The 288,358-nt window shown below is 37.7% G+C and overlaps 2 protein-coding genes, 2 non-coding genes and 1 pseudogene across 9 annotated transcripts; 1 reads left to right on the forward strand and 4 right to left on the reverse strand.

Annotated features, from left to right (window-relative positions):
- Window positions 1–13,962: 13,962 nt before the first annotated feature.
- Window positions 13,963–20,655, reverse strand: RPL21 (ribosomal protein L21). 2 transcript variants are annotated; one of them, XM_043990964.1, is made up of 6 exons: window positions 20,581–20,655; window positions 17,579–17,657; window positions 17,131–17,192; window positions 16,555–16,667; window positions 15,311–15,461; window positions 13,963–14,090 (listed from the first exon to the last, which is right to left on the reverse strand). In XM_043990964.1, the coding sequence occupies exons 2-6, from the start codon at window positions 17,643–17,645 to the stop codon at window positions 14,001–14,003; spliced, it is 483 nt and encodes a 160-aa protein (XP_043846899.1). In that variant the 5' UTR covers window positions 17,646–17,657; window positions 20,581–20,655; the 3' UTR covers window positions 13,963–14,000. The 2 variants fall into 2 exon arrangements, with proteins under 2 accessions (XP_043846899.1, XP_043846900.1); XM_043990965.1 differs by having other exon boundaries at window positions 20,484–20,601.
- LOC122752391 lies at window positions 16,372–16,503 on the reverse strand. Its single transcript, XR_006356138.1, has one exon. It is a non-coding gene; the product is annotated as a small nucleolar RNA SNORA27 (small nucleolar RNA).
- On the reverse strand, window positions 16,811–16,886 carry LOC122752355. Its single transcript, XR_006356109.1, has one exon. It is a non-coding gene; the product is annotated as a small nucleolar RNA SNORD102 (small nucleolar RNA).
- An 81,231-nt stretch (window positions 20,656–101,886) lies between the features above and the next one.
- On the forward strand, window positions 101,887–216,485 carry USP12 (ubiquitin specific peptidase 12). Of its 5 annotated transcripts, XM_043993240.1 has the most exons (11): window positions 101,891–102,422; window positions 106,122–106,299; window positions 157,012–157,092; window positions 184,789–184,815; window positions 185,182–185,395; window positions 190,850–191,079; window positions 196,250–196,326; window positions 197,138–197,221; window positions 207,033–207,230; window positions 212,764–212,842; window positions 213,210–216,485. In XM_043993240.1, the coding sequence occupies exons 6-11, from the start codon at window positions 190,867–190,869 to the stop codon at window positions 213,309–213,311; spliced, it is 753 nt and encodes a 250-aa protein (XP_043849175.1). In that variant the 5' UTR covers window positions 101,891–102,422; window positions 106,122–106,299; window positions 157,012–157,092; window positions 184,789–184,815; window positions 185,182–185,395; window positions 190,850–190,866; the 3' UTR covers window positions 213,312–216,485. The 5 variants fall into 5 exon arrangements, with proteins under 5 accessions (XP_043849174.1, XP_043849176.1, XP_043849173.1 ...); XM_043993241.1 differs by lacking the exons at window positions 184,789–184,815; window positions 185,182–185,395 and having other exon boundaries at window positions 101,889–102,422; XM_043993238.1 differs by lacking the exons at window positions 106,122–106,299; window positions 184,789–184,815 and having other exon boundaries at window positions 101,890–102,422.
- LOC122747030 lies at window positions 180,327–180,730 on the reverse strand (annotated as a pseudogene).
- Window positions 216,486–288,358: the final 71,873 nt, after the last annotated feature.

A 288,358-nucleotide genomic window follows, 5' to 3' on the forward strand; every position in this document is an offset into this window, starting at 1 on the left:
AAGTATCTTTTAAGAGTTTATTTTTTCCCATTATGGTCTAAGACTATGATATTTAAGATTTGTCTTTACATTTGCTAGATGGGCCTTCAGCACCCACTAAGTGTTCAATTTTTACAAATGATTTATGAAAGCAAATGTAACTCTTGCCAGAGATCTGGGTGGTAGACTACAAGTGAATTGTGCTGCATACACTGTCCAACTGGTTTTGCTTAACTATCTTTGTAATAAGGGAGAGTATGGGGGATAGAGGAAAATTTCCTCTTATATCCAATCTAAAGGTAAGACTAGTGATAGATAGATAGATAGATAGATAGATAGATAGATAGATAGATAGATAGATAGATAGATAGATAGATAGATATAGATGTAGAGATAGAGACATATACAGATACAAACACATACATATATGCATATGCAAATATATGCACATATGCATACATATGTATGCATACAAATATGTACATATGCATGTACATTTAGTGTCAAATTTAAGACAACTCTTAATTTATATTACTTAAAAATTTTTTAAACCATTATTTATATATGTTACCTTTTTTTTTTTTTTTTTGCGGGGCAATGGGGGTTAAGTGACTTGCCCAAGGTCACACAGCCAGTAAGTGTCAAGTGTCTGAGGCCGGATTTGAACTCAGGATCTCCTGAATCCCTGGCCGGTGCTTTATCCACTGCGCCACCTAGCTGCCCATATGTTACCTTTAATTCACCTTAATTTCCAAATAAATCCCTCATGAACTCACCTGATATTCCATTCTTTGTAACAAAATTTTTTAAAAAGAGATTTAAAAAAATTCAGCAAAATTAATCAACACACCAAACTAGTCTGACTGTATATGCAATGCTACAGATCCATAGTCTCCCCACTTCTGCAAAGGAGGGAGGAAGGTGCATTTCTTCATTCCTTTTTTAGAGACAAATTTGGTCTTTATGATTACATGGAGCTGTTGGGAGGGGTTTTTTGTTCTTTCCATTTCCATTGTTGGAGTGTTGTCTATTATTTCTCTGATTCTGCTTACTTCACTACTTGAATTCATGTCATCCCATTCTTCTCTGAATTTTTCATATTCACCATTTCTTATAATACAGAAATATTATGTGATATTCATGTATCACAATTCATTTAGCCATCCCCCAGTGGAAATGTTTTGTTTCTAGTTCTTTGCAACTACAAAGTACTACTATTTATAGTTCTAAATCTATGACTCTATGAATCTAATTAATCAATGATGGATTAAGCACCTACCATGTGCAGTTCATTGTGCTAGGTACACAAAAACAAAAAACTAAACAATTCATGTCCTTAAAAAGCTTTCATACTACTAAAGGATATAATATGGACACAGATAAGTAGGTAAAAGATATTTTGAGGAGGAAGACGGTATTAACTAGACTTCCTATAGGAGGTAGCACCTAAAGTAGGCCTTGAAGGAAGCTAAAGATTCTAAATGATGGAGGTAAGTGGGAAATGCATTCCAGAAAGAGGGATAACCTTTGCAAAGGCAAGTAGACTAGAGCTGGAATATCAAATTTGAAGAACAGTTAATCGATGTGACTATAATGATGGTGACCTCCTCCAGTAGATTTTGAGCCATTTGAGACCAAGGACTGGTTTTGCTTTTTTTTTTTTTTTTTACACCCCCAGTGGTTAGCATAGTGCCTGGCACATAGTAGGTGCTTAATAAATGCTCATTGACTTTGACCTGAAAAATTTGGGCAAATTATTTTTATATCTATTTGTTCTCACAATTTGACTTGTGTTATTAATCTTGCTCTTTCATAATATGTCTCTTTCTTTTTCCTCAGAACACCATTGTTTTACATCTATTGGACTTGTGTACATACTGTTTTAGGCTCTTCAAGTAATGAAACATTCCCTAGCATTCAAAGAGAAAAGTCAAAAAAGAAAAAAAGGCAGGGCATTTTGTCTGTGATAGCTAATCTAAATTTCTCCTAGCCCTTCTTTTCTTCAAACTGTGAGTAATAAAGTACAAAGACATTCTTATCCACTGTATCATTAAATGTTCTCTTTTCTTCTTGGCAGCTTGCAAAATCCCACCACTGGGATGCTACAGCTGATGAATGGCTACCAAAGGTTCTTTGAAAATTTCTCCAAAAATTCAACCATATCCTCTCAATATCTATGCTGAGATTATTTTCAAGTTCAGGAAAAATATTGTTTTTAACTATTTTTGAGTGTTGTATAGCTTCCAAATTGCACTCCATTCCTGTTTGCTGGCACCCTTATTTATTTGTAGATTGAATGTCATTGATCAGCATTTCAGATCTTGGATCATGATGGTGATCTCTTTGCGTATGTACTTGATTTGAGTTGGTGGGGGGGGGCTAGTATAGCTTCATCATAGCCTTTTTTATTCTTCTCATCAATTTTCCTTTTTCTTTTTTTCTTTTTTTTTGCAGGGCAATGAGGGTCAAGTGACTTGCCCAAGGTCACACAGCTAGTAAGTGTCAAGTGTCTGAGGCTGGATTTGAACTCAGGTCCTCCTGAATCCAGGACTAGTGCTTTATCTACTGCACCACCTAGCTGCCCCCTCAATTTTCCTTTTTGTAGTCATCAGTAGTGCCATCTTGACACACAATAGTTTTTTGAACTAAGCCAAATCTCTAGTGCAATAGCTCAGTCTGGAATGTTCAAGGGAGACTAGCACCTCTGGTGTGAGGGTTTGTCAAGTCCTTTTCAGGGCTGCTCATCCACCTTTGGTGTCCATCTAGCACTCCACTCTCTCCTGTGGCTCCAAGAAGCTGTAGCATGTACAGCAGCCAAACCCCAGTAAACCATCTTGGGAAATGGTTAAGGATAACTCAGTGGGTCCTCAAACCCATTAGTGAATTAAGGAAGTGTCTGCCTCAAGCATGGGAAGAATTCTCCTGGCAGAATAGGTGGATGAGAACAATTTGTGCCAATGGCTATGAAGGCCAGATGTTGTGAAACACTTAGAGTTTGATCAGACATCAAAGATGCCAACGTCATCCACTGCATTCCAAGCCACTGGCAGTCATCTTGACTGTTGTCTTGCTACTGGGCTCCAATGACTGGAAGAGTGAGTGAGGCTGATGCCTTTGTGGGACTCTGCATCACTTGAATCCAATTCACACACAAGTCAAGACATCACTCATGACGTCATTGGTCTTCTTCAAAAACAAAGGGCAAACAACAGTTATTAACATAGCATTTTCTTCTAGAAACATTATTTATCCTTTTGGGTTTTTTTTAAAGTTAATATGAGTTTATACTTATTTGAGAACCAGCATCAATGACCATGGTACATTCCTGCTCATTTGCTCTTTTGTTGTTGTTGTTTTGGGCGGGCAATGAGGATTAAGTGACTTGCCCAGGATCACACAGATTTTTTGTTTTTTTTTTGGCTTTGAATAGAATTTTATTTTCCAAAATATATGTAAAAACAAATTTTAACATCAATTTTTAAAAACTTTGTTCCATGGGGTGGCTAGGTGGTGCAGTGGATAGAGCACTGGCCCTGGAGTCAGGAGTACCTGAGTTCAAATCCAATCTCAGACACTTAACACTTACTAGCTGTGTGACCCTGGGCAAGTCACTTAACCCCAATTGCCTCACTAAAAAAAAAAACAAAACAAAAAAAACCCCCCAAAAAACTTTGTTCCAGCTTCTCTTCCCTCCATTCCCACCCCCTACTCACAAGAAATCAAGCAATTCAAAATAAGTTATAAATGAGTAGTCATGGAAAAATTCCCATATTAGCTAGTTGTGAGAGAAAATAGTAAAAAACAAAAACCCCAAAACTTCAGATTAAGGAATTGTCAAAGAGGAAAAGAAAAAAAAATTTTAATGTGTTTCCATCTGTTTTCAGATACTATCAGTTCTTTCTCTGCAGATAGGCTGCAATCTTCATAAGTCCTTCAGGATTTTATTGGATCATTGCCTTGCTGAAAATAACTATATGCTTCCCAGCAGATCATCCACCACTATTGCTGTTATTTTGTATACAGTACATTTCACTCTGCTTCAGTTCATGTAGGTCTTTCCAGGTTTTTCTGATAGTATCTTGTTCATCATAACCTGTATATAGTACCTTAAACTTGACAGAGAATTTTCTTCATAAAAGCCCAGCAAAGTAGGTACCATACATTTTTTCCCATTATAATCAATCATCATAACTATTTCCCTCCATTCTACTCCCTTCCCATGACATTTACTCTATCTTCTTTTTACCTATTCCTCCTCAAGTGTTTTACTTCTGACAATCCTCTCCCCCACTCTGCACTCCCTTTTTCCACCCTTCCTTCCTTATCCTCCCCTCCTCCTACTTTCATGCAAGGTTAAACAGATTATTCCTCCCAACTGGGTATGAATGCAATTCCCTCCATGAGCCCACCTCCATGAGATCGTAGTAATGGGAACTGAAGGTTTTGGTGTTTTTTTTGGGGGGGGGGTTGTTTTATTGTTTTTAAATATTTGTTCATTAGATCCAGAAATAATTCTGCTTGTTTCTTATTCAAATTTCTGGCTTTGGGACTTTTTTTTGGGGGGGGGGGCAATGTCTTCCCTACTCACATGCATTTCCCCTTCTGGTGAGGTAGTATAGAAAGAAGGAAGTTGGTGGATTCAGCTAGGAGGATGCCCTGTTTATCAAGCTCATCAGAAGTGGTGTATGTTTTCTAAATTGTAACTCATTTCATTTGTTAAATAGGGCTTTTCCAATAGTTTTTAAGTCTGCTTCTTGAGGGAAGTTCCAAAAGAATAGCTGAAAAAGGCCCATTCCATAAAGTGGAAGCTATTCAAGCTCCCAAAATGATGGCAGCAAAAGTTCTCTGTTTTGCCTAGATCTAATTGGAAGATATCTTTTAAAATGTTGTACTATGTTATGGTTTCAACTGTAGGCACCACTTTTAGTGATATTGGAAAAATTATTCTAGCTATTTGACAGTTACATAGTGAAGTTTCACTAACAAATAATCCAGTTTTGCCTAAGCTGTTTTTAGAATTCAGCTTTGAATGCAACATTAGCTATTTTCATTAGAAATTATGGGGCAGGGGCAGCTAGGTGGCACAGTGGATAGAGCACTGGCCCTGGAGTCAGGAGTACCTGAGTTCAGATCCAGCCTCAGACATTTAGCATTTACTAGCTGTGTGACCCTGGGCAAGTCACTTGGCCCCAATTGCCTCACTAAAAAAAAAAAAAAAGAAAAGAAATTATGATAGCCATGTCTACATTGGCTGTGCACCTAAAATTTACCTTGTTCCTGTGAACTTAGAACATTTCAATTTTAAAGATAATTTTTACTTCTATTCATCTACACAAATTACCTGATTTTAAATAGCAAAAAAAAAAAATCCAATATGCAGACATCACTTGAGCTATTTATTGGGAATCATGTTACAGTCTTGAAAAGAATGGTGAGGTTTTTTTTTTCAATTAGAATTGATTAAGCATGGATTCCTCTTATTGTGATTCATTTTTTACAACTAATTTCGGTCATCTCTCCCTATCTCATTTTCCATTTCTCATACTCTTCTAACATTCCTTTAAATAGTCAAATATCAAGTAACATTTTAATTAAATATATTTCAAACCAAGTTTTATTGTTGTTGTTGTTGTTGTTGTTCAGTCATGACTGAACTCTTTGTAACCCCTTCTGTGGTTTTCTCAACAAAGATACTGGAGTGATTTGCCATTTCCTTCTGCAGTCCATTTCACAGCTGAGGAAACTTGAGGCAAGAAGGTTTTAGTGAATTGCCCAAAGGTCACACAGTTAGTATGTATCTGAGGCCAGATTTGAACTCAGGAAGATCCTGGCTTTTGGCCTGGTGTTCTATCCACTGAGCCATTTAGCTACCACCAAGTTTTATTCTCAATAATTAATTTAATTAAATGTAATTTTTTGTGGGCAAGTCATTTATTTATTTGTTGTTTCTGGATATTTACATTTTAATTTATTTTTTACTACTAATAAAAATTTTTATTTAAAGTTTTGAGTTCTAAATTCTATCCCTCCTTTCCTCCTTTCCCTCCCCCCTTCCCAAGGTGGTGAGCAATCAAATATAGGCTATGTAAAACATTACCATATTAGTCTCAATTCTTAATTTTAGAAGTATATGAATCTTTCTATTAAAAACTAAAAATTATAGAGATAAATTGAGTGGGGGCAGCTAGGTAACGCAGTGAATAAAGCACCGGCCCTGGATTCAGGAGTACCTGAGTTCAAATCTGGCCTCAGACACTTAACACTTACTAGCTGTGTGAACCTGGGCAAGTCACTTAACCCCCATTGCCCTGCCCAAAAATAAATAAATAAATAAACTGACTGTTCCTTAATATAATAAATAGTATTTCTTTAAATCCAAAAGTAACCATTACATATAATGAAGAAAAGTTAGAGGCCATTCCAGTAAGATCAGCAGTAAAACAAGTATGTTCATTATCACCACCATTATTTAACATGGTGCTAGAAATGCTAGCTACAGCAATAAAACAAGAAAAAGAAATTAAGGAAATAAGCACAGGCAAAAAAGAAAGAAAATCATCATCTTTTGCAGATGATATGGGAGTGTATTTAGAGAATCCTCAGGAGTCAACACAAAAATTAACTGAAACAATAACTTCAGCAAAATTGCAAGATATAAAATGAATCCACATACATCATTAGAACTCCAACATATAATCAACCATACCCAGAAGGAAGAGATAAAAAGGGAAATTCCATTCAAAATAACTACAGAAGGGCAGCTAGGTGGTGAAGTGGATAAAGCACCTGCCCTGGATTCAGGAGGACCTGAGTTCAAATCCAGCCTCAGACACTTGACACTTATTAACTTTGTGACCCTGAGCAAGTCACTTAACTCTCATTGCCCCACAAAAATAAGCAGATAGATAGCTAAACAAATAAATAAATGAATGAATAAATAAATAAGTAAATGAATGAATGAATGAATGAATGAATGAATGAATGAATGAAAGAAAGAAAGAAAGAAAGAAAGAAAGAAAGAAAGAAAGAAAGAAAGAAAGAAAGAAAGATAACTACAGAAGGGCAGAGCCAAGGTGGTGGAAGAACAGAAAGAGGTACAGCAAGAACCTTGCAAAACTCCAAACAAATCTAGAAAAGGTATCAAATTGAAACCTCATTGAGAAATCAAAGGAAACAAAATCACAGTGAGTCATTTGTGTGATCTAGGTTGGCTTAGAGAGAGAGATCTATGGGTAGTTGGGGATGGTGTCTGAACAGGGGGAGCAAGGAGTGGATCACTATAGCAGAAAGGAGAGGCTATGCACCAGGGCAAGAGAAGGTCCCAGACCCTTCTTGTGGGCTGTGGAAATTTATTTCGATTTGGGGACCCTACCTTTAGGCTGAGATTAGAAAGCCTTAGGCCCTCAGGATCTCTTCTGTGTGGGAGGGCCCTCTACTTCAGCTGAGCGAAAAAGCCCCGTGGGCTGTAGAAGACACCAGGTCAGACAGCTGGGGGAGAAAAAAGCCCCCAGCTCCCTCCGCCATGAGCAGAGGTATCTGAGAGATGCTGGGTTCTGGCATAGCCTGGGCTGAGGGACGTGAGGCTCAAGCGCAACCCCCCCCCCAAGCCCCAGCCACAGCCCTGACTGGCAGATTAGCTTGGTGTGTGGGTGCAGGAAGCCCCCGAGAGTGAGAGTGGAGAGAAGAAAAGGTATATAGACCTGGGAGGTAGACAGCACGGGGTTCGGAGAGATGAGAGAGGCTGAGAAGAGGTTCAGACAAGGAGACAGGGGGCTGAGAAGATTACTGGGGGTGGGGAGGAGAAGAACAGCAACACAGGACTAGGAGCAAGGAGGAAAGGCAGGCGGACAAAGGCGGCAGAGGGCAGACTGACCAGGAGGCAGCAGAGAGCACAGAAGCGGTCAGCACAGGGTACAGGTTGGAGAAAGTGAAGATTAAGAGGAGTTAGAAGAAAGTAACCCACCACCACATGACTTGGAAAACCAATAAAGGAGAAAAAAATTAAGAATTACTGGACTACCTGAATGCCATGACCAAAAAGGAGCCTACACATTCTATTTCAAGAAATCTTAAAAGAAAACTACCAAGGGGTAGCTAGGTGGTGCAGTGGATAGAGCATTGGCCCTGGAGTCAGGAGGACCTGAGTTCATCCGGCCTCAGACACTTGACACTTACTAGCTGTGTGACCCTGGGCAAGTCACTTAACCCCAATTGCCTCACCAAAAAAAAAAACAAAAAAAACCTGCCGAGATTTCTTAAAACCAGAGGGCAGGTGGAAATGAAAGGAATCTACCAGTCACCTCCTGAAAATCCAAAATGAAAACTCCTAGGAATATTATAGCCAAAAGCCAGGGTGGCTTCAAGGTCAAAGAAAAAAAAATGCTGCAAGCAGCCAGAAAGAAAGATTTATGTACCAAGGAGCCATAATCAGGAGAACCCACAATTTAGCAACCACCACTTTAGAAGAGCAGAAAGCTTGGAAGACATATGCTAGAAGACAGGTTACAGGCTTATGTCTAAGAATTGCTTACCTAACGAAACTGAGTAATTGTATGGGGAGAAAATAGGCCTTTAATGAAACAGAGAACTCCCAAGCAATCTTAAAAAAGGACAACTGCTGATTCTAGAAAGCAATTTGGAACTATGCCCAAAGGGCTATAAAACTGTGCATACCCTTTGATCCAGCAATATCACTACTAGGTTTATATCGCAAAGACATCTGAAAAAAAGAGAAAAGACATATTAGTACAAAAATGTTAAAAGCGCCTCTTTTTGAAGTGGCTAAGAATTGAGAATCAAAGAATGCCCATCAATTGGGGAATGACTAAACAAGATGTGGTATATAATTGTAATGGAATATTATTGTGCTGTAAGAAATGACAAGCAGGCTGATTTCAGAAAGGCCTGGAAAGATTTGTATGAATTGATGTATAGTGAAGTGAGCAGAACCAAGAGAACACTGTGCACAGAGACAGCAATTTGACAAAGAATGACTTAACTATTCTCAACAATACAGTGATCTAAGACAATCCCAAAAGACTAATGATAAAGCATGCATGCTGTTCCCCTCCAAAGAAAGAACTGATATTGACTGAACACAGACTGAATCACGCTATTTTTCACTTTTTCTTCCATTTTTTCTTTTGAGTTTTCTTATTCAAAATGGTAATGTTTTACATAATTGCACATATATAACATATCTGATTGCTTAGCATCTTAGGGAGGGGAGAGGGGAAGGAGGGAGAGAGAATTTGGAACTCAAAACTTTAAATAAAAATGTTTATTAAAAGAAAAAAAAAAGACCACTGTGGTATAGAATCTTTGAATTTCAAACACAAAAATAAGTTAAACATGAACAAACAATGATAAAGGACTAAATAAGGATAAAATACTTACATTTTAATATGGAGAGATGATACATGTGTCCCATCTAAACCCTATCATCATCAGGGGTCAAAAAGGGAATCTAATTAGGCAAGGCCTGGGAGCAGTACTGTTATGTGTTGATGATCTTAAAAGAAGACTGGAAAGATTAGCAAGAGGAATACACAGGGGTGTGGGAAGGAAAGGAAGGTTAGGAAAAATTATCTCCCATATTTGTGGTATATAAGTAGAAGTCTATATGAACAAGGAGGAAGGGAGGAGTGGCTGAAATTTGAATCTCACTCTCATCTTAACACCCCTCAAAGGAGGGAAGAATACAAATACACAGAGTTAGATAGAGAAGTACACTTCACTCAAAAAGGAAATAAGAGGGAAAGGGAAGAAGAGAGAAAGAATTAGAGGGAAGGTAGATTAAGGGAGGAACTGTTATTCAGCTGTCCAATTCTTTGTAACCCCATGGACCATACCACACCAGTACTATCTGACTGTCTGTAGGGTTTTCTTAGCAAAGATACAGAAGTGGTTTGCTATTTCCTTCTCCAATAGTTGCCAAAAGGCAAACAGAGGTTAAGTGACTTGTCCAGGGTCACACAGCTACTAAGTGTCTGAGGTTGGATTTGAACTTAGGGATCAGTCCTGTGTAAAACAATCTAACAAAGAATGTTTCCAAAATACTTTAAAAACTAATTTTGAGGGGGGGCAGCTAGGTGGCACAGTGGATAAAATACCAGCCCTGGATTCAGAAGGACTTGAGTTCAAATCCAGCCTCAGACACTTGACACTTACTAGCTGTGTGACCCTGGGCAAGTCACTTAACCCTCATTGCCCTGCAAAAAACCAAAAACAAACAAAAAACTAATTCCAAGGCAGCCAAGAATGAGAACTGAGGGGGTGTCCATCAATTGGGGAATGGATAAACAATGTGATGGAATACTATTGTGCTTTAAGGATAGTTTTAAAGAAATCTGAGAAAACTTGTATGACCTGATACAGAGGGAAGTGAGCAGAACCAGAATAATTTATGTTGTAAATACAACTTTAAAAGACTCATGAACTCTAATCAGCAAAATAATCAACAATTCCAGAGATTCTTTTTCTTTGGGGGGAGGAGGGGCGAGGCAATGAGGGTTAAGTGACTTGCCCAGGGTCACACAGCTAATTAAGTGTCAAGTATCTGGGGCAGCTAGGTGGCGCAGTGGATAGAGCACCGGCCCTGGATTCAGGAGTACCTGAGTTCAAATCCGACCTCAGACACTTAACACTTACCAGCTGTGTGACCCTGGGCAAGTCACTTAACCCCAACTGCTTCACTAAAAAAAAAAAAAGTGTCAAGTGTCTGAGGCCAGATTTGAACTCAGGTACTCCTGAATCCAGGGCTAGTGCTTTATCCACTGTGCCACCCAGCTGCCCCAAAAGGTGAACTTTCAAAACCTATGGGGCATCTTTGTTTTTGAGAATCTATTTGTAAACAAACCGAAATTCAATTCAAACCAAATTCAATAATTTAGAATTGTCATTTCTTCTGCAAAGGAGCTTAGAAATTCTCCAGGTTGGCTATTAGGTTTGTTCATTCAAATTTAAAATTCCTATTTTAATTACTTCTAAACTTGTTGAAGGGGTGAAGAAAACAAAATGCTTTACCGAGCAAATAAGCCAACAGTCAACATACTGAAATTGCATTTTAAGATAGATCAGGGGGAAGCTAGGTGGCACAGTGGATAAAGCACGGGCCTTGGATTCAGGAAGACATGAGTTCAAATAGGCCCTCAGACACTTGACACTTACTACCTGTGTGACCCTGGGGAAGTCACTTAACCCTCATTGCCCAGCAAAAAACAAAACAAAATAAACTTCTTTCCATAAAAACAAACAAGCAAATAAAAGTATTTTATTAGGACTTTGTGTCAAATCAGTTATGATTAGGTATAAATTATCTCGTCATAATGAATTTTCCAAAGAATCCAGTCGACCTATTTTTTTTGGCAAACCAGATCTTGACAAGAATTGTCCTCTACAGTATTCCCAACAAATTGTCTATTTTCAGGGCTGGAGACATGGGGGTAGGGAGGACTTCTGAAGCACTGATTACGTTTCCCTTCTGCAGTATGCTTCAACGTTTTGTATTTAAGTATGTATGACATATACCTATTTGATTATAAGCTCTTTTAGGGCATGCACTATATTTAGTGTGTTCCCTCTTCCCTGACATAGCTTACATTATAATTGGAATAAAATTTTTTTGCATAAACAAAGATTATGAAAATACTTCTAGATTGATAGTTCAAAACATTTAGAAAGGGCAGAAATATAGCATATATTTATGTGTGAAAAACCATGAATCTAGGGTTGGGGAGGAGGAACATAGATATCAATAGAAGTAACAGATGCATATGTGTTTTAAGTGATGGATATATACTAAGACAGCCAGGCCATCTGGAGGGGGAAAAGTTCCTGTTATCAACAAAACTAGCACAAAGGAAGCATATCATTTTGATAGATACTTCAAATAAAGACATTTGCTTTAAAGTTTTAACAGAGAAGCTGGTGAATTCTGAATCTATTTTCCAGGTTTCACCTTTCAAAAGGTAGAAAAATTAACAATAGGTCTAGAGATGAAAAGCTTGTCGGATTTTCTAATTTAACTTCTCAAAAATCACAATTTTAAGAATTGGAAGGGTTCTTGGCAACTATCCATAAATGAAATCACCACTGCTGACATACCCAAGTGATTGTCCAGACTCTGCATGTCATTTTATAGATAAGGAACCCAAAGTCCAAGAGAATTATACAAGGTCACACAGGTACTGGCATGGCCAGGCTTAAAGCTCAGGTTGTACCTACAACTCCCAATTCAGCATTCTCTGCCTTCATACTTCCTTCCAACTAAACCACATTGCCTCTAAAACTTGCAGATAAATGTGACAAGAACCTAGGCATTATTACCTTGAGTTTATAATAGTTGAGGAAAACACTCCTTGACTTTATGTAAGCAGAGTTCAGAGTTTAAGAATCTAATGGCCTCAGCAACCTGATTGTCACCATGGTGAGAAGTCACTTGCCCTTCTAAAGCTATGAAACAGAAACGCTACCTCCCTTAAAAGTGTCTGTTGGAGAGATGCAGATTGCTGTGCTGAATATAAATCTTGCTCAAGATAAATAATAGGTTCAAATCCAAACAACTTAGTTATTTATAGCCCACCAAATAACTGCTGTCAGGATAGAAAACATAATTACAACCACACGCTGGGGGCAGATGTAAATAAAATACTACTTTATATTTCTGCATTAAAAAAAAAAAAAGAATCTAATGGCCTGAAATAGTACAAGTCAGCTACAGGGACCGAAAGTTCTCCAAAGAGAACTTTTTCTAAACAAACCTGTGAAGGGATGCACAGGGAAGTTGATGAATTAACCTTAAAAAGCTTTTAAATCTGTTACATTGATTGGCTGCATAATCTTATCCTCACAACCACCATGAAGTAGATGCTATTAGCCCCACTTTACATATAGGGAAACTGAAGCTGGGATCACACAGGTAGGGCCTGAGGCAGGATCTGGACTCAATGTAATTCCATATAGCCCTCTACTATGCCATCTCATTACATCTAGTCTTCAATGACTCCAGAAAAGCAAGCACTGAACTCGGCCCTTAAAGCCCTTTACAACATGGCTGCAGTCTACCTTTCCTAACTTCATGATACTCCTTTAAGGAAGTTTAACCTAACCCCCAGTTGTACTAACATACATAGCATGCTATCTCTGCCTCCTTATCCTTTGCTGTCCTGAACACATCTCATCTTTGCCTTAAAATCCTGTTTCCTTCCAGAGGATTTCAGGTACCAAGCTTTTTGTAAGCTTCCTAGTTAATAACAATTTAATTTGTGCCAGCAGAATGTAAACTCCACAAGGAAAAGAAGTTTTTCACACCTTTATATTCCCAGGCCCTAAATGCTGTATTCTGTAGAGACCTAGTTTTAAATTAAATACCACTTCAGGATTTTTTCCTCATCTACAACCAGAAAGGTAGTAAAACATTTACATTACCTACCATCCAAGGTGGGTATAAAGCATCAAGTCTAATATATGTATAAAAACTCTTAATGTTCTCAGATACTAAATGTATGCAATTGCCTAGAAAGGGTTTTTACAAGGCTTCCAAAGTAAAAAGTTTTTCTAGTTTCAAATTAACAAAATCACTAATAAGAAATGTATTATAAAAGGTTGTTGGTTGTTTTATTACCTTTTTCATGTGAGAATTTTAACTGAGTATAAAAATAGGATACGGAAAGGCTTCTATTTAAAAGAGTAAAGTTCCCCAAAAGGTTTTAGACAAATTAGTAAAAAACTAGTCTTCCTTATTCTACTTGCCTGAACACTGATAATAAAGGTATTTAAGGACCAACTGTTCATTAATGTAATTTTTATAGTACGTTTTGGTACAGTATTAGACTTAATTGAAAAAATATTTGCAACTTCTTTACCTGAGAAGAAAAAGCAGCCAGCAACTCTTTGCCAAATGAAGTAATTATCAACCACAGCCTAAAAAACTTACTAAAATACCACTTCTACCCAATGGCTACAAAAGAGGTCACACACTTCCATAATCCAAGAATCTTTTTATTATGTTTTTTAGTCATTTAAGCCATGAATTCGTAGGGGATTGGTTCCAACAGCTCGGGTTCCTTGCCATTGGTCCTCACAAAGTGTGCTTCTCTGGGTGGAGCAGGCTGAAAAAAGAGGGGTTAAAAAAAGAGAGCGGTCATAACACTGAAGCTAATTTAGCATCTTACAACAAAAAATACTTTAATGTGCTCTCAGAACCGGTGAAATGACATATTCATTTTCCTTCTTTAAAGGCAATCATTTGAGAGGATCATCACTGTGGCACATCAATTTTAATGTATTCTATAAGTTATTAAATTTAGGGGGAAGCCTGAACCAAACTTATGACATCTGTTTACCTGATAATGATGAGAAAATCCTGCCAAACTAAGTTAGATTCTACAGAAAGTTAAGGATGAATTTAAGGCATACACCAATTTGGAGGCACATTTAAAAATTCTTCACCTAATGAATCTGAATTGTTTTAAGACCTATGACATGTCCTTGAAGCAACTGGAGATATTTTGCGGTGTAGCTAAATTAAGGTTGAAAACCTTAGTTGAAGGCAAATGTGCTCCATTTTTTTTTGGTTTTGTTTTGGTGAGGCAATTGGGGTCAAGTGACTTGCTGAGGGTCACACAGCTAGTGTTAAGTATTTGAGGCCAAATTCAAACTCAGGTCCTCCTGACTCCAGGGCCTGTGCTCCATCCACTGCATCACCTAAAAAAACCAACTAACTTCTGCCCTTACTAAAGGAAAACTAGGCAAATCCCCTCCCCTAAGCCATAGTATTTACTATGTGCCTACTCAATAATTGTCACATGACTAGGCAAATCAGAAAGTCCTACTTTTCTAGCACAATTATATGCCTTGCAAAAAGCATTTAATTATCTATTAAATGGGAATGAACAAGGCAAAAAGTAAATAGCCTCCCTTCCTTCAAATGACAAACAAGTGATTTCTTGTGTCTGCTGTAGAGTGAGCAACTATTTAAGCACATACATTCACTAGTAAATATTTTAAAATTTGGAATACTTGGGACAACAGCAATAGGCCTTTGTTAAAGGGTAAAGGGTGCCATGAAAAAAATTAGCTAAGAGCAGGGAATAACTAGCAATGAGTACTCACGTTATTTATATGGAAAAGATCTATTCTGATTCAAATTTCCTCATGTTATAGAAAAACTGAGATTCGTTATGACTTGTGCATGGCTGCCTACTAGGATCTTCCAAATCAGATCATTGGCTTGCCTTCTAAAATTTCTGCCTTGGAAATAATGACAATTTCAGGGGTATTCTTACAATTTTCTCTCAACTTAAATCAGCATTTTAAATGAATCCATTACCTGACGTTTCAGTTGAACCCAGGTGCCTTTTTCTTTGGCTTCCTTCTTCTTCTGGTCATTTTCTTTTACCCTCTTCAGGAAGCTATCTCTGCTCTTAGAATGCTTAATATGCTCAATACGCACATTAATTCTCTTGGCTAGAATCTTGCCCCTGGAATAAAACGCTGCTTAGTCCTCTATTTAGTGTCAATATTTATTTGAACAGAAACAAGTTAAACATTGATATTTTTCTTTAACCCTAGTAACTCTCAAAAAGGGAAATGTAATAGAGCATAATTTATGCTCTTTCAGTCAACCAACTATAGTCAGCAGTCCAGGTAATCCTTAAAATATGTTCAGCTCAAGAGTACTGCAAATTCACCAACATGTGAAACATAATCTCTGTCCCTACCCCATCCCACTTTCTATTCCCACTACCATAGTTTAAGCTTCTGTACTTGCTTGAACTAATCTAATAACCATCTACTTGATCTGTCCCCACTCTTCCCTTGCTTCTCTAATCAGTCCTAAACATGGCTGTCATTTTTTTGGTGGGGCAGTGAGGGTTAAGTGACTTGCCCAAGGTCACACAGATACCGTCAAGTGTCTGAGGCTAGATTTGAACTCAGGCCCTCCTGAGTCCAGGGCTGGAGCTTTATCCACTGCTTCACCTAGCTGCCCCCAGATGATGTCATTCTTTAAGTCCAACTTTCTAAGCTTGGCTGGTCCTTCCTCCTCCATCGACTCTTTTCTTCTCAGGCTATTCAGTCACACCTGCTATTTCCTGAACATAACTATTCTTTTTGGCCTCCTCTCCCCTGTATTCACCCTAACTTTCCTCAACATCTGGAATACAATTCCTTGCTTTTCTTGCTACTTTAAAGAATCACAATTAGAAATTCTCTAATCTAGACCCTTGCCTTCAAGAAGACAAAATTATTAAGTCTGGAGCGATTAAGCACTTACACAACATCACACAACTATACTGTGGAATTCACATGCTGTTCATACCTCTAAAATGACCAATTTATAACTATACAATATTCAAAAATCACAACAAAATATGGCTTTAACCAACTTAAGACTGTTTCCTCTGACAGGATACAAGACAAACAATCAGTTTGCTTGAGTTTTAAAAGGATTTTTCTTCTGCCCCACTTGAATGACCAATAAAGACATGATGTGTGTCTAATTGGCAAAGTGAAAGATGGGGGATATGCAATAGCATTACCAATTTTTAAAGAGGATATTCTTAAGTTACTTACTTAACCTGTTTGTTTACAACAATGCCTACAGCATGTTGAGTAACATTATAGACCCGTCCGGTCTTGCCATGGTAACATTTGTGGGGCATTCCTTGCTGAACTGTGCCCATACCCTAAAAGGAAGGGGGGGAGAAAATAAATAACAAATATAAATTACTCCTTTCAATATAAATCACTCATCCCTATTCAAAATATAAAATTTTATTTAGAATGAGTAATGTTGAATAATTTTAAAAGATTCTATGGCAATTAGATGAGCTTTCAGAGCCGGTGAAGTTGTTTTCATTTTACTCATTATAAAAGCAATCATATAAGACAATCATCATCAAGCTCCAGTGTTAATATGTAAACCAAATAAAAGACAACTAAAATATTTCTCAATGGATTTTTATATTACTATCATATTTAAGGAAAAATAAGCACAGTAAATTGGAATCCCACCTCCAGGACTGAAATTGAACTCCTCAGTACAACAGCTTCCATATTGGAAGTAAACATCTTTATTCAACAAATAGGGTCAAATCAGACTTTACATTTTTGCAAGCTTAAGTCAATGTATCAAATTTCACAACATACCTTGATATCTACAATGTCACCTTTCTTGTATATCCGCATATACGTAGCCAAAGGGACAACACCTGTAAAAAAAAAATTTCCATAGTCTCAAGATAAAATATCTCAGAAGTATTTCAATTCTTACAACTAAACTTTCATAAACCAAGACATCAAGATACTAGTCTCATTCAAAAGGATAAACTCGAGGACCACTTTTTAAAAAGGGAGCTTCAGCCTTGCTAGTGGGCCAATGCATCTCTAAAATAAAACTAATGTTCAGTCTCCACTACCTTTCTTCCAATTAAAAATTAGCTATTTTGTTACTCAATTTTCAAAATAAAACACCGATCAATACAGAAACCTAAGTCCCAAGTTTTCCAGTTTTAATTATAAAACAGAACATCTATTTTATGCACTAAGTATATAAATTAATCTCTGCCCAACTTAAAATCTAGTATCATATACTTACCATGTTTTCTAAAGGGCCTAGAAAACATGTAACGTGTTCCTCTCCTTTTTCCTTTTGTGTTCGTCATTTTGGCAACTCACTGCAACAAGCACAAGAAAATGTTATTTCATAAACATTCAGTCACCAGATAGTATCAAACAACATATTAGCACTCTAGTAGCAATACAGAATAATAAATTTTTTCTACTAAATTAATCAGCCTAACTTTTGGAACAAAGACCAGAGTTAAGAGCAGGTATGTTACATGCCTGTGCCACTCATTTAACACCTTCAGCCATAGTTACATAAATCTGTAAAACAGAAGAATATTTGTAGTACCTAACCCATACACTATCTATATTGAGGCTCAGGGAAAACAAATGATTTGCCCAATGTCACACAGGCTAGTGCTCTTTCTAATAAAACTGAGTAAAGAGCTTCCTGTGTAAAGGTAAACTATAATCACCCACTAATTATTCTAACACTTTCTTCAATCTGAGATTTTCTGTGTAGGTGGTGTCTCTTTTGAGGGCATGGGACTTATATGGGATCTTGATTCCTAAGGATTACTGATATCCTATTAATTCTTCCAGGAATTTACATAATTCATAAGACTGAAGATTTACAAAGCACTTCTCCCCACTTTTACAATTGAGTAAAGAGGATCATAAAAATTAAATTACTTAATCAAATTCATAAAAAAAAAAAAGGAGTCAGGACCACTGAGTTTGAATTTTGCCTATACACTCGCTAGTTGTGAAACCAGTCAAGTTAACTAACCTGAACATCAGTTTTCTAATCTGTATAACAGGGATAGTACCCACTACAGTGAAGCTGATCTGTTAATCTATTGACATGACAATATAAAATACTTTGTAAACATTAAACATCCTGATCCTCAACTTTTGAAATCCCTAGCTTCCTTCATAGTTCAGTTACATTCTCATATCTGATTTTCCTTAATTATTACCATTCTTTCCCTCCTTAATTTACTAAATACCTGTCTGAAAATAAGCTACCAAGAAGGCTTTATAACTTATTCCATATAAATGGAATTTATTAAATATGATTAGCTAGACTCTCACTGGGTAATAAAACTTTGTCTTAAGCAAAGCTTCATCTGCCAAAACCCTTTTACTCAAAAATTTAACACATGACTACAAAAAGGTTGCTAAGAATAAGCATGTGCAATGGTGCTGATATAAATAAAAATTAGGATCGATTTTTGAAAAAAGCCTAATTTAGGTCCTGGCTAGTCACTGTATTGCCTTAGTTAACTTGGAATCAGACTTCACAGAACCCATTAAGTCCAACTTTATTTTACAGATGAGGAAACTTGAGGCCAAGGGAGGTTAAATGACATGGCCAAACTCACTCTAGATTTACTTTCCACACTGTACCAATGCTACCAATATCACCTCCTAAAAATGTTTTCAAAACAAACAAAAAGGCAAAATAAACGAAGCTTTTTCACTGGTCCTCTTCAGATCTAGGTCTGAATTACAATTGTTAAGTTAAGTGTTCATTTTTATTCTATTGTTTTAGTCATTTTCAGTTGTCCCACTCTTCACAATCCTATTTGGGGTTTTCTTGGCAAGTATACTTGAGGGGTTTGCCATTTCCTTCTCCAGCCCATGTTACAGATAAGGAAACTGAGGCAAACAGGAGTTATATGACTTACCCAAGGTTACATGGTAGTAACTGAGGTCTGGTTTGAACTCAGGAAAATGAGTGTTCCTGACTCCAGGCCCAGAACTCTAGCCACTGTACCACCTGGTTGACAACCCTAGAAAAAAGGTTTGCTCCCTAGAACCTCCACGGGTAGAACTAATACCATTTGTCAGTCAACATTTGTTTACTAAGTTCCAGGCATAGTGCTAAACGCTGGGATTACAAGAGGCAAAAGATAGACCCTGCCCTCAAGGAGCTCACAATCCAATAAGAGAAACACAAATATAAAAGAGAAGGAACTGGAATTAGAAGGGGTTGAAGTAGGTTTCCCTAGAAAAGTGGGGTTTTAGTTGGGGCTTAAAAAGAAGCCCAGGAAGTCAGTAGTTGAAGCAAAGGGAAGAGACAGCATGGGATGGGTGATAAGAGAAAATGATCGGGGCAGAGAGATGGGAGTACGTGTTTACGGAACAGAACAGTGTCACAGAATGAAAAACATGTGCCAGGGAGAGTTAAAAGGATAAAAAGAGGTTATGAAATTTTGAACTCCAAGAAAAAAGCCCTCACGAAAAGACCATCGATGATTCTTTCACACAAAAACTTTAGCTTTCCAAAGCACTTTAGCATGAGACCTAACTTAATCCTCACAGTACCACTACTAAAGCAGGATATTTCTCAGTATCAAGCTACAGAATGAGTAAACTGCGTCTGAGAGGAAAAATCCAAAACTCAGGCTAGAATTCAATTAGCACAGTTCCTGCATACAAGCGAAAAAGACGCTGGGCCAGAAACTGGTTTTACGAAGGCCAAAAACAAAGAACATTAACTCCTTGGGTCTCTATCAAATATGGATGCAAAAAGTACCGGAAACAAGGCAAATACGGGGTGTCCATTGCACCACGCTTCCCCCCCCAGTAACATCAGTATCTAACTTAAGATATGCTACTACCGCCCCTGGAGTACCTCCAGCAAGCACGATCCTCTTCCTTCAGAGCCCAATATCCCTTGTTCTGGGGGAGGTTCAGTTGAGAGGCCCCGCCAGGTAGTGGAGGCGAGGGAACGGCGGCTAAGGCCGCACGGGGCGGCCTCCGCAGTCGGTCCCCTCCTTGCCTCATGCTACGGCCCCCGGGAGTAACGCGGCCGCACCAGCCCACCCTGCAACGCTAGGCCCCGCAGTCCGGGGCTCTCCCCATGCTCTCACCCGGACACTCTAATTCTTCCCAACGGCCTTCTCCCGAGCCCACCCACCCCGACCTGCCTCAAACGCTCTTTCCCGAGCTTCCCTGGGAAGGAAATAACACGCCGCGAAGCTGAGGAGAAGGAGAAAAGCGCGGAGCCCCGAGAGCCCCGTGTACCTGGAATATGGCGGAGCCGGCGGAAAGGAAGAAGGCGTGCCTTAGCACGCTCCTTACAAGGGACGGAAAGGGCTGCCCACCAAAGTGCCTGATTACAACGCCAAGAAAAGGGCGAAAACGTAAACAAATGGCAAAAGCCTCGCTCCAAAAAAAACATAGAAGCTATGTAGAGATAATTACCCTTACCTGATACACAAAAGGCCGTGGGCGAATAAAAATTCGTGTTTGGATATTGACGAGACAGCCCGGGAGGGGGCCTTTCAGAGGGGCCTGAGAAGGCCTCCCCCTAAACCCGCCTTCTTGGGCCCACCTTCTTTTCCACCAAACCGGAAGCGGATCCTGGGCTTGGTTGTCACGTGGTAGGAATAACACGCTGTACGTCTTTCTTTGCGTCAGTTTCTGCGCCTGTGCAGCTGAAACTATTTTCATCATATTCCTGTTACGTATGTATTTTTGCAGTCGCTTTTCTTTTACCTGTAGGAGGCTGAAGTGTGTTCTTCGTGACCTCATTCCAAGGCTGGCGTTCTTTACTTTTCTTGCATCAGAGACTCTTTTGGCAGTTTGATGAAGCCTATAGATCCCTTTTCAGAATAATATGTTTAAATACATAAAGTACGTAGGATTATGAAAAAATACAATCATTGACTTTTTTTGAAGTTCACAGACCGTCACCCCCACCGCCCCCTTTCAGATTAAGAACCCTTGCTCTAAAGACATTAAGATTTTACAGCTGGAAAGAACCTTAGAACTAGTCCATTCCTCTCTTTTTATGAATGATGTAACTGACGCCAAGGCAGATGGAATGATCTGCCTGAGACCAGGCAGGTGATTGATAGCAAAGCCCGGAAGTCTCCCCCTGATGTTCAGTCCTGTTCTGTTCCAGCTGACTGTCAGATTAAGCAAGAATTATATCAAATAGATGGAATTTGTGGCCCTTGAAGTATGCAGGATAACATAAATGACCACAGAATTTTGAAATGGAAGGGATCTTTGCAATCTTTAACCCACTTGCTTTACAAATAAGGAAACAATAATAATGCTCAGATCAGTATATAATTATATGTATACAAATACTTTTATATTCTTCAACCTCCTCACTTTACAAATGAGGAAGCTAAGGCCCATAGTCTTTCCCTCCACCCCAAATTCTTATCTCTAGTCACAAGCTTTTCTTTTCATCTTTTTCTTTGCTTCTTTCAGTGTTCTTAAACCTATTCTTCCTCCTTACCAGGTCCTCCACCTCTCCCTGTTTCCTTGTCCATCAATCTTGCTGGAGGGAAGTAACCTTTCCTTTTAAATTCTTTATTTCATATATGACCAATTCAACTATACAATATCCTTTATCTTGGAATTCCTTTCCCCCTTGTCCTTCTGACATTGCTAAATGCCAGCTGTTATTTATACCTTCCAACCTCCTTTTTTCCTTCCTACTCACATGCTGCTGAACATTACTGGAGAAAAGTCACAGGGGCAGCTAGGTGGTGCAGTGGATAGAGCACTGGCCCTGAATTCAGGAGTACCTGAGTTCAAATCCAGCCTCAGACACTTAACACTTACTAGCTGTATGACCCTGGGCAAGTCACTTAACCCCAATTGCCTCACTTTAAAAAAAAGAAGAAAAGTCACAAAACCATGCCAACTGGTTTTACTGATAATTTACATGATCTACTCCCAGTTGGGCCATCATAGCAATCCTTTATTATTTCCTGATTGATTCTCTATCATACCACACAGTGGCTATTCCAAACCTTCTCCAGCATTTCTTTTCCTGTTCCCTCTTATCAAAAGATCTTGCCTCATAAGTCAGAAAATAAAGTCATCTGCAAAGCATTTACTTACCCTTCTTCCCTATTTCACAACTTAAAACCCCACTTCATAATTTCACATTTTCTTCTTTGCCTAATTCTCTCATGAAACAGTAGCCCTTCTTTACCATTTTTCAATCACCTGAAAGATGTAGACAATATTGTACTTATTTTTTGTTGATTATTTTAAAAAAACATACAACTTGGGAAAGCCAAATACCACCTTATGAGCTATTTTTCGAGAAGATATCTCCCATCTGTTCTATTTGCAGATGACATTGCGCTGATTGCATTAAGCCCTCAAACATTACAGAAAATTCCTGGAAAAAAATCTGTAATCATTCAAAAAAGTTTGGTTTGACTATTCACACAAGAAAGACTAAGCAGATGAAGAATGTCTATTGTCCTTTATTATAACATGCATTTAGATGGGCAGCCTATAGAGCTCATACATCAGTCTGTATATATGAGACAGACAATATAGATAGACAATGAATTGGACCCAGATTTGAACCAGAGGAAGAGAAAGGACTCCTTTGCTTTCAAGAAACAGCAAAGCTCCTTTAATGACCCCCAACCTTCCCAGGGAAACAAAGATCAATCTTTTTAACCTCAATATTCTACTACTGTTGCTCTATAGCAGGGAAACATGGAATAGAGTAGTCTCTGAAAAATTAAAAATGAGTGTCATACTTTCAAAATTGTATAATTAGGCAAGTTTAATATTGGAGGTTATGTGGAGAAACTTAGCTTCATCATCCCACTTTAAGTATTTAGGTAGGAAGAAATTAACGTTAGTAAGCACTTACTGTGTGCCACACACTGTGCTGAGTGCTTTGCAAGCACTGTCTCATTTAGTCCTCACAGCAGCCCTGAGGAGGTAGGTCGTGTTATTATCCCCTTTGACAGTTGAGGAAACTGAGGGAAAGGAAGGTTGGGTGACTTGCTCAGAATCATCCAAGCTTGTGACTGATGCCAGATTTTCCTCAGGTCTTCCTGACTCCCTGACTCTATACTTAGCTCTTTTGGACTACCAGACTTCCTCTTTGCTCAAATTCTTGAAAGGGGACAATGTCAGAGTGTTTCTGTGTATCAAAAGGAACTCTTCTTCCCCCCCACTCATTTTGTATACTGTCTCCTGATTGGTAAGTAAATCCCATGCCACCATAACTTCAGTATCCAGACTCATTTAATGTCCAGAAATAAGCTCTTTGGTGAAACTAAAGTTTACTCCTTTCTCCACCCCCCTCCCAAAGAAAAAGAGAATGTCCCAGAGAGCAGTGAGTGGAGAGCAATATGGTAGGTTGAGCAGGCTGCAATATATAACTGATATGGTTCCAATAAGATTAGGGGTGTAAAAAAAATGTCATCAAGAGAAGATGTGTTAGTCCTTTGGTGAGGGTGAAGGATGACGTATCCATCATGTGCCACTAGTACCTTCACCATGTCAAGGATGGGAAAGGGAATAAACATTTTTTAAGCACCTACTATGTACCAGGCACTGAACTAAACACTTGACAAGTATTATCTCATTTGATCCTTACAACAATCCTAGGAGGTAGGTGCTATTATTATCCCCATTTACACTTAAAGAAACTGAGGCAGGGCAGCTTGGTGGCACAGTGGATAAACCACTGGTCCTGGATTCGGGAGCACCTGAGTTCAAGTCCAGCCTCAGACACTAACTGTGTGACCCTGGGCAAATCACTTAACTCTAATTGCCCCACACAAAAAAAAGAAGAAGAAGAAGAAACTGAGGCAGACTGAACTTAAGTGACTTGCCAGGGTCACACAGTTAATAAGTGTCTATAGCTGGATTTGAGCTCAGGTCTTCCTGCTTCTAGGTCCAGTGGACCACCTAACTGCATCAGGAGAAAATGAAAAAGACCTCAGGGACTTAGGTGGACCCACTGTGGTGAAATTATGGGAGAACATGGACAAAGTTAGCATAGACTGGGCAGGTATGGATTGGTTGCAATTTGTATTGTTGGAGGGAACTCCCAAATCCATGCCCATAGAGATTTGAGTATCCCAGGTACCTAGAACAGTGCCTTGCACATAGTAAGAGCTTATTAAATGCTTGCTGAATTAAATTACCGGGTATGGTACATGGCTGCTTCATAGAAACAGATAGGATAAAAAGGTTGTGAGCAGAAAATAAGGACTTGAACTAATTTGTAAAATGGCAAATTGAACCTTTTTTCTTTAAAAAAATCTTTCATTTAGGGGCAGTTAGGTGGTGCAGTGGATAGAGCACCAGCCTTGGATTCAGGAGGACCTGAGTTCAAATCTGGCCTCAGACACTTGACACTTACTAGCTGTGTGACCCTGGGCAAGTCACTTAACCCCAATTGCCTCACCAAAAAAAAACCAAAAACCAAAAACCTTTCATGTAAACACATTGGAACTATGTGCTAGAGGCTATAGTTCCTGATATTGTTCTTATGTTTAAGGAGCTGGCCTCAAAATCAGAAAGATATGGGTTCAAGTGTAATACTTCTAGGGGGACCTTGTTACTTGTTACTAGAGAGTCTAGTTACTTGACCTCTCAGTGCCTTAGGAATCTCCCAAAGACTATAAGTTTCTGAGAAGGTACCAATTAATTGGGGCTCACTACTCCAATGAAATCACAAGCCCAGAAAAAAAAAGTGACCATTTCTAGGAAGCATCTTTTCAGTAAAAGAAAGCAAGTCCAGTGCCAAAGCATTACTTAATCTTATGAAATTTGGAAACTATATCCATTTCCCTGACATCATTTAATCAACAAGCATTTATTTAGTGTTCAATATGTGCCAGCTGTGTGCTGATTGTGAGGGTCACAGAAATAAAAGTCCCTTCCTCAAGAAACATACTCTAATGGGAGTGACAATGTGTACATATATATCTATACAAAGTAATACAAGATAATTTTGGGAGTGTCCATTAAGCAGCTGGAGAGGAAAAGGAAAGGAGAAAGTGATACTCCATTGGAGTCTTAAAGAAAACCAAGGTCTCCAAGAGGCAGAGGTGAGGATGAAATTCATTCTAGGATTAGGGGACAGGCAATGCATAGGCCCAGAGATGGCGCCTCAGTGTGGGGAGTAATGTATAAAAAGACTGGAAAGATAGGAAGGGACCAGATTGTGAAGAGGTTTAAATACCAGAGTTTATATGTGATCCTGGAGATAATAGGTAGTTTACTGAGTGAGGAAAGAGGGGGAATGAAATGATCAAACCTACCTTTTGAAAAAAACCCTTTTGGTGACTGTGTGTAATGAAAGTGTACAACAAAAATGTCAGAAAAAGACCTTTGATCTGAAGATCCAACCACCCTAATAGGATCATAGGATTTAGAACATGAAGAGATTATAGAAATCATCCATTCCAATCCCTTCATTTTGCACTTCCTATTAAACTCAAGGCCTCAGTCATCAAATCCAATCCCATAGAAGCCAATTTTCACACACAAAAAAGGTATTTACATAATTAGTTTTCTCCAGCCGTCATTATGTCAACCAGCATTTATTAGGTACCTACTATGTGCTAGTACCATGCTAAGGATATAAAGGCAAAAACATGATCTTGCCTTCAAGGAGCTGGGTGGCACAGAAGATCTGAGTTCAAATCCAGCCTCAGATTCTTACTAGCTATTCGATACTAGGCAAGTCTCTTAACCATTGCCTGTCTCAGTTTTCCCATCTATAAAGTAAAAATAATAATAGCACCTATCTCCCAGAGTTAAGAGAATCAAATGAGATAATGCTTAGCATAGTGCTTGACATGTAGGAAGTGCTATATAAATGTTAGCTATTATTGTGATTATTATTATCACCTGCATAAAGATGATAATGGAACCTATGGAAGTTGATGAGATATCAGGAAAAACAGTATAGAAGAAGAAAGGAGGACCCATCATAGAGTTTAATTGTAAGGGCCTTTAGAATTAATTTCTCCGACCATGTCATTTTATATATAAGGAACCTATAGCTTTGAGAGAAATGATGATTTCTCTCATATTAATAACTAATTATTGAATTAGGACTAAGGTTTTCCTTCTTTTCTATTTCCTCATTCAGAAATCAGTCCCTGTAGGTTACTCAGGCAGCCTTGGAAGCACAGGGCTCATAATAAGATGAAATCTTGGGCAAAACCAGAAAAACTTGGATCTGCTCAAAAGGTAAAGAAATTCTAGTCTAGGTGAATTAGTGAATTCCAATCCATTGTGTTTTAGTCAGACAAATCTGAGTAGAAGTGGATTCCCTCTTTTATCTAGATTACCCTAGATGGAGATGGTTTGGGTATAGATATCTCTTTGTCCAAGACTGAGTGATCAGACTCAAGTCCCCCAGACCCTCTTTATAATAAGCCCACCTCTCATTATAATATTCATTCTTTCATTACTTGTTAATCAATCAGAGTTGATTTCCACCCTCAGGAATACCCACTCTTCCCAGGGCAATTAACATTGAGTGGGTACTATAAGGGGTCTTTGGTTTAGGAGAGACAGCCATTCTTTTATTCATTATCTGAAATTAAGTGACTAGTTCAAAGTCCCATGATTGGTGATAGAGTCAGGGTTGGAATCCAGGTCTCTTCATTATTAGTTCAGTGGTCTTTCTACTAAATAACTCTTCTTTACATAAAATAAAAATAAAAATCTCTCAACTATTTCCCTTCCCCCCCACTTTTTTTTTTTTTAAATCTAACCCCTCTCTCATTTTCCTATTGTCCTCTTCCTCGCTATTCTGTGCAGCTGTCCTACAGAATTTTGGCCTGAAATTGAGGAGGCAGTATGGTAAAAGCTTCAAGGTGAATTAGAGAAAAGGGTTCAGCAGGTTTGAGGGGATAGGAAGGAGGGTGGCCCTTGAGTAAATGTGGAGAAGTAAGCCAGTTTTGGTCTTCTATACCCTCCAAACTGACCCATCTTGACTGCTACCCTAAACCACAGTGATCTTAAGCCTTATAGCACATGGTGCTATGCTCTCCTCAGGTTGCTTCTTGTGTATGGTCTTGACGTTATTGGCATTGGGACATAGGTTTGGTTAGGAAACATTTAACCTCTAAGAGACTCTAATGATGTAATTCAGATGTTTCTACATTGTGATTTTTTTAAAAAAATCTCAATGAGAAGGAATCATGAGCCTAGAAGTAAGAGATATTATTTAGTGTAGATGAGATCTATGTCTCTACGATCCTGATATTTACAAAGTTATTCAGAATAATTTCCAGTACAGCCAGCTTTTTCTTCTTTCCATGTATATTTGTCCTTAGCAAATTTTTAAATCCTTAAATCCAGAGCAGTTTTTTTTTTGGGGGGGGGGGAAGGGGTGTTGTATGTGATTTTCAGCATCCTCTGAGACGATTTCTGGTGCTGGCCATGACTCAGACCAGTCCCCTGGTAGTTTAGATTAAATATTGTAATGAAATTAAATACTTGTAGAAGATCTGACATTTAATAAAAGAAGATTTATTTAGCCATAGCAAAGGAAAGGCATTCAACAAGGATATTCAGTGAGGACACTGCATCGATGAATAAATAAATTAATTAAAAGACATTTGTTCAACATTTAATAGATGCAAAACACTGTGCTAAATTCTGCGAATACAGATACAAAAGCTTGACAGGCTCTGATCTCAAGGAGCTCACTTTCTAATGGGGGGAGACAACACCTAGAGAATGTTTCAACTTCAAGTCAGATTGGAAAGGTGCCATGGTGCTTAGGGCACGGCAGCAAACCATCTTCTTTAATAACATTTCTTCTGGGGCAGCTAGGTGGCGCAGTGGATAGAGCACTGGCCCTGGATTCAGAAGGACCTGAGTTCAAATCCAGCCTCAGACCCTTGAAACTTACTAGCTGTGTGACCCTGGGCAAGTCACTTAACCCCAATTGCCTCACCAAAAAAAAAAACCCAAACCAATAAACAAAAAACATTTCTGCTGAGATACTGTATCTGTTTCTGAGGTTGAACCACTTGATAGTGCCAAGGAGTTTCGTGGTAAGAACATTCTTTTCCATAACTTCAGGAGTTGTGGCTTCTGAGGAGGTAGGTTTACAGTACCTGCAGAAGCAATTACTAGGTCCGATCTCCAAAGGGGTTGCTTCCTAAAATGATGCCAGAAAATACCTGCGTTCAAAAACTACCATAGACACTTATAATTTGTGTGATAATGGGCAAGTCATTTAACCTCTCTGTATTTCAGTCTCTTATGTCTCTAAAATGAAGGGGCTGGAATTGATGGCCACTCATATCTCTTCCAGCTCTCTTTCCCTAACCCTCCTTCCAAATTGAAATGAACCATTAATGACTACTCCTTAAGCCTGGTCATTCAAACATTTCCAAATCCACCCAATAGCTACAACTGTTCATGTTTTCTACTAGAATAATATGAACAATTTTGTCAAGTTTCTTGCTAAAATCTAGGTAAATTCTGTCTACAGTATTGTGTTCTAATGGTCTAATGGTCCTGCCAAAAAAAAGAATTGAACTTAGGTTAGCAAGATCTATTTTTCAGGAAGCTTGCTGCCTCTTTGTGAGCATTATTTCCTTTTCTAAATGTTCACTAACCATCCCTTTAATAAAATACTCTGGGGTTTTTGCAGTAATCAAAGCCAAGCTACCAGCTTATGGTTTACAAATTCAATTTTCTTTTCTTTTAAGAGTTAGAAAAATATTTGCTGTTATGAGCCCAGAGCACCCCAGAAGTTCTCTGGGGGTATATCAAAGAACCTTCTCCTTGAGAAACTAAACCAAAGGACAGACACACCTAAAGAAATAAGTGGAACCTGATAAGCACTGAGCTAGCTCCGGGACCACCACCCTTCATTCCAGTCTCCCTCACCCCTGGGGAGATAAGATTAGATGTGGCTGCTGCCTTTGTGGCAGGAGGAGGAGAAAGAGATGTCTTGAGAGATCTACAGCCACCCCTCACCCAACTCCTCCAGCCACCACCAGTGGGGGATGGTTCTCCCTCAATAGGGGAACTTTCCACAGTCAGATGATCACCCCCATCAGTCCTCTATAAAAGTACCTGCCTGTCTCCTGCTCGAGGAGATTGGTATCTCAGAGCCATGTTCTGTGCCATGCCTTCTCCTACTCATGAGAAGTCCAAGGATTTCTCTCTTGGTTTCCCTTCCCCAGCCCCTAAATAAACTATTATCTTATTCTATTGGATTTGTGTGCAAGAGGGTGCAATTCTTTAAAGAGGAATTCCTAAGGACCCCAAACACCTATCCCTTTCCCAATCCCCTATCCCATAACCCCCTACCATATTTCCCCACAACATTTGCCCTTCTCTAATCCTTCTAAACTTCCATACATGATCTTTGCAGTATTACTGACAAAGGCTCAGTAATCCCATCTGGTAAATAATCTTTTTATACTTGAGGATGTTGTTCACCTGGGCCTAGTGAGTTGAACTCAATGTTGACAACTAAGTGTTCTTTTATTATCTTCCTACTTATCATGGGTGACCTTTTCCCACCCAAAGGTCATTCTACTTGGCAGAGAAAATAGAAGCAAAATAAGAATTGAGCCCCTCTGCACTTCTCTTAATGACTGGTTTTATGCCTTTGATCTGCTTTTCCCAAAAATAATAAAAAAAAAAACAAAACAAACCTTTTATTGTTGTTATCCTTAGTTTTCTTTACCAGCCTTACTTAGCTCATTATTTTTTTAACTTTTCTATATTTACTGCTGAACAAGCATCTCAAATACATATTTCTATATCAGGATGGCATTTTAAAACACTTTTAATATAGCAGCAGCAAAAATATAACTATAATCCACGCCATTTGTTATGCTATTCTCATGTTTTTCTAACTCTATAATAAATACTACTGTTAATTAGCCTGACTAACAACTTTTCAAGACTCACTTTAAATAAAAGCAAGTTGTCTGTGGGGGAGTGGAGAGGAAATATTTTTATAATGTTTTACTTCATGCTTTTCCAACAGATGTTCTTTGAGAATTTGACCTTGGTCAAAGCCAAGCAGGTCTTGAAAACTGAAGGCCTAGACCATTCTACAGTTCAAGAAGGAATTTCTTATTTATTTAGATGTTAAAATGAGAGCTAGTTCAGTCTTGGGCATTTAATTTTTGTCCTCTGATTTTTTTCAAGCAATTAGTAACTAGTTTTATAGTAAGATTTGTAGAACATTAATACAGTTTACCACCCAAGTAAACTTCAATGACCAGTTCATTTTGTATTAACCCAGCTCACTGAGGAACTTTTGGATCACTTCAGTCATTTTTCAGTTGTGTCTGACTCTTTGTGACCTTGATGTGGGCTGGAATTTGGGGTCAAATTGATTGTGAGTCATCCCAAAAGAATTATAAGACTCAGTGACTCAGTTTCCCAAGTTTTATTGCAATACTGTGAGTGACCACAGGGAGAGAACCAGAAAAGTGGAAAGGTATCTCTCAAATAAGGAAGGGAAAGACAGTTATATTTATAGTATGGGTAAATTGATTATCAGTCTCATTATAATAATCTCCACCTTGGGGAGGTATAAGGGAAGGCTTATCCTAATTTGGAGTTTCCTGGGGTCCTAAACCAACCCCTGAGGCAGGTACCTTTTTCAGTGGAGGTGTGTTTTGGGGTTTACATGTCATAAGGTGAATCTGGGGACAAATTTGGCCTTTTCTGCGCGTGTCTCTTTCTCATTCCCATACTTAGTTTCAAAACATCTATATTTTTCATTAGAATTTCTATACCCTGTCTTGTGTCTTATTGTTATATGACCTGACCCTTTATGGTCCCATTATGGGTACTGATCACTGTGGGTACAATTACCTAGCATCCTGACTTGTAAGTTATCCATTAACTGGGGTCTAACTCTGTTTTGGAGCTAATATCTGAATTAAAGCTTGGGTCTTAGGTTTTTCTGTTAATGCTTTTTTAACCTCCTATATCATTCCCCCCTTTTCATATACCTCAGGAAAAAGGATGACAATAAGCTCTTCTGTTACTGCTTCCTGCTGAGTTGGGGCGAGGTAGGGGCCCATGGGGGTTTTATGAATTAAGGGAGATCTAGGAACCATATTTACAAATGCAAGAACCACAACAAAAAACATAAATGATATACAAAAAGACCAAGGGGCAACAGGGATCCTAATACAAAATAAATCTAAGAGTTCCATGAAAAACTGGATGAAGCAAGCAGTTGTGAACAGTTTCAGTCATCCAGATAACCTCTGTAGGAGGAGCTCAACCTTCAGGAGGTGTTCTGAGCCATGTAGACTTCGTCTCAGTCCAGGACCACATTTGCCAGAAAGTTTGAGCACTCTTCCAATTCTTGTAACCCTAATGCAATAGAATCAGAAATTTATTCTATTACCAATATTAAATTTGTAAGCATAGCTTCATGTTCAAGTAACCCAACAAAAGGAATAGTGAGGGCAGCAGTTTTCCAGACCCACCAAAGAAAATTATCCCAAGTTCCTCTTTTAACTTTAATATGAGAAGAGGCAGTAGCATTCTTACTCTGGAATCCAAATAGCCCAATATGACATGAGTTTAAGCAAGTGGTAGTTAACACTAAAGATTTATAATCACCTCATTGATATAGGAAGGGGAAATGCCTTTGGGGCACAATAGAGTGCAAGGGGACCAGGGCTATGGTTGACTGGTGAATGGACCTGACAACTAATCTAGCAGCAAGGTCTGCTCTGTGATTCCCTCATACTATTGAGTTGGTAGCTTGGTGTCCTTGGCAGTACATAACAGAGATCTGACTGGGCAGATTTATGATAAAACCTAAAATGCATAACTATGTTTCCTAGTTACCATCTTCCCTCTCATCAGCAATGGGGAGGAATTTCACTTTCTTCTAAACCAAAAAAGATACCCAGTTAATTTAACCTTATTATAATACCATGGAAGCATTAGCAGGCAGATGACAAACCTGAATATTAATATACCTTGTTGTTTAGCATATCAAATAACCACACATTTAAACTGAAAACAGTAAGATCTTACATACTTGCACTGTGCTCATTTTTTATACTGACTGCTTGCTCTGATTATAGAAATCTGCTATAAAAGAAAAAGCAGGGACATGATTATAAGGCCAGGATAAAACATCCTTAGCTCTGTTTGATTTCAGGTAAAAACTACAAGTGACCACCAGTCATGCAGTACTAGCCAAATTCAGGGATAGCCAGGTGGGGAAACATTTCCTGTTCAGTAGGAACACAATGAGCCAGAAGGAGCCTACCTCGGATTGAGTCCGAAATTGTCCTCTCGGATTTTTCCCAGATACCTCCACCTGTAAACAGCACATTCCCTCTTGTAGGATTGATTTGTGGTGTTCTCTCCAGTACTTGGATTACTGGCTTAACCATCCAAACAATTATACCTGAATTCAAAACTCAAAACAATATTAATTATAGTCCCAAACTATTTTATCTTAAATAGCAAACCTCTACTCTCATGAAATTGCAATGAGCAAAAAAAAAAAAATTTTCCAGGACATACACACACACACACACACACACACACACACACACACACACACACACACACACACACACCCCACGTTGCTTGGTTTTTCTTTCCTTCTTCTCAGGTTTAAACTTTATCCTGGTGTAAAGATCAATCATTAGAAATTACTTCTATACAATAAGTGACCTTATAAATCCTCAGCAAAACCATTCCTTATAACAAGCTCTTTTCTGGCAAGTTTACAAATTTTTTTAAAAAATCTAGAAGGTCTTTTTCTGTGTAATGATTTACCAGCTTCCAGTGCTTTCCTCTGTCTTAGAGGAAACAACAACTATACCTGTTTTTGTTAAAACCATCAATTGCTTTGTTTCCAATAATTTTAACACACATACACCAATTTAAAAGTAACTTAAAAACTTAGCAGTATTCCAACAATATTTTACTTTTCCAATCAAACTCAATTACTCTGTTTTCTTCTAGAATTCACAAACCTTGAAATTGCAGGTGAGCACTTAAAGTGGCAGTGCACCTTAAATATACTCCCCCCCTTTTTTTTTCTCAAGATTCCAAATTCTTTGAACTGTCAGTATAAAGCAACACAGCTTTCTATTTGCTTTTACCAATAATTTAAAGTACTCTGGACAGTTTCTTAAGATTTTTTAAACATTCTCTCACTCACCACTCCCTTGCTGGGCAGCCAGCACCTGAGAGGGAGTAAGAGAAAGAGCAGTGGCATAGCAACAAGTCATGCTCATTGAGAGATAATTTTTCATTAAAACTTTTACACATTACAAATCATTACTGATTTTTAACCATTCCACTACAAAAGATTTCAAAGTAGCAGTATTTTCAAAACAGCTTTTACAATGTTCATCTAAGACTATGAATGCCTAGCAAAGAAGTTACATCCTAATTCCAAATTCAAACTCTTAAATAGACACACACCTGTACAGATATTCAGAAGTCAGAGACTTCCGTCCCCCTACTTTCAGAGCCTGGCCATCACTCTGAAAGGGTATGGGGGTGCAACCAAAAATTCCCCACAGATTATACAACACAATTACAACATTTGACAGACACAAATGCACAAGACAACAAGCAGACTAGCGGCCGCATACAGACAAGCAAACAGACATAAGATATTACTTCTTCCAGACCAGCCTACTCTGGTAGGGGTTAATCAGGAGGTCTGTTACCTTAAATCTTTCCCTTGCAAATAAGACATTTGTTTCTTTTTACCCATGTCCAATTTTTTTCTCCTTCCAAATTTGTAAGAATACACCCAAGGGGTCATGAAGAATGTTTTCTCTCCCTGTCCCTTTAAGGTGGGTTGGGCTAAGACCGAACTTGAGAAAAATCCTACCTCTGACTTTGGGGGCCCACCCAATGTAACTGAGGTTTCTGAGGCAACAGAGGAGAAAAACACAGTGCATACTCCATCCTGGGAAACCCAAAAGCCAAATGAGGGGGTTGCTGTGGCCAGACAGTATTGCAATAAAACACCACCCATTTTCTTTTTCAGATCAGTGCTATGGACTTGTCCCAATTTGTACCTTAATTCTCCTTTCCCAATTTGTCAGAATGCACTCTGAACTACCCTAACTTCCTGACCCATCCATAACCTCCTGGAGGTTACCAACACCACACCTGCATGCACATGGGTGTCCATTAATTAACCGCAAAGAACCCAATCCAATTCTCAGAAAAAAAGGCAACATCCTTCAGGATAAATCACTTGATCCCAGATCAATGAGAAATACCCCTGCTCCATTTGGTGAGCCAGCCTCCCAGATGAGCCAAAACCCCAGTGCAGGAGTTAAAGGCGGATCCCAAATTTACCTCAGCAAGGTCTCACCCCCACTGCTTTCAAAGAAAGGAAAAAGAATTTGAGTCTGGGACTTTAAGCCACACGGAGCACCAAATGATGTGGGCTGGAATTTAGGGTCAAATTAATGTAGGAGGTGGAAAAAGGGTTAACAGAAAAACCTAAGACCCAAGCTTTAATTCAGGTATTAGCTCCAAAAGGGAATTAGACCCCAGTTAATGGATCACTTACAAGTCAGGATGCTAGGTTATCTTACCCACAGTGATCAGTACCCATAATGGGACCATAAAGGGTCAGGTCATATAACAATAAGACACCAGACAGGGTATAGAAATTCTAATGAAAAATGAAGATGTTGATCAACTTCTGGGGTGGAGGCAAGATGTCAGAGGAAAGGCTGTGAGCTCTCTAATTCATGACATGATTTCTTCAAAAAACATCCAAATAATGCCATAGGACAATGCCTGGAGCAGCAAAACCCACAGAAGAATGTGCTGAAATCATCTTCTAACCAAGAACAGCTTGAAAGGTCAGAAGGAGGGAGCTGCTGTGCTGATACAGGAGTGGAGCCCAACCTCAATCACCCTGACACAGATCCAGTCCCAGGAAGGCCTCACCAGAGAAGGAGACCCCCAGAGCCTCTGAATCAGCTGAAGCACCAGTGTCATCTGGAACTAAGTTCACAGTCTGGTGAGAGGGCTGAGCCCTTGGCAGGGGGGAGATTACAGGGGTCTCTGTTGGCGCTGAGGCAGAACTTGGGTTTTTCACCCCTGCTGGGAACCAGGAGGTAGGCTTGAATAGCAGTGGCCCAGGTGGGGGAGGGGCACAGGCTTGTCAGAGCTGACAGTCACACCACACAAAGCCGGTTGATTGGCAAGTTGGCCTGGGGTCATCTATAGACCAGGGAACAGGCCAGGCAAGTGAAGAACCTGATCCTCCTTAAATCATACCACCTAGGACTTCTGAAGCTTGGGATAGTACAGCCTGGAAACAGTGCCCCACTTTAAGGAGCTAAAAGTCAAGTAAAAGAAAGGTAAGATGAGCAGACAGAGAAAAGTGAGGATCATAGAAAGTTTCTTCAGTGACAAAGAAGATTGAGATGCACCCTCAGAGGAAGATGTCAACATCAGGGCTCCTATATCTAAAGCTTCCAAGAAAAATATTAATTGGTCTCAGGCCATAGAGGCACTCAAAAAGGATTTTGAAGATAAAGTTGGAGAGGTGGAGGAAAAAATGGAAAGAGAAATGAGGGTGATGTAGGAAAGACATGAGAAAAAAATCAATAGCTTGAAAAGTCAAATTGGCCAAATGGAAAAGGAGGTACAAAAGCTCTCTGATGAAAATAATTGTCTAATAATTAGGATTGAACAAATGGAAGCTAGTGACTTTATGAGAAACCAAAACACAATAAAGCAAACGCAAATGAATTAAAAAAAAAAAAGAGGGCAATTTGAAATATTTTCTGGGAAAAACTACTGACCTGGAAAATAGGTCCAGGAGAGATAATTTGAAAATTATTGGTCTACCTGAAAACCATGATCAAGGAAAGAGCTTAGACATCATCTTCCAAGATATTCTCAGGGAAAATTGCCCTGAAATTTTAGAAATAGAAGCTAAAATAGAAATTGAAAGAATCCACCGATCATCTCCAGAAAGAGATCCCAAAAGGAAAACTCCTAGGAATATTATAGCCAAGTTCCAGAGCTCTCAGGTCAAAGAGAAAATATTGCAAGCTGAAAAAATGAAGATGTTTTGAACTAAGTATGGGAACCAGAAAGAGACATGCAGAAAAGGCCAAATTTGTCCCCAGATTCACCTTATGATGCGTAAACCCCCAAAACACACCTCCACTGAAAAAGATACCCACCTCAGGGGTTGGCTTAGGACCCCAGGAACTCCAATTTAGGATAAGCCCTCCCTTGTACCTCCCTAAGGTGGAGAATATTATAATGAGTAGGACAGGCCCTCCCTTTTACCTCCCCAGGGTGGAGATTATTATAATGAGACTGTTATCTATACTATAAATACTTTCTTTCACTATTCAAGAGATACCTTTCCACTTTTCTGGTTCTCTCCCTGTGATCACTCACAGCATGGCAATAAAACTTGGGAAACTGAGTCACTGAGTCTTGTAATTCTTTTGAGATGACTCATGATCAATTTGACCCCAAATTCCAGTCCACATCAACCTCATCTGGGGTTTTCCTAGCAAAAAATATGACTTGCCTGGGGTCACACAACTACAAAGTATCTGAGGCCAGATTTGAACTCAGGCCTGGAGAAAGGAAGACAAAAGAAAAAATATTGACCCAGATTATCAGTATTTCCTGTGATGTTTAGCTGTTATAAATCATTTACCACAATGATGTCAACAGAACCTAGAAATTCACTGCCTTATCCTGGAAAACCTTGATCTTTCCAAGAGGTAAGATATAGTAGCTTAAGGGCAACATTAGTTATATATGGATGTATTCATAAAACCTTACATAGGAAGATTGAGAAAGAATGTAGTCAATATTATTTTATAAAACTTTTTAGCTGCTCAACTATATACATTCATATTCAAATGACATAACTAAGTCTTTTGTCCATTCTGAATCCTTTCACCATATAGTCAGCATTCATTTAATAAATATTTGTTTGTTTCCTATCATATGCAAAACACTATGCAAGAAACTGATAAGAACCAAATAGGGAGTGTTAATAGGCTAGAGCACTTCTAGGGAAGGGTGCAAATGCACATTATGTCATATGAAGATAAGTTGAAGGAAATGGAGATGTTTGTTCAAAAGAGGAGGGCACTTACAAAAATGTCTTTTTTCAAATATTTGAAACACTGTCTTACAAAACTAAGGTTTGTTTTGTTTTGCCATGCCCCAGAAGGCAGAACTTGGAACCATGGGTAGGAGTGGCAGAAAGGCATATTTAAGATTTGCTATAAGAAAAAAAAAAACAATCCTACTAGCAATTATAACTGTTTAAAAATACAGTGTATTGTCTCAGGAGGTCTTGTGTTCCATGATATTGGAAATCTTCAGGTAGAAGGTTAATTATTGTTTCTTAGCAATGTGGTAGAAAGGATCCCTGTTCAGATAAGGGTTGAGTGAGCAAACCTATGAAGTGCCTCCTAATTTTGTGATTCTGTGAAGATGTTAGGGCTGATAATAAATTCAAAGAAATAAAGGCTAAACTTTGAGGGTTTTTTGTAACTCAACAGACCCTATCTGTGAAATGATGTTGGTTGCTTCTATCCCTTCAAAAGAATAAGCACATATCAAAAAAAAAAAAAGAATAAGCACATATCACTTCATTCATTGAAAGGTCAATATATTATTCTCTTGGTTTCATATCCCTCCTGATTTAGATTCTCCATTGGGGAAGAGGGTGATTCCATGTAGAAAAACAGAAGGGAGAAGGGAGAAGAAGACTCCCTCTAAAGTGCAAGGAGAATATGTAGAGGCAAATGGAAGTGTCCTACAACAAACTAGTAGGAAAGAAGCAACTGCTTCTACTTCTTAAAACCAAGACAAGATGAATGACTCATGATAAGCTTTGACTATCCCAGAGGAAATACAGGGATTTTCCTGGTAGTCTATAGGGAAATCCATATAATTAGGATTTCCCCAATGCTTTCAGGAGCAGCAATGTCTAACAACCCCTGGGAATGTTGTCTGGCATTCTTCATCTTCCTGCTAACCTTTTTGGTAGAGGTATAAGACAACTCAGAACTTCCCAAAAATGTGGGTCTGAAACTTTTGCTTTATAGAAAGACCAAGTTTGTTGGGCAGGTAGATGGCAGAATAGATAGAATACCAGGCCTGGAGTTAGGAAGACCTGTATTAAAATCTGGCCTCAGACACTTACTTGCTGTATGACCCTGAATAAGTAAGTCACTTAACACTATTTGCCTCAGTTTCCTCATCTAAAAAAAAAAAGCTGGAGAAGGAAATGGAAAACCACTCCCATATACTCACCAAGAAAACCCCAAATGGAATCACGAAGAGTCAAACACAACTGAACAACAGCAAAAGTTTGTTTTATTCTATCTTGTCAGAAGTTGATCATAAAAATCTCCCAGTCATCTTTTACTAGAAATTTTTCCCAGCTCTACTGTTTGGCTATAGTGGTTAAAATTACCTGGGAAATAGATAGGGAAAGGAGGCATGATAAGAAACCTCTTTCTTAAACAGTTGTCTAAAAGTAATCAAATGAAAAAGGAGAACAATTGGATCTCTGTCACATGAAAGAGTTTAAAACAATATGCTTTCACAACTATGGCTTAGGGGGAGAATTCTTAACCACACAAAGAATAGAAAAGACCATAAAAACAAAATAGATACTTTCAATTACATAAATATTGAAAGCTTTTGCATGAATAAAATCAATGAATATAGAATAAGAGGAGATTCTCTCAAGTGGGAAAATATCTATACAAAATGTAACTGATAAAAGTGTAATATCCACGATATATAAAGGATGATGCAAATATACACTAAAAGCCGGTTCCCAGCTAGTAACTGGTAAAAGGATACGAACAAAGAGTTTTCAGAAGAATTGCAGAGAGATGTTACAGTATAATTAATAGACAGAAAGATGACACTGGGCTCAGGTATCATCACCTCTGACATATATTGGCGGTATTATGACCCTGGGCTGGTCATTTAACCTCTTAGTGCCTGGTCAGCTAAGATTCTAAGTTGAAGAGCAATTGTTGATCTGCATTGGCAGAGTAAGAAAGAGGAGGAAGAAGAGGAAAAGGGGGAGAAAGAAAAGAAGACATCCAAATTCTTAAAAGTGAAAGAAATGCAAATTAAAATAATAGAATTGGCAACAAATCTTTTAAAATGAGAATAATCCATATTACAAGGGTTGTAGGAAGACAGGTACACTATTAGGGGAGCTGAGAAATAATTCAACTATTCAGAATATCATTTTAGAATTATACAATGAAAGTGACTTTACTTTTTGTATTCTTTGACCCAGTGATCCCCTACTCCACGCATACACCACAGAGGTCAAAGAAAGAAACAAAGGTCCAGTATATACTGAAATATTTACAGTGGTCAACTCATTGCAGTTGCAACAAACTTCATAATATGAAGTCTATTAATTTGAGAAACAGACAAAAAGCTGTGGTATATGATTGTAATGGAATATGATTTTTCAGGAGAAACAATGAATATTAGGAATTTAGAAAAAGATAGGAAGATTCATGTGGGCCAAGGCACAGTGAAATAAGCAGAACCAAAAGAATATATACCATTTAGTGCTGATGTAGCATTGAAAGATTCAGATGCTTTGGGATAATGAAGCATTCCCCTTATTGATCGCTGAGCCCCAGAATGATTTGAAGTATGTGAGGAAAGGGACTATATCAGTTTTTAAAAGGAGAGCAAAATTCTGGTTCACTCTTGATAATAAACAACTTTTACCTAAAGTTTTAAATTCCAAATTCTATCCCTCCTTCCTTCCCTTTCCTCTCCCCCCTTTTTTTGTGGGGCAATTGGGGTTAAGTGACTTGCCCAGGATCACACAGCTAGTAAATATCAAGTGTCTGAGGCTGAATTTGAACTCAGGACCTCCTGAATCCAGGGCCAGTGCTCTATCCACTGTGCCACCTAGTTGTCCCTCCTTTCCTCCCTAAGGCAGTAAGTAATTAGATATAGATTATACATGTTCAATTATGTAAAACATTACCATTATTAATAATTTTATATAAGAAAACTCGAATAAACGAAAAAATAAAGTGAAAATAGCATGCTTCAGTCTGTGTTCAATCAATTAGTTCTTTCTTTAGAGGTAGATCATTAGTCCTTTGGCATTGTCTTGGATCATTGCATTGCTGAGAATAGTTGTATTCAGCTTCATGGAACAATATTTCTATTACTGTGTACAACATTCTCCTGGTTCTGCTTACTTCACTATACATCAGTTCACGCAAGTCTTTCCAGGCCTTTCTGAAATCATCCTGATTGTCATTTCTTATAGCACAATAATATTCCATTACAATAATATACCAGTTTGTTTAGCCATTCCCTAATTTATGGGCATTCCTTTGATTTCCAATTCTTAGGCACCACAAAAAGAGCTGCTATAAATGTTTTTTGTTCAAATAGGCCCTTTTTCTCTTCTTTGGGGTGTCTTTGGGATATAAACCTAGTAGTGGTATTCCTGGGTATGCACAATTTTATAGCCCTTTGGATATAGTTCCAAATTGCTTTCCAGAATGGTTGGATCAGTTCACAATTCCACCAACAATGGATTACATCCCAATTTTCCCACATCCCCTCCAACATACAATGTTTTCATTTTTTGTTATATTTGCTACTCCAATTGGTGTGAAGTGGTACCTCAAAGTTGTTTTAATCAGCATTTCTCTGATCAATAGTGATTTAGATCATTTTTTAAAATGACTATAGATAATTTTGATTTCTTTGTCTGAAAACTGCCTGTTCTTATCCTTTGATTATTTATCAATTGGGGAATGACTTGTATTTTTATAAATTTGACTCAGTACTCTATATATTTGAGAAATTAAGCCTTTCTCAGAGATACTTGTTGCAAAAATTCTTTTCCAGTTTTCTGATTTCCTTATAATTTTGGTTTCATTGGTTTTGTTTGTGCAAAAGCTTTTTAATTTTATATAATCAAAAGTGCCTATTTTGCATTTTGTGATGCTCTCTGTACCTTCTTTGGTCCGAAAATCTTCCCATCCATAAATTTGATGGATAAACTATTCCATACTCTCTTAATTTACTTATGTTATCACCGTTTATGTGTAAATCATGCCCATTTTGACTTTATTTTACTATATGGTATGAGATGTTGGTCTATACCTAGTTTCTACCACACTGTTTTCCAGTTTTCCTAGCATTTTTTGTTAAATAATGAGTTTTTGTTCCAAAAACTTGGATCTTCCACATCCAGAAAAAAGAACTGTGGAATCTAGATGCAGATTGAACCATACTGTTTCTATTTTTTATGGTTTTGTTTTTTGTTTTTTGAGGTTTTTCCCTTTTGTTCTGATTCTTCTTTTACAACATGACTAATGCAGAAATATGTCTAATGTGATTGTACAAATATGACCTATATCAGATTGCTTGCTGTCTTGGGGAGGGGGGAGGGAAAGGAGGGAGGGAGAAAAATTTGGAACTAGAAATCTTATAAAAACAAATGTTGAAAACTACCTCTACATGTAACTAGAAAATAATAAAATATTTTTATGGTAAAAAACAAAAATTAAATAAAAAAAAACCCAAAAGCTTGGATCTTTGGGTTTATCATATAATAGATTACTATGGTTATTTACTATAGTAAATAGAGTAATCATATCTATTCTGTTCCACTGATCTACTACTCTATTTCTCTGCCAATACCAGCTTGTTTTGATAATTAACACTTTATAATATTTTTTCATTGATTCCTTTGATACCTTGAGCTTTTGTTCTTCCAGATGAATTTTGTTGTTATTTTTTCTAGCTCTATAAAATATTTTTGATAGTTTGATTGGTATGGCACCAAATAAATAAATTTAGGTAGGAGACCTTGAACCAAAGAGTCTTGCAAAAAGCAGTGCTTCTAGCCCAGTGCCTCCGACCATTATCCAAAGAAAAAACCCCTGTGAAGATGTAGCCTGGCACCTGCTCCTGCTGGTGCTACAGCCACAGCTTCTGAAGACCCTGAAATGAAAGTTCTTGCCACCAAAGTCCTTGGAACCATCAAATGGTTCAACATCAGAACTGATATGATTTTTTTTTGGGGGGGGGGGGAGAACTGATATGATTTTATCAGTAGAAATGACATTGAAGAGGAAGCTTTAACAATTTTCTTTGCCTCTGTGTCCTAAGGCCTGTGAGTCCTTTTTATCTGATTTGAAGCTGAAATCTTCCATATGTGTTGGCTCCCTCATTAGAATGTGGGCCACTTGGGGCAACTAGGTGGCGCAGTGGATAGAGCACCGGCCCTGGAGTCAGGAGTACCTGAGTTCAAATCTGGCCTCAGACACTAAACACTTACTAGCTGTTGTGACCCTGGGCAAGTCACTTAACCCCAACTGCCCCACTAAAAAAAAAAAAAAAGAATGTGGGCCATTTGAGAGGAGACTGGCATCTATCTGTAGCTCCAGGTCTTAGCATTGTGCTGTGCAAATAGCAAGCACTTAATAAATGTTTCATTCATTCATTCATTCAAAATGTACAATTAGCAGTCCCACAAATTGCATCATGTCTTATCTCCTAGGAAAGTATAACTGTGGTTAGTTATAGGTTACTGTATCTTGTTTTGTCTCTACTGATGTACATTGTGAGTTCATGGGTTTTGGCATTTCTTCTGGGCTTCTCCAGGGCCAAACCTAATTGCCACATCATGAGTCTAAAGAAGAGGATAGCTTTTAGTGGAAAGGAAGAACATACAATGTCCCAGACCCTTGGTCCCAGGAGCTGCTATTATGGTTAGACACCAATAAAATAAATATGTTTTTAAACTCATTATTCTGATTCAATTCAATTCTATAAGTATTTATTCAATGCAATGTCTTTTCTCCTACCTTCTGAACTGTATCTTTGAATTAATTGTACCTAACTCTATTCTGATGGAATAAATATGTTCACTGTGATGAATGTATAGTTGCAAACTTTTGTTAATCATTACTTGCTAATAAAGGGCTAAAATAATTTTATCCTTTAGAAAAAATCATTTTGGCTGAAGTTTTTAACAAACTATGTTGTAACAAACTATGAGGACACCCAAATGTTGCCTCTAAGCAATTGATTTAAAAAAATCCTTTAAGGAGCTTTAGCACTCAGATTTGTACCTAGAACATAAAGTTAAATGTAAAAAGCTTTTTGAAAGAGATTATTTTAATGCTTATGATTTACATTGTGCTTTCAAATTACACAAACGAAATTATATAAAACATTGCTTAAAGATAACGTCTGACTTACTGGAAAAAGAATATTGATGTTAAAATAATCTTTCATCATACTGTATGGCTACAAAGTGAAAAATACCACAGTCCTCTAAAGAATTAAAGTTGTTGATGTTGTTCAGTTGTTTCAGACTCTTCATGACCCCATTTGGGGTTTTCTTGGTAAAGATACCTGAGTGGTTTGCCATTTCTTTCTCCCACGCATTTTACAGATGAAGAAACTGAGGAAAACTAGTAAATGTCTAAGGTTGGATTTGAACTCAAGTCTTTCTGACTCCAGTACAGGCACTTGAGCTACTATGCCACTTAGCTACCCAATTAAAATTGTCTATCACCAAAATGGCAATGGTGACACAGATCAAGTATTGGACAGTTATTTTTTATCTCCACACAGAAGAAATGTTATATATTAGTAATACACACACACAAACTCACAATATATCTTGACAAAAACTCAAAACAGGAAACAGTAAAATAATTTACTACAGTTATACTCTCCTGGGAGGATGCAGTTTGTGGGACTGTTTACTATTAGACTATGAGCTTCTTGAGAGCTGGGACAATTTTTTGTTTTGTTTTGTTTTCTTTCTTTGCATCCTCAGTGCTTAGCACAGCGTCTGGCACATGGAAGATGCTTGATCAGTGCTTGCTGACTGACTCATTGTGAATTTTATATTTCACCATGCCTCTGCATCATCTAACAATTCTCTGACAAGTAGGCCAGGGGTTAAACTCCTCCCTCTGTCAGTCACATCCTGCCCCCAAAGGAGAGAGATAATAAATAGTAGCAATGAGTGAGTTAGTGAAAGTTTGAAATCAGGGACTGTGGGAAGCTGTATGAGTCATTTGTGAGTGAGTCCAGATGTGAAACTCTGAATGGGTAGTTTTTTCCCTAGGGTGAACCTTGTTTTATGGAGAGTGAGTGGCCCAAAACTACCCTGAGAGACTGAATGTCAGTACCATTGCCCTCCCCTCAGGGTAATTACAATTTTCTGGGCACATTTATGAGAGAACCTTCACAGATAATATATCTAAATGGCACAGTGCTGAGCCCCACAAATGGTATCAACATGAAAAAAGGGAACAGGAACACCCAGGAAGGCAGGTATCCTAAGTCAACCCAAAGCACAATGTGTATGAACATAATCAGGATATAAATGTGATTATATACATGACACAATCCATAAGAAAGTTTGCCTATATATATATACACATATGTACACATACATATTCTCAAGGGAAAAGGTTTAAGGATAGAGGAGGCTTTGACAAATAACTCATTCCTACCCACTTCCTTTTCTGACAGAGTTTAGCACAGTGTCTCAAACATCTCTAATAAAATCTCAATGGAAAACAGATCTCTTCTTCCTTGTCTAGACTATTTAATTTGTCCTCCCTTTAGCTATTGTCTTGTTCCAAAAGAAGCAACTCGGTGTGAAATTCATGGGAAAGATGCTATTCAAAGTTGAATTTCATTATACAGTAACATTCTGAAGACTCAATGAATATGTTTCTAAAACCTTGATAAAAGATACTGAAATTATAGAAAATGAAAAAAAAATAGAAAATGCTATTCTCTGAAAATAGAACACTGGAAAACTGGGGTTAGTGATTGAATGAATGAAGGGCATCAGTAATTAATTGGAAACACATTGCTAATATGTGACTTGTTCTTGAAAATGATTCTTGCTACAGTGAAGATACATTCAACTAGTCTTAAAATTATTTTCTTTCCTCCACAGCATTTTTACCATCTCTTAATCAAAAATAGGGAATAGTTGTTTTATTTCAAAATTTGTTCCCACCATGACCTGGAATTTTTTACTAGCTAATTTGATATAACCACCTCATTCCGAATGTGAAATTATCAAACTAGATGTCTACAGAACACCAAAGAAGACACAATTACCACTTTGATGATTCCCACAAAAAAGAAAGACTTGATGCTTTGCTTACCCGTGGATTGGAAGAATAGATATCTTGGCCTAGCTCTAATTTCAATAGAATTGAAAAGTACCCAAACGTTGTCTTTAGCACTCTCTTCTCCACTTACTCACTTTTTGAGAGTCTTCTTTCCTTTCAGATATGTCCACTCTTCCTCATTCTCTTTAATAAAACTTCTGATAGTTTTCCTTTTAAGCTACTTCCAGCACCAAATCTATTATGATATGATCCTAGCAACTAATAAATTAATTCACACTAAGGTTTGAATGTCACTATAATGTGCTGCCCTATCCCTAAGATATATATGCTTTTAAATAGGGAGCAATATTTTCACTGGGGAATGAATATTTAATAGTAAAATTATGGACATTATAATTAAAGGTATTATAATGGCAGGCCAGTGAAGGAAGAAATTTAGGGGAGTGGGATAAAGAGATCTTCTTAGTTCTCCCCAGATCTTAAAGCTATATAAATAGCTGATTACCTACTTCACCAACGCATGTCTAAATCCAGGAAGAATAGGCCTAAAGGCTAAGAGGGTAAAAGGATACAGTTTAAAATTTCTTGGGGTTCAACAGGGAAGAAGACAGAACATTTCTTTTTATCTCCAGAGCTTAGCATAGTGCCTGTCAAATGTCAATAGTAATCAATAAACAGTTAAGTGTCAGCTATGTGCTATGTACTGTGCTAAATGCTGGGGATACCAATATCAAAAAGAAAGATAGTACCTGCCCTCAGGGAGCTTAAAACCTAACAGGGCAAAACAATACACAAAAACCAATCAACCAAACAAAAAAACTGGATGTTCTTTTTGGGGTAGCAAAGAATTAGAAACTGAGGGGACGCCCACCAATTGGGGAATGGCTGAACAAGATGTGGTATATAAATGTAAGGGAATTCTATTGTGCTAAAAGAAATGATAAGCAGATGGATTTCAGAAAAACCTGGAAAGACTTACATGAATTGATGCTGAATAAAATGAGCAGAACCAAGAGAACATTGTACATGGTATCAACAACATTTTATGATGATCAACTGTGATAGGCTTAACTCTTCTCAGCAATACAATGATCCAAGACAATGCCAAAAGACTTATGGTGGAAAATGTTCTCCACATTCAGAAAAAGAACTCTGGAGTCTGAATGCAGACTGACATGTACTATTTTCACTTTTGTTGTTGCTTTTTTGTTATTGTTCTTGTTTATTCTTTCTTGTGTTTTTTTTCCTTTTGTTCTGATTAATGTGGAAATATGTTTAACATGTCAAATTGCTTACTGGCCTTGGGAGGGGGGAGCAGGAGGGTGGGAGAAACATTTGGAACTCAAAAAATATCTCTACATGTAATTGAGAAAAATATTTTTTAAATTAAAAAAAAAAGAAAGCTGGAAAGGGGAGAGGTACTGGATGAGGTGCATGGTGAAGTCAAAAAAATCCAAGATAAGTGCAGCGCCATAAGCACTTAAAAAATTTTTGCTGACTTGTTGACTTACACATTTTATAACCTGGTTGTGGCATTTTCCTTGTCTTCTCCACTCACAATGGTCTAGAATAGAGACATCATTTCTTTCAGGTGCATCTCTTTCACCTAATCTCTCCCTGAATATTCTGGATGTACATTTCTTTTTTTTTTCTTTCTTTTTTTTTTTTTGCGGGGCAATGAGGGTTAAGTGGCTTGCCCAGGGTCACACAGCTAGTAAGTGTCAAGTGTCTGAGGTCAGATTTGAACTCAGGTCCTCCTGAATTCAGGGCCAGTGTTTTATCCAATGTGCCACCTAGCTGCCCTAGATGTACATTTCTTAGATGTGTCTCCCCTTAGGATCAACACCTTGGGAATTTAGATACAGCACTGAATCCAGGACTCAGAAGAGATAGTTATGATCCTGTGAGGTGGACATAGCAAGCTGTCAGAATGTGGGTAGATGAAAATGCTAAAAGGTTCAGCAATCAGGGTTAGAAGTATGGGAAGGAATTGAAATCAGAGCAAAAATATTGGGTCTCTTGTCAATCTTTCTATAAAGTCATTTTACCCTTCATTGCTTCTATTTATGAGAGGATACTGGCTCAAAATCTCCTATCATCCTTCTTGGCAGAATAAAAGATAGAATTAAATAAAATGTATTTATTTTTAAACATTTTAATTAATTTTGAACTTCAATACAAAAAGACAAAAAAAGAACATTTTTATGTGCATAGCACAACATAAAAAGGATTCAATATAAAACCATGAGGTTCAATATAAAACCATAAGATTTGACCTTATTTACTTAAAGAAAAACTATATAATAAATATGATGCATTGTTTTCTAAATTACCCTGATTTTCTGTTCTTCTTGCTAAATTTTCTTTTGTTCTCTGCTGGGAACTTTTTGTTTCCTCCTTTCCTCCCCAACTTAACCTAGAGAAGCCTACCATTAAACACAAATATGTGTGTGTGTATATATATATATATATATATATATATATATATAAAACCATATCATACTTACTTTTGTTTATCAGTTCTTTCTCTGGATGTGAATAGCATCTTCCTTCATAGGTCCTTTGTAGTCGATTTGAGTATTTATAATACTCAAAATGACTTGGTTGTTCTAAGTTGTTCTTAGAACAATATTGCTGTTACTGTCTACAACATTCTCTTGGTTCTGTTAATTTCAATCTTCATTACTTCATTAATTTATTTATTTTATTAAATAAAAACCTTTATTTTAAATTCAAATTTCCCTTAAGGGACTGCCATGTTTTTCTACTTGTCAAGTAAGTCCTGTTAACTGAATAAGGTGTTTTTTGGCTCTTTTGGTTTCCTTTTTTAGCAATTGGTTTATAATCATTAAAATTATAACTGGTGGTATAAATTCTATTATTCATTTTTCATTATTTAAAACTTGTTTAGGGGCAGCTAGGTGGTGCAGTGGATAAAGCACTGGCCTTGGATTCAGAAGGACCTGAGTTCAAATTTGAGCTCAGACACTTGACACTAGCTATGTGACCCTGGGCAAGTCACTTAACCCTCATTGCCCTGCAAAAACAAAAACAAACAAACAAAAAACCTTGTTTAGACAGGTTAGGATTTGTTTGTTTCAATTGCATATATTTCTCTTTTCATATCTTTTAGTTTTATACTAATTCTTTTCTTTGCAGATCTTACTATACACAGATAAAGACCTCTTCATCCTGGAAGATCACTTCAGCCCAGGAACTCACACCTTGGAAATACTCTTAGGCCCTGAAGTTCCCCACTCTGATTGGAGGGTGGAAAGCTTCACCCAGAACTTCTATTTAAGGAAGGTGCCTAGGCCAACCATCTCTTCATTCACCACCAGGCTATAATTTTCTAAATTTTTATCTTCTCTTCCTCCCCTTTTAGCTTTCTTTTGTGTATTGTCTTCCCTATCAGAATGTAAACTCCTTGAGGTTTGTTGGGGTTTTTTTGTTTGTTTGCATATGTATCCTCAGTGCTTAGCACAGTGCCTGTCATGTAATAATCATTTAATAAATGCTTCTCAACTTGATTCAGGAATGACTCCAATATCAATAAAGAGTCTTTACTTTTCCATTAAAATATAATTCGTTTCTTTTTTTTGTGATATTGTCTGTCATTCTATATGTCTAACGACTTCAGAATTTTTACTTGAAGAGAAAATTCATGATGCAACTTCCACCCTGTTGTCTTGGTAGAAGCCACTCTCCTATGTGTGTTGTTTTCCCCTTTTAGATTGTAAGCTTCTGAAGGGTGAAGAATATATTTGCTTTTATATTTGTATCCCCAGGGCTTCGTACACAGCAAATGCTTAGTAAATGTTTTTTCATTTATTCATTTATCCATTTGTTCATGTAGAGACATGGAGTTTCTGTGCAATCTACAAGTCTTTGGCTCCTCCTATTCCTGATGCTTTACTCATGTTTCCAGTGTGGTTCTCAATATCTTCTCTATTCACACTTTTGCATTGAAGTGACTGAGATTCAACGCATGTCATTTAATTTGGAGGGTGTCTTACCAAATTCTTCATAAAATTCACCTAAGTCTCTAGCCTCTGCAGCAATACATATTGATGTATAAGCCATGGTTGTTTCCATGGTGACTTTTTTGCAAATACTTATCATGAACACCGATAACAAATGACCAATTGTCCAAGGAAATGCTATTTTTGATTGCCTTTGGGCAAATGAAAAAACCAACACGGCCAGTTCATTTCTTTGCTTCTCCAAGGAGTACTTGTAAGCCATCCTTTTATGTAGCTGCAACTTTATTTTTTAATAGCATGAATGTTTAGATTGATGCAACTCAGTTCCTCCAATAGAACGTCCACTCATTTGTTATTGGATAAATATCTCACATTTAAAGTACTAGCAGCTAAATTAATATTTGCGGTCTAAAAATGGTATAATCCTTAGCACCCTTTGCCTCCATTTCTACCACTTTTCCATCATCATCGCCAAGAGGTGCAGTGGATAGAGTTGTGTTTTTAAAAATTATTTGCTAATACTGTACTTTATAAATTAATTACTATTTATATGTTAATGGATATTACACCTGTATTGGCAGTAGTAGTAGTAGGCCTCCACCAGTCGCGGATGACCATGGATCAGCGCCTTGAAGAGCCACAGGCCACAGTGTGGCTGTGCAGTCCGATACGGGAGCCGTAGCTTCTGCTGAGTGACTTATAACTGGTAACTGCCACATCTCGTGTTGTATCTACTCAATGAAGAGTAGCTGGAGTTTCCTCTCCAGGGCGCTGGCTTGGCAGATCAATATGGAAAACAAGCTGTTGCCCATGCAGCAGGTTTTCCCTCTCCATGACACTGGTGGATCCAGAGGAGAGGCAGAGCCAATACAGTTTGGCACCAGTGCCACCGCAGGAGTTGCCAGAGGGATGTGATGTCCAACATCAACTGCCTAAGGGACTCCGACTCCTGATTTTTCCTCAGGGTTAATTCCCAAAGCCTTTCCCATATATGGGTATAGCCACAAGGCAGTAGAGGTTTAAAATCAGGATTTCCTTCCCCTAAGCGAGTTGCCTGCCAAGGCTGATGAGCCCCACCTGCCCGAAGCGACTGGTTTTAAGGCTCCAGTGACTCGCCTTTGCTCCTTCTCCTGTTAGCAGTAAGCATTTGTTATTAATTAATATTGTATATCAGTAAAGGATTTACCACTTGTCTCCCTATCTTCTCGTAATCTCGTAGTCTCAGGCCTTTATACCTACATAGTCCTCAGAGGAAGAGCATGCGCCAAGCAAGAGCAAGGCCAGAGAGGGGGAAGAGAGGGCAAAGAGACTGCCTTTGGTGTGGCCAGGGGTTTCATCTTCTTTAGATAGAGGGTCATTATACATTGATCTGAGGGAATTGGTTAGAATCATTCAGTTCCATTGATTGACATGACTTGAGGGTGGTCTAAATGAAAATAAACTCTACTGATGACATAAGGGAAGAGTATGCAAAAGACCCTCTGCCAAAAGCCAAGTTTAGTATCTAGTATCAAACTGATGGGTTTGATCCCATCAGTTCAATGAGCTACACAAAAGAATCAATCTCCATTTCTTTTTATTCTCTTGGGTTTGTCCCAGATAAGATTTGCTGAAGTTCATCAAGAACTGGACTTTGTCTGGGAGGGGAGGGAGAAAGGGCTAAAACTGATCTCTGGGTCCCCCCAAGAAATTCATTATTAATAATTATTTTCTGACAGAGTGCTGGGCCAGGAGTTAGAAAGACCTGAGTTCAAATCCAGCCTCAGACACATACTAGCCATGTGACCCTAGGCAAATCATTTAAACTCTTGTCTCCGTTTCCACATCTGTAAAATGGGAAATAATAATAATAATAATAATAGCACTTACCTCCCAGGTTTGTTGTGAGGATTAAATGAGGTAATATTTGTAAAGTGCTTAGCACAGTGCCCTGCACATAGTAAGTGCTATATGAATATTATCTATTAGTGATAGAGGAGGCCAGAAGGGTTAATAGAGAAACTAAGGTTTTAGTTCTTACAGACAGTACAAGTAACCAAGAAGGTTAGAGTTCCTATCAACAAACACTATCAACAGAAGCTTAAACAGTAACCAGGGATTAATAATCCTGGATGACAGGAAACAGAAACTGTACCTAGAAACCAGATCTTAAAGTAAAGAGATATCTGAAACAGAGAGACCCTTGGGGTCTGACAAGTTTAAACATGTTTTATGAATGTATGCAGAAAGATCAAGTGTGTTCTTAAATTCACCTTATGACATTTAAACCCCGCCAAAGACACCCCTAGTGAGAAAAGTACCTGTCTTGGAGGATGTCTTAGCACCCTGAGAATTCCAAAATAGCATATGAACCTCCCACAAGGAGGAGATTAGGATAATGAGGAAATAACCGACATTTTTCACTATAAATATAACCATTTTCATCTTCCCATTAGTTTTGTTTTGTTTTGTTTAGTGAGGCAATTGGGGTTAAGTTACTTGCCCAGGGTCACACAGCTGGTAAGTATCAAGTGTCTGAAGCCATACTTGAACTCAGGTCCTCCTGACTCCAGGGCTGGTGCTCTATCCACCGTGCCACCTAGCTGCTCCTCATCTCCCTATTAGTGACATCTTTCTCCTTCAGTGTTCTCCCTGTGGAAACTGAGTCACTGAGTCTTGTAATTCTGATGTAGGAGGCAAAAAAGGGTTAATAGAAAAACATAAGACCCCAGCTCTAATTCAGATAGGAGCTCTAAAAGGGATTCAGACCCCAGTTAATGGATAACTAACAAGTCTTGATGCTAAGTTCTCTTACCCTCATAAATCAGTAACCATAATAGGAACAGAGGGAGAAAGGCCCTGAAGACCTTAGACTAAATGACAGGCTATAGAAATTTAGACTAGGAATAAATGATAAATGAAGATGTTTTGAAACTAAGCATGGGAGGGGCAGCTATGTGGTGCAGTAGATAGATCACCAGCCCTGGAGTCAGGAGGACCTGAGTTCAAATATGACCTCAGACACTTAACACTTACTAGCTGTGTGACCCTGGGCAAGTCACTTAACCCCAATTGCCTCACTAAAAAAAAAAGAAAGAAAGAAAAAAAAGAAACTAAGCATGGGAACCAGAAAGAGACATGCGCAGAAAGGGCCAAATTTGTTCCCAGATTCACCTTATGACATGTAAACCCCAAAAACACACCTACACAGAAAAAGGTACCTGCCTAAGGGGTTGGCTTAGGACCCCAAAAACTCCAAATTAGGATAAGCCCTCCCCTGTACCTCCCAAAGGTGGAGAATATTATAATGAGTAGGATAAGCCCTCCCCTGTACCTCCCTAAGGTGGAGATTATTATAATCGACTGATAATTTATCCATACTATAAATATAACTGTCTTTTCTTGCCTAATTCGAGAGCTACCTTTCCACTATTCTGGTTTTCTCTCTATGGTCACCCACAGTATTGCAATAAAATTTGGGAAACTGAGTCACTGAGTCTTGTAATTTTTTTGAAATCATGATCAATTTGACCCCAAATTCCATCCCACACCAATTCTTTGGGATGCCTCATGATCAATTTGATCAATTAAATTCATCCCTACATCATTATCATTAAAAGTACGAAAGCAGGAACCTGAGGAACATTTTGTAGTTTTCCTTGTTTCATGTATTGCCATGGCCAAAGAATTCATCACCCATTGGCAAGTCTACTACTGATGAGCCTCTCACCAGCTGAACTAGTTCTCAGAAAGCAGACTGATTCCAATGATGAGGTGATGCTGGAAGCCTTTCCATTGAGGTAGAACTTGTCTGAGCTAATACTACAATGTCATAGTCTTTGAGAGATCAAAGTCACCTCCATGACACCATGAGGCATCAGAGTAGGACTCTGTAGGGAAATTACCAGATTTTGAAGAAAGAGGAGCTCTTAATAGAGGCACTATTCTCATATAATCTGGAGAAATGAAAGATCACTTAAAAAGGGAGATATCGGAAAAAGGAAAGATGGTTCACTATCAGAAGACTTTTGTGTTGGGAACAAATCCCCTGTTGTGCACGAGTCTTTATTCTGATACATTTTGAGGCTTTTTGTGTTCTTGGAGATTCATCCTCCTGTAATCAGGAGAATAGCTTGTCCTTTATTTATTTGTTTATATTTATGCAGTTTGATTCTCTGTATGTCTTTTTCACATCTCTCTTCAACAATGTTATCTGCTTTATACTGTGGCTATCTAAAGGGGTTGGCATCAATGTTGTTTTCACAAGGCTACGAAAAATGAAATGCCAAATAAAATGAATTTTTGTGACAATGTTTATGAGCTACAGCTGACAACAGCCTCAAGCAACAGTATTTCATTGTCTTCATTATCTTTAAAAAGTAGTACCTGATGATTTCTTTTCTGAGAAATATGGCATAGTTGTTTCTCATAATCATTCTTTTTTCATGTCTTCTGTATGAAGTCAGCATGATATACATACACACATAGGTGTATATATATATATAATATGGTGTGTATATATATATATATCATATGGTGTTTGTGTCTCAATTTTCTTATCTGTAAAATGGGGATAATCTTATTGTACTACTCATCTCATAGGATTGTTGTGATAAAAGAGTTCTGTAACTTGCAATGCTTGGAAGAATCTATGAGCTCTCATCTGTATGGGTTATTTCCTTCACCAGTCAACAAATTAACAAGCATTCATTAAACACTTACAGTGCTAGGCACTATGCTAACTGCTGGGAATACCAATAGAAGCAAATGAAAGTCAGTCGCTGCTCTTGAGGAGCTTACTTTTTTTTTTCTTTTTTCTTTTTTTTAGTGAGGCAATTGGGGGTTAAGTGACTTGCTCAGAGTCACACAGCTAGTAAGTGTTAAGTGTCTGAGGCCGGATTTGAACTCAGGTACTCCTGACTCCAGAGCCAGTGCTCTATCCACTGCGCCACCTAGCTGCCCCCGAGGAGCTTACATTCTAATGGAGGAAGAAACTGAAATGGGAAGACGGAGAAATGGAAGGGAGAAAGAGAAGGTAGAAAAAGGAATTGGGGGAGAAGGGCATGTTTAAAAAAACAATTTTTAGCATCAGGAGAGGAGCTAAGTGAGGATGGAAAGGAGTGAATATGGTTGGCATAGGCCTTTCCTTAAAATAGAGGGTCCTGGAACTGACCAATCAGAGGGAGGAGTCAGAGGGGTGGCAGGATTTTCCAGTGTGAGAAGACTTCATGGTAGATGATGAGAAAGCCACAGGGGCACTTACTGTGCACAGCCCATCCACATCTCTTCCTGTGTGATTCTTGTCCATATCTTCTCATAAATCCTCTATAAAGGATTTGCCTAATGAAGTGCAGGCCAGGGGCAGCTAGGTGGCACTTAACCCCAAATGCCTCACTAAAAAAAAAATTGAAGGGCAGGCCATCTTTGAGATCTTTTAATATTTTGTAGTTACCAGTTCCTTGGCTAGCTCTCACTACATGACTGGCCATCTCCCCTTGCTGTATGCATTTCTCTGATGATATTTGTTATGTCTCTGTTTGCATATCAGCTATTGTTGCTAATATGTTGCAGCCTTCTTATATATATGCCCACCATATATATGCCCACTGCTGAAATAAGTCAGCAGTGTGTTATAGTAGCCAAAAAAGCTCATGAGATTCGGGGCAGTTTTAAAGGGGGCAGAGCCCAGGATGTGCTGGAGCCAGCTGAAATCGGTTCACAGAGCTGGTTGTTAGGGGGCAGCTAGATGGCACAGTGGATAAAGCACTGGCCCTGGATTCAGGAGTACCTGAGTTCAAATCTGTCCTCAGACACTAGGCACTTACAAGCTGTGTGACCCTGGGCAAGTCACTTAACCCCCATTGCCCCCCCAAAATAAATAAATAAATAATTAGTGTGAGCATCTCAGAAATTTGCAGATGCCACAAATAGGGGCTTGATTTATTATTGAGTTAATAAAATAATGTAGGAAGTTTAATAATCAAGATTAACCTTGAGAGTGCATTGCATATACATTCCTATTCCCTCCCCCTCCCGCCCTCCCCCCCAAGCCATTTGTTAAACCTTTACCACCACAGTCCTGGACTGTGGAGGAAGGATTCCACCATTCTCTGCCCTGTCATATCATTTTAAATAGCATAGTTTTAAAAGAACATTGATAAACTGTGGAGCTTCCAGAGGAAGCCTTGAGTTCATATAATGATGTCATATAGGCATCTCTGGAAGGAAATGGGGATATTTCTCTTATAAAAGAGAAGACTCAGGGAGAAGGGATATAACAGCTGTCTTAAAGTATTTGAAAATCTATTATATGGAAGAAGTATTGGATTTATTCTGTTGGGTCCCAAAAGGCTGAGTCAAGAGAAGGGTTAAAAGTTGCATAAGCTAATTTAGGCTAGATATAAGAAAAAATTTGTCTAACAATTTTTTTTTATTGTTCAGTCATTTCAGTCATGTCCAACACTTCCTGACCCTATTTGGGGGTTTCTTGGCAAGGATGCTGGAGTGATTTGCTGTTTCCTTCTCCAACTCATTTTACAGATGAGGAAACTGAGGTGAAGTGAGTTAAGTGACTTGCCCAAGGTCACACAGCTAGTAAATGTCTAAGGCTAGATTTGAACTCATGAAAATGAGTCTTCCTGCTCCAAGGTTCATAATCATATATCATTATGAAGAGAATATGCTTTAAAAAACCTTTTTTTTTTCAGAGATTAGCTCAGTAGTATTGAAATATCTGCATAATTTCTCAAATCAAATTGAGCCTATTTTTCCACTATTAATTTTGGGTCCAACTCATTGCCTACCTGTAATGCCTATATAAAACTCAGTTATTAATGTTGTAGAAAAAACAAAATAAAATGTTATAAGTAATGTTAGTAATATTGTTGTTCAGTTGCTTCAGTTGTGTCCAATTCTTTATGATCCCATTTGGGGTTTTCTGACAAAGACATTAGAATGTTTTGCCATTTCCTTCTCCAGCTCATTTTTCTTTCTTTTTTTCCTTCTTTCTTTCTTTCTTTTTTTGTTTTATTTTTTTGGGGCAGGGCAATGAGGATTAAGTGACTTGCCCAGGGTCACACAGCTAGTGTCAAGTGTCTGATGCCGGATTTGAACTCAGGTCCTCCTGAATCCAAGGCCAGTGCTTTATCCACTGTGCCACCTAGCTGCCCCTCCAGCTCATTTCATAGATGAGGATCTGAGGCAAAAAGGGTTAAGTGACTTGCCCAGGGTCACACAACCAGTAAGTGTCTAAGACTGGATTTAAACCCAGGTCTTCCTGACTCCATCATCAAAAACAGGTTTCAAGTATGTATAACATTTATTCGTGTAAAGATGTAAAACTATAATTATTTCATACATTTTTATAAACCACCACTTCAGTCTTTCTTTATTGTATCATGATGGCACATGACTTGCTCTGGATTCCTGAAGGTAATAGAAACAGGGCATCTGAAGTATTGAGTCATCTTTACACTATCCCTAGGAAGTAGGCACAAATACAATGTAACATTTGTATTGTTTATTATTTTTATTACAATTATTAATTACCTATGACATATAGGACACTGAATTAGCAGCTGGTGGAAATAAAACAAGTTTAGATAAGAAACAGTCATTGGCATCATGGAACTTAATACTTTACAAAAAGGAAGACACAAACAGAATACCTGTGGCATTTAAAATTATATGTGGTCAAAAAAAATTATATGTGGTAGCCTTATTATTGTCCCAAGTTTTAGGGAAAGTTAGCGGGGGTTTCTGATATATTGCTACTTATAAATTAGAAGCTTTAGCACCAGTTTGAGAATTAAGCATTTATTAAAGAATACCAAGTATTAGTAAAAAGAGAACACGTGGCTCAGTAAGTTAAGAAGGCCTATCTAGCCTAGAGCTCAACCGGCTTCAGTCTTTCGCCAAGTCCCCCACCACAAGCAAGTTTGAGAGCATGCATGTCTGTGTGTGTGTGTGTGTGTGTGTGTGTAAGCTTCCTCCGGGTCCAGAGGAGAGGTGACCCTTCCATACTGCTTGGCTAGAATCATTCAAATCTATTGCTTCATTGGATTTGAGGATGGTCCAGAGTAGTACATGCTGAGGTCAGAGTTCAGAGAACACACCCTCTGAGGGCCAGGCTTTCAGGTAGGTGTGGTTTTAATTAAGTTAACTTTAAGTGAGTTAATCAGCAAAATCAATCCAATCAATCTTAATATAATCCCTTGGGGGGAGGTGCCCTCTGGGCATCCCAAAACCCATTATTTTCTCATACACCTCGTAGACTAATGTTACATATTAAATGCATTAGAATACTGGCCCCCTGCATTCCTTCAGCCCCCAGTGCTATGGAAATTATGAGGGAGAAGTTGTTATTGACCTAGAAGCATCAGAGAGGCTTCATAGAGGAAATGGAATTTGAATTTTTTTTTTTAAGATAAGCAAGAAATCAACACATGAAATGTCAGGAGGTGGGGAGGACATTCCAGAAGGGAACAGTGTGAATGAAAATACAAAGTCATGACAGGAAATATGTCAAGAAATCTGATAAAAGGCTAGAAAGATAGGGTGTCATCAAATGTGATGAATCTTGATTGTCATATAGGAAAGTTTGGATTTTAATCAGTATCAGTCAATCAGGAGGGAGCTATTGAAGATTTTTGAGCAGAGGAGTGACAGGATCTATGCAAAAGGAAGATTTTTCTGAAGCTATACAGGATGGATTGGAGAGATGGAAGAGCAGATACATGAAGACCTCTAAGGAGATAGGTCATTACACTACTCATGTGGATGGTAATGAGAACCTGAATTAGGGTAGTGGCAGTAGGAATGAATAAAGAAGAAAGAGCATATGTAAAAGATATTGTAAAGATAGACTTGACAAGTCTTGGTAAAAGCAAGTATTATTTCTATTTTATATGTGGAAAGACTGAAGCATATGCTAAAAACCAGATTGTAGAATGTGAAGACTGAAATGAATCATGAGAGATCAGCTAGTCAACCCCTATCCTCAGGCAGAACCATTTTAAAATATCCCTGGAGAATTAATTATATTCTGAAAGACCTCTAGAGGAAGATATAGTCTTCCCACGTTTTTCTGTTTCTAACATTCAATAATCATAATAGTATTTTTTTTCTTATATTCAACCTAAGTCACTGATTCCAATTTCAACTTAACCCCTTTTCCTTATTCCTGGTGCTCCATGGAAATGAAGAACAGCCTGCCTCCCTCCTCTGTGTCAGACTCCTTTCTGTAGTTGAAGGTCATCATTTAGTCATCCTCTAGCCTTGTCTTTCCCAAACTGAGTCATTTTAATTTCTCTACTCTTACCTCCTCAGTTTCATTTTCCAAACTTTTAAATGCTCTTTCAGATTCTTGAAACACTATTCAACACCATTCTAGTTATGTAACACAAATCTAGACCCAGCATCATGGTAATGATTCTAGTAGCACAATGGAAGGTTTACTTCTTCATCTATATTTCCTAAGGAAATGTGATGGATGGCGAGCATCCTGGGATTTGTAGTCCAGAAGGACAAGCATTTTCTCTCAGCCCTGAAAGTGATTTAAATCTAAATCTAAAGAGGCAGTTTAGGTAGCATAGTGGATTAAGTACTAAGCTTGGGATCAGGAAGATCTGAATTCATATTCCCCTCCCCGCCCTCCCCAGACTCTTATTCTGTGAGTTTGGGCAAGTCATTTTGTTTGCCTCAGTCTCCTCTGTTGAATGGGGATAGTAGTGGTACCTTCCTCCCAGGGTTATTGTGAGGATCAAATGAGATAATATTTGCAAGGGCTTATTTAGCACAATGGCTGGCACATAGTAGGTGCTATACAAATACTAGTTATTATTATTATTATTATTATTATCATCATTATTACAAAAGACAAACCATATCTAGGAGTTCTTAAAAGGATGAATGCAGTCTGTGATAGACAGAGACAGGGAGAAAGAAGCAGGACTTAACAATGGCAGCAGCAACAGTTGGGAGACGGCATCCCTGGCTCCACCCAAGACTTAGGAGACCAAGCTGGAAAGATGGCACAGGAGCAATGACCAAGAGGAGAAACTGAAAGCAGGACTGAGCTTGGCAGAGAAGGGAGACAATAATATGGATCATCAGGCACTGCAAGTATCTCAGAAGAAAATATTCAGAATTGGGCAGCTAGGTGGCGCAGTGGATAGAGCACTGGCCCTGGAGTCAGGAGTACCTGAGTTCAAATCCAGCCTCAGACACAACACTTACTAGCTGTGTGACCCTGGGCAAGTCACTTAACCCCAATTGCCTCACTAAAAAAAAAAAAGAAGAAAAGAAAATACTCAGAATAAAGTTATTTGTTGTACTCACCTCTTCATGGAATAAGGAATGTTCCCCCCAAAAGGTCTGCTCTTACCACCTCTCCTTCCTTGTACCCATCTAGTAATAGACACGGTACTAAATTCTGCTTGCTTCTTTTACCTAAATGTTTCTTGTATCCTGAATTTTGCCTCAAATATAAGGAGGCCAAGGGTTAGATTAAAGATACACAAAACTTTAAATTATGACACAGTGTTAGATCTCTGTCTCAAAATAAGGAATTTTCCTAACTGGGGACTCTGAGATACTGTGATCATAACAGTAACTCTTCATTATATATCAACTTCATAAAATAGAAGAGAAAGTATCCATAAGGACTTCAAGGCCACTATGTTGCCCCTAGGCTGAAAGTAGCTAGCTGTCATAACAGGATATAGCTAATTGGATCTATAGCCTTCCCATTCAAGAAAGGAAAAGGGAAAGAGCTAAAGCACAGGTGAAATAAGCAAAGCCTTCGTGAAATTCAGCTCCACCCCTTCCAGAAGGGGAGTAGGGTGGAGATGGAATTTTGTGTACAGGGAAAATAACAAGTTGGTTAGTTTAGCTAGAAAATAGAATCTATGAAGGCTAAGATAAGTTTGGAAAGATAGACTGGAGCCAAATTGTAAATTTTTATTTGTTTTTAGTATATTTTTATTTAGTTGAATATTTCCCAATTACATTGAAAAATTTTGAGTTCCAAATTTTCTCCTTGCCTCTTGACTCTCTCCTACCCCTTGAAAGCAATTATACACCAAGTCATGTGAAAAGTAGCCATGTTGCAAAACACACACACACATACAAACCCCAAAAAATTAAGAATTTTTTTTTTTGCAGGGCAATGGGGGTTAAGTGACTTGCCCAGGGTCACACAGCTAGTAAGTGTCAAGTGTCTGAGGCTAGATTTGAACTCAGGTCCTCCTGAATCCAGGGCCAGTGCTTTATCCACTGCACCACCTAGCTGCCCCAGAAAGTTTTTAAAAAGTATCTTTTAATCTGCACTTAAAGTTCATCAGTTCTCTCTCTGGAGGTGCATAGCATTTTCCATCATGAATACTTTGGAATTGTCTTGGACCATTGTCTTCATCAGAATAGCCAAGTCTTTAACAGTTAATGATCCTTATATGTATTTGGTTCTGTTCTCTGCTCATACACACACACATATATGTATTTGGTTCTTCTCACTTCACTTTGCATCAGTTCATTGAAGTCTTCTTAGGTTCTTCTGAAGCATTCTGCTCATCATTTCTTATAGCACAATAGTATTCTTTCACAATCATGTACCACAACTTGTTCAGCCATTCCCCATTTGATGGGCATCTCCTCAATTTCCAATTCTTTGCCACCACAAAAAAAGCTGCTATAAATATTTTTGGTCCTTTTCCTTTTTCTTTGATCTCTTTGAGATACAGATCTAGGAGTGGTATTGCTGAGTCAAAGGATATGCCCAGTTTTATAAAAGAGCTTTAAATGTTAAGCAAAGGTGTTTGTATTTTATATTAGGTGCACTAAGGAGCTACTGTTCTTTTTTGATCAAGAAAAGGACATGGTCACAATTTGGTAGCCATGGGCAGCTAGATGGCACAGTGGATAGAGCACCAGCCCTGGAGTCAGGAGTACCTGAGTTCAAATCCGGCCTCAGACACTTAACACTTACTAGCTGTGTGACCCTGGGCAAGTCACTTAACCCCAATTGCCTCACAAAAAAACTGAAACAAACAAACAATTTGGTAGCTATTTAGGGAACAGATTGGAGAGGGGAGATCAATGCATTAATTTTGCAGTCTTTTTCAGAAGAGAAGACTTAAATTCAAACACAATTTAATAAGAATAAGAATAGTTCACATTTATATAATATTTTAGGGTATGCACCACACTTTATATGCTTTGTCTTATTTGTTCTCACAACCATTCTGTGACATACATACTATTAAAGAGAGAATGCAATACAGGCTGATTCTTATTTGATCAAGGGCTCAGATATGTGGCATAAACAATAATTATTGTATGAGTTCAGTAAAAGGAAAAAGATATAGATATATATATAGATATATCTATCTATCTATCTATCTATCTATCTATATATATATATATATATATATATGTGAGAGAAGATCTTCATGGAATACATGGAAATTGAATGGAGTCTTAAAGAATAAGTAAGATTATGCCGGGTGAAAAGAAGTTAGGAAGTAGATTCTGGGCTGAGTAAATACCAAGAACAAAGAAAAAGAGGTGGTAATGAAAACTAGGAGAGTAAGGATTCCTTGTTTCTAGGGAAACAAGTTTGGCTAGAGCAGCATCTTATGTTGGGGGGAAGGGGTGTTATAACGAGCTTTCTTCATATTTCATCATTCAGAACATTGGTGAAAATGTTAATAAATTCCTATTTTTTTTTTACTCCTATCTTCAATAGCCTATTGTCACTAGAAGTCTAATGCTGTGTATCACCAGCTTCTGCTTCTCTTGGCTATTCCTTCTTGATCATTCTCCTTTATCATTTCAGGTGTGATTCTAATTACCTCTCCAATGTTACCTTTGCCTCTTTCTCTTCTTGTCTGTCATGGACTTGCTTCCCAATCATACCTGCAGATTATTCCTCCCCTGTCACTTCTACTTCAAGTACATCCTCTCAATAATCCCTCTAAGAACATCTACCCAGTAATTTATCTTTCTACTTTTCAACCCATTCTTTTTAAAATTTGCTGCCAATTGGCTATGAAGGTGATAGCTGTGGCTTAAAGATCCGAGGGGATTGTTCAAAGGGAAACCACAAACTCAATAAATGGAGATTTGAATTGTGGTGCAGTCCTACTCAGAACTCTGTTTAATGATGCACTTTAGGGCATCAATTTTCTTTTCTTTTCATTAGCATATTTGGTAATTGTTACTTTCAGATAAATTATATCTAAATTATCTCTGAAGTTCTGTAATTCAGAGCTTTTTTTTTTCTTTTTTGGTGCTGCTGTCTAAACAAGTCTTTTAAATTGCTCCACCTAGAGTTTTTGTTAAAGTTCTGAGACTCTCCCTTATAATTTAAGGGGGGGAAAGTCTATTCATCATGTAATTTTACTTATCATGGAAATTAGATAGCCCTGGGTACATTTTGTCCTGTTGACTCACATCCGACCTCATTATGATACAAAAGAATATGTATCATAATATGTATCATAATAAAAATGTAGTCATTATAAACCTAGTAAGACCTTGGACCAGTTGAATTGTGTGGTAATAAAACTATCAGATTATCCCTTAGCATCATCCTTATTACTGAGCCAAATGCTCCAATGTGAAGCTTAAATATAAAGTTATTGCAACAGCGACTCAATCTTTGGAAATTCAAATAAAGCTAGTACAGTGCTGGAAGCACAGTAGGGGCTCAATAAATAGCTGATGGGTTGGAATAATACGACTAGTATTGATGATCTTTTCTTTATCCCTGTAGCTACCTTTAGGCAGGAAAGAACAATTTGCTATTTGTATGTCAAGCCATTAGTCAAAATGTAGGTTCAACCTAAATTAGTCAGACTTTTCCTCTGAAATTCTGTGCAATTTCTGTGTATTCCTGTGGGCTAAAAAAAGACCCTACCTCATTATTCTTTTAATATAACTCTGTAGATGAAAAAATGATTCAGAACCATGTAGATTATAGATTAGATTATAGATTTTTACCAATACTGAAAATTAAATACTTAGAGACATCTCTTGTCTTTGTTGACTCACAACTTGTCGTTATAGATTTTTTACTGATACTGCAAATGAAATACTTCGAGATATTTCTTGTTCTTGTTGACTCACAACTTGCCATGACACAAACCACAGTAATTCTACAGTCTAAGAGCCTCTTTCCAGGAGAGGATTTGATAAACTGCTCTCAGAGCTCAGAACTGTTTAGCAAAGGCCTCTGTGCAAAGAAGTAAAACAATTTTGTTATTTTTAAAATTGTATTTCAAAACTTAACCACCAACAAACATTAATAATCAAATGAATGCATAATAAAAAGTAAGAGTAAGACCGTTTTAACAAATGAAGTGCTTAGCTGGTAGTCAGTTGACTTTGATTACAATCTCTGACACTTTCACACTTCATGACACTAGGTAAAGTTCCATACCTGGAAGTTTCCTATGATTAAATCACAGATCTTTCACATATTCAAGCAATAAGAAACATAATTTTACATAAAACTTTTGACATTGAACAAAGCACAAGTGACTAAATTAACAAACACCCTGCTCCCTACGAGATACAGTGTTTTTGTTTTATATTACTAAGTCAGTCAGATATTGTGATCTTTGTGACTTTGTTTTTGGTATCTATATATGGTTTAGATGACTCTTGGGGATTTATCTACTAATTTGTGATTTGTAATGATGACGACAGTTTCCACACCTGCAGTCCTCCATAGTGATTAAATCACAGATCCATCACATATTCAGGTATAAAAGAACATAATTTTATATAAAATCCTTAAAATTGAAAGAGAGAAATAATTACATTAAAAAAACCTCTCCTCCCAAAAGTTTTTGCTTTATATCAATTTCCAAGTTAGCCTGACATTTGGTTCTCTGTGACTTTGTTTACATACATGTATATGTATGTACTTGTGCATGCACGCATTTGAATATGTATATATGTAAACATGTGTATACACATACAGGGGTCTACTGGAGCCATCTTGACCCAGCTCATGTGAAGGCTGATTGTTAAATTTTCACTGTGATCATTTGTGTCTTGAAAAATGGCAAGCACCAGAAATCAAGACTCAATTTATTGTTGTGTTTGTTGTATGGACTTAAGAAAATTATGAAAAAATATTAATATCAATCAAATTATGAAATATGTCATTTTACATTTCCCCAAAATGCCACTCATTTAACATTTGCTAGCATGCCCCTGTATTTATATATGCATATATATATATTCATGTGTACATGTATGCATGTGTAGTGTTTATTTATTGTGTATTACACATGTGCATGTGCATGTATGTATGGCCATCCCTGCTTTCAAGACAACTCTACTACAAGTTGCAGAACAGTTATTAGTCTGCACTCTAAGATTTCCTCTTTGGGAGTTCCTTATGTCAATGAAATCATAGATCAAGTTCATATATAACTATATATCTCTATCTCTACCTAGTGATAGTACTGCTACATAGACATAGGATGTAGAATTGTACATAGGGCCACCCAAATGGTGATACAGACTAAAAAAAAAATCACCAAAAGGGAAAAATATGAAGATCCAAGTGACTAATCTGGAGTATAGTTCACAACCCTGCAATTTCAGGATGATTGCCATCCCAGGAAATTTAAGAAACTTAAGGAAATGATAAATATGAAGAAGGCAAGGACATGTGGAGAGATTATTATTAAATTATGCCAAACAGGATCAGCAGCAATATGTATTTTATCACTATTATCCTTATACCTACCCTTTTGGTTCTGCTGCTATTTTATTTTATTTTATTTTATTTATATTGTCAGATGTATACAGTTTTGGTTCTGATGACCTGACTTGGCCTCATTTGATAAGGATCTCTCCACATTTCTTGATTCTTCATATTTATCATTTATTTTGTTTTCCTATATTTTTGGATATGAATAATCCTGAAATTTCTGTGTTATGATTCCTTTTCCAGGTCTGTTACTTGAGTCTACCCGTTTTCCAATTCTTTGGCTTATTAGGTATTTTTTTTTTAAATAGGGATTTTGCCTATATCTTTCCTTGGACTGCACTCTGGACAATTCTTTTTTATACTGTGGTAGAAGTATAAGTGTGTATATATGCACATATACACCTATATATACACAAACACATATCTATACTTCTAATATGTATACAGGTGTGTATATTTATGTATTTGTGTATATATATACATATATGTATATGTGTGTATGCATGTATGGGCTGAACCTGTCTGTTGTTAGTTGCTCCTTTGGATTTTCTGAGTTTTTCTATTATATTCTCCAAATTGGTCATTTTCTTTATCATTTCTTTCCAAGGGCTTTTCATCATCTTTTAATTCTAACTACATTCGTTCATGTGTGTGTGTGTGTGTGTGTGTGTGTGTGTGTGTGTGCGTGCGCGCGTGTGTACACACACTTGCATTTTGGTTGATTTTTATTTTCTTATGTATATGTATGGAGTTGGGGGAAAGAAAAGTCATTTTTCTTTTTATTAGTGTTTCTCTTTCTTGTTTTTGAGTGGTATGCATGAACTCTGTCTCCTCTTGATTCTCATGCTCTGATCTCTTGACTGGAAAGTCTCAAATGTATAGTTTCTTTCATACTCGCTTAATATGGATGCTAAATTATCCCTTTTAGTATTCATCTAAAACAATAATATGATTGCTATTAACAATCATTCCAGTTATAATGATTTGTGCTTTAGTTCCCCTGGTTAGTCAGTCAACAAGCATTTTTTTTTTTTAGTGAGGCAATTGGGGTTAAGTGACTTGCCCATGGTCACACAGCTAAGTTAAGTGTTAAGTGTCTGAGGCTGGATTTGAACTCAGGTACTCCTGACTCCAGGGCCAGTGCTCTATCCACTACGCCATCTAGCTGCCCCAACAAGCATTTATTAAGCTCCTACTATGCACCAAGTCTTGTAAGTGGGCATACAAAGAAAGGTAAAAACAAAACCAAAACAAAATAAACTAAGGAGCTCCCAGTCTAATAGGGTATTGTTGTTATTCACTCATTTCTGTCAAGTCAGACTGTTTGTGTCCCCATTTGGGTTTTTCTTGGCAAGGAGTGGTTTGCTATTTCCTTCTGCAGCTCATTTTACAGATTAAGAACTGAAGCAAACAGGGTTAAGTGACTTGCCCAAGGTCACATAGCTGGTAAATGTCTGAGCCTGAATTTGAACTCAGGTCTTCTTTAGCTGAGACTTGAAAGAAGCCAAGGAAACCAGAAGGTGGAGATAAGGGAGAGAATTTCAGGTATGGGGGATAGCCAGTAAAAATGCTGGGAGTAGTGAGATGGATTGTCTTGTGTGAGGAACTTCAAGGAGGCCAGGGTCACTAGATCACAGAGCACACGGAAGAGAGCTAGAAAGGAGGCAGGTTATGAAGAAGTTTAAAGGCCAAATAATCTGTAATACTTTTTAAACTGACTTTATTCATGTTCATTTTTATTTCTTCTTTTTATTCTAGTGATTTTTTTTTTGCAGGACAATGAAGGTTAAGTGACTTGCCCAAGGTCACACAGCTAGTAAGTGTCAAGTGTTTGAGGCCAGATTGAGACTCAGGTCCTCCTGAATCCAGGGCCAGTGCTTTATCCACTGTGCTACCTAGCTGTCCCTCCCACCTAGCTGCCCCTCTATTCTTGTGAATTTTTAATTCATTAAACATCATCATCATCACCAGATATTTAATGAGCACATACTGTGTTCAAGGCACTGTGTGCACAGTACTGAGCATGCCCATGTATCCCAATCCACAATCAAACAGTGGAGTGACCAGACTCAGTGTAAGTGAACTTACAAAGTAAATTGAAATAATTGATCTGTTCCTTCAGGGTACGTGTGCCTACATTGGAAACATTTTCCTTCTCATTATTTAAAGTCTTGCCTTGATAAAACATTTGACATGAAATATTTAGTGGGAGTTTTCACTAGTTCTTCAGAATCCTAAGAGGTAGTTTAATTTAATTTTAATGCTACTGCATTAAAAAATCTTTTGGCAGAAGAAGTGAAAGAAGGAAAAGAAGCAGGAGAAGGGGGAATGGGGGAGAGGAGAATGAGGGAGACAACTTACTTATTTGGTCTGGCTGAGTTCAGACGCAGTGTATTTCCCCTTCTTAGAAACTGAAAATTACTTGCCTCCTTTTAATTATTGCCCCATAAATCCACAGAAACACTCACTTCTTTCTTTCCTTCCTTTTCTTCTATAAATGTTTGATGACTGCTTAATATGTGCAAGGCACTGTGTTAGGTGCTGTCAAGCAAAAAAGATGAATAAAACCCAGACCATGACCTCAAGGAATTTATAATCTAGTAGTGAAACTAAACTATACATGCAATTCAAATCCACAAAAGTTTATTAGGGACTTATTTATGTGCAGGGTGGTAGGGCCACCCTGCCCCAAAGCTTTCCAGTTTCCTTATGCCTCATTCACCAATACATACTCTTTATTTTTTTGGGGTAGGGGGCAATGAGGGTTAAGTGACTTGCTTAAGGTCACACAGCTAGTAAGTGTCAAGTGTCTCAGGTCACATTGGAACTCAGGTCCTCCTGAATCTAGGGCCAGTACTTTATCTACTGCGCCACTTAGCTGCCCCTCCCACCCACTGTCTTTTGCTTCTTTTTATATCCCTGACACTTATCACAGTGCCTGGCACACAGAAGATGTTTAATAAATAAATATTGACTAACTGACAAGTGATTTTTTTTTAAAAAAAGACTTTAGATTCTATTGGCATAGGGAGTTAACCAAGTGAGAAAATTCCCTCTAACACATAAATGCAGAAATTAACCTCCTACAGCACATGCTCTGCAATTTACCTTTAGGGCACTGAGATTAAATTATTTGGCTCTGGGTCACACTGTCAGTAAATGTCAGAGCCAAAATTTGAAGCATAATTTTCCCCACTCTAAGACCAACTCCACACTAGACAATATTGCCTTTCAAGTATCCAGAAATACAACCACCAAAAGTGACATGATTCTAGCTGTTAAAGCGCTTACATTAGATTAAGGGATGGGTCCCAATTAGTATAAATAATGAATCCCCTCTGAAGTAGATGCACACATTTGAATCCTCACTACTTGAAGTTATAATTATGTAAAATATGGTCATGTTGCATCCCAATGCAAATCACTACAAATTTGAATAATGCTTCCACTTTTAGGAGATTCACTCTGAAAGCTAAAGTGGGCAAGGGGGAAGTTCATCCTTTAGATATTGCCTCCAGAAATATTGGAAATGATCTAAAGGTTGGGCCCTCATTGACCACCTTCCCTGGGATTTTCCCCACCTTTTATAATGATGCAAGCATGCTCAAAATTCACCATTACAGAAGGAATGCTTCATCTTCCATGAAAATTCATATGATAGAGTCCTTTCTATCATTTCCATTTCCTCTCTAGTTTGGAAAACAACCTTTTTATTATTACAGGCATGTATAATAAAAATTGAAAAAACAAAAAACAAGAGCATTCTCTTCTAATCGTCTTTCCTTCCATGCTTACTGGAACATCTTCATTTCTCTGGCAATCTTGTTGGTAGCTCTTATATCTATTCCTTTTTTTTTTTTTGGTGAGGCAATTGGGGTTAAGTGACTTGCCCAGGGTCATACAGCTAGTAAGTGTTAAGTGTCTGAGGCCGGATTTGAACTCAGGTACTCCTGACTCCAGGGCCGGTGCTCTATTCACTGTGCCACCCAGCTGCCCCTCTTATATCTATTCCACATGGATACATTTATTTTTGAAGTTCACCCCATCAGAAGTTCAGTCACTGGGGACTTCTTAATGAGGATTCAAGTGTGGGGCTTCTCACCTATCCTTGGGACTTTCATCACCTTTTATGATGATGCAAGCATGCTCAAGTGCCTTTTACATACAACTTTAGCAATTTCCTGCTAGAATGTCTTAAGAGGTAATAATAGTATCTATAATATCATGCCACATTATATCATATAATATGTTATTGTTATTAGAGATAGTGTTAGAGTTTTCCAGGTGCTTCATATACATCATATCACATTTGATCTTTACTATATTCCCTATGAGGTAGGTGCTAATATTATTCCCATTTAAGATTTTGTTATATTGATAAAGATAACATATTAATAATTCTTTGAGCTAGGATTTTAACTCATCTTCTGAACTCTGTGTCTAAGGGTTCTATTCCTCGTACTATTGATGTGGGATGGGTTTAATTGATCAGATTGATCAGTGATCATGAGTTGTCCCAAAGAATTACAAGACTCAGTGACTCAGTTTCCCAAGTTTTATTGCAATACTGTGAGTGACCACAGGGAGAGCATCATGGAGGTGTCTCTCAAATAGGGAAAGGAAAGAGTTATATTTATAGTCTGGATAAATTCATTATCAGTCCCATTATAATAATCTCTACCTTAGGGAGGTACATGGGAGGGCATATCCTAATTTGGAGTTCTTGGGGTCTTAAGGCAACCCCTGGGGTGGGTACCTTTCTCCGTGGAGGTTTTTGGGGTTTATACATCATAAGATGAATCTGGGGACAAATTTGGCCTTTTCTGTGCATGTTACCTTTTCATTCCCATGCCTAGTTTCTGAATATTTTCATTTATCAATTAGAATTTCTATAGCCTGTCTCTATGTCTTTGTTATAGTTGAGGTCTCTATGACCTGCCTCTTTATGTTCTTGTTATGAGTGGTGATTAATGTGGGTAACAAGAGCCTAGGCCCTGACTTGTATTAATGAAGGCCCAAGTCTTATGTTAATCCCTTTCAGAGCTGGGGTCTGTAAGTTATAGCCCCTCTTTGAGCTCAGATCTAAATTAGAGCTCAGGTCTTAAGTTTGTCTGTTAACCCTTTCTTTGCCTCCTATATCACTATGGTACTGTCACAGGGGAAAAGGTGGTAGGGGTCAGGTATTCCTCTGTAAAGAATTACACTTTAGCACAAAGTCCAATTAGAATTAAAATGGTCTTTTATCAGGTGCTAGAGAAAGTGACTGAGAGGTAAGCCTTATGGGGAGGAAATGGCTTAGAAACATCTTTAGAAACATCTTCCCAGAACTGAAGAAAGGCCAAAGCTTTTATAGATAGATGAAGTGACCACCTGACAAAGGAAAGTTCCTTTTGGAGGTGGGTTGGGGAAAGATTCCGGAGACTCTAGGGGGATGATTGTTTAGAATTATTGTCCTGACTTCTGGAGTTATCTCTGTCCCCTGGCAGCATAGCCCCAGGTAGTAGCCACGCCTAATGGACTTTCCTGCTATTGAATTTTATCTCCCCTTAGCTCTTAGGTGTGTCAGTCCTGATATCTTGTAGGCCAAGCTAAACTTTAATAGTCTCTTAATTCCTTGATATGTCCTAAGCCCCATGTCAGTACCAGCTTCCATTCATTTCTCACCTTTCCCTTTTTCTTCTCTCTTTTAATTATTCTTACACTTCAGATACTTATTCCCCTCAGTGTTGTTTTTTTCCAGGAGAACTCAAGAACAGGTCATCAAAAACAAAATATGATATTTGTGAATATGATGTTTGAATTAGAGAATGAAACCAAGAAAACTTTCTTGAGATTTGAAGACAAAACATTGAGAATTTAAAAAAACTAACAATCAGGCAGCTAGGTGGCTCAGTGGAGTTCAAATCTAGCCTCAGACACTTGACACTTACTAGCTGTGTGATCCTGGGCAAGTCACTTAACCCTCATTGGCCTGCCAAAATAAATGAATAAATTAATAAAAATTTTAATTTATATTTGTCTATTATTTCAGTGATAAAGGAAAAGAATTTTTTTGAAAGTGAAAAAAGCATGTTTTATTCTATATTCAATCAATATCAGTTCTTTCTCTGGAGGTGGATAGGATAATTCATCATTAGTCCTTTAGGATTGTGGAAAAGAATTTTTTAAATTTAAATAAATAATAAATTTGGGTAGGTTTTGTAGGAATTATTTCACTTGATGCTCACAACAACCTCCTTTTGCAAAGATGAGGAAATTGAGGGGCAACAATGACTAAGTGGTTGGCCTTGAGTGTCACCTCTGGTAAACTTCTCAGTGGAATTTAAATACAGGTCTTCCTGATATTTAATTTAGGCTTTATCCCCTAAGCCAAGCCATTTATTATATTTTTCATAAACAATGTATTTGATTTTTTGAAGGGAAAAACCTCAAACTATATAAACTATATATTCATATACATGCATGCATGCATACATACATACACACATACACATACATACATACACATAGTGTTTGAGTGTATAAGTTTGTGTGGGTGTGTTGGGAGAGGAAGAGTATACTGGTGATGCTGTTTTTAACTAGAGTCCATGACAAAGGCAGAAATGTAGAAACAAAGGAACTGGGACAGAGGTCTCCAACTCCTCTGGCTCCTCCAAATCCTTTCCCCCAAGTTAATATGCATGGCAACTAGGACAGAAAATTGAGAAGATTGGGTAAGAATTATAAATGCAGTAATGCAGAAGTGGGATAGAGGAAACAGTTTGAATTTTGTTATTTTAGAAACTTTATTCTCCTTAAAGACACAGAGAGAATACAGAAGAAAAAACAGAGGAAAAATAATGGTATAACCAATGAATTAGAGAACAGAAATTATTTTTATTATAAACATTTTTATTTAAAGTTTTAAGTTCCAAATTCTATCCCTCCCTACCTCACTGCCTCCCTCCCTGAGACAGTGAGCAATCAGATATAGGTTATAGGTGTGCAATTATGTAAAACATTTCCATATTAATACTTTTCTAAAAGAAGATTCAAATAAAAGAAAAAAAATGAATGCATGAAAGTGAAAAAATAGCACACTTCAGTCTGTGTTCAATCAACATCAGTTCCTTCTTTGGAGGTGGATATCATGCTTCATCATTAGTCCTTCGGGATTTTCTTGAATCATTGTGTTGCTGAGAATAGTTGTCATTCATCTTCATCAAACAATATTTCTGTCACTGTGTACAACATTCTCCTGGTTCTTCTCACTTCACTATACATCGGTTCATATAAGTCTTTCCAGGCCTTTCTGAAATCATCCCGCTTGTCATTTCTTATAGCACAGTAATATTCCATCACTATCATGTACCACAACTTGTTTAGTCATTCCCCAGTTGATGGACATTCCTTTGATTTCCAATTCTTAGACGCCACAAAAAGAGCTGCTGTAAATATTTTTGTGCAAGTAAGTCCTTTCTTCTTCTTTTGGATGTTTTGGGGATATAAAGCTAGCAGTGGTATTACTGGATCAAAGGGTATGCACAGTTTTATAGCCCTTTGGGCATAGTTCCAAATTGTTCCCCAGAATGGTTGGATAAAAGGGAAGCTAGGTGGCACAGTAGATAAAGCACTGGCCCTGGATTCAGGAGAACCTGAGTTCAAATTCAGCCTCAGACACTTGACACTTACAAGCTGTGTGACCCTGGGCAAGTCACTTAACCCTCATCGCCCTGCAAAAAACCCCCCAAAAACCCCCCAAAACCAGAATGGTTGGATCAGTTCACAACTCCACAAACAGCAGATTAGCTTCCCAGTTTTCCCACATCCCCTCCAACAGGTAACATTTTCCTTTTTTGTCATATTAGCCACTCTAATAGGTGAAGTGGTACCTCAGAATTGTTTTAATTTGCATTTCTCTGGTCAATGGTGATTTAAAGCATTTTTTCATATGACTATAGATAACTTTGATTTCCTTGTCTAAAAACTGCCTGTTCATATCCTTTGACCATTTATCAATTGTGGAAAGACTTGTATTTTTATAAATTTGACTCAGTTCTCTGTAAATCTGAGAAATGAAGCCTTTATCAGAGATACTCATTGCAAAAATTCTTTCCTAGTTTTTGGTTTTCCTTATAATTTTGGTTGCATTGGTTTTGTTTGTGCAAAAGCTTTTTATTTATATAATCAAAATTATCTATTTTATATTTTATAATGCTCTCTATATCTTCTTTAGTCCCAAATTCTTCCCCTATCCATAAATCTAACAAATTATTCCATGCTCTCTTAATTTGCTTATGGTATCACTCTTTATGTATAAATCATATACCCATTTTCACTTATTTTGGTATATGGTGTGAGATGTTCTCCTATACCTAGTTTCTGCCATACTGTTTTCCCAGTTAAGAATAGAATTTTTAAAAGTTAGAGGGAAGAGAAATAATAAGAGGGACAAAGAACATAGTTTTCATTGAAAAACACTAGTCTAGAGTATATGTGAGCGATAAAGATATGTGGCCATCATATGTGGCCTTATCACTTAGGGCTTTGAATGCCACAGTAGGTAGTTTGGGTTTTATCTTATCAACATAACCATTAATAATATAGGCATTAAATTTAAAAAAAAACTAATTAGATGTTATTGTGCAAGATGAAATGGAGCAAGGAGAGACTGGAAGCCAGAAAACAGTTGCAAGACAATGGCAAAATTACAGACATGAAGTAATAAAAGCTTGAATTGGCATTAATGCATTGTAAATGGAAATGATGGGCTTAAAAAGTGCCTATTTAGAGATTTAAAAACACTCTGGGCTTAGGATCTCTAATGATTTGCCTCCATTCAAGCCCTGAGCCCTCTTTTAGAAAACAGAATGGGCTTCTTTGACCCAAGTAAAATGAGAAAGAACAAATGAAGTCAACATCCCCTGACATCATTGCAATTTCCTCCAACAAACTTCATTATCAACATCATCAGTGCTTTTTATTGTGTCCATTTGGTATTCCCATTCATAGACATGCTTCCATGTTGACTCTTAAAGGAAAACAAAGGTAAAAGGAAATTTTCTGTGAAAAACTTTTGTTTAATAAATGGAGGTAATGCTTAGACCATTTAACAGTATGCCTGGGACAAGAGGTACTTAGAACACTTAAAGCATAGCCATATTTTCAAGTGATGGGAATTGCTCCTAAGGAGATTTGACATAGAAATCGGTATTCCTGTGTTCTTTGTTTGGACCTGGAATATGTCCCTGAAAAAGATCATATTGACATCTTGATTCCATAGGGGTCAAGCTCTTGCTTATAAAGACAAGATTTAAGCTTAATACCTGAGCCTCTTTCATTAGTATAATTTCTACTTCCTCATGCAGCACTTCTGGAACTGTGAAGTAAGTCAATCAATACATATTTATTAAAAGTTATTAGAGGGGGCAGTTAGGTGCTGCAGTGGATAAAGCACTGGCCTTGGATTCAGGAGGACCTGAGTTCAAATCCGGCCTCAGACACTTGACACTTAACTAGCTGTGTGACCCTGGGCAAGTCACTTAACCCTCATTGCCCTGCAAAAAAAAAAAAAAGTTATTAGAGGCAGCTAAATAGTTGACACAGTGGATAGAGAGCTGGATCTGGAATTAGGAAAACCTGATATCAAATCCCACCTCAATGTGAGTAGCTCCGTGATCCTGGGCAAGTCATTTAACCTCTGCCTCAGTTTCCTCAACTATAAAAATGGGGATAATGATAGCACCTACTTCCCAGAGTTATTGTGAGGATCAAATGAGATAATATCAGTCAAGCACTTCAGAAAGTGCCTGGCACATAGTAGATGCTTAATAAATGGTTGTTTCTTTTGTTCCTTCCTGGCTCCTGAAACAAAAAAGTGCATGTTGCTTTACTGGACATTGGATAAAAGCTCACTCTACCCTTCCTTACTATCCGACCCCTTTAGGAAATTCAAATCTCAGAAAACCTTTCACTATGGACAGCTCTCACAAAGAAATCTGGCAAATTCCAAAAGACCCACAGTGAAGAACAGGGACCAATTAAAAAACAACAACCCATAAAACCCACCTGCAGGGGGGACAGGTAGGTGGCATAATGGATAAAGCACTGGCCCTGGATTCAGGAGGATCTGAGTTCAAATTCGACCTCAGACACTTGACACTCACTAGCTGTGTGACCCTGGGAAAGTCACTTAACCCCCATTCTCCCCCCTCAAAAAAAACCAAATCCAACCTGCAACAAGCCATTAGCCACTTCTTCGGGAGATAGCCTTGGTATAAGCATCAAACAGCCAAGGCATTGGGAAAGAAGGGTGATTGCAAAGTTCAAAGCTGAAGCACCTTGGGTTTCTAGGTCAGGCACTAGGATAAACATTAGATCTATAGACTCCAAGGCAAGGATGAAATTATTCAATTAAAAAGGTTGAAAAGGGAGCAGCTAGGTGGCGCAGTGGATAGAGCACGGCCCTGGAGTCAGGAGTACCTGAGTTCAAATCCGGCCTCAGACACTTAACACTTACTAGCTGTGTGACCCTGGGCAAGTCACTTAACCCCAATTGCCTCACTAAAAAAAAAAAAATAAAATAAAAAATAAAAAGGTTGAAAGGATGCAACTTAATAACCTGCTGTGTTGGATAAAGAAAATGTTTCTCTGAAGTTCTGTTCAGTTATGTCCCATACTTTGTGACTCCCATTTGGGGTTTTCTTGGCAAAGCTATTGGAATGATTTGCCATTTCCTTTTCCAGCTCATTTTACAGATGAGAAACTGAGGCAAACAGGGTTAAGTGACTTACCCAGGATCATACAGCTAGTAAATGTCCAAGGTCATTAACCTGAGTGGGAAAGGCATTAGCAGTGAGGACAGGAAAGGGCTCTTGCCAAAAGTGAGGTTTGAGATGAATCTTGAAGGAATCCAGGGAAACTAAGGGGCATGAGCGAGGAAGGGGAGAGTTCCAGGAAGGGGACAGTGGGGAAGGGGGGACATTTAGTGCAAAAACACAGATAAAGGAGACTGAGTAGTGTGTACAAATAATAGCAAGTACACCAATGTTGTTGGATCATAGAATACATAGAGATGGGGGGGGGCGGGTAATGTATAAGAAGACTGGAATGGTAGAAAGGGGACACTTCATGAAATGCTTTAAAATCCATACAGAGCAATTTGCATTTCATCCTGAAGGTTTGGAATGAGTCACTGGAGTTTATTGACTAAAAGTGGGTAGTGGTGGGGTGACATGGTCAGGACTATGCTTTAGGAAACTCTGGAAGCTGAGTAGAGTATGGATTGGAGTAGGGAAAGAGGAGGCAAGGAGACTGATCTGAAGGCTATTGTAATAGTCTAGGAGAGAGGCAGCTAGGTGGTGCAGTGGATAGAGCACCAGCCCTGGATTCAGGAGGACCTGAGTTCAAATCCAACCTCAGACACTTAACACTTACTAGTTGTGTGATCCTGGGCAAGTCACTTAACCCCAACTGCCTCACCAAAAAAAAAAAAAATAGTCTAGGAGAGAAATGATGAAGACCTGAAGTAAGGTAGTAGCTGTTTGAGTGCAGAGAAAGGGATATGTAAGAGAGATGTTATGAAGGTAAAAGTGAAAAAACCTAAAAGATAAATAATAATCAACAAAAGAGACTAACAATTTACTAATGATATATTTGAGGATATTTTTTTGGATGAGGCAATTGGGGTTAAGTGACTTGCCCAGGGTCACATAGCTAGTAATTGTTAAGTGTCTGAGGCCGGATTTGAACTCAGGCTCTCCTGAATCCAGGGCCAGTGCTCTATCTACTGTATTTGAGGATATTTTAAGTCATTTGGGCCATTTAGATAAAATAAAGTCAGATAGATATTCCTCAAATACATGAACTAATGTTACTATTTCTTAGGATAAAAATAAATATAAGTTCTTTAGAACTTAACTTTCTTTTTTTAAAAATTTTTTTTAAATGGGGCAATGAGGGTTAAGTGACTTGCCCAAGGTCACACGGCTAGTAAGTGTCAAGTGTCTGAGGCCAGATTTGAACTCAGGTCATCCTGAATCCAGGGCTGATGCTTTATCTACTGTGCCACCTAGCTGCCCCCAGAATTTAACTTTCTTAAGGGCAGGAACTACGTTTGCTCTTTTTTTTTTTTTTGTAACATTAGTCATAGCAAGCACATTCAGAAATGCCTGGGTACATAGTAAGTACTTAATAAATGCTTGTTGATGTCAGCTGATGTCTCTTTCACTGCCATGTTTACCCAATGATCTTCATTGCAATAGATAACTCTAAGTCCAAAAAATAATAATTGTTCCTGTCATTTATAGTTTAAAAAGCAACAAAAACAAACTTTTCAAATGTCACTTCCTAGTCAGTTTTGGAAAAGAATAGCAATGATAACATGTGTCTTATAAGACTGCATAGTGAGTAAATGGTAGAACAAAACTATAATCCAAATTCATAGACTTCAAGAATGACACTTTATGGGGGCAGCTAGGCGGCACAGTGGATAAAGCACCAGCTCTGGAATCAGGAGGACCCGAGTTCAAATTTGACCTCAGACACTTGACACTTACTAGCTGTGTGACCCTGGACAAGTCACTTAACCCTCATTGTCCCACCAAAAAAAAAAAGCTAATAAAAGTTATTTGGAAAATATTTAAAAAAAAAAAAGGAATGACACTTTATGGAAAGAGGACCGGCCCTGGATTCAGGAGGACCGGAGTTCAAATCCAGCCTCAGACACTTGACACTTATTAGTTGTGTGACTCTGGGCAAGTCACTTAACCCCAATTGTCTCACCAAAAAAAAACCCCCAAAACAAAACAAAAAAAGAATGACATTCTACCTGAGAAAAACATATTTCTTCTTCTAGGAATAACAGTAATGCTATGGCCCCGCTCTTGCAGAGCTGGTCTTGTTACTTATGCATCTCAGCATTCTAAGATATCCTAAGGGATTTGTGGGTGTTTCATCTCTATCATTATTAACTGGAGCCATCATTGGTTGAATTGTTTCCAAATTAGGAGGCCAAATATTACCACCCACAGTTGTACCTAATTACTTAACATGAGATTAGTTTTTACAAAGGGATATTTACTTCAGAGATATAACAAGAACAAATGTACAAACATTTCCTCCAATACATTTTAAAGATACTTTCCTTTATACCACCTTGATCACTGAGGGAATAGGCTCTAGACTTTGTTCAGTTCCTCTGTAACATTCATCCTATAAGTCCAAATCCAGATGTGGCACTACTGCCAGATGAATCCTTCCATTGTGTTAGGGTCTTGAAGATTGCTCCCAAAAGATTAATCATTGCTCCCCATGGTATCAGTGTTGCACTGGCTATAAAACCTGACCTGGATCCCAACTCCCAGATTTCTGCAGTTCACTCTCCCAAGGTGGAAAACATCACTCGCTTCACTCAATAACATGAGGCTAAGAGAACATAGTTAAAACTGATAAGACTTTCTGAATACCTCCACAATTAATCAAAGAATCTTACTTTCAACACAAAGTTAACAGACCAGAACCAGTTATTTTTTGTTTGTGGGTTTGTTTTTTTTTTTTTTGGTGAGGCAATTGGGGTTAAGTGACTTGCCCAGGGTCACACAGCTAGTAAGTGTTAAGAGTCTGAGGCTGAATTTGAACTCAAGTACTCCTGACTCCAGGGCCAGTGCTCTATCCACTGTGCCACCTAGCTGCCCTCTATCAAGCATGGGTTTTTTTTGTTTGTTTGTATTTTTTCCAGAAACAATTATGAACTGTCTAGGAATACTTCATAGTATGTATCTCCAAGGTACTTCCCTTAGACATGTGGGGGGCAAATTTAATAAGGGGAGAGTTAATTGGGTGGTTTGCCACAATATTGGGGTTCAGAAAATAATGAGGGACCTCTAGGTGCAAAGCTTCCTCCCCTCTGAACTGCCCTTTATAGTTACTTCTCCCAGGCCAATAAGAAAGGAGCTTAACAGCCTCTTTTCCACAAACAAATCAGATTTTATTAAAAGTCAAGGACAGGGGGCAGCTAGCTGGCACAGTGGATAGAGCACTGGCCCTGGAGTCAGGAGTACCTCAGTTCAAATCCGGCCTCAGACACTTAACACTTACTAGCTGTGTGACCCTGGGCAAGTCACTTAACCCCAATTGCCTCCGTAAAAAAAAAAAAAAGTCAAGGACAAGGTGCAGCTAGACAGTGACACAACCTATAATGATATTATATATATATATATATCTATGTATATGTGTATAAATATACATATATGTATATACATATAAACATATATTTATACACACATATATAACATTTTGCAAACCTTAAAGTGCTATAAAATGTCAGCTATTTTTATCACAATAAATTCATATAGAAGTTTAACTGATAAAAACCAACTGTCATAATGAAGAGACCAAAAACATCTAAAATTCCTTTTTTTTCTTTTAGGAAGGAAATGCTTGACTTACCTGGCAAGTATAAAAGATATGGCAGTTGAGGATAACACTAGATTATAACATAAACTTGTTAGTAAAATCTTATAGGGGATAATGGAAAATTATGAGCAGTATTGCCTCATAAAACAGGGAGAAACAGCTGAGGGTAAAAATCAGTTTAAAGAAAACTTGATAAGAAATCCAACTAAGCAAAGTCATCCCAAGGACATTTAAAGATAAAAATGGAAATTAGAAAACAAATAGAAGAATAAAAAAGGTCTGCAAAGATTTTTGCAATAAGCACTTTGACAATAATAATAATAATAAAATACAGCCACCATACTTGGATTCTAACATCACAGACCTGGATGTGCTTGTAGGGATGTTAGAAATGCCACTAAAAAAAGAGCAAGATGAGAAAAGCTTCTAGATTAGACCATGAATAAATGGAGTTGTGCTAGAAGTAAAAATTGTCAGGGTTTTGAGGGATAGAATCATGAGATAGCCAAAGAAAGGGAAGACACCAAAGATATGGAAGCCCAGAATTAAGCTAGAGGAGAGAGCAGAATGAGCTGCTCATGAGAAATTGCAGGCTCCTGCAAAACACCCAAACTTCTCCCTGAAATGAAGACCCATCTTTTTAATGCTAATATTCTACCAGTGTTAGTGTCAGACAATGAGTCATGGAACAATACAGTTTCTAAAGAATTAAAATTAAGTATTGCCCAGAGGATGATGGAAAGGTACATGGTGGGTGTTAGCAGGCAGCAACATATAATAAATAACAAATTATGAAGCACCATAATAAAGAATATGATCAAGGAAATGTATGATTAAAAAGGATAGACTTGTCAGGTGGTCTGATTTGAAGCTAGCCATTGGATAACCTGTATGAACAACAGATAATCCTCTGGTATCAAGGGAAAACAACGAAGGTTGCCAACATGTCGGGTGGATCCCCTGTGGTCAGTTTTTGAGAAGATTTTGCCAAGTTTCACAGTCACAAAAGTGATTGTCCCAAAACACGGGTCCAATAATGTCACCCCTCTACTCAATGAACTCCAGTGGCTTCCTGTTGCCTTCAGGAACAAATACAAAGGTTCTGTTTGGCATTCAAAGCCCTTCATAACTTAGCTAGTTCCTACCTTTCTAGTCTTCCTACACCTTACTTCCAAAAACATACTTTCCAATCCAGTGACATTGGCCTTCTAGCTCTTCCACAAACAAGACATTTGACTCCAGGCATTTTCTCTGGCTATCCCCCATGGGTGTAATACTCTCCCTCCTCTGTTCTGACTACTGACCTCCCTGGATTCCTTTAATGTATCAACTAAAACCCCACCTTCTACAGGAAGCTTTCCCTAACCTCTCTTAGTTCTAGTCTTTTACCTCCTTTAATTATTTCCTATTTATCCTGTGTATAGTTTGCTTTGTATATATTTATTTGCTTGTTTTCTTCTCCATTAGATTGTAAGGTCCTTGGGGGCAAGGACTGTTTTTTGCCTTTAAAAAAAAAACAACTTTAGCACTTAGCACAGTGCCTGGCACATAGTGGATGCTTAATAGATGTTTCTTGATTGATTGATTGAGATATGGATAGGTCCCAATCTTTATCATTGGAAGTAACATCAATATTGATGAGGTCACAGGTCCACCTGAGTATTTGAACAATGTAGAAGTGTTGTGAAAAGAACCTCAGTTAGTTGACAAGATAATAGCCACAGAATCTTCTCATTACGCTTGATCCCTATAGATTCCAAGTTCTTTCTACTGGGGCCAATTAACTACCATTTGTAGTTTAGCTCCACCCAGGCTCTAGAAGCCTGGTTCTAGGCAAGGGGAATTTAAGAACCAGTAGAACTGTAACTCAAGACAAATAACTGTGTGTGTGTCTTTCTGTTTCAAGTGTGTCTCTTAGAAACAATACATTGTTGCATTCTGGTTTCTAATCCATTTTGCTATCTGCTTCCATTTTATGGGTGAGCTCATCCCATTTACATTCACAGTTATGATTACTATGTATTTGCCTCCATCCTATTTTCTTCTGTTTACTCTTCTCTCTCTTTTTTTTATCCTGTCCCCCCTCAAAAGTATGTTTTGCTTCTTATCATTGCCTCTCATAATCTGTCCTCCCATTTATCATACCCTGCCTCCCCATATCTTTCAGATCCCTTCCCCTCCTATTTCCCTATTGGGTAAGATAGATTTCTATATCCATCTAAATATATATGTATATGTATACATATGCTTATGTATATATGTGTGTGTATTTATATGTGTATATATACATACATGCACATGTATACACACATATATATTCTTTCCACTTTGAACCATTTCCAATAACAGTGAAGTTTAAGTATTGCTGTCACCTCTCACCTTATTTCCCCCTCCACCATAAAAGCTCTTCCTTACAGCCCTCTTTTTTGTGAGGAAATTTTCCCTATCCTACTTCTCCTTTCTCCCTTCTCCCAGCACATTGCTATTTATTACTCCTTTATTTTTTTAGATCATCCCAATGTAATGAACTTACACTCATGCCCTCTATTTATTATAGATTCTGTTTAACTGTCCTAATATGAGTTACATGTATCATCTTCTCATATAGGAAAGTAAACAGTTTAATCTTATTGAGTCCTTTATGATTTATTTTTCATGTTTACCTTTTTGTTTTTCTTGAATCTTGTGTTTGAATGTCAAATTTTTCTATTCAGCTCTGATCTTTTCATTAGGAATGCATGAAAATCCTCTTTTATCAAATGTTCATATCCCGACCCCCCATTTCCCCAAGGATTATATTTAATTTTGCCAGGAGGATTATTCTTGGCTATAATTTTAGCTCCCTTGCTTTCTGGAATATCATATTCCAAGCCCTCTGCCCCTTTAACTTAGAGGTCACTAAATCTTGTGTGATCCTTACTATGGTTTCACAATATTTGAACAGTTTCTTTCTGGCTGCTTGCAATATTTTTTTCTTGACCTGGGACCTCTGGAATTTGGCTATAATATTCCTGGGAGTATTAATTTTGGGATCTCTTTCAGAATGTGATTTGTGGTTTCTTTCAACTTCTGTTTTACTCTCTAGATCTGAAATATTAAGGCAGTTTTTCTCGATAACTTCTTGAAATATGGTGTCTAGGCTCTTTTTCTGATCTTGGCTTTTAGGTAGTCCAATAATTCTGAAATTATCTTTCCTTTTTTTATTTTTGTGAGGCAATTGGGGTTAAGTGACTTGCCCAGGGTCACATAACTAGTAAGTGTTAAGTGTCTGAGGCTGGATTTGAACTCAGGTACTCCTAACTCCAGGGCTGGTACTCTATCCACTGCACCATCTAGCTGCCCCTATCTTTCCTTTTTGACCTGTTTTCCAGTTCATTTGTTTTTCCAATGAGATATTTTACATTTTCTTCTATTTTTTTCTTCTTTAACTTTATTTTATTGTTTCTTGATGTCTTATAGAATCATTAACTTCTGCTTGGCCAATTCTAATTCTTCTTCTTTTTTTTTTTTTTTAGTGAGGCAATTGGGGTTAAGTGACTTGCCCAGGGTCACACAGCTAGTAAGTGTTAAGTGTCTGAGGCTGGATTTGAACTCAGGTACACCTGACTCCAGGGCCGGTGCTCTATCCACTGTGCCACCTAGCTGCCCCGCCAATTCTAATTCTTAAGGAATTCTTTTTTTCAGTGAGCTTTTGTATACCACTTTTTCCATTTGGATATTTCTGCTTTATACGGAGATCTTTTCTTTAGTGAATTTTTGTGCCTCTTTTACCATTAGGCCAATTCTGATTTTTAAGGTGTAACATTTATTTTAGTACTTTGTTGTGCCTCTTTTACTGAACTGTTAATTCTATTTTCTTAATTTTCTTGCTTCACTCTCATTTCTTTTTTTTTCCTTTTTTTTTTGCAGGGCAATGGGGGTTAAGTGACTTGCCCAGGGTCACACAGCTAGTAAGTATCAAGTGTCTGAGGCCGGATTTGAACTCAGGTACTCCTGAATCCAGGGCCGGTGCTTTATCCACTGCGCCACCTAGCCGCCCCCTACTCTCATTTCTTTCCCCAATTTTTCCTCAACCACTCTTGCCTTTTTCTTTCTTCTTTTTTTTTTTTACAGGGCAATGAGGGTTAAGTGACTTGCCCAGGGTCACACAGGTAGTAAATGTCAAGTATCTGAGGCCACATTTGAACTCGGGTTCTCCTGAATCCAGGACTAGTGCTTTGCCCACTATGCTACCTAGATGCTCCCTCTTGCCTTTTTCTTTAATTCTTCCAGGAATTCTTGTTGGGTTTGGATCCAATTAGTATTTTTCTTTGAGGCTTTACTTGTAACTGGTTTCACATTTCTGTCATTTTCCACATTTATGTCTTGGTCTTCCCTGACTCCACAGTTGTATTTTTTATAATCAGTTTCTTTTGTTGTTGTTCACTTGTTTTTCCAGCCTATATCTTGACTTTGAATTTATTTTAAAGTTGGGCTCTATTCACCTTGGGATGGTGAAGCACTGTCCAAAGCTTCAGAATTTTTGTGCTGCTGTTTTCAACAGGGTCTACAAGTTTTTGGTGTTTCTAAGGTGGTGTGATCCAGGAAGAGGTGTGGTCACTGTTTCTCGGTCTGTACTCTGGTCCTTAGTTAACCATGCTCCCTTTCTTTATAAGTACTTGTGCTCCTCGCTACCTTGGAACCACGTGTTACCATGGCCCCTGCTCCCCTGTGACCGACCAACCAAAGTGTTCCTTTCTTTTTTTTTTTTTTTTCAGGGCAACTGATGTGTGGAAATTTATTTTGATTTGGGGACCCTACCTTTAGGCTGAGATTAGAAAGCCTTAGGTCCTCAGGGTCTCTCCCCCTCCTCCTCAGCTTCAGCTGAGCGAAAAAGCCCCGTGGGCTGTGCAAGACGCCAGGTCAGACAGCTAGGGGGGGGGGGAAGCCCCCAGCTCCCTCCGACCTGAGCGGAGCTATCTGAAAGATAGCCTGTGCTGAGGCACATGAAGTGGGAGTGCACCCCCCCCCCCCAAACCAGCCGCAGCCCTGGCTGGCAGATTAGCTTGGTCTGTGGGGGTGAAGGAAGCCCTGAGATTTGAGTGGAGAGAAGAAAAGGTATATATAGACCTGGGAGTTAGACAGCAAAAAAAAAAAAAAAAAAAGGAAAGAAGGAGCGAGGACGGACTAGATAGAGAGACAAAAGGACTGGAGGACAGACTAGATAGATAGACATGACTAGAGGGGAGTGCAGACAAGGACAGAGGAGAGTTCGGTTTGGAAAAGGAGAGATGGGGCTGACAAGGTTACAGGCCTTAATACAAATCAGGGAAAGTGTAAGATGCCCTGAGGCTGGAGGCAGCTAAGGCCCTTATTGTATTCAAGAAGTTTGAAGTGCAGCAGGTGGGAAAGAGATGCAGTGGAAAGAGACCACAGGAAAGCAGTCAGGTTGTGCATTTTATTTCCCTGTATTCTTAATTTTAAATAGTATCTCATAAATAAACTCTGCTTTGATTATTTAGTTAAGAGGCTTCTTAATCCTGTGCTTATCAATTTGGGAGTGGAGCAGTGTGGTGGAACTTTATAAACGGCCCACATTAAATTAACGAAGTCAGATAGCCAAATAGTCAACAGTCCCCAGTTTAGTCATCCATAGCATCAGTCCCCCCAAATTAGGCCCAGTCAAGTCAAAAATATTTTACAGAGGTTAAGTGACTTGCTCAGGGTCACACAGCTAGTAAGTGTTAAGTGTCTGAGGTCAGATTTGAATCCAGGGCCGGTGCTCTATCCATTGTGCCACCTAGCTGCCCCCAAAGTGTTCCTTTCTATCCTCAAACTGAGATCCAGAACTGAGTATAAGCAATAAAGTTGCTAATCATCAGCAGCTACACTCAGTGCCAGTAAAAATTTCCCTGCAAATCTCTTTCTGATTAATTGTCCAATTGTCCTACCCTCTCTGGGCTGAGAGCTCACAAAGCTATTACTGATGTTGTTGCAGATGCCTCCAAAGCCCATCACTGGTGGCAGTGCTGCTGCTGCCATGTTCTGGGATGACCCCCACACTGGTGTCACACACAGACCTCTCTTGCTGACCTCCTAAGTTGTCTTAGGTTGGAAAAAATGTCTTCTTCTGACCTCTTTTTTTTTTTTTTTTTGGTTCTGCCACTCCAAAATTTGATTTGAGGAATTATTTTAAAGTTGTTTGGTGGGTAGGGGGCAGCTAGGTGGCACAGTAGATAAAGCACTGGCCCTGGATTCAGGAGGACCTGAGTTCAAATCCAGCCTCAGACACTTGACACTTACTAGCTGTGTGACCCTGGGCAAGTCACTTAACCCCTGTTGCCCCGCAAAAAAAAAAAAAAGTCGTTTGGTGGGGAACATTGGGAGAATTTGGCTGGGTTGTTCCCTCTAACCATCTGGATAGGGGGCAGCTAGGTGGTACAGTGGATAGAGCACCAGCCCTGGATTCAGGAGGACCTGAGTTCAAATCCGGCCTCAGACACTTAACACTTACTAGCTGTGTGACCCTGGGCAAGTCACTTAACCCCAATTGCCCAGCAAAAAAAAAAAAAAGAATGTTAATCCATCTGGATAGCAACTCTTTAATAGCTTGATAAATTTCTCCTTTTGAGATTGGTCTAAAGTTTAAGTTATTTCTTGTTTTGTTAATTCTTCAAATTTTATACTTGTATAGTTAATTAGCACCATATTTTAGGTTTAATTTTTTAAAGCATAAAGCTGGGCAATCTTTAATAATTTGAGGGGGGGTTGCCTTCTCTTTTCTAAATTTCATGATTCAATTTTCCTCATATTTAAAAAATTTGTTGATGAAGGACAGTTCCCTAAACAACACCAAGATAGTGCAGGTCACAGGCAGAGGGCCAGCCCACAGTGGTTTTGCATATACCCGTGGTCCCCAAACTTTTTTGGACATGCACTCCATAAGTAAAAATGGGAGAGTTTGGCTAATTGTTGCCTCTAATTCACTATCTTGGCTCCACCCCAACCCCAAATAAATATTTGTTGTCATATTAATGAAGTGTGCTTCTAATTATATATTTAAAACATTTAAAAAGACAAATATATGTATATTTATTCTTCATAATGTATATTAAAAAGAATGTATATTCTTCAGATATTCTTTAGAATATGTAGTCTTATATATGGGAATACATATTCCCATATATTCATATTTATTTATAACCATACATGTTATTAATATTATGCATAATAAAAGCATACATAAAATAAAAATATATAAAGATGAAATAAACTATTTTAACTCATTTTATCTTATTAATGATATAAAAACCCCTTTTACTTAGGTTAGGGGACCTATGAGATCTAGCCAACTGTATATCATAGTCTGTAATGTTCTGGGTCTTGATTATGGAACAATGTCATCTACCAATAGGAACATCTGAAATTCCCATCTAAAGGGAATCCCTCTTTCGCTGATCAGTCTCTACAAGAGTAGCAAACACATTTGGCAAGCATATGTTGGTCTATTTTATGCCTCACTTGGTACTGACAATCATAGAATTGTTGGACAAAGTTATCTCTGCTGTTACATCTACCAAGGAATTGTATGTGATCTTAATGTACAGGGTGTGTTTCCCACAACATTAGTGCCCAATACCTCTCAGAATCTGTGGACACACTCTCTGGGTTGGCTTGCTTATTCCAACCTTCCCTCACACTAGGCAGATCTAAGTTTCCAGAGAAAGACCACCACTGCTAGGTCACACACAAATTATCTCATTGTCCTAGTGGGTAACATTATTGAGGAGAAATATACCTCCCCTACTGACCACTTCAATTCCAGAACTCTCTTCAGTGCTCTTCCTTTTATATAAATCCAGTCAATTACAATAATGATATGCCTCTGATACATAACCACTTACTCATCAATCAATCAGAATAAATAATAATGATACAATAGATACTTAGATATCAAAGAAAATGCAAGAATAATAAATCTACCATAATCCACATACAAACCTGAGTCACACAATCAATTGTGTGTGTGTGCACACAATTACAGAATCCTGCCAAAGCAATATATGAGTAAAGAAAATCCACGTGCCCAGGGCAATAATTTGAGTGTCCTTTTTCTATCTCAGGAAATAATAATTCTTTGATGAATGTAGCTTTTGTGGGGAATAGATTATTTTACTGCTAAAGTAAGTTGAGCCATGTAATGCTTGACTAACACCTCATCAAACATGACTTTCAGTGAAACTAGTGGATTCACTGAGTGACTTCTCTGCTTTTCTGTGTCTGTTCTGTTTCTCTGCTCAGATAGATTTACTCCCTGGGGGCAGTTAGGTGGTGCAGTAGATAAAGCACCGGTCCTAGATTCAGGAGGACCTGAGTTCAAATTCGGCCTCAGACACTTGACACTAGCTGTGTGACCCTGTGCAAGTCACTTAACCCTCACTGCCCTGAAAAAAAAAAAAAAGGTTTACTCCCTAATGGCCATTGGAGATTCTACCACTTCCAGTTTCAAACTTACTGATACAAGTCTTAAATCTGTACTTTCACCTCTTTCTTATCTTTCTGGGTTCAGATTCTTTGTCAATGACTTTACCCCAGCTTATGATTAGTAATCAAATTCTCATTTTTGTCTCTAAACCAATAAATTACATTTATCCGATAGTACAATTTCGGTGTCAATATGTCTTCAGTACACTATATAGCTTGACATGTTAAAAACTGAGCAACTGCATATCTCTAAGATCTTTGAGTCAGATTCAATCTTCTGCAACTGTTTCTCAGAGTTTCTCTTAGTACTCTAAGGGCGCAGATAGGTGGCAGTGGATAAAGGACCAGCCCTAGATTCAGGAGGACCTAAGTTCAAATCCGGCCTCAGACACTTGACATTTACCAGCTCTGTAACCCTGGGCAAGTCACTTAACCCTCATTGGCCCAGAAAAAAAAAAAAAAAGAACTCTGAGTAGATTTAACTCAGCAACAACAATAAAGGAACAGGACATGGCGTCAACAGGAATCAGGAATGAGTGAGAGACATTTTGTTAGTGGAGAGACTTTACAGTGGAATTTATTTCAGTGAGCATTTATTAAATGTTTACTGTGATTAGTATTATTTTGTGAAATGCTAGGGATACAGAGATAAAAAGCAAAACATTCCCTGCCCTTAAGGAACTTACTCAGAAGATAAAACTCATACCTAGGTAATTATAATATAAGAATATGTGGTAGTGAGTGAAAGTGGGGAATGGAGAGATCACACAAAGTAATCTAGGAAAATTTAAGGGGGAGCAAGAACATACCAAGTAGGGGAATTGGGGAAGATGCCACAGAGACTGAACCTTTGGTTGAGTGATAAGGAAGGAATTTAATTTAGGAATGGAAGATAGTTTGTGTGAATGCCCAGACAGGGAAGGAGGGCATATTTTATTTATTGAACAAATAGTAGTTTAGTTTGGCTGTAAGAAAGAGTCCTCTGACTCTTCTGTCTTCCTCACCCTTTCCAGCCAAGCAGTTGATAGGTCATATTGATTCTATCTACACATTAGCTTACATCTCTCCCCCTTTTTCTACTCTTATTGCTTTTCTTTTTTGGGGGGGAGGCAGGGCAATGAGGGTTAAGTGACTTGCCCAGGGTCACACAGTTAGTAAGTGTCAAGTGTCTGAGGCCAGATTTGAACTCAGGTCCTCCTAAATCCAGGGTTGGTGCTTTATCCACAGTGCCACCTAGCTGCTCCCTCTCATTGCTTTTCAATTAACATTAAATTTCCATTAACTTTCACCTGGGCCATTGGAATATCCTCATAATTGGTTTCCTTGACTCTAGTCTCTACCCTCTCCAATTAATTTATACTAAACATTGTGGGCAAAATAATATTCCTGGTGAACAAGTTTGATTATGTTACTTCCTTGTTACAAAGCCTTTAGTGAGTCCCTTTTTCCTACAGGATAAAATATGGCACTTAACGCTCTCCACAATCTGTCTTCAATCTATTTTTTCTTTTTCCTTAAAATTTTAGAAATTGATCTCTTTTCTTTTTCTGTCACCTGAATTCCCCCATATTCTTTTCTCCTCAGTCAATCGGTAAACATTTACTAAGTGCTCACTATGTCCCAGACCATGTGCTAAACAATGGGGTTACAAAGAAAGGTAAAAGATAGTCCCTGCTCTCAAGGAGCTCACAATCTAATGGTGGAGACATGTAAAGAGCTATGTATAAATAAGCTATATAAAATAAAATTAAAATAAAAATCAGGAAAAAAAAAAGGGGGACAGCTAGGTGGTGCAGTGGATAGAGCACCAGCCCTGGAGTCAGGAAGACCTGAGTTCAAATCCAGCCTCAGATACTTGACATGTACTAGCTGTGTGATCCTAGGCAAGTCACTCAACCCCAATTGCCTCAACAATAAATAAACAGATAGATAGATAGATAGATGAATAAGTAAATAAATAGGTAAACAAATAAACAAACAGGTAGGTAAACAAATGAACTAACCAAAGAAAGAAGGACCAATAAATAAACAAACAAACAAATAGATAGATAGATAGATAGATAGATAGATAGATAGATAGATAGATAGATAGATAGATAAATGCCAGAAAGAAGGTGCTAGCATTGAGAGGGCTTGAGAAAAGTTTCTGGTAGAAGGTGAGATTTTAGCTAGAACTCAAAGGAAGCCAGTCAAGCCAGGCAAGATGGAGATGAGGAGAGCATTCCAGGCATAGTGGCAGTGGGGCAAGGGTGGTGGAAAAGAGAATCTTCACTTATAATAAAGAATAAAAAAGGACTAAAAAAAAAACCAGTTTGTCAGAACCAAGAAACACATAATCCAAATTTGACACTATATTCAGTTATACTGTGTTCACATTCATTATTCTGATAAAAGTATTTTTTTTCCAGTTACATGTAAAGATAGTTCTCAACATTTGTTTATACAAGCTTTCCAATTTCAGATTTTTCTCCCTCCCTCCCCTCCCTCCCCCATCCCCTAGACAGCAGGTAATCTGATATAGGCTATATATATATATACACACACACATATATAATAACATTAAATATATTTCTGCATTAATCATGTTATAAGAGAAAAATCAGAGCAATGAGGAAAAACCTCAAAATAGAAAAACAACAACACCAAAAACAAAAGAAATAGTATGGTTCAATCAGCATCTGTACTCCACAGTTCTTTTTTTTCCCTGGATTTGGAGATCCCCTTCCATCATGGGTCCCCTGGAACTCTTCTGTACCATTGCATTGGTGAGAAGAATCTAGTCCATCACAGTAGATCAACATACAATGTTGATGATACTATGTACAATGTTCTTCTGGTTCTGCTTAACTCACTCATCATCAGTTCATGAAAGTCCTTCCAGGTTTCTCTGAACTCCTCCTGCTCATTGTTTCTTACAGTACAATAGAATTCCATTACATTCATATGCCACAACTTGTTCCAGCCATTCCCCCCTCAATTTTCAATTCCTTGCCACCACAAAAAGAGCAGCTATAAATATTTTTGTATATGTGGGTCCTTTTCCCTTTTTTATGATCTCTTTGCGAAAAAGACCCAAAAGTGGTATTGCTGGCTCAAAGGGTATGCATAGCTTTATAGCCCTTTGGGCATAATTCCAGATTGCTCTCCAGAATGGCTGCATCAGTTCACAGCTCCACCAACAATGCATTAGTGTTCCAATTTCCCCACAGCTTCCCCAACATTTATTATTTTCCTTTTTTGTCATATTAGCCAATCTGATAGGTGTCAGGTGGTACTTCAGAGTTGTTTTAATTTTCATCTCTCTAATCAATAGTGATTTAGAGCATTTTTTCATATGGGAATAGATAGCTTTGATTTCTTCATCAGAAAACTGCCTGTTCATATCCTTTGACCATTTCTCAATTGGGGAATGACTTGGATTCATATAAATTTGATTTAGTTCTCTCTCTGTATATATTAGAAATGAGACCTTTATCAGAAGTACTGGCCAAAAAAATTGTTTCCCAGCTTTCTGAATCCCTTCTAATTTTGGATGCATTGCTTTTGTTTGTACAAAACCTTTTTAATTTAATGTAATCAAAATCATCCATTTTGCATTTCATAATATTCTCTATCTCTTGTTTGGTCATAAACTGTTCGAGGAGGAGGTATTTCTCAAGCAATTTAAGGTTTACAAAGCACTTTACATTTGTTATTTCATTTGGTCCTTACAACAACCCTGTGAGGCAAGTGCTGTTATATTATCCCCATTTTATAGATGAGGAAACTAAAGCTTGAGAGAGGTTAAATGACTTATGTAGGGTACATAGCTAATTAAGCTTATGAAGCAGAACTTGAATCGTCTTACAAGACTCCAAATTCAGCATTCTACCCATAATGTGACTTAAGGACCTTTCCTGTCTGAATTAAAATTGGGATTCTACTTCCTATTGTCTTCAGCTTTGCATAAAAGTGACTTAGTCTCTCTGGCCTTTAGCCTCCAGTCTCTAAAATTACTTCTGACAACTATTTCAGCTCTAGGTCTATGTATGATTATTGTTCCTGTCCCTTCAGTCTCTGAGATCACCCTAACCTTCCTTGTATACTTTTCATACTTCTAAATTGCATTACCATTATATTTGTACATATTTTATCCCTCTAATGAATCACAAGTCTTTTGAGGGCATGGACCATACAAAGTTCCCATCTTCGTACTCTCAGTCAAGCCTTGCAACTTAATGATGCTGAATTGACCTAAGCCTGAAGCAGACTTCCAACAAAGTGAACAATTGGGACAAAGACCTCTGTTACTAAAGAGAAGGCTCTAGGACAGTAAGGATGGACCCAGGCAAAGAAGTCTACCTTAGGGTTGGGGGTTTAATGAGGATGGCTACTCCAAGAGCTTCCTGCTGTGAGATCAAGTAAAGAGGCAGCTGTGGTATCAGGTCACTGCAGACTAGGAAGCCAATTAAAAATGACCTTAATCTCATCAAATACTGACACTGGTAGATTAGAACTAAGTCAAACTTAACATGTAAAGTTAGGCCAGGTTATACTCTGTAGCTCCTATGTATAAAATACTTACCTGTTTTTAGTTTGCACATTGAATTACTCACACTGTAATAAAGAGAATTTTGCAGTCCAAGTGGCTAGACAGACATGTAATGTACCCATGATCTATATTGGACAGAAAATTTTAAAAAGTATAAAGGAACCAGGGGAAGGTCCTAAGGTTAAGTTCAACTGACCATTGATTACCCATGTAGTCATGGCAGAAATGACTAGCAATTCTGGGAGGATTCTTCAGAGGGCTTCCTTTCTAATTTTGTCATAGAATTAACATCAGTAAGCAGGGTTTGGGCATTTCAGAATTTATTTTTGGTTGCTGCTATCTCTTCTAGAGCAAGAAGACTTTGACAAGCTTCATAACTCTAAATCTTTTGATTTGGCCTTAAAAAGAGGTCAGTACATTTAAATATTGAGGAAACTTCAGGGAAAAAAAAGCTAAGGAATTAACTTGAATGTGGAGTTGAAAATATTAAGATAGTTTGGGACTGATGAAAACGTAGCTTCAGAGCTTAAGTTACTACCTTTGTATCAGAACTAATAGGTAAGTCAATGGATCATATTGCCAGAAGCCAAGGAATTATAGAATTTTGGATCTGGAAGGGACTTGAGACCAACTAATTCATTATAATTTAACACATGACAAAAGTGGAAACATAAAGAGAATAAGTGACTTGTTCAAGGACATGTATGCTAGCAGCCTAACTTGAACCTGAATCTATGTCATTTTACTCTCAGTTTGGCACTTTTCAGATACTACCACCATTTCCTTTTTAAATATTTTAAGCACATCACAACACACCTGTTAACATTTTGGGATTAGTCTGTGGCTGCTTAAAAAAGGAAAGGATGATCTCTACTAGATGCATGCCTGGTCCCATTTCTTCTTTCCCTTCCCTTCCCTTCCCTTCCCTTCCCTTCCCTTCCCTTCCCTTCCCTTCCCTTCCCTTCCCTTCCCTTCCCTTCCCTTCCCTTCCCTTCCCTTCCCTTCCCTTCCCTTCCTTCCCTTCCCTTCCCTTACCTTCCCTTCCCTTCCCTTCCCTTCCCTTCCCTTCCCTTCCCTTCCCTTCCCTTCCCTTCCCTTCCCTTCCCTTCCCTTCCCTTCCCTTCCCTTCCCTTCCCTTCCCTTCCCTTCCCTTCCCTTCCCTTCCCTTCCCTTCCCTTCCCTTCCCTTCCCTTCCCTTCCCTTCCCTTCCCTTCCCTTCCCTTCCCTTCCCTTCCCTTCCCTTCCCTTCCCTTCCCTTCCCTTCCCTTCCCTTCCCTTCCCTTCCCTTCCCTTCCCTTCCCTTCCCTTCCCTTCCCTTCCCTTCCCTTCCCTTCCCTTCCCTTCCCTTCCCTTCCCTTCCCTTCCCTTCCCTTCCCTTCCCTTCCCTTCCCTTCCCTTCCCTTCCCTTCCCTTCCCTTCCCTTCCCTTCCCTTCCCTTCCCTTCCCTTCCCTTCCCTTCCCTTCCCTTCCCTTCCCTTCCCTTCCCTTCCCTTCTTTTCTTTTCTTTCCTTTGGACAGGGTTTTGACTGGTAGATGGTGAATTTTTAATTTTCCTTTATTCAAGAATTTAAGATTTTTATTTACTTATTTATCCACCCATTTATTTATTCAGAACTGTTTGTTTGTTTGTTTATTCATTTATTTTTGGGCACAACACACTTGGATTTCTTTGCTTCATGTGTAACAATGGGAAGATGTAAGCTGAGTATAACTGTATCAAATAACCAACAAAGGACTAGTAGAGAAGAACAGAAGTAAAGGATGCCATCAAGGAATTGTAAGACAGGAGAAAGAGGGATGACAGGTAGAGAACTGGAGTGTTCCATTGGTATCCTAGTGACATTAGAAGGAAGCAAGGACCACCTATGGTGAACTTTCATGAGGCCATGAATAAGAATCACATAGAATGGGCAGGCAGGGATAAATTATGACATCCATCATTGGCGGAAGCATCCTCATTTATGAAGTCATGGATTCATTTGATTATTTTAGTCAGTCAACAAATTCAATATGGTTAAATGTAAAGTCTTATATTTGGGTCTAAAAAATAAGTTCCATAAAGTCAGGATAGGGGGAACATGGCTAAATAACAATTAATGTAAATAAGATCTAGTAATGTTAGTGAGCTTTAATTTTTGTGACATGATAGCCAAAATCCATATCTGTCCACCTTTTCCACAAAGTTACCAAGAAATAATGTTGGGGGCAGCTAGGTGGCACAGTGGATAAAGCACCAGCTCTGGATTCAGGAGTACCTGAGTTCAAATCCGACCTTAGACACTTGACACTTACTAGCTGTGTGGCCCTGGGCAAGTCATTTAACCCCCATTGCACCGCAAAAAAACCCCAAAACAAAACAAAAAAGAAATAATGTTAAATGGTTTATTAAAATCCAGGTAAAACATTTTCCTAATTTACTAATGTGGTAACCTTATACATATATATCTATCTTTCAATCAATCAATCAATCTATCTAGGTTACTTTAGAGATCAGAAGACATGATGGTGGTATGTATGAGTGTGTGAGGGTGGGGAGTCGATTGTGTACCACATGTATTTGAAAAGTAGTTCTATTGTAGAAGCTTTAGTCAGCTTGTCTGTCTACATTACCCAATCTATATCCTGGTTTAAGTCATCTATTGGCCACCAGGTTATCCCCCTCTTTTCTCAAGGAATTCAGTACTTAGCTCAAAGTCTCCCTCTCCTTATTACTACCATGACCTACCTCTTTATTCCTTCTAAGCCACAAGTAAGGATGGTCATACATTTGACCTCACCACCTTTGTAGGTAGCCTTTTTTAGCCATCTTACTCTTGTCTACTGATTCATTTCATAGATAAAAACCACCCTGACATGTGGAGCATGAAAATAATCCTTAATTAATTTGTTCTATATGGCTTAAAATATTTAACTTTAGGGAGAGGTTAAGGCTTGTCTTCAAGGTCACATAGCTAGACCTTGAAATAATAAAGAAATGGTTTCAGAGTTAAAGTTTTTCTTCTAGTTGTAGGTTATTAAACCCCTTCTCAAAATAACTTGTCTCCCATCCCCTTGCATTCCAGATCTATCTGGCCTTACCTGTCACAATCATCTTCTTTCTTAAAAACAGCAGTGAAAATCATGAAGGGGTTTTGTTTTTTTCTCTTTTATATTAAGTTTTTTGTGACTTAAGACAGTAATTAGAGGGAGTGGATGTCCACAGTTCTCCCCTCTATGATAATCATCTGAAAAGTGGTTATTATCTGTCCTTTTATCCTTCTAAAATAATTACTTGAGGGAGAGGTCATTTCTTTGAAAGTCTAAAGGTCACTTCTCAATAAAAACCAAGCAAAGATATTTGTTGAAACATCCTGCAATATCTCAACTTTTATGAATCACTACATTCCTCTATGGTTATATATAAATGTCTGTAAACACACGCACATACACACTTACATACAAACATATATACATATATTATATATGTAAAATCTTCTTTGATCCTCATAACAACCCTATGAAGTAGGTTTTAATATATATGTTTATAGAATGTATATAAATATATGTGTGTGCATGTTTGTATGTAAATATATATGTATATGTCTGTGTCTGCATGTGTGTGTGTGTGTGGAGAGAGAGAGAAAGAGAGAGGGAAAGGGGGAGGGAGAGAGGGAGGTGGGGAGAGAGAGAGAGGGAAAGGGAGAGGGAGAGAGGGAGAGGGGGAGAGAGAGAGAGAGAGAGAGAGAGAGAGAGAGAGAGAGAGAGAGAGAGAGAGAGAGAGAGAGAGAGAGAGAGAGAGCGCACTTTGAGGGAGCAGAACTTGGAGTTTATAGCTCACTCCACTTTCCATCTGCAGTTCTGTTTGGTTTCAACTCCATGGGACCTCCTGATATCCCCTTTCCCCCACTTCCTAGTTTTCGTTTGTGTGTTGTCTTTTCCCATTAGGTGGCAAGTTCCTTGAGGGCAGGAACAGTCACTTTTTTTCTTATTTGTATCCCTAGCACTTAACACATAAATGCTTAATAAATGTGTATTGAATTGAATTAAATATGTATGTATATATGTATGTATGTATGTCATACACAAAATTTACCTTACTGGGTTGACAGTTGTTGTGAGGATCAACTGAGATAATGTATCTAAAGTACTTTGCAAGCCTTAAAATGACAAATTTTAGCTATTATTATGTTAATTTTACTTTGGTTAAGAGTTATTTTCTTTCTTTTTTTTTTCAATCCTGCTGAGGATGCAAGAGCAATCCCATCCCTGGGAAGAAGCTTTAAATTCCAGTGTTTGCTCATTTTGTTTTTTGTTGTTAGCAATATTTCTTTGTTTTTATGTTAAAGCAGTCTAATCCAAAGCAGGAAGAAAGCATATATTTAAGAACCTTTTGCTTATAGATGTAATTATCACTTACCAAAAGTAGATAAAGATTCTCTGCTAAGTATTATATCAATTAATTTCTTATATGCCCCCTTATATACACATATACTTTTTTATTTGTATGATTTGATTTAGGAAAAATAATTGTACTAGAATAAGGGAACACAAATATACATCTATACATATATATTTCTTTGTACTCTTTTTTTTTTAACAACAGGCCAGTGATTTTTGTTCATCACTGATCTTGAATTAATATAGATGATCTAAGTTTTCTTTTTTTTTTCTTTTTTCTTTTTGGGTGAGGCATTTGGGGTTAAATGACTTGCCCAGGGTCACACAGCTAGTCTGAGGCTGGATTTGAACTCAGGTCCTCCTGAATCCAGGGCCAGTGCTCTATCCACTGTGCCATCCAGCTGCCCCTAGATGATCTAATTTTTATGGGCCTAGCACCCCAGAAGTTTTCTGGAGAACATCAAAGAACTTTCTCCTTGAGAAACTAAACCAAAGGACAGACACACCTAAAGAGATAAGTGGAACCAGATCAGGACTGAGCTAGCTCCAGGACCATCACCCTTCATTCCAGTCTCCCCCACCCCTGGGGAAATAAGATTAGGTGTGGCTGCAGGAGGAGGAGAGAGATGGCTTGAGAGATCCACAGCCACCCCTTACCCAACTCCCCCAGCCACCACCAGTGGGGGATGGTCCTCCCTCAATAAGGGAACTTTCCACAGTCAGATGATCACCTCCATCAGTCCTCTATAAAAGTACCTGCCTGTCTCCTGCTCGAGGAGATTGGTATCTCAGAGCCATGCTCTGTGCCATGCCTTCTCCCCATGAGAAGTCCAAGGATTTCTTTCTTGGTTTCCCTTCCCCGGCCCCTAAATAAACTATTATTTTATTCTATTGGATTTGTGTGCAAGAGGGTGTAATTCTTTAAAGAGGACCCCAAATCCCTAACCCTATCTCAAACTCCTCACCTATCTCCCCATAACATAACCTCCACTTGCTCCCCTTGTAGGCAAAAGTTAAGAGCTCATAGATAAAACAAACTCCTGAAAAATTTTCTTATTCTAACCTGGGTCTAAAGAAAGTTAAGAATATTTGTTCATAGAGCCAGGTTCTGGGACTGCTATAAAATTACATATTTAGTTTGGAACTCATAAATTTTGGAAACAGGTTAAGACAGTAACTTCATAGTGCCTCCCCTCCCCCCACCCCAGGTGAGGAAGTAAGCAGATAAGTCAGGACTAAAGTCCCACCTTAGGTCACTGTTGGGTTTTTGTATGTTTTGTTTTGTTTTGTTTTTAAGCTGCATGCCAACAGTTAGGTTCAGCCCTGGGTCAGAAACACTACCTGGCACATTCCAAGCCCAGCTTAGAAATACTTTTTCCTTGATTGATTTTGTGACATACCTATCCTGATTCTTTTACCTACCTGGCTGTTCTTTCTCAATCTCTCCAGATCATCATTTCATGTGCTATAACCTTATTGCAGTTGATTTGCAAGATTTTTTTCCTGGGCCTTCTTCTCTATCTACATTCCTTCTCTTTTTGACATTTTGGGTATGGTTCCAAATTGCTTGTGAATGGTTGGATCATTTCATAGCCCTACTGTGAGAAAATAATGGGATTTGGCAGATATTCAAAGGCTCACCTGGAGATTAATCTAAACTGATTGAATTAAGTGAGCGTGATTGACTTTGCTGATTAGCCTACTTCAAGTTAATTATATATATAAATATAAATGTAAATATATAAAAATATATAAATATATATAAAAAAATATATATATATACCTTAAAAAGGTATTGTTCTCGGAAGCTAAGGACTTTGAACTCAACTTGAGACCACCTTCAAGTGCAGTGAACCAATGGATTTGGATGACGCTAACCAATCAGCTTGAAGTAGTGTGTAAGGACTGCCTCTGCCCCAGACCTATAAAAAGTTTCTACACTTAGTTTGAAGGCAGTTCATGACTGAAGCAGGCTTGTGGCAGAGGACTTAAGGAAGAACCAGAACAGGCTGGAACTCTAGGCTAGATAGGCCTTTTCTTAACTCCATGTGTTTTTTATTTCTTTCCTAATACCTACTATGCTTTAATAAATGCTTAATGCCCAAAGACTGGCACTAAAGCTTCTAATTTAAGACAACCACACATTTAGATTTTAAACATCACACTACCAACAGTGTATTAGTCTATTTGTTTTCCCACATCTATAAAAATTTTCATTTTCCATTTTCACATCTTTGCTAATCTGATGGTAGAAGCTCAGAGTTGTTATAATGTGTATTTCTTCTTTTTGAAAACTGTCTATTCATAGCCTTTGATCATTTATCTATTGGGAAATGGTTCTTGTTCTTGTATGTATCAATTTCCTACCTATCTTGGATATCAGACCTTTAGCAGAGAAATTTGCTTCAAAGATTTTTTTTTGTCAGTTAGCGCTTTACCTTCTAATTTTACTTCCATTAATTTTGTTTGTGCAAAAACTTTTCAATTGGGGGCAACTAGGTGGTGCAGTGGATAAAGCATCAGCCCTGGATTCAGAAAGACCTGAGTTCAAATCCAGTTTCAGACACTTGACACTTACTAGCTGTGTGACCCTGGGCAAGTCACTTAACCCTCATTGCCTGCCCCCCCCAGGAAAAATAATAATTAAAACAAAAACAAAAACAAAAAACTTTTCAATTTTATAGCTTGCTTTTTCAGGTCTTTCCCCCATTAAAATGTTATTGATATCTTTTGATTTTATATTATCTTCATTTTCCAATATATCTTTCCACCTACCCTTTGCAGAGAATTAACCCTTATAACAAAGAATAAAAAAGAGAAAAAAAATAGTTCAAAAAAATATATCAGTATGTTAACCAAATCTGACATAATATATTCAGGGTTCCACACCCATAATTCCCTCTTTTGCAATGAGGGAAGGGAGGTCTAAAATTATTTCCTTATTCATTCACTCTATGTTCCATCAGCACTTGACATTCACTGCACTGGCATTTCATCTTCTGCCCTGCATCTGTATAATAAATTCCCTCACTTCTAGCTCTTAGATTTCTTAAGTATCTCCAGACTCAACTCATAAGCCACAATAGAAAGCCTTTCTTGTCTTGATTTTTCCTGATTTCTCCTTCCTCAAATGTTCTTGCAAATGTGTGGTGAGAGAAGGGAATATGAAGGGCAATTGTCTGAGTTAAAGTTGGAAAAGGGGGCTGGGGTTGGGGCAGCTAGGTGGATAAAGCAGTGGCCCTGGATTCAGGAGGACCTTAGTTCAAATCTGACCTTAAACACCTGACACTTACTAACTGTGTGACCCTGGGCAAGTCACTTAACCCTCATTGCCCAGAAAAAGAAAAGGGGGTTGGACCCAGATGGTAGAGGTCTTTGAAGGTTAAGGCTAAAGAGTTTTTATTTTATTCAACAGGCACTGAAAGAATCACTAATTTTTTTTTTAGTATGGAAATGATATGATCCAGGCTGTATATAAAAAAGACTAATATGGCAATGGTGTATGTATAGATGGTTTACCGGAAAGTACTAGAGAAAAGAAGATAGGTTAGGTTAAAAATCAAACCAACAAGTATTTATAGATTTCCTATTCTGTGCAGAGTATTTTGCAGATACTATTTGATTACAAGGGACAAGTGTTTTTCTAATTGAATTAATCTACTATGGTATAATAGAAGTCAATATGGAAATTAACTTCTTAGCAAACTTTGAGTATCTTTGGCCACTTAATTTAGGGATAGCTGTTCAGTTGAGTAGTCTCTATATATCAGACACAGAACCAGGCAGAACCTTGCTTGGCCCTCTATCCCCAATTATTTCTGTAAACTATTATTTTAAAATAAAGCAGATCTTTTCTTTTCCAAACAAGAGTTTATTGGATAATTTAAAGTAAACTAATTCTCTGGAACAAGAAAAATTAAAGCCAGGCTGCCTGAAATGAAGGATAGGTTTTCAAGTGTCACTTTAAAAATAGAAAGTAGGAAATGGTTCCACTGGTTTACACTTCAATGTACTTCTCACAGAACTTGTCTATTTTTTTCTCCCACTTCCCAGTCTTATCAACTTCCTTTTGTCTCTCTGGGTAATATACTTGTTGGGTCTTATCCCATTCTTCCCTTTGCAGTTTTTGCTGTCTGGAAAAATATATTTAGAGAGTATATTTATAAGCATCATCAAAATTCATACCCAACAGGCAGGCTGTCTTTTTGCAGATTACTTACCCTTCCTCTTACATCACCGAACTAAATATACACGTATATGTCGAGTCTTTTGGTAAGGTACTTTGGGAAAATCATTTGCTCTCTCCGAGCCTCAGTTTCTCCACCTGTAAAATAAGGAGACTGGACTTTGAGATCTTAGAAGATTCCTTCTAACTTTAATATTGTGTTCTCATGAAGCATTTGACACAAGTACGCCGTTTTGAAAGAAAGGTAACACTTTGCAGATGACTTGGGCTCCTTCGGGGGTCATTGCTGTGGAGGTGGGCTTTTTCCATTCCAACCCCAAGAAGGGAATGACATCTTTTTACTCCTTATGCCTTGGGGCAGAGGTGTGGTGGGAGCAAGTCGCATAATTCCACCCAGTGATATGAATCGCCTGAATAAATCAGGCAGACCCAACTTCCTAGCCCTCTCTTCCTTACGGTCTGGGCCACCTCTCGGGTTCTGAATTCCCGGCTCAGATCATCGATTCCCGGAGAAAAGGAAGGGAGCGAAGTAGTGTTGTGAAGGGCACTAGGACCCGGAGGGAAATGCTGGCAGTGGAAGCTTCGCTCCTCCCCGCCCCCTCAGGCCCTACCCCGCTACACGTTGGGGGCGGGGTTCTCACGGCCCCGGGGAAGGAGGAGCAGGAGAGGGCGGCGCCTCGTGCGCGTGCGGCCGCTCGGGCTCCGCGGGCTGGCGGCTAGAGGCGGAGCTTGCTGGCCTCTAGCTGCGGGGCGGAGGCAGAGGCGGAGGCGGAGGAGGAGGAGGAGGGGGTGTCGGCCGCTCGGGCTGTGGGTCCCCGGGGTGCGGCGAGTGGGTGGTGCCGGAGCTGCCTGGACAGGCCGGGCATTAGGGCCCCGGCGGAGCTCGCTCCCCAGGCCGCGCTGGGCGGGGTGCGAGGCGGGCTGGAGCGGGCCCCGGAGGCAGCGGCTGCGCCCTGAGCTGGGGAGGAGCCGGAGCCCGAGCCGGAGCTGGAGCTGGAGCCGGAGCCGGAGCCGGAGCCGGGGGCGGGGGCCTTGGCCAGGGTGCCGGAGCGCCGGGGTCAGACGGTTGGTGGACTCGGTCTGTGGATCGCTCTGCCAGTCCTTCAGCTAGGCAGCCGGGCTGGGGCTGTTGGGCAGCCGGCAGTGAGGGCGGCGGCCCCGCTGCCCCGCTCCTCCTCCCCCGCGCCCGGTGCTGGGAGCCCGGCGCCGCCGCCGCCGCTGCCGCTGTGATTGGGTGGAAGATGGCGCTGGGCGGATGGAAATCCTAATGACAGTCTCCAAATTTGCTTCCATCTGTACCATGGTAGGTGGGAGACGCGTCGGGAGCGGGCGTCCCGGGGGAGCCCCTGACCTTCCCCCGCCCGCGGCCGCCCGGGACACCGCGGGGCCTAGGGCGGCCCCGGGGCTGCAGGAGCCGGGCGGCCGGGGCCGGGCGGCGCGAGCGGGAGGAGGAGGAGGAGGGCGAGGGCGGGTTACGGGATCCCCAGGAAAGGAGACGAGAGCCGAGGCGCCGTTAGAGGAGGCTCCGGCGGGCATGGAGGTCTTGGACACTGGGGCGGCGGGAGCCATTAGAGGCCTCCCTGGACCGGCCGGTGTGTGCGTGTGCGTGTGTGTGTGTGCATGCGTGTGTGTGTAAGAGATAGTGGAGGATCCCCTCAGCCCATGTGTGTCTGTATGTGCGTGTAAATAAGGTATTGGAGGCTTTCCCCTTACCATGTGGGCGTGAGCATTGGAAGTTTTCTCCCCCTAGCCCCCAGTGTGTGTGTGTGTGTGTGTGTGTGTGTGTTTATTTACGTGTCTAAGTTATTGTATGTGACTTTGGAGACGTGTGTTTGTAAGCTATTGGAGGTTTTCCCTTTCGCGTGTGTGTGTGAGCGATTGTACTTTTATTCCCTCTGCTAGTGTGAATGAGCGATTGAGGAGGCTCCACTTATCAACGTGCGTGTGCGTGTGTAAGTTAATTGGAAGTCTTCCCTTCGTCAAGCTAGTGGGAGAGTTTGGAGGGGTGTGTGTAAGTTATAGGAGGTCTCAGCTTGCTTGTGTGAACGTGTGTAAGTTATTGGAGGTCTATTCAGCATGCGTATGTGAGAGTTTGGAGGCGTGTGTGTACGTGTGTAGGTTATTGGAGGTCTTCTTAGCATGCATGTGTGAGAGTTTGATGGCGTGTGTTTGTAGGCTATTCCCTTCAGCTTTCCCTTCAGCGTGTGTGAGAGAGATTGGACTCTTATTCCCTTGGCGAGTGTGTGAGAGCAATTAGGAGATCCCTCCATCAGAGTGTGTTCGTGTGTGTACTACACGCTTGTGCACACACAAGATATGGGAGGCAAGATATTGCAGGCTTTCTCCTCAGCCTATGTGTGCATAAGAGATTGGAGGTTCTCTTCCCAATGTGTGTTATTTAAGGCTTGTGCATATGAGGGTTGAGATAGTGGAAGCTTCCCTATTAGCATGTGTTACTGGAAGGTCTTCCCCCTATGTATGTAAGGGGAGACTGGAAATTTCCCCTCTGTGGTGTGTGTGTGTGTGTGTGTGGATATTAAAGGGTCTTCTTGAATTAAAAGGTCGTCTTGAATTGTGAGGGTGATTGGAAAATTGTGGATCATTTCTGGGGTGAAACTTCTATAATTCATTCCCTGGAGAAGTGAGTTTGATGGGATTAGGCCACTTTTGGAAGAAGATTTGTGAGGTTTGAGGGAAGAGGAGACTCAAGTAGGGGAAATGAATATGAATAGAGTTCAAGGGAAACAAATTAGAAATCTTCAGTTTTGCCTGATTGTGGAGGACTGTCTTCTTAGGCAGGGTCTAAATGTGTTGATAGGAAATTTATTGCTCCCTGTGGAGGAGATGGATGGGATTGGGTAGATATTTTTTTGCTTCATGCCTCTTGAAGGATCCTCCAACTTATTACTGTTGTGGGTTGAAAGGATGTGCTGGTTTGTTTAAATGTAAAAATTTGGAAATGAGTGTTAGTGAATAATTTTTCTTTATTTTATATTTTTAATTTGCTGGGGAGTTCTAATGAACTGCCTGCTCCCTTTTCCAAACAAAAGGAGACAATGTGTTCAGGTGGTGGCTTAGTCTTTTAAAATGCAAGTTACTTTTAAAAGCTTCATTGATACTTAAAACATATTTACTGGAATATAACCAATTCATCAGTATTTATTTAGTTCAAAGTATCTCTGTCCAGAGACTGATGGGAATGGGATATTTGTGTCTGTATATTCTGTGATAACCTTAAAAAAAAAACACCTTTTCTTTTCACAACAGAAATGTATCATCAGTGTCTCTGTTCAGAACCTGCTACTCTTAAGTCAACTTTTTTTTTCCCTTTAAGTCAACATTTATTAAGTACCTCCTGTGTGCCAGGACTGGGACTGGCTCTGGGGATACAAAGGCAAAACTAAACAAAACAACCTGTGTCCTCAGGGAGCTTACTACATTCTGTGGGGGAATTAATATCTTGACTTGTATGAGTAAATGGAGAATATTTACAGAATAATTTGGAGGTGGGGAATGGTGGGGGGAGGGAGGATAGATATGAAAGGCCTTACCTATGAAGGAAGCACTTAAGCTTGGGGTTCAATTTATGTCAAGGGACATGGAGACTGGAGATGGGATGTTCTTTATGGGAAACTACAAGTGGACCAATTTGGTGAGTACATAAAGGAAAATAATATAAAGTAAGCCTGGAAAGGTAGGTTGGAACTAGATTATGAAGAATTTTAAAAGCCTGAGGAATTCCTGTTTGTTCATAAATGCAACCACAACTTCTTAGGCAGGGGAATGATGGTCAGACCAATGTTTAAGTTTTTTATAGGATGGTTAAAAGAGGGGAGGGAATGAATGCAGGGAAACTAATTAAGAGGCTATTAGTCCTTCAGAAAGGTGATAAAAAGGTGATAAAGGCCTGAGACTGGTGGTGGCCATGTGAGTAAAGAGAAGGGAATGGCTCCTGGATCCCTTGTGCAGGTAGAAAAGATTTTTCAACTGATTGGACAGGAGAGGTACTGGAGAATTGTTTAGGGTGACACAGATTACAAAGCTGAGAGACTAGAACAGTCGTGTTTTTGACAGAATTTGGAAATAATGGATTTGTAGAGAAAAATGTGTTCTGTTTTGGATATGTTGATTTTGTGATACTTATGGAAATATACAGTAGGCAGCAATGAGAGCTGACATGCTAGGGTTGGATATATAGATCTCGAAATAATCTGCTTAAGCTTTAAAGACCTTGTTTGTTTTGTACATACTTTGAAGTACAACAGTGGGCAGCATCATAGGGGGCAACAGTTATGATTCTAGATCATGTGCATGGGAAAAAGTTGTCCTTTGAAAAATACATGAACCCAATTTAGTGTCATAGATTTTGAAATTTTTATTCCTTTCTTCTCATCAACCCCCTGAAAGATCACAAGTAAGATACTAAGGAAGGACTTCTAATTGTCAGAAGGGAGGTTGTGGTGGTCACTTTTCATTTGTATAGTATCTTCAAGGAATAAAAGATCAGAGCATGAAAAGCACTTAAATCAGATGGCACTCTAATAGTGTGCTAAGGAGTAACCCTTGAGGAAGAGAATGGGAAGAGCTAAAAGAGATCAGCAAATGGTTACGTGAAACAGTATATATGGGATTAAGGAAAATGTGTAACTCATCCAAATAGTGATTATTTTTCAAATGTTGCTGTTTTTAATGGGATTTAGGGAAGCCTATGGAGATGTCTTTCTTTATAAAGAGCTAAATGTGACTTGGACCTAGGTGGACATGGGTCTTAACCTACTTTTTGCACTTATTAGCTTTATGACTAAAAGTAAGTCACCTACCCGCTGAAACTCAGTTTCTTCATCTGTAAAATGGGGATGATATCTGTAGTAACTACCTCAGAGTTATTGTGCGGTTCAATTGTTATATAAAGCATCTTACAAATTTTAAACTGCTATGTTATTATTAATAATAATAATAATAAATGTAAGTTATTCACATTTACTTTCTATGTCTCCTTTAGGCTAATCATTTGGAGATATAGTAGTGTTTTTTAAAATCAGCTCCATTTCAGAATGAACACATAATTTATACATTTTTTTAAAAAGTAAGTACTTCATTAGATTTGCCAACAAGGCAGTTCAAATAGAAGATGATATTAGAGAGGCCGAGGCTGCAAGAAGCATCATGATATAATCCAGGTAACTTTCCAGGGCAAGGGGTGGGAATATGTAAACTATTTAATTTTGCCTTTTAGATAATAGACAACTTTTGAATGAATGAAAAATACACCTTGTTTGCTTTCTTGAAGTGTCTGCAAAACTATAGGCCAGTGAGCTTGACTTGATGTCTAAGAAAATTCTAGAACTTCTAGAAATATTATCAAACATCTAGAAAAGAAAGCCATGATTTTAGTGAGCTAGCATGTCTTCAAGAACAGGTCATGCCATACTAACTTCATTTCCTTTTCTAACATGGTTCCTAATTGATATATGAAAGGAATGCTGTATATATAATTTACTAATACTTTAGCAAATATTTTTATAATGTATCTCATGTAATTCTTGTGGAGATGATAGACTAGATAATAATACATTTAGATGGATTTAGAACTTTGTTCCTGGCCAAATTCATTGTCAGCTTGGTGGGAAGTTTCCCAGGGAGTGTCCCAAGGATCTGTGCTTGACCCTTTTTTTTTTTTTTTCTAAACATGAAGTTGGGTAAAGGTATAGATGATATGCCCATTATATCTGCAGGTGACACCAAACTGGGAAAGATGGCTACCACACTAGATGACAGAATGAAGATCAAAAATGGTCTTGACAGGTCTAGAATTTTGGGCTGAATTTAGTAAGATGAAATTCATTAGGGATAAATGTGAAGTCTTATATTAGGATTAAAAAAATAACTTGACAAGTATAGGGTGGGGGAAGCATGATGAGATTAGTTAATTTTAAATGGACAGGGGGCTGATATTAGTGGATTACATGTTTAATAAGAGGCAGCCAGTGTGATGTGGCAGTCAAAAATGTTAATATGCTCTTGGAATGTATTAAAAGAGGTAAAACTTAAAGGAATAAAGAGGTGATAGTCCCATCACACCCTGCTTTGGGCAGATCTTATTTAGACTATTGTGTTCAGTTCTGGGCACCACAATTTCAAAGGATATGGATAAGCTGGAGGGGGAAACCAAGATGCTTAAGGACCTTGAATCTATGTTACAGTGAGGATCACTTGAAACAACTTGGATATGTTTAGCTTGGGGAAAACAGAGAGGAAACAAGATAGCTGTTTTTAAGCTCTCATTTCAAAGAGGGCTTATACTTGTTTTGTTGGGTCCCAGAGGCTGTTGAACCAGTAACTATATATGGAAGTTGCAAAGAGGCAAATGTGATCTTAATATTAAGAAGAAACTGTTCATTAGTAGAATGGGAGGCTGTGTGTTGTTTTTCTTTTTTTGAGGAGAGGGTTGTGGGGTGTCTTCAAGCAGAAGTAGTGTGACTGCTTGACAGCTATCTTATCATGGAAATTTGTTTTGAGTAGTAGATTGGAATGGATGGCTGCAATGTGGCTGCAGAAGTCCCAACTCTCAGATTCTGTGATTTTCTGAATGACTGTCTAATTCTGGCCACACACTTTCAGATTTGTGTCCTTTGTTGCAAGGAGTGCTAGACAAGGATATGTGAATGACCTAGTGTATCATTACCATCAGGGGGAAAACAACACCACAATCCATGTCTTGCCAAGGGAGGAATAATATTTTCATTTGCATGTACAAGGCCATTATGTTAAATGAAAGTATTTAGCAAGATTTTTAGTTTTTTTCCACAGTATTGCTGATACCTACCTCTTCAACTTTATTTTATACTGTTTGCCTAAATGTTCCAAACTGGACTTCTCACTATTACTTAGACTTTTTTCTTACCATATGTTTGCTTGTACCTGGAATGCACACCCTTTAATTTCCCCAACTTTTCAACTACTGAAATTTTACCTATCTTTCAAGGTACATTTCAGGTGCCACAGTCTACATTGGGCCTTCTCTGAGATATAAGTAGAAAGAGAGGTGAACTAGAGTCCCAGAACCTGAATTAAAATCCCAGCTCTGCTTCTTACTACCATTGTCATTATGGGAAAGTTTCTTAACCCCTCCCCAAGTTTCTCATTCTCAGGTTTGCTCATTTCTAAAATGAGGGGGCTGAATTATAAGGTCCCTTTCATTTCTAGATCTATGATCACTTATCCCCATGGACTCTTAATAGAACACCGTGGTTATAGTTCTGCTAAATTTGTATAATAACTTTTTATATACATGTTCTGTGTTCTCTACTAGATTATACATTCTTTGTAGGGGTGTTTGTTGAATTGCAATAATCAATTAAGAATTTATTACATGTCTTCTATGTGTCAAGCACTGTTCTAGGCCTTACAAATACAAAAATGAGACCTTTGAATTGTAGCTCAAGAGCTTACGTTCTGTTAGGGGATGCAACATGTTCACACAGTAGTATTTACTGGAGGAGTTAGGCAGGAAAGACCTCTTAAAGGAGGTGGCACTTAGGTTTAGGGACTCAAAAGTCAGATAGGAGGGAGATCATTTCAAGTCTGGTGGACAACCTGTGTAAAATTCATGAAGGAATGCCATGTATTGTATTGCATCAACAAGAAATAGTCTGCAATGTGGAGTAAGTGATGGGGAATAATGTATAATCAACTTGGAAAGAGCGATTAGATCCAAATTCTGAAAGGCTTTAAATGCCAAATAGAATTTGTATTATAATTATTATTATTATTTTTTTTTGGTGAGGCAATTGGGGTTAAGTGACTTGCCCAGGGTCACACAGCTAGTAAGTGTTAAGTGTCTGAGACCGGATTTGAACTCAGGTACTCCTGACTCCAGGGCCGGTGCTCTATCCACTGCGCCACCTAGCTGCCCCGTATTATAACATTTTATCCCAATCACCATAAAGCTTTTAGTTATACTCCAGAAGAATCAGAATTATAGAGTTGGAAAAGATCTTAGGGGTCATTTAGTCTAATCACCAAAAGTATGAATTGTGTCAAGAATGTCCCTAACAGATGTTCATCAACCTCTCTCCTGGAAGACTCCCACTGACAGGGAACTTAACTGTTTACAGCAAGCCCATTTCATTGGGCAGCTTTAATTGTTAGGAAGTTTTGCCATGGTGTTGAGTTGGAATCTTCCACCCTATGGACTTTTCCCATTTTATTTCCCTTTAGGGTCAAGCAGAATGAGTTTACTGTGGTTCTCCCCCCCTTCCCCCCAACCTCTCCCCCTCCCCCCCAACCCCTTCAGATATGTGAACACCAGGCTAATCATCTTTGGTTCTTAAAATTTCAATTTGACATAGTTTGGGGTTTTCTCACTCTCCTTTTCAACTTGTTAATATGTGTCTAAAATGTGATACTCAGAATTGGACACAATAGTCCAGAGTGATTAAAGTAAAGGTCAGAGTACTGTGGGACTATCACTTCCTTTGTTTTGGATACTGTGCTTTCATTAATAGACTATTATAATAGCTTCCTAATTGCTCTCCCTTCCTGAAGTCTTTCCCTCTCCAGTGTGCCACATATATTCCATAGTGATTTTCCTAAAGTATATATGTCTTTCTTTTACTTGAACAACTCTAGTGGCTTCCTGTTGCTTTTAGTATCAAATAAATTCTTCTGTTTGACATTTAAAGTTCTTAACAACCTGGCCCCTATGTTTCCAGCCTCATCATACATTACTCTCCTCTCTTCATGTTTTTGTTCAGCTAAACTGACTGTTGCTTGCAACTGATTGTTCATTTTCCATTTGCATGCCTTTGTACTGGCTATCATCCATTCTTGTAATGTACTACTTTTTCACCTTTGCCTCTTAGAACCCCTTGTGTGTTTCAAAACAGCTCAAGTGCGCTACATACATGAAACCTTTCCTGATCTCCACTTGCATTTATTTTGTACATGCATGATATCTATGCAACACACACATACACATGTACATATATACACATGTGTGTATACACACATGTATATGTGTTGTTTTCCATAGTAAAATGTAAGCTACTCAAGGTCAAATCCAGTTTTACTTTTGTTTTTGTCAATCTTGGCTTCTAGCACAGTGCCTGGAAAGTATTAAGTAATTAATAATTGCTTGTTGATTTATGGCATCCTAAAATTATACTAGTTTTTTTGGCTTATGTTGTTAATGCACTTGTAGTCCACCAAAATCCCTAGGTTTTTTTGAACTGATTACTTTCTAATCATATTGTTTCTGTTACATACTTGAGTACTTAATCCTTAAATTTATCCTCTTTGATAGGTTCTGTATGCTCTTCTTTCCTGTTAAAAGAATTTTTTGGATCCTGATTTTGTTTTCTAATGTAATAGCTATTCCTTCTAATTCTTGTAATTTGTAAATGTGATAGGCATACAAAGTTATCTGTGTTTTCAGGCCATTGATCAAAATGTTCAACAGAATAGATAATGATGGTGTGCATGGCATAAAGATTTCCATCCATTCTGACTTTAAGTGATCATAGCTACTTACTGGGCTAGGTTGGTCAGTTCTGAACTCATTTGGTTTTCATCTTGTCCTAAGGTTGTCATTAGAAATCGTCAAATGCCTTGCAGAAATCCACATGTAATTATTTGTAGTATTATCCTGGTTTCCTAGTCTTAGTAATTTTGTAAAAAAGAAAATGATCTTTTTATGATGTTCCAGGCAGTGCTAGGCATTGGGAATAAAAAGATAAAAATGAAAAAGTCCCTATCTTTAAGAAGCTCATAATAGATTACCCTATCCTTAAAGTATGACCTTATTGACAGATATGTGCATTTTATTTATTTTTACCTTTTAGAAGTACAAAATGTAGATAAAATGCTGAACTTGAAGCCACCAAGACCTGGATTTGAGTAAGTCCTCAGAATAGCTATGTGACCCTGGGCAAGTCACTTACCCTATTTCCTCATTTGTAAAATGGGGATAATATAGCACCTACTGTATTGTATCAAATGAGATAACTACAAGATAAAGTGCTTTGCACAGGTTAAAGCACTACATAAATGTTATCTATTATTAACTGCAATTACTATTTTTGAGAATAGAACATTTCTGGACAAAAGGGAATTGCTACACAAAAGAAAACAATTCCAGCTCATATTCCCAGTGATTATAGTCACATTCTCCTTCTCCACAGAGTTGTAGAATTCTTAAAGGGAAGGCAATGGCAAAGTTTTTTCACTGCTGGAGTGAGGGGTGGAAATATTCACGAATGCAGTGCCTATATCTTTGCTGGGAAGTTAGCACAGTTCTGCAGTACTTCTATCTCTCTTTGCACTCTAGCTAGCAAGAAAGCCAAAGTATGTTACTAGAGCTATTTGCAGGCCAGATACAGTATTGCTGTCTCTAACCCTCCCTCCCCCACCCACCTCCTGTGCTTTTTACCGATTTCCAATCAGACACTACCCGTGGGCAGGATAACCCTACTGGAAAGGCAAGTATTTGTCTTGTCCTTTTCAAATGACAAGGCTGCCTTGGGGCAAATGTTGCTTTTTAAGATTTTAGAAATTTTTTAGTAATGCCTTTTGAACATAATAATCATTTGGATGTAACTTTTCCTTTCCCCCTCAAACCTTCTCTTGTAGACAAGGGAAGGGAACAAACATTTATTAAGCACCTTACTCCATGCTAGGCATTGTGCTTAAAGTATTTTACAAATATTATTTCATTTGATCCTAACAATTCTAGGAGGTAGGTGCTATCATTATTTCCATTTTACAGTTGAGGAAACTGAAGCAGACTGCCGTTAAGTGACTTGCCCCAGGGTCACAAAGCTAATAAGTGTCTGAGGCCAAATTTGAACTCGTATCTTCCTGACCCCAGGCCCAGGATTCTATCTACTGGACCACTTACCTGCCTTGTAACAAAAACAGTTAAGCAAAAACAGCTGACACATGGCATGCATCTTATAGTGCATGTAGCATTCCAAAGAAAGGAGAGGAGGCAAATTTTCTCTTCTCTGGGGTCAAGGTTTTTTTTCTTTCTTTTTTGTTCGTTTTGTATATTTTTCTTGTTACTGCTCAGTTCACTCTATACTAATTCATATAACCTTTACTATGTTTCTCTGAAATCTTTGTATATGTTGTTTCTTATAGTGCAGTAATGCTTCATTATATTTCTTCCTATACTGTACTCTGTTCAGATTTTGTCCAACTGATGGTCATCTACTTTCTTTCTTTTTTTTTTAAACTATCACAAAATGTATTGCTATGAATATTTTGGTGTAGATGGGACCTTTTTGTGTGTTTCTGACTTTGTTGGGTGTACTACATTTAGTACTGGCAACTCTTTGTCAAAGGGTATGAGCAGTTAAGGGACTTTTCTTTCATAGTTCTACATTGTTTTCTTAAATGTTTTGATTAATTTGCAGATATACTAAAATATTAGTGTACCTGACCTTTCATGTTTTCTCCAACATTATTTCCATATTTTTTCATTTATGCCAATTTGCTGGTTGTTCAGTTTAAAGTCGACCTTTAGGGTTGTTTTAATCTGGATTTCTCTTATTAATGATTTGGAGCAGTTTTTCATATGGTTGTTGACAGTTTGCAATTTTTCTTTGAAAACTGCCTTTCATGATGTACCTTAATGTCTGTGAGATTTAAAATTGGATATTAGATCATATTTTGATTAGAATGTAAGCATCTTGAGGGCAGAGACTATTTAGTTTTCATTTTATAATTCAGTGCCTAACATAGTGAATGAAATATAGTTGATGCTTAGCAAATAGTTATTGAGTTTAATTCATGTTCTTTGACTTTATTGGAGAATGGCTTTTGGTCTTTATTATTTGTTAGTTGCCTTTCTTGATCATCATATTCTTATCAGAAGGCTCTGTTTTTATGAATTCACTCTAGCTTGTAGTGGTCAACATTTTTCCTCTCTAATTATTCACAAGCTATTGCTTTAACCATTCTATAATTTTACCAGAAAATTTATGTCAGGCTTATTGGCTTACAGTTTAAATTATCTATTTCATTCTCCCCCTTTGAAATTCAGGTAATCTTTTGCCTTGCCTATTTACTACTGTTCCAATGAGATTATAGTAGTAGTGACCTTCATAAGTGTTTGAGTAAGTACTCTTTGTAGTTTACCACTTCTATGCTGATCATTTTTTGGGGGGTGGGGGAGTGGGGGGGGTGGGGCAATGAGGATTAAGTGATTTGCCCAGGGTCTCACAGCCAGTAAGTATCAAATGTCTGAGGTTGGATGTGAACTCAGGTCCTCCTCAATACAGGGTCGGTGCTTTAACCACTGCACCACCTAGCTGCCCCTATGCTGATCATTCTAACTTTATCTTTCCTGCCGGTTTCTTTGCTGACCTCCAACTTATCATCTCCTTTTACACATCTTGAGCTAGATGGCCAGTAAAGATCTTAAACTCAATATGGGCCAAAACAGAACTCATTATCTTTTTCCCTATTGTGGAAGGCAACACCATGCTCCTATTCTTCTGAGGCTTGAAACCTAGGAGTCATCCTGGACTTCTCGCTATCTCTCACATCCCCTCTCCCAATCTGTTCCCAGGGCAAGCTGATTTCACTTTTGCAACATCTCTTGAATATGATGCCCCCATCTTTCCTCTGACATCACCAGTACTCTAGTGCAGGCTTTTATCTCCTTATGTCTTGATTACTGCAATAGCCTACTGGTGGGTCTATCTGCCTCAAGTCTCATCCTATCATGTCACCACCCTCCCCAATTAACTCCAGTGTCTTCTTGCCTCCAGAAACAAATACAAAATGTTCTGTTAGGCATTCAAAGCTCTTAGTAACCTAGCCCCTTCCTATCTCTCTAATCTTCTTATACCTTACTCCTTACTTCTCAACATGTATATTCTTTGATCTAGTGACACTGACTTCCTGCCTGTTCCACAAACAAGATAACCCATCTCTTGGCTCCAAGCCTTTTCATTTTCTATAATTGTTTTTTACTTCATGCCTGGAATGTTCTCTCTCTTCATTTTCCACTGATCTTACTGGCTTCAAGTCTCAACTAAAATCCCACACTCTATAAGAAGCTTTCTCTAACTCCTCTTAATTCCAGTACTTTCCCTCTTTTAGTTATTTCCTATTTATCCTGTGTATATCTTGCTTTGTATATATTTGTTTGAATGTTGTCTCCCTCATTAGATTGTGAGTTCTTGGAGGGCAGGGATAGTCTTTTGTCACTTTTTGTATCCCCAGCATCTAGCACATTGTCTGGCATATAGTAGGAGCTTAATAAATGTTTATTGATTGATTGTATTAGAAAGCAAACACTTCTGATATATATGACAATTTAGCAAATTGTTATAGAAGCTATATCCTTTGGAATCACAGAATTTTAAGTTGAAAGAGGTCTTAGTGACCATGTAGCTCCTACCCCAAAAGAATGCCCACTACAGTACCCTTGACAAGTGGCCATCCATCCAGACTTTAGGAAGCTTTTCCTGACCTCAAGCTGAATTGGCATTTTTGCATCTTCCACTTATTGCTTCTGGTTCTGCCATCTAGGGTCCAGCAAAACAAGTTTAATCCCTTTTCCACAAAGACAGCCTGTTAGGTACTTGACAGCTATTGTGTCTCTTCTCCCTTTCTTCTCTCTTCCAACCACCTGCCCAGTCTTCTCTTTTATAGGCTAAATACCCCTACCTTCCTTCATCTGTTTTCTCATATTGACTAAAAATCCTTCATCTCCCTCCTTTCTTCCCTCTAACTTTTCAGTGTAATTTCTTTTTTTTTTTGATGAGGCAATTGGGGTTAAGTGACTTGCCCAGGGTCACATAGCTAGTAAGTGTTAAGTGTCTGAGGCTGGATTTGAATTCAGGTCCTCCTGAATCCAGGGCCAGTGCTCTATCCACTGCGCCACCTAGCTGCCCCTTCAGTGTAATTTCTAAAATATAATATCTATAGCTGAACATACTCCAATTTTAGTCTGACCAGAGCAATCTCTATCAAGACCATTGTCTTATTCTTGGAAGTGATACCTCTGTTTTAATGCACCCCAAGGTCATATGATATATTTTAACTGCCATATCATACTACTGACTCATATTGAGGTTGTAGTTCAGTAAAACTCCTATATCTTTCTTTAAAAAAAAATTTCTTCATTTCATTTCATTTCATTTTTTTATAAAAGTATTTTATTGTTTTCCAGTTACATGTAGAAATAGGTTTTTTTTAGTGAGGCAATTGGGGTTAAGTGAATTGCCCAGGGTCACACAGCTAGTAAGTGTTAAGTGTCTGAGGTCGGATTTGAACTCAGGTACTCCTGACTCCAGGGCTGGTGTTCTATCCACTGCGCCACCTAGCTGCCCCTAGAAATAGTTTTCAATATTTGTTTTTATAAGATTTCTAGTTTCAAATTTTTCTCCCTTCCCTGTCCCCAAGACAGCAAGCAATCTGATTCTTGTTTCTTTCTGAAGACTGATATCTAGCTATGTCTTCCCCATCTTATATTTGTGAATCATATAAATTTCTTGAGCTCAGTTGTAAAACTTTGCACTTACCCCTGCCGAATTTTGTTTTAGTGAGATTCTGTCCAGTGTTGTCTGTCTTTCAAAATCCATGTAGCCTATATTGGCCATCCTGTGCAGCTCTTGTCCATGTATCCTCATAAATTTGCCATTAGGAGTTCACCCAGATTGCTGGGGTTCTTCTTTTGAGTTTTCCTGACATTGAGACGATACCATTGCAATATTTGGCTTCTTCATTGGTGGAAACATTACTGGAAAAAGAATCTCAACTCAAATATTATTTTACAATCCATGCAAATTTTTTTTATTAATAAAAAACCAAATTATCCCTTTTTTTTCCCCAGTAATAGCCTGAGGGTTTACTCTATGGCATTTAGACTTTCCCAAGAATCCTTTGAGGGTAATATGTTAAATTTACATTGATTGTAAAACACTCAGATTCTTATTAAACTTATCCTATATCAATTGCTGTAATAAAATTTTTGTTGGCACATGATGCAGTTATATGGTCTGTCTTTAGATATCCCATATAAATTTTGCCGTCTTTCTATTGTACATATTGAGAGAAGATTAATTAGAGATCTATGTAGTAGTTTAAGCTTCTTGGAATGAAAATGTTATTTAAATGCTAAGTATTATTATGCCAGAAATATGTGTATTGAACACCTTATTAAAGCAACCCGTAATTGTTGGATGTAATTAAATATAAGAATTAGATATCTATGAAAAATATCTTAAGAAAGAGGACATATAGTCTGATTTTCTTTGGAAAGAAAATGATTGAATCTATGGGTTCTTTTACTAAAAACTGACTAAAGTGGGATTTAGTTTTGCATAATGTTAAATGCTGACAAATGTTTGTGTAAAGTGTAAGATGTGCAAAATAGACCATCTTTGTATGAATTGATATATCTGTGTTTCTCATTTGTATGATTTTTCTTTGTTTTTAATCTATGATGTCTGTTCTTTAATGTTGTGCTTAAAAATACTATATGTAGTATTCCACAAGTTTGAGGATAAACACTGTTAAGAATTTGTAATCCATCCTAGATATGAGAATCCTCCTGTGTTATATATAATCATTAACAAGTGTTTGGTATATAAAGGTTTAAGTTTTATATTTTAGTATATTAAGCTTTTTTTCTTTTTTTGAAAGTTGATGAATCTTGCTTTTTATTTTGGCATTTCATAGTGAGTTTATATGTGGGACTAATTGAGAGTGTTACAGTAAATTTTATTAGCAAAAGTTTTAGTTAACTGGAGAGAACCAAAGATTATTTTTACGTGGAATCCTTTGTCAACAATTTGACCTTAAAATTTTTTTCTTCCATGAAATAACCCTATGAGAAGGAAAATGTTAGTTTGAAACCTCTCAGACAAAATGTGATTGGAGTTGTACACTTTGTTGTCCATGAAATATACCTGTTTTGTTTTTGTTTTTGTTTTTTGTTTTTTGAGGGGCAATGGGGGTTAAGTGACTTGCCCAGTCACACAGCTAGTAAGTGTCAAGTGTCTGAGGTTGGAATTGAACTCAGGTCCTCCTGAATCCATGGCCAGTGCTTTATCCACTGCGCCACCTAGCTGCCCCCTAAATTCAATTTTATTAAAAAATGTGTGGCTAGTTCAACATTAGGAAAACAACTAACATAATTCTAATACTAAGCAAAAATGCCCAGAGCAAAATGATTATATAAATAGGGCAGAAAAAGCCTTCAATGATTCACTTATTCTAAAAGTTCTACGAAGTATAGGCATTTCAACATTACATTTTATCATGTTAGATAAAACATGTCTAATATCTCAAACCAAAAGTTAACTGTTTGCAATTTAAAAAAAAAAAGGAAGCTTTACCAATAAATACAGGAGGAGGAAAAAAGGATGCCTTCTTTCTCCACTGTTATTTGACAGTTTTAGAAATGGTAGAATTTCTAGACATTTCCATTTATAGAACTATGTGATAGCAGTAAGACAAAAAAACCGAAATTAAGGGCATAAACATAGGCCTTTTCAAATGCAAAGAGGAGTTGAATCTCTGTTTGGTAATGTTTCCTTATAAAACTCCAGAAAATCAAGTAAGACACCATTTGAGACAATAGTAAATTAGTAGGATACAAAATAAACTCACAAAAATCAGAACCATTTCCACACAGCAATAACAAAATCCAGAAGGAAATATAAAAAGAGTGGTCTCATTTAAAATTACAAAAATGAATAAAATATCTGAGAAGCAATCCAACAAGGGACACTAAAGGCATATAAATACAATTACAAAATACCCTAAAGGAATAATGAACACTTTAAACAACTGGAGTGATATTCATTGCTCATGATTGGGCCACTAAAATAAAATAAAGATGGTGATATCTATTTTAATTTACAGATGTAGTGCTATACTAAACTATCAAGGAGATTCTTGATAGAATTAGACAAAATAAGAACACAACTCCTTTGGAAAAACAAGTCTAGAAGCTCAAGGGAAATAACAAAACATATTGAAATGAAGAAAAAAATAGCACCTCCATACCCTAGATTATACTTTAAAGTAGTAATTGTCATAAGCATTTGATACTAGTTGAAAAAAACAGAAAAGCAAATCAGTGAACAACACTTGAAAAAGAAGAATCAGAACTTAACTCAAACCTGAATTTGCTAAACCTGAGAACATCAATTACTTGGGGGAGAATTCTCTGCTTAGTAAGAATTGTTGGTAAACTGCAAGTCTGTCAAAATAAGGCTTAAACCATATGCCACAATAAACTAAAAATAAATACTGTGACCTGACTAATAAAAGGAAGAATTAGACCAGGTATCTTTTGCAGGTATGGGTAGGGTGGAGAATCTCCCCCCCCCCCCCCCCCCCCCCCGCAAGGCAATGAGGGTTAAGTGACTTGCCCAGGGTCACACAGCTAGTAAGTATCAAGTGCCAGATTTGAACTCAGGTCCTCCTGAATCCAGGGCCAGGGCTCTATCCACTGTACCATCTAGCTGCCCCTCAAGGGTGGAGAATTCTTAACTAAATAAGGGCTAAGGGGTACCACAAAAAATTTTTTTTAAAATGATATTTTATTTTTTCCCAGTTACATATAAGAACAATTTTTAATAGTCATTAAAAAAAATTTTGAGTTCCAAATTTTCTCCTCGCCCTCCTCCCTCCTCCCCAGACAGTAAGCAATTTGATATAGGTTACACAAAACATTTCCATATTAGACATGTGAAAGAAAACAGACAAAAATAAAATTAAATAAAAACTACAAAAGAAACAAAGAATGTGAAAAATATTATACTTTGATCTACATTCAGACTCCAATTCTTTCTCTGGAGATGAATAACATTTTTCATCATGAGTCCTTTGGAATTGTCTTGGATAATGTAATGCTGATAATAGCTAAGTCATTCACAGTTGATCATCATGCAATATTGCTGTTACTATGTACAATGTTCTCTCGGTTCTGCTCACTTCACTTTGCTTCGGTTTGTGTTAAGTCCAGGTTTTTCTGAGATTATTCTGCTCATCATTTTTATGGCACAATAGTTTAGCCATTCCTCAATTGATTAAATCCCCTCAATTTCCAAATCTTTGCCACCACAAAAAGAGCTGCTATAAATATTTTTTTTTGTACAAATAGGTCCTCCCCCCCTTTAAAAAAATTTTTCTTTGGGATACAGACCTAGTCGTGACTGCTGGATCAAGGGTATGCACAGTTTGATAGCCCTTTGGGTATAGTTCCAAATTGCTCTTCAGAATGGTTCCATCAATTCATAGCTCCACTAACAGTTAACATTAGTGTCCTAATTTCCCGACATCCCCTCCAACATTTGTGATTTTTCTTTTCTGTCATATAAGCCAATCTGGTATATATCTGGTATAAGGTATATCTCAGAATTGTTTTAATTGGCATTTCTCTAATCAATATTTGTTTTAGGGCATTTTTTCATATGAGTAGATATATCTAAAAAAATTTAAACAATTTTGATTATGTGAAATTGAGACGCTTCTGCAGGAACAAAATTATTGTAGCTAGGATAAGAAGGGAGGTGGTTTATTGGGAGGAAATCATTGCATTAAATATTTATGTTAAGGGTCTGATATATAAATATATATACAGAACTAACATACAAATATGCATATATAGCTAACATGTAAGAATCATTCAATTGTTCAAGGGATTGGAACATAGAATTCTTAAAAAAAATACAAACTGTTAAACCATATTAAATACTGCTCTAACTCATTAATACTATGTTAAAATCAAATAAATTGGTCCAACCATTCTGGAATGCAACTTGGAATTCTTATAAGAAAGTGCCTAACATGTTCAAACCCTTTGACCTTGGGGCAGCTAGGTGGCGCAGTGGATAAAGCACCGGCCCTCGATTCAGGAGTACCTGAGTTCAAATTCGGCTTCAGACACTTGACACTAGCTGTATGACCCTGGGCAAGTCACTTAACCCCCATTGCCCGGAAAAAAACCCAAAACAAACAAACAAACCCTTTGACCCAGAGAAACCCACTGGTAAGCATCAATTATAGGGAAGTCAAAGATACAAGTATCTCATATAGATTGAAAAAGTCATAGGAGTACTTTTTATGGTAGTAAATAGAACGAAAAACAAAATAGTTGCCCAGTGACTGAGGGAAAGTCTCAACAAATTGTGGTGTGTGAATGTAACAATGTATCTTTGTTGTAAGAAATTATGAATAATTTAGAGAAACATGGGGAAACTTAATATGAATGAATGCAGAGTAAACAGAACTAGGTAAACAACATACACAGTGACTATAGCAGTTTAAATAGAACAACCACAAATGGAATGCTGTTTAAACATGATCAAATGGAGATGAAGAGGATATGAAAAATTGTTCCTTTCTCCCTTCTTTGCATATGTTGGAGTGGAACATTGCAAATATTATTCAAATTGGTTGATGTTTTGCTTTGTTGAACTGCTGTTTGAGGCAGCTAGGTGACACAGTGGATAGAGCACTGGGCTTGAAGTCAGAAAGGCCTGTGTTCAAATCCAATGCAGATACTTACTAGCTGTGTGATTCCAGTCAAGTCATTTAACTTTTGTCTACCTTAATTTCTTCTACTTTAAAATGGAGATAGTAAAAACATTTGTGAGGTTGAAATGAGATAATTGTAAAGTGCCACCTAGCTGGCACCTCCCCACCCCCCCATTTTATTTAATGAGTGATTTGCTGTTTAGAGGAGGGGTGAAGGTATGTATGTAAATGAAGCTAATATAAAAAACAAGAAGGGAAAAACAATCGAATGTTAAAATGCCAAAATGAAGTATGAGAACTAAGATTGTTATAGAATTTGAGTTAGAAGGGATCTCAGTGGCCATGTGGTACAACTGAAATGAAAGGAACCTTGCTATAGCATATTTGACAAATGTTCATCCTGCCTTTGATTAAAGAGTGAGGGAAATCCACTCTCTGTCTCTCAGAGCATTCTCTTTCTCTTTTGGATTGTTTTAATTATTAGACTGTTTTTCTTGATATCAAGCCTAAATTTGCCTTTTCCAAACTTCCACTTATTACTCTTAATTCTCTCCTCTTGGGCCTACATATGTCTCTATCCAGCCTCCCCACTTATCCCTTAAGTCTTTTAGGTTAAACATTTCCGGTTTTTTTAACCAAATTTCACATGACATAAACTCATGTTTTTTTGTCATCTAGCTTATCACTGTCTTTAACTGTAGTGCTCAGAACTTGCAGATGAAGTCTGACAAGGTCAGAGTACAGCAGGATGATTATTACCTCAATTTTCCTGAAGCTGTGTCTCTCAGAAGAGGCTCAAGAATCACTTTAGATTTTTTTGGCTGCTGCATCACAGTGACTCATTGAGTATTAACTCTACTAACAATCCCCTCCCCGATCCCACTCCCCTGAACTATTTCAGAATAACCGTTATCTCATTATGCCTACCTTGTCCTGTACTTCTTAAGTTGTTTTTGAACCCAAATATGGCTTCTTTTATCTCAAATGACTTTAATCTTACTGGATTTATCCCAAATAGTCTAGACTTGTCGAGGTCTTTTTTGGATGCTGATTCTAGCACCAGTGTGCTACCAATCCCTCCCAGATGTCATTGGCATATTTGATGAGCATGTAATCCATGCCCTTGTCCTAGTAACTGACAAAAATTTTGAGCAGTATAGGACCAAGTACAGATTTCTGAGGTATTCTACTGAAGAGTTCCTAACCAGAGTCCAGCCAACCAAAAATACTTCAGTGTATAATAGTCTAGACAACAGTTCTCTGTCTTCTTCACAAGTATTGTATAAGTACTTCATCAAAAGCTTTTCTAAAACTCTAAGTTACTGATAATTGTAACATTCTCATTATCTATTACTTTAGTAATCCTGCCCAAAAAGGAAATCAGGTTTGGTGAGAATGACTTGTTCTTAATGAAGCCATTCTGACTCTTGTAATATCTGCTACCCTTTCTCAATCATCACTAAACATTTCTTTAATGAGCCATTCCAGATTTTCTTCAGGAACTGCAGTGTAGGTCAGCAGATAGAGATTTAAGAGTAGAGAAGATGATTTTTGAAGTGATAGAAGAAAAGGAAAAAGAATGATGAGGGTAGAAAGGAAGGAGAACCAAAAAAAATAGGTCTCATGGTATACAAAATATTACAAAGTTTTGTGGAATAGGTAGGCTTTCCAGGACTAGGAGCAAACTAGGAGATTGTTAATATTATTGAAGAACAGTATACTGTTACTTATATATTGTCTTAGCCTTTACCGTTCTTAGTTTTCTTTTAGCAGGTTTTCTTGTTCAAAGAGCAGTATCTTTTTAAACTATCGGTCAGTCAAGTAAACTTATTAAGGGGTTATTATGTGCCAGGTACTGTAGTAAGCACTAAGGATGCAGATATGAAAAAAGGGTCCCTGCCCTCAAGGACCTTACAGTCTAATGGGGGAAGACACACAAGAAACCTGAAGGGGGAGAAGGAGAGAAAATACCCAGCAAGGAGGCATGGTAGAGAAGTCAAAGGAATATAGCCAGCTGGGAAGTTAAGAAATGACTGGCTTGGATCTTTCCTTAAAGTGAGGTTTGGTTGCTCATTGCTTTGCCATTCAATTAGAGGAACCGAGGGTACTGAGATGTGAGTACCAAGACTGAGTCAGTCTTGCAGAAGATGTTTCCCAATGATGAGGCTCTTTGGGGCATGCTGAACAAATCAAAGGAGGGAAGTTGGGTAGGAAATGACATATTTTTTCCTTCTTGGATTTAATGTTTTCTTTCCTTTACCTTTGTGGTAATGATTTTAGTATGTCTCAGTGGTATTTATCCCTCTCATCTGCTTTGTTGATCTCTCTTGTTTTTCTTCTCTGCTAATAGAACTGCTACTGCAAGTGTCCTGCCAAAGATTTTATTTTTGGAATTAGGTCACCACCTAAAAAAGTTGGTAGGGACACAGGACAATTTTTAAAACTTGAAAAGATACTTAATAAAGCAGTTTTTTCCTCTGGAGTCCCATATATTAATACAGTAAAATTGAGAAGTCTTTCCTTTGTTCTGTTGTACTTCCCCCATCTCCATGAGGCTTCGGGAGGTCTGGTATTGGGGAAAAAAAGATGGAAATGTGTGGGCATTAAGAACTCTCCAAAAGAGAGTAATTGAAAAGGAAAATTTATAAAACATGCTCATTGTGTTGGGAACTGTTATTTTTAAAAAGAAAGAAGAATTTTTAAAGAATTGATAAGAAAACTATTATAAAATTTACTAAAATGAAGTAGAAATATCTGTTAGGAGTTTGTTAAAGATATTTTTTTAAAAAAGCAATAATAGTTGAAGATCTGAAAGTACGGGTATGCAGTGGGTAATATAATTGAAAAAGATGTCTTCTGAATGCAGAAACATACCTTGAAGATTCTAAAGCTAAAATATTGATCAATCACTGTATCTGAAGCACATAATCATCCTTTGTCAAACTTGCCTCAAAAATGAGAAACTTGGGGCAGCTAGGTGGTACAGTGGATAGAGCACCGGCCCTGGATTCAGGAGGATCTGAGTTCAAATCCAGCCTCAGACACTTGATACTTACTAGCTGTGTGACCTTGGACAAGCCACTTAACCTTCATTACTCTGCAAAAAAAAAAAAAAAGAAGAAGAAAGAAAGAAAAAATGAGAAACTTAAGTGCATTTCTAGTTAGTACAGAAAATATAACATGGATGTTTTATTAAAAATGGAAAGAATTTTTTGGTCATCAGTCTTTTTTAAGACTCGACTTCAAAGGTAGAAATATGTAATATAGTATCACTGTGACTGCATACAAATTGCATAGTTAGTACTTGATATTTATAGCATCAAATTTGTGGAATATAGGACAAGATAGCAGAGTAAAGGCAGGTACTTGCTTAACTCTTCCAAATTCCCCTCTAAATAATGTTAATGCCTCAAAATGAATTCTGAAGTGGCAGAACCAACAAAAGGAGGGGGTGAAATAGTTTTCAAGTCCCAGACAACTTAGAAGGTTGGCAAGAAAGGTCTGTCTCACAAGGATCATAGTGGAGTGCAGTCCAGCACAGGTCATGCCAGCACAGGTGGGCCCTGGCAAGTCAGCAACAGGCCTTAGGGACAGTGGCAGCTTCAAGAGCTCTTAGCCCACCCACAGTAAGGAAGTCAGACAACTGGCTAGGAGATTAAAGGGGATCCTTTGTTGGCACTGGGAGTAGAACTCAGTTGCATTGTCTGTACATGGTTCTGGGTCAAGATTCCAGGGTGAGGAAAAGCAATAATAGAAGTTGGGGGGATTGAAGAAAGTTCCAGGTTGTTCACAGACCAGAGCACATGACAGGATGACAGTGATCATACCTCTCTTTAGATCATACCACCTTGGAAGAACTGAAAACAGAGACAACTTATCCCCCCGTTCCCCAACTCCTATCCCCCAACTAACTCTGAAAATAGTGTGAAATAACTGAAGCTTGGGACAATGCCCCTTTTGACCCTGGGAGCAGAATCCCACTTTAACATAAAGATAAAATTCAAGAAATAGGTTGGAAAAAAATGAGCAAATAATAAAAAAAAGAACCTGACTATAGAAAGTTACTATGGTAATGGGGAATAGCAAAATACAAACTCAGAAGAAAACTCAGTATCAAACTCAGTATCAAAATAACTACATGCCGAACCTTAAAGAAAAATGTGAATTGGGCTCAGTTGTTCTTCTCTCCCCCCCCCCCCAATGAATTCCTTGAAGAGTTCAATGAGGATTTTAAAAGTCAAATAAGAGAGGTAGAGGAAAAGATAAGAAAATGATACAAGAAAATCTTGGGTAGGGGGAAGTCAGCATTTTCCTCTGGTAAAGGAAAAAAAATGCAGACAAAAATAACACTTTAAGAATTGACCAAATGGCAAAAGAGGCACAAAAATTCACTGAAGAGAATAATTTCTTAAAAAGCAGAATTGGCTAAATGAAAAAAAGAGGTACATAAATTTGCTGAGGCAAAGAGCTCCTTAAAAAGTAGAATTGGCCAGATTGAAAAGGTGGTACAAAAGCTCACCAAAGAAGATTTCCTTAAAAATTGGAATTGGGCAAATAGAAGCTACTGTCTCCATGAGACATCAAGAAACAATAAAACAAAGTTAAAAGAATGAAAATGTAGAAGTGTGAGAATCAGAGCGCCACCCTGAGGAAAAAGCATGTGATTAGCATCTGAACAGTTATATCTCTTCATAGAAACACCCATAACTCATGTCAATCACTGCTACCAGCCAATTAGATTGGATCTGTGTGTGTAGGGATGGCGCCTGGGTGGGCCCACAGAGGGCTTCCACTCGAGAGAAGGGGGGGAGAAGGTTCATGTAGCTTTTGTCTTTTTTCAATGTAAGTTTCTCACTCTAATAAATGGAAAACAATATAGTTAGTATTGACTATGGTCCTTTGATAAACTATTCTATGGCAGTTATTTATTTACAATAACCCCTTTTTCTTAAAAATTTCTCATTTTAAGAGTGTTTCTGAACTAGAGGCAGCAATGACACTTAAGAACTGTAGAACCTAATTTTTAAAGAGATATGTGGCAATTAATTTATTTCTTAAGCAAACTGGTAAAAATAGCTTAAGCATCAACATGTCTCCTCAGAAAGATCAATAAAACAGATCCAGAGGTGGGAGGGAAGGTAAACAAGGGAAAGGCTGAGTTGAGAAGTAGCATGGGACTAATAAAAATGAAACAGAAGCATGATGTAGCATGTTCCTGAGAAATCAAATGATAGTCTGAAGCCCAAGATTTTTGTATTACAGTTATTGAAAAATCTTATGTGCTTATTATCATAAAAGGAGTCCTCAAAGTTTACAGCTATTTAAAGCTCTTATACCCCAAGTTTTGGCAGCCTTCTGCTCCATTATTGTATCACTTAAAGTTGCAATTTTGTGCAACCAGCTAACAATATTACTACCAAGTGTGCCCATAGAAAAATCTGAGTTTACAAATTTTATTTTTATTTTTGTTTTAAAAGGGAAGGAGGGGATCAGGAAAAAAAAGTGACATCTAAGAACATACAAAACAAATTTCATTCATTCTTCAACTTTCCTTAATACTGATCCTAGAGTGAATATGTATTAACAGTATTTCAGGATAAGAGGGAAAAAATGAACTTCTTAATTTAGTGTGAGCATATTTCAAATTGACCAATTTCTTGGAATGCTGCAGAATATAGAGGACTCTGAAATAAGCAGAAAACAAGAATAATGGCTGTCACACAAAGGACTTATCATTAAATAAAAGGAATACTAAGCTGGGAGTTGGGAAGTCTGGGACCTAAAGGTCCCATTTTACCTCTCTGTCTACTACCTATTAAGTGAAGAAGATAGACTAGATGAAGGAGGAAAGGTGAATACAATGAGGAAAAAAGCACTGGCTTTAGAGTAGGTTCAATGCTGCCTCGGTTTCTTCATTTGTAAAATATAGGGTTAAACTAGATGCCCCCTCCAACCTTGCCTCTGTGACTGAGATTTTCCCCATCCCTTAGTTATAAGAGATTTAAAGTGATTAATGATAATAATAACCAGCATATTAACTGAAAATTATGATTTATTATATTTAGATATTTTATTTTCAATGCATTAGTACATTGTCTCTCTTCTATTTAATAATGTCAGATGATACTTTCCAATGTTAAGCATTAAGTAATATCACAAGATACATTAGTCAGCAATACTATATTTTAGAAACCACAAGTGTTATTCTTGACTCAAGGGGGTCATGCAGCTCACTAGTGATATACTTGATTAGAAGGGATCATGCAGCGGAATTATAAACCTGTTGCCACAAGAAGGATGATATGAGTATTGGAAAATGCTGACATTTAGGCAGTTTCGATATTTCTTAAGATGCTTTAATTTTAGATACTTTTTAATTAGTGTTGTACAGAAGCATACAAGTTCTGGAGGGGTATAAAAACCCATTGATTTTGTAATTCAAGGTCTTTCAGGTTCAACCCCTGAGTGACCGGCTTTATTGTGACATAGGCCCTCTCTCAATAAACTTATTTTCTATGGATTGGAAACTTTGTTGTTTCTGTTCCTCCGTCAGACTTAGAAATTTTCCCGACACCACTCTGATGCCTCTGATCTCTAAAAGTCCCTTCCAGCTCTGACACTATATATAATTCATCCATAATTGTAGTAAGCAGGACAATTTGGCAGAATCTCAGAATGCATTCCTAAATTAAATACCTTTAGATTCCATTTTCCAAAATTTTTTCTAACTTGTAACATTCAATTGTTTTTTCTAATTACATGTAAAAACAATCTTTACATTCTTTTTTTAAATTTTGAATTCTAAATTCTCTCCATCAACCCTTACTGAAAAGGTAAACAATCTGATAAAGGTTATACATGTGCAGTCATACAAAGCATCCACATATTAGTCATGTTGTAAAAGAAAACACCGACCATTAAAAAAAGAAAGTTTTCCCAAAAAGTGTCAGTTCTTCTCTGGAGATGGATAGTATTTTTTATTTTAAGTCCTTCAGAATTGTCTTAGATCATTATATTGCTGAGAATAGCTATAGTTGATCATCGTACAATTTGCTGTTACTGTGTATAATGTAGTCCCAGTTCTGCTCATTTCACTTTACATCAGTTCATGTAAGTCTTTCCAGGTTTATCTTTTTTTTTTTTTTTTTTGGGCAGGGCAATGATGGTTAAGTGACTTGCCCAGGGTCACACAGCTAGTAAGCATCAAGTGTCTGAAGTCAGATTTGAACTCAGGTCCTCCTGAATCCAGGGCCAGTGCTCTATCCACTGAGCCACCTAGCTGCCCCTTTATAGCATAGTATTCCATCACAATTATATACCACAACTTCTTCCAACTATTATTATTCAGCTATTCCCCAATTGATGAAATAGCATCAATTTCCAATTCTTTGCCAACATAAAAAGAGCTGCTATAAATATTTTTGTACAAATAGATCCTTTTTCTTTTTTTTTTAAATCTCTCTTGGATAGACCTAGTAGTGGTTGCTAGGTCAAAGGATATATGCACAGTTTTATAATCCTTGGGTATAGTTCCAAATTGCTCTCCAGAATGATTAGATCAGTTTAGAATTCTTCCAACAGCCCATTAGTGTTCCAATTTTCCCACATTCCATCCAACATTTCTTTTTCTTTTTCTGTCATATTAGTGAATATGGTAAATATAAGTTAGTATCTCAGAATTGTTTTAATTTGCATTTCTCTGATCAGTAGTGATTTAGAGCATTTTTCATATGATTATAGCTTTGATTTCTTCATCTAAAAACTGCCTATTCATATCTGTTGACCAATTATCAATTGGAGAATGACTTATAGTCTTATAAATCTGACTTAGTTCTCTATATAGTTGAGAAATGAGGATTTACTGTAAAAAATCTTCCCAAGTTGTCTGTTTTCCTCCTAATCTTGGATGCATTGGTTTTTGTTTGAGCAAAAACTTTTTAATTTAATGTAATGAAAATTATCCACTTTATATCTTTTAATGCTCTCTATCTCTTATTTAATCATAAATTTTTCCCTTATCTATAAATCTGAAAGATAAACTATTTCATGCTCCCCCTAATTTGCTTATTATAGCATCACCTTTGATGTCTAAATCATGTATCCATTTCTGTTTCACATGGGGTGAGTTGATCCCATTCGCATTCTCGCTCTCTTTTTTTTTTTTTTGGTGAGGCAATTGGGGTTAAGTGACTTGCCCAGGGTCACACAGCTAGTAAGTGTCAAGTTTCTGAGGCCAGATTTGAACTCAGGTCCTCCTGACTCCAGGGCTAGTGATCTATCCACTGCGCCACCTAGCTGCCCCCATTTGCATTCTCAATGATTATGTATTTCCACCCATTCTACTTTTTCCTCCTATTCATCATTCTCTTTCCTTTTACCCTGTCCCTTCTCGTTGCTTCTCTCCCAATCTGCCCTCCCTTCTATCAGCACTCCCCCCATCTCCATCCCCTCCACTTCCTACAGAGTAAGATAGATTACTATTCCCGAATAAGTGTGTATGCTATTCCCTCTTTGAACCAATTCCAATGAGAGTAAGAGTCAAGTGTTTCCTACCCCCACCACCCTCCCACTTCTGCTCATTTTCCCTTCCATTATAGAAGCTCTTTCATACCTCTTTTATGAGATAATTTCCCCCATGCTACCTCCATTCCCCCTTCTCACAGTACATCCCTTTCTCACCCATCAATTTTATTCTGGAGGGAGGGATATCATCCCACTATAGTCAACTCACGCCAGTGCCCTCTTGTCTACATATACTCCTTATAACTGCCCTAATAATGAGAAAGTTCTTAGAAAGTTCTCACTGAATCCATTGTTTACCTTTTTATGTTTCTCTTAAGTCTTGTATGTGAAAGTCACATTTTTTATTCAGCTCTGGTCTTTTCTTCAGAAATGCTTTGAAAGTCCTCTATTTCATTTAATATCCATCTTTTCCCCTGAAGAATTATATTCAATTTTGCTGGGTAAATGATTCTTAGTTGTAACCCTTGCTCCCTTGCCCTTCAGAATATCATATTCCAAGCCTTCCAATCCTTTAATGTAGGAAGCTGCTAAATCTTCTGTTATCCTCACTGTAGCTCCACAATATTTGAATTATTTCTTTCTGGCTGCTTGCACTATGAGAGCTTTAGAATTTTTCTGTATTTTGGGGAGTTTTCATGTTTGGATTTTTCTGGAAGTAATCAGTGGATTCTCTCAACTTCTGGTTTTAAGATATCAGGGCATTTCTTCTTGATAATTTCTTGACATTTCTTGGCTCTTTTTTTTTTTTTTAATCATGGAACTTATCTCTCCTTGATCTATTTTCCAGGTCAGTTGTTTTTCCAGTAAGACATTTCACATTTTCTTCTGTGAGGCTTAAAATTCTGGCTGTGATGTCTAAAAATCTAATGAGTGATCGCCTTAAATTAGAAATGTATAGCACCAATCTTTGGGCATTAAGTATTTATTAATGGAGAAAGAAATGGAGAAAGAAAGAAAAAACCCTAGCTCCCTGCACCTGAAGCTGCTCCTCTCACCACCTCTTATTGAAGAGTAGTCAAAGTTTCAAGCTGCCTTCCTTTTTCACTTCATGAAGTGACTCCCTTGTATTTAAGTCAGAAATTGTACCTTTTTTTTTCATTGTCATGGAAGCCTGAATTTTTGTGTGTGTGTGTGTGTGTGGAACTGAGATATCTTGTTGGAAAAAAAGCATTTAGGGTAGCATTTTATTGGATTAAATCAAATGCTTTTTCATTATTACCAAACAACAGAGTGGTACCTTATATAACTGGCTGAAAGACATTTGGGAGATGATAAAAATATGGTCCATTGATGAATATTGCTTAAAAACCTACTTGTTTCCCACTAATAGCCTCAGTGAATATAGAATTGCTGCATTTTTAGATAACTTCAATAAAGTTTTGTATAAGTGGAAGAATAGGCAAATTGTTTTTTGAATTGCCTTTTTTGGCATTTAGGACTCTTTGGGTTATTTCATTTATTTTTTAAGGGGGGGTTGTTTTTCTATGTCTTTGATATCTTTAACTTCTTCAGAAACTGTGTCCCTCAGCTCTCTTACAAATGCCCCCTCCAGCATAGATCTCTGTTTATACTTGTTCCAGGCTGTTGGCTTTTTTGCCTTTGTTCTCTTTAGTGCCATTTCTACTTCTGTAAGTATATCTGGGGCTTTGACATTAAGGTCTGATTGTGGTGGTTTCACTATATTTGATGGTGAAAACAGTTTGTGTTATTAATCTCTGTATAGCTTAACCATTTTTCTTCTATTTGTTTTCTTCTTTCCATTTTCATTCTTAAATGCCTTGAGATGCTTGGTTGGATCTCTTACCAAGCTTTTTAAAAATTGCTTTTACCTTTACTTCTCTCTGCTTTATAAAATGACACTGCTCACAATCATCCATCATCCTTCTTTATTGTAATGATTGGAATGATGGCACCTGCTGGAGACTTACTATAGAAAAGCTCCGCTATGAGGTGAAGGTCTCTGAGGGCAAGACCATGAGTCTTTTCTTTGGCGTCAGGAAGTGACGCTTGTGGGAGGAAGAAGGGGGAGGCTGGCGCTCTGATTCACTCTCTTTCCTGTGGACTCTGATGGAGAGTGGAGCTAGGAATGCTCTCTCCCTTTAATAGATAGGAATCTAGGCCTTCTTTTTTTACCAAATTCGTATTCTCCTTAATAAATGCTTAAAAGTCTAACTTTTGCTAAAGCTTATAATTTATTGGCAACCACTTATTAGAGATTTTAGACAGACTAGCTAGAATTTTAGCTTTAACATTATAATATTTTACAAATGTGTTAATATTCTAAATCATTGTTCCTTTTGACTACTGTTTCTTTCCATTTAGCAAATAACTCAAATTTTGCTGAATTTAAGGTATTTTCTCTGCTCTTTTGGCCTACCTGTTGTGGCAGTATATTTGTAGTAACTAACCTTCTATATAAAGTGATTTTAACTGGTGTTGACATAATTTCTAGTGTCTTCCCCTTTTCTAAATGCTTATTATGTATTCAAATAGTTTAGGATTGAGTTTCAGTTATGTGCCATATCTTTTGCCTCATTTTTATCATTTTTTAATTCTCATCTTTGCTCTACTAAATTGATGTACCCACATCTGGTAAATCTATAATCTATTTTTTCCTTAAGCGATGTTTAAAATCTAATGTGTGTCCTTACCTGCCCCCCCAGTTTTGGAGGGGAGGGGACTAGTTAAGATTTACTGATAAGTTCAGCAACAGTTTAGGCTTTTTAAACATTTTTTAAAGTATATTAGGGGTTAGCAAAGAAAAAGAGGGGAAGCCACCTTCACCTAGTTATCCAAGAGAGAACACATGAAGTTCCGAAAGTTAGGAAACCTGTCTACCCTGCCCTGCTTCTTCTGCCATCACGAGGTTGTTCCTGAACCAAAAGAGACTGATCTTGAGTCTCTTCGAGCAGAAGTTCTCTGCTGGACTGGAAGAGGGGCGGTCCCCACACATAGCTCCAAGCTAATCGGCTGGTCACATTCAAGTCCATTGATTGACATGACCTAAAGGTGGTCTATGAATAGAGGTAACTTCCCGATGCCAATCTGACCTTTGAAATCTCAGAAAGGTCACCTCATGCATTCTTGGTTCTCACACTTATCTACATTCTTTCTCAAAGAAAGTCTTAGATATAAAAATGTAAGGCTTCTCTGTAGTTTCAGTCTTCAGTTTCTTGCATTTTTTTTGAGGCAACTATTATTTTATTATATGGGATATATACACATACATATATCTTGTAGACAGGACTCCTCAAAGGAAATTTTAATGTATTAATGAATGAAGGGAAATTTTTTAAAGCAATAAACATTTTTATTTATAGTTTTGGGTTCCAATTTTTTAATCGCGCCTTCCTTCCCTCCCCTCCCAACTCCCTGAGGCAGTAAGCAATCAGATATAGGTTATACATGTACAATTATATAAAACATTACCATATTAGTCATTTTAGTCATTTTATATATGAAAACTTAAATAAAAGAAAAAAGATGAAAGAAAGTGAAAAATAGCATACTTACGTCAGTGTTCCTTCAATATCAGTTCTTTCTTTGGAGGTGGATAGTATGTTTTATCAGTAGTCCTTTGGGATTGTCTTGGATCATTGCATTGTTGAGAATAGTTGTCTTTTTTATTTTTATTTTATTTTATTTTTTGTGGGGCAATGAGGATTAATTGATTTGCCCAGAGTCACACAGCTAGAAAGTGTCAAGTGTCTGAGCTCGGGTTTGAACTCAGGTCCTCCTGAATCCAGGGCCAGTGCTTTATCCACTGCACCACCTGCCCTCTTCATTTGGATTTAAAACCCCTTACAATCTGGCTTTAGCCTACATTTCCAGACTTATTAATTATGTTACTGAGCAAAGGATACAGCGTTGGACCTAGAGTCAAGAAGACTTGAATTCAAATGTAGTCTCAGACATTTAGTAGCTGTGTGATTTTAGGTAAGCCACTTCTGTTGGCCTGTTTTACTCATGTGTGGGCAGCTAAGTGGCTCAGTGGATACAACATCAGGCCTGGAGTCAGGAAGATTCATCTTCTCTAGTTCAAATCTACTTCAGACACTTACTACCTGGGTGACCCGGGGCAAATCACCTAACCCTCTTTGCCTCTTTTTCCTCATCTGTATAATGAGCTGGAGAAGGAAATGACAAACCCCTCTAGTATCTTTGCCAAGAAAACCACATATGGGGCCACTGAGAGTTGGGCATGTGAAATGACTTAACATTAGTCCTATGTAAAATAGGGTTAATAATAGTACCAATCTCATAGGTAGGATCAAATGAGTGTGTGTGTTTGTGTGTATGTATGTCAAGTGCTTTGCAAACCATAAAGCACTAATATTCTTTTTATTTCACACATCACAATCCTGCCAACCTAGTCTTTTAAAGTTCCCCACACATGATGCTTTACCAATAATCTCCATTTCTTTTCTGTCTATTGTGCCTGGAATGCCCTCTCTTCAAGTTTCAGCTAAAGCCCCATGTTCTATGTGAGTTTTCAGATTCTTCTTAACTACTAGTGCTTTTCCCCTAAAATCATGGTCTTTTTTTTTTTGTTTTGTTTTGGTTTTTTTTGTTTTCTACATACCTCTGTGGAAACAGGTATACTAGGTTGTAAACGTCTAATGATCAGGGACTGTTTCACTTTTGTCTTTGTATCACCAGTTTCTGGAATAGTACCTTGGATTACTTAGGGGATAGAATTTATTTTAACCAGATCTGCAAACACTGTTCCTATGGGCTATTAGCTGGAAAGGAGACTAACTTAGTTATACAACAAAACCCTTTTGACAGTGATATTTTGCATGGTATTTCGTTGAGATTTTCCCAACTTAGCACTTTTTTGCTTTTCAAAATATCTTCAAAACACATATACAAACAAATTGTTATATTTACACATGTGTATATATGTATGTATATGCCTATATATTTTAATAACCCCTTGAGATATTGGATTTTATCATGATAAATCATAGATTTAAAGATGTACTAGATGACCAATAAAGTCATTTATTCAGTTAAGAGAACTGAACCCCACAGAACTGAAGTGACTTGCCTAAGGTCATACAGGGGATTTGGAAGAACCAGGATTTATCATTCTTTCATGTTGTGGGTATTAGTATCTTCATTTCATAGATTACAGAAAAATCATGATTGCTTTAAAGTTTGAGTAGGTGGCAAACCTGGAGGACTGAGGTCTTTTGAAAGTAGGAAGGAAAGAAGGAAGAATTTCTTAAGCACCTTTTATATACCGGGTACTCTGCTAAATGCTTTACAGATATGTCACTTGATCCTTAAAAACAGTCCTGGGAGGTAGGTGGTGCTATTGTTATCCCCATTTTACAGTTGAGGAAACTGAGGAATCCAGGTTAAATGAGTTGTCAAAGAACTCAGAGGATTTGATCTCAGGTCTTCCAGACTCCAGGCCCAGCCTTAGCTAGTTTACTAGTTTAGTGCTTCTCTCACATTCTGGTCGTCCCCCCATCCCCTGTCCCCATCCCCCAAACTAGGCTGTTACCAATGTAAATGTCAGAATAAGACCATAGATTCTAAAGCAATATCAGATTTATTCATATAAATTTTTTTTGTGGGGCAATGAAGGTTAAGTGACTTGCCCAGGGTCACACAGCTATTAAGTGTCAAGTATCTGAGGCTAGATTTGAATTCAGATCCTCCTGAATCCAGGGCCAGTGCTTTATCTACTGCGCCACCTAGCTTCCCCTTATTCATATAAAAATTGGAAGAAAATATGCATACTTCAAATTTATTTTTAAAGTAGATTGTGTGTGTGTGTGTGTAGGAGATATATTTCATTTTAGTTATCCCAAAACAACTGAGTTATTCTAGGTCAAACATGGCAATGGGAAATCTGAACTTTTAAAAAAACCCCAAAACCAAAACACTAATTTGTCAAATTACAAGTTAATGAAAACTTGGGGGTAAGCTGTCTAATGAAGGTTCTTGCATCCAAACTATAATTATAAGACATTTAGTGACTACTGTACATGACACTCAATAACTTACAATTTCCCCTTAAGCTTTTGCTTCTAATATGTTATAATTCTAGGCAATTAACATGGGTTTATTTTCTCTTAATAAAGAAACATTCAATTCTTAAGCATTTCATTTTACTGGATAAATAAGCAAGATTCATTCATGTCAAACTTCATTTTCAAGGTTTAAATAGCATTTTGATAATTGTACTGAGTTGTGAAATTTTCTACTTGTGCTTTTAAATTGTATACATTTGTTATTATTTGTACTTAATGCCTGTTAAGCAAAAATAGCATATTATATGAGGGGAGGGCATTCTAGGCAAGAGGACAGATTGTACAAATTTGTACCCATAAGGACTGGTAAGATCACTAGTCAAAAAGCACTTATTAATTAAGTTCCTACTATATGTCAGGTAGTATGCTGTGTACTGAGGATACTCAGATTTATCTGTGATCTCATGGAAATAGATTGTAACCTATCCATGCCTGCCCACTCTGTGCAATTCTCATCCATGTTCTCCCAAAACTTCTCTGCAGGGGGTCAGGCCAGTGTGCTAAAGATCTTCTATTCTTCTAACGTTGTAAGGATACCTGTGGAGCAATTTGATTGTTCCCTCATTCTTCCTTCCTTTCTTCCTTTCTTCCTTTCTTCCTTTCTTCCTTTCTTCCTTTCTTCCTTTCTTTCTTCCTTCCTTCCTTCCTTCCTTCCTTCCTTCCTTCCTTCCTTCCTTCCTTCCTTCCTTCCTTCCTTCCTTCCTTCCTTCCTTCCTTCCTTCCTTCCTTCCTTTCTTTCTTTCTTTCTTTCTTTCTTTCCAGGGCAATGAGGATTAAGTGACTTGCCCAGGGTCACACAGCTAGTTAAATGTCAAGTGTCTGAGGCTGGATTTGAACTCAGGAAGTCCTGAATCTAGGGCCGGTGCTTTATGCACTTCGCCACCTAGCTGCCCCTCCCTCATTATTTCTTTTGCCAATTTACCATCCCATCTTCTCTTTTTGTTATACGATTCCTTGATATCCTTTACTCTTGTTCTTCAGAGTTGCTCTTTGGTGTTATGTTGTAGCCTGCTCACACTCACCATGTTCCTTACTGTTGTCTTCTCAGTGGTATTCATCTTTAGTTCTTTGGAGGTAGTGGTATTCTAAATCTCACTGTCATTCAGAAACACCAGTGGGGGCAGCTAGGTGGTGCAGTGGATAAAGCACCAGCCCTGGATTCAGGAGGACCTGAGTTCAGATCTGACCTTAGACACCTGACACTTACTTAGCTGTGTGACCCTGGGCAAGTCACTTAACCCTCATTGCCCTGCAAAAACCCCCCCCAAAACCTCCAAACAACAGAAACACCAGTAAAATATTTATGATAAAATTAAAAAGATAGGTCTTTGCTTTCATGGGGAAGCATGGGGTCAGCAGGAGTGCTTTGCAATTTCCCCAGAAGTGTTCCAGCCTGCTCTCCTCTTCTTTTTGACTCTGGGCCCAGCTCATTGCCTATTTCTGGTATCTGTATCAATATCAATATCGATATACATATTGATGGTCAAGCTCTCTAGAATGTGTTTCCAGATGTCCTTTAAAATCTGGGCAATAGACATTTCTCTATTTGGTCTTTCCCATATGAATGGACAGGCCAAAAACCTTTGAGTGATTACAGATCTTTTCTAGGAGTCTCTTCAATATTTGAAGCTTTATGCAACCAACACAATGTCATCTAAAAAAGGAGTTTCTGGAGGACCCCATCATCCACAGGGAAATCCCTCTTCTACCTGGATTCAGCATTAAATCTCTTTCATTACAATGATGAATACTTTTGGTGAGCAAACATCTCACTGTTTTATTCCTTACCTGATGTTTATTATCAGAGGGTCATTGAACAGGATTATTCTTTTGTCAGATCTTCCCAGGAACTTAGAATGATCTTGATAATATATATGGATAGGAGATACTTTCCTATTAAAGAGCCTGCAGGGTGGTGCTTTCTTCTTATATTCTCTGCATCTTTCAGTCACTTTTGAGATGGTAAAAAAATGTGGCTCATTGGTGAATATCATTTGTGAAAGTCTTGTTGTTCAGTTGTTTCGATTGTTGTTTGACTCTTTGTGACCTTATTTGGCTTTTTCTTGGCAATGTATGGAGCTAAAATTCTAGCTATACTATCTAAAATCTAATGAGTGGTTGCCAATAAATTATAAGCTTTAGCAAGAGTATTTAAGTGTTTAAGTATTTATTAAAGAGCATTAGGATAGGAGAGAAAGGTAAAAATCTAACTATTTCTAAGAGACCCCATCATCCCACCTGCTATGGCAAGGTCAGGAACCAAAAGGACCCAATGCCTCCTATGAAGCTGGGAACATTCCCTCCCCCCCCCCCCCCCAGCTCCAAGCTAATTGGCTGGCAGCTTTGATAGAGAGCACTCACAAGCAAATGTCACTTCCTGATGCCAAGGACCTGACTGCATGGCTTGCCCTCAGACGCCTTCTCCTCATGGAGGAGCTTTCCTACAGTCACTCTCCAACAGGTGGTGTCATTACAATCGTTACACAAAGATACTGGAGTGCTTTGCCATTTCCTTGACCCTGGGTCTTAACTCAGTTTATAGATGAGGAATCTGAGGCAAACAGGGTTAAGAGACTTGCTGAGAATCACATAGCTCATAAGTGTCATAAGGCCAGAATTGAACTTCCTAACTCCAGGTTTGAAACTCTATCCACTGGTCCACCAAGTCTGTTCTCTACTAATACCCTCATCAAGAATGATGTGTGTGTGTGTAAATAAAATGCGTATGTATATGTATGTGTGTGTGTGTGTATATATATATATATACACACACACACACACACACACACACACATACACTTGTGTGCATGCATATGTATGTATATATGTAGATATTCACAAACGGAAACTCATAAAGATGTTCTCACTTTTATTAAGAGGTCAGATTTTTCCCATGCTTTTGGTTTCTTCCCTCAGTGCCCTCACCATTTTATCTCCTAGATTATTGGTTTTCTCAATATATACTTGATTAACCTAGCTGCTTTTCCCTTTTTGTTCTCTTGTTTTGTGCCATTTGTACTTCTTTTCAAGTACCGGAAGTTTGTGTTTTAGGATCTGAATGTAGTAGTTCTGCTATCCTTGATGGAGGAAACTTTGTTACTACCATTTTTACACATATTTTCCATTTTCTTCTGTTTGTAGTCATGTTTTCATTTGTATCCTTGAATGCCCTTGGGGATGACTTTGCTTAGTTAGATATATATTGCCAAACTTTCTTTACTTTGGTTTTATTCTCTGCTGCTTCTTTCTGCTTTATGAAATATTATTGCTTATAATTTTTTATCTTCCTTCTTTGTAAGAATTTACAAATGAGTTTATATTTTCATTTGGTAATGCCTTTGCCAGCTGTTTTTCTCCTTTTGGCAAGTAAGTCAATTATTTGCTAACTGGTACTTTCTGGGTTCTTATGGTCTCATTGTTGTAGCCATTAACTTAATGGTTTAATTTTGAGGTGAAATTATTGTCAATATTGATGTGATTTCTGTTGTTCATTTCCCATTTTAAATTTTCAATAGCTTGTTTAAATAATTCAAGGTTAAATCTTAATTATAGGTCACATTTTTCTCCTTACTATTCATTTGTTATAAATTCTGATCTTACTTTTGAAAAATTGATTGATTTGGCATAGGAATTGACTCAGGGATAATTCTCATTCATAATAAATATTTTCCTCTCTGTTAAGATGTAGCATGTTTGATTCTTTTGTGACATTGTTCAGTGCTCACCATGTCTAGAGCCTACTTATTATTATTATTATTATTATTATTTTGTTTTTTGTTTTGGCAGGGCAATGAGGATTAAGTGACTTGCCCAGGCTCACACAGCTAGTAAGTGTCAAGTGTCTGAGGCTGGATTTGAACTCAGGTCCTCCAGAATCCAGGGCTAGTGCTTTATCCACTGGGCCACCTAGCTGCCCTATTATTATTATTTTTAACAAAAGTGTTCATGATGTAGACGCATAAGACATGGTAAGAGTCGCATCATCTTCATGTCTTTGGTCTCTCCATTTTCTTCTATTGAATCGTACTTTCCCTACCTCCTCACCTTTTCTCATCTTTGCATTGAGTCTCCAAATATCAATTACTGGACCTTACGTTGATTTGATCTCTTTTTTTCCCCCCATATATTATCAAGTTCTTAATAAACATTGCCCTACCATTTTATACTAAGCAATTTTGGCTTGTACATGTGCTTTGATTATTTTGAGTGTTAGTACAAGATTGTCAAAGTTAAAGGATACTTTTCTCCTTTCTGTTAACAATTGAAAAATTATTTTGAGCAATCTATTTTATAAGGGGGGTTGTTTGGGAGGGTATTGGGAAATACCTACTGTGTGAAAACAGCTTATCTTTTTTTTTTTTTTTTGGTGAAGCAATTGGGGTCAAGTGACTTGCCCAGGGTCACATAGCTAGTAAGTGTCAAGTGTCTAAGATCGGATTTGAACTCAGGTCCTCCTGACTCCAGGGCTGGTACTCTATCCACTGCACCACTTAGCTGCCCCCCAAACAGCTTATCTTTTAAAAATCATCAAATTAAGTGTTTTCAGTAGAGCAAGTAATGAAGGAACCTTTAATCCCAGGTCTTCTGAAAAAGCTAATGCACTGATGTTAATAGCTATATATACATTTTTCACTTATGAACTGGTTATATTCCAGAAATTCACTTTCAAGTTTACTGTTCAGAAAACATTTTCTTATAGCAACAATATTATGTTAAGATTCCTAGTCTTGAGTCACAAGGAACTATTCAACCCATAGTATAAAACATAGCTCTTATTTCTCATACTACTATTGTTGAGTTACATGTTAAGTTAAATATGGTTTCTATTAAAAGGGCCTTCTGAGAACATTTAATCTAACTCATAATTGACTGAGAATACTTGATAAAACATCTGCAAAAAATGATCACTTTCTGCTTTAAGACCTCTAATGAGGGGAAACCCATCTTATGAGGCAACCTGCTATACTTTTGGATAATTCTAATTGTTAGGATGTTTTTCTGTATATCAGGTTGAAATCTTCTTTTTTGCAGTTTCTCCAGTTATCCCCATTTCTTCCCTCATGAGCCCAAGCAGAATAAATCTTTTCCTTTTTCACATGACTACCCTTCAAATAAATAGTTGAACATAGTTCTTGCTCCTTTCCCCACTGTCCAAAGTCTTCTCTAGTCAAGGCTAAACATCTGTTTCCTTTGATTGGTTCTTATATGACATGATCTCTTGTCCTTTAAGCATCTTCATCTTGTTGCTCTGGGCATTCTCTAGTTTGGTATGTCCTAAAATGTCATGTCTGGTAATGAACAAAGTATTTTATGTGCGGATTGGCCAGAGTACAGCAGGACTACCACCTACTTTATGCTGAACACTGTGCTAACCTCCATGTAAGTTAAGATTGAATTAGCTTTTTTGGATACCATATTCAGTTTTTTATATTGCATTTGAATTTCACTTGTTGTGATTGAAATTAGGGTAAACTGAGGCAAAAGGTTCCAAGCATCTTCAGTTTATTGGTAAGGATAAGTTACCAATAAAAGGAGGTTTTAGCTCTTAAGCATGCCAGAAGACCCCAAATGAGGGCAGACAGATCGTTTTTTATAGACAAAAGGAGAATCCAAAACTAGAAGGCAGCGTCATAGATGGGGAAAACAATATGATTGATTACAAAGTCAGAAGCATCATAGATGTGGGGGAAAATATGATTGGCAGGACATTTGGAATACAGGGCTAGCAGCAAGTCTTTCTTCCATCTTGTCCCTATGGAAAACTCATTGGTGGCATCCACCTGCATGACTAGTTAGTGTCACAGTGATATTAGGCCAGACTTTCCTGAAGGACATCCAGTGTTGCAGAGATAACAGATCAGACTCCCTGGAATCTACTTGCAATCTTCAAGGATAACATTTCCTTGATACAGTGACTAGCAGGAAAACTAAACTTTTCTGAATTTCACTCAGCACAAAGAAGCATGACTCAGAAAAGAATATAAAATATCGACAGTGATAAATATTAGAATCAATTACAGAAATTGAGAATATCATTTTGGTTTTTCCTCACATTAAAACTTTTAGATACTCTCAGATAAACTGCTATATAGTTGGTCCCCCCCCTCCCCCCTCGCCATTTTATACTTATGAAATAGATTCTTTGTGGAGCTTTGCATTTATTCCTGTTAAATTTCAAAATTGAATTTAATTAGATTCGATACAGTCTTTATGGATCCTTTGTTGTCTTTTCTACTTGTGTCACTTGCAATTCTTTTATGTATGCTACTTATGCCTTTATTCAAGTCGTTGACAAAATAAACCACATAAGGACTGGGTTAACTCTCTGGGATACTCCAGTAGAGATCTCGCTTTAAGTTGGTGTTGACTTTGATGATTAAATTTTGGCTCTAGTGAGTAAACCAATTCTGAATCCACTAAACTATTCTTATATACCTCAAAACTATCTCTTGCCTACAAGGATTGGATGAAAGATTTTGTCAGATGTGGTACCAAGATAGAGGCTTTTATGGGCTAACCCCAAAACCTATTCTCACCTTCTTTTGACTTACCTAGACATTGTTATTATTACAAATGAGAATTGCCCATTAAAAAATGGCACTGTAAAGAGGCAGGTTGGAGAGGGGGAGAGGATGGGAAAGTAATAGGTGGTAGTCCATTATATCCCAAGAGAATGAATGGCTTTTTTAAACTATAACAACAGCCCATATTTTTTTATAGCATTGTAAGCTTTACAAAGTTTTCTATGCAGTGAACATGATATGGATAATATAAGTCATGTCTTCATTTTGGAGATCAGGAAACTGAAATTCTGAAAGTAAAAGGACTTGTATAATGACTCACCGATATATGAGGTGGAATTTGAACTCTGGTTTCCTGTCTCCAAGTTCACTGCAATTTCTATTATTCCTTACTGCATGCGCCATACCAGCATGCCTCAATTACATCATTAATTTAGTTTCTAATAAAAAAATGACAACTTTTAATTAAAAAGGTAACAAAGTATTTTATAAAACATATGAATTTCTTAGAACCAGTTGGTATTTAATCTTTGGGTTTAATAGATTACTGAATTACTTGCATAGCTATCTCAAAGTATAGCTCTATATTTGGCTAGATAATCATCATTAATTGAAATGGAAGTTTTGAAAAATGATTGATTTACTAAAATGTCCCTGTGAGAACAGTATTGATTTATATGTAAAGGAATGTTTCTTGACAGATGAAAATCCTCATGCATTCAATGAGCTTAGGTTTCTTGTCATTTTTAGATTTATGATAAAGTTACAGCTCTATTTTTATTCAGTTCTGTACTTTTATTCATTTATATAGTTTCTTTCATTTTGTTTTCCTCCGAGAGGCAATTGGGGTTAAGTGACTTGCCTTAGGGTCATATAGCTAGTAAGTGTTAAGTGTCAGAGGTGGGATTTGAACTCAGGTCCTCCTGACTCCAGGGCCTGTGAGAGCACTACTACTGCACCACCTAGCTGCCCCCATTTATATAGTTTCAATGAAAAAAATCTCTGCTTGTATCACATTTAATAAGTTCCTAGGTAAATTGATTTATAGTGAATTTTAAAAATTGCTATATTATAAAGTTAATTGCCATCAACAGAAACTCATACTGAAGCAAACAAAATAAAGTGTATGATCTTAATAAATCTGTAACATTTAATAAGATAGAAATAAATTAATTAATGAACAAAAACCAAGCAAAAATGTATTTTTGTCCTATGACCCGATCCAAAATTTTCTGGAGTTACAATATGTCTGAGTTTGTTTTTTCTTTCTCTGACTGGGGGGTTCTGCTCACCTTGCTTTGAATCATTTTGTCAACATCTTTCTATATTTCTTTTTTCTTTTTTCTTTGCAGGGCAATGAGGGCTAAGTGACTTGCCCAGGGTCACACAGCTAGTAAGTGTCAAGTATCTGAGGTCAGATTTGAACTCAGGTCCTCCTGAATTCAGGGCCAATGCTTTATCCACTGCACCACCTAGTTTGCCCCCTCTATATTTCTTTATATGAATGAATGAATTAGTAGGCATTTGTTAAATGCCTGTTGTGTGCCAGGTGCTGTGCTATGGTGGATGCTAGAGACACAGATTAATCCCTGCCTTTAAGGAGTTTATATTCTCATAAAGACGTACAGGGAAGACAGTGCCCAGGGAAGGGAGTTCTGGACTGATCAGTCACAGGGACTGTTGGTTGAGCCATAGGGCAATAGATTGTCATTCCCTTTTTGGTAGCAATAGTTCCATTCATATCTTGACTATATAGTTTTATAGCTCCATAACTGCCAACAACTTGCTCACCCACTTTAGCCAGACATTAGAATCTATACTTTAGATGTTACCATCTCTTGTAATTGTACTATTTTCAAGGTGCTAAACTTTGAAATTCTACTTTCTAATCATAACATCTAATCCTTCCACCTTCACACTAAACCAATTGTTTGCTCTCATCAGGACTTACAGTGTACTTCAATCCTTTTTTTTTCAATCCTTTTTTAATCTCTTAGTTCCTTCCCACTCTGGCTTCACAACTGTCTTCCCAAAACTCAGGCCTCTCTTGTCTTTATACCCAGTCTTCACTCCATTTTCTGTGATGTTCCAGAGTACATACACCACATTTTTATCATCATACAATTGACTGAAAGATAAAGAGTATACAATATTTATATTTATTATTTGTTGACTGGGTGTTGGAGGGGAAGCATGTATTTTGGTAGCTTAAGAACTGACCTCTAAAATCTCTCCCCTGTATATATCCAAATTACACAAGATTTCTTGAAAAGTATATAACTTTGTTTGATTATTCTTCTAATCATTAATATCAAGCAGTGCATAAACTAGGAAGATATGCTTGCTAGAAGTATTTGCAACTGTAATATCAGTGGTCTTCCATCAATCTGAGTGGAAGATAGTTTTTCCATGGATGGTGAGTTCCTATTTAAGGATCTTGTTCTGATTGCTCCAAGTTCCAGAACATTACAGAACCACCTGGATGACATCCATACTTAGTATTCAAATATACAAATCAATCTGTAATCTCAGCAATTTGGATGTACTCTCCAGTGATTTGGCTATCAACTCATCCATACCTACCCATCCTATGCAACTTTTGTCCATGTTTTGCCATATATTCATTGGAGTTCCACTCAATGTGTTGGGAGCCTTGCTCATTTTATTATTTTCTCCATACCAGTGGAGCACTTGAGTTATCTTCATGTCATTCTTATCCAGTAAATAGCCCAATTTATCTTCTTTTATCAAATGTTTCCTAGATTGTATCTTTTACTATTGTTCTTTGTAATTTCTCATTGGGTTATGTGTTTCAGCTTTCTCATCCTCGCTGAACCAATCTGTTTTCAAATCTTTTGACACTGAGTTCCATGTCTTATTGGCACAAAATAGAAATATATGATTGATATTTTAAAAAATGGTACTGGTTGTGTCAAGCCCTAAAACGTTGCAGAGACTTCTAGAAGAGATCTATAACCATTCAAAGAGTTTGGCCTGACCATCTGTTCAGGAGAGACCAAGTGGATAAAGTGGATATTGCCCAGATTATGACATGTAGTTGGATGGTTAGCCTAGAGAGCTTGACCATCCATCCATCTATGTATCTATGTATCTATCTGTGGTATAAGAAGGTACAAATGGATCATGATCTGGTTGTTCTATAAAGCAGTTTAGAACTATGTCCCCAAAGTTACTAAATAGTGTATACTCTTTGACCCATCAATACCATTACAAGCCATATACCTCAAAGAGGTAAAAGAAAGAGAAAAATGAACCTTAAGTATTCAAATATTTATAATAGTGGGAAAGATCTGTAAACCAGTGGGTGGTGGGGGCAGAAGGGAAGCTATTAATTAAGGAATAGCTAAATAGAGTGTAATATTAATGTAATGGGTTATAATTATATTATAGAATGGCTTTAGAGAAACTTGGGAAGACTTATGAACTGATGCAGAGTGAAGTGAGCAGAACCAGAAAGAATGATTTGTACAGTAAAATAATTTTGAAAGACTTGAACTTTAATCAGTGCAGCAACCAGCATTCTTCTAGAAAAGACTGATGAAGCATACTACTCATCTCTTGACAAATCAGTGATGGACTCAAGATGCAGAATAAGACATGTTTTGGTATATGATCAATGTGGTAATTTATTTTTCTTGACTGTGTATTTCTTACAAGGGTTTTGTTTTTGCTTTCTCAATGGAACGTGGAAGAGAGAGAGGAGAGCTAGGAATAGAGTAACTAAAAAACAAAGAAAGAACAACAAGAGGGTCATTGAAGTATCTTTTTAAAAATGCAGAGAAAAAGACCAGAATTCATTAAAGACAAATGGCACATTTGAAAGCTATATTTTGAATATATCATATGATTTAAAAGCAAGCTGTACATAAACAGAGGCTTACAATTTCATATAGTATATAATCTTATACTAATGTATATAGAAATGCCCACTTTATTTAGTGTTGTTTAAGCTCTGACTAAAAATAGCACTTTAAAAAAGAAAACCAAACAAAAAACAAATGGACCCAGAATGGAATAGGTGGAGGCCTAATTATCTTTCAAGAAATTGTAGAACTCCTTTAAAAATTGTAGGCATTTCACAGAAACATTGATTCATTCTTTTTATTCCACTATTGTTCCACATGAGATCTATAGTCAGTCACCTGGGGACAGAGCCAAGATGGCAGACAGAAGTCAGGAATGTGCTTGCGCTCTCCCCAGTTTCTCTCAGAAGCAACATTAAATCAGTCTTCGAAAAGAATTATTGAGTGACAGAATACACAAGAAGAATGAAACAATTTTCCAGCCCAAGATAACTTAGGAGGACTTCAGGAAAGGTCTCTCTCACTTGGGTAAAAGGGGAGCCCAAAGGTCAAGACAGGCCAGCAGGAGGTTCTTGGCCACAGCACACATCAGCAGCCAAAGCCTGGCATTTCTGGCTTATCAGGACAGTGGCATTGTGGGCCAGCTGTGAGGTCTCTAGCCCCAGTATAGCAGGCAAGCTGCCACCCCCAGAAATTAGGGTACATCAGGCTGAACAACACTAGTGTGGTGGGCAAGCCACCAGCCCCAGAGACCCCTGTGCAAAAAGCCAGTGATCATGCCCCTGGCCTCCAGTGGGCCTTGGGACAGTGCCTTCTGTACTCCGGGAGCAAAAACAAGCAAAAAATACAGTCACCTGGACTATTGGAAGAGTCTCATGATTGGTTTTCCTGCTTCAAGTCTGTCTCCTATCCCATCCTTTTACACAGCTACCAAAATCATTATCCTAGAGCACTGATATTGCCATGTCACTTCCTCACTATTCATTAAACTCCATTGGTTTCCTATTACCTCTAGGACCAAATACAGACTCTTTTGGCATTTAAAGTTTCTTCCAAGCATGGTATACAGTACTTCCTCACACAGAAGTCCAACCAACACACTAGCTTTCTTGCTACTTAAAATACTTTCTATGCTTCTCATCTCCATGCCTGCAGTATATTCATTCCTTTATTATCTCTATACTTCTATAAATACCTAATTTGCTTTTACTAATGTCCCTAAACTGCTACTGGCCCCACCTTCATTAAAAAAAATAAGCTTCGGGGCGGCTAGGTGGCGCAGTGGATAAAGCACCGGCCCTGGAGTCAGGAGTACCTGAGTTCAAATCCGGCCTCAGACACTTAACACTTACTAGGTGTGTGACCCTGGGCAAGTCACTTAACCCCAATTGCCTCACTAAAAAAAAAAAAAAAAAGAGAGAGAGGTGGTACATGTACACATCATTAAAAAAAAAATTAATTATAAAAAAAATAAGCTTCTTGAGAGCAGGGACTGTTTATGATTTTGCATTTTTAGTGCTTTGCATATGTAGGTGCTTAATAAATGTTTTTTCTTTCATTTTAAATGAGGAAGCTGAGGTCTATTTGGTTAACTTGCCCAAAGCCAGGCATTTAATTATGTGTTTATGGTGCATTGGAACATCTCTTTAACTTGCCTTGAACTTGCCCAAGGTCACACAGTCACACAGTTAAGTGTCAAGTGACTGAGGTCAGATTTGAACTCAGGTCTTCCTGAATCCAGGGCCTGTGCTTTATCTACTGTGCCACCTAGCTGCCCCTAGCCTTGAACTTTTATGTAAATATTCTGGTTACTTTTTGTAAAGATGAAGAATCTGAACCCAGAGAGGTTTAGTTAGCCAGTGTCATATAGGTGGTAAAAAGTAGAACCAGATTTAAATCCAAGTCTTTTGATTTCCAAATGTAATGAATGCTCAACCATGCTGTCTCTTATGTGTAGTATAAACCTGTCCCGTTTGATTGGTCTTATTAAGTCCCAGTACATGATTCATGCTTCATGCTTCACTTGCCACCCAGTAATCTATCATGAAAGCAAAGAATAGTGACATCTTAATACCGGCCCTGCTTATCCATTCTTCTTTCTACTTGGTACAGTGAACCTCTAGATCTGATCTGTAGAGACTATGTCATCCTCCTTCCTGGGAGAGTTAATACACCTAGCTTTGGAATTGAGCCCTGACGTTGAACTGTGATGATTGTTAGTGAGTGTAAACTTCTTCAGTCCTTCCTTTAGATAGCTGTTCCCAGAAAATGCTGCAAAGTAGGTACTAGTTTAGGTCTCCTTTGTCTCTTCTGGCTATCTTGTCAAATGCTTTGTCTCTGTGGCCCATTTCCCTTTCCCCTTTTTACCCATTGATCTCTGAGTAGTAATTAAATCAATACTACGATTACTGCTAGAAAGTTCATTTCCCTATGCCTCTACTCAATATCTGACTTTTCCAGGCCTCCACTCCACTATATGTATTGTATTTCCTAATAAGGAGATTATATTATATTATATTAGAATATAAGCTCCTGGAGGGTTGAAAACAATCTCACTTTTCTATATGAATTAGCAACATCTTGTACACTGCCTGACATCATAGATGTTTAGTACATTTTAAAAATTCACTTATTCATCCTGGCATTGCCTGAGTGCTTTCCAGTTTTCTCAGAAGTTCTTGTTGAATAGGAGAAATATTTCCCCAAGTACCTTATATTTTTGAGTTGATCACAAGCCAAGGTTATTGTGACTAGTTACTTATTATGATCAAGTCAGTTCAATTAATTTACTCTTTTTTCTTTTCTTTTTTAAAAACCCATGTCTTACTGACTTTACAGTCTAGTTTGATATAGGGAAGTGCTATTCCTCTTTTTTTCAAACTCCCTCCCCCCATTATTTTCTTTAAGATTCTAGACTATTTGTTCCTCCTCAGGAATCTTATTTTGTTTCTCTCTGGTTAGAGGTTACACTTGAATCAGTGATTTGACTCACATAGGGAGCTCCCAGGTAAGGAAACTGCTTCCATCAATACAGGTATCCACTTTCTCTACAATTTAGACTTAGTGTCTTTGAGCACTGAGAAATTAAGTGATTGGCTATTGTTATTTTGTTTATTGATTAGGTTCAACCATGAATAGCGGATATTCCTCTAATTGTCTGTATTTCAGTAGTGTTTTATAATTTTGTCTATATAAGTCAAGTGTCTTGGTAGATTGACTACCATACATTTCAAACATTTTTGTAGTTATTTTGAATAGGATTTCTATTATTTCCTTTTAGTTTTATTGCTGCTATGAGTAAAAGCTTACAACTTTTGCAAATTTATAATTTATCTGATATTTTACTGAATTTACATCAATTAGTTTCTTGTCTGATTATCTGGAGTTTTCAAAATAAGCCATCCCACCATCTTGAAGATAGAGAATCTGTGCCTTTTCTTTGCCAATTATGTCTTTGTTTCTCTTATTGCTGCCTTTGTTTCTTTCTATAATTGCTATTATTGACTTTCTAGAGTGATGCCAAATAATAGTGGGGAGAGGGGGCTATCCTTGCTTTACCTTTTTTTTTTCCCCCTGGGAAAGGTCTAGAGGTTCTCTTGCAAATAAAGCTACATTTTGGTTTTAGGTTTCCTGTTAACCATTTTTCTATATAGCTTCAACTTAGGTCATCAGTTTTCATTTATAATGAAAATGTAAATGCTGTTATGGTTCAGTTCCACCACTATGTTAAGCTTGTTGGTCATTGAACAAGGCCCAGTAGCTGAATTAATATTTATAGAGGGCTTAAAAACTATATGATTCTTAACAGTCTGGTCCCCTTTTCTGCCACAATGTTATAGTCACTGGAGAAGTATCAAGGGAGTTACACAGAACTGAGTATTTTTGTATTTTTCCTTGTGTCATAGTTTGACATGGTCAAAGAATTCATCACTTAGTGGCCAACCTAAAGAGAGATGAGCTTATGTATATTTGGACAGACTGCTTTTCTGACATCTGATCTGTCTTTTGTTAGGACCCTATTTTTAAAACCTAATGATGCTAATTGTTAGGGGGTGGGGTATGCTTAAGGAGGATATTTTTAGCACAATTATTTTTATTCAGTACTATTTTCAGTGTATTTCTCTCAGTTTTGGCACTCTTATGAATCTTACTTTTTTTCCCCTTAAAAACTTTTAATGGAAAATGCATAGTTTTCTATATAATTTGAAAGTGATCAGATCAGATGGTTCCTTAGGAATAGTTGTCATTTGTCAGTTTTTTCAAAAGAACAACAGAAACATTCAGATCAGAAAGGTGCCTCTGTGACAAGAAACATAATTTCTGGGTAATTTAATCATTTTTATTAATAGGCTGGCAGGTTATTAATAAAAGGATGGTCAGTGGTCATCTCTGAGACCAAAGACTCCTAGTGGTGGTTGGGTCACAGTTTATATGCTCTTCTAACTGTATGATGTCCATCACTTAGCAATCAAATTTAACTGGTTAACAGTAATCAGATCTAATTGGTTGACATGGTTGGAGGTGTGTTATAATAAAATGAAGTCTTGGGGTGACTTAGGTCACTCAAATCTTGGTCAAAAAGATATCAGAGAGAGGGGACAGCTAGGTGGCGCAGTGGATAAAGCACCAGCCCTAGATTCAGGAGGACTTGAGTTCGAATCCAGTCTCAGACACTTGACACTTACTAGCTGTGTGATCCTGGACAAGTCACTTAACCCTCATTGGCCCCCCCCCCCCCCCAACCAAAAAGATATCCTAGAAAGAATGTAGACCCCACCCAAGCTGATAAGGGCACAATGGTTTCCACCTAGGTGTGGTTTAGATAGGCTAAATATCTTCTGTAAAGTCCTTCAGTTATCTAGATCTGTCTCCACCCAAGATTCTTTGACCCTGATGAATCTTACTTGCTCTGAGAATTGGACTTTGGAGTTGGGGGCGGAGAAGGATTAAGAAAGAAGGGGAGAGGGAGCAGCTAGGTGGTGTAGTGGATAGAGCATTGGCCCTGGATTGACCTCAGACACTTGACACTAGCTGTGTGACCCTGGGCAAGTGACCCTCATTGCCCCGCAAAAAGAAAGAAAGAAGGGGAGAACATTGGTCTCCCCATATCGATTATAATTATTTCTCATACTGCTTTAGGAGGCAAAAAGGGGTTAATAGAAAAACCTAAGACCCAAGCTCTAATTCAGATATTAGCTCTAAAAGGGAGTGAGAGCCCAGTTAATGGATAACTTACAAGTCAAAATGCCAGGTTCTTGTACCCACAGAAATCAGTACCCATAATGGGAACAGAGGGAGCTAGGCCATGGAGACCTGACAAGACTATAGAAATTCTAAAGAAAAATGATTATATTTTGAAATTAGCCATGGTAATCAGAAAGAGACATGTGCAGAATAGGCCAAATTTGTTCCCAGATTTACCTTATGACGTGTAAACCCCCAAAACACACCTCCACTGAAAAAGATACCTGCCTTGGGGGTTGGCTTAGGACCCTAGGAACTCCAAATTAGGATAAGCCCTCCCCTGTAACACCCCCAGGTGGAGAATATTATAATGAGGACAGGCTCCCCTGTACCTCCCTAAGGTGGAAATTATTATAATGAGACTGATGATTAATTTATCCATACTATAAATATAACTGTCTTTTCTTTCCTTTTTCTAGAGATACCTTTCCACTATTCTGGTTCTCTCCCTGTGGTCACTCACAGAATTGCAATAAAACTTGGGAAACTGAGTCACTGAGTTGTAATTCTTTTGGGATGACTCATGATCAATTTGACCCCAAATTCCATCCCACATCAATACCTTCAGTGGCATATATATATATATGTGTGTAGGCTCACTTTATTCTAAAATTTTATATGATTACATCAATGTAAGTTTTCAAAGATCTTGATTTCTAGAGATGATTACATTATCTTGGTAACATAACTCATCATCTGAAGGTTTAAAATTTTTTTACCAAAACAATTTACTTCTGATAAATACCAAACTTAACTTTTTCTTTTTCACAAATCCATTTTCACCCTTATTTGATATAGGTATTACAGAGCTAGAGGATCTGTGCCCTTTTCCCCTTCTAAAACCTCCATGCTCCTGTGGTTCATTTTTATTTGGGAAATTTAAATGAGCCTACATTTTAAGTCTTAGGATTCTGCTTGGGACAGTTATGTGATCATTTATAAAACTAAACTCTGATTCACAAATCACAAAATTTGAGAGATATAATAGAATTTATGCCCCTCCTAATGCAGCCCAAAATTACATTAGTTTTTAAATTTTTTTTTTAAAGCAACCTCAACACACTGCTTACTACTCATTACAATTATAATTCACTAACAAGACCCAAATCCTTTTCAGAACAATTGTTGATTATGCTTCTCACATTTTTAATTTGTGAAGCTGATTTTTTTGTATCCACATGTAAGGCTTTACATTTATACTTATTGAATTCTTATTAGATTCAGCCCGTGTTCTATCCTGTCAAGATCTTTTGGAATCCTGACTTCGGTCATCTACTGTGTTAGCTATCGCACCTAGCTTTATGTCCTCTGCAGATTTGAGCATACCATCTATGCCTTTATCAAAGTCAATAATAAAAATGTTAAATAGCATAATGTTACCTGCAGATTTTTGAAGTTTATCCTGCTATAGTGACTCTGAACCATTAACACCTCTTCGAGTTTGGCTATTCAGTTTTGAATCCATATGTATTATTATAATATATATATATATATATATATCCATCTTTTCCATAAGAATAGCATGAGGGGGGCAGGTAGGTGGTGCAGTGGATAAAGCACTGGCCCTGGATTCAGGAGTACCTGAGTTCAAATTCAGTCTCAGACACTTGACACTTACTAGCTGTGTGACCCTGGGCAAGTCACTTAACCCTCATTGCCCAGCAAAAAAAAAAAAAAGAAAAAGAAAAAAAGAATAGCATGAGGAAGTTATCATAAACTTTGCTAAAAATCAAGGTAAATTATACCTTAGTTTAGTTATCCTTTACAAAAAAAAAAAACAAAAAAGAAATGAGGTTATTCCAATTTGTTCTTGATGAAACCATGCAGGCTTTTAAATCACTCCTTCCCTTTCAAGATATTTGCTAGCCTTCTCTTTCAAGATCCTTTCAAGAATTCTCACAGGAATAGAATTGGAGCCTATAGTTTGCAGATTCCATTTTGTTCCCTTGTTTGAAAATCAGGACAAAATTTGAGTGATAGCTTCCAGGGAGGTCTTAACCTCCCAGGCTAGAATTGTAGTTTGTGAAATAGAAAACTTTAGGTGTCCCTATCTACACACACTGATTTTCAAGTGCCCATAGATAATGGGAATGAGCTAATTTATAAAAGGAGACTCAAGCTTACAAAAAAACCATCAGCAAAGATGAGGCAAAGGTGTTTTTTTTTTTGTTTTTGTTTTTGTTTTTGTTTCTGTTTTTGCCTACTTCCTCTTAAACTAGGGGAGGGAGAGAAGAAGAAAGAAGTTGCTCTCCTTACCTCTAATCTTTGCAGCAGAGGGAGTCAGATCCTTACTCCTATTTGGCTGCTGCTCTACTTGTGGAAAATCTGATTGTTTTCCTTCCCTTCCATTAAATAGTTAAATAGTTTCTTTTCTGTTTTCTAGTTTCTGCTGCTGGCCCACCACACTGCCTCTTCTTGGTGCTCTTTTCTTCAAGTGCCCCAAACTTCTTGCTCCTGTTAAATCTCATTTCCCCTCCCGTGTCACCCCCAGGATTTCTGACTAAATGATCCCTTTCTAGAGAAAGCTATTAATTCCTTTCTGGAATATATAATGGCTATATTTAAATATAATAACCAGTTCTTTGTTATGTTGAACAAATTCAGATCCAAACATCTTTTCTAAACTTTTGGTGAGTTGTTTTGAGTTTGTGCAGATAATTCTTTACATTCATTTTCAGGTTCTTTGTATTTTTTTTTTAAAGGTAATTGGGGTTAAGTGACTTGCCTAGGGTCACACAGCCAGTAAGTGTCAAGTGTCTGAGGCTGGATTTGAACTCAGGTCCTCCTGAATCCAGGGCCGGTGCTCTATCCACTGCGCCACCTAGCTGCCCATTCTTTGTATTTTTAATCAAGATATTTGGGATTTATCTGCAAGGTATAGATAAAGACTAATTTAGCAGCATCAGAAATCAATCCTTTTAGGCAGTATTCTTGTTGGGGAGGCGACTTTTTATAGAAGATTGTAGCAGATGCAGGAGGTGGAAAGTTCTTTAAATCTAGCACTCCAATGAAATATAAAGCTGGTGTAGAAGAAGAGTGATTTCAATTCTAAATCTTTTTATTCTTCTTCAAATTTCCATGACTACTACTCTACCCCTTTCACCTGAAAACCTTGACTCATATTTTACTACAAAAATTGAGGTCCTTTGCCGAGAGCTGCCTTTTACCTTCTTCCTCAATTCATATTGCCCAGGTGTTTTCTGCCCCTGTCTCTTCCTTCACTCCATATAATGAGGTGGCCCTTCTCCTTGCCAGCTTAAACCCCTCTCCAGCAAATTCCCCCTTCTATCATATCCCCTCTCACTTATTTTAATCTATTTCTATCTACTGGATGTTGGCATAACATGAATACAGCATTACTTTTCTTTGCCTTTAGATTGTAGTCGTTGTGTATATTGTGTTCATGATTTGCTTAGTTCACTCTGAATTAAGTTCATGTAAATCTTGCTATTCTTACTGTATTAACATAATCAGTTTATAATTTCCTAATAATGGATTATTATTTTTATGTTTATTCAAGTATTCCCTAATTGATGGACATCTACTTTGTATCTGGCTGTGCTGTGAATAGCAAATGTGTGTGGGGTGAGAGAGAACCTTTATTTTTGTTTCAACTTCCTTAGGATAAATACCTAGCAGTGGTCTCAAAAAGTTATAAGCATTTTAGGGTTTTGTTTTGTTTGTTTTATTTTGTTTTTAGCAGAAAGCCAAATTGCTTTCCAGAATGTTGGGGCTATATATTTGAATGTCTGTCTTTGGGGGAGGGGGCAGGGCAATGAGGGTTAAGTGACTTATCCAGGGTCACACAGCTAGGAAGTGACAAGCGCCAGAGGCTGAATTTGAACTCAGTTCCTCCCAAATCCAAGGCCAGTGCTGTCCCTGTTATCTTTTTTTCCGAAACCTTCCCTTTGTTTTTATATCATTCATTTCTGAACATATCTATTAAAAAAAAGTTTAAGGAAAGAAGAAAAAAGTCGTTAAAGCAATTAACATGTGACAGTCTTTTGTAATATTTCACTTCCATAGTTCCCCACCTCTGTAATTTAAGGGAAAGAGATTAATATCAATATTAGTTCTTTCTTTGGAGGTGAACAACATGCATGCTTCATCTTTAGTCCTTTGGGATTATCTTGGAACATTGTATTGTTGTGAGTAGTTAAGTCATTCAGAGTTCTTTATCAAACAATATTGCTGTCTCTGTGCACAATGTTCTCTTCATTCTGCTCACTTCACTATGCATCAGTTCATACAAGTCTTTCCAGGCCTTTCTGACATCATCCCCTTCATCATTTCTTATAGCACGATAATATTCCATCACCATCATATACCACAGCTTGTTTAGCCATTCTCCAATTGATGGACATTCCTTTGATTTCCAATTCTTAGCCACCACAAAAAGAGCTGCTAGAAATATTTTTGTACAAATAGGTCTTTTTCTCTTTTTGGGGATGTCTTTGGGATATAAGCCAAGCACAGTGGTATTGCTGGATCAAAGGGTATGCACAGTTTGATAGCCCTTTGGGCATAGTTCCAAATTGCTCTCCAGAATGGTTGGATTACTTCACAACTCCACCAGCAATGGATTAGCGTCCCAGTTTTCCCACATCCCCTCCAACATCCAAATTTTCCTTTTTTGTTATATTTGCCATTCTATAGGTTCGAGGTGATACCTCAGAGTTGTTTTAGCTTGCATTTCTCTGATCGGTAGTGATCTAGAGCATTTTTTCATATGATTATAGATATCTTTGATTTGTCTGAAAAACAGCCTGTTCATATCCTTTGACCATTTATCAATTAGGGAATGACTTGTATTTTTATAAATTTGACTCAGTTCTCTGTATATTTGGGAAATGAGGCCTTTATCAGAAACATGTTTCAAAAATTCTCATTTTTCTGCTTCTCTTATAATCTTGGTTATATTAGTTTTGCTTGTACAAAAACTTTTTAATTTTATATAATCAAAATTATCTATTTTATATTTTGTTTTGCTCTCCATATCTTCTTTGGTCCTAAATTATTCTTCTATCCATAAATCTGACAGATAAATGACTCGATGCTCTCTTAATTTCTACATTAATTCTTTGGTGGGTTTTTTTGGGGGTGGGGGGCTGGGCAGTGAGGGTTAAGTGACTTGTCCAAGGTCACACAGCCAGTAAGTGTTAAGTGTCTGAGGCCGGATTTGAACTCAGGTACTCCTGACTCCAGGGCCGGTGCTCTATCCACTGCACCACCTAGCTTGCTTCCACATTAATTCTTAAACAAATCTCAGGTTTCCCTGAATCAGTCATATTCTTCATTTCTTATGGCATAATAATATTCCATTGCATTCATATGCCAAAATTTCTTCAGCCATTCCCTAACTAATAGGTACCTACTTTGTAGTACTTTACTAAAATAAAAATGTTGCTATAAATATTTTTGTACATAGGATGTTTTCCATCTGTCTCTAAACTCTTTGGAGGATATGTCTATTGGTATTGCTGAGTCAAAACCTGTGCGTATTTTAGTGACTTTTTTTTAGTATAATTCCAAATTGCTTTCTAGAATGATTGTTCCAATTTATGGCCTCAACAACAATTAATTAGTTAGTGTGCCTATCGTTCTATTGTCTTTCCAACAATTGACTGTATCCTATTTTGTTATTTTTTCCAATCTGGATGTGAGGAGGATTGCTTGCATGTTGCTGTAAGTTTCTAGGAATTGGCAGAGAAATTGAATGAAAGGGTGTCCTTTTATCAGAAATGAACTAAAGCAGTATGTTTATTATGCTTACTTATTCCATGTAGAATGAATCATTGTTGAATTAAATTGAGTATATTTAAAGTAAACATAAAGTTTGGAATATAACTATGGTTTGTTAGGAATTTTGAAAAATGGAGAAAAAGCCAAATTATTATAAATGTCTTTAGTTAAATATTTTATTAGTCCAAATGTAGCTTGTGCATTTTTTCTAATCTGACTAGTATACAATATAAATAATTAGTATTTTTATTCAGTACATGATTATATTTTTGTTATTTAAACATTTCATTGTGGGGGTGGACACAGCCTGTATTCATAAATAACTATTATTTAGAGTAGTGTGCCTTTTTAAAAGAACGTTTATTGTCTTGAAGTATATTATATTTTTTGTTTACCTGTAAGAGGTATAGTTGATTTACTTTGCTGGCATGTTACTGGCTAAAGATTTGTAACATTTGTAAATACTAAGATTTTTATTTTTCATTTTATAGGGCGCCAATGCCTCGGCTTTAGAGAAAGAGATTGGTCCAGAACAGTTTCCAGTCAATGAACACTATTTTGGATTAGTCAATGTAAGTTTCTTATGATAACTTTTATAAATACCCTGACTGCATATGTGGTTTGAAAATATGGTGAATAAATGGCAACATATAATTGAAACCAGTTGCTCATTTGCACTTTTTAGAATATAAACAGAAGAGATTTGATTTTGAATGATTTTTATTTAAAGAGGAAAATGAATCTGATAAGGGTAGACATTAAAAATTAGATTAATTTCAGATTTTTAGTGTTCTAAGTGTTGGAAATGCAAAGAAAGGAAAACTATCCTCTGCCCTTAGGGAGCTAATCTTTTTTCTTTTTACTTTTTTCTAAAATTCTTATTCATTTATTTAATTTTTAAGAGTTAATCAAATTGTATTTTCTTTTATTTTGTTTCTTTTTCAGTTCATGTAAAAACATTTTAACATTAGCTTTTTAAAAATTTCAGTTCTGGGGCAGCTAGATGGTGCAGTGGATAGAGCACCGGCCCTGGAGTCAGGAGTACCTGAGTTCAAATCCGGCCTCAGACACTTAACACTTACTAGCTGTGTGACCCTGGGCAAGTCACTTAACCCCAACTGCCCCGCCAAAAAGACAAACAAAACCAAAAAAATTTCAGTTCCAAATTCTCTTTCCTCTCCCCTTTCCTTAAGAAGGCAAACAATTTGATATTATACACGTGTAATAATGCAAAATATATCTCCATATTAGTCATGTTACAAAAAAAAACCCAAAAAACCCAAGCACAGACAAAAAAAACCCCAAGAAAAATAAAGTAAAAATATTTCTCAGTATTCATTTAGGCTCTATTAGAACTTTCTCTGGAGGTGGATAGCATTTTTCATCTTACGTTGTTCAGAATTGTCTTGGATCATTGTATTAACGAGGGTAGTCATACCATATTGCAGTTTTTGTGTACAGTGTTCTGATTCTGTTCACTCTGCATCAGTTCATGTAAATCTTTCCAGGTTCTTTTTGAAAGCATCCGATTCATCATTTCTTAAAGCACAGTCGTATTCCATAGTCATATACCACAACTTGTTTAGCCATTCCCCAGTTAATGGACATGCCTTCAACTTCTTATTCTTTGCCACCACAAAAAGAACTTTTATAAGTATTTTTGTACTTTAGATCCTTTTCCTTTTTCTTTGCCCTCTTTGGAATACAGACCTAGTACTTGGTTTGTTTTTTTTTTGTTTTTTTTTTTGGTGAGGCAATTGGGGTTAAATGACTTGCCCAGGGTCACACAGCTAGTTGTTAAGTGTCTGAGGCCAGATTTGAACTCAGGTCCTCCTGACTTCAGGGCGTGTGCTCTATCCACTGTGCCACCTAGCTGCCCCCTAGTACTTGTTTTTCTGGCTCAAAAGGGGATGTAGTTTTATAGCCCTTTGGCCATAGTTCCAAATTGCTCTCCATAACGGTTAGATCAGTTCACTACTCTACAACAGTGCATTAGTGTCCTAGGTTTTCCAGATCCCCTCCATCATTTGTAATTCCTTTTCTGTCATGCTAGCCAATTTGATGTGTGAGGTGGTATCTCAGAGTTGTTTTAATTTGCAATAATTTATGTAGTATTAGAATCGTTCTCTAAATGTTTGGTAGAATTCACTTGTAAATAGAACTGGTCTTAAGGATTTTTTTCTTAGGAAGCTTATTTGTGACCTGTTCAATTTCTTTTTCTGGGTTATTTAAGTTTCTCTTTCTTCTGTTAATCAGAGCACTTTGTCAGGTTTATTGGCATATAAGTGGGTAAAAAATCCTTCCTAATAATTGCTTTAATTGTACCTTAATTGGTGGTGAATTCAGTCTTTTCATTTTTGATACTGATAATTTGTTTTTTTTTAAAAATCAAATTAACCAGTGGTCTATTTAATTAAAAAAAAATAAAACCGGCTCTTAGTTTTATTTATCATTTCTGTAGTTTGTTCTTTTACTACTCATTCTTTAGGTTTAGTTTCCATTTTTGGGGGGTGTGGGGGGCAATGAGGGTTAAGTGACTTGCCCAGGATCACACAGCTAGTAAGTGTCAATTACCTGAGGTTAGATTTGAACTCAGGCCCTCCTGAATCCAGGGCTGGTGCTTTATCCATTGTGCCACCTAGCTGTCCCCTCCAATTATTTTTTAATATATGATTCAACAGCCCTTTGTTGAATCTAATTTTTATTGCATTATGATCTGAAAAGGGTACATTTAATATTTCTGCTTTTCTGCATTTGTGAGTTTTTTATGCTCTTATACATGGTCAGTTTTTGTGAAGGTTCCATGTACTGCTGTGAAAAAAAGTATACTCCTTTCTCTTCTCAGTCAATTCTCTTCAGAGGTCTAGCATATCTAATTTTTCTAAAATCTTTTCACTTCCATATCATCTTGTGGTTAGATTAATTTAGTTCTGAGAGGGGAAAGTTGAAGTACCCAAATAGTATAGTTTTACTGTCTTATTTCCTTCTCTAATTCATTTAACTCTTCCTTTAAGAATTTGGACGCTATACCATTTGGTGCATGTATATTTAGTATTGATATTACTTCATGGTACCTTTTAGCATAATGTAGTTTCCTTGCTTCTCTCTTTCAATTAGATCTACTTATTTTTTTTTTTCTTTTCCTAAATTATGATTTCTACCCCTTCAGCTGAAGCATAATAGATTGTTATAGACCTTTATGTTTACTCTGTGTGTGTTTCAAGTGGTATTTCTTGTAAACAACATATTGTTGAATTCTGTTGCCTATCTTCCCCTCTATTTTGGATATCATTCTTTTTTTTTTTTTTTTTTTGCGGGGCAATGGGGGCTAAGTGACTTGCCCAGGGTCACACAGCTAGTACGTGTCAAATGTCTGAGGCCGGATTTGAACTCAGGTCCTCCTGAATCCAGGGCTGGTGCTTTATCCATTGCGCCACCAAGCTGCCCCTGGATATCATTCTATCATGGTCAACTCATACTGGTGTCCTCTGTATTATCTTTCATTTTTTTTTTTTTTTTTATGTTTCTCATGAGTCTTGTATTTGACTATCATTTCTCTTTAACTTTTTTTTTTAAATCAGGAATGCTTGAAAGTCCTATTTAATTTAATTTCCATTTTTTTCCCCCTGAAGTTTTGATAAATTTTGCTGTGTAGGTAATTCTTGTTTGCACTCCTAGTCCTTTGCCCTCTGGAATATCATATTCCAAGCCCTTCAATCCTTTCATGTGAAAGCTGCTAAATCTCTTGTAATCCTGATTGTATCTTTACAATATTTGAATTCTTTCTTTCTGGCTACTTGATATTTTTCTCCTTTATCTGGGAACTCTGGAATTTGGCTCTAATGTTTTTGGGAATTTTCATTTTTGGAGCTCTTTCTGGAGGTGATTGATGGATTCTTTCAACTTTTATTTTACTCTGTAGTTCAGGATATCAGCTGTTTTCCTCAATTTCTTGAAATATGTCTAGGCTTTTTTTTGTTGTTGTTGACATAGTTTTCAGGTAGTCCAATAATTCTTAAATTATCACTCCACTATTTTCCATGTGAGTAGTTTTTCTGATGAGACATTTCCCATTTTCTTCTATTTTTCTCATTTAAAATTTTTTTTTTGTTTTATTGTTTCTTGATGTCTCATGGGGTCCCTAGCTTCCATTTGCCCAATTCTTATTTTTAAGATATTATTTTTTTCAGTGAGCTTTTGTACCTCTTTTTCCATTTGGCTACTTCTGGTTTTTTTTTCTTTTTTTCTTTTTTCCTTTTTTTCTTTTTTTTTTCTTTTTTGGCAAGGCAATGAGGGTTAAGTGACTTGCCCAGGGTCACACAGCTAGTAAGTGTCAAGTGTCTGAGGCCGGATTTGAACTCAGGTCCTCCTGAATCCAGGGCCAGTGCTTTATCCACTGTGCCACCTAGCTGCCCCTACTTCTATTTTCTTAAAGTGTTATTATCTTCAACATTTGTGCCTCTTTTTACCAAGCTACTTATTCTTTTCATAATTTTTTTGCATCAATCTTATTTCTTTTTCCAGTTTTTTCTCTATTTCTGTTATTTGATTTTTATAATCTTTTTGAACCCTTCTAGGAATTACTGTATTGGTGTTCAGTTCATAATTTTTTTTTTTTCTTTGAGGTTTTGCTTGTGGTTGTTTTGACATTGATGTCTCCTTCTGAGTTTTTGTCATGACATAACTTTTTTGTATTTCTCTTTTTCTCTTTTTTTCCCCTCATTTTCCTGGCCTACTTGTTGACTTTTAACTTTATGTTAAAGTTGAGTTCTGTTCCTAGGAGGAGGCATTGTCTCAAGCTACAGATTTTTGTGCTGCTATTTTCAGTTCTTGGTTTTTTGTTCTAGTTCTTGAAGTCTGAATGTTTTTGGTGCTTGCAGGGTGGTGTGCTTTATGGAGCAGTGTGGGCACTGCTCTCCTTCCTGTGCTCTGCTCTTTACTTGGAAAGGTTCCTTGTTCCTCTTTAGCTCTAGTGCTCCTCTTGGCCCTGGAACTACAACCAGGTTACCTTCTCCCTTGCAGCCTCAAGCATTGGAGCTGAGACCATCCCCCCCAATTCCTTGTGAGCAACCACATGCACTCTTCTTTGCCCTGGAACTGTGAGCCAGGTCCCTTCTCTACTTTGGCCAGAAGGGCCATTTCTGCTCTCTGCCTTGTTATAGAGACAGGCCCCCTGCTTCTGAGTGACCACAAGCACTCTTCTCTGCCCTGCAAGTGGGACCAGGGCCTCTGCTCTCTTGTGGTAGCAAGCACTAGTGCTTCTCTTCACCCTTGACCTGTGACCCAGACCTGCATATGGGAAATGCAGCAGGGTTCTGAAGCCATTGCTGGCAAAGCTTTCTGACCAGCTATCTGACCTCTTTACCATCTATGGGCTAAGAGCTCCTGAGACTGCTGCTGCACCTGCCTCCCCGGCTTGTTACTGGCATTGCTACCATCCCAATATGACAGTTCTTTCTTTCCAAACTCCAAGTTGTCTTTGGCTGTAAATTGTTTGACTCAAACCTTTTGTTGACTCTGATGCTCTTTTGATTTGTGATGTTTATTTTAAAGTTATTTGGAGGAGAATTTGGGAGAGTTCAGCTGAGTTCCTGCCACTGCTCTGCCATCTTGAGTCCCTATTTCTTTCTTTCTAACGTTGTTCTTTAAACATTTGGAGTTATGGGTTCTTTTCCTCCCTCCCATTGAGAAGGCAAGCAGTATGATATAATGAAGTCATGCAGAACTTTTCCATATTAGACACATTGGAAATACCCCTCCATCAATACTCACACAAAAAAGCAAAAAAAAAAAATGATGAAAGTCTGCTTCATTATATACTCAAGAGTACATAAATTCTGTCTCTTTAGGTGGATAATATTTTAGAGTAACTTAGTCTTTCACAGGTGATCAGCATTACAATATTTCTATTACTGTGTACAGTTTTCCCTTATATATAGTCATATGAAAAAGTCTTCCAAATCACTGCTAATTAAAGGAGTTCCAAGGTTCTCCCTCACACATCTTAGTTGGGCAAAGATAACAAAACAAAAAAAGAAAATGATAAATTTTATAAATGATAAAAAGGATAATTTTAAAAATAAATTTTAAAAATGATAAAAGGACTTGTGGGAAAACAGGTACATTCATGCTCTGTTGGTAGACTTGTGAATGAATGAGTACAACCATTCTGGAAAGCAATTTGGAATTTTATACAAAAAGTTACTAAACAGCCCATACTTTTTCATTCAGCTATCTTACTCTGAGACCTACTCCCATCAAAATCAGATATCCAAATGAGATCAAAGAAAGAAGAAAAGATCTCACTTGCACAAAAATATTTGTAGGAGCTCTGTCTGTGGTGACAAAAACTGGAAACTAAGGTGATACCCACAAATTGAGGATTGGCTGAATAAATTGTGGTATAGGAATTGTGATGAAAGTATTTTTATGCTGTAAGAAATGAAGAAAAAGATTTCAAAGACTTGGAACGATTTAAATGAACTGATGTAAACAGCACCAGGAGAATAATTTATACAGTAAAAACATAACTTTGAAAACTATAAGAACTATGATTAATTCTGTGACCATTTATGATTGCAGAGGATGTAGCACAATATCCATGACAGAGGTGATGGATTTAGGGTACAGGGTGATTTGTATACAGTCATTGAGGGAATTTGTTATGCTTGACTATACATATTTGTTACAAAGAATTTGTTTTTGTTTTCTTTTTTTCCAGTGGGGTAGGGAATGGGAGTGAGAAAAAATAGATTTGTTATTTTTTAATTTTAATTTTTTTTTAAAGAGGCAATGAGGGTTAAGTGACTTGCCCAGGGTCACACAGCTAGTAAGTGTCAGGTGTCTGAGGCTGGATTTGAACTCAGGTCCTCCTGAATCCAGGGCTGGTGCTTTATCTACTGCACCACTTGGCTGCCCCCAATTTCTGTTATTTTATTTATTTTTTTGGGGGGGGGTGAGGCAATTGGGGTTAAGTGACTTGCCTAGGGTCACACAGCTAGTAAGTGTTAAGTGTCTGAGGCCAGATTTGGACTCAGGACCTCCTGATTCTAGGGCTGGTGCTTTATCCACTCAGCCACCTAGCTGCCACTCTGTTAATTTTTTTTGGGGGGGGGCAGGGCAATGAGGGTTAAGTGACTTGCCTAGGGTCACACAGCTAGTAAGTGTCAAGTGTCTGAGGCCAGATTTCAACTCAGGTACTCCTGAATCCAGGGCCGGTGGGGAGAATTACAAATGTGGAATGTTAAATTTACTTTCAGATGAGATTGATGCATTACTAGTTTTACTTAGCAGTTTTAATTTGTTATAAGACACCTTACATGGAATGGGAATGTTCTGTAAATGTTTGTAATTTGAAAAAACCTACATTAATAAAACTTAGAAAGTAAGAGATGGCATCAAGGATTCACATAGAGGGATTGACCTTAGCAAGAAGATGGCCCACCTCTTCATCTGAGACTGGAATGAAGAAGGAGATACTTGGGGAAATGTTTTGAGTGCAGTGCAAGAGGATAGAAGAAGGATTGATATAATTTATTTTCTAGTAAGTTGTGAAGCGAGGTCTTTAACAGAGAAAGTAGGGGGATGGAGTCCCATGGGGGATTAAGGAAAGAGGAAAGGCTTGAAAGAGTCCCTTTGGCAAGTGCAATAGTGAATTGATTAAGAAGTAGTAGAATTATTACCTTGCAGAAGGGAAGGGACAATTTAAATTTCTTCCAAGCTCTGTTCAGCAACATGTGACTAGGAGTCCAGTGTTGGTTTTGGTAAAGTGTGATTGGCTGTGGGACAAGGGGACAAAGAATGTGATAGTAAATTATAATAGAGGTGTCAAACACTCCTAGAACTAGATTAAAGTATAATTGGGAAGTATTTAACAAAATAAAAAATAAATAAAAATAGATGATATTAATACGTAGGTTTCTAAGTCAATATGCAGCCCATAGGGATCCTTATGAATGGTTTAATGGCCCTCATTTCTGTTTGAATTTGACATTGGATTACATCATAGAATTGAATTGGTTCAGTAAAGGGATGGAGATGGGAAAGAGAGGAGATAGCTAGTGTAATAGTCATGATCTGAGAAAGAACTGAAATGTAGAAGTAATGGAGGGCATGCTAAGGGTAAAGAACAGAATTTGGGATTTTAAGGCTTAGGGAAAGCTGGAATGATATGAAGCAATTTCAGTTTGCGGATATGGAAATGGAATATATATGGGTAATGGCAAAATCAAAGGTGTGATATTACTCTATGTAGATAACTTCTGTTATCTTTTATTGAAAAGGACCATGACAGATGTCATGACTTGGAATGAATTGGATTTAAATAAGGAAGGGCTGTGCAAAGCCACCATCACTCTCTCCTCTAGAGCCATCTGGGCCAAGTGGTGAGAGAGATTATCAGGACAACTGGAGATGGCCCCAAATGTTTAAGGCATTTGGGGTTAAGTGACTTGCCCAGGGTCACACAGCTAGTAGGTGTCTGAGGTGAGGTTTGAACTCAAGTCCTCCCAACTTCAGGGCAGTGCCCCATCCATTGTGCCACCTAGCTGACCCAATGAAAATTGAGTAGATTGACTAATTGGGAAGTTAGGATATTTGAGGAACTATAAATATGTTTGTTGAAGCCCTTTAGCATGAGGGTAGGAGTTGAGGTGGAAAGTCTGGGAACTTGGCTAGACATTGAACTTACTGTGGAAAAAAGAATGTTCTGGCATTGGATAGATAAGAGCCACCAGAATCAGTATTGAGTAATAAAATTGGATAGTGGTAAACCTCAAAGGAAAAGAGGCTGCTGCATGATTGTCAGGTAATAAACATTTACTAAGTTCCTACTGTGTGTCAGGTACTGTGCTAAAATAGATTACAAATGAGAAAAAAAAAAAGACAGTCCCTGTACTCAAGGAACTTAAAATCTAATGGGGGAAGACAAAACATAAAAGGGTAGAGGTAAGATATGGTACTTGTTGGGGCCCTGTTGGAGAAGTCAGAGAAATCCCAAAGTGGTACAGCCAGGTGGGGAATGCCATGTCTGAAATGAACTGATCTTCTGTCTTAAATGGACTTCATGGCACCACCCTCTAATCAGAGAGGCAAAGGATAGTGAAGAAGTGATAGAAAGATGGTAGATGGGGGCAGCTAGGTGGCGCAGTGGATAAAGCATTGGCCCTGGATTCAGGAGGACCTGAGTTCAAATCCGGACTCAGACCCCTTGACACTTAGTAGCTGTGTGAGCCTAGGCAAGTCACTTAACCTTCATTGCCCCACAAAAAAAAAAAAAGAAAAAAAAGAAAAAAGATGGTAGATGCAGGGTCTGGAAATGGTCATAAAAAATAAGAATAAGAAACTTTGTGGCTCTTCTATCAAGGCACCCACCTGCTCTGCAACTTACAGTCTTGGAAGAATAGCCTGTGGTAGTGAAAGTCAAAATGACTTGCCTCAAAGTCACACAGCCACTGTTGTGTCAGACAATGAACCTTGAAGACAGGTCTTCCAGCTCTGTACATATTAAAGCCATGCTCCTTCTCATGCTTTCAGGATAAAAATTGCCTGACTTTTTACCTTGTATTTACAAATGTGAGAAGCTAGAGATCTTTATTGTTACTTGATTGACTACTGGGACCTTTGTAATTTTTTTTATTGATAGCTTTTGTTTTTATATTACCTTCCTTTTCCACTATATCCCTTCTTCTCTTCCAAAGAGTCATTCCTCATAACAAAGAAGAAAAAATGAAGGGAAAAAACCAGGTTAACCATGAAATAGGAAAAGTCTTATGGAGTATTCTCACTCACATTATCTCCCACTTCTGCAAAAAAGGGCTATATTTGAAAATGTATGTCTCATTTTGTAGCTTAAGTCTGTCATCTCTCTGCCAAGATATCAGCAGCATGCTTTATCTTGGTCTTTTGAAGGAATGGCTGTTCTTGATTAGAGCTCTTAAGTCTTTCAAAGTTGTTTTCCTTTAAGTTATTGTCATTATATCAATTGTTTGCCGGGATAGACTTAGCAGTAGTATTTAATTATATTCATGGAATACAATTTGTTTTGTTTCCCAGTTGCCCGGGTATCCACTTTACAAAAAAATGTAGTTTATAAATATTTTTGTAAATATGAGTCCTTCTCTGACTTTGACCTCTTTGGATTGGCCTAGTAGTGTTATCACTGGGTCAAAGGATTTGCACAATTTAGTAATTTGAGAAGCATAGTTTTAAATTGCTTTCTGGAACGGTCAGACCAATTCTTAGGTCTTTCAACTAGTAGAGTATTGGTGCCCCAAATCCCTCTAACAATTGTCATTTATTTTCCTCTTTGTCACTGTGATTGGTGTGAAGAAATTATGATTTGTTTTTCTCCTACTATTCATGATTTTGGTTATTCTTTCACATGGTGTTAACTTGCAGTTCTTTTTTTTTTTTTTTTTTAGTGAGGCAATTGGGGTTAAGTGACTTGCCCAGGGTCACACAGCTAGTAAGTGTTAAGTGTCTGAGGCCGGATTTGAACTCAGGTCCTCCTGACTCCAGGGCCGGTGCTCTATCTACTGCGCCACCTAGCTGCCCCCTTGCAGTTCTTTTTTAACTCTTTGTACATTAAGATCATTTATCTCTTGGGGAATGCTTTTGTTCCAGTATGTTTGTTGTTAGCCACTTGTATATCTTGGGTATCAGAGTATTGAACTAAATATGCAGTTAAAAAACTTAAAGCAAATAAGCTTAAAATAAGTACCAATGGAGGAAATGTTGAAATTGGTTTAGAGGAAAACAAACAACACAACTGATGAACTGATTTCTCAACAAATCCAACAAAATTGGGGGGCAGCTAAGTGGTGCAGTGGATAAAGCACCAGCCCTGGATTCAGGAATACCTGAGTTCAAAATCTGGCCTCAGACACTTGACACTAGCTGTGTGACCCTGGGCAAGTCACTTAACCCTCATTGCCCTGCAAAAACCAAAACCAAAACCAAAACCAAATCCAACAAAATTGATAAACTGTTAGCTGATCTCTTACAAAAGAGGAGAGACAAAGTAAAAAAATGAAGTCAAAGTCAAAGCATAGAAGAAATAAATTATCAGAATGTACCATATACAATTATATGCCAATAAAATTGAGAACCTAAAAGAAATGAAAGATTAGCTTCAAAAATATAAAATATCCAAACTGAAAGAACACTAAATACATATCTTAATCCAGTTTTAGAAAGGGAAATTGAAATAGCTATAAAAGAACAACCAAATTAAAAAAAAATGCCCTGGTCCAGGTGGGTTTATAGAAAAATTCTATCAAATTTAAAGAGAAAATTTTAGGAGAGCAATTTTGACTCCAAATTTGTGAAAGATAGTTTATTGAACTCCTTTTTAGGACACAAATATAGTTCTGATGCCTGTGTTAGTGAAAGATAAAGCAAAATTAGCAAACTCTAGACATCTCTCTGGCTCCCGGGAAACTCTTTAAGACTCTTAAATTGCAGAATAGGTGCTGAGTTGCACTACTGAAGAAGTTTCCTAGACAAATGAAAGCACAGTAACTGTCCAACAGCAACAACAAAAAAAGTTACTAACACCTTATAGGCGGCATTAAAAAGGTGGTATCGTATATTGTCATTTCAAGGTGATGTATAATCCAGTAACATTGATGTCCTCCAGAAGAGCTTTCCCCTTCATATGAATCCTTTCATGCTCCGAAAGGTCCTGATGTGAGCTAAAGAGCTGTTTAATATGCAGAATCTTAAGTGGAATTTCAATCCAGTCAGGCCAAAAGGTTCAGTAAGGTTCCGGCTCCAGTTTAAAAGATTTCTCATACTTAACACACTCAAAAGATGTTTCTCTGATAGGAATTTTCTTATGTTTGTTAAGGTCTTAATGTTAGCTAAAAACTTTATCACCTTTATTCCGTTCAGAGGTATTTCTCTCCAGTATTCAAAGTAACTATAAAAAATGTATCAAATATCTAGAAAACAATTTATGAAGGCACACTCAAAACATATGTAGATATACTTAGAAGGTGCTCTATAAAGAAATGAGTAAAATAACTGGATGAATACTTAGTGCTTATGGCTAGGCCATGCCAATATAACAAAACTGACAATGCTTCCTAAATTACTTTATAGATTTAGTATATACCACTCAAACTACTGAAGAGTTTACAGAGCTCAATAAAATATTAAAATTCCTTTGAAAGAGCAGTAGATAGAAAATTTTCAGAGAAACTTCGGGAAAGGTACTAGTAGCCTGTCACAAAGCAGTCATCATCACAGTATTTTTTTTTAATGGAAACATAAATGAATAGACAACCATGGAAGAATCAGAACCAATTAGATTCAATAACCCAGTGCTTAATAAAGATAAGAAAATAAACTACATGGGTAAAAATTCCATTTGAAAAAAATCATAAGGAAAAATGGAAAGCAGTCTTGGCATTTAATTTATACTGCTGTCTTATATATCCTGAACATTATATATGACCTGGACATTAAAGTTCATACTCCGACCAGTAATTATGAACTGTAGGATTCAATTGTTTCACCTTGGAATTTCCAAGGTCCCAGTTGTAGAGTGCTGCCTTGAGTGTGGCTCACTGCTGGTTGCTCCAGCAGTGTTACCCTTTACTCTCTGGCCATCTTCTCACCAACTGCTGTGCTGCCACCCTCTCATTCCAGTTCTAGAACCAGAATCAAATGAACAGTGTCACTGCTACTGGAAAGGGTGTGCTGTTCTTCTGTGGTTCCAGTCATCATCTCTGGCCTGATGAGTCTTCACTCTTCCTATTGTAATGTAAGTTCCCTGAGGGCAGAAATAGTGTTGGACAGGGAGTAAGTGTGCTTTTTTTATTCATTCATACCAAGAGACATTTAGAAAAAAGTCAGCTTTTCATAATTGTGACTATGGAGTGACTTCTTATCCAAACACAGGATAGATACAAAAGACAAAATAGATAAGTTACATGAAATTAAAAAGGTTTTGCAAAGCAAAAGCAGTCGTTGTTTGGGAAAAATTCTCTATCAAGAATCTTTAATGAGTATCTGATATTTAAGACATTCAGACACCTAATCACTCAACAAGCATTTATTAAGTGCTTATTGTTGTTTAATTGTATCAGACTCTTTGTGAATCCATTTTGGGTTTTCTTGGCAAAGATACCATAGTGGTTTGTTATTTGTATGAGAAATGATTATTTGTAACCAATGTCTTGGAGATTCAGTACTCCCCCATTCTTTCAAAGTCTTGACTTCCCCCCCATTCTGAAGTCATTCTTGATTATATTAAATTGACTTCTCCTCAATCTTGGTCAGGGCCTGGGGTAGAGAAGCTCATTGTGTTCTGCTCAGGCTTGGGTGGAGACAGATCTTTTTGTTTAGATAGGAAGGTCTCTCCTCCAGGGAGGGGTCACTCTGCCCACCCATTGAAAAGGGAATCATTCTTTGAATAGATAGCCCAAGGCTGGGAGTGGTCTGGTATATAGTCTACCTCCAAATTAAAGTGAACCAATCAGATTTGATTGCTGCAATGGACCACTTCTTGTCCAAAAGGCATAAAATCCTGAAGAAGGAGCCATGCAGCTTCTTTTTCTCCTTTTGGATGATGAGAGGTTAATGAGCCATTTTTGTCAATATCTGACTAGTTGTGATCGATACAATTGATTATAAGTTATCTAGAATTTTGTCTCTTGTAATTATTTTATTTATCACATTTCCTTCTCCAGTTCATTTTGCAGATGAGGAACTGAGGCAAACAGGGTTAAGTGACTGAGAGAATAAACACAAACAAATACAAGCACTTAATTGCAATTAAGTTTAGGAGGGAGGGTGCTAGCAGTTGGGGGAACCAAGTAAGGTTTCATGTAGGATGTGCTACTTCAGGGGTGTGTAAAAGGAAAAGCAGAGATTCTGTGAGGCTAGGCTATGTTCCACACATTGGGGAAAGATGGCTAGTGCAAAAGTAGAAGATGGAGTGTCATGTGTGAGGAACAGTAAAGTGTAAGGGGCTAAAATTCTAGCTAGAATGTCTAAAATCTAATGAGTAGTCCTTAAATTAGAAGCTTTAGCAAGAGTTTAGACTTTTAAGCATTTATTAAGGTGCAATCAGAAGTCGGTGAAGAGAGAAAGAGGTAAAAGGCAAACTTTGTCTAACTATCTAAATAGACCCTAGCATCTGACCCCTCCAAGCCAAGGTCAGGAACCCAAAAAAACCTCACTCTTCCTCCTCCCAGAAGCTTCCTGTCCAACAGGAAACAAGGCTGTCCACACACACAGCTCCAAGCCAATTGGCTGGCAACCCTGATTGACAAAACTCAAAGGTGGCTCCATAGATGCAAGTTCTGGACACTGGACTGACCTTCGAAACCCCAGAAAAGGTCACTTCTGGTCTCTAAAGTCACATGGCTTCTAAATCACATGCTCTCTCCTCATGGCGGAGCTTCCCTACAATATCTTTCCCAGCAGGGGGTGCCATTCCAATTCTAACAAAAGAAAGGCCAGTTTGGCTGGATCACAGAGTATGTGAGGGCAAGTAATGCCCATTGATTCTGGAAAGATTGGGATCAGGTTGGGTAGGGTTTTTATAGATAGAGAAGTGAATATTTGATCCTAGAGGCAATAAGGAGCCACTGATGTAGGAAAGTCACACAATCAGATCTAAACTTAAGGAAAATCACTTTGGCAGAAGCATGTAAACTGGACTGGAGTGGGGAGAAACCTGAGGCAGAGGGCCCAGTTAGGCTTTTGTAATAATCTTTGTCAGAGGTGATGAGGGCTTGTACTAAGGTAATACTTCTGTGAGTAGAGAGAAGTGGGCAGCAGCCAGAGATGTTGTGAAGATAAAATCGTCCCCATTTTCCCAGTCCCCTAAGCTTGCAAGCTAGATGTCATTCTTTATTCTTTTCATTCTTTCATCCCTCATATCCAGTCTATTGCCAAGGCCTGTTGATTATACCTGTGTCACATCTTTCACATTTACTCCATTCTTTCCTCTGATCCTGCCACCACTGAAGTGCAGGTACTATTACAATAGCTGCTGCTTCATCAACCTGCCAGTCTCTTCCCACTCCAGTCTATTCTCCAAAGAGCTGTCAGAGTGATCTTCCTAAAGCACAGATTTGAATGCATCTCTTCTGACATCCCGTCCTCGCCCAGTAGCTCCCCATCACCTCCAGTATCAAAAACAAAATCCTCCAATTGGCTTTAAAAGACCCTTGCCCTGTTTTCCCTTCCCTCAGCTCTCTAGTTTTCCTACACCTCACACCTAACCACAGACTCTGTAACAGTTTCTTTTCTGTTCTTCAACAAGACACTGAAGCTCTGGCTGTTCCCCATTCCTGGAATGTTCTCCCTCCTTATCCCAGACTCCTGGCTTCCTTAGCTTCCTTCAAGTCCCAGAAAAAACCCTACTTTGAGCAGGAAGCCTTTTCCAATTCTTCATTCTGGTTCCTTCCTTATTTATCATCTATCTATCTATCTATCATTCATTCATTCATTTATTTATTTTTAATGTGATGAATGAACATTTTTATTTATAGTTTTGGGTTCTGATTTTTATCCCTCCTCTCCCTCCCCTGTCCCCTCCCTGAGGCAGCAAGCAATCAGACATGGGTGATTATGTAAAACATTGCCATATTTGTCATTTTGTACAAGAAAACATGACTAAAAGAAGAAAATGAAAGAAAATGAAAAATAGCATGCTTCAGTCTGTTCCATCAAAATCAGTTCTTTCTTTGGAAGTGGATAGTATGTTTCATCAATAGTCTTTTGGGATTGTCTTAGATCATTATACTGCTGAGAATAGTCAAGTCATTCACAGTTCTTCATCAAACAATATTACTGTTGTAAAAATTATTTGTGGTAAAGATATATATCGGAAGTTTTAGCTGAATCATTTGAGAGATTGCACATGCTATTGAAGCAGGCTCCTGGCAGAGGACTTGAGGAAGAACACGACCAGGCTGGAACTCTAGGCTAGGTAGGCCTTTTCTTAACTTTCTGAACTCCATGTGAATACCTGTATGCTTTAATAAATGCTTACTGCCCAAAGACTGGTACTGAAGCTTTTTAATTTAAGGCATCACACAGTTTAGATTTTAAACATCACACTGTCTTCCTGCACAGTGTTCTTACTTCACTAAACATCAGTTCATACATGTCTTTCCAGGCCTTTCCGACATCATCCTCTTTGTCATTTCTTTTGTTTTGTTTTGTTTTGTTTTGCTTTCAGGGCAATGGGGGTTAAGTGACTTGTCCAGGGTCATACAGCTAGTAAGTGTCAAGTGTCTGAGGCCAGCTTTGAACTCAGGTCCTCCTGAATCCAGGGCTGGTGCTTTATCCACTGCACCACCTAGCTGCCCCCTCTTTGTCATTTCTTATAGCACAATAATATTCCATCACCATCATATACCATAGTTTGTTTAGCCACTCCCCAATTGATGGGCATTCCTTTAATTTCCAATTCTTAGCCACCACTAAAAGAGCTGCTAGAAATATTTTTGTACAAATAGGTCTTTTTCTCTTTTGGGGGATGTCTTTGGGATATAAACCAAGCAGTAGTACTGCTGGATCAAAGGGTATGCAGAGTTTGATAGCCCTTTGGGCATAGTTCCAAATTGTTCTCCAGAATGGTTGGATCTTTTCACAACTCCACCAACAGTGGGTTAGTGTACCAGCTTTCCTTTTGGTTAATTTAAATTAATCCAGTCTATAGCTTGTTTATACATAGCTATTTGCATGTTGTCTCCTCCATTAGATTTTGAGCTCCTTGAGGGCAAGGATTGTCTTTTATCTTTATATCTCCAGCACTTAGTGTGGTCCCTGACACATTGTAAGCATTTAATAAATGTTTAATGACTGATGATTTGGTGATTGGATATGTGAGGTAAGAGATAATGAGGCATCCACAGTAAGACAGGCGACATGCTTAGGAGACTGGAAAGATGGTGATTTTTTTTTTAGCAGAAATAGAGAAGTTGGAAGATAATATGAACAAAGAAATAGCAGGATTTGGTAACTTATTTAAACAATTAACAGAATATACAAAAAACAAGCCATTCCCAATAGTGTTGTGAAAAGATAGAAACAAATTTCTCAAAAGAACTAAGAACTATGAATAATTTCATGGAGGATAGCTCTAAGTCACTAATAATAAGAGAAATGAAAGTCAAAACAACTCTGAGGTTGCTTGTCACCCAGCAAATTGGCAAAGATGACAAGTTCCTTTTAGATTCCCATATTCTCACCTTTCTGGTCACCCCCAGTATGTGGAGACAATGTATGCATTAACTTTTCCTCCTTGTACTATTGGGTTTAAAACAATACTTTTCATTTAATTAATTCATTACTTTGAGAGAGGCTGGACTACAACTTTATTTGTTTATTCCATCAAGGTAGAATATGATTACTTGCAATATATAACTTTTACCAAGTTCACTATGACAACATTTTCTCCTGTAATAAGGAATATAGATGTCTTATGGTAACCATTTTAATTAGATTTTACTTCTAGCCCTTTTGCTTTAAGAACTCATTTAAATCCAAGATGACCTCTTTGATTTCACCTTTCTGAGGTGGCTGTACTCATTCTTTTTAGTCTTAAGGAAATTTATTCTCTGTGGTAGAATGTTTCTTTCCCTCCTGGACTACATTTCTGTCTACTTTTATCCTCTTATGTTTGACAGGTAGAACTAATAAAGCCTAATAATCAATTTTTACTTTGGCATAAGGCAGTATGAGAACTGTAGACTTTTAGAGGTAGAAGGAATTTTTAAATACCCATATTTTATATATCAGCAATTTGAAGTGTCATTCTCCTTCCCCATTTAAAATCACAAGATTTAGAGGAATTAGGAAATTTCTCTTTAGGAAGAAATGGGCATTCCCTGTTTTAGGGCTTATAAGTAACTAAGTCATATTAGTTTTAATATAGCCTTTAGGAGGGCAATAAGTACTGACAAACATTTTATAGGGTAGAAAATGATAATAGCTAAAGTTTAAAATGATTAGTCAATGAGTAATGGGTAAAATCTAGTTGAATGAGGTAAATTAAAATATTTTGCAAAAGAGAAAGTGATGAGAGTCTTGGGTAGGGTAGGGGGAGGAGGGGTAGAGAAAAACCTGTTTACATAGAGGAAAACCAGGATGTTATTAATATTGAGGCACAGGAAAGACTTTGGTTTCCCCTTAATGCTTACTTTAAAGTTTAAGAAATTAGTGTTATATTTCATGTCAATGAGAAAGTAACATTTATTCTTTAATCCTTTGGGAAGTTTTCTTTAGAGAAAGAAGTATAGCTAAACAGAAAAACATTTAAAGAAAGAAATATCACCTTGCCTTTTAAAAAAAGTTACCAAACTCTACTCATTTGTCTTCCAAATTCATACTCATTTTTCCATAGTTATATATTCACTAAATATTTAATACCTTTTGTCTAGACCTACATTTATCACTCATATCTAGTTTTTTACAGTACTCAATGATCTTTCTGCTAATTTCTTTCAGATCAATCTGGTATCATTGTCTTATTTCCCAGTGATCTTCTCACTACCTTCAAGGTTCACTCTAATTTGATTTCTCAGATTATTCCCTTAGCACTTACATACTATCTTTAATTATACAGTCATTTCTTTCTTTTTTTTTTTTTTTTGCAGGGCAATGGGGGTTAAGTGACTTGCCCAGGGTCACACAGCCAGTAAGTGTCAAGTGTCTGAGGCCGGATTTGAACTCAGATACTCCTGAATCCAGGGCCAGTGCTTTATCAACTGCACCACCTAGCCATCCCCAGTCATTTATTTCTTAAAGAGATAGCATGGTATGATTATTAGAGTATTAGATTTGGAGTCAGGAAAACCTAAGTTCAGATCACACTTCAGATACTTACTAGCTGCTTGACTCTAGGCAATCTTCATTTGTAAAATGGAGATAACAAAACTTACCTCTCAGAGTTTACTGTGAGGATACAATGGAACAAGCTTAGTAAAACTCCATGTAGAAATTAAAGAAATATGGGGATGTTGATAGTTATTACTTCTTAAATACTTTGTAGAAATATTTTGTTATACAGGTTTGTCTTTTGTTTGTTAGTATTTGTCATAATAACATTTCACCTCTAGCTACCTGGTTCGTTGTGGGTTTTGTTTGTCTTTTGTTTTGCATTCTCATTCACTAATGGATTTAAGAGAGTATGTGTGTTCTTATTAAGCTTTTTTTAAAAGTAAATTCTCCATTATTTCAAAGAGCATTAAAGTGAAGGTAACGAGAATGGAAAGAGATAGGAATAGGTGGTCTTTGAAACTACAATATTTTCTACTATTCTAGATCATTAAGGAAAAATATAATAGAAAAGAAAATTGGATTAAAAATATGGACTTTGGGGGGCGGCTAGGTGGCGCAGTGGATAAAGCACCGGCCCTGGATTCAGGAGTTCCTGAGTTCAAATCCGGCCTCAGACACTTGACACTTACTGGCTGTGTGACACTGGGCAAGTCACTTAACCCCCATTGCCCTGCAAAAAATAAATAAATAAACAAATAAATTAATTTAAAAAAATATGGAATTTGGCTATCCTTTCAACATTATCATTTCTCATTTTGATCTGAAGTATGTTACCTCATTTACCTTTCCATCTATCTAAAACAGGAAAAAGAATGTTTGAGTATCAGGTAATATCAGTTAGTCAACAAGCATTATTCATTAAATGCTTACTATATGTCAGTAACTGTGCCAACTGCTAGGGATTAAAAAAGAAAAAAAAATATGGTCCCTGCTGTCAGGGAACTCCCATTCTAATGAGGGAAACATTTAAACAACCTTTATAAATGTAAGGCTATCTCTATAATAGATGGAAGGTAATCTCCAAGTGATTAGGCACTAAAGAATGAGGTGTCTTCTAGAAGGTTGTTTGAGTCTTGATGAAAGCTTAGAGGTGTAGATGAAGAGGGAAAGAATTCCAAACATGAATGACAGTTAGTGAAAAGGCATGGAGATAAAATGTGCTAGGGCTAGCAATAGCAAGATGGTTGTTGTTATTAAATCTTAGAGTATTTTGTATTTGATTCAGTGTGTAATTGGAGCCAATGGAATTTATTGAGTAGGGGGAGTGACATGATCAGACTTGGACTTTAGGAAAATCACTTGGGTAGCTGAGGAGGATTGGTTATATTGGGGAGAGACTTGTGGCAGATGTGAGTTGATGAGAACTTTCACCAGATTGTTAGCTATGTAACTGGAGAGAAGGAGGTATATATGTGAGAAGGCTGTGAAGGTAGACAAAACTTGGAGGTAGATTGGATTTATGGAATGAGTATAAGAGAAGGTTGTAAGCCTAGGTTATTGTGGGAGGATGGTGTTGCCCTTGACAGTAATAGGGAAGTTGGGAAGAGGGGAGGATTTTGGGGGGGGAAAGATAATGAGTTCTATTTTGGACAAGTTGAGTTTGAGATGTTCAGAAGGTAGTTGGTGATATGGCACTAGAGTTTAGGAGAGAGCTTGGGTCTGAAAATATAGATCTGAGAATCATCTGCATAAAGTTGACAGTTGAACCTTTGGGAGCTCATGAGATAACTAGGTAAGAGAGTATTAGAGCAGAGTTCTTAACTTGGTATTTATGGACCCCTAAGAGGTCTTTGGATAAATTCAGGGAGTTTGTGAACTTGGATAAGAACATTTCTTCTACATTTCAATATAATTAATTTCTTTTGTAATGCTATATAATATATTTTTTAAAATTCAGAAAAGGGGTTCATTGACTTTACATCTTTTACAAAGGTGTCTATGACTCAAAAATATCCAAGAACCTGTGGTATAAAGAGAGTAAAAAGAGTACCCAGAACAGAATGTTGAGGGGGACACTCATGATTAGTGGGCATGATCTGGAGGAACATCCTACTAAGTTGGATAGATAGGTAAGAGGAGAACCACACAGAGAAAATTGTTTCAGAAACCTAGAGAGGAGAGAGTATCCCAGAAAAGAAAGTGATTGACACAGTCAAGGGCAACAGGTCAAGAAGGATGAGGATTGAGGAAAAGGCCATTCAATTTGGCAATTAAGAGATCATTGGTGATTTTGGAGAGAGCAGTTTCAATTGTATGATGAGATTGGGAATCAGTGCAGAGAGTTGCATGTGAAAGAAAGTAGAGACAAGTATGGATGGCTTTCTCAAGGAATTCAGCCTTAGGAAGAGTGCTTTCTATACTCTTTGCCTCTGTTTTCTCACTCTTCTCTCACTTTTCAATTTTTTTGTAATGTGGTTTTCAGCCTCATCACTTAACTGAAATTGCTCTCCCCGAGATTGTCACTGATCTATTAAATGACCTTTTGTTGGTTCTCTTTATTCTTGACCTTACTACATTAACACTGTTGATTACTCTCCCTCTTCCTAAATAGATATTTTATCCTCCTTATGTTTTTGTGCCAGTATTCCTCCTTTATCTCCTTTCTTTTTGGCCATTCCTTAGTCTCTTGTGCTAGATCATCACCCATATCCCATCTTGCATGTGTAGGTGTACTCAAAGGATTCTATCCTTGACCTTCTCTTTTCATTCTTTTCCTTTCCCTCTTCCTCAAGAGGCTTAAGGTACAGTCATTCTTCTCAACATGAAAGATCCCCAATTTTCCAGGTGAATTCATATTCCTAGTAGCTTAATATAAGAACAATTTTACCATCCCCACATTATTAGAAAGCAAAGCATATCAAGAATTCAACCTCTTGTTCTTTCAAGTTCTTTCTAGTAAGGGAAATGGTTGTCTAGACCATTTTGGGGGAAAGGAGACCTGCCAAATATGGGGCCACTGAAATTTTCCTTTGGATGTTTAGAACTTCCTCAGAAAGCAAAAACCTCAAAGCCATGTTGATTATGTACAGGAGATAGAATAAAGATGGATTTAACAAGGATTATTTAAAAATTGTCCTTCCCTACCAGATAAGTCTTTCTGGAAGTTGGATCAAGAAACCACTGGATTTTCCAGCGCCAAGATGGTGGAGTGAGGAACCCCCTGGAGCCTTCCCAAATTCCTCTCCCAAAAAACTTGAAAACTGCATCAGAACTGATCTAGGACGTGGGAAGGAGCTTAGCAGCACACAGGAAAGGTCTATCTCACTATGATGGGAAGAAAGTGAGGTCCAAGAGCTGGAGCAGTTGGCCTCACAGCTGGGAGCCTGCAGCAAGGTCCACTAGTAAGGTCTCACCCTCCTGCAAGCCACCAATCTGTGCAGCATAAGGGCCACCCCAATGTCCCCACCCCCAGCATGGGCAACCTGGTAGGCCTTGTCTCCTTTGCCGAGTAGTAGTGAGGCCCCCAAGCAAAGCTGGGGCCAGTCAACAAGAGACCCTGCCCCTGGGACCTGCCAAGAAAGAGGCCTTGTTTCCATAGCAACCCAGCAGTAAGGTCCCACCCCTGGGGCAGATCAGCAAGACCCTGCCCCTAGGACAAGCCAGCAGGGAAACATACCCAGAGAAGACCTATAGGGAGGCCCCAGCTCCCAGTATAAGCATGCTCCAGTGCAAGTGAGCAGCTAGGCCCTGAAGCCCAGTGAAAGCACTGAAGTCTCAGCATAAAAAACTTGGCATACTGCAGGACCACAGTCCAACTTTCACATAAAAACACCATGTCAAAATAGGCAGAAAAAATGAGAAAAAAAAATGTAAAAAGATCTTGATTATAGAAAGTTTCTATGTTGACAGAGGTGATCAAGGCACAAACTTAGAAGACAACAATGTCAAAATGGCTACATATGTGAAGCCTCAAAGAAAAATGTAATTTGGTCTCAGGGCCAAAAAGAACTTCTGGAAGAACTTAAAAAGGATTTAAAAAAGCAAATTAGAGGGGGGCAGCTAGGTGGTACAGTGTATAAAGCACTGGCCCAGGATTCAAGAAGAGTTCAAATTTGGCTTCAGACACTTGACACTTACTAGTTGTGTGACCCTGGGCAAGTCACTTAACCCTCATTGCCCAGGGGGGAAAAAAAAGCACATTAGAGGAGTGGAACAAAAATTGGGAAAAGAAATAAAGTAATGCGAGAGAATCATGAAAAAAGAGTTAAGAGCATAGAAAAAACATATATTACTGTTATTTATATTCTAAGACAGTGTTTCTCTTAGACATAATATTTTGCTGCTAGACAAGTCAGATGTTTGCTGGGATGGTTTCTAGGCTTTTTCAATCTCCTTGATTTACAATGGTTAGTTTTTTTGTATATCATTCTCATGTTAATATCCTTTTCTCCATCTGTTTCCCAGTTTGTGCTTAAATATCTTAGGTTAGAGGTGATTTAATTGCATGCCAGCTCTTAAAAAATCATTTTAGGGGCAGCTGGGTGGTGCAGTGGATAGAGCACCAGCCCTGGATTCAGGAGGACCTGAGTTCAAATCTGGCCTCAGACATTTAACACTTACTAGCTGTGTGACCCTGGGCAAGTCACTTAACCCCAATTGCCTCACCAAAAAAAAAAATCATTTTAATTCTACTTTTAATTTTTAACATTTTAAAAAATTCAATTTTACCTTTAACAGCATTGATCATCTGCATGTATAAAGATAACTTATTCTGGAATGATTCCTACATCAATTTGGAATTGTCATTTTCTGTCAAAATATGATTTAATTTTTTGTGTGTGGTGTTGTCTGATACTCACCATGTCCAGCACCTTGTTTCTTTTCTTGCAAAAAAATATTTATGATATATAAACATCAAGCTTTTTTACAATCTTTGTACAGTTTTTGTATAGTCTTTGGCCTCATTTTTTTATTTTGGAAGTCTATTTTATTTTATTTTATTTTTTTTTGGTTTAGGTTTTATTCGATATCATGTACAAAACATTTCCAGACCCAAGAGGGTTTAATCCTCCTCTTCTTCCTCCTCTTCATCCTGGTTGATCTGGAAGTACCGTAATTCATAACTCTTTTTGCTATTGGCCACCACTCAGAGCCAATCCCGAAGATTGTTCTTCTTTAAGTATTTCTTTGTCAGGTACTTCAAATACCTTTTAGAAAATGGCGCCTCTGAAGTCATGGTGATCTTACTCTTGCTTCTCTCAATGGTTATGACTCCACCACCAAGGTTGCCAGCCTTTCCATTCACTTTGATTCGTTCTTGTAAAAACTGCTCAAAATTAGCAGCATCCATAATCCCATCTTCCACAGGATGGGTACAATCCAGGGTAAATTTAAGGACTTGCTTCTTTTTTTTTTGCCGCCTTTCATCACAGATTTCTTCACAGGAGCCATAATGATCGAGGAGGAAGAAAGGGACCTCTGAGCAGCGCACAGGCGCAAAACCCTCTGAGAGCACGCCCGGCACACAGACTCCAGGCACTCTCGGAAGTCTATTTTAGAAGATTTTTTTCTGCATCTATGGGGTCTAGTGACTTGCCCAGGGTCACATAGCTAGTAAGTGTTAAGTGTCTGAGGCCAGATTTGAACTCAGGTACTCCTGACTCCAGGGCCAGTGCTCTATCCACTGCGCCACCTAGCTGCCCCTGCATCTACCTTTGAATTAAACCACTGAATATCAGACTATACATTGATTTAATTTGGAGGGTCTTATTGAGCTCCTATTTAGTAACTACTTATTTCATCTTCTGGTTTCGTTTATAGAATGAAGGTCAAGAATCATATGATTTAGTTCCTCTGTTATTATACCTACTTGGTTATCATTGGACAAAGACATTATCTCATTTTTAGCAACCTCCGCCCCACTTTTCACTATCCCAGCACCTTTACTGCAGAGATTGAAAGGGATCCCACAGAACCAAGGGTTGTTTTTCTTTGTTTTATATGTTGCCATGATCAAAGAATTCATCATCAAATGGCCTGTTTACTGGTGATGAGCCTCTCCATACCTAACTAGGCAGGTCTGAGTAAAGTTGTCATTATCTTATTTGTTGGAACAATACTCAAAAGTCTTTCCTCCATGGTAGATTTTTCCATAGCTGTCACTGTTGGTATAGCCTTCAGTGATCCAGAGTCACCTCCATACAAAATGAAACAATGTAGTAGGATTTTGTGAAGGAATTTCTTAAATTCTAGAACAATCAGCCTTTCAAAAAACATTTTTAAAAAATAATACATATAGGCTAGATCAATTATAAGGTGTATGATTGGAGTTAGTTAAGTGTTGCTATTGTAAGGGGCTAAAATTGTAGCTAGGCTAAAATATCTAATGAGTGGTCGCCAATAAATTATAAGCTTTAGCAAGAGTATTTAAGTGTTTAAGTATTTATTAAAGAGCATTAGGATCAGAGAGAAAGGTAAAAATCTAAGTGTTTCTAAGAGACCCCATCATCCCACCCACCATGGTGAGGTCAGGAACCAAAAAAAACCCAATGCCTCCTGTGAAACTGGGAACATCCCCCCACACGTGCACATACAGCTGCAAGCTAATTGGCTGGCAGCTTTGATAGACAGCACCCATGAGCAAACATCACTTCCTGACGCCAAGGACCTTGACCACATGGCTTGCCCTCAGACACCTTCTCCTCATGGCAGAGCTTTCCTACAGCAAGTGGCGTCATTCCAATCATTACACTATTTTAAACTTATTCCTTACAGCCTGTATTTCATGATATTCAGGAGGAGAACTTGGTTACTTCATATTCCCTTGTTGTCTTCCTCCCCTTATTCCCCTAGAAAAGAAGAGAGTTGTTTTATCTTTAAAACATGTAACTATTGAGGGATGTTTTTCACATTTTCTAGATCACTTATTGAGGGGTGTAGTTGAGAAAATTTTTGTTCAGGTAATAGGTTGGACTACAAGAATTCTGATCTCCCTTCCAACTCTGATTCTATAATTTTACAATTCTTCCACATAGCAACTTCATGGATATTTGAAGACAGTGCTCATTTTATCTGTTTTTCCTTCACTCTATTTTAGAGACTTCTTTTATTTAGGCTAAACATGCCCAGTTGTCTCAAATGATTTCCTATGGTATGGTTCCTGAAATTGCTCATTATTCTCTTCTTTTTGTTCTATGACATTAGATCTCCTAAAATATAGATTCTACAGCAGATGGATTAAAAAAAAAATAAAGTATTTTATTATTTCCCAGTTACATGTAGAGATAGTATTTCCAATTTCAAATTTTTCTCCTTCCCCTAGACAGCAGGTAATCTGATATAGGTTTTTATATATATATATATGTGTATATATATATATATATATATATATGTAAGTAATAACATTAGACATATTTCTGCATTAGTCATGTTATAAGAAAAGAATCAGAGCAAAAAGGAAAAACCTCAAAAAACAAAAAAAACCGAAAACCCAGCACCAAAACCAAAAGAAATAGTATGGTTCAGTCAGCATCCATATTCCACAGTTGTTGGGTTTTTTTTCTGAATTTGGAGAGCCTTTTCAATCATGAGTCCTTTGGAACTTTCTTGTACTATTATATTGGTGAGAAGATCAGATATATATTAACAAAATTTTGCTAACTTCTAATTTGCTGTGAAAGCGCTTTATTGTAGTATTATAGAAATTTATTAGATACCTAAGGTTAGCTGCTGCTTTGTTATAATCCAAAATTGTTCAAACTATGTACATATGTAAAATTTTTTTTTTTTTAGAAAAGTCAAAAGAAAATGAGGTAGAAATCTAGTTCTAGAAAAGAGAGATGGAGAAATCTTACTATATTTGCCTTTTGCAGTTTCACTTAATGAATTTTGGAAGGAATCATAATTAAAGGGCAGTGATATACAATAACATTTTCATTAAAAAATAACATAAATATGAATCTTTTTAGGTAGTGGATTTGGGTTACAAAAACAAGGAGAGGAGAAGAGAAAAAAGAAAGCAGTTGACAGTGTCAAGAGGATGAGAACTGAGAAAAGACCATAAATTAGATCTGGCAGTTCCATTTGGAAGAGAGAATTTTCAGTTAAATAATAATGTTGGAAATCATTAATTATGATTATTTAAACTTCTTGTTACTTTATGGGTTATTTAGTCTGCCTGGTTGGTGAAGCAGCAAGCACATATTAAGTACTTACTGTATGTCAAATACTAAAAGCTGGGGATAAAAAACAAGCAAAAACAAAAACAGTTGCTGCCCTCAAGGAACTCACATTCTATTGGGGGGTGGGGCTGGGAACAACACGTAATTATATAATGATAAGTTCATACATGTATGAACATGTATATATACATATATGTGTGTAGGTGTAGATGTATGTATGTATGTATGCATGTATGTATGTGGAAAGGGGAGATGTAAATGGACATTGGAACCATAAAGACCTCTTGCAGAAGGCAGTCTTTGAACTGAGTCTTAAAGGCAGCCAGGGAAACCAAGAAGTGGAATTCAGGGGCAGAGCATTCCTGGCATGAAAGGACAGCTAGTATAAAAGCATAGGAAATTGAAAATTGTGTTCTGTTTAAGGACCTTCAAATAGGCAAGTACATGAAGAGGAGTAAGTTGAGAAGATTACAAGGGTAGGAAGGGATCAGTTTGTGAATGACTTCAGATGCCAGAGAACTTTATGTTTGGTACTAGAAAAAACAAGAATCCCTAGAACTCATTGAGAAGAGGGTTATCTGGAGAGAACTATACTTCAGAAAATTAGTTAGCTTAATGCAAGATAATTGGAATAGTAGGTTTGAGTCAGGAACACCACTTGGCTATTTCATTTTGAATGAGAAGGGATGAAGACCTAGTTTGTGAACTAGTGTTAAGGCTGTAGGAATAGAAAGAAGGGAACAAATTCAAGGTGCATGAATGTCAAAAGGATGAGATTTGGCAGTAGATTGAATATGTGGGTAAAGCAAGAATGATGAGTCCAGGATGACACTGAGGTAGTGAGCCTGGGTTGTTGGGAGGGTGATAATACCTTGGGTGGTTATAGAAAAGTTCCAAAAGGGTTAAGATTTGGAGAGTGGCGAAGGGGGAGTGGGAGGAGAGGTAAAAAAGATAGGGGGAAATAAGTTCTATTTTGGACATTTTGGCCAATCTAAACATGTCAAACTTATAAGGGTAATGTTTTAAAAATCTATAGTTTATATAATAAAATGTTTTTATTATCACTACCTAGGTTCCTTTTAAAGTATTGATCCTAAAGCTTAATATTCTTTGCTTTCTTAATTCAACCCTTTTATTCACCTGTGATACTTCTCCTTTTCCTGAAATTAGTTGAATTTTCATGCCTTTCTGAATAAGTTCATATTTATTGTTATTTTTGAGGTAAAAGGTGATGTGGGTTATAGGAATAAGTAAATATAATAAATATTCATTGAATGGGATGTCACCTTTAAGATATACTTTAACACAACCCCTTTTTTACTTTATTATCATTTGCTGATCAAGGAGGTGAATGCAGTAAGATAAATAAAGGTGAGCAACTTGACTAGAGACAGAACATTAAAACAAATGGCTGAAAAGCCATTTGGAGAGTTTGCTAAAAGATTATAGGAAATCGTTCTGAGTCTTCTTGAAAATAACTTACTATAAAGTGTTTTTCAGTTTGGAGTGTGACTGTTTTTTTTTTCTTTGAATTTTCAAGTACTATGTTATGAACCTGAAATTAAGAAAAATAATCAAAACCAGTATGTCAAAGTAGACCAGATCCTTTAAGTGCAAAAACACACATTTTAGCAACTTCTCTGTTTTTCCCCCCTTCCACCCAGACCTAAGACACTATCTTTTGGAGAACTACTTTGATCAGTGAAGCTAACAGAGACTTTTTCCTTTATATTCTAGTTTGGAAACACCTGCTACTGCAATTCAGTTCTTCAAGCACTTTATTTTTGCCGTCCATTTCGGGAAAAAGTTCTAGCTTACAAGAGTCAACCTAGGAAGAAAGAGAATCTTCTTACGTGCTTAGCAGATCTCTTTCACAGTATAGCCACTCAGAAGAAAAAGGTTGGAGTAATACCTCCTAAGAAGTTCATAACAAGGTTACGAAAAGAAAATGGTAATTCTTTTACTTCCACTATGCTTATATCTATTATAAACTAGTCCTACAAGGTTTACATGCTTGAATAAGAATTGGTTTATGTTTTCAGGATATTCTCATTCAGATTTTATTTTGCATATCCTTTAGTGAGAATTTTGTGTATTCTTACAAGATCCATACTGACATGAGTTATGTGTAAATATTTCTATGATGATACACTGTTTTATTTTAATATTTTTGAGAAGTTAGGTGATGGTGTTTGCTGATAGGATCATAGGATTTAGAGATGAATTTAAAGATCAACTAGTCTGGGGCAACTAGGTGGCACAGTGGACAGAGCACTGGCCTTGGATTCAGTAGGACCTGAGTTCAAATGCGGCCTCAGACACTTGACATCTACTAGCTGTGTGACCCTGGGCAAGTCACTTAAACCCCTCATTGCCCCACCCAAAAAAAAAAAGATCAACTAGTCTAACTCCTCATTTTATAGATGATTAAACAGATCCCCATCAAATGAATTGATATTTCATGTTCATGCAGGTAGTAAATAGCAGACTCAGTATTTAAACCCAGTATTTAATGATTCCAGTGCACTTTCCACTACACTATGATACCTAATTCAGTTCTTTGCATTTAAACTCCAGAAACATTCAAGTTTGAATATTTTTAATTCTGGCAAAGTTCAGTATAAGGTCATAGGTTTCCACCTAGACAAGAACTATAAATAAATGCTACCCCCTTTTTCTCTTTTTTCTTCCTTTACTGCTTGAACTATGTACTATAATCAGAGTGTCTTGAAACTAAGTTAAGATCCTCTCATCCTTTAATGCATATCAGTTTTAATTCTCTTTGGTATTGGTAAAAAGCTTGCATTGAAAGAAAAAACTAGAGTTAGGGATAACTTGTTTTATTTTCATTTGATAAAAGTTCTACTTTAGCTACCTACACAACAGAATTAAACAAATGATACCTAGTTTCACAGTGAATTATAGGTTTAGAGGATACCTTGATTCCTTTTAATTCATTGAACAAATATTTGTCAAGTATCTACAGTGTGTGGAGATGTCACTTTGCTTCTTGGTACAGAATTGGTGTAAAATTCTGAAAGCAATGCTTTTGTTGTTGGTTTTTTTGTTTTTTGTTTTTTTTGTTTTTTTTGGCAGGACAGTGAGGGTTAAGTGACTTGCCCAGGGTCACACAGCTAGTAAGTGTCAAGTGTCTGAGGCCGAATTTGAACTCAGGTCCTCCTGAATCCAGGGATGGTGCTTTATCCACTGTGCCACCTAGCTGCCCCCAACCCATTGATTTTGTAACTCAAGATCTTTCAGGTCCAACCCCTGACTGACTAGCTTTATTGTGAGACTAGCCCTCTGTCAATAAACCTATTTGCCTCAGCCTGGAGACTTGGTTGTTTCTATTCCTTCGTTGGACTTAGAAATTTTCCCAACACCCTGTTGTTTTTTTGTTTTTGGTTTGTGTGGGGCAGTGGGGGTTAAGTGACTTGCCCAGGGTCACACAGCTAGTAAGTGTCAAGTGTCTGAGGTCGGATTTGAACTCAGGTCCTCCTGAATCCAGGGCAAGTGCTTTATCCACTGCGCCACCTAGCTGTGCGCCCTGTTGTTTTTAAAAGACAAGTTTCCTCACCATTCCATTATCTTACTTTTTAGATTGTTTTTTATTAGCACTCAGGAGATGTTATAGGTAACAATAATAGCCAACATTTATTTAGCATTTTAAGGTTTGCAAAGAGCTTCACAAGTGTCTCTCATTTTAACCATACAGCAATCTTGGAAAGTAGATGGTGTTATTATCTCCATTTCATAGATGAGGAGACCGAGTCAGAGACTAGAGTCCCTGACTAGAGTTTAAGAACAGCTGAGTTCGAATCCTTCCTCAGATTTGTACGAACTGTGTGATCCTAGGAAAGTCATTTCATCTCTCTGAAGCATAATTTCCTTGTCCTTAAAATGGGAATAACAACAACAACAATGATGATAGCATTCACCTTACAGGAATGTTTTGGGGATCAAGTGAGATTAATATATGAAAAGTACTTTTACAAATCTTAAAGTGTTATGTGAATGCTAGCTACCATCATAATTATTAGCTTTAATTTCAAAAGTTGTTTTTTTTAAAGCCCTCTAAGATAGCATAGTAATATTTGTAACCATTTTGTGATTATACATTTGTCATTCTGTTTTCAGTGCAGTACAGAAAAATTGTTTAGTTAGAATCTCAGAACCTTACACTTTCATCTAGTCCATCCCATTTCCTTTGTTAGAAAGAATTTTAAAAATTCTGGGGAGTTGTGTTTTGTGTATGTGAGAATCCCTTGTATGATGATTTTTGTATAATCAAGTTCAGTTCTTGTTAGATCATGTCATATATCCAATATTCTTTAGATTTTTTAATTAGTATGACCTCTTTTAGAATAGCTAATTGTAGTTAATGTCCAATGATGAATTTTGAGTTCTGAATTTTTAATTCATAACAAAGGAAGGACATTTTATTTTCATGCAATTATAGATAATGGTAGTCTAAAGCTTTGGCCTCTACATACACACACACACACACACACACACACACACACATACTGTATTTGAAGTAGATTCTGAAATATTATTAAGCATAGGAAATAGGTACTCTATGTTCAATTCTACAAGCATTTGTTAAATACCTATTGCGTAATAAGGCCCTCCGCCTCAGGGGTTGATTTTAAACATTTTCAAAAAAAATTTCTAGTCACACTTTTTTTTGTTTTTTTTTTTTGTTTCGCGCTGGGCAATGGGGGTTAAGTGACTTGCCCAGGGTCACACAGCTAGTAAGTGTCAAGTGTCTGAGGTCGGATTTGAACTCAGGTCCTCCTGAATCCAGGGCTGGTGCTTTATCCAACTGCACCACCTAGCTGCCCCTAGTCACACTTTTTATTTTTTATTTTTAGTGAGGCAACTGGGGTTAAGTGACTTGCCCAGGGTCACACAGCTAGTAAGTGTTAAGTGTCTGAGATGGGATTTGAACTCAAGTTCTCCTGACTCCAGGGCCGGTGCTCTATCCACTGCACCACCTAGCTGCCCCATCACACATTTTAAAAAATAAATTTTAATGGTTTTGGTTTGTTGATAAGTCTCACACAAGATACTTCATCTTCCAGCTGTTCGTTTTCTTTTCTTTCTTTTTTTTGCGAGGCAACGAGGGTTAAGTGACTTGCTCAGGGTCACACAGGTATTAAGTGTCAAGTGTCTGAAGCCGGATTTGAATTCAGATAGAGTCACAGATTTTTCTCCTCTTTCCCTTCCTTTATCCCTTCTTGAGAAGGCAAACAATTTGATATATATTATACATGTGCAGTCATGCAAAATATTTACATGTTAGCCATGTGTTACAAAACAAAATGTAGATCAGGTATTCATTTTTCTCAGTAATCCTTCTAAATAATAATAGTTGAAATAACACCAATTTGACCCAGGCCCTGGTGGTTACTAATAGAATGCTGTGATGGTTTTGATTTTTTTTTCTCTCTCCTATGTGGCTAAGCTCTGGTCCTGGGCTAGATCCAGTGCTAAATAAATGCTTATTCCCATCCCCACTTCCCTTTCTTCATTCTTACTATTTCTTGCAGAAGAAATCAGCATTTAGCACAGTACCTGACACATAGTATGCACTTAATGTTTATTGTTTGAAATCACGGATATAAAGATTCCAAATTGGCATTACGCTCAGAAAGTTCCCATATTTGACAATAGGTTTGTTTTTTTTTTTCAATTTTGAAACAAATGTTATAATGGAACTGCCTTTTGGAATCTAAAAAGAAGTATTAGTAATGCGTTCATGCCATCATTAACCCTTCTGTTGTCATAAACAAATCATTATAACTCAGTCATATGTTCAGCATTACTTTGTGGACACAAGTCCATGTGGATGTTGCCCATGGAATTGGGATTGCCTTTTGATTCTATTCTTGGAGTTTAGTTTCTTTATAGGCTCCATCTCAATATGATTTCAGTTAAAATTTTCAAATTCAATGGCTTGTATCTGTTGTCACTCTTTAATATTGTGTAGTGAAGTGATGTCTGCTTATTCCAAAAGTAATCCCATAGTTTTTCTTTTTTAACTCTTTGCCATGCGATATGTCAGTATACTGTTAAGTATTATATAGATATACTTTATTAGAACCCACATGTTTGTCATGTAACAGGCGAAACCCACGCATCGTGCCACACTCACCATATCTACCACTATCACAGAGGACTAAGGTGTCACATCAAACTACTTGAGAAATAGCAAGTCAAATCTAGCTTTGTGCACAAATATATTAATTTCAGAAGGTCACAGATGGCCTAATTTGTATGTAATTCTTGGAAAAACATAACAAGAATATGTATCACAAAATCTTCAAAACTCATGAACAAAAATCAGCAAATATTTGTGCTGTTACTATATTCATAGCACTGTTCTGGATACAAAGAAGTAAAAGAATTGTGACCTCAAGGAGCACTAAATACAATTTGGAGGGACAGGATATAATCATGTGAAAAATAGTTCTGAGAGGTTAGGATGGACTTTGTAGGGGATGATGAGTTTTAAAGAAAGGGTAGGATTTGAATAGGTGACATTCTAGTTGAGCAGTGATAAAATACAAATAGGAAAAGAAATAAAAGATGGGTTTTGGAGGTGTGGCAGGTTAAATGTTCCATAGGTTTCATTCACCAGATTGCCAAAGGGATCCATTGTACAGACAGGTTATGAATCCTTAATCTGGTTCAATGCCTTCTTTTTTATAGATGAGGGAAATATGACCCAAGGAGCTGAAGTGATTTGTCCCAAATCTCACAGCTAGTTAGTACCAGAGAGTCTAGTTTAGTCTAGTTCTAGGGACTGGAACCAAGTTTTCTGGCTCCTATTGCAGTGCTCCTTCTACATCAAGCTTGCTTTAATAATCAGAGCAGAGTTTGATTTTGTGACCTTTAATCAATTCATCTCTGAACCTGTTTCCTACCTAGAAGAATTTCCTAACAATTTATGTGATTCATTGTCTTTATGATAAAGTGATTGCATTATTTACTCATTTGTAAATAACCACAGGAGACAGCTGTGAATCATAAAGTGTATTGTCTGTATAACGGATTAATTTCCATTAACAAAGGGGTTTTTTTGGTGTGTGTATGTGGGGGGTGTGTGAAAATTTTTATCATAGCCAAAACAAGTTTAGGAAGAAAAATTTTTAGGCTTTTTTTTTTTTAATAGTCTCAAGCAGATATTCAATCTCACTTTATATTTTTGGATAGACATGCTTCCTTTCCCTAATTCAAGAATTATTTTAATATCAAAACAAATAGCTATCCTTGATGTGTTACTAGCTAAACTGTTGTTCTGATTAATTTTCTAGATTTTGTTTCATTTGATATTGCATATTTATATGAAGCTGTCATCCCTTTGCTAATAATTTAATATTAATTTGTCTTCATGTTGTAGAACTTTTTGACAACTACATGCAGCAAGATGCACATGAGTTTTTGAATTACCTACTAAACACAATTGCTGATATTTTACAAGAAGAGAGAAAACAGGAAAAGCAAAATGGCCGTCTACCTAATGGCAATATTGACAGTGAAAATAACAACAGCACACCAGACCCAACTTGGGTTCATGAGATCTTTCAGGGAACATTAACTAATGAAACCAGATGTCTTACTTGTGAAACTGTAAGTTTTATGTTAAACTTTTGCTTAGAAAATTATCATTTTTCATATTTTGTTGATAGGGAATATGAGAGGTGAACTTGAAAATTGTAACTTATCTTCTTGAAAGATAAATACTAGTATAAGATTACATATTTTATATTCTTTTTCTAATTGGAATATATTTTATATTTAAAATGCTATTGAACTCATTGTAATAGATCAGTTATTGATTTTAATAGCTTATGAGTTTTTGTATCGAACCATTGATAGGATGAAAGTACAGTTATCTGTTGTGACATATCAATTTTTTAAAAAAACCATCTGTACCTTTAAATGCATAAAACACTTTAATGGTTTCCAGGGTTTTATGTAGTAATATCTTCCCTTTATAAAAATTAGCACATCCCTACTTTTCATAAAAGTTAACAGTTTTTAGAGCATGTTAACACAAAATTAAGAAAATTACAATTTTATAAATACATAAATTATAAACATAGTAGAAATATCATTTTTTCATTAAATCCTTTAAAATTTTCATATTTGTAACTTATAAAGTAACTAATAACATTAAAAGTTCTGTGTGGGCTTGGTTTTCAGTACAGAGTTCTCAGTGTGTCATCTGATATTGCTACTTTTAATTCTTTTTCATCACTAATTGATTTGTATTTGATTTAAGCTAATTTGTATTTGTTTTTAAGCTTTTTATTTTGTTTTTGTATCTCTGGCACTTAAACTCTTCATCTTTGCTTAAACTAATTCTTTACCCCATTGGATTTTCTTTTCAAATCAGTTATTTATCCATCAGAAGTATAGTATTAACTTTTTAAATTGGATATACTTATATTTGTTGATAATTTTAAATTGTTTTGGGAGAAAGCAGCTTGCTATACTGTACTTGCCAAAGAGAATAAGGTAACTGATTTAGTGATACTTTGAGCTTCCACACAAATACTGTTTAATTTCACATGGACATACTTCTTGTTCAAGTGTGGCAAGCAATGTAATGACAGTTCATTTTTGCATTGAGATTATACTGATATTGACAGTGGCAGACCATGTTAATATTGAGATACTGTAAGTACTTCAGTTTGGCCTCATGCATATGCCATATTAACATAATCACTGGGCTTTACTTTCCGTTGTACTAAATGTGTTATGTTAACTTCACTTACGTTGTTGAATTTGATTTGAACTTTGTTTTCCTTGAAAAAAAATGGATGCATTTATATGGGAGTTTTAGTAGGGAAATGTCCAATAATTTTGACCATTTTTTTGGGTCCCTCTCAGAGGTTCTCAAGCTTGCCATGTGTCTTAACCCAGATATAAGGAGGTTTGGAGCTCACACAAGACAGTAGAACAAGCTAGTTTTTTTGAGGGGAGCTACTCAAAAAATGAAGAGCAGTCAGGGAGAATGATGGGATTGGAGCAGATCTGCTGTGCCCTCAGGTGGAATTGAGTTCCATGATGGGGTGCTGAAAAAATGGGACACTTTCCCCCAAATTAGTAAAGAAAGGTTTTTTGTTTTTTTAATATCATCGTCTAACACCCCAGCTTGGGAAAAGGGAGCAAAGGACCTGAAGACTGGTGCTGATTCATGCTACGAGGGGCTTGGGAAGACTCCTTGAGTTGATAGTCAAAATCCCTGCCTGCAGCAGAGGGGCTTCTGGCCTTTCCTGCTGATCTCACTCTGTTAGAGTGACTCAGATTTTTGAAGTTACCTGAGGCTTCTTCATTTAGCTGGGTTTTATATTCCTTACTCTGGAGATGTTAGACTCTGCCTGGAGTTGCATGGAACCAGCAAAACTCCCATATGAAAATGTATATGGAACATGTTTAACAAAATAAATAAAAATACAATACAACATAGATCATATTTATTTACAGTTTAAGGTGCTTCTTCTGAAGCAAAGTGTTTTTATTTATTTTTTAAATTTGTATTTATTGTTACTAAAAACCAAGACAATAACAATATGTATATGTGATATTTACTTATATAGACTATGCCTTTGATCTAGTAGGAAATAGGATCATAGATCTGATGCCAGATGGGTTATTAAAGGTCATCTGATACAAATGTCATAAAAGAGGGATTTGAACTCAGTCTTGAAGGATGGGTAAAATTGCAAGAAAGTAAAGATTTTCTTTTGGAAGAGGAGACCAAAGAATGGAAAAACATTTCAGGTACAGAAGATAGCATGAACATCTTTTTTTATAGGACATATTTTTTGAACAATGAATAGGATTGGATTTGAGAGTACAAAAGGGGAAAGAATGATCTGAGTATAGAAAGTTTGTCTGGAACCAGGTTGTGGAGGATTGTGAGAATCAGTCTAAGAAGTTATTATTTCAAAAGGCAACAGATTTATTGAAATTTTTTGAGCAGTTTTTCATTCACAATTTATTTTCACAGAGTAATTCTAATTCTAGGTGGCTAACCATCTTCTGTTTAAAAAAAAAAGTTTATGGTTTGCTCTTTTAGTTAAGAACAAACTCTTTATTAGGTGGACAGTTCACTTAGCAATCCCACCCCCACCCCCACAAAATTGAGAACCCAAGCCTCCAAATTTCAAGTCTAACACTCTATCCACTGTGCTGCAGAGATGAGAACCCTCAAGGTGAAGAACTTCAATTTTCTAAGTAAAGTCAGAAATGAGATGATCTTCTGGGAAGGAAAAGGAAGTAACAAAAAAAGAGATTTGTACAATGAGTGGGCGGATCGTGACAGAAAGACAATCATAAAAGACTATAAGCTCTGCTGTGCTTCAGTGAAGGCACTGAATAGTGTTTATTTCTTATTGTTTACTATAAATGTTTATTAATTGACATTAAGATCAAATATGTAATTGTTTGGAACTTAGAAATCTTTAATTATATTGAGATTTTTATTATAGTAAGAAGAGATAGGCATTGGGATAGGTCTGAATCAGTAATTTTATTACCATAGGGCATCTGCATATGAGGAAATGCCTTCTACCCATGCAGATTTGGCACTTTCTTTGCAACTCAAAGTGTTGCCTAGAGCACTAAGACTCTGTTTAAGTACCTTGCCTGGGGTCACACTGCTGCCCATGTTGAGCAAGAATCTGTCTTTCTGCCACTTTCACCCATGATTCCTTCTTCCATCTTCTGGAACAAAAATAATTCTGGAGTACAACAAATCTCATCCCTGTTACATATAATAGCTTTTCAAATACTTCAAAATAGCTATGATACTCCCCCCAATTCTTTTCTTCTCTAGGCTCATCATGCCTCGTTTCTTCATATGAGCCACTTTTAGCATTGTTTGTAGTCCCCACACCATCCTGGTCATTCTTCTGTGTGCATTCCAACTTGTCAGTGCCCTTCCTAAAATGTAGTACTGGAAATTCAAGGTCATTTACAGAATCTGAATGAGAAGGAATCTCAGATTTCAATCTAGTCTCTATCTGTATAAAAAACCTCTCAACATCAGTGATGAATAGTTATCCACGAATGAATGAAAATCTCAAGTGAGGAGGGACTTATTGCTTCTTTCTGATAATTATTAAAGTGGTTGTTTTTCAGTTCTGTCCAACTCTTCGTGACCCCAGTTAGAGTTTTCTTGGCAAAGATATTGGAGTAGTTTGCCATTTCCTTCTCCAGCTCATTTTACAGATGGTGTCAGGAAACCGAGGCAAACAGGGTGATGTGACTTGCCCAGGGTCACACAGCAAATAAATGTCTGCAGCTGGATTTGAACTCAGGAAGATGAGTCTTGCTGACACTGGGCCCAGCACTCTATTCACTGTGCCATCTAGCTGCCCTGAGAATTCTAGTACTTTGTACCATTTCTGTGTGGTTTAATTGAAAAAATGAGAGCATTTATTGTTTGATCTGTGTCTGGCCCTATACAAAGCACTGGGGATACCAATAAGAAACAAAAATAGTACCTTCCTGCAAAGAGCTTATATTCTAATAGGAAGAGAAGCCTGATATAGAAGTATGGTGTTCTTGTCCAGAAAGTTATAGAAATGTTGAGTAGAGAGATAGGTGAATAAAGTATGCACACATTCCAAGAGTCCTGGAAAAAATGATTTGATTATTTTTATGTACAAGGTTGTTTACATATCTTTCTCATTAGAATGCCTTGAGGGTAGGAACCATGGTTTTGCTTCTTTGTATCCCTTGCATTTAGCATCCCTAGTAAGCACTTATAAATGCCTGTGGACTGACTAGCTGAGATGAAAGGGTTAAAATCTCTAACACACTATCTTTGGTCTCAGTGGTAAGGTAGCTCATGCTGCCAGAGGAATAGAGAAGACACCAGATTTGGAATAGGGCCTGGTTTTGAATCCTTGCTCGGGTGCTGACTGTGACCAAGTCATATAACCTCTGCTTTATCATCTCAAAAGTATGAGAGGATTGGACTTAGATGCTTCCTACGGTAACTTGCAGCTCAAAATCCAGTGATGCTATTCCCTTTCGTGTTATAGTTGTCTAGGACATATCTTCTCTCCCTTATTAAACTATAAACTCTTCAAGAGGACAGTGTCTCTTATTTATTTTTGTAATTTCTTTTTCATCCAGTATAGGACTTTAATTGTATTTATACTGCATAAGCTAAATAAATGTTCATTGGTTCAATTGGAATTGGATTTCCCCTGTTATTTTCAGTGTAAAATTCTAAAAGTATATTGCTTTTATTACTTATTTTTTGTCAAAATTTACCTCACATGTTGCCTACAGATAAGAGTATGGGATGCAGTTTAGAATTGGTGCTGATTTTAAAATTATAGATTGAAGAAAATATACCATTTGGATTGCCAAAATTTCAAACGTTAATAATAAAAACCCACGTAGCTTTTCTTTTATTAAGAGTAACACTTAGAGGGGCAGCTAGGTGGCGCAGTGGATAGAGCATTGGCCGTGGAGTCAGGGGGAACCTGAGTTCAAATCCGGCCTCAGACACTTAACACTTACTAGCTGTGTGACCCTAGGCAAGCCCCTTAACTCCAATTGACACACACACACATACACACACAAAAGAGTAACACTTAGAGTTCTACAAATATACAGAATGGCAGGTGTTTTATATTTTTACTGAATAATCCAAATCTTAATAGTTTATTTATAAAAATCTTTTAATGTAATGTATTGGGCTTAATGGCATCATTTAGAGGCAGGGACATAGTAGTTACTTGAGAAAATTAATATTCATTTCTTGTTTCTACAGATAAGTAGCAAAGATGAAGATTTTTTAGACCTTTCTGTTGATGTGGAGCAAAACACATCAATTACTCACTGTTTAAGGTAGAGTTACATAACTTTTAATTGATTTTAAAAGTCAATGTAAACATTTTTGACTTGGGATATTTTAAAATATGTACATAATTTGCTTTTAAAATATTTTATTGCTCTTTGTTTTTATATCACATTCCTTTTCAAATATACCATTCCCTTCTCCCCTGCTTAGTGAACATGTTATCAAAAAACACCATCATTTTTGCTATTTTGTTCAGTGTAAACTTCAGAGCTGATTTACATTTCTCTTTATTAGTTATTCTAAACAGTCTTTCATATGTTTCAAAAATAATTTTCAGTTTATCTTTTGAGTACTTCCTATCTGTTGACCACTTGTCCATTGAGGAATAACTCTTGCGTGTGTGTGAGCATTTGCATATGTATTTGTGTTTCATTTCTCATTTATCTTAGATGTCAGACCCCTGATCAGAAATTTGTGCTGCAAAATTTTGAAATGATATGTGTTTATTTTTTGTATTTACCTCAGGCCATGTTTTCGATTAATTTACAGATTGGCTATGGATTAGATTTTATAGATTAGTTAAGATTGTTTCAGCTGTATCTCTGATAGGTACTTGATCCCATGTTTTGCTGTCCCCCCTCTTTTTTTTTTGGTGTTTACTTTTATATTCAGGTTGTATATTTACTTTTAATTTATTAGGGCATATAGTGTAAGATATTGGCCTAAAACTAATTTCTACCAAATTACTTTGCAGTTTTTCACACAGTTCTTAACAATTAGGAATTTATTCCTCAAGTAGTTTATTGTCATCATTTTCTAATATCCGTGATAAAATTTTTCATTTGAATTTTTACATAGGGGTTTTAGCAACACGGAAACTCTATGCAGTGAATATAAATATTACTGCGAAGAATGTCGCAGCAAACAGGAAGCACACAAAAGGTAAAATTAATATTTTCTGAATGTTGGTGATTATTAAATGTATACAAAGGATTTTGAGCTCTGATACTCTTATTAAAAAAAGGTACCTATATTGAGGCTTTGCAAAAGGAATGTTTTCAATTTTTGGTTCAGAAAATATAGTCCCTAAATGACACCTCATGGTCATGTAAAAAAAATTATACTTATCATCACCACTGGTTAAAACTCATTGATCAGTTTATTGGCTATACAATTAGTATACTGTCTATGAAAATTATTCACCTTTGGTGATTTTCTAAATTTAATAATAGTTTAACAATCTCAAAACCAGGACATGATGTTGAGCTTAGAAGCTATCCTATTTGAAATAGATGTTTTATGCTTTTTAGAAATAAAACATTGATTTTCTTTTTAAGATTTTATACCACCTTTAGAACATCATTGGTATGATTTTTAAAAATTTAAATGTTATCAAATACATTGGACTTCTTTTCTGCAGGTAAACATATACCTTGATTTTCAGAGACATTTCTCATTTCAAGAGAAGAAAATGCACTTTTATTGAGGCTTTGCAAAAATGAATAGTGTTAGGGGTAGCTAGCTAGGTGGCACAGTGGATAGAGCACTGGCCCTGGAGTGAGGAGTATCTGAGTTCAAATCCAGCCTCAGACACTTGACACTTACTAGCTGTGTGACTCTGGGCAAGTCACTTAACCCCAATTGCCTCACCAAAAAGAAAAAAGGAATAGTGTTAGGTCAGATAACATGTCACAATTTTTGTTCTAGTCCAATAAAGGTTTTAATTAACAAAGTTTTCTTTAAACGTTAATGTACTTGTTATTAAGAAGGGATTTTAATGGTTACTTATATTTTATCTTTTTTAATGAAGAAAAGCAGTAATGCAGTTGATTAAAATGATGTGTGTGGTTGAACTTTGCTACTATCTGTAAAGTTATTAGTGTATATTTGAAAATGGAAGGTCTTTGAGTTTAGTCTCAGCAACTGACTGCTTTGCTCTGTATGCAACATCAGTAGGCTGGCCACTTGCTGATAAATTTTTTGACTGTTGCAACCTATGAGACAAAACCTTACAAAATACCTTTCATTTATATGTGGCTCTTCTGCAGTGACAGTTACAGAAGAAAAAAGGTAGAGGGTGCTAAAAATTACATGGTTTTTAAAAAACCCTCTATAAATATTAACTTGATATCCTAAATATGAGATCCTTTTTTTTAGTGAGTGACAAAAGGACATACTACCTGAGAAAATGAATCATAGCAATCTTTGCATTCTCCTTCTAAATGATATCAGAAAAAAAGAAAGTTGTAGTTAAGCAAATGGATAGGGTTTAGTAGAAGTGTTTTTTTTAAAGGTGAAATTCTATTCAAGTATGAAATAGTTTGACTTGCCTGACTTTAAAGCCCAGTCTGACTAAATATTTGTTCAAATTGAATTATTTGTAAATTCAATAAAATTATGTATAGATCTAATGAACATACTTGGTGTTGTAGATGGGCATTAGATTGAAAGTCTGCCATACTTGGGTTCAAATTCTGCCTTTGACTTCAGCTTTGTGACCCTAGACAAGTCATTTAACCTCTTAGTACTTTAGGCAGTTCCCTGGATTTATCTGTCAGAGTGGTTTGCTTAGGGATCTTTACAACCAGCAAAAACTTTATGTAATTGATGGATTTCAATATTATAACTGAATAAAAATTGAGTTTACTATTACTTTAATTGGATTTATTCTGTCATTTCAGAATGAATCTAGTTGGCAATATTAACTGAGGATAAATATATATGATATTTTTGATTTTTGTTGTGAATAGTAATTGATAGATGCTGGTAATCTGTTTTTACAGTTGTGAAATTGATAATTATACTCTGGAGGTTTTTGAATACAGGTAATATGAAATGTCAAAATGGGGAGACATGTTCATGGAGCATTTTATCCATGTAGATACTTTGGGTTTACATTAAAATAAGCTAATATTATTGAGTAATAAGACATTTTAATTTTCTGTTTAATATACTTAAATCTAATCAGCTTCCATTGTTTTATCTTTTTTTTATCATTGTTTTATGCTCCAAAAATCTATATGCTTTCAACTGTCCCATTTATATAGAGACAATAGAGCCTCACAAAAAAGCCAGTAAGGATCTAGTACTGAGGGGTAAGGGATCATAAGTAGGAAGGAGGATGAATAGGAAGATCCTAACAGCTTGGGATAAGGAACTGACAAAATAGTAAGTATTTATTAAGTACTTATATGCTGGGCACTATACTAAGTGCTGGGGTTACAAAAAGGAAAAAAAAAATATAGTCCCTGCCTTAAAGGAACTTAAAATGTAATGAGGAAAGACAACACACAAAAGGAAACTAAAAGGCAAGGGGGGGGGTTAAGATATGTGATAATGGAAAAAATGGCAGGTATGGTGGAGAAACCAGAGATATCCCGGGGTAGTGCAGTCAGGTGAGAAATGAGATGTCTAAGCTGAGCTCCCTGCTTTTAAATGGAGGTTTTGCAGTTCATGGTGCCACCCTCCAAACAGAGGGGTAGAGGGTGGTGATGAGGCAGAGTACCAAGGTTGATAGAATCAATTGGGATAATGAAGTTTTTCCAATACTGAGCTTCCTGGGGCACAGAAATGAGAGATTTCTCAAAATATCACAGCCATGTGAGAAATGAGATGTTCAAAATGCCTTTTGCAAGAGGATAACCAGTTCTTATAATACCAAAAAAATCACACAAAGTCTACTCCAGAAAGTTATCTGTACCACAAAATGGTCTGCTGTGTCCTGTAGGTTTCTTGATTGTCTTTCTGGTATCTGGAGAAAATCTGGAAATGGGTATGGTTTGATGCTTACCCTATACCTTAAGTGGGTCCTGTGCTCTCCTGGATCCCTCAGGGGATTGCAACAGGAAAAAATTCTCCCTAGACTTGATGATCAGCAACTACACCTGTGCATTAATTATATGAAATAAAGCAGTGAGCATAGTAACATACTGGAAGTTGGGCCTCATTTGTTATTCCACTTCCCTGCCTGCAACCCCAAAAGGCATCACTTGACTATCTGATATTATAATGTTTATGATAAACATTACAAAAAGAGGTCCATGAAGGTAATTGTAGCCTATTTGCTAGCATCTATTTCAGAGGATGAGAGAGACATTTGACAAAGAACTTGATAAGACTCTTAAAGTTAAATCAACATGTACTTTACTATTTTAGTGACTTATGTGCAAAGGTAAGCATAGAGGATAAAATACTTACAGTGAACAGGAAATGACTGAATTATTTATGAATCAACTATCTCTACAAACAGACCATGTACTTGTTAAAAAGTAGAAACCATGTTCAATGTCAAATTCAAAGAAATTATAAAAATGAGAAATTATGGCGTGTATTAGAGGCAATTCCACTCTGAGTTAAACTGCTGACAGAAATATAAAAAAACAGATAAAACACCAATTGTCATAATTTCCTGAGGAACTTTAAACAATGTAAAGAAGTTACCACAAGGAGGGTTCCTGAAAAGCCCTGAAAATCCTTAGCAAGGAAACTTTTGAATTCCTTATTAAGGTAACTAGAAAGAGATGGCACTCTAGCTTAAAATAAACTTGTTAAATACTATATAAGAGCCATTCAGTTGATAAATTATCAGATGTGAATAGGAAGTTCTTAAAAGAAGAAATCCAAACCATCTATAGTCCTATGGAAAAAAAAGTGTTCTAAATGTCTATTAATTAGAGGAATAAAAATTAAAGCAACTTTGAAGTTCTACCTCATACCCATCACACTAATGGATTGTTGGATAACCTGTGTATTGGTCTAGTCATTCTAGAAAGCAATTTGAAAACCATGACACAAAGTCACTAAAACTCTTTGACCCACCAATGCTATTAGTCATATACCTGAAAAAGGCCAAAGAAAAAGCTAATGGTCATATCTATTTTTTAAAAAAAAAAGCACATATAACAGCTCTTTTTACAATGGCAAACAACTCATCTTAAGGAATGCTTATTAATTAGGGAATTAATATGGTTTATGCTATAATGGAATATTATTTGCTATATAAAATTATAAGAGATAATTTCAGAGAAACCTGTCAAAGATTATGAATTGATACAAAATGAAGTGAACAGAACCAGGAGAATAATCTTTACTATAAAAAAGAAAAACACTAAAAAATTAAGGTGTTAGAAGACTGGAAAAGTAGGGAGGATTAGGTTATGAAGCATGTTAAATGTCAAGCAGACTTTTGTATTTGATTCCAGAGGAGATTGAGAGCCACTGAAGTATATTGAGTAGGGGGAGGATGTAGTCAGATTTGTACTTCAGAAAAATCACTTTGGGAACTGAATGGAGGATGGACTGGGATGGTGAGAGATTTGTGGCTGGCTGATCAACCAGCAGGCTATTGTAATAGTCCAGGCATGAGGTGATAAAGGCCTGTAGTGGGGTAGTGGCAGTATTAGAGGAGAGGAGGCATATTTGAGAGATGTTGCAAAAGTGAAATCGACAGGCCATGGCATGAGATTGGATGAAGTGGATGAAGATGGTCCATTGCCCATGCTGAAATGCCATAGATATATTATTTGTCTATGTATCTTTTTGTTGTTCAGTATTTTATTATTTTCCAGTTATATATAAGGATAGTTTTCAACATTTGTTTTCACAGGATTTTTAGTTCCAAATTTTTCTCCCATCTTCCTCGCTCGCTTCCCTCCCTCCTCCCCAGGACAGAAAGCAATCCAATATAGGTTATATATGTGCAATCACATTAAACATATTTTTGCATTAGTCATATTGTGACAGAAGAGTCAGAGCACAAGGGAAATACCTCAAAAAAGAATAAAAAAAAAAACAGCCCAAAAGTAGAAACAGTATGGTTCAATCGGCATTCCTAAACCACAGTTCTTTTGTCTATGTATCTTAATTAGGTACTGTGTGTGTGAAATATCATCTCAAGAAGAAACAAATGTTTATCAGGAAGTAGGATGGTTTTGGAAAAACAGATAGCTTTTGTGGTCTTGGGTGATAAGGTTGTTGTGAACAAATGTGTAGTATTATTGTAAATCTGTTGGCCTTTTTTTGAAGCTATAGGCAGCACCATAGTGCACAGAGCACTAGGCCTGGAGTTGGGAAGACCAGAGCTCAAATATGGCCTCAGACATTTACTTAGCAGTGTAACTTTGGGCAAGTCACTTAATCTCTGTTTGCCTTGGTTTCCTCAACTCTAAAATGGGAATAGTAACAGCACCTACCTCTCAGGGTTGTTGTGAGGCTCAAATGAGATAATATTTGTAAAGTGCTTAACACGGTGCCTGGCACATAGGAGGTATATACTTATTCCCTCCTTCCTTTTCTCAGTTCTTGTTGATTTCTCTGTAGCATTTGACACTGTTGACCAATGTCTCCTGAATGCTTTTTGTTCTTTCTTGATTCTGCTACCCATTTGTCCATTCCTTTCTAGTCTTATTGTATTATCATCTATATTTTACCTCTTAACCATGGGTGTACTCCAAGGCTCTGTGCTGGACCCTCTCTTCTCTGCTTTCAGTTACCTATTGGCTTATATGAGTTCAATTATCTCTACACAGATAACTCTGGATCTATATATCTCGTCCTTTTCTGAGCTCTAATCCCACATCACCAAACTCCCTGCTGAACATTTCAAATTGATTTCCCATAGACAGCTCTAACTAACGTGCTCAAAGTAGAACTCACTTTCCCCTCAAACTCACTCCAAATTTATATATTTCTGTCCAAAGCACCACCATTCCTCCAACCATGTAGGTTTGTATCCTTAGCATTCTTCTCAATTCCTCATTCTCTCTCAACCTATGTAAGTAGTCAGTTTTTCTATCTCTCCAATAACTCTTTCATCTGCCCCCTTTTCTATACTCACATGGCTAATAACCTAATTCAAGCTTTCATTATTTCTCACCTGGATTATTGCAGTAGTCTCCTAATTGGATTCTTTGCATCAAATCTTTCACAAATATATCTACACAGCTGCTAAAGTGGATATTTCTAAAGCTCAAGTCTAACCAATTACTCTTTGCTCAACAAATTCTAGTAATTCCCTAATATCTGTGTGATAAAATCTGAAATTCTTTGTTTGGCATTTAAAGCTCTTCAAAACCTGGTTCCACCCTACCCTTTTGGGTTTTTTATACATTGCTCCCTTTTATTTCCAAACTTGCTTTCTTAATATTCTCACACATGACATTCTATCTCCTCTTAGAGTCCCTAGTTTCTTTCAATGCTTCAGTCATTTCTTTAATCCCCTCTACTACAAACCCCTCCCCTTGTAATTAGTAGTGCCTTTCCTTTAAAATGACCAGGAACTTTTTTTTGTATGTATGTATATATGTACAGGCTGTCTCATGCAATAGAACGTATATTTATTAAGGGAAAGTTAATTTCATTTTTGTCTTTCCATCCCCAGCTCCTAGCACAGTGCCTAACATATAAATGCCTATTGATTGATTACTGTTACCTCTGAATAGAAATTCTCTCCCACTTTTGATGATAATCTTATTGATTGGAATGCTTCATTTAAAAAAGTAATTGCTTGTTGTCACATTATAGGATTTAAAAATCTACCAAATAACGATAAAATAGACTTTCAATTTAGGAATTTAAAACAGACCCAGTGTAATTCTTAGCTGATTACCTTAGGTTTTCAAAGGCTCTGTAAAGAGAAAACTCTGGCAGGTCTTACCAAGCTAGAAGGGCTTTAAATATGAGGCTAGCAATCAACTCTTGCCTTCTGTCTAATGATTACCCTAGGTAATTTTGCAGATATTTTTCTGTAGAGGGTTTTCCACTGGGTGATGCTTTTCTTTAGTTGTAACAGCTCTAGGAATTAGATTTTTAATGACTGGAGTAATTTGTATTACATTACATTGCAGACACATTGACAGAATCACAGATCAGTAGACTTAGAAGGGACTGCTGAAGTAAGTTAATAACATCATTTCATTTTACTTTTGAAGAAGCTAAAGGCCAGAGAAACTAAATAACTTATCTAAGGTCATGCAGGAAGTAAGCCCCAGTGGCATTTTTTGAACCCAAGTCCTTCCTCTAACTCCAGAGACTCTTCACTATACTGTCCTGTTATTGTCAAATTGGAGAATGTATCAAATCAAATAATACAGTATTACCTAGTTTTGATAATTTTTTAATTTTAAAAAAGCCTTTAAAAAAGTATCCTTCAAAGTTGACAGTCTTGCTTTTATCCTTAGAGTACCTATATATTATTACACAAAGTTTCCTCTCCCTAACACCTCTCAGACATTTCTGTATTTCATCCATACCACTAAAATTTGTTATTTTTTCTGATTCATTTCAAAGTTGTGGCAATTATTCTTTTCTGAAAAAAATCGTTTTAGAGGCACTCAGTAGACACTATGGTGATTTTTGACAGTAAAAGAAACCAACTAAATGTGGAGAACAAGTATCAGTAAACATTATGTGATCTACAAGAAGAATATAGAAGCGTACCTACTAATAATTGTTTTGCCTCTGTTATATTCTCTCCTGGAATGTGAGCACCTTTGAGAAAGTAGTCTTTTTTTAAGGTCACTATTGCATGATCCTCCTACAATGCCTTACATAAAGTCTGAACTGAGTAAATGTTTTGGGATTGTCTGTTGAAGCTTTATGTTCATAAACCAATTACTTCTTGATTTTCGTTGAAAACTTATTCAAGCATGTTAAGTAATTAAAGTGGACCAACTATTTAGTCTCTCATTTTCCCTTTTTACCTAGTAACCCAATTGGTAGATTTGGTTTTAAAATATTAGTGAAAGCTATTACATTTTCATATAATTTTTGTCAAATTAGAATTAAGAATAATTGTAAAGCTTAGATATTCAAAAAAAAGTAATCATTTCTTAGTAAACGTTGAAAGAGTAAACATTCAAAAAATAATAAGCATTCGGCTCACTCTTCAGTAAACTAAATAGTAAGCTATAATCATATTTTGTTGTCTACAAATTTTTTTAACATTTTAGTCTGTTTATTTCTTAACTTCATGAGCCTGTATTTTAAAAGTTTTTCTTTTCTAGCAATGGGACCCTACTTTAAATTATGGAATATCATGGGTATCATCATTGAAAAATATTCTTTATGGATATGATGAAGATTGATTCCAAAATGTTGAACTGTCATATGCTTAATCATATGTAGCTTTAAAACATTGTTGGTTCATTTTATACACCTGTTCTTTGGATAGAGTCTCTTCTTTCCTCCATCCTACTTACCTCTCTAGTACAGAGATATCAAACTCTTTGGGTGGAGTGACTGGATCCAAACTAAAATGTAATTGTGAAATGTTTAACATAAGAATATAATACAACATACATAATGCTAATTTGTGTTTTTCTAAGTCAATATGTAGCCTTCTAGGATTCCTTTCCATTTCAGTTTGACACCACTACTCTAGTATTAATGCTTATATCTGATTATGTCTGCCATTCTGTTGTATTTAATATAACTAGGCAATCGTACTCTACTGCTATATTCTGTTCTTGTTGCTTAGTTGTGTCTGACTCATTGTGACCCCATTTGAGGTTTTCTTGACAAAGATACTGGAGTGCTTTTCCATTTCCTTCTCCAGCTTATTTTAGAGACGAAGAAACTGAGGCAAACAGGGTTAAGTGACTTGCCCAGGTCACACAGCTACTAAGTGTCTGAGGCCAGATTTGATTCAGGAAGATGTCTTCCTGACTTCAGGGCCAGCACTCTATCCACTGCACCATCTAGCTGCCCAAGCTGTATCCTATTCTATTGCAGACTGAAGTGATGATATTCTATAAAATATGAGGATTTCTAGGAGCCAGTGTAAAGAGGTTTTTCAAGGCATCATATAAATCTATCTTTGCCTATTAAAAGTAGAGAATAGGTGAAATGAGTATCAGAAATTCTCTTTCCCTATAATATTAGTTAGTGAACCATAACTACCAGTTCTTCCACTTTCTGCTATTGTGATATTGGGCAAGTCACTAAATTTCCCTGGTCCTTAATTTTCTCATCTGTAAAATGATAGGCTTGCATTATACAATTTGTAAGTTCTAGCTCCAAAACTATGATTTTGTGAATATTGAATTATAATATTACTATGTTAGTTTCAAACTGACAAACCAAAAGTAATATTAGAAAAAGATAACTAGATGTTGTTTGTAATATGTTTATTCTTCATAGTTATTGTATAGACAGAAAAAGACCTTTTAAAAATAATTTTTCTAACAATTGCTTTTTTTAATTGAATAGAATTTATTTTCTAAAATATATGTAAAAACCCCCAAATTTTGACATCAATTTTTTTAAAACTTTGTGTTCCAACTTCTCTTCCTCCCTCCCTTCCCACCCCCCACCCACAAGAACTCAAGCAATTCAAAATAAGTTATACATGAATAGTCATGGAAAACATTCCCACATTAGCTAGGTTGTGAGAGAAAAAAGTTAAAAAACAAAACTTCAGATTAAGGAATTGTTAAAGAAAAAATTTAAAAATATGTTTCCATCTGTATTCAGATACTATAAGTTCTTTCTCTGTAGATGGGTTGCAATTTTCATACGTCCTTCAAGGTTATATTGGATCATTGCCTTAACAGTTGCTTTTTTGTGCATATATTTTATCTCTTAAATTTTGGTCAACTGTGGTAGAAATGCAAAAAAAAAAAATATGTGATGTTGAATGACTTAAACACAAAGTTCATGTTGATTGAATTCTATTCCATAGAGACGACTTATGCTTTGTTTCTTTTAGTGCTACTTTGGACATATTTTTTGACTTTAAAAAAAAATTCCTTAACAGGATGAAAGTAAAAAAACTGCCCATGATTTTGGCGCTGCACTTGAAGAGATTTAAGTATATGGATCAGCTTCACCGATACACAAAACTTTCTTATCGGGTAGTTTTTCCTTTAGAACTTCGACTATTTAACACTTCAGGAGATGCCACCAATCCTGACAGAATGTATGACCTTGTTGCTGTTGTGGTTCACTGTGGAAGGTAACAGTAACTTATCTTTCATGTATATGTTTATCAGAGACATTGTAAACTGGTAGGGTAATCTACGTTAATACTAATTTTAAGATTTTTATCTTATAATTTTTTTTTTTAAATCTTTACCTTTCCAAATGATATATCCTCAAGGAGAGACAGTACAGAGAACAAGCTCTAGATGCAAAAAGGCCTGGATTCTAGTTTTCCTTTCACAGTTGCTGGCTCTGTTTACCTGGGCAGGTCACTAACTCTCAGCGTCCAGGCTACTCTCTAAGGCTAGTTTAAGTTGTACAACAGTTGCTGTTTTGCATTGGCAGAAGTGTCCTCACTAGGAGTTCCTTATACCAATGAAAACCCAAACTCTCCTCATCTCAATCTCTCCCAAAAACTCTTCCTGAGATTAAATTGTATTTTATGGCCTACTGTGTGCAAGGTATTATGTCTATACATATGATGTTTATTGCAAATTCTGGCCAAATAATTAGGAAAAGTATACTTGTGGTATAATTATAAAAGCCCAACAAATTCTTAAAATTCCAAACAGGACAATTTGTACTACCTGTTTAAAATTTTCTCTACAACTTTTATTCTAGATAGTCATCTTTCTTCCTTGCCCTTAAAAAATTTTCTAATAATATGTTCCATCAGATAAAAATTCCATACTTCCCCATCCCTTCATTCCTGTACCTTCTGTTTGGTCTAGAGTATGAAAACAGGAATGAATTAGGGAGCCAGAGTGAGAGGCACTGTTATTCTTGATGTCACCTGAATCTATGCCTGTTAGTGATCAAGTGACAGAATATAAAAAATTCTCTTTGCTACCAGTATTACTAATGACCTTTAAAAATTATTTTTGTTTTATGATAGATGCTATATGTACTACATATACACAGTGCATTGCACATAAGAGGTACCCAATAAATTATTGCTGAATTAACACAAAACACAAAATTATTCTATAATAACCTTTGAGAAGGAAAATAGTATCCCAAAATGCCTGATGAAAACTTTAGGTTGGTAAAATGTTTTATATGTTAACTACATTTAGAAACTATTTCTAAAGTTGCAACAAAATATATTTCATAACCATACACATGATAACCATAACTAGCCTGTACCAGTAAATGAAAAGGAGACAGAAAAAATCCCTATAAGCTCTTTTCTGAGCTTTATTGTCTTCACTACTTGTTTGGCTTCTTTCTATTGTGAAGAAAGAACTATTGCCTCTATTAAGCAAAAATATTTTCTTTACTGTTTTTACTCTTAGCAGTCACTCCTTTTTCCCTAGACTTAAAACACCTTGTTACTGAAGTCAGATTGGCAACAAGAGTAGATAGCAAAAAACAGAAGTGTATTAAGAATATTCATTTGCCTAAATTTACCAGGAGATGCTTGGTAGGAAGAACAGGACAGATCAAGTTAAAATCCTCTTTTTGAAAGAGAAGAAAATCACCTTGTTATCAAAGAATTGGGATTGATTCCTAAGCCTTCCCAGCAGTAGAATTAGCTGAGATGGGTGGGAATAACTTAACTTTCCTGGTTTCTCTGCAGTTCACTGGAATGGCCTTAGAGCAACAATGTTAATATTTCATGTTTGCTAATCTCACAGCAACCCTGTACGGTAGGAAATGCAGTTATCATTCCCCTTTTGCAGAATAGGAAACTTAGGTTTACTGTCACATAACTAGTAAATAACAGATCTAAGATTTTAACTTGGGTCTTTTGACTCCAAGGTTAATGCCATTTCCATTACTCCACACTTACTGATACAGTAGAAAAAAATTAGTCAGATGACCACCTACTGTTGACCTCTGTCAAGTCACTTAACCTCTCTGGGGCTTTATTTTCCTCATCTGTAAAACTGAAGAGTTTAATTAGAAAATCTGGTTCCATCCAGCTCTAAATCTATGATCATGTAGATGGGGTTATAAGCTATTATAGAGAAGTGAAGAATGGGAGGGAAGCACTAGCCCTTAGCATACCATTAATACACAGGCTAGGCCAAAAGTTACATTTTAATAACTCTTTGAAAATTATTTTTTATTTTTTGTCATTTATGAGATTTAATTTTTCACACATAATATAAATTCATTTCCTACATAGGATGCTATGGTATTATAAATTAAAGGCAAAAAAAGGCGTTATGAAATATTGAAGCCCCTTCATGACTTTTGGCACCCCCTGTACAAAACTGTGTGCTTCCAGTGTTTAAAAGGTGACCTGATATTCCTAAATGATATAAGGAATTTACTTTTTCACTATAAACTTAGCAAACATGAACATTTTAGTATGTAAAAAAAAACCAAACAACTGAAGAGGGATGATTATGTGAAAGTATGAGTCTCTATGGGTAGCTTCAAAAAAGTACATATTAATGTGATAGTACCATTGCTCACTTTTCTATGTTCCTTTCTGAACTTTCTTCTCTATTCTGTATATTTATTTAATGTTTAGTTGATGCTGGGTTTTTTGTATCACTGTCATAACTCCACTGTCCTTCAAAATAAAAGCCTTTCCTTTAAAAAAAAAAAGTATAGTCAAAGAAAACAAATTCACATGTTATCTGTGTCTGAAAATAAATGCCTCATTCTGTATCCCTAGTCCATCTATCTTCTGCTGAGAGATGAAAAGCATGTACTTCATCTTCAGTCTTCCACAGTTGTGATTAGTCATTTCATTAACCAGAAGTGTTAAATTTGTTTTCCTTTACATTATTGTAGTCATTGTATGACTTGTTCTGCTGGTTCTGCCCACTTTACTATGCATCAGTTCATAAAATCTTCCTAGATTGCTCAGAATCTTTCCCTTTCATCATTTCTTATAGTGTAATAGTATTATACTTATTTTCCACAATTTTTTTTAGCCATTTCCTAATTGGTAGATACTCATTTGTCTTCTGGTTCTTTGCCAAAATAAACTTAGCACCTATTAATATTTGTGGTACAATAAATCTATTCTCTTTCTTTGATCTCTTTGGGATATGTATCTAGTAGTAGAATCTCTGGGAAAAAAGGTATACACGGTTTAGTGACTTCGTGTTTCTGAGCGCTTTCTAGAATGGCTGGATCAATTCACAGCCCTACCAACTTTGGTCCTCAAATACTGCTTAACATTTATTTAAAACTTTTCAAAGTTTTTCCACATGTAATTTTTTGCTCATATATTGTCCATTCACATGGATACATAAATTAGTGCTTTATTGTAGGGTGTTATATAAGATAATGTATTGGATCCATTTTTCAGAAATTTGATACTTTGGTACTGAGTCAAAATTGCAAGGAATGAAATTTAATAAAAATATAAAAGGAATCTCTAAATGATGCCATAAGAGTCCAAAAAAAATCTGATCAATTTTTCTTTGTTATTTAATTAAAAGTTGAACAAAATGCATTGGAAATTGTATGGAATTATCTTAAAGTGGTTGTCCAGGGATTGATTTTATGATGTGGGTATTTAGGGCAGATTCATTCCATTTTTGGATGCAACTAAGCCAGGGAAATAGATGAGATACTGAATGCCCTCTCAAAGGTTTTTGATATTTGGTTTACATCATAATGTTGTGTATTCCACTAACCATTTTATAGTCACTCCACATACACCGACCCCCCCCCCCCCACAGTGTTACTTAAAAATCATAAATTTTTTTCCATGAATACTTTAAACATTGTTGAGCTTTTTCTTTTTAAGAAAACATAAACACGCTTGTGACATTTGAAATAGTTATGATGTCAGGAGGTTTATGTAAATTGACATAATACAATCAGAATTAATAAGAAGCAATTTATGAAATGTCACACTGCATTTAGACCTCAATATTATACTATAATGAAGCAGGGAAACATTTTTCTATGGTACAGTTTGATCTTTGGAAATTAACTTAAAATCAGTAAAAGCAGTCTCAGGAGCATCTGTTTAAATGAGTGTGATTCCCATATAAATAACTTCCTTTGATCATAGACTTAGGAGCCTCAGCCCTTCATTTCATTTCATTTAGTTTCTAAAACTAGCTTTTGGATAACATTCTTTAAATCAGATGTATTCCAATAAAAACCTGGGTAAATTGCTAACCATTTCTTTTTTGTGCCTTCCTAGCCTCTTCCCACACTGATTCCTTCTCAGCCTTCTGTTCCTTATCCTTTTGTTCCTTTTTTCCTTCCCCTCTTGTAGCTTTTACTTTTAATTCTTCTCTTTAAAATATTTTAAAGTTTTTTTTTTAACCTGTACCTGTACTATTAGAGAATTTAATAATCGAAACCACTAGTAATAGGGAAAATAGATCTATCAAAAACCTTATTTTTTTTCTTTTAAATACTTTGTGATGAAAATTAAACAGTAAGGTTCTGCTATAGGTCATTCTCTTACCTAAGATTATTCCCTCAACAAACAAGTCCACAGCTTCTAGTCACACAGGAGAAATAGTGAAACTTCATCATAGGTGTTGTTTTACATATATAGACACATAGTAATACTTTCAGCAAACTTGGAAAATTTGTAATTTGAAGGAATTCTATAGGCCCAATCTGCCAGTTTAGAATTTAGCTTAATACAGGCTTCCAAGATTGCTTAAAGAAATATACTTAGGTATTTTTTTTTTTTTAAAGAATGTATACTTGGGCAGCTAGGTGGTGCAGTGGATAGAGCACCAACCCTGGATTCAGGAGGACCTGAATTCAAATCCAGCCTCAGACACTTTATACTTACTAACTGTGTGACCCTAAGCAAGTCACTTACCCCAATTGCCTCACCCCCCCCCCCAAAAAAAAAAAGAATGTATACTTAAGTGATGCTAATAGTATATAGTATAGTTGGGTTTTTTTAGAGGTCCGATGATTTTTTAATTTAGATTCCAGTCCCTGGATGCAGCATCTTTTGTTTTCTTGTGTATCATACTTGATCTTTACCGATGTAAAAATCTGGTTCATTTTCCTTCAAATCCACAAAGTTCTTTGATATACTCCTTCTCTTTATTTTGGGTCTAGTGTAATTTTTCATTGATCTTTTAGTTAAGTGAAAACCAATGGACTGGTGATTTAACAGCATCATTTTCCTCTTTATATATGTTACCTGAAGGCAAAAGTAAAATATATGCATTTGAAATGTTTTCTAGAATTCTGTTCTAGCTCAAATAAACAAAATGCATTTCATCTTTCCCCAGATTTCAAGAAAATAGATTTTATATCTTCCATTTGCTTATTCCTTCCTGGAAGACTTCATCTTTAGTAAGAGATATAAGAGAATTTTGCTATTAACAGTCTTTTAAATTAGCCTATTAAAATAAAAAGCAAATAAACAATATTGTTATAACAGTACAATTATGTATAAAGTAACTATTCTATGAAATACTTCTTAAAGAAATAATTTTATTTTATAAATAGCCCAGAAGTTAAACCAACCCAAAATATGTTATCAGAAGAAATACGTAATGAATATGTGATCTGCTCTCATATCCCCCGTTCTATAGCCTCAAATTTAGAGACCAAAAGCCTGAAATTAAGTACTATTGCACAAAATAAATGCTTTCTATTTCTCTCTTTTATAGTGGTCCTAATCGAGGCCATTACATTGCAATAGTTAAGAGTCACGACTTTTGGTTATTGTTTGATGATGACATTGTAGAGGTAAGTAGTTTTTTCCTTTCATTTTTCTATTTTCTCTTAAATTCCATAATGTGTAGTCTTTCTTTTGTGAATGCTACACTTCTTTTCCCTTACTTAATATTCCCTAACCAACGTGTGACTTGTTAACCAGGTAAGTGCCCTATTTAATCTCAAAATTCTAACATTTTCATTTTTTCAATATTTTCTATTGAGTGGTTTCATTAGCTGTTTCTTTAACACTTTAAGTAGAATAATGGAGGATATAGGGTTTTATTTTAAAAGAGAGAAGTAAATTGTTCCATTTAAAGTTGAAGAATTTATGTTGTATTTGTGAAAAAGAAAAACATTACTTATATGTTCCTTTCCATTTTTGCATTATGTCATGCAGAAAATAGATGCACAAGCTATTGAAGAATTCTACGGGTTGACATCAGACATCTCAAAGAACTCTGAGTCTGGTTACATCCTCTTCTATCAGTCTCGGGACTGAATGGGAACTGTGGTGAAGAGATACTTTCTGCCTCATTTCTTTGGTTATTTTGGAAAGGATCAAGCACTGATTTTTCAAGAAAAGTGAAATGCAGGGAGCTCAGGGGGCAGTAGCGCACTTTGCACACAACACGCAAAGACTATGGATTAACAAGCCCTTCATATCATGGTAGTTGATTTATTTGCTCAGGTATCATGCTGTCTGTACAGTTCCGTGCAAGAATAATTTGAAATCAGAGATACCAGCTTCTCTTGTCAGAGTAGCCTTCCAGTAATTGACATGCATTTTTTTCTTTGTTATTTGCACCCATAGCTTTGAAAGCCTTTTGGGTGCAGTAGAAAGAATAGGAACCTGTGCTAGATTGTAATGATTATTTAAAAAGAAGACACTGAATACACTGCATAAATTAGCTTATGTTCAGTTTGGAGAGCATGTTCTGGTTTTTCATGAATAAATCTGAAATATTCTTGGGCCCAACACTTGTAGTTGCCTTCCTGACTTACTAGACTAACATGATGAACTCCAGTGTCAGGGAGGCAAGTATGTTTTGCTTCTCTGAAGAAGCTTCTAATAATATACAGTATGTGTATATGTAGGGAACAATTGGTCAAAGGTGGCTTTTTGCTTCCCCGAGGGGAAAGACTGGCTCTGTAATTATAGTTTATTCTTATTTATTTGACTTATTGTATCTGCTAGAGTCTAAGTATTGTATGAATTGTCAATGATTCTATCAACAAGTTTTAAGGATACTTCTGTTAGCTTTAGTCAGTTAAACCCTTTTAAGTGTTTAATTTTCTATTTTGAAGGATAAATTTGAAGTCTATTTAAAATCATTTAAGATATCTTACGAAAAATTCTATGAGAGGAGGTAAATTTTCTTTTCCAGGAGTAACTGGTATCTCTGTCTAAATAGTTTTTCCTTTGATTTTAATTTCGAAGTCATCGATTCTATTCAACTTGGATGAGATTAAGAAAGCTCTGAAATTTTTCTTAAAACTGTTGGAATGATAAAAAAAATGTGTACCTTAAAGAGATGCTGGTGCAGTGGTGATATATTATTCTTCATAGTCCTTAAATATACTAACTGTTCACATTGAGGATGTGCTTGGAAAACCTGACATTACATATGATAATTTCAGTATGTCATTTTTTTTCCTTGTGAAATGATCCACTACTCACTCTTTAGCGGCCTGGGTGATTAGCTGAGTGTATACCCTTTCAATATGAAATTGTCTTGAATAGTCTAGGAATCCAAAAAAGATAAAGCCAGCATTTTTGCAGTTTTGCAATAATACTGGAAAGAATTTTCAGAAATTAAATTTTTTGTTTGTATAATATTTTCTGTTTTGGGTTTAAAAAATAACTTTAGACACTATTTAAATCATGGCAGCACCAGGTAATATGTAGTGTAAAATATGTGTAAACTATTGCAATTGCCACTTTTCCATGCATCAGTATGTTGTCTGACAGTGGCTGAATGTAACTTATGGAAAATAATTGAATATATATTCCAAATAATAGCAATCAGGCTTTGAATGTTCTTTGTCACCCCTATTCAGAGAGTAATTTGTTTTTGCTTTACTGTAATTTTCTAAAGTTATTTTATTAATACTGTTAAAATATGAAAAAAAAAAGAATGTTTTCTTTGCTGCTATAATTAGCATTTACTTTTAGCTCAGGAAAAGACTTCACCTATTCGTTCAGCTGAACAGATCTTTAACAGGGTCACTTAACTAATTGGGCTGTTTAAGAAATGTGCAGGAAGAAAGTAGAGCTGTATTTTAACAAATTGCTTTTTAAGATGCAAAGTTTCTAAAGCCTTATCTTGGCTAGAATTTTTTGTACAAATTGTACATAGCCTGCCTAACCTACCAGCATTGCAGAGAGAATTTAAAAAAAAAAAAAGAAAAGAAAGAAAAACCAAGCATGTGAGAGAAAGTCATGAAAATGGAAGTAAATAAGATTTTTATTATAAGGGCTTATACCAAATTATCTTGGAATTTAGAGCTGTGTTTCTACAGCTCTCTCTGTACAGGGGAAAGGAAGAAAGTGAAGGCTGAATCATCTTATTTCATGGGTCAAGGCACAGTATGTGTCAGAAAGAAAGAAGTCCTTTGCATAATGTCATGTTAGTTGCTAACTAACAAATGTTTGTTTTTTTACATTTAAAATGTATTAAAAGCCAAGATTATATTTCATACTTTAGCAAGTTACAGCATTTTTATTGAGTTCAATGATAGTCATACATTTTTTCTCTGTTCACAACATCTACACTATATTTCATAAAATGATTTGTGGGGGTAGGGGTTGTGGGAGTGATAGTTCTAAATTTACTTTTTACTTCTAATGCAACTGAAGCGAAGTAAAAAGTCAAAGTTGATGTCAGAAACTATAGTTTATTTTTTAAACTATCGGGGTGGGGAAGGAAGGAATATAATATAGTAAGCAAGAAAAATGACCAATATAGAAAGCATTATAAAGTTGTCTGGTTGATTGTGATTAAGATAAGAATGGGAAAGATTGTCTTAAGTTGTAAATGGTGGCTGATTGCTGTGTAACTATGTAAATGTTCAGTGGGATAGCAGTCCCATATTTTGTATATTGGAGCAAAAATTTCTATGAAGTATCTTTAAAGGGTGAGTAACCTATAAAAAGTCCTACTCTTGAGTCACATGACCTCTGTCTTATAAATCTTGTGTTTAGAAGATGACTAGAGACAGTAGCTGTGAGCTTGGGAGAAAGGGATGTGGGAGCCGAGTGTGTATATGGACCTCATTGCCTCTCGCCATCAGTTTGTTTTTTATCTCCTTGATGGCTGCAGAACAAAGACCTCACTTTCATAATGTACTATTCTTGATACATTGTTTAATGACACTCTTTGTGAAAGACTTCATGAGGCAATTCGAACAGAATATTGAACTGGGAGCTGGGAAACAGATTCTGAATCATCCTGCTCTTCAGTGTATTAATTGTGTGACCTTGGGCAAGTCACTTAACCTTTCTGTGCTTCACTCTCCCTCTCTGTAAAATGGGAGCAATACCTACCCCTGTTTACCTACCTCACAGGGTTGTTGTGGGGATTAATTAGATATAATGTCTGTAAAACATTTGAGCTCCTTGGAGTACAGCTCACTATAAATACAAAATAATCTATTAAAGTTGGTTTATTTGTGCTGGGGGTTTTTTTTAGTGGTTTTTTTTTTTTTGTTGTTGTTGTTGCTGTTATTTTTGTTGTTTTTGTCTTTGACTTTAGTGATTTTATGAGAATTTGGAATAGAGCCCAAGGAGAATAAAATATTTTTTTTTCCTGTAAAGCCAAGTCAATGGAAAAGCAGTGGTATTCAACAAACATTTTTTATTTATCTTCTTGGCTTTCTAGGACAAATACAAGACTCTTTACCTCCATAAGACAATATAATGTCCAGTAGAATTTTTCCATGTGTAAAATAGTAAACATATGAATATATTCATGTGAGATATATTTATCTAAACAAGCCACGTGTTAGGGAAAACTAACCTCTCTGTCCCTTAGTGGACTCATCTGTCAGGAATGGATGATTATACTTGACCTGCCTATCTCTATAGTAGGGCTTCTTATTTTGGGATCCACATATATAGATGGACTTCTGGGGATCTGTGAACTTGGATAAGAAAAAAATTACATCTTTATTTGTACTTATCTCTAACAAAAGTTTAGGATTTCCTTCAATTATGAATGTAAGCACCAAACTGCCAAAGGGGGTCTGTGACCCAAAATAGATTAAAAACTTCTTTGCTCTATGCGATTATCTATTCATCCTGCTAGTTTAGCTTATTGTGACCACATTCAAATGAATGACAGTTGATCAGCATTTGTTCCCCTGTTGTCCCACTTTAAGGACCAGCAATTGTTCAGATTTTGTGTATATCTTATAAATAACACATTGTAATAATTTGGGAGGGTGATCAAAAATTTATTAAGGGAGAGAAAAAACTATTGTGTTTGATTTGTATAAATGTTTTAGTCACAGATAAACTGAAAAACACTGAAACTATCTTGAAAGCATAAATTCAGATTACACTGGTAAGATTTTTCTAGAGAAAATTAAAAGCTTTGAATAAGAAATAATAAGATTCCAAATTTCTGACCCCCAAATTATTGCTTACATCATATAAAGTTACATCATACAAATTACTAAGCCTCGTTTTAGTAAATATGTTGGTGCTATGTGTAGCTTCTTATATAGTAAAACAGTCCTTGGTAAATTTCAAAGTAGCTTTAAATGGTTCCATTTACTGATGGTAATATAGGAAGGAGAAATGTACATGTGTCTGAAGTCCTTTGTGATCAGTTAATTAAGAAACTGAAATCTATTCATTTCAATTTGATGAACAGATGCTCATAGGATTGCATATGAGATAATATGTAAAGTTGATGGTAGGAAAAAGTTGGTACTTTTTAAAGGACTTACATAATTTTCCTTTTAATTTTTATATTCTAAACTTAAGCCCTCAAAAAGAGCATTTCTATAACATAACAGAACACACAAAAATACATTTGTTATACAAGTGTATAATAAATTTTGTTACTTTGAAGACTCTACTGTATTTTTGTACTTTATGAATTTCTTTTTGTTCTGCATTTTGAGCAGAATTCTCACATTTTTGAAAGTTGTTTCTCTTTACATTGCTGCTATCATATAATTTTTTCTCATTTCTCCTCATTTTAATCTGCATTAATTCATACTACCCAGAATTCTCTGAAAGAATTCCTTTTGTCATTTCTTATGATGATAACATTCCATTACCTTTATATACCACAATTTGTTCAACTGTTCCTTGATTTTCTTAGAGGGATTCTAAAGCACTTCCTTAGAATCTAGTTCTTACGCCCTCATTCCCCCTTATTTACCCCTTCAATATCAGGAAGGTTCTTTTATTTGTAGCTATAACCTCTCAAATATTATCCTCCCTCTTTAATCCTTTCCTCTCCCTCACCTTACTTTTTTTTCCCCTGTTGAGTTTAATGTTTTTCTACACCAAACTCTGATTTGTATGTGTATTTGTTTAACCTTCTTTTGTCCATTTCAGATAAAATAAAGATTGACCTAATGTCCACACCTTCTTCCATATTTGTATATTCTCATGCATATCATGTGTGAGAAATAACTCTACTTCTTTCTTCCTTCTTTTTTCCTACTGTATTCTTCTTATCCTCCTTTCCCATTCTTCTCTTCAAACCATCATAACAGGTCCACCCCCTAGGACTTCTTTCTTATTTAATTTCTTAAATGCCTCTTGAAGATCTTAAATTTCTTCAAGGACACTTGTTTCTTCTCTCCCTATTAGAATCTTTTACATTGTATAGCTGCTCCTAATTGTTGAAATTAAATTTACTTCTCTAGATTTCTCTGAACTGTTGTACTTAAGAGTTCCAACTCAGTTCTAGTCTTTTCATCAGAAATTCTTAAAAGTTCTCTTCCATTAAATATCCATCTCCCACCCCAGTAGAAATATTCTCAACTTTGCGGGATAAGTTATTGGTTGTAAGCCTATGTATTTTTCCTTTTAGAATATTGTATCCCAAGATCTCGTTTCTAATAGAAACTTCCAGTTCTTGTGTGATTCTTTCTGATATCCCTTGGTATTTGCACTGCATCTTTGTGGATTATTACTGTATTCTTCTTTGACATAAAAGCTCTGGATTTTGGTTCTGACATTCCTGGAATTTTTCCTTTTGAGGATTCATTTTAAGTGATTTGTGGATTCTTTCTATCCTTATTTTGCCCTCTTCGAATAGATTTGGGCAGTTTTTATTTAGAATTTCTTGACTATATTGCCCAGACTTTTAAAAAAAATGGTTTTCATGGAGTTAAGTGATTTTTAAGTTATCTCTCCTTAATCTGTTTTTCAGATTATTTGTTTTTAATATATATTTTACACTTCTATTTTTCAGTCTTTTTTATTTCAAAAAATAATCTTGCTTGTTTTGAAGTCATGTATTTCTTTTTTAGCTATTCATTCTCTTCCCAATTCTTTTCTTTTCTTTTTTTTTTTTTTTTTTTTAGTGAGGCAATTGGGGTTAAGTGACTTGCCCACGGTCACACAGCTAGTAAGTGTCAAGTGTCTGAGGCCGGATTTGAACTCAGGTACTCCTGAATCCAGGGCCGGTGCTTTAACCACTGCGCCATCTAGCTGCCCCCCCCAATTCTTTTCTAAATTTTCATGTTGTCTTTAAAGAAAGCACTCTCACCTTTTTTTTTTTTTTTTAAGTTTTTGTTTGTTTTGGATAGAGTCATTCTCATTTTGGGGGAGAGTTTTAAATTTGCAACAACTTTTTATACTGGTTTTTAAAAAAAATCATCTCTTTAGTTTTAGTTCTTGAATTGGGGCTTCCTGCCAAGGCCAGGATCTATCCCCTGCTACATTTTTTGGGTAGTTAATTAAGAAACTAAAATCTATTCATTTCAAGTAGTTGAAGAGCAGATATAGGTAAGGATGCTCATAGGATTGCCTATAAGATAATATGTAAAGTTGATGGTAATTGGCTCTTCATGGTCTCAACTTGGGTCACTCCCCCAGAGTTAAGACTCCATGGATCTTTGAGATTCAGAACACTGGCTCTCCCTAGCATCTCAGTTTAGAGTGCTGGACCTGGGGCGTCCTAGTGTGACTTCTGTTGTTCCCCAGGGTTTTCAAGATCCCTGCCCTAGAGCTTTCTCAAAGGAGTTTTCTGCTTTTAATCCCTCAAAATCCAGAGATTTCCAAGCTATAAGTGTTCCTGGTTTTGCTGGAAGACTACCATGCTCTGGTACTCACCTTTTTGTTGCTTATGGTCATCTGGCTGACTTTTTGTAGAATCAAATGAAGTCACTATAGTTTGTCATTGGATTTCTTGATCATTATTCTGAGTATTAAGAATTTCTTAGCTGGAAGACTTTTTTTCCCCTTTTCTCTATTAGATAAAATGTTGACATTACATCATCTTAAGTATAGTATGTTACAAGTAATAATTTGTAAATAATGCTGCTGGGGTGCAGAGGCCATCATGACACAATTCAGCTAATATATATTTACCTTAGTGTATTAATTACCAGGTCTCTTAAATCACTTCTTTTAAGCACTTTCTCTTTCTTATTACATATTGCTCTTATGGCTGTCTTGACAGGTTTGCCTTCATGGCATAGCTTTATCAAGCCTACCTTGTAGATATAGTGCCTGTTGTATGATTCTGCACTATAGAGTCTAAAGATATTAAAGTTGGTTAATTTTTTTAAATGAAATTATTTGTTAGGAATGAAGTGGATCTTTAATTTAACTGGAAGCTAAGTATTTATTGTCACATATTTCTCATAGCCACCAACTTCCAAACCAAAATCTGAGTCTTCTTTCTTGGACTATTGATGCTTTTTTGGCTGATGAATGTGATAGTTGGTTTTTCATTTGTTAATCTCTGGTATGAGCTGCCTCAATTTAGAAAGCACTCCTTAACATCATATATCTTAACAGCTAAAAAATTTAATTATTTACTTGCAGAAGATTCTTACCCAGTGCTAATTCTGTATAACTTCCTGTTATCTTGCAGTAATTGTGTATATGTTTTGTGTAACATGTAACATGTCTTAGAGGGTAATGAAGAAGTATATGATAAGACATGAGTAACCTTCAGCACTTTACAAAAAGGAAATTACAAAGGAAAAGTAGTAGAAAGGCCATATTATAAAATAAATATACAATAGAAAATTATCTGGCCTTTTGAGAATGAAGGCTAACCAGTGGGTAGTCCATGTTCTTCATTGATATCCTTAGTATCTCAAAAATGCCAGAGGTGCCCAGAAAACTTATGAGCTTCCTGTTTCAGATTTAGGTATTGCACTGGATGGGCAGGAATAACCATCTGGTTGATAATTCCATTGTTGGAGGGAATACCCACATTGATGAGATGATAGATTTATTTGAAATTATATAGCTAGATGTGACCAACAAAATGGAGGACTAGGCATTTTCTTTGATCCTTATAACTTCTCAACCTACTTCCACCTCCCCTTGAAATTAAGCACAAAGATAGAGCAATTTTAGATGCTTCCACAGTCTGATACCAAGAACTTTAATTCACTGGACTAACAACAGAGAAAGCCAATCCCTAACTTCTAAGGGACTCAGCACCCCATTCCCCACAGCCCTCCATGCTCTTGCAGCAGAGCTGCACAAGTTGACTCACAGGTTTGTAAGAGAACTCAAGTCTACCAACACCTGTCTTCCCAATGGCTCAGAAAACCAAAAGACAGAAGGTTATCCTGTCTGGGACAGCATTGTGACAATATTCTGTGCTGCAGCAGTGCAGCCAGAGAATTGAGGAATAATGGGAACTGGGGCAGACTGTATGTGTAGGGTTGTGTGGCACTTCTTGTTTGACCTTCATTCTTGAAGAGGACCACGACATTTGCAAGTCACGTCATGACTTTCAGTGAATTGGATTTAAGTGAGGGAGGAACTGTGCAGAGTCACCAGCCTCACTCTCTTCTCCAGAGCCATCTGGGTCCAGTGGTGGAGATGGCCCCTGATGTTTGAGGCAGTTTGGGTTAAATGACTTGCCCAAGGTCATACAGCTAATAAGTGTCAAGTGTCTGAAGTGAGATTTGAACTCAGGTCCTCCTGACCTCAGGGCCATTGCTTTATCCATTTTACCACCTAGCTGTCCCACTAAGATTGAAAAAAAGAGTACAGCATCCATTAGAGTCTGAGGTTTTTGTAATGTTAATTGTCCAGCCTGGGCTGGAATTGCTTTGAGGTTCAGCATTTTAGGGAAACTGCCATCAAAAGGGAAGGAGTCAATAATAAGGGAATATATGGAAAAAACATTACCAAAGATCTCAGGAGGAAGTGAACTTGGCCAAAGACTGTATAAGCAGGCAAACAAATAGTGATTAAAAACCAAATTCAATATAGCCTCTAGATCAGCTGAGTCCCACAAACCCATTAATAAATGTTTCATGATAAAGGAAAATAACACCTGATAAGGTAAAGGACCCTGTGGATGTCCAATATAACAGAACCTCAACAGTATATTCCCGAATGGTTTAAAAGAGAAATAGGAATTGTAAAAGCAGAATTTATGGCCTGCAGAGCTAAAATGATTGGCATAATAGAAAAATGTGAATCCATCATGGCAAGTCTCACCAAATCTGGTCTCAGACATTTGACACATACCAGCTGTGTGGCCCTGGGCAAGTCACTTAACCCTCATTGCCCTGCCCCTCCCCACCCATGATAAAACTAAAAGCTGGATCTTTGGAAAGACGAATCAAATGAATAAACCATTAGCTATCAACAAAATAGCAAATGAACAAGGTGAAATCACACTATAACCACAAGAAATGAAAAGAATTATCAGAACACAATTATATGCTAACAAAACTAAGAACACAAAAGGAAAACGTTCAACTAAATAAGAGATCTTAATAACTGAATCAGAACAAGAAATAGAACTGTGGAAAGTAGCTACCAAAGGAAAGAATTGCTCCAGATGGATTTACAGAATTCTATAAAACTTTCAAAGAACAATTAATATAAATACTATACAAATTATTCTCAAAAATTAAGAAAGGAAATATCCTACCAAGTTCTTTTTTATGGGACAAGTATAATCCTAACACCTAATCCATTGAAGATAAAACACAGGACAACTATAGACTACTATGATTAATAATGAATATCAATTTCAAGTTTTTAAATAGAATCTGTTAGAGTCATTTAGCATGACAGGGAGATTTGTGCCAGAGTTGCAACAATGGTTCAACATTAGGAAAATAATCACATAATTATATTAAAAACAAGCTACATAGTTATCTCAATAGATGTAAAAAATGCTTTTAACAAAGAAAGTATAGCACTCATTTATGGTAAAACTACAAAATATAGGCATAGAGGTACCTTTTTAAAAATACAAGTATCTATTTTTTTATTTTATTTTATTTTTATTTTTTGCAGGGCAATGAGGATTAAGTGACTTGCCATGGGTCACACAGCTAGTAAGTGTTGTGTCTGATGCTGGATTTGAACTCAGGTCCTGAATCCAGGGCTGGTGCTCTATCCAAAACTACAAGTATCTAAAAGTAAGCATCCTGTGCAGTGAGGACACAATAGAAACTTGACCAATAAATATAAGAATAAAGTAAGGAAGCCCACTATCACTGTTTGATGTAGTCCTGGAAATGTTAGGAATAGTACTAGGAGAAGAGAAAGAAATGGTGTAAAGATAGGTAAAGTGAAGATAGGGGTACCTATTTGTTGGTATGATGGTTTACTTGGAGTACCTATTTGCTGGTATGATGGTTTACTTAGAAAATCAGCAAAGATACTAATTGAGACAATAGCTTCAGCTAACTTGCTGAATTTCCATAAATAATAACAATCCAAAAACAACAATAAAAAGGAAAATCCTATTCCAAATCACTACAAAATGTATCAAATATATGGGGAATCAACCAAAGCAGACAAAACACTTATTTAGATTCAATTTAAAATGCTCCTTAAAGTTATAAATAATAGCTTAAATAGAAGAATATTCAGTGCTTTTGGGTCATGTCAGTAATAAAAATGACAATACTACCAAAGTTAATTGACAGTTTTAGTTACTGTACCAATCATTTTTAAAAGGTACTCTACAGAATTCAGTAAAATAAAATTCTTTTAGAAAAATGAAATCTAGAATGTCAAGGAAATAATGAAAAGTGGTAGAGACAAAGGGGAATAGCACTTCCAGACCTCAAATGTTTTATAAAGCAGCAGTCATCAGAACCATTTGATACCAGTTTAAAAAGAGTACTGGTAAATACTCGATAAAGGATTGAGTCAGAAACAATGGAACTCCACCTAGTGTTCAATAAACTAGAAAACATACATTACTTAGCTTCCTATTTGATGAAAACTGGGAGAAATGGACAGCAATATGGCAGAAATTAGACCAGAACCTTACATCATATTCCATAATGCATTGGTAAATGGTCCTTAATATTAAAGAACATGCTATAAAAAAGAAGCAGGTCATGTGTCTCAGCTATGGGTAGAAGAGGTACTAATCAAACAAGGGATAGAGTCAATTCTAGAAGATCAAATAAATGATTGATGCAATAATCTGAAAAGCTGCACAAACAAAATTAATAAACTTAGGACAAGGGAAGCAGTTAATGGGGGGAAATGTATCAAATTTCTCTCGTAAGAGTTTATGTGAAGGGGCAGATGGGTGGCTCAGTGGATGGAGCACCGGCCCTGGAGTTGGGAGGCCCTGAGTTCAAGTCCAGCCTCAGACACTTGACACTTACTAGCTGTGTGACCTTGGGCAAGTCACTTAACCCCAATTGCCTCACTAAAACAAAACAAAAAAGAGTTTATGTGAGATGTAAACAACAGATAAAAGACCAAAAGCTATTCCACCAATAAATATATTGTCAAAAGATATAGACAGTTTTCAGAAGAGTTTCAAGCTCAGCTATATGAAAAAATGTTCTAAATTCCTAATAATAAAGAATGAAATTCAAAAGAACCCTGAGGTTTTAAATCACACCTTGCAAATTGACAAAAATGACAGAAGAGAAGTCATTGTTGGAGGGTTATAGGAAGTAAAGCACACTAATGCATTGTTGATGGAGCTATACATCTATGCAACTTTATAGAAAACAATTTAGAATTGTGCAAAGTGACTAAAATGTCTACACTTTTAGTTCCAGGGATTCCATTACTATACTTATACTCCAGAGACCCCATATACACCAAAATATTTATAGCAACATTTTTTTGTGATAGCAAAGAACTGGAAACAAAGTAGATGTCCACTGTTTGGGAAGTGGCCAAATTGTGCTTTATGAATATAATGGAATATTACTGTGCTTAAATAAATGACAAATGTGATACAATACAGACAATAATGGAAAAAATTGATGGAGAATGAGCTAAGACTCAAGAAAACAAATACAATGAGTGCAACAGTGGAAATGGAAAGAACAACCTCACAGAAAACCAAAAAGTGAATGTTAAATTACAAAAAACAAGTATGGCTAGAAAGAAGAACTATTAGAAGGCACCTCCATCACACCCCTTTGCAAAGGTGGGAAGTCGACAAGTATATATCGCACCTATCTTCAAACTTATTTGATCTATTGATCCATTATTCTGGGTTTTAAATTATTTTTCCATCTTTAAAAGATAGTTGGAATAAGTGGATAATCAAGCACTAGATGAAACATCAGTCAGGAAGATCTGAGTTCCAATGTGGCCTCAGACACTTAATAGTTGTGTGATCCTGGGCAAGTCACTTAATGTCTGTTGGCCTTAAGTTTCTTTTCTCTTTCTTTCTTTCTTTCTTTTTTTTTTTTTAAGTGAGGCAATTGGGGTTAAGTGACTTGCCCAGGGTTACACAGCTAGTAAGTGTTAAGTGCCTGAGGCTGGATTTGAACTCAGGTACTCCTGACTCCAGGGCCAGTGTTCTATCCACTGCACCTAGTTGCCAGGCCTTAAGTTTCTTAATCTGTAAAATGGGGATAAAAATAGCACATACCTAACAGAATTATCGTGAGGATCAAATGAGAATATGAAGTGCTTAGCACAGTGCCTGTCACATAGTAAGTACTGTATAAATGTTAGCTATGATATTTATAGGATAGTCTCTAGAAGGGAAAGGAGTGATACTGAGGGACATTATGGTGATATAAAAAGAAAACATCAAAAAAACCTTTAAAGTACAGATAATGGATAGTTGTTATCTATGGGTATTTTTACATGTATTTGAAGCTCTGAGGTGGAGATTTTAAAAACAAAAGCAGGGAGTTAGATCATTGGATGTATGGTAGAAGTAAGTAGTGAATGGGATCATTGTATACAAGAGTAGAAATAACTTCAGAAAACAGGCACAAGTAAACAACTTATCTGGTGTGTTAATGATACTTGAATATTATGACGTTTAAAATCTAATGTGTGGTTGCTTTATTCCTATCCCAAGTGTAGGAAAAACTAGCTAGGGTTTACTTATAAATTAGAAGCTTTAGCACCAAGTTTTGGGCATTAAGCATTTATTTGTAAAAGAGAACACCTGGATCAGAAAGTCAAGAAAAGGCCTATCTAACCTTGAGTTCTCAAGTTCTCCACCACCAGCCCATTCAAGCAACAAACTGACTCCTGATCCTTCTTCCGTGTCCTGAGGAGAGGCAGTCCTTCCACCCTGCTTCAAGCTAATTGGCTAGCATCACCCAAATCCATTGGTTCACTGGACTTGAGGGTGGTCACATGTTGAGGTCAGAGTCCACAGCTTCTGAGAACAATACCCTCTTGAGGGCCAGGCAGGTGCGCTTTCAATTGAGTTAACTTTAAGTACTTTAATCAGCAAAGTCAGTCAATACAATCAATCCAATCAACCTGGGGCCTTTGGGCATTGGCAAAGCCCATTATTTTCTTACAATATAGGATACTTTTCAAATGAAAAAATATTATACTTTTGTATTGATTTTCTTTTGTAAAAACTGAAGCATAGGCAATATATTTGGATTTTTTTTTAAATTATGTTTAACAAAAATCTGAGAATATAACTCCAGAGGTAAATAGCTTTAAAAAAATCAGAACACAGTTATAAATTTGGAAAACCTTGATCAATTAGAACCTCAAACCAGACCTCTATTAACTGGAAATTTTGCTGCAGTCATTTTTTATCAGAACCAAATGACAAAGTTAAGAAGCTTACTATCAGAGTATTGTTCAGGAAACTTAAAACCTATGTCCTGGCATTGATTCACTTAAACCAATCTCCTATGCCTTCTAAACTATTTTTTTTTTTTTAGTGAGGCAATTGGGGTTAAGTGACTTGCCCAGGGTCACACAGCTAGTAAGTGTGTTTTAAGTGTCTGAGGCCGGATTTGAACTCAGGTACTCCTGACTCCAGGGCCGGTGCTCTATCCACTGCGCCACCTAGCTGCCCTGATCCTATGCCTTCTAAATATACAAGAGTAATTCATGATGAGAACTGAATTACTGTATGTTGACTATAATGTCTTTTAAATGCCAGAAGAAGAGAAATATATTTTGGAAAGATATTTAATGATAAGAATTATAGTTTTTTTTTTTTTTTTTAATCTGCTTACTCCTGTGAAGAGGCATCCTGGTACAGAATAGAGAGCCTTGGATTGGAATACAGGCCTAAATTTGAATCACATCTCTACTACTTATTAACTATGAGGCTTGGCTAAATCTCTACCTTTCTCACAAGGGTTGTTTTCTTTGGTTTTTTTCTTTTTTTTGGTGAGGCAATTGGGGTTAAGTGACTTGCCCAGGGTCACACAGCTAGTAAGTGTCAAGGGTCTGAGGCCAGGTTTGAACTCAGGTCCTCCTGAATCCAGGGCTGGTGCTCTATCCACTGCACCACCTAGCTGCCCCTGGTTGTTTTCTAATATAGATCACTAAAAGGGAATGGGAAGGGAGTATTGGTCAGTGTGACTCCTCTTCCAACTCTAAAATCAATGATCCTAAGTATAAAGTTTAATACCCTTTGACACAGCTTTACCCACAGAGCTAAACCCACAAGAAGTCAGAGAAAGTACAAAAGGTCCTATATGTACAAAGATATTTATATCCTGTTCTTTTGTGTTGGCAGAAAACAGGAAACCAAGGGAATGCCCATCAGTTGGGGAATGACTGAATAACTTGAGGTATATGAATATGACAGAATAGTGTTATAAGAAATGAGGAAATAGATGATTTCAGAGAGAATAGAAAGACATGAACTTGTAGAGTGAAGTGAACAGAAACAGAACAATTTACTTACAACAGTAAGATTACTAAAATGAATAATTTTGAAAACTTTTATTAACTGATAAAGAAAAAAATCAGAGCCAACAGAACATACTAAAACACTGTAAAGACAAACAACTTTGAAAACTGTAAGAACTCTGGGCAACACAGTGAGTACCTGTGATTTCAGAGGACTGATGATGAAGCATATTGTTTACCTCCATGACAAGAGAAGTGATCCTTTTAGAGTACAACCTGAGACTTATTTTGAATCCCACCAGTGTAAAAATTTGTTTTGCCTAACTATGTTTATTTATTACATGGAATTACTTCCCCCCCCCCCCAGGTGGGGGTGTGGGAAGGGAGGGAAAGAAAATAGATTTCTGTCTATCAAAAAATAAAACTTTAATTATAAGAAGAGAAAAAAAATCACTCAAGTATCTTATTTTGATGGTATTACCAGAAAAGTGTGTTTAGTATAATTATTCTAAGTCTATCTTGAGTTTCAACCCAAGAGCCATAGTCAAACATGTAAATTTATTGGACCAAGCCTGGTATTCCTTTAATCAATCCCATTTCTTGTTCCTTCTTACCTGTTTTTTGTCTCATCATGACTTCTTTTCTTTTTTTTTTTTTTTTGTGGGGCAATTGGGGTTAAGTGACTTGCCCAGGGTCACACAGCTAGTGTTAAGTGTCTGAGGTCAGATTTGAACTCAAGTCCCTCCTGAATCCAGGGCTAGTGCTCTATCCACTGTGCCACCTAGCTGCTGCCCCGCTTCCTTCTTTTTGAACTGATTGCTACTTTGACCTATGATTCCTGCCATTTGCCCCAGGCACTTAATATGAAAGTATATATTCATGACACAATGAAGACAACGCTGGAATTACTAAGAAGACCTAGATTCACATCCTGCCTGTTTCTGCCTGTGTGACCTTAAAAAAGTCACTTAACCTCTTGGAACTTTTAAAATGAAGGGGTTGGACTAGATGTCTTTTAAGGGTGCTTTCCATCTTGAAGTCTGATTTTATGATATTCACTTCTGGTAAGTAACTTACATTAGTTTGCCAGGGCAACCAAGGCACTAAAATTTCTCTAGTTAGAGTTTGGAGGTGATTAGATAAAGGCCTAGGATTTCTGTCCTTATTGGATAGGTTGAATTCACTGTATTTCTCACTTAGAATCTGTTCATCCTATACAGACCAAAAATAACATGTTTCAATTCCTTACCAAAACAAAACAAAAAACAAACCCTAAATGTGAGGTTTAAGATACTTAACGCTTGTTAGTCACATAATTGACTGAATACAGGGTCACAGTTTATTATGAATCATTTGTTCCATTAAAGCAAAGGAGCCTTAAAAGTTTTCTATCAGCCAGTAAGTACTTATTAAGCACCTATCATGTGCCAGATGCTGTGCTAAGTACTAGGATGCAAAGAGGCAAAAAAATGAAACCAACAAAGAAACCATTCTCAAGAAACTTGTATGAAAATAAAACAAAACAAAACAAAACCAAAAAAACTGCAAATAAGATTCATACAGGATGAAATGAAAGGAAATCTCAGAGGGAAGGCCTAAAACTGAGTACTGAAAAGGGTTTCTTGCAGAAGGTGGGACTTTAAGCTGAAACTCAAAAAAAGCCAGGGAATCTAGGAGACATGAAGAGAGAGAATTCCAAGCATGGGTACAACAAGTAAAAATACTCAGAGCTGGGAGATGGGGAATCTTGTGCAAAGAACAGGAGGATGCCAGGGTCACTGCATTTTAGAAGGTAGTAAGCTGTAACAAGACTGGAAAGGTAGGAAGAGGCGAGAGTAAGGAGAGGTTTGAAAGCCAGGGAATTTTATACAGGATTCTTGAGGTAATAGAGAGCCATAGAAGTTGTTTGAATAGAGTGATAATATAGTCTGAACCGTGTTTGAGAAAGTTCAATTGGACAGCTAAATGGAGAATGAATTGCAGTGGGGAGAGACTTGAGGCACACAGCCCAATCAGCTGGTTATTGCAGCAGATGTGAGGTGATGAGGGCCTGCATCAGAGTGGTGGCAGTGTAAGAGAGGATAGAAGAGGATGTAATCTGGAGATATTACAAGGGTAGAAATGACAAGACTTGACTACTGATTAGATAAGATGCAGGGGGAGATGACACTTAGGTTGTGAAGTCCAGAATGTCACCTAGATTGTGAGTCTGGGTAACTGGGAAAATGATAGTACCTTTGACAGTAATAAGGAATTTTAGGAAGAAGATGGGGGTTGGGGGTAAAGACAGTGATTTGGGCATGTTGAGTTTCAGATGTTTGTAAGACATCTTGTATAGAGGCACCTATTGAAGATGTCTTTCTCAAGGAGTTTAGCTACAAAAGGCAGGACAGATATGATATGATAGTGGGGATGAGGAGATCAATTGTGTTTTTTTTTTTTAAACAGAGGAGACATGGGCATGTATGTAGGTGGTAGGGAGGCAGCTAGTAGATAGGAAAAATAAGTGAGAGGATACGGATGATGGGGCTACTGGAGAAGAAAGGAGATAGTCGGATCACTTGTTTAGGTAGAAAGGTTTGCCTTGATGAAAAGGGCCTTGTGTGAAGAAGGTTATAGTGGGTAAAGGCACCTGAATTATGTGACATGAAAGGGAAAGAGGAAATAAGGAAAAAGAAGAATCAAGTGCCTTCCATCATGCCCTATTTATCTCCTGCCTGACTTCAACCCTCCAATGGGAATGGTAAAAGGAAGTGAGCATCTTCCATTACACCCTATATGTCTCCTGCCTAATCTCCAGGTGTCTCTTGACTAGTCTCTAGGAATTTCTTTTTTGATCTCCAGCCTCCAGTGGGAAAAGAAGTACCATTTCATCATACCAATCTCTTACACCTAAGGTGAGAGTAGAGAGCACTATTCCATCAACTTTCCAGCCTGATCTGCCTTGAGGGAAAGAGAGTATTTACCACTTATGCTACATTTTCTCCCCTCATCTGAACTGCCCAAGCCTCTGAAAGGACTTGTAAGAAATTAATTGTGATTTGGGGTTTCTATGACCCCATCTTTGGCTAAAATTAGAAACCCCAGCATGTGCCCATGCATGCTGACCTCATGCCGAACACCCGCACACCTATAGCTGCCTGGCCAAATTACAGTGGAGACAGCCTAGGGGATATGTTGAACTAATTGGAGACTCAGCATACCTAAGGACCGCCTTCTGGTGCAGGAGGCAGGAAGGAAGCTGGCCAGCTTGCAGCTGTAGAGCCATCTGTTAGTTCTGTCAATCAAAGCTACCAGCCAATTAGCTTGGAGCTGTGTGTGTGTGGATGGCCCTGTTTTTTGGTTTTGCGGAGGTTTTCGGGATGAAGCCAGGAAAGAGAGAGCTCACTCTTGCATGCGCAAGAGAGACACTGCTGTGGCAAACCTTTGGACCAGGCCAGGGAACACTGCCCAGCTGGTTCTCCTTAGAACTGTAGATTCTGGGTGGTGGTGAGTTTGTGTTGTTGAGGCGAGGCTAGCTCTTTGGAGCTAGCTGGGCTGGAGGCAGGTTTGGGGTGCCTGGGGCTTTTTTTTAACCCAGAGATTTAGATTCTAATCATCTGGGAAGCGGTTGTATTTTTTTCTTTCCCCTATTCCCTTTCTCATTGTCCCTAGCTCTATTAACCTCACTTGTGTTTTAAATTTGCTCCCATTAATAAAACCTGTTTTGTTTTTTGAAAAGAGGCTGTTAATCTCCTTTCTTACCCCAATATTATGGCAAGCTGCCCAATTAACTCTCCCCATACGAAATTTGGCCCTTACAGACTCAATCCTCAGGTACGCTAGACTGAAAATTTCTCTAAATTTTTCATACAATAAGTAACTTCCACCTAGTCATAGCCTCCCCATTCCAGTGATTTTGAACCTCTTTAGGCCATCATTTAACCCCTCCCCCCCATTCCTTTTTCCCATTCCCCTTAACCCATCCCCTCCACTGCCAAAGTCCCAACCAAAAGCTACCCTCTCTTCCACTGTGCCCTCTGAAACATTTGCTCCATAGGCAACAAACCTACTTTCATCTTAAATATTTTTCTTTCCCACTCCTTCCACCTTCTGGCTGTCATAGACACCTTTTTCCTTCCTGATGATATAGCCTCCCTAGTCACCTTTTCTAGCACTGGCTGCACTTTTATTCCTCGCAACTCACTAGTAAAGATGAGGAAACTGGAATGCTTCTTGCTTCCCATTGCTGCTTCTCAGTTCTCTTTCTATTGCTTTTACTCAGTAACCTCTCCTTTGAGGTTCATCCAATCCATATGTACCATCTAATGAGAATCCTGGTAGTTTTAAAATTTATTTTAATAAATAAAAATATTTTATTATTTTATAGTTACATATAAGGATAGTTTTCAACATTTGTTTTCATAGGATTTTTATTTCCAAATTTTTCTCCAACCCTCCCTCTCCTCCTTTCCAAGACAGAAAGCAATCTAATATAGGTTATATATATGCAATTGCATTAAACATATTTCTGCATTAAGTCATCTTGTGAAAGAAGAATCAGAGCACAAGGGGAAAACTTCAAAAAGAAGGAAAAAAAAACAGCCCAAAAGTAGAAACAGTATGGTTCAATCTGCATTCATAATCCACAGTTCTTTTTTCTAGATGTTGAGAACATTTTCTATCATGAGTTTTTAAAATTCTTTTGGATCATTGCACTGCTGAGAAGAGCCAAGTCTATCACCATTGTTCATCACATAATGTTGCTGTTACTGTGTACAATGTTCTCCTGGTTCTGCTCCTCTAAGTCAGCATCAGTTCATATAAGTCCTTTCAGGTTTCTCTGAACTTCTGCTCATCATTTCTTACAGCACAATAGTATTCCATTACATTCATATACCACAACTTGTTTAGCCATTCCCCTATTGATGGGCATTCCCTCAATTTCCAATTCTTTGCTCTGGTAGTTATTTTCTACAGCTCTCTAGGACACTCACCTTCCTTCTTCAATGAGTTCAGTACCTGAATCACAGTCTTTCTGTCCTTCCCAATTCCTGCCTTCATGTTAGAGCAATTGAATATATATTGATATGTTCTAAAACACCCCAACCTCCCTGTTCCTCAACTTACTCATTTCCCATGACTTACTCTTCTACCATACTTCAGCCACACACAAAGAGTCATACCCTTGATCTTGTCAACACTCATAAATGTATCACCTCCATATTCATAAATTCTGAAATGCCCTTATCAAATCACATTCTGTTGAATTCTTACCTCTCCTTCTGTATTCCCTTACCAAACTCTATTCTTCATCTACACCATGACCTCCAATCCTTTGATCCCTCAGTTCTCTCTCAAGCCTTCATTCCTGCACTAACCACTCCCTTCCTTTCCCCATCTTGACCCTTTGGGGAACCAGTTCAATTCTACATTGTCCTCTTGAATCCCTTGCCTCCTTATATTGCCAATTGTACTTTGCCAACCCTCAGCTCTGTATTGTTCCCACCGTACGCTGCCTTCATTCCTGTACATGTGCTACTGAACAATGCTGGAATAAATCGTGCCACAAATCTGTTACATTACTTCAATTAGGATCCCATTTCTGCTGGGCAGTCCTTTTACACCTCTCTAATAAATTCTCTATCTCACTACAACAGCTCTTTCAAACTTTTTCGTCTCATCTCAAATATCCCATGGCTACCCCTCCCCAATCCTCTCAGCTGAAAACCCTGCTGGAAAATTTTACTGGAAAAAATTGAGACTATAACTGACAGTTCCCTCTTCTCAACTCTTGTCATTCTGATGCCCTCTGCCACAATCTCCTCCCAGCTAGATGGCTCAGTAGATAGAGCACTGGCTCTGAAGTTGGGAGGACATGAGTTAAAATCTCACCTCAGGCATTTACTAACTGTGTGACCCTGGGCACACACTTAACTCCACTTGCCTTAAAACATCTCGGGCCATCATCTCCAGTCATCCTGATATATATCTTGCCATTGGACTCAGATGGCTCTGGAGGAGAGAGTGAGGTTGGTAAACTTGCACAGCTCTCCCTCACTTAAGTCCAATTCAGTGCAAATTATGACATCACCCCAATGTCCTCTTCAAGAACAAAAAACAACTACATGAAAAGACAGCCCTTCTTGTCAAGGCAAACCCTTCTACCTACACAAATGATCCGATTCCATCCCATTTCCTTCAGTAGATTGCTGCCTCTATCATCCTTCCCCATTCTTACTTATATTCAATCTCCCCGTCTCCTGACTGTTTCCCTATTCCCTACAAACATACCTATTTCTCCTCTACCCTCAAAAAACCCTCATTAGATTCATCCCATATCTCTCCTGCCTTTTATGGCTAAACTCCTTGAGAAAGGCCATCTATGATAGATACCTCCACTTTCCTCTCTTTTCTCTCATCATTCAACCATGCTCTCTCCAATGTCACCAATGCCAAAATTAATTGCCAAATCTAATGGCCTTTTCTCAGTCTTCATCCTTATTTACCCATAGTCTTTGACACTGTTGATAACCCTCTTCTTTTTTCTCTCTTCTCTCTACATTTTTGTGACACTTTTCTCTCCTGATTCTCCTACCTACTGGAGTGTTCCTTCACATTCTCCTTTGCTGGATCTTCATCCAAGTCATACTTGTTAACTGAGTGTCCCATGGAGTTCTGTCCTGGGTCCTCTTCTCCTCTCCTCTTTACTAGTATACTTGATGATTTCATAAATTCTGATGGATTCAGTTATTATCTCTATATTGATGATTCTCAAATCTACTTACCCAGAACTAACCTGCTGACCTCCAATCTCACAACTGCTTTTCATAAAAGTCAAACCGGATGTCCTGAAGACATCTCAAACTCAGTATGTCCAAAATGAAACTCTTTGTCTTTCCCCTTAAATTCTCCCCCACTCCTGCTTTCCCTATTACTGTAGAGGGCAATACCCATCTTCCCATCCCTCAGGCTCAAAACCTAGGAGTCATCCTCAACTCCTCAATATCTCTCACCCCAAATATCCAGTCTGTTGCCAAGGCCTGTCCATTTTACCTTTGTAATATCTCTCAAATATATCCCTTTCTCTCCTCTGACACTACCACTGATGGAGGAGACTAAAAAGGGTTAACAGACAACCTAAGATCTGAGCTCTAAGACCTGAGCTCTAAAAGAGCCTAATAGATAACCTATCAATTGTAGCTAAAAGGAGTTAACAGAGAAACTAAGGTTTGTGTTCTTATCAACAGTACTGTAATTAAGAGGGTTCAAGTCTCTATCAACCAACACCATCAACAGAGACAGTAACTAGGGACCATTTACTAATTTTTTTTTTTTGCAGGGCAATGAGGGTTAAGTGACTTGCCCAGGGTCACACAGCTAGTACATGTCAAGTGTCTAAGGCCAGATTTGAATTCAGGTACTCCTGAATCCAGGGCTAGTACTTTATGCACTGCACCACCTAGCTGCCCCTGACCATTAACTATTAATAGTCATTAATATTCCTAGATGACAGGATACCTAGAAACCAAATCTTAAGAGATGCCATAAACACAGAGACCCTCTGGGTCTGACAAGTTTAATCATGTCTTTAGGAACATGCGCAGAGAAGGATAAATGTGTCTTTTGGTTCACTTTGTGATGTGTAGACCCCAAAAACACACCTCCAAGAAAAAAGATACCCACCTCAGAGGTTGTCTTAGGACTCCAGGAAGTCCAAATTAGGATAAGACCTCCCATGAACCTCCCACAAGGAGGAGATTAAGATGAGGAGATAACCCACTTTTTCTCACTATAAATATAACCATTTTCCTCTCCCTATTCGAGACACTTATCTCCTTCAAAAAATCTTGGGAAACTGAGTCACTGAGTTTTATAATTCTTTGGGATGCCTCATGATCAATTTGACTACATCACTCCCTCCCTTCCCTTTCATTCCCTACAGCTCCTTTCTTCCATTGGAAAGTTCTTCCCAGAACCTCCATTTTGGGGAAAGGTCCATATCAATTATCCTTCATTCTGACATGGGACTAAATTAGGATATTAGGATAAATTAGGACAATGGGATAACTCCGAAGTTTATCTTTTGAGAAGCAAAACCAAAGGAAACCAGATAACAAGACAGACATATTGAGGAACTAAGGGACTATTAAAGTTTAGCTTGGCCAACTAGATATCAGGAGGGACACAACTAAGAAATAAGGGGAAATAAAATTTTATAGCAGGAAAGTCAATTAGGCATGGCTACTACCTGAGCTAAGAGACAGAGATAACTTCAGAGGTCAGGACTGTCATTCCAAAAAAAGATAATCCCCCTAGACTCTCAGGAATGACAAGCATCCAAGCTTTCCCCACACCACCCCAAAAGGAACTTTCCATTTTCAGGTGGTCACTCCATCTAATCTCTATAAAAGCTTTTGCCTTCCTTCTGTTCTGGGAGGAAGATGTTATTAAGTCATCTCCTCCCCTTGAGGCTCTGGTCACTTTGTCTAGTGCCCAATAAAGGACCATTTTGATTCTAATTGGATTGTGTGTGAGAGTATAATTCTTTATAAAAGAATATCTAAGGACCCCCACCCCCTTTTTCCCTCATGACAATCCTCTAGATGTCATCACCAAAGGCAGCTTGAGGGCAGGTGGTGAGGATGGGGATGGAGAACCTCCTCCCCCATTTTCAGCTCCTCTTTTATGTGTTGTCTTCTCCCCATTAGAATGTAAGCTCCCTGTTAAAATAAATGTTCTGAATCAAGAATTTAAGCTACTTTAGCATAGAAACTGTTTTTTGTTTGTTTGTTTGTATCCCCAGAACTTAGCACAATAGTACACAGTAATTACTTAATAATGCTTGTTGACTTGCAGACTAGTGAGTGCCTGAACATTTTCCTCTTTCTCCTTCCTTTCTCTTTAGGAAATAAAGTGTATCTGTCCCAAGGTGATCCAAAGTGATGGGTAGAGATGATGTCATTGAGAGAGGTTGAAGAAGAGAAAAGAGGAGGAAAGACCTCCACAAAAGAGTATTGGGCACTTAGGGAGAAAAAAGGAATGTGAAGTTTTATATACATTAATTGGGCAATTAAGAGATTGTTAATAACTGGAGAAAGCAAAAATGATGAGATCTGAAGCCAGTGTGAGAACGTATTTTGTTTGTGTATACATTGGTTTTGTTTTTTTTAATGAGGAGATTGGAATGGAAGATAGAAAATAAATACTTTTTTTTTTTTTGGTGAGGCAGTTGGGATTAAATGACTTGCCCAGGGTCACACAGCTAGTAAGTATCAAGTGTCTGAGGCTGGATTTGAACTCAGGTCCTCCTGAATCCAGGGCTGGTGCTCTATCCACTGTGCCACCTAGCTGCCCCCAAGGAGATAACTTCTTTAAAAATTTTCAATGAAAAAGTATTTATGGGGCAGCTAGGTGGTACAGTGGATAGAGCACCAGCCCTGGATTCAGGAGGACCTGAGTTCAAATCCAGCCTCAGACACTTGATACTTACTAGCTGTGTGACCCTGGGCAAGTCACTTAACCCTCATTGCCCTGCAAAAAAAAAAAAAAGTTATCTCCTTTATACATGTTAATATCCTAGAAGATTACAACTCTAGAGATTTTTAAAAATAACCCTGTGGTGATTCATGTATCAGACAAGGTATAAAACAGGGAAACATGTTCACCAAAAGTATCTTTCTCTATCATACGGGATGTCCTATGCAGAATCCAAATGGAGTCCTCCAGTTGATACTGTTTGATAATTAATGCTGATTACATTAAGCCATAAAATACTTCCTCAATGAGATCCAGGGAAACTCAAAAAAGATAACTCTATCTATATAGTAAAAACAAAATGGCACTTATAGAAAGGGAAATCCCATTCCAAATAAAATTCATAACTTATCTAGGGATCAACCTCCCAAAGCACACAAAAGACTTGTATAGAATCAGTTGCATAGCACTCCTTAAAGGAATAAAGAGAACACTTAAATAGCTAGAGGAATATTCAGAGTTCATGGCTAGGCCATGCCAATATAATAAAAATGATAATACTATGAAAATTAGTTTATACTTTTAATGTTATACCACTTACAAAATTCATTTGGAAAAATTAAAAATCTAGAATATGAAGGGAAATGAAAAGAAGTAAGGGTGAAGAGGCAATAGCATTCCCAAACCTCTTGCCTATATACTGTTCCAACCCTCTACAGAAGAAAAAGCATTTCAGAGGTGTGATCCAGCAAGTTCCTGGTACCTATCAAGTTTCTCTCACTCCTCTTGTCAGAGAAGCAGGTGGCAAGGGTAAGGGTAGGTAAGTGATCCCAGACTTTCTGCCAGTAGCTCTCCTGGGGACAGAATTGCCACCCATGCTCAGCATCTGGCTCGTGTGGCTGTTGACTATCCCTGTAAGCTCAGCAATCAAAAGGGGTATTATTACTCAAGTGCCTCATATGTTAATGCCTCCTAGGTGCCACTTGACTGCCACATAACATCAAGCACAGGCACAGCTGTGTGCAATCCGTAACAGTCCTTGCTTTGTCTCTGTTCTGTCTCCTTCAAAACTCCATGTGCCATCTTGCATTACATTTGCATTACCAGTTCATCCCTCAGATTTTATACTGAGGGAACTCTAGCTCCCCAACACTACTAGTCTGTTTCTCTGACTTCAGGAGGACACACATCTACAATGGAATATATAAGCAAGTACCCTTCATTGGAAAATCAGGGTTCATAGTAGCTTTCGGAAATCAGACCACAAATGAGGTCTATTGATAAACAGATTAAGATGGGGTGGGAAATTTCTTCCTTCCTCCTCACTACACGCGCGCGCACACACACACACACACACACACACACACACAGCCTTATATTCCAGAAGCAGGGCATGTGTACGTGGCTGCACATATTTAGATATGCCTGAGCACACACATGACCACATCACTTCTGGGTTTGGGGGCTTCTAACAAGTTTCATTTCCTCTTTAGTTAGGACTATCCCTCCCACCTGGGTCCAATACTGTTCTGTGCACAGCAAGTCAACAAGAAAGGAACACATTTTCAGCATAGTTGACCCACAGCATTGACTGATTTTTGTGTCTTCTATGAATTTAGTGACTGATAGAGATTTGAGGCAGTTTTCTCTGAACGTTGATAGTGTGTAATTTTGCAGAGGCTGTTAGCTCCAGAAAAGAGTTGCTCCCAAAGCAACAGCTGGCGTGTGTGTGTGTGTGTGTGTGTGTGTGTGTGTGTGTGTGTGTGTGAGAGAGAGAGAGAGAGAGAGAGAGAGAGAGAGAGAGATGAAGCAATGGATGTGATTAGTCTCCATATCACTTACTGAAATTACTAATCAGTGCCTGGCCAACCAGATCTAAAAATAGTCTACCTGTGAGTCATGTCTAACCCATGCGATAAAAGGAACTAAGGCTGGGGCAAGTAGATAAATTAGATAAAAGGGTTTAAAAATAAAATGAAAGCCTGGAAATAAGGTTATTAGTGGGGCTTCTGTGGGGATCAAAAGAAGAGCAGTATGTCAATCTCTTTTCCCACCCTTCCCAAAATAATTTTCTTTTGCCCTATAGCAATTCAAATAGGATGTCACAAAAGCCCAGTTCATCCTGACCCAGTGCTTGGGTAGATTAGGAAAGTTAGGGAGGAAAGCATGAAAGGAAATGGGAGAAAGAAACATAGGCTAGAGAGGAGGAAAAGACGTAAAACACCATGCAGAATTTGCAGCTCCAGGTTTTGCCAATTTAGTCTGCAAATAACCAAGAGCATTATCAGAGGCTTCTGGGTAAGGTTGTATAGGAAACTCTGGAAGACCTGAATTTGAATTCTGCCTTAGACACTTTGCTAGCTCTGTGACCCTGTGCAGGTCATATAACCATAAATTAAAAATTGCAAAGGGCCTTAGTAGATATTGAGTCCTACTCTTTCATTTTACAAAGGAGCAAATTGAGTCACAGAGAAGTCACACAGCTAGTAAGGATCTGAAGTAGGACATGAAATCAGGCACTTCTGACTTCAAGTCTGGTACCCTATGCACTATGCTTCTCAGTCTCAGCTGAACCTACTTCACAGGGTTGTTGGGAAGATCTGCTGAGGTGACATGAAAAACTTTTTGCAAATCTTAAAGTGATATAATAGTATACATGTGGGGGGGGTGACAAAATTCTGCACGAGATTAACAAGGTTAAAAAGTGAGGGAGGATGAAAGGGTTTGGAAAAACCACTGTGGTGAGTGAGATTGTTGTTCAGTAGTGTCTTACTCTTCATGACCCCATTTGAGTTTTTCTTGGCAAAGATACTGGAGTGATTTGTCATTTCCTTCTCTAGATCATTCTACAGATGAGGAAACTGAGGCAAACAGGGTGAATTGACTTACCCGGGGTCACACAGCAACTAAGTGTCCGAGGCCAGATCTGAACTCAGAAAGATGAGCCTTTCTGACTCCAGACCTGGCACTCTAACCTCTGTGCCACCTCACTGCTTGATAAGGGGGGTGCTGAATTTTGGCAGGGGAGTGTAAAAGGATGCCTTGATACAATAGAGTTCCAGCTGAGATGATGACTTTGCCCCCTTGCCTCAGCTACATCCTCCTTTCTCTCCCCCAGCCCCCACCAACATAGCTCACTTCTCCCAATGGAGAGGTGTTTCTAGCACTTGCATTTGGGGGGAAAGCTCAAACCAGTCATCTACTTTGAAGATATTTCCCTATAGATGGTATAAACATCTGAATTGATATGCCATTCTAGACTTTGTTCTGTCATTGATAATGTCTCCTTCCTGGTATATGAAAGACTATCTTTGCCCTGAATTTTCATTGACCGACCAACAAACATAGCACATTGAAGATGATTGCTCATGGGAATGAACTTTTAAGAAGGAAAGAAGACCTTTTAGAGAACAAAGAGAACCAAAGCTGAGATGGATGGAGAGAAGTTGTTCTGATACATGGAGATTATGATTTCCTAGAGAGAAGCCTTTGGGATCCTTCCAGGGAAGCTTGTGGCTTCTGGGAACTTGACATCCCCAGAGAATGCAAAAGTCAGAGACAATAGTGTAGTGGCAAGAATTCTTGCACCAGACTTCTACAGAGAAGGGGGTGGCATTTCTGGGAATAAGCAGGAGCTGATGTTGAAAAGTGAAATAAAGATGTATGAGAGTGAAGAGCAAGTCGTAGACCAACAAAATTTGTAAGGATGTAGCTCATAGGATTAGGGCCGCTAGGTGGAGCAAGGGATAGAGTCTGAGCCTTGGAGTTGGGAGGACTTAAATTCAAATCTGACCTCAGACACTAGCTGTGTGACCCTGGGCAAGTCACTTAACCTTCTTTGCCTTAGTTTCCTCATCTGTAAAACAAGCTGGAGAAGAAAATGGCAAACCAAGCCAACATCTTTGCCAAAAACAAAAACAAAACAAACAAAACCCAAATGGGGCATGCGACTAATCAACTAAATAAAAAGTTCATAAGATCACAGAGATTCTGAAGGGGATTTCAGTCTAGAATGACATATCAATCAGTTAAGATGTTTATACCATCTACAAGGAAATATATTCAAAGTAGAACAGAGACTTCATTTTTTAACGTTGTTAATCTTGTCCACACTTTTGTTACCCCTGCTCATATTTATACTATTACCAATAATGACCACTTACCAGTAATACCACTTATTAGCTGTGTGACCTTAGGCAAGTCATTTCACCCTATTTATCTCAGTTTCCTTATCTGTAAAATGACCTGGAGATGGAAATGTCAAATCACTCCAGTATCTTTGCCAAGAAAACTCTAAATGGTCATGAAGAGTCAGATACAACTGAACAAGAATCCCACTCATCACAGTAGCTTTTCCAAACCCTTTTTATCCTTCCTCAGAAAAAGTTTTCCATGTTACCTTGGTTGATCTTCACAACAACCCTGTAGGGTCAACTGAGGCTGAGAAGCACAGTGGAGAGGATCCCAGACTTAAAGTCAGAAGTATTCGATTTCAAACCCTGCTTCAGATCCTCACTGGCTGTGTGACTTCTCTGTGACTCAATTTTCTCATCTGCAAAATGAGAGAGTAGGACTCAATATCTACTAAGATCCCTTCCAGTTTTCAATTTAGGGTTATATGAATTGGCCAAGGTCACACAACTAGCAAGAAGATCCGTCCAGATTTTCTCCTTCTATGTTTGTCATTCTAAAAGAATGCTCTCAGTGCTATCACAGGAGAGAGAGAAAGAGACAGAGACAGAGACAGAGACAGAGACAGAGACACAGAGAGACAGGCAGGGGGTGGGGAAGGAAAGGGAGAGAGGGAGGGAGGGAGACAGAGACAGAGAGATTGAATGATCGAGCCCAAGAGCGCCTCTCTCCAAGTCCTGTTTCAGCCCCTGCCTGCTGGCTGCAGGGGGTGGATGCAGGGGCTCAGGGTGGTGCTTTTTTTCCTTTCTCTAACTTCTGGCTATTGAGAATGCTCCTAACTGGTTTGCGCAGCCAGCTGATCCAGCAGTTTTTGAGCTAAAGTGAAGGAAAGCTGTGTGTTTCTGGGCCCTCTGCTCTGTCAAGTCAATGAACATTTATTAAGCTCCCACTATGTGTCAGGCACTGTGATGAACTCTGTGGATACAAAGAAAGGCAAAGACAGTTTGCCCTTAAAGAGCTCACACATCAAAAGAGGGAGATGGTTTGCAAACAGCTTTGTAGGTACCAGATACAGAAGGTAAATTGGAGGCAATCTCACAGGGAAGGCACTAACAGTGGAGTGCTGAAGGAAGGCAAGAAAAACAGAGAATGGAAGCAAGATGAGATTTTACTGTGAACAAAGAGTATGCCATAGTCCAGGGTCCCTTTCGTCTCCTAAGGTCTGTCTCCAACGTTTCTTTCTGTCTGTTTTGCTTTTTCCTCTTTTTCCCCCTCTTCTCCAATTTCTCTCAGTGTTACCAGCTCTACCTATCACCTTGGAGTGGACACCCTTTATTTCCTAAAATCAAAGGGAGAAGAGAGAGTCAACAAGCATTTATTCAGTATTACTATGTGTTAAGTTTGGGGGCTACAAATAGGAGCAAAAAGAAAGACAGCCCCTGTCCTTAGAGAGCTTACATTCTAATGGCGTAAGACAACACATAAAAGAGGAGCTGAAAATGGGAGTTGTGAGAAGAGGTACCTGGCAGGTGGATATGGTGTTGAAGTCCAAAAAATGAAGGATGACTGGTTTGAGCTTTCCCCCCAAATGCAAGTGCTAGATACACCTCTCCATTGGGAGAAGTGAGCCATGTTGGTGGGGGCTGGGGGGAGGAGAGAAAGGAGGATGTAGCTGAGGCAAGGGGGCAAAGTCATCATCTCAGCTGGAACTCTATTGTATCAAGGCATCCTTTTACACTCCCCTGCCAAAATTCAGCACCCCCTTATCAAGCAGTGAGGTGGCACAGAGGTTAGAGTGCCAGGTCTGGAGTCAGAAAGGCTCATCTTTCTGAGTTCAGGTCTGGCCTTGGACACTTAGCTGCTGTGTGACCCCGGGTAAGTCAATTCATCCTGTTTGCCTCAGTTTCCTCATCTGTAGAATGATCCGGAGAAGGAAATGACAAACCACTCCAGTATCTTTGCCAAGAAAAACTCAAATGGGGTCATGAAGAGTAAGACACTACTGAACAACAATCTCACTCACCACAGTGGCTTTTCCAAACCTTTTCATACTCTCTCAAACCTCCTATAGCTTCCTTTCTTCCCAATCTTTCCTCTGTTCCTTGCCTCATGTTTCACTGAAAAAAATGAGGCTATGCACTAAGAGCTTCTTCTTCTCCCTTCCTCCTCATTTCACTTAAGTCAGGTGCCTTCCTCCTTTAATTCCTCCTTCACTCCTATCTTGCATGATGAGTTGGCTCTTCTTGCCAAGGCAAACTTCTCTACATGCACAAGTGATCCCCTTCCATACTTTTTTCTCCACCAGATTGCTCTCTATAATCCCCACTCTCACTTAATGTTCAATCTCTTCCTTTCTACTTGCTGCTTTCCAACTACCTACAAACATGTCCATGTCTCTCCTATCCTCAAAACCATCAAGGGATCCATCCATGCTCAGGAGCTATCATCCTATATCTTTCCTCCCTCTCACAGATAAAGTCCTTGAAAAGGTTGCCTCTGCTTCCTTTCCTCTCACTCTTTTCTAGGACTCTTTGCAAGAATGATTTCCAGTTTCATCATTCAACTGAAACTGCTCTCTCCAAAGTTACCAATGATCTCTTAATTGCTAAATCTAATGACCTTTTCTCAAACCTCTTGACCTCCTCTGTCTTTGATATACTGTTAATGACCCTCTAGGTTTGGGGGACACTGTTTTCCTAGTTCCTAGTTCTCCTAGTTCTCCCTCTAACTCTTGGACCACTCCTTTTGAGTCTCCTTTGCTGGATCTCCATCCAGTTCATGCCCACTATCCATGGGTGTCCCCTGAGGCTCTGTCCTAAACACTTTTCTCCCTCTATACTATTTCATTTGATGAGTTCATCAACTCCCACAGATTTAATTATCAGTTCTTTGCAGATGATCCTTACATTTATTTTCCTAGCCCTGACCTCTCTCTTGACTTCCAATTTCACATCCCCAACTGCCTTTTAGTCATCTGGAACTAGATGTTCTATAGCCAGGTTCAACTCACATGTCCAAAACCAAACTCATTATCTTTATCTCCAAACCCTACCCTCTTCCAAGGAAACTTCCCTATTACTGTCAAGGTTCTCAACGTCATCCTTCCTAGTTATGTAGGCTTGAAACCTAGGTGTCCTTCTGAACTTCTCACTCTCTCATCCTCCCTCCTCTTTTATCCACTCATGATCAAACCTTGTGATATCTGCTTTTGTAGCACCTCATGTATGCACCCCCCCAATGAAAACCTTTTTACCTTATGCCTATTGCAATAACCTAATGATTGGCTGCCAGCGCCAAGTCTCTCCTTGCTCCAATTCATCCTCCTCTTAGCTGTCCAAATGATCTTCCTAAAGTGCAGCTAGGTGACACAGTGGATAGAATGCTGGGCATAGAGTCAGGAAGACCTGAATTCAAATACAGCCTCAGATACTAACTAGCTGTGTGACCCTGGGCAAGTCATTTAACTATTTGCCTCAGTTTCTTCATCTGTAAAATGAGCTAGAGAAGGAAATGGCAAATCATACCAGTATCTTTGCCAAGAAAATCCTTAATGGGGTCACAGAGAGTGAGATGTGACTAAAAAGAACTAAATAACAACAAAAGTGCAGGTCTGACCATGTCACTCTTCTATTCCATAAACTGCAGTGGCTCTCTATTATCTCCAAGCTCAAGTATAAAATCCTTTAGTTGGCTTTCAAAGTCCTTCCTAACTTGTCCTAACCTGCTCCATGTTTTTACATTTTATACCTCATCCAGTGACACTGATGAGTACTCTTTTTTTCCTACTCTGAGCATTTGCACTGGCTGTCCCCCATTCCTGGAACTCTCTCCTCCTTCATCTCTGCCTCTGGGCTTCCTTGACTTCTTTAAGTTTCAGCTACAGTCCCACCTTCTGTCAGAATCCTTTCACAGTTCCCTTTGAACTTAGTGCCTTCCTTTTGATGTCCTCAATTTATCCTATATATATATATATCTTGTTTGTACTGATTTTTTTGCACGTTGTCTATCCCATAAGACTGTGAGATTCTTGAGAACAGGCACTATTTTTGCCTTTCTTTGTATCCCTAATACTTAGCATAGTGCCTAGCATATAGTAGGTGCTTAATAAAGACATTTAACTGGATGAATGAATGATAGATAGAAACTGCTCAAAATAGAGGTACTGGGAAGAACTTAACAATGGAAGAAGGTGCCTGAAGAGATGTGGAGGGACACCTAGAAACCCCTCCTTATCTTTTTTTGTTTTTTTTGAGTATTGCTAAGGTGGTTTGAGGTAAATAACCAATAAGGCTATTAAAGATACATCATGAGAAGCCTTCTTCTGAGTCATGGTTAAGTTGGGAAAATAAATCTATACTGTCTTATGGTATACCTTGCTATATAAAAAATCACTACCACTTTTGGACTGGACAGGTGCAAAGTGGATAGAATGAGGCATCTGAAAGACTAGAAAGAGTCTGGGAATCAGGGAAACAGAACGATTGGTATCATCTCTGTCACTGACTGTGGGACCTTGATTAAGGGGCTCCCTCAGCTGTATGTAAGGGTGTGTCTCTGTTGCTTATCCCACAGCCACTTAAAATTAATCACCTTTGTTATATAAGAACGCCTCTTGATTGAATCAGTCCATCCAAGCTGAATGTGAGCCACCTATACACCTTCTTGAATGAATCAAAGCCCTCCTGGGAGAGACTTGGTCTTGCTCAGAGGAAGGAACAGCTATGGCAGAACCAGATAGAGATTCTAAGGATCTGGGAATGGAAAGGAAGGAGCTGAGCTGGAAAGAACTGGAAGGCCAGAGGCAACCAATAAATGGCCAAATAGGAGGTAGAGTTAAACTGTGGCAGGGAAGGTCCCTGATGAGGAGGAGAATCGACCACACAGGCACCTCAGAGCAAAAGATGTCGGCTGATGGGATCAGTTGTACCTGACTAATCAAGCTCTGAGCCAAGTTCCAAGAAAAAGGGCAGTTCTTTCTTCATGTTCCTCTCCCTGTTCACGCCCATCTTCAAATACTATAGTATAATTTGTTTCATTACCCAAATGTTTGAAGCAATCTCAATTTTGCCTCAGCCATGAAAAGGTTAAGAGTTGATTAGAGATAGATATAAATGTAAATTAAGAGAGTCAAACTTTTACTCTGATGCTAGGAATTTTCTTGAATGGGAGCTTAGAGCAATTGCACTTGTTTTCCTAAGTTTTCTCTAAAATAAATTCCCTAAAGCTGCAAAAGGTGAGACGACATGGACTGTGGGGACCATTAAATGACTCTTCAGTTGAAAATGTGCAAATTGTTATAATAGATTATTATAAGTAAAAATCAGATAGCTGACCTAGATGATCTTTAAGATTCCTTTCCTGACATTTTAAGTGGAGGGTGCCAACCCATTTCCACTCTTTAATGGGTTTCCCTTACACCAATATTCTAGCTATAGGATGCCATCCTAATACCTTTCAGGAAGCCCTGAAACTATTCCACAGTTCTTTTAATTGGCTTGTGAAATGGCTTAATTATATTACAAAACCCACTGAGATTGCCTAATTATCTGGTACTTTTACTATCCACCATCACATTTTTTCCTTTAACAACCTCTCACCTAACAATCTTCTTACAGTGCTGCAATCTTGTACTGTTGAGACCTGTGTGTCTGCCATGCAAGATTTCATGTTTGAATGTTGAGTTATGATCAACAGATGGATTTTTATTTACTTCTACCAAGGTGGTACTTTTAGTTTATTTTCTCTCAGAAGCTATTGTTTCCCCAGCTTGGGAGCTGTTGCTTTCTTTTTTTCTTCTGTTTTGCAGGTTGCTTATATAGGTATACAATATCACATCTGTACACACACACATATACATACTTAACTTTGGAAAAGCAAGCTTAGCGAATTTTTTTAAAAGTATTTTGACAAAAAAAAAAAGTATTTTGAAGCACATTTTCCTTTTCTGCAAGGAGATTCTTGGTTAGAGAGGACACTGGGGAATTAGAATTGGAGCCAGAGCCTGCAAAGCATGATAGCATCATGCTTAATGCCTGGCTGGGGCCTTTTCTTGCCCTTTTTTGGCCATATTGTAGAATGCTACACAGCCATGCTGCAGACCTGGGAGAAATGAGCCTAAAGCTTATATTTCTCAGCTCTTTGCCATGATATGCTATGATTTAAAAGCCTGTGAGAAGTGTCTGCTTATGGGGTCTATTTCCATGGAATGTCATCAGAATAAAGGGCTTATTTTGGCCTTCTGGGAAAGGAATGGTTACATGCATTCTAAAATTTGGGCAAGTATCCACATAGTTAGTTATTCCACCTTTGCTTCCATTACCAGATCTGGAAATAGCCCATCCTTAGATCACTGTTGGCAACCAGCGATTTCTAGATGGTAGTGAAAAGGAATGTGGGATGGGTCTTCTAGCCCAGGATCATAATAAAAGGACCTCATAGGTGAGGGGACCTCAGGGGCCAATCAGTCCAATGCATATCAGAACAGGAATACTCTCTAGGGGACCGTGGCCAATAGGAACGTAATCATCCCATGAGATTGTCTGTTATACTTTTAGACATTTCTAAATATTCCAGTGTTTTTATTTTGAGCCAATATCTTCCTCTCTACAACTCCTATTCTTCCTCATTCTAGCCTCTGGGGCCAAGCTGAACAAGTCTGATCCTGTGTTACACGGCAGTCCTTGAAATATTGGAAGAGATCTGGTTATGATGGCTCACACCTGTGATCCCTGCCACTGGGGGAAGGTTGAACTAGGCAGATTGCTTGAGTTCCAGACTTCTGAATTGCAATAGTGATAAAGCTGATCAATTCTCATGTAAAATCTAATGAGTGGTTGCCAATAAATTATAAGTTTTAGCAAAGTTTAGACTTTTAAACATTTATTAAGGAGAATAAGAATTTGGTAAAGTGAGAAAGATCTAGATTCATCTTTCTATCTATCTATCTCGGGGAGCTACAGTTCTGCTCCACTCTCCATGAGAGTCCTGGCAAAAGAGTGCAAGAGAGCCTGCCTCTCCCCCTTTTCCTCCCACAAGCAAATGTCACTTCCTGACGCCAAAGAGCCGCATGTCTTGCCTTCAGACGCCTTCTCCTCATGGCAGAGTTTTGCTACAGTAAGTCTCCAGCAGGTGGCGTCATTCCAATCGTTATACTCAGTAATAGAAGAGGGTCACTAGGCTGCCTAAGGAGTGATAAACTGGCCCAGGTCAGAAAAATGGACCAGGTTAAAGCCTCCATATTGATCATTATTGGGATCAGCTCCATAAGTGGCCACTGTACTTCAGAGCTGGGTGAGAAAGGGAGACCCAGACTCAAAAAGCCCAGACAACTAAAAAACAATATTGGGGGGGGGCAGGTAGGTGGCGCAGTAGATAAAGCAATGGCCTTGGATTCAGGAGGACCTGAGTTCAAATCCAGCCTCAGACACTTGACACTTACTAGCTGTGTGACCCTGGGCAAGTTACTTAACCTTCATTGCCCCACCAAAAAATAAAAAAAAATTAAAAACAATATAAGATGAGGACTATCACAACTCCCCTAAGTCTCATTTCTGGTCTGAACATCTCTACTCCTTTCAACTGTCCTTTGTATGGCATGGTCTTGAGGTACCCCACCCTTCTGGTTGTCCTTCTCAGGACTTTTTTGCCAATTTCTATCTTAAAATGTGACTTTGTTCTTCATCTATAAAATGAGGGGATGAGACTGCATGGCCTCTAAGGTTCCTTTCAGTTCTAAATCTATGACCATACCCAGAACAGAACATAATTCTCCAGCTGTAGAATACAGTGAGAATACGAACTCCCTCATTCTAGATATTATTGTGACCCAAGAGAGCATTAAGTTTTGTAGCTATTCATCCTTTCCTCACACTCCACCCCCACTTCAAGGTTGTTTTTTTTTTTTAATAAAGAATGTTGTCTAACCACCCCTTTCCTATCTTCTATGCTAGTGTTTTGCCATTTTCCTCTCTAGCTCCTTTTATAGCTGAGGAAATTGAGCCAAACAGGATAAAGTGACTTGCCCAGGGTCACACAGCTGGTAAGTATCTGAGGCCAGATTTGAACTCAGGAAGATGAGTCTTCTTGATTCCAGGCTTAGGATTCTATCGCTTACCTAGCTACCCCAAATCCAAGTGTAGGATTTTATATTTCTCCTTGTTAAGCTTCATCGTAGCATTGAGTGCTTTGCACAGGGCTTGGCACATAGTAGGTACTTAATAAATGTTTATTGATTGAGTGATTGTGTATTATTAGATTTGGCACATTGGCCCACTGAAATCCTGATTTTATTCCATGTTAGTGATCCCTTCTAGCTTTGTGTCATCTCCACACTTTATAAGCATACCATCTGTGTCATTAATAGAAATGTTGAACATACAAAGGATGAGTACCGAGCCCTGTAGCCTCTACTAGAGACTTGACAGGCTGACATTGATTCATTAATCCCCACCACTGATGTCCAGTTATTCAACCAGCTCTGAAGCCTTCTAACTATAAGTGCCTGACCTTAGTTCCCAGTTTCTGTCACCATCTCCTTGCCAGAGGAAATGGATGCTTAACTCAGATGCAAAAGAACTTGAACGTGGAGTGTGGTTCCATGAATTTAGAGTTATGGACTTTAGAAGCATAGAATCAATACCAGAATCATTGGAGTATAGAAGGCAGGAAGGACAGCTGTCTTTATTACTTTGGGAGAGGTTTTGATCACTAATTGATTGGGGAGCATAAGGACATTTTGGGGGTTTTGATTTACACTGATTGGACTAAATGAAGTCTAGAATGTCTTCAACAAGGGTATACAAACTAGGGTAGCAGGCAATAAGGAGCAGTACCTGAAGCATTGTTAGTGATACTTTAACCATTCCCCCAGTCCATCATTGTTTTCCCTTTTTTCTTTTCCTTCCTCTTTCCCACATTCCTTGTTCTTCTGTACCATAGGCCTGCCAGTGTTGTTGATAAAAATAACTTCTTCTTAAAGGTGTCACTAGGGGCAGCTAGATGTCTCAGTAGACAGAATGCTGGGTCTGGAATCAGGAAGATCCCAGTTCAAATCCAGCCTCAGACACTCACTAGCTGTGTGACTCTGGACAAGTCATTTAACCTCTGTTTGCCCTAATCCACTGGATGAAATGGCAAACCTCTCCAATATCTTTGCCAAGAAAACCCCAAATGGTGTCACAAAGAGTCAGACATGACTGAACAACAAACTGGTGTCACTAGGAATTTGAAGACTTCTATACCAAAGGGAAGGCCCAGCATTTCAAAAAAGGAGGCTTCAGAGGCTAATAAAAGATAGTAGAGGGAAATATAGTCCTCATTTAGCCCATAAAAACAATAAACGCCAGAGAACAACAACAACAAATAACAATAACAAAGCCAAAACCTCATAATAAAACCAAACCAAACCAAAAGAACAATTTAAAAATACCACAGAGGAACCGACTCAGCTAAAGTATCAGAAGCAATAGGCAGTGGGAAAAAATAACATAAAGTATCCTAAATGGTATCCTCAAGTGAACAAGTGACACATTCAAAAAAAAAATTAAGCAAGAATTAAAAATGCTAAGAAAATCAGAATACCAAATAAAGGAGCTTTAAGTTAAAAAGCAGATGAAGAAATCAAATAAGAATTCAATGCTTTTTTAAAAAATGAACTAAAGGAAATAATAAAGAAAATTAATCAATAAAGAGAATACATTAGAAAATGAAAAAACCAAAGACATAGAAGTGACCAATAGCAGGCTTATCACAGTAGAAATTAGAACTGTACATACTGCAGACAGAGCAGAAGAAAGCATAGGCTGAAAAAATCACTGAATTTTCTAAAGCATTTGAAAACATATGGATCCAAGTGACATACTTGGAATTTTGTTGTTGTTCAGTTGTTTCAGTTGTGTTTAATTCTTTGTGACCCCATTTGGGATTTTCTTGGAAAGGATGCCATAGTGGTTTGCCATTTCCTTCTCCAGTTCATTTTATAGATGAGGAAACTGAGGCAAACAGGGTTAAGTGACTTGCCCAGGGTCACACAGCTAGTAAGTGTCTGAGGCTGAATTTGAACTCAGAAAGATGAATTTTCCTGACTCCAGAACCAGCACTCTATCCACTGAGCCACCTAGCTGTCTACACCTGGAATAGGCACATCACAATTCAGAATTACTCAGGATTATTGACAATAGCAGAGAATTTCAATAAACAAAGGGATCTAAACACTATTTCAGCTTACTGTGTTCTATTGGCTCCATGATTTCTATGTTCACAGCTCACACTTATTTGTAAATAATACATTCTAGTGTCTACAATCCACCCTCACCCTTTTAAAAAATATCACTATGATCTCAATGATTGTTTCTTAGAAAATTATTTCTGTACTTCTAGTGGCTTATAGGATTTCTTCCTTATCAGTGTGATGTTAGAATTATTAGGTGTCTAAGTATGTTAAAGGAGGCATCTAGGTGGCTCAGTGGATAGAGTGCTGGGCCTGGAGTGAGGAAGACCTGAGTTCAAATATGGTCTCAGACACTAGCTCTGTGACTCTGGACAAGTCATCTAATCTCTGTTTGCCTTAATCCACTGGAAAAGGAGATGGCAAACCACTCCAGTATCTTTGACAAGAAAACCCCATGGACAGTACTGGTGTACTGTGTTCCATGGGGTCATGAAGAATTGGACACAACTGAACAACAACAACAAAGTATGCTAAACACTTGGTTCTTTCTTGTCAGCATGCTATGGATTCTTTCTATCTAGACCTCACTGTTTATTTTGTCATTTCTGGGAAATTTCTTTGATTTCTTGAAATAAAACGTGCAAGTATGTCTCTTTTTCTAAATAAATATCATTGGAAAATACTAAATAAAGCACTTAAACATAAAATTCAGTATATTCAAAACCCTCTCAGAGAAACCCCAGATTCTCTGCCATGTTCAAATGCTATTTGTAAATGAAATGTGAAAATGGTTTAAAACCCATAATAATAATAAATATAATAAGTCATATCTACAAGAAAAATAAAGGCTATATTCTTTTTTTTTTTTTTTTTTTTTTTTTTTTTTTTTTTTTTTTTTTTTTTTTTTTTTTAGGCAATGGGGGTTAAGTGACTTGCCCAGGGTCACACAGCTAGTAAGTGTCAAGTGTCTGAGGCCGGATTTGAACTCAGGTACTCCTGAATCCAGGGCCGGTGCTTTAACCACTGCGCCATCTAGCTGCCCCTATTCTTTTATAATTAGATATAGAAAAGCCTTTGATATAGTATCCATTTACATGAAAAAATGTCAAATATAGGCATAGAAAAATCTTTGCAAAATAGGATTAAAATTATATGTTTGGGACCACAAGCAAATATTATTTACAATGTAGAAATACTAAAAGCAGTTCCATTTTGAAGGGAAAAAAACCGGTTTCGGACAAAGACATTCACTCCAACCACAACTACTTTGTGTAGTTTAAGAAAACTTGGCACTAATTTCTTTTCTTTTTTTTTGGCAGTGGGGAGGGGCAATGGGAAGAAAGTGTCTGACTGTGATTCTATTAGTTTAAGGAACTTCTGGTGTAGAAACTCCTTACCCTGCAGAGTGGAGGTCTCTCTATAGAGAGATGAATGGGAGAAATGAATAAGGAAATCACCTTTATAAAAATTCGAGGAACCTTAGGAGCATGCTCAAGTCACCTAACATAGAAGTACCCTGAGAAGAGTTCTCCTGGGTAAGCCCAGATTGCCTAACATGGAAGGTAGTCTTCCTTATATTATGGGAGTATTATGGGCTCTGGTTACCCCAGAAGTTGTCTGGGGAGGTAAAGGAACTTTTTCCTCGAAACATCAGGAGTTTTCCCCTGAGATCAAGGAGGTCTCTCCTTGAGCTCAACCAAAGGACAGACACACCCCAAAGAGATAAGCAGCACTGGATCGAACTGAGGAAGTTCCAGGACCACCACCCTTCATTCCAGTCCTCCTCACCACCTCGAAGAGGTAATCCTGTTAGGCGTGGCTGCAACAGGAGAGGACAAAGAAACTTCCCACCAGCAGACTGCTCAGACCCACCAGGATGGAGTTAATGCCCATCACCAGATTGCCCACAACCCATCATCAAACTACCCCAACCCACCACCAGACGACTTCCAAACCCATCACGCAATAAAGGACATTTTACCCACACCATCTGAACCCTATAAAAGGACAGTCCCCAAGCTAGTCAGGGAGGAAAGTGTTTTTTAAACCTTCCTCCCAGCCAGTTTCTCTTGTACCCCAATAAACCTGTTCTTTTATTCCTAAATAGGACTTGTTTAAGAGTGTAATTCTTTACAGAGGAATCCTAAGGACCCACGTGCTTTCTCCCCATATCATTTACAGAGATGTTAGATGCCCTAAACCCCGCTTAAGGGTACTGAAGAACCCAGGGTAGTGGTGAAATGTTACCTACCTACCCTTCAGGCAGTGAAAACCAGGGTAATCAGTGTTACACTAACAATGAAACTTATCCAAAGTTCAGAAATTAGCTGGTCAAGACCTTCAAGAAAACCATAAAACAATCACTCAATAAACATTTATTAAATGCCTATTATGTGCTGGGTACTGTGTTAAGCTCTGGGGATACAAAAAGAGGCAAAGGATAGTTCCTACCCTCAAGGAGCTTACAATCTAATGGGGTAGACAACCTACAAATTATTGTTGCTGTAGTTTGTCCTTCATTCTTGAAGAGGATCAATAACATCAGGAGGGGGAATGTCTTTTTTTTTTTTTTGCGGGGCAATGAGGGTCAAGTGACTTGCCCAGGGTCACACAGCTAGCAAGTGTCAAGTGTACGAGGCCAGGTCCTCCTGAATGCAGGGCCGGTGCTCTATTCACTGTGCCACCTACCTGCCCCCCAGTTTTTATTTTTTTAAATCATAAAAGTATTTGATTGTTTTCCAGTTACATATAGAGATAGTTTTCAACATTTGTTTTTATAAGATTTCTAGTTCCAAATTTTTCTCCTTCCCTCCCTTCCTTCCCCCCTCCCCAAGACAGCAAACAATCTGATATAGGTTATAGATGTACAATCACATTAAACATATTTCTTCATTAGTCATGTTGTGAAAGAAGAATCAGAACACAAGTGAAAAACCTCAAAAAAGAAAAACAAAAAAAGTAGAAACAGTACAGTTCAATCTGCATCCATATTCCACAGTTCTTTTTTTTCTGGATGTGGAGAGCATTTTTCATCATGAGTCCTTTGGAATTACCTTGGATCATTGTATTGCTGAGAAGAATTAAGTCTATCATACAATGTTGTTGATGCTGAGTATGATGTTCTTCTGGTTCTGCTCAACTCACTCAGTATCAGTTCATGTACGTTTTTCCAGGTTTTTCTGAAATCAGCCTGCTTATTGTTTCTTTTTCTTTTTCTTTCTTTCTTTCTTTTTTTTTTAGCGAGACAATTGGGGTTAAGTGACTTGCCCAGGGTCACACAGCTAGTAAGTGTTAAGTGTCTGAGGCCAGATTTGAACTCAGGTCCTCCTGACTCCAGGGCCAGTGCTCTATCCTCTGTGCCACCTAGCTGCCCCCTGCTTATTGTTTCTTACAGCACATTAATTTTCCATTACATTCATAAACCACATCTTGTTTAGCCATTCTCCAATTGATAGGCATCCCCTCAATTTCCAGTTCTTTGACACCACAAAAATATTTATAGCTGCTCTTTTTGTGGTTCTTTTCCCTTTTTTATGATCTCTTTGGGATATAGACCTAATGGTGGTATTGCTTGGTCAAAGGGTAGAGGCATGTATTTTAAATAGTCTCTAGGAGTTTAGTCTCTATGGGCAGAAGAGATATAGGATGATGGTTAATGGGGATGGAAAGAACAAGTGAGGGATTTTTTTTCAGGATGGGACATGCTTATAGGCAGTAGGGAATGAAGCAGAAGATAACAAATGATCATTGGCAGAAATCAAGGAAAAACAGAATAAATAGAGGAACAGATCTTAGCACAGGGTTAGGCTGATGAAATATAGGTTTTAAAATTTTTTTTTTTTGCAGGGCAATGGGGGTTAAGTGACTTGCCCAGGGTCACACAACTAGTTAAGTGTCAAGTGTCTGAGGCCAGATTTGAACTCAGGTACTCCTGAATCCAGGGCCGGTGCTTTATCCACTGCACCACCTAGCCACCCCGAAATATAGTTTTAAAAGAAAAGTCAATATTTTCCAAACTGACTTACAAATTTAATTAATGCCAAATTACCAACAAGATAGTTCATAAAAATAGTTAAAGTCAAAGGTTAGATAGAAAAATAGATGGATAAGAATATCAATAAGAATTATGAAAAAGGGAAAAAAAACACCAGATAAGCACAACCAGATCTCAAAATTTACTCTAAAGCAGTAATTATGAAAAAAGTATTAGAAAAAAGAATCAAACTCTAAACAAGCAAACGAATAAATAGAACTCTAAAACAGTAGTTGTAAAAACTGCGTTAAAAAAGGGATAGATAAATAAGTCAGTGGAACAGGACAGAGAACACAGAGAAAGAATATATATATATATATATATATATATATATATATATATATATATATATGCCCTGAGGTTCTCTTTGTGTGTATGCGTGTGTATGATCTGTGTTTCATAAATCTATGCTTAAAAATGTCAAGGGAAAGACTCTACTTCATAAATATTGCCAGAGAAAACTAGATGATAAAAAAATGGGTTTGAAGTCATTCTTTACATAGTATTCCACAATATACTTTATGAGGACTATTCCTATAAATATAAGAAGAAAAAGAAATTTTTCCTTGTCAACTTCAGAAAGGAGGGACAATATTATCAATTAAATGGAGATCGTTGGAGACAAAGATGTTGGATGTGATTACATGAAGAAAAAAGGATGTTTCACATAATAAAAAGCATTACTGGGAACCTTACAGAAAAATATTTCTTCCTCCAAGTTAAGTCTAGGATAATGCTATCAAGTTCCAGGCCTTAGAGCTTCCATGCAGGCTTGACCTCCTGGTTTTGGGAACTCTACTTCCTGAACCTAGAACTGCAAAGGACAAATGAAACAGATGAAAACTCCAAGCACAATTCTCAGGGTGAAGAGATGGTAACAGTCTTTTTCCCAAACCAGTTTAATTCTTGATGCCTGCATTATGGATGAATAGGATCTTCAACCCTGGACACAGCTAGAAAGAGAGAGCCTATCCTAGGCTGGTAGTTTTCAAAATGCAGCCTGTTCCAGCTGTGCAGACAATGGAAAGAGGCTGTTCCCACACATGTGCTAGGGAATGCATGATGTCTTCTCACAGAAGCAGACCCTTGTCTTCACCGGCATGGGTGTCTCCATCATAAGTGATCTAGGCATGAATTGCAAAGTCCAGTGACATATACAATAACCCTGGAGGGGAAGGCAAGGCCTATCATCTCCATTTCTGAGATGGGCAGTTGAAGCCCAGCTAGATGGAGTGATATGCAATCAGAAAGTAGTAAAGCCAGGATTAGAACCCTTTCTCCTGATTTCTACTATGATGTTCTTAGTAGTCTTAGAGGAAATGAAAATGTAAGGAAGTTGCCCTCACAGGCAAATGTGGGCCCCCATATCCCAGCTATTCTGCCAAAGCCAGCCAAGGAATAGGCCTCTTTAGAATTCTTGGCCAGACCTTTGCCATCCCCTGTGACCAAGGGACCTCAAGGCTTTTTTTTTTTTTTTAATTTTTGCAGGGCAATGAGGGTTAAGTGACTTGCCCAGGGTCACACAGCTAGTTAAGTGTCAAATGTCTGAGGCTGGATTTGAACTCGGGTACTCCTGAATCCAAGGCCAGTGCTTTATCCACTATGCCACCTAGTTGCCCCCCCCCCCACCTCAAGGCTTTCTGTTGGTCATCCTATAGCACATGGTATGCCATAGGAGTCAGAGCTAGAGATTTTTTAGTCTAATCCTTTAATTTTATAGATAAGATTATTGAGACCCAGAGAGAAGTGATTTGTCCACAATTAACTTGGGTCATAAGTGAAAGGACTGAGATTTTCACCCACAGCCTACCACTTTAAATCTAGTCTTGTTTTAAAAAAAGAAAAGGAATGCTCTCTGAACCAAATGATTTCTAAGTCCTTAAAAGTTCTTAGAAAACCAAGGAAATACCTCCAATTAAGTATTCTGGAGAGTTGGAGATTTCTGGTTTAGTGCTGGGAAAGAACAATGAAATCCCTTTCCCCCTCATTCTGTTGTCATTTAAAGACTTTGATGAGGACCCACTGCTAATTGTCCTACACATTTGAAGGCCTAGTGTTTTACTCAATTCAAGATTTACATTGGTCTGGTGGGAAAAAAGTCCTTTGAGGAGAATGAATATTTGAAAACAAGATAAAAATTAGTGATTTTGCTTTCTTTTACCCAGAACTAATGATAAGAGAATTTCCTGATTCAGGTTTGAGCAGCTCTCCCCCATCTTATAGTCAGAAGTGTGAGCTGAGCAAGATACTAATCTAAAATGCTGTTTTTATCTTGGCAGTAACCCCACTTCATAAAGACATAAATTCATCCTGCACTCTGCTGCCAAAGTGAATTTTTTTCTAAATCATAGGTTGGATCATGCCATATTTCCTACTCAACTCCAGTAACTCCACATTATGTCCAGGATCAAATATACAATTCTCCATTTGGTATTTAAAATTCTTTATAACCTATCCCCCTCCTACTTTTCTAGTCTTATATTGTACTCCCCTTTGTGGTCTCCATGATCTAGCTGATGTAGGGATGGATTTAATTGATCCAAAGAATAACAAGACTCAGTGACTCAGTTTCTAAGTTTTATTAAAAGACTATGAGGCCACAGGGAAAACACTGAAAGGAAAAAAAGAGAAAAGGTATCTCTGTTAGGGAGATGGAAATGGTTATATTTATAGTGAAAAATGTAGGTTATTTCCTCATTATCCTAATCTCCTCCTTGTGGGAGGTTCATATCCTATTTTAGAATTCTTGGGGTCCTAAGACATCCTCAGAAGTGAATTTCTCACTAGGGGTGTGTTTTGGGGGTTTAAACGTTGTTAAGGTGAACCTAAGGACACATTTGGTCCTTCTGCCCATGTTCCTAAAACATGTTTAGACTTGTCGGACCCCAAGGGTCTCTCTGTTTAGGATATCTCTTTATTTTAAGATCTGGTTTCTAGGTACAGTTTCTGTTTCCTGTCAACCAGAATTATTTATCCCTCGCTACTGTTTCCTTAGGCTTCTGTTGATAGTGTTAAGGACTCGAACCCTCTGGATGATAAGAACTTAAATCTTAATTTCTCTGTTAACCCTTCTGGTCACCTCCATCACTCCCCCCTTTTCATATACCCCAGGAAAAGAGAAGAAGGCCATTTCTTCTGTATCTGCTTCCTGCTGAGTTGGGGTGAAGTAGGGTCCCATGAGGGAGGGGAGGCCTATAATTGGAGGGAGAACTAGGAGCCAGAGTAAAAAGCTTTCCTGGAATCCCCTGAGGGTTGCATGGTGTTAACCCTTCTGGCCACCTCCATCACAGTTATGTGGGCACACGTTAAAAAATATTTTATTCCCCCATTATATGTAAAAATAATTTTTAACATTTGTTCTTTTTTTTTTTTTTTAAGTTTTGAGTTCCAAATTCTATTCTTCTCCTCCCTTCCCTCCTAACCCCCCTCCCTGAGATGGTGAACAAACTGAAATAAGTATTGCATGTGCAGTCATGTGAAATATATTTCCATATTTGTCATTTTGTGGAAGAAAACTTGGACCAAAAAAAAAATGAGAGAAGGAAAGAAAGTAGAAAATAGTATGCTTTGGTTTGTATTCAGATGCCATCAGTTCTTTCTCTGGAGGCCTATAGCATTTTTCATCATGAGTCCTTTGGGATTGTCTTGGATCATTGTATTGCTGAGAATGACTAAGTCATTCACAGATGATCATTGTACAATATTGCTGTTTCTGTGTACAACGTTCTCCTGGTTCTCCTCACTTCACTCTGCATCAGTTTGTATAAGTCTTTCCAGGTTTTTCTGAGATTATCCTGCTCCTCATTTCTTATAGCATAATTATATTCCATTACAATCTTATATCACAACTTGTTCAGCCATTCCCCAAATGATGAACATCCCCATAATTTCCAATTCTTTTTTTTTTTTAGTGAGGCAATTGGGGTTAAGTGACTTGCCCAGGGTCACACAGCTAGTAAGTGTTAAGTGTCTGAGGCTGGATTTGAACTCAGGTACTCCTGACTCCAGGGCTGGTGCTCTATCCACTGCGCCACCTAGCTGCCCCAATTTCCAATTCTTTGCCACCATAAAAAGAGCTGCTATAAATATTTTTGTACAAACAGGTCTTTTTCCTTTTTAAAAAATCTCTTTGGGATACAGATCTGGTAGTGGTACTTTAAATACACCATCCATCTCCTGACTCAGTTCTTTTGCGCTGGGCTGTGTCCCCTGTCTAGAATGTTTTTCCTCCTCACCTCCACCTCTTACCTTTCCTAACTTTCTTCATGATTCAGCTCAAATTCCACCTTCTGCAATAGGCCTTTCCCAATCTTCCTAGGAGCTGGTGCCTTCCTCTCTGAGAAAGGAGGATTCTAATGCTCCAGATGGGAGCAGTAAGAAATCTGGAATATTGAGGGTTTTTTTTTGAAAAGTGGAGGCATGAGAGAGGAATGATCTAGTACCAGTGGGTCAAGAGACTTGGACCTCTGGTCCATACTGACATTTTCCCCCGCTAAATGTCAGGAATTTGTTTTGGCTTCATATTCAATCTACCAAAACATATTCAGGGAAAATTTTAAGCTCTGTAATTAGGTTTCTAAGTTTACTGTCTCTTAATCCCATGCCATGATGCTGTTATTTAAAATATTTTTAGTAGTGGGTATTTGGAGATGAGAAGTCACTTGTGACGATAGCAGCATTTAGTCATGGTTTGGCAATAAGCCTAGGTTCTGGGTGACTTGGTGATTGAGCATGCGGTTCACAAACTGTGCTTAAAAAATAATAAGGTGCCAATTCTCTAGCCTTGGAAAAAAGACTGATCTTAGCAGCTTTCTTTGAAATTCACATGAGCAAAGAAAGGTGACTAGCAGTATCAAGGTGCCCCAAACCCCAAGACATTCAAAATGAGAAGCTATTTCTTTTCAGATGATAGGAATGGGGGATTAAGAACTCAGCCAAATGGATAAATTGCTTTCTCTCTGGAAGGCAGCTTGCAAGCAAATGAAAGAAACTTTAGGGGCTTGCCCAAAACCACCTTCCAGTGAGGTCAAAACTAAAGACAAGTATGTCAAAAGGACTCTCACGAAGAATTTGCTAGTCGGGTCTTCTCTGATGCCATCCTCCTTAAAGCCATAATCCATACTGATTTGGCCTGTATAGTTGTTGTTGTTGTTGAGTTGTTTAAGTCTTGTCCAACTCTTTGTAACCCCATGTGGGGTTTTCTTGGCAAAGATACAGGAGTGTTTTGTCATTTCCTTCTCTGGCTCATTTTACAGATGAAGAAACTGAGGTAAACAGGGTTAAGTTTGTTGCCCAAGGTCACACAGCTAGTGTCTGAGGCCAGATTCGAACTCATGAAAATGAGTCTTCCTGATTCCAAGTCATGACCTATCCATAGCACTACAACATGTAAATAGCATAACAAATGATTTTTAAAAACTTTTCTTTCAAACTTTTTTTATATAAAACCAAATACTATTTCATAATCTTCCTTTGAACCTCTGGGCTGAAAAGAACCCCATAGCCAAATGAGACTGAGGGTAATACTGAAAAGAGGTTTTCCTAAAGCTGGATACTTGAAAAGTGAATTAAGAAGCAATAAGAAATAAGGGTAGTTTAGTCAGTAGTTAGCTCCAGTACCTGATGTTTTCCATATTCTGGGCATATAGACACATAGTAACCCCAAATTGTAAAAAGGGTCTTGCTTTGTGGATTCCTGTCTCTACCAAGCACACATATAATACACACATACAATACATACAAGAACATCTCTTCATTTCAACAGTTCTCCTTCCCTAAAATAATCTCCTTATTTAAAGGCAGGCTAGTTCTATGAGGCACCTAGGTGACAAAGTAGATAGAGCCCTGGGCATGAAGTCAAGAAAACCTGAGTTCTAATCCAGTCTCAGATACTTGCTATCTGTGTGACCTTGGGCAAGATACTTAACCCCTATTTGCCTCAGTTTTCTCAACTGTAAAATAGGGATAATAATAGCACTTACCTCAGAGGATTGTTTCGATGCTTAGCACTAGGCAGCTAGGTGGTTTAGTGGATAGAGTACCAGACCTGGAGTCAGGAAGACTCATGTTCCTGAGTTTAATTCTGGCCTCAGACACTTACTAGCTTTGTGACCCTGGGCAAGTCACTGAACTCTGTTGGCCTCAGTTTTCTCATCTGTAAAGTGAGCTGGAGAAGAAAATGACAACACCCTCCAGGATCTCTGCCAAGAAAATCCCAAATGGGGTCACGAAGAGTTGGAAACAGTGAAATAACAAAGCTTAGCATGGTACCCAGCACATAGACTGTGCAACCTTGTAAAAATGACTTAATCTTTCCCAACCTCAGTTTCCTTATCAGTATCATGAGGATAAAATACTACCCACCTCACAGGGTGGGTGTGAAGAACAAATGAGATGGAGGTAAATCCTTTTATAAACCTTCAAACCCCATGTGAAGACAGACATGGGGATGAACCAGGACTTCCTGGGTGCAAGCTCCACCTTTGTCACAGTGGATATGGGGTGGACTGTGGGCCAATCATGTAACCTCTCAGTGCTCCCAGGCACCTTCTGTGATCATGCATGTCAGAGCAGGTGGTGATCTGCATTGTTTGGGGAAATTTTCCCACTAGTAATTCCCTCTACTTAAAGGTCTGGTGAAGAGAAGGCTCTCTATAAATGTCAGTTATTATCACAGAAAGCAGAGGATTAATTCCCTATGTCGGATGTTGTATCGTTCCAATAGAAGATCAATTTCTTAGGGACAGAATTATCTTCTAGCATAATGCCTTGTACACAGAAAGTGTTTAATTAGTGTTTGTTGAATTGAATAGAAATAAGCCAAAGCTACTCACATTGTCAGGTCATAGATGGCTTCCATTCAAATCCACATTCGTTAATCATCCATATATTGGCAAAAGTATGATAGGTATATCTGATATCATGACAAATGCTCTGATTATTCATATAGAAATGGTGAATTGTAATTTCCCTGTAGATATAAACCATAAAACATTATATAAATATGAATTCTCTTGCTAATCATTTATCCCCAAATCTCAAAGGAAAGTAGGAATGCCCTTTTCCTCCCCCCACTCCCACGAGGAAAATAACATTTAAGAGTAAATCTGGGGGCAGCTAGATGGCACAGTGGATAGAGCACCGGCCCTGGAGTCAGGAGGACCTGAGTTCAAATCCAGCCTCAGACACTTAACACTGACTAGCTGTGTGACCCTGGGCAAGTCACTTAACCCCAATTGCCTCCCCCCCCCAAAAGAGTAAATCTGCTTGATAACTTTGACCATAACTAAGGGGACCATCCCTTAATGACCGGGGGCTTCAATGATGATTCGCCACAGCCAGGGAAAGAACTTCCTGGTTCCAGACAAGGGTTTTAATTAAAGTTCTAGATAAACATCATGGTGTTTAACACTCACTTCAGCTCCAGGATATAATTGAGCTTAGGAAAACAAAGTGGTTGGGAGAATTAAAAAAAAAAAAAAAACAAGTCATGGGAGACAGGCAGTCTAGTTGAAAGTGAGTGCAGGACTCTCTGAACTTTGGCATTGTTAACCATACCCTGGTTTTCATAAGGTAATTTGTATCAAAGTTGACCATAACAAGAATTTGAGTTTTTCATAATACATTAGCCAGTGAACTAAAACGTAGTGTTTTTTATTTACTTCTGAAGCTCATCACTTGGCTTTTCTTAGGAGCCAACCTCAGAAATTGAAGATGGCACCATGGTGGAGTGTCAGACGTGGTAATGGAGGCCAGGTCAGGTCAGGATGATCTTCAGAATCACAGAACTAGAACCAGAAAGTACCCCAGAGGTCATGTAATCTAATCCTTTCATTTACAGATGAGGAAACAGACCCAGGGAGGTTATATGCCTTGCTCAATGTCACAGAGCTAGTAATCCTTCTAGAGGCAGGATTTTGAACTCTGTTCTTTCTGACTCCATGTCCAGTGCTCAGTGCACTATTCTATCTGTTTCTCCCCACCCTCCATTTCCTCTTTTTCCACCAACACCCAAATGAAGGAGAAATACAGTAACTACTTCCTCCTCATATTTCAAAGCAAAAAACCCCCCAAAACAAAACAAAAAACCCCAAGAAGTTATTTATCTTCTCTATTTCAAGGGGAAAAAAAGCATCTTCCTTTGTGTGTGTCCCTATTGATTTCTACTTCAGGAAATAACATTTATTAACCAAAGTGAGTAGATGGATGGCCAGCCTTTGAGTTAAGAAGACCCAGGTTCAAGTTTCAGTTCTGAACACATACCAGCTATGTGACCATGTGCAAGTCACTTAATATCTCATGATCCCCATACACTCTCTAAGTCTTTAAGACTTTAAGTTCCAGAGGAATAGCACATTTAGTAGAGGAAATATGCATGCAAAGAAGTCCCTACCAATAAAAAATTGCAGTTCTACCATTCCCCTCTTTCTCCTCCAAAATACAAGGAGCTGTGCTAACACCTGGGATACAAAAACAAACATTTGATGTTTAGTGTTTACCCTCAAAGAGGGCAAACTGAGGCAAAGAGAAGTGTCCTAAAAGCAAGTATAATCCTTTTGGTTGAGGGTAACATCAACAATAAGATCTGGGTTGCTTGTTGAAGGACTTGAAAGAATGATAGTTCCAGCCACCATCTTGAAAAACAAGCTCATTTACCCTACCAGGAACTACAGACATCTAATAGGAAAGTACAGGATGGAAATGTAGTCAAAGGCTATGATAACAATTCCCCGACAGAGAATTCTTTCTTTCTTTTTCTTTCCTTCCTTCCTTCCTTCCTTCCTTCCTTCCTTCCTTCCTTCCTTCCTTCCTTCCTTCCTTCCTTCCTTCCTTCCTTTCTTGGGCAATGAGGGTTAAGTGTCAAGCTAGTAAGTATCAAATGTCTGAGGCTGGTTTTGAACTCAGGTCCTCCTGAATCCAGGACTGATGCTTTATCCACTGTGCTACCTAACTGCCCCATCTTTCATTTTTTCAAAGGGTATTTAAGTACCTAATGTGAATTTTCCAAAAGTCATTCACAGTAGTTAATCTAGACCATTCTAGAACCTGTCTCCATCCTGGCCCATATCCCTATGAGCTAATTCAGCATAATCTTTCTCATTTGCCAAATATGGAAGGATATCTCTTCTACAGTCTCTGATCTATCATCCCAGCTTTCTTGGGCATCGCTATTTAAAGTATTAAGATATCTTTTTGTCCAATAGTCATTTTTAAAAATAGATTTTTATTGATGTCTTTTTTTGCCCACATTTCCCTATGTATTCCTTCACTTCCTCCCATGCAGCCATCCCTTAAAGCCAAAAAAAAATCATCATCACAAATAAAATTAAAGAGACAGAGAAAACAAATCAACAAAACTATTCAACATATTGAAAAAAAATCTGATTTTAAATGCAGTATTCCTAAGTGTAGACCCTAATCTCTTTGAATGAGGGGAGAAGGTGAAGTAATTGTCTTCTCATGTCTCTTCTTAGGGGTCAAGCTTGGTCTTTATGAGTTTTTGAAATCAATTTTTTAATTGTTTTTGTAGTTGTTGATTTTTTCCATTTAAATTGTTGTTATTGTCCATATTGCTTTCCTGATTCTGCTTCATTTATTTACATTGATTCATTTGTCTTTGTCTTTCCATATTTCTCTCTACTCATCACAATCATCATTTCTTATTACACAGTAATATTCCACTACATTTATCTACCAGAATTTGTTTAGTCATTTCCCAGTCAATGGGCATCTACTTTATTTCCAGTTCTTTGCTACAGTAAAAGTGCTGCTATAAATATTTTGGCATATTTGAAGCCTTTCTTTTTGTCAATGTCTTCCTGGAGGTGTCTTCCTAACAGTGGAATCACTGGTTAAAAGGTATGTACCTTTTAGTAGTTTTATTTGCATAATTGCAAACTGCTTTCCAGAACAGCTATACTAATTTACAATCCTACCCACAAAGTATTACTATGCTTGTTTTCCTAGTTTTTATTTCTTTTGATTTTTATTTACTTTTAACATTCATTTAAAAAAAACTTTTAACATACATTTAAAAAAATTCTCTCCCTCCCTCACCCATTGAAAAGACAAGGAATTTGAGGTGAATTATAAATGTTAAGTCATGCAAAACATTTCCACATTACCCATGTTGTAAAAAAAATCAAAACAAAACAATAAGAAGCAATAAGCATGAAGAAAGTGAAAAAAGTATACTTCAATCTGTGCCCAGAGTTCATCAGATCTCTTTCTAGATGTGGATAGCACTTTTCATCATGGGTCCTTTGGAATTGTCTTGGATCATTGTATTGATTGGTGTAGCTTTGTATAATGTTACAGTGTACAATGTTCTCCTGGTTCTGCTTACTTCACTTTGCATAATTTCATATAAGTCTTCCCCAGTTTTTCTGAAACCATCCCCCTCATTAAGTATGCTTGTTTTTCTAAAACCCCTCTAACACTGACCATTTCCATTTCTCCTCATTTTTTCTTTTTCTTTTTTTAAAAAACATATCTCTCTTCATTGATGATTTGCTCACCTGTACCATCCTTCATGGTCTTGTCTTGTAGTCTGTGGATGCTGAATTCCATGGGTTCCCAAGAAAACTCAGCAAATGGACTACACCCAATCCCTGACTGATAGAACATAGTTATCAGTCTCTGGCCCATTGAGGAGAATCATTCAGGGAGATTGTGTGTTCCTTGTAAAGGGTACTGCTTCTGGAGCCAGATGACTTGGGTTCAAATTTTGCCTCTGATACTTGCTACCCATGCCACATTGGGCAAAGTGACCTTTCATTTGGCCTGTTGACTTATCTGAAAAATGAGGGTGTTGACCTTGATGACCTCTGAAATTTCTTCCAGCTCTAGATCTCGTTATCCTTATTCTACACATCCCACTTGCTGGATGCACATGGACTAATGTTTGAATCGTGGGGACTTTTCATGGTAATAACTTACTAAGCTTGGTTCATTTGATGCCAACCCATTAAAAAATAACAACAACAAACAATTAGGAACTTCTTCTGTTCATTAACTCAGGTTTAGATATTCAGTTGCTCACCATGCTAACAGACCTAAGCAAAGAACATCACTGAAACAGTCAATGTTTAATAGGGACAAAATTCAATTCAATGAACATTGAGGAAGTCTGGTGTAGTTGATAGAGAGCCAGCCTAAGTTGGAAAGATTTGGGTTGAAGTCTTGTGAATATGGGCAAGTCCATTAAGCTATTAATGCCCCTAGGGAACTAAGACTATACATTTTAAAATGGGGTTCTACTCACACCCTAACTAAAAGTTCTCTATGTTAGTGAAATCAAAAGTCTGATTTCTTTTTAAAAGCAGTGCAAATTATTAGGGATACAGAGACAAAATGAAAACCAGTTCCTGGCCTCAAGGATTCTGTTTTATTGGTGGGAAGTCATGTGTATAGAGATAATACAATATAATATGAGAGAGAAATCACTAAGAACTCTGGGAATCAGGAAAGGTTTTCTATAAATGGTTGCCACCTCAAATGAGTCTTGAAGGAAGTCAAAGTGAAGGTGATATAGGAGTACATGCCTGCCATGCCGAGCAATCCTTGCAAAGTCATAGTTGCTGAATGAGTCCAGTGTCCTCATAATCCTTCCTGCCCTTGCAGTCACTTGGGAAACAAGTTCCTCTAAAAAGAATACAGGACAAAGAAAGGCTCAGGCACTCATGCTCACTTGAGCAGGTCCTAGGGATGGAAATTTCCAGAAACAGTCACGTCTATTTCTAGGATCACCTGCTTTTCCTCTTGTCTTTCTTTATTTGGCTCTCAGGGGCACCATCTCCATGCAGGTCCCAGCATGGCTTGCCTCAGATACTATTTTCCAGTCACTGCTCATCAGCTTCTCCACAGTCAGGATGTTTAATCAACTTGCTATACCCCTTGTTTGGCTCTATGACTCTAAAGAATAACCAGTACTGCTCTATCCATTTAGAGGGGAAAAAATATATTACTCTCTGTCATTTCTCTGAGGGCTGTGTGAGAGGGTCCTGCTTAGCCTTAGGCCTAGGGGAGAGGATGGGTATTCCTTAGCTGATATCCTAGGAGGAGGGGGCCAGGGAATTTCATCTCCTTTCACACATGGTCAAGAGAGCCTCTATCTCCCAAGGGGAGGGAAAGAGTAAAGGAGTTGCCAGGAGGAGAGAAGATTTGCTCAGTTAGTAAAGGACCTTCTACTCTTGGCTCTCTGTTTACCTCACATGGGCCACAGCAAACTGGGGAAATCTCCTACCCTACTCTACCAATTCTCATCAACTCTCATATACTGGGTAACGGGGTGGTCTGGCTGCTGAATTGGTGGGGACTCCTGAGAGGGAGGAGGATCCCATTGCCACAAGTCAGATTGCTGTCAGTAATATCTTTTGAAGGAAGTAGGATTTCCTGCTAAGCCCTGGGACTTACCCACTTTATTCCTCTGGTTGTGAACTTGACCTAAGAGCAGAACACTGGAAGAACGTCTCTATTTTAGCTAGTGAGCAACAGAACTAGATAATAATAATAACATTAATAATAAAGATTTTTCAACTGCTTCATATATCAGCTAAGAAAGCTAAGTGGTACAGCAGCTGGACCTGGAGTCAGGAAGATCAGAGTTCAAATCCCTCCTCAGACATTTACTACTAGTGTGACCCTGTGCCAGTCATTTATCCTCTCTCACCTTGAGTTTCCCTATCAATAAAATGGAGATAATAATATCACCTCTTTCTCAGGGTTGTTGTGAGGAGCAAATGAGATAACATATGCAAAATACCTTGTAAACCTTAAAGTTCTTTATAAATACTACCTATTTATTTATATCCTCACAACAGCCCTGTGAGATAGGCACTATTATTAACTCCGTTTTACATATTTGACAGTTGAGGAAACTGAGGCTGAGATATGTTAGGGGATTTGCCTAGGGTCACACAGCTAGTAAGTGACTGAGGCATGATTTGAGGTCAGGCCTTCCTGATTCCCAGTCCAGAGTGATTTCCCCCATGCCACCTACATAGCCTGCACATCAGGGAACTGATCAAGCAGGATTTAAATAGAGAACTTTGAGATCAACAACCGACAAAATTAAATTGATGGGCAAAAGACACAAAAGGAAATCCTAGTTTTATAAAACATTAGCAACTCCTTCCAGAAGGAAGAAACCAACCTTTGCTGAATTAAATAATTTCCTTTAAAAATGCCTCAGAACAACTTTTACAAATGTAAGAAGTTACTTGCTTCCTTAGTTTCACTTATTGCCAAACTGGCTGAAGTGATAAGACTATATATACTCTTCAAAGAAAACCTTAGGATGCAGGACCTGCCCAAGAGTCAATTCTTACTACAATGAGTATCTGTGCCCACACCTTCTCTTGCCTAGGCTTCTTGTAGAGGAGCTGGTTTCCCAAGTGACTTCAGGGGCAGGAAGAGTTGGAAGGACCCTGCATTCCTACCTCGCCTCTGTCTTTCAGAAGTCTTGGCTTCCCTTAAGGCTCATGGTATGTGCTACTGATCCCTGTAGTTGTTAGTATACTCTTTCATATTATGTTGCATTATCTGTATAACTGTGCCCTTATTTCTCCCATGTTCCCCAAGTAGAATATAAACATCTTGAGGGAAGGAACTGTTTTTAATTTGTATCCATGGCAACTTGAATATTCTTGCAATACTTATAAAAGGTGTCTATTTATTGCCTGTGAGGTCATATATGTGGCCATATGAGTGTGTCTAGATGTGGTTCCAAGGAGACGTTGATTCCTTCTAGGTAGGGAGCAGGAGATTGAGGCCCAGAGGTTAGTTCTTCTGTTCTCAGAGAGAGGTCAGAAATATACCAATCACATGCCAATTATACCCCCCGCTAAAAATCCCTAGGTTAGGGATAATAATTTTTAGATTCAAAATGTGTCCCTGGTCACTATCCCTTTAATTGGTGAGGAGTGTCTCAAGCTATATACTTAAAGGTTTGACTCCCTTTCCATCAAATACCAGTTACACAAAAGACTCACATATAGTAAACAACAAATAGACTTATTTATCCAAGCCAACTGCAAACAAATCAGAGAAGTTATACAGATTAGAATATACCAAACAATATACAGTATGAATGAGTTCTCCTACTGGGAGTGAGCCAAATCTCAGGTCAACCAAGAGACAGACCCTGATTTCACTCAAGGCAAAATTCTCTGAAGTCTTTTAAGTGTGGTAATCTAGTGTGGTAACAGGGAAACAACTGAGGCTCATCTACATGTTGTTTTCTTCCTGAAGTCTTTTTCTCACTCTAGGGACCTTAAGAGAGACCGCAGCCTAGACTATTATCTCTGTCAAAGCTGGGAGCCAGAAGAACTAGAATCTCTCACCAAGTTTGCCATTTTTATGGGTCAACAACATTGAGGGATCATTCTCCCCTATTGAAGAAAGTCTTATGCAAATGGCCTTGAAGACTAGGTTACACTTATTTCTTGTTCCCTGTGATGTTAAAGGTATAAAGTAGCCCCATCCTCCAGCTTTTTGTCTTGTACAACTGGAGTTCATGTCAATTCAATTCATTCAAACATTTATTAAGTAACTACTACATGCAAGGTACTATGCTAGTCATAAGGGATTCTGTAACTGATGTCCCAAAGATCATTGGTATGGTACTCACTTTCTCATTGATGGAGATCAATGCAGGGCAGGGCAGAATGGGTGAGAGGGGGTGAACTCCAGACTACTTTAGTCCCTTCTGGGACTCTTCAAACTCTTGTCTTCTTGGGGAACCTTAAAATGTTGAGTTCCTTTGGGTGCTCTTGGCTTCCAGCCTTGAGAGGAAAGATGGAAGAGACAACCCCACTTCAGATTGCTGAAGGGAGAGACTGAAAGACATGAGAGGAACTCTAAGTCCCCCGTTGGTGACACTAGAGACTTCAGGGAATTTCTTTTTCAGTGAGATATAGGACCCTCTCTCGGTTGAATTGAATTACCTTGCTCCCAACAGGAGAGCTCCTCTACTCTGTATTATCTGATATATATCTTTTCCTATATCTTCTGATTCCTTTTTTTGCTGTAATTTGGATTAATGGGTTTCTTTGCTTTCACTATGTATATTCATTGTGGAACTGGTATTTGATAAGAAAGGGGTCAAGCCTTGGAAATAGAGGTTGAAGGTTCTCCTTCTCTCCAATAATAATGAGACACCAATCAAAAATTATATTGAACTTGACCACATCCCCATGACTAACAATCAGGGAGCATATCTATCTATCATCTATCTACCTATCTACCTATCTATCTATCTAATTCTAGCCTGGTACCCCACTTCTCTCTGAGGAGAGCAGAGTGTTCTCTAGTCCCAACTTCCTACTTCACTTCCTGGCTAGAGTTAAAGTCTCAGTGGAGAAGGGCGGGAGGAGAAGAAGCTAGAAAAGACTATTCTGCCTCCCTTTGAACCACACAAGGCTAGCCCCCTGCTACAGGTGGTGGGCACAGCCCCATACCACATGTGGGGCTTCACTGCACGTGGAAGACTTTTCCATTAAAATACAAAGATGAGGGGGCAGCTAGGTGATGCAGTGGATAAAGCACCAGCCCTGGATTCAGGAAGACCTGAGTTCAAAACCAGCCTCAGATACTTGACACTTACTAGCTGTGTGACCCTGGGCAAGTCACTTAACCCTCATTGCCCTGCAAAAAAGAAAAGAAAAAGATAAAATACAAGGACGAAAATGAATCAGTCACTGCCCTTGAGGAACCTGTATTTAAACAACAGGCTGTTAACATATATTCTAATAACTACAGAACAACAACAACAACAATTAAGGAACTAGCAACCGAAAATATTGGGGAAGTCGATACTGAAAGTAGCAATGTGAGTTGTCTAGAAGGACAACAAGGTTTCTAAAAGTCAGAGATGAGATAGGAGTTCAGTTCTTGTCAAATACTTGTGCCAAGTAATTTATGCTCTAGGAGTGTTTGAACACTGGGCTACTGTTTTCAATTGCTTGTTTCTTATTTATCTATTTCACAGAATGACTTTTCTATTTTTTAACCAGGACCAAATTGTTTCAATGATTTCTACTTTGTAATAAAATTTTAGGTCTGATAATGCTCTTCCTCCTTTACTTCTACTTTTTCAATTATTTCTCTTGATATTCTGGACCTTTTGTTCCTCCAAATGAATCTTATTATCATTTTGTAAGATTACGTGTTTAACATTTTGTCAATTACAGGGTTCTCTAGAATGTGTTCTCTATCAGGGCCTGAAAAGAAATTTTAAAAAGTTGATTTTTTTTCAGGGACAGCTAGGAGGCATGGTGGATAAAGCACCAGCCCTGGATTCAGGAGGACTTGAGTTCAAATGTGGCCTCAGACACTTGACACTTCCTAGCGGTGTGACCCTGGGCAAGTCACTTAACCTTCATTGCCCCCCCCCCCAAAGATGTGATTTTCTAAGACTTTAAAATAAAGTTTCATCATTGTGTGGTCCATCAGAAAGGATACTGAACTGGGTGTTAAAAAACCTGGCTTTAAATTCTAGCTTCTCCTTTCTTCCTATTTGACCCTGATCAAACCATTTTCTCCCTCTAGAATTCTGAAAAACAAGGAGTGTGGATTAGATCAGGGCTTCTTAAACTGTTTACACTAGAGACCCTTTTTTCCCTGAAAAATTTTTACCTGACCCCAAGTATATATGTATATAAAATAGGTATCATAACCTTTTACCATTGCCAAATTTTTCATGAACCCCACATTTAATTATACAACCACATATGGGGTCATGACCCATAGTTTAAGAAGCTAGGGATTAGGTAATCTCTAAAATCCCTGTAGCTCCAAATTCAATGTTGTATTCAGAATCACTCAGAAAAGAAGGAAACATGTAGCCACTTCTTTTGTCTGCACACACTATTTCAGAAGCACATCACCATCTAGGTTCTGTATTTGATTTTGCTGCATTTCTATTTCCCAGCCATCTCCAAACTCCATCCTGCCTATTCTCAGGTAGGCCATCATCCCTACAAGAAACATGGACTCTGTTTCTGGAACCAGCCATGACTCTGATAACTGAGCTTCCACATTATCTTGCCTGGATATGAGGCCCAATTTCACCTCCAGGGGCCATCTCCAAACCATGAATACCCTTCTCCCCTTCCAGGTCCCTCTTATATGCTGTCTTCCCCTATTAGAATATAAACTCCTTGGAGGCAGGGGCTGTCTTGTTTGCTTGTATTTGTTTTCCCAATGCCTGGCTCATGTTAAGTGCTTCATAAATGCTATCTATCTATTCATCCATCCATCCATCCGTCCATCCATCCATCCATCCATCCATCCATCCATCCATCCATCCATCCATCCATCCATCCATCCATCCATCATCTCTCTCTCTTTTCTATCTTCTCTTCTCTCTCTCTCTCTCTCTCTCTCTCTCTCTCTCTCTCTCTCTCTCTCTCTCTCTCTCTCTCTCTCCCTCTCCTTTTTCTACTACTACCCTCTTCCTTCATTCTATGAACATGGTGGTGGATTGGAAGTGGTGCTAGAAGTCCCAGAGTATAAAATTCTTTAAATGCTAGGTTTCTCCCTATGTAGAATCCATGGCTGATGCTGCCCTGAAAAAATGCCTGCTTTGTGGTCTTCAAGTGAACTGTGGCCATGCTACAGAAGTGGGAGGCAGGTCTCCCTGGCATAATTCAGTGTTGGTGGGCATGTCTGGTCCTGAATGTTGCTGGCAGCCATGATGGTAAAAGTTTTGACAGAAGCTTATAAAACACTGAAAAGCAGGAAGTCTTGCTGTGTGAATTTCCAAGCCTTTTAAATGAATCTTCTCATATTGCTGCAGTTTGGTTTTTCCCAGAGTCTTAGAACTAGTTTCTCCCCTAAACAGTCAGGTGCTTAAAATAACAGTAGCTTTTGTGGTCTTTGTTGGGAATGCAGTAGATGGAGAAGTCATTATATTAGCTTGTATTTATATAACACTTCCAGGGTTACCAAGTGCTTTCTTCACAACAATAATGTAAGGTAGATAGTACAGGTATTATCCATCCCCATTGAACAGATGAGAAATTGAGGCCCAGAAAGATTAGGTTACTTTCTTTTTTTCTTTTTTTGGGGGGGAAGGGCAATTGGAGTTAAGTGAGTTGCCCAGGGTCACACAGCTAGTAAGTGTTAAGTGTCTGAGGCCGGATTTGAACTCAGGTCCTCCTGAATCCAGGGCTGGTGCTCTATCCATTGTGCCACCTAGCTGCCCCTACTTTCTGAGCTAGTAACTAGAGTTGTGCCTGGGATCTAACTCTTCTCACACTAACAGTGATCTTTCCATTATGCTTCCATGAGAACCATACATACTTGTCAGAGATTCTGGCTTGGATAAACACTTCTTTTTTGAAATGAAAAGCTGAGTACAAGGTTTGTCAGGTGCTTATTTTAATGGAACCATGATCCTATCAATGAAGGTAATCTGTACAACAACATAATCTATTGGTGCTTTCTTATCCTGTGGGACTCCTGTCAATTAAATCTACCCAACATACAAGGTACTTTCCTCTTGATCTCTTGATATTACATGTCCACTCATATACCATCCAACAATTCCATTGTTCTCTCTTAATATTGCTGCATGATCTACTGGCCCACCTCCTTTTCCAGGCCTCCATCTCTTTTTTTTTGTTTTTTGTTTTTTTTTTTTGGTGAGGCAATTGGGGTTAAGTGACTTGCCCAGGGTCACACAGCTAGTAAGCGTTGTGTATGAGGCAGGATTTGAACTCAGGCCCTCCCGAATCCAGGGCCGGTGCTCTACCCACTGCGCCACCTAGCTGCCCCCACCCCTATCTCTTTGATGATAATGTTCATGCTACTTTGAATACTCAATTCGTCTTTTGTATGATGCTGCACTTTTGTGTAACTTGCAATTTTGATTCCTCAGAGATTGCATATTCCATGATTTGTAGCCTGGTAGCAACCAAAGAAGAAGGAGGAGAAGAAGGAGAAGGAGGAGAAGGAGAAGGAGGAGGACAAAGAGGAGGAGGAGGAGGAGGAGGAAGAGGAGGAGGAGCACAACAACAACAAAATGGGGTTTTACTTTAAGGAGAAGCTTGGGGACATTTAAGGTCTTGCATAATTTCCCCAAATGAAAGCCAATCCACTTATTTTTTCTTTTTTGTTTGTTTCTTTGTTTGAAGGGCAATGAGGGTTAAGTGACTTGTCCAGGGTCACACAGCTAGTAAGTGTTAAGTGTCTGAGATTGGATTTGAACTCAGGTACTCCTGACTCCAGGGCCGGTGCTCTATCCACTGCGCCACCTAGCTGCCCCCCACTTATTTTTTCTAATCAATTTTGACATTAAAAAAGAACAAAGACAAGAAAAGCAGCATGATTGAATCATTAAATAAATAAGGAGTAAATTCTGCTGGAGGAGATATAATTATGAGGCCAGTGAAGAACCAATTTGATAGTCATCTAAAGGAGGGAAAGATACCAAAGGTGTGGACAAAATCTTGGACATTTTTGATTCTAAAAAATGTGGTGAAGAGTACCTCAGTAACTGTTGACCCATCTTCCTATTATCCCAGTTATAAAAATTCTTCATGAGGGTCATATATACATGAATTGAGGACATTCTTTGTGAGGGTTTTATTAGGGAACAAACAGGGCTTTCTCAAGTAATAATCAATACTAGATCAGATCTTTACCATCTCATAATTGATATAGGGTTTAGAAGAAACCACTGTGCTTATTGTTTGTTGATTGGGAAGAAAATTGACTCAGTAGAACAAAATGTAACCTTCCAAGATCTTCTATAGCAAAGTGTCTTTCATCCATATAACAGTCTCATTTATGATTCCTTGGAATATATACCAACAAAAATAACCCTGTTCAATGACCTTTTGATAATAATCATCATGTGTGTCATAAAATAGGGAAATGGATGCTCACTAAAAGTATTTCCTACTGTGATGGAGGAGAGTCAAGTTCTAAGATGGAGTTTCTGTAGATGTGAGGTCCTCCAGAGGTTCGCTTTGGCAGATGACATTGGGATAAGCACATCAAGTTCACAGACAAGGAAGAGCCTTCTGGAAGAGATGCAGAATCACTCAAAGGAATTTGGCCTACTCATCCACACAGAAAAGACCAAATGGATGACAAATGTCTAGTGTCCACATTTCAATGTGACTCTGGATCAACACCCTTTGGAGTTTGGTCAGTAGCTATATCTCTGGAACAGACAGTGCAGATGGACAAGGAGTTGAATCTAGAGCTGAAAAAGAGAAGCAGAACATACTGTATTTCCTTTTTCTTAAATCATAAAAGTATTTTATTACTTTTGAGTTACATGTAGAGATAGTTTTCAACATTTGTTTTCATAAGATTTTTAGTTCCAAATTTTTCTCCCTCATTCTTTTCCCTCCCCCCTCCCCAAGACAGCAATCTGATATAGGTTATATATGTACAATCACATTTAACATATTTCTGCATTAGTCATGTTGTGAAAGAAAAATCAGAACAAAAGGGAAAAAGCTCAAAAAAGAAGAAAGAAAAACAAAAGTAGAAACAATATAGTTCAATCTGTAATCAGAATCCACAGTTCTTTTTTCTGGATGGGGAGAACATTTTCCATCATGAGTCCTTTGGAATTGTTTTGGATCATTATATTTCTGAGAAGAGCTAAGTCTATTACAGTTGATCATCACACAATGTTGCTGTTACTGTGTACAGTGTTCTCCTGGTTCTGCTCACTTCACTCAGCATCAGTCCACTTAAGTCTTTCCAGGTTTTTCTGAAATCTGCTTGCTCATCATCCTTACAGCACAATAGTATTTCATTACATTCATATACCACAACTTGTTCAGCCATTCCCCAATTCATGGGCATTCCATTGATTTCCAATTCTTTGCCAGCACAAAAAGAACTGCTAGAAATATATTTGTACATGTGGGTCCTTTTCCCTTTTTTATGATCTCTTTGGGATACAGACCTAGTAATTGTATTACTGGAACAAAGGGTATAAACAGTTCCATAGCCCTGTGGGCATAGTTCCAAATTGCTCTCCAGACTGGTTGGATCAGTTCACAACTCCACCAACAATGCATTAGTGTTCTGATTTTTCCACAGCTTCTCCAGCATTTATTATTTTCCCTTTTTGTCGTATCAGCCAATTTGATAGATGTGAGGTGGTACCTCAGAGTTGTTTTAATTTAACATGCCATATTTCTTTCAGGAAAATGCAAAACATTTTTCCTAACACCAAACTTCTCGTAACAACGAAAGCCCTTCTTTTCTTATTATTTTTTAATTTAATTTAATTTTTTGCAGGAGGGTTAAGTGACTTGTCCAGGATCACACAGTAAGTTTCAAGTGTCTGAGGCTGGATTTGAACTGAGGTCCTCCTGAATCCAGGACCTGTGTTTTATCCACTGCGCTAACTGTTCCCCTTCTTTTCAATATAGCCTTTTTTTTTTTTTTTAGTGAGGCAATTGGGGTTAAGTGACTTGCCCAGGGTCACACAGCTAGTAAGTGTTAAGTGTCTGAGGCCGGATTTGAACTCAGGTACTCGTGACTCTAGGGCCAGTGCTCTATCCACTGCGCCACCTAGCTGCCCCAATATAGCCATTTTTTACTAGTTTAACTGTATGGGAGTGAGATGTAGAATACCACAGCCTCTAAGGAACTACTGAAAGTAATGGAAAGGCCCATGGTGGGTGTGATCAGGCTATAACATAAAACCAGTGAAGAATAGGAAACAAGGATGATGTCAAAGAACTGTGTCATAGAAAGAAGATGAACTGGTCACATGGTAAGAGAGATGGACAGCCAGACTGCACCACTGGTGCCCTGTTGCTGATGTGAGTTAAGGTTGAAATGCCTCCAGTGTGGTGATTAGACATCTTGTCCAATTTTTGGTAGAACATGGGTGAGAGTCACCTGGGATGGGTAGGCATGGATGGTATGCAATCTCCATTGCTAGGGGGAGCTCTCAAGTCAGTGAGACCACAGACCCGTTTGAGGCTAAGAATCCATAAGCTTCTAATGAGAGCTTAATACTTTTTGGGTGTTGACCTCTCCTGGGCGGATTTGAAACTAGTAAATTTTAAGTTAAAAGGAGAGGTTTGACATGCACTTATAGCAATGGAAAAAAAAAGAAACCTATGGTTTTTATGACCTCTGGGGCTTGCTCCATTTCCCCTCCTCTTTTTGATTTTGTTCTTAGTCTTTCCCTTTTCCTGGATCTCTGTTTCCAAATGCATAGAAAAGATTATTCACAAACCCCAGGAGTCAAGCAAAGTTCTTTAGCTAAAAAGCTGAATTCAGAGAAGCCGTTTTCCTTGGTACATCTGTTCAGAGTCTGCAGGTCCTATTAAGTTTACTTTTCAAATCTCTGTTCACATTATCACCCATTTTATGCCCCATTTGCTTCCTCCCTCTTCTCCCTCTATAAGTGCTTAGTTCTCATTTCTCTCCCCCCCCCCAGTTTTTCTTTCCTCAGTTCCTCCTTCTCTTGTCCAGCTCTACCAATGTTTTCTCTGCAGGAATTTTTATTTTATTTTTGGACTCTCTACCGGGAATTTATTTTTATTATAGATCTTCCTTCCTCTAACTAAAAGGTATCAGTACTGGTTAGAACAACATTCAGTTAGTTCTTTGTTCATCTGCCAATTATTAGCTGACATTTTATCTCTAGCCACTGTTCAGGGCGTGACAGTTAAGATCTGAACAAAGCTGGGTCAGAAAAGGGACCAAGGCCTAGCAATCAGAACACCCAGAAGAACAATGAGCTCATTTATCAATCAGAGTGGTATAATTTGGAGTTCTATTGTGTGGGATACTAATTTGTTAGCTTAAGCAAGATCCTGTTGTCCTTTGAGCTGGGCTAACTAACCTGGAGAACAGAAGCCCGGCTTTACATAGCAAAGCAAAACCACACATCCTTTGCTGACTATAATCAGCTTCTATAATTCAACATTTTCTTGGTGGCTCTTTCCAGAGTCATGGGCTTGTAGCATGATGTAGTGGAAGAGACCATAGAAATACTCTGGTTCAACTATTTCGTTTTACAGGTGAGGAAACTGAGGGGGTAGAAAGTTAAGTGAGTTGCCCAAAGTAGAACAGGTGGCAAGGGGCAGAGGTGGATATGATCCCAGGTTTTCCGATTCCAAAATCCAACACTCTTTCCGCTAGGCAGAGATGCCTCTCCACAAAAGGGTCATCACTGGGATCAAGTCATTGTAATTGTGTTCTTTAGAATGCTGATAGTTTTCAAAGACACTGCTATTTTTCAAGGGCTCCAAAATCTCTGTTCTTGTGCTGAATGCAACTTAGTTTTGTTTGGTTGGGTTTTTGCTGTCCTTGTTTTATTTTTCTCTCTCCTCCCTCAGACTTGCAACTATTTCTTTATCTCATCTCACCACTGCCTTTGGGTCTCTTCCTTGTCATCCCGTTCCCATTTAAAACCACGACCACCTCTCCTGTTTAATGGAAGTTGCTCTTATCACAGACACAATCTTCTAACCACTTTTTCTTCTTTCTTCTCTCTTCTCTCCTTCCCCCCAAATTTTCAGTGGCTTTATAAGCACCACCAGTTAACAGGGCTCCCTTCTTCTGGCTGCCAGACTGACCAATTATTTCCAATCTTCTGAACCTTAGAATTCTAATTATTATCACTGCTGCTCTCCCTCTGTGGAAGATCTTAAATAACAATGAGAATGATTGACATTTACATATAGCTTTTAGCTTCCAAAGAATTTGGCATACATTTATTCTATTTGGCTTTTATAGCAACCCTGTGAGGTAGGTAGTGGAAATGCTATTGTTCCTAATTTTACAGATGAGGCGCAGAAAGGTTAAGCCAGTTGGGGAACATAGGTAGTAAGTAAGTCGCAGAACTGAGATTTGAATAAATTTTTTTCCTATTACCTCAGGCATCTTATAGAGCATAGTAAGTAGTACATGATAAGCACTTAAAAATGCTTATCTACATATTCTTCTATCACAGCAGCTAGCATTTATATGGTGACCCCAAAAGGGTACAGTAGATAGAGGGCTGGGACTGGAATCAGGAAGATTCATCTTCCTGACTTCAAATCTGGTCTCAGACCCTTATTAGCTGTGTGGCCCTGGGCAAGTCACTTAATTCCATTTCCCTGGGTTGCTCTTCTGTACAATGAGAAAGAAATGGCAAACCACTTCAGTATCTTTGCCAAGAAAACCCCAGATAGGATCACATAGAGTTGGATACTACAACAACAAAATTTCCTGGCCCTGTACTGAATGATTTACAAAATATAATCTCATTTGAGCCTTAAAACAACCCTGTGAGGTAGGTGATATTACTACTCCCATTATACAGTGAGGAAACTGGGGTTATGTGACTTGCCCAAGGTCACATGAACTAAAAAGTATCTGAGGCTGGATTTGACCTCAGGTCTTCCTGATTCTAAGTCCAGTGCTTTTTTTCACCATGCCATCTAGCTGCCTATCTGCTTACCAATCTAGGTACATAGCTACCTATTTTCCTACCTGTTTCATGCTCCTTGACAGCTGTAGTATCCCAGCACAAAAGGCTATTTTGCTGCTTTCAGTTGTCATGGCAATAGGAGCTGCTTTGGGTTTGCACCCCAGTGTTTTGCAAATAGAAAGAGATACAAGACCCTCAGTTTCCAACTGTTGAGAACAACAATCACATATGGAAACCCAGAAGGGTTTCTCCTGCCTATTGAGTGAGACTATGATGTTATAGGGAGGGGAAATCGATAGGACAGGTGAATAATGTACCCTTAGAAAACCAGTCAATGGAGGTAGCATAATAATAATAGATAAGGTGCTGGACTTGAAGTGGGGAAGACCTGATTTCCAACCAGATAGTTACTTGCTATGTAACCTTAGGTAAGTCACTTAAACATTTCCATTTGCATGCCTTTCTATTATTAGTCCTCTCCCATCCCTGGGATATATATATATATATATATATATATATATATATATATATATATATATATATATATTTTTTTTTTTTTCTACCTCAAAGAATACTATCTTTATACTATCTTCAAAATGAAGGTCAACCACTACTATCTGCATGAAGACTTCATTCACCCAACTGTTTCCCCAATTGTTTAGTTTTCAACTGTCATGCATTGATTTTGTTTTATTCTATATGTAATTGTTTCCCCCGATAAAATATAAGATCCAACGGAGTAGGGATTTTTTTCCCTTTGTATCCAGGCACTTATAACAATGCCTAGATCACAGTAGGTGCTTAATATAGACTTTCTGGTTGATTGATCAACTGACTAATCTTCACACAACTGGTAAGTATCAGAGGCAGATTTCAAATCCATATCTTTCCTCACTCCAAGTTTGGCACTGTTTTCTCTACCTCTTACTTTCTCTGTGGTACAGATGGCCTATGAGAAAGTGGGAGAGAGTTCTCATAGACCCCCCCCAGCTCATTCTTTGCCTCCTACACTTTTTCTACCTCTTCTCCTTTCCAGGGGATCTCAGGCATGGGAATCATCATAACTTCACATCTTTTCCCATCTCCTAGCCTATCTTTTCTTTTCAATCTTAATAGTATTTTTTTCCAGTTACATGTAGAGATAGATTCAGCATTTGTTTTTATAATATTTAGAGTTCCAAATTTTTCCCCTCCTTCCTTTCCCTCCCCCTTCCCAATACAGCAATCTGATATAAGTTATATATGTACAATCACATTAAACATATTTCTGCATTAGTCATGCTGTGAAAGAAGAATCAGAAGGAAAGGGAAAAACTTCAAAAAAGAAAAAAAAAACAAAAAAAGGTAGAAAGGGTATGGTTCAATCTGCATTCAAATTCCACAGTTCTTTTTTTCTCCCAGCCTATCTTGATCTCTTCTCCTCAATACCAGAATAGAAAACCTGTCCCTGTTTCCACACACATCTTACACAGATCCTCAAAACACACCCCCACCCACCCACACATACAGAATGATGCCACCTAAATAAATAGTCTGGACCCTCTGATGCCTCATGTTTCAAGCTGAACATCCCCATCCTTCATCTCTGCCACCCTCAAAGTGGAATCTCAATTAAGCCAGGTTAATCAGAGTTGAAGTTGGGAGCAGCTGAAGAGAGGGATTCATTAGACAAAATGAATGCCCAGGAGAAAGGTTTTTACTGGGGAGCTGGTACCTCCCTCCTGGGAGCAGATCCTGTTCCTAACTGATGGTGCTATCCCCCTAAAGGAGAATGCAGCCTGGTGAGCTCTGCACCACATCTGTGTGCTCATTAAGCCCTGAGAGCTGGACAAACTGAGTGGAGGATGACGTTAAGTGTGACTGGTTTTGGTGGCATCCTAAGCACCCATTATGTGCTTCTGGGACTAGTGAACTAAAATGCTCGACATTTTTCTTTATCATTTCTTAGGTGGGTGGGTGGTTTTTTTCTTCCCCTGAGCTGTTTTGATTTAATCTTGACTTCCTGGCATTGTTGAATTTGAAGTTTAAAATGAATATCATTTTAAAGGAATTCATTTTCTGGCATAAAAGAATGTAATATAGACACACACATGCTTGCTTCCTAATATCTTTTATCTGCACTTTACCAACATTAAGGAATATTTCCTGAGTGCCCACGGGGTTCTTGGCACTGAAGGCTTCAGGAAAGATGTATAGATAGGAATCAGAAAAGAATGTGACTTCTGCTCATTAGGAACTACCAGCAAGCACTGTATAGACATTTGTAGAAAAAAGACAGCTAGACATCAACAAGCATAACAATGGCATTTTCCTAAGCTCTAGGGTGAGTCGAGACATTTAAAACAAAGTCTTTTTCTCCTCCCATTTTCCCCTTCAGGTTTTCAATAAATTAACAAGATTAAATACCTGCCATTTGCCAGGCACTGTGCAGGGTGTGTGATAGGGTATATTAAAAAAAATGAATAAGGCTTGGTCACTACACTCAAAGATAGGCACAGGAAAGCTCGAATAATAAGGACATGTCCATCCAACTATATCTCGCTCAATGTCCAGGTCTGGGGAGCAATTGTTTATTAGAAGAAGCTCCCACAACTTCAATGATTCACAGAGTTTAGAGTTTAAGGTACCTCATTAGCTGAAGTAATCCCACCAGTACCCGACAAGTAACCATCTAGAATGTACTTGAAGACCTCTAAAGAGGGGAAAACCACCATCTCTCCATGCAGCCCACCTCACATCTGGACAACTTCAACCAAGGGGAAATTATTCCTGACTATCAAGTCTAATTTTTTATCTTTACCACTCCCATCCATGACGCTTGGACAAAACAATCCCTTTTTTAAAGAGACAAACTTTCAAATACTTGAAGATAGCTATCACACTCGCCTCTCCCCCAAGTCTTTTCTTCTTCACATTAAATATCTTCCATTCCTTGAACCAATCCTGAAATGACTGACAGAGCCCTTTTCAGGGCTGCTCATATGCCTTTGGTGTTCACCTCTCATACAGCTCTTACCTGTGGCTCCAACAAGTTGTAGCATGTGCAGTGGCCACACCCCAGTAAAATCATTTCAGCAGACAGGCTAAACCAGGTTGAGGGTAACCAATAGGAGTCAAATCCATTGGTAAGTTAGGGAGATGTCTACCCCCAAGCATACAAAGACTTCCCTTGGTAGAATGGACCAATGAGAACAATTTGTTCCCATGGCTATGAAGGCAGCTGAAGCAGATGCGGTGGAGCATTTAGAGCTTGGTCAGATATCTAAGACACCAAGGTCATCCACTGCATCCTGGACCATCGCCAGTTTTAAAATTTTTTGTCCTGCCACTGGACTTCGATGCCCCTAGAAGAGAGAGTGAGGATAATGACTTTGTGCAACTCTGCCTCACTTAAATCCAATTCATGCATGAGTCTAAGACATTACCTGTGATGTCATTGGTCCTCTTTGAAAATAAAGGATGAACAATGAGAGGATGATATGGAATCAAGGGCTTTCACCATCACTACCCTAGATGAATCTTTTTTGTTTTTGTTTTTGTTTTGATGAGGCAATTGGGGTTAAGTGACTTGCCCAGGGTCACAAAGCTAGTAAGTGTCAAGTGTCTGAGGCCGGATTCGAACTCAGGTCCTCCTGATTCCAGGGCCGGTGCTCTATCCACTGCGCCACCTAGCTGCCCCGCCGTTTTTTTTGCCTAGATGAATCTTACTCCTCTCCTCTCTGCCCTTACCCACCACCCCCAATCTTCAGATGTCCTCTAGTTTATCAATATACTTAAACTGTGGTCCTCAGAACTGAACCTAGTACTACAGATGAAGACTAGGGCAGATGACAGTAATGATCACCTCCTTATTTCTGGAAGCTAGGCCTCTCTTAAATGCAGCCTAAGATTTCATCTTTTCCCCCTAAGGCACTGTGTACCTAGATGCAGATGGATTGTGTCAGAAGCCATGTACTCTGTGGAGCAAGAGACACCTGGGAAGGAGAATGAGTTGGAGTTAGGGTTAGTGGCAACATCCTGCACAGGATGAGGGCATGAGCGAGGAGTCCCACTCAAAGCCTTGCTTGTTAGTTACTGAGTATAAACTGAGTCTGCCACCTGCAATGACTAGGACAATTGACTGCTAGCAGAGCTGAGAAGAAATGAGATACCACAGTTGAATATTCTTTACCCCACCTGCACCTACAAGAGACATTTTTCTGACCATGGATCCTTTCCCCAGGGTTTCCCTAACTATTTTCTAGGTGAGATCAAAATCCCTTGAGGGTTTGTGCACAAAGAAATTCTTTTGTTAATTATTTTAATCATGATTAAATGTCTTACTTTTTTTAAAAAATAGGATCATAGATATAGAACTGAAAGGGACATAAGAGGTCATCTAGTCCAATTCCCACCCACCTTCCCCCATTTATAGATGAAGCAACTGAGGCCAGAGACTAGATTTCCTTAAGGTCACAGATAATCAGCATCAGAGTTGGGATTTGAACCCAGGCCCTCGAGCTACAGCCCTTTCCATTCTGATCCATTGCTCTTTTTTTTTTTTTTTTGTGAGGCAATTGGGGTTAAGTGACTTGCCCAGGGTCACATAGCTAGTAAATGTGTAAAGTCTCTGAGGCTGAATTTGAACTCAGGTCCTCCTGAATCCAGGGCCGATGCTCTATCCACTGCACCACCTAGCTGCCCCCTGATCCATTGCTCTTGACATGTATCACTAGCTTGGAACAGAGAGTTCATGTGATTTTAGAAGACCCAGTCAATCTGAGCTAAGGGTTAGAATGGACCGAGGTAAATTTTTTTTCCAAAATATCCCGTATTGGATCTAGTTACTTCATGGGAACATCAAAATAGAATGAAAATGTATAAATAATAGAAGGGAATGGAAAGGAGCACACATTTATAAAGAGCCTACTATGTGCTAGGCACTGTACTGTGCTAAGCACTTTACAAATATTATCTCATTTAATCCTCACAAAAACTCTATGAGGTAGGTACTATTATTATCCTCATTTTACATTTGAGGAATCTGAGGTAGACAATGGTTAAGTGACTTGCCCAGGGTCACACAAGTAGGAAATGTGATAAAATTCTCAGCAGAATTTGAATTTGGACCTTCCTTTTAATCTGTAAAATCCTTGAGGGCAGGGACTGTTTTTTGCTTCTTTTTGTATTCCCAGAGCTTGGCACAGTGCCTGGCACATAGCATGCATTTAATAAATGTTTATTGACTCTATGTCCAGCACTGTATTCCTTGGGACATCTAGCAAGAGGAAACTAAAGGATAATTTGTGTTACAAACTATAAATCCTGGAGGACTTTGGAATAGGGAAAGATTCTGTCAGGGAAGACTTCATGGAGGAGATGGGATTTGATCTGAGTTTCAAAGGATCAGTAGTATTTGACTAGATGGAAAGGAGATGTTTGGACAGTCCTAGTTAGGGGTAAGACATTAATGAAGGCAGGAAGGATCTTCCTAAGACCAGAGCTATACATGCCATTATAGCTGACTCTGGGTCCTTCCCTGCCAAGTAAGAGTTCATCTATTCCTTCTTGTTTGGGCCAACTGTATGAGCAGGAAAAAAGATGAATGAGCTATTATGACCAGTTTTGCTGTTTTGTTTATATAGCTAGGGGCAGTGAATTAGTATTTGTGAGCATTGAACCAGTAACATCACAGTTCCAGTTAAACCAAATACAGAATTGATACCTGAACTAAAGCTAGCCTTATTTACTCCCCAGTTTTGTGGGTCAAGGAGGGTGGTAATGGCAGTGAGGTGGGAAGGAGAGAAGAACTAACTTACATTTGTTTTGCAAGAACTTCCTTTACCCCTCAGTCAATTAATTAAATTGCATTTATTAAGTCTCTACTATGTGCCAGGCTAGGTGCTACAAATAGCAAGGCAAAAATATCATCGTCCCTGCCTTCAAGGAGCTTACATTCTATTGAGGGAGAAATCATGTATGTAAATAAATGCTTGCAAGATTCATACAAAATAACTACAAGGTAAAATCCCCTCCTGGAGCTATTTGATTCAAAGGCTTTGGATTTGTCACAAGCCATTTTCTCAGTCTCTCTCTCTCTCTCTCTCTTTCTCTCTCTTTTTTGGTGAGGCAATTGGGGTTAAGTGACTTGCCCAGCTAGTCACACAGCTAGTAAGTGTTAAGTGTTTGAGGCCGGATTTGAACTTAGGTCCTCCTGACTCCAGGGCCGGTGCTCTATCCACTGCACCACCTAGCTGCTCCCTCAGTCTCTTTAAGGCTTGTATATATGCTAATTATTCAGGCTAGCTTTACTTTTCTGTGAAATTTGATTCCTTCTCCAATGCTTTTAACTTATTAGTTTTCTTAGTTGTCATGTGGCCTTGACGGTAGGCACCATCTTTACAAGGGGAGATGTAGCTTGGTGGCTAGTCTCTGAATCAATCAGAGGCACATTCTTCATCTCTTAGAAGTCATCTTGACCTTGGAATCATCTTTAATTCTTCATTCTCATTTCCACCTTTTATGCACTTAGTTGCTTAAGTCCTATTGAATGCACCTCTGCAATATATCTCCTATCCATCTCCTCTGCACGAACAGGGCATCTTCCCTGCGCCCCCCTTCCCTGCTCCTGCCTTTCAGGTTGTCATTGCTGCTCACCTGGACCATTATACCAATTTGGTCTTCCTACCTCAACTCTCTCAGCCATTCTTCACATGAAAGCCAAAATAATACTTCAAGAGTACAGGTTTGATCATGTCACTCCCTTGCTCAAAATCCATCAATGGTTCCCTATTTCCTTTAGGATGAAGGCTATAAACTCCTTATTGGAGTATCTAAGGTCCTCTAAAACCAGGATACAATATATTTACTGTATTATTTCATAGTACTCCAGTTTGTACTCTATATTCTAGACCACCAGACCTACTGACTGGTTCCCAAACTCAATGTCACCTCCAACCTCCAGGTATTTGCACAGTCCCTCCCAAAGGAAGCATGGTGCAGTGGAAAGAACATGCATAGTAGACACACTGACTACTATAACAAAGTAAATAGAAAGAACAATAAAACGAGATGGAATTTTTTATAACTACAGTCAATCTTCAACTTTTGCAGGGGGTAATGTTCCTAGAAAACAGCATGAAGGTAAAAAATGTGAATGTTGATGCATTGAATCAATGGGAAATAAGGGGTTAGTTTCCTATGACCACCAAAACCTTTAATCTTTCACTAAAGATTGCTGAAAATATACTTTTCTGAATACAATTCTTTATAACAAAACATTAATTCTGATGATAGATACTTTTCCTAACACAGTAACCATGAAATAACCCATAAGATGTAGTACACAAAATAAAACTGGTAACATACAAAACATTTTTCTCACCTTTTGTGCTCAATAAAAAACCTGTTGATTTTAGCCAATATTCACTTTTCATGAAATTACAGCCCCATAAATACTGTAAAGCAAATAAAATTCTTAAAACTAAAACATTTTTCAACCTGAAACTTACCTTCCATTATGTCAGATGACAGTGTGGGAATTGTTCTATATACTGTGCTGCTACAAACCTCTCCATGTTGGTCACCCACTGAAAACCAAGGGAGAGGTTTCTGGAACTTTAGTCGATGGGGTCAGAAGATTCTGTGAGTTCTCCACATGACCTGCGATACTCTGTCCTTCCTTGCTGGTAGATGGTGTTGGAGATCATGAAGGATGCACATCTGTCTGTTTTGAGGACTGTTCGAGCTCCTTAAGGATCAATCTCCCAGCCAGCAGAGGCTGCAGACATTCCTGCTGGAAGTTTATCTAACACCCTCATTTTCTTTTTTTGGTTTTATTTTTTTTGCAGGGCAATGAGGGTTAAGTGACTTGCCCAGGGTCACACAGCTAGTAAGTATCAAGTGTCTGAGGCTGGATTTGAACTCAGATCCTCCTGAATCCAAAGCCAGTGCTTAATCCACTGTGCCACCCAGCTGCCCCTAACACCCTCATTTTCTCACTGACTTTGCACACTTGGGCTTAGAGCCCAAAGGATTTGACTATGTCTTGGGGCATAATTGTAATACAGAACTTGAGTTTTAAAGGCAAACATGGAAAATATCCAATATCAGTGAACAGCTCCAGTGAAGTGCCTAGTAGG

The sequence above is a fragment of the Dromiciops gliroides genome, chromosome 3, assembly GCF_019393635.1.
Source record: "Dromiciops gliroides isolate mDroGli1 chromosome 3, mDroGli1.pri, whole genome shotgun sequence".
Classification (NCBI taxonomy): domain Eukaryota; kingdom Metazoa; phylum Chordata; class Mammalia; order Microbiotheria; family Microbiotheriidae; genus Dromiciops; species Dromiciops gliroides.

What these genes read in the sequence shown, in the direction of transcription:
- RPL21 (XM_043990964.1), bottom strand. Translation starts at nt 17,645, where the DNA reads ATGACGAACACAAAAGGAAAAAGGAGAGGAACACGTTACATGTTTTCT. An exon ending in TAGGCCCTTTAGAAAACATG is followed by an intron (nt 17,193 to 17,578) that starts GTAAGTATATGA and finishes TTTTTTTTACAG; the next exon opens with GTGTTGTCCCTTTGGCTACG. An exon ending in GGGTTCAACTGAAACGTCAG is followed by an intron (nt 14,091 to 15,310) that starts GTAATGGATTCA and finishes CTCTTTTTTCAG; the next exon opens with CCTGCTCCACCCAGAGAAGC.
- USP12 (XM_043993238.1), top strand. Translation starts at nt 102,375, where the DNA reads ATGGAAATCCTAATGACAGTCTCCAAATTTGCTTCCATCTGTACCATG. An exon ending in TTGCTTCCATCTGTACCATG is followed by an intron (nt 102,423 to 157,011) that starts GTAGGTGGGAGA and finishes TTCATTTTATAG; the next exon opens with GGCGCCAATGCCTCGGCTTT. An exon ending in AAGGTTACGAAAAGAAAATG is followed by an intron (nt 185,396 to 190,849) that starts GTAATTCTTTTA and finishes TTCATGTTGTAG; the next exon opens with AACTTTTTGACAACTACATG.